The 252,669-nt window shown below is 39.9% G+C and overlaps 10 protein-coding genes and 2 long non-coding RNA genes across 23 annotated transcripts; 5 read left to right on the top strand and 7 right to left on the bottom strand.

The window, feature by feature from the left end:
• Window positions 1–13,424: 13,424 nt before the first annotated feature.
• On the bottom strand, window positions 13,425–17,620 carry ccr6b (chemokine (C-C motif) receptor 6b). The gene is made up of 2 exons (XM_042388770.1): window positions 17,356–17,620; window positions 13,425–16,107 (listed from the first exon to the last, which is right to left on the bottom strand). Exon 2 carries the CDS (start codon window positions 16,096–16,098, stop codon window positions 15,007–15,009), a length of 1,092 nt encoding a protein of 363 aa, XP_042244704.1. The 5' UTR covers window positions 16,099–16,107; window positions 17,356–17,620; the 3' UTR covers window positions 13,425–15,006.
• A 2,339-nt stretch (window positions 17,621–19,959) lies between these two features.
• Window positions 19,960–66,376, top strand: crybg1a (crystallin beta-gamma domain containing 1a). Of its 2 annotated transcripts, none has more exons than XM_042388959.1 (23): window positions 19,960–20,388; window positions 40,025–40,163; window positions 45,029–46,362; window positions 47,975–49,101; window positions 49,998–54,187; window positions 54,868–54,906; window positions 55,006–55,124; window positions 55,523–55,700; window positions 56,131–56,270; window positions 56,865–56,991; window positions 57,082–57,117; window positions 58,619–58,782; window positions 59,051–59,177; window positions 59,420–59,565; window positions 61,085–61,211; window positions 61,323–61,352; window positions 61,486–61,598; window positions 61,939–62,071; window positions 62,914–63,053; window positions 63,705–63,828; window positions 64,186–64,344; window positions 65,020–65,182; window positions 65,566–66,376. In XM_042388959.1, exons 1-23 carry the CDS (start codon window positions 20,057–20,059, stop codon window positions 65,652–65,654), a joined length of 9,276 nt encoding a protein of 3,091 aa, XP_042244893.1. In that variant the 5' UTR covers window positions 19,960–20,056; the 3' UTR covers window positions 65,655–66,376. The 2 variants fall into 2 exon arrangements, with proteins under 2 accessions (XP_042244893.1, XP_042244892.1); XM_042388958.1 differs by having other exon boundaries at window positions 40,022–40,163.
• A 1,671-nt stretch (window positions 66,377–68,047) lies between these two features.
• On the bottom strand, window positions 68,048–82,193 carry rtn4ip1 (reticulon 4 interacting protein 1). 5 transcript variants are annotated; one of them, XM_042388741.1, is made up of 9 exons: window positions 81,686–82,193; window positions 78,914–79,065; window positions 77,293–77,361; window positions 76,845–76,969; window positions 76,439–76,487; window positions 75,819–75,955; window positions 75,290–75,473; window positions 69,023–69,115; window positions 68,048–68,475 (listed from the first exon to the last, which is right to left on the bottom strand). In XM_042388741.1, exons 1-9 carry the CDS (start codon window positions 81,957–81,959, stop codon window positions 68,350–68,352), a joined length of 1,209 nt encoding a protein of 402 aa, XP_042244675.1. In that variant the 5' UTR covers window positions 81,960–82,193; the 3' UTR covers window positions 68,048–68,349. The 5 variants fall into 5 exon arrangements, with proteins under 5 accessions (XP_042244675.1, XP_042244676.1, XP_042244674.1 ...); XM_042388742.1 differs by having other exon boundaries at window positions 81,675–81,759; XM_042388740.1 differs by lacking the exon at window positions 81,686–82,193 and adding an exon at window positions 79,854–80,080.
• A 98-nt stretch (window positions 82,194–82,291) lies between these two features.
• Window positions 82,292–87,854, top strand: qrsl1 (glutaminyl-tRNA amidotransferase subunit QRSL1). 2 transcript variants are annotated; one of them, XM_042388739.1, is made up of 12 exons: window positions 82,292–82,399; window positions 83,614–83,773; window positions 83,852–83,950; window positions 84,049–84,145; window positions 84,327–84,488; window positions 84,617–84,792; window positions 85,400–85,512; window positions 85,961–86,153; window positions 86,331–86,448; window positions 86,660–86,865; window positions 87,344–87,610; window positions 87,793–87,854. In XM_042388739.1, exons 1-11 carry the CDS (start codon window positions 82,376–82,378, stop codon window positions 87,559–87,561), a joined length of 1,566 nt encoding a protein of 521 aa, XP_042244673.1. In that variant the 5' UTR covers window positions 82,292–82,375; the 3' UTR covers window positions 87,562–87,610; window positions 87,793–87,854. The 2 variants fall into 2 exon arrangements, with proteins under 2 accessions (XP_042244673.1, XP_042244672.1); XM_042388738.1 differs by having other exon boundaries at window positions 87,344–87,854.
• Window positions 87,855–101,964: 14,110 nt separating this feature from the next.
• On the top strand, window positions 101,965–114,724 carry iars2 (isoleucyl-tRNA synthetase 2, mitochondrial). The gene is made up of 23 exons (XM_042437041.1): window positions 101,965–102,421; window positions 102,782–102,904; window positions 103,114–103,267; window positions 103,350–103,498; window positions 103,733–103,782; window positions 103,921–104,030; window positions 104,133–104,220; window positions 105,570–105,685; window positions 105,804–105,973; window positions 106,107–106,197; window positions 106,342–106,493; window positions 106,678–106,838; window positions 106,992–107,094; window positions 108,392–108,485; window positions 110,918–111,026; window positions 111,524–111,626; window positions 112,042–112,164; window positions 112,278–112,409; window positions 112,500–112,606; window positions 113,031–113,176; window positions 113,275–113,465; window positions 113,581–113,725; window positions 113,974–114,724. The coding sequence occupies exons 1-23, from the start codon at window positions 102,116–102,118 to the stop codon at window positions 114,117–114,119; spliced, it is 3,069 nt and encodes a 1,022-aa protein (XP_042292975.1). The 5' UTR covers window positions 101,965–102,115; the 3' UTR covers window positions 114,120–114,724.
• A 54-nt stretch (window positions 114,725–114,778) lies between these two features.
• rab3gap2 (RAB3 GTPase activating protein subunit 2 (non-catalytic)) lies at window positions 114,779–131,210 on the bottom strand. Of its 3 annotated transcripts, XM_042437038.1 has the most exons (36): window positions 131,072–131,210; window positions 130,792–130,970; window positions 129,398–129,489; window positions 128,630–128,747; window positions 128,432–128,513; window positions 128,073–128,120; window positions 127,803–127,878; window positions 127,542–127,643; window positions 127,274–127,373; window positions 126,616–126,714; window positions 126,111–126,259; window positions 125,851–125,930; window positions 125,258–125,350; window positions 125,007–125,146; window positions 124,358–124,553; window positions 124,047–124,190; window positions 123,414–123,496; window positions 123,255–123,319; window positions 123,072–123,162; window positions 122,660–122,781; window positions 122,268–122,481; window positions 121,943–122,040; window positions 121,623–121,731; window positions 121,307–121,467; window positions 120,120–120,294; window positions 119,753–119,932; window positions 119,373–119,479; window positions 119,110–119,176; window positions 118,829–118,899; window positions 118,690–118,725; window positions 118,504–118,578; window positions 117,502–117,717; window positions 116,987–117,076; window positions 116,630–116,854; window positions 116,284–116,448; window positions 114,779–115,744 (listed from the first exon to the last, which is right to left on the bottom strand). In XM_042437038.1, exons 2-36 carry the CDS (start codon window positions 130,898–130,900, stop codon window positions 115,592–115,594), a joined length of 4,131 nt encoding a protein of 1,376 aa, XP_042292972.1. In that variant the 5' UTR covers window positions 130,901–130,970; window positions 131,072–131,210; the 3' UTR covers window positions 114,779–115,591. The 3 variants fall into 3 exon arrangements, with proteins under 3 accessions (XP_042292972.1, XP_042292971.1, XP_042292973.1); XM_042437037.1 differs by having other exon boundaries at window positions 130,792–131,210; XM_042437039.1 differs by having other exon boundaries at window positions 129,398–129,486; window positions 130,792–131,210.
• A 5,696-nt stretch (window positions 131,211–136,906) lies between these two features.
• kcnk5a (potassium channel, subfamily K, member 5a) lies at window positions 136,907–150,311 on the bottom strand. The gene is made up of 5 exons (XM_042389232.1): window positions 149,761–150,311; window positions 141,235–141,346; window positions 140,658–140,824; window positions 140,380–140,548; window positions 136,907–140,149 (listed from the first exon to the last, which is right to left on the bottom strand). The coding sequence occupies exons 1-5, from the start codon at window positions 149,944–149,946 to the stop codon at window positions 139,194–139,196; spliced, it is 1,590 nt and encodes a 529-aa protein (XP_042245166.1). The 5' UTR covers window positions 149,947–150,311; the 3' UTR covers window positions 136,907–139,193.
• Window positions 150,312–150,384: 73 nt separating this feature from the next.
• LOC121914003 lies at window positions 150,385–170,361 on the top strand. Its single transcript, XR_006100433.1, has 3 exons — window positions 150,385–150,452; window positions 152,480–152,521; window positions 170,276–170,361. It is a non-coding gene; the product is annotated as an uncharacterized LOC121914003 (long non-coding RNA).
• Window positions 168,981–174,690, bottom strand: kcnk17 (potassium channel, subfamily K, member 17). 2 transcript variants are annotated; one of them, XM_042436918.1, is made up of 5 exons: window positions 174,383–174,690; window positions 172,670–172,784; window positions 170,968–171,134; window positions 170,674–170,842; window positions 168,981–170,470 (listed from the first exon to the last, which is right to left on the bottom strand). In XM_042436918.1, the coding sequence occupies exons 1-5, from the start codon at window positions 174,596–174,598 to the stop codon at window positions 170,223–170,225; spliced, it is 915 nt and encodes a 304-aa protein (XP_042292852.1). In that variant the 5' UTR covers window positions 174,599–174,690; the 3' UTR covers window positions 168,981–170,222. The 2 variants fall into 2 exon arrangements, with proteins under 2 accessions (XP_042292852.1, XP_042292853.1); XM_042436919.1 differs by having other exon boundaries at window positions 170,968–171,142; window positions 172,670–174,475.
• An 11-nt stretch (window positions 174,691–174,701) lies between these two features.
• kif6 (kinesin family member 6) lies at window positions 174,702–247,409 on the bottom strand. 2 transcript variants are annotated; one of them, XR_006100431.1, is made up of 24 exons: window positions 247,088–247,409; window positions 242,970–243,079; window positions 241,255–241,329; window positions 237,268–237,415; window positions 237,053–237,162; window positions 235,132–235,261; window positions 231,517–231,723; window positions 230,499–230,642; window positions 229,136–229,222; window positions 220,012–220,115; window positions 218,253–218,358; window positions 213,431–213,590; window positions 201,874–202,053; window positions 194,211–194,313; window positions 193,412–193,467; window positions 186,741–186,791; window positions 185,970–186,057; window positions 185,685–185,820; window positions 184,491–184,579; window positions 183,104–183,187; window positions 182,907–183,005; window positions 181,847–181,962; window positions 180,636–180,728; window positions 174,702–174,778 (listed from the first exon to the last, which is right to left on the bottom strand). XR_006100431.1 is itself a non-coding variant. In XM_042436917.1 (23 exons), the coding sequence occupies exons 1-23, from the start codon at window positions 247,145–247,147 to the stop codon at window positions 180,712–180,714; spliced, it is 2,460 nt and encodes an 819-aa protein (XP_042292851.1). In that variant the 5' UTR covers window positions 247,148–247,409; the 3' UTR covers window positions 180,090–180,711. The 2 variants fall into 2 exon arrangements, 1 of the variants encoding a protein (XP_042292851.1); XM_042436917.1 differs by lacking the exon at window positions 174,702–174,778 and having other exon boundaries at window positions 180,090–180,728.
• LOC121914001 (potassium channel subfamily K member 16-like) lies at window positions 175,826–179,999 on the bottom strand. Of its 2 annotated transcripts, none has more exons than XM_042436920.1 (5): window positions 177,389–179,999; window positions 176,741–176,855; window positions 176,487–176,653; window positions 176,226–176,394; window positions 175,826–176,034 (listed from the first exon to the last, which is right to left on the bottom strand). In XM_042436920.1, exons 1-5 carry the CDS (start codon window positions 177,599–177,601, stop codon window positions 175,826–175,828), a joined length of 873 nt encoding a protein of 290 aa, XP_042292854.1. In that variant the 5' UTR covers window positions 177,602–179,999. The 2 variants fall into 2 exon arrangements, with proteins under 2 accessions (XP_042292854.1, XP_042292855.1); XM_042436921.1 differs by having other exon boundaries at window positions 175,833–176,034; window positions 176,230–176,394.
• On the top strand, window positions 221,191–225,546 carry LOC121914002. The gene is made up of 3 exons (XR_006100432.1): window positions 221,191–223,306; window positions 223,713–223,830; window positions 224,010–225,546. It is a non-coding gene; the product is annotated as an uncharacterized LOC121914002 (long non-coding RNA).
• Window positions 247,410–252,669: the final 5,260 nt, after the last annotated feature.

Genomic DNA, 252,669 nt, shown 5'->3' with positions numbered 1-252,669 from the left:
GCTCTCTTTTGTTTTTCTTCCTTGTGTGGTAATTTGCTGTTTAGGCAGGTTTTAACATTAGAGGCAACACCATAAAAACAAGTGTAGACAATCAGAAAGCAGCTGCAAAGTGTTTAGGGAATTGCTTTTGCAAGTTGAGTAATATTAGCTGTTGGAGAGGTCTGAGAACATTAAACCTGTGAAGTTAGTGGTCATATGTTTAGTCTGGCACACAAACCCACAAACTGCATCTAGACCTGCGGTTTGTGACAAATGACCTCTGCTCTGAAATTAGTCTCTTTCAGGTCAAAACACAAGTGCATTAGCCATGACTTAAAAACTTGACATAACAGGATCTATCTCCAGCTACATCCCCCTGCTTTTCCCCTCCATCCACGGCCCTCTATACTTCTCCCTGTAGACCCAGCGCTGGCAGTCGGGGCAGTGAGTGGATGGAGGCTCTGGAAAGAAAACTGGACCAGGAAATGAGGTTTCCAGTGGCTGCACAGATAAAAGCCTTCATCTTCTAGCCAGGCAGGAAAAGACATTATCACCCTGACAACAAGGGACCTACCTTACTTACAGTAATAGGTCTATTCCTGGGAGATCCAAACATGAATGCGCACACACACATGTACTTCCTTTAGGTTTTTTGTCCCCCCATATCTCTCAGAGTCAGGGCTTGCTGCTGAATTTCAACAACAGCCAAAGATACAGGCTGTTGTTTGAATGAAATTTTGTTTGTTTTGGAGAGAGATACACAACCTGATTATGTAATAAAGGAAAGGATGTAGGTGTCTAGAGCTAGAAGTAGGCAGACAATATGACACAATCAGAGACTGGTCAACAAAACACCTATCAGCACACAAAATCTTCTTTATTTAACTGAGACTACTGTATCTCAGATCTGAATCCTCATCCAGTGCTTTTCAGATCTTGAAGCAGACTACAGGAAAGAGGCAGAGGATTGTGGCTTTCAGAGTTTGGACAGGACACAAGCCTGCAGCTGCACAAGCCTGGCTACCCAGCAAGCCTCTCACTTCCCACTCATCACATACTGGAATTTCATTTAGGCAATTGGCTCTCCGCGTTGCACCTCTCACTCGCCAAAGGTGGGGAATTCTTTCCCCTCGCTAATGGAACGTCACTCTCATTTCCAGAGCGAGGCGGATGAAAGAGAGAGAAGTGGTGTCCTGCTGGGGGAAAATAGGTTTTGCATCCCGGGACTCAAAAGGACTGCAGTGATGGCTTGTCACCCCCAGTGGGTGGGAAATGTCATGAGATGGCTTCCCGCTAATGTTTTTGGCTCTGCTACACAAGCCTACTGAGTTTATAGTGCAGGTGTTTGCACGGGCAGTTCCAGTATGTGTAAAACATCTTAGGAAGGTCTTACCTGCTTGAAATCACAAAGGATGCAGTCCACTGGCATAAGCTGAGGACTCAAAATACTGACTTATTTTGAATTTTGCATTAGAGTTCAAAAAAAGAGTGGAATACGTCCTGATGGTGGCACATGAGAGAGTCTCTCTGGTTGTTCAAAATTAGGATCATCCTCTGAAGTATGTAATCAGTAGATTTCATGTCAGTTTCTTATTTCTCATTTTGAATTGTACATTTTGAGATGGTGAGATAGTTTGTGTAACTCCTAGGACTTGTAAATACCTGGAACTACTAAAACTGGATGGAGACACTGATACATTCTTTCTGTCTAACGTTTTGGACAGATGAACAAAACCAAAATTCCCATCCATTTGCCCCACCACAAGCACTTAAATTTGTTGAGAACTGAAAGCAGCACTAATCAATATTTTTTATATTAGCTATGGATCAAATGTGCAATGTGAAATATGTCCCTTGTAGAGATGAAATCACTGAAACATCATCCGACTCTGCAGTTCCCCTCAGCTCAACTTTTTAGCCTCTTTTAGCCTCATTATTTTGGTTTTCTGACCCGTGACTCACCCCTCATTAAGTGAGACAAGAGCGTTGTTATTAAAGTTGCACCCTATCAAAGCCTTCCAGAAGGTAAAATTGATATCAACATGAACACACAGATAATTGGAAAAGGAAACAACCTCAACCTGCTGATTTCTGATAAGGACTGTTAATTCTCTTGCCAGCTGATTAACCTTTCAGCCTCATCACTCTAGGTCTGCTCCTTTGATATAAGAGCTGGTGTGATATATATTTGTGATTAAATATTTAAAGCAGTCAGGTGTCGTAGATTGTTCCAAGCTGCTGAACAACACTGATAGTAATGAGATGTATTGTTCAGGTTTCTGTGAGACAGTGACGAGAAACTCTATGCATGCTCAGTGGAAAAGTCGTGCTCACCAAACCTGGCAAAGAACTTGTTGGCCTAATTTGCAGTAATTGCCCCCTTAGGAGGTCCCTCCCTGGTGGTGCTACAGTCAGTGAGCTTCAGACCCCTCTTAACATCCTTTTGTTGTCCTGAAAATTCCCTTCTATTTATATTCCCTCTTTACCTGTCAAAAAGCCCTTTTCAAGTCTCTGGGTGGAGATTTAATCATAACCCTGTCAGGACCAGCTGTCTGATTTACCCCAAATGACAGATGCTGCTTTTGAATAACAGTTTAAACATTTGCGGTAACCCCTAGAGACACATTAAACAGATGTACATGGAATCACAGTGCCAACACAGAAATGAATCTAACATGTTACTTTATCTGATTCTTTGTCCATGTTATTCTCCACATAGAATAGCATGTTGTATGGTTTAGTTGTAAGAGACAGCTGGATAAATGTGTTTAATGTATGTTAAACATTCAACTTTAACTTCTAGAGTCAGACAACTAATTTTCTATTTTTTCCGGTCAGGCGGGTCATATGTGGACATAGACAGGATGGAAGACAATGTGTTCAGGCTGAAATCTCCACTTTTGAATTGGAGGTGGCCATTACAGCATTTACATGCAGAATTAACAATATACATTTTATGAATTTATTTAACTGTATGAACTGTAGATTTTATCTCCATACATAATGGTCTAAATACTAGTTCAACACCTTCTCCACACTGCTTTACAATTCTGGTGGAGAAATAGTTAATCCCTTTGTATTTTAATTACATTTAACATTTTATCCTAAAATCATGAAAATTACTCAAATTTAAAGCTGCTCTAAGCAGCTCTCAGCCCAAGTTTGCCTCAGTCTCACCGCTCCCATTAAGCAATGTTTCCAGACACAGCAGACAGCTGGTTTCAGTGAAAAAGTTCTGTAAACCCAGTGTACTGGACACTACCTTCACAGCCCCAAACAGCTAAAAGGAGAATAAATATCAGGTTGACATTTACCAGGTGGCCAGAAACAAGATTCCAAATGAGTATTAATGTTGTTCCATGTCTGCTGGAGGTTTGCTAACAAGTTCAGATAATCCTGTATGTGTTGTAACTTTTACGGTTTGTTTTGCAGCCAGACTGGCCAGAATAATCAGTTAATGCAGGTTTAAAGCTGTAGACTAGTGAACATTTAGCAGTTAAAGAGCCATATATTTCCCAGAGGAGTTGGTAAAGTCGTGTTTCTGTCTACCAGGTGGACAGAAACATGACTGACCATGACCAATGATAATGTTGCTCTGTAACTGCTGGATGTGGAAATAAGCAACTGTTTGCTGACAAGTTCAACATACCCTACCTGGCCAAAAAACAGTAATTGAAGGTTTAAGGATATTATAAAGGTTATGAGATACCGTGTAAATGTAGAATATATCTTCAGAGCCAGAGAGCATGTCTTTGCCCAAATAGCAGGAGATTTCACAAAGTGTCCCATTCCTCAAACAGCATTTGGAGTCCTCACAAACTGTTGCAGCCAGGCATTTATGTTGACATCAGTTAATGTCAGGGAGGGTTCAGTACTTAGGGTGGATGTTGTTATAAGGTTTATGTTGTTTGCTTATACCGACACTTTGGTATTATGGGATGTAGCCTCAAAGGGTCGCTAACAAGGTTTTGAACATGTTTTAGAAGAGAGTTAGTACCATTGTCACCTTGCTATGACCTTTTTGACCTCATGATAGATGTACACACATACATTCAACTACAGTATATCTGCTTTTACATATGGTTTAGCCATTAACAGAATAGAGCAGTGTGTATAGTAGGTGTGTGTGTGTGTGTGTGTGTGTGTGTGTGTGTGTATGTGTGTGTATGTATGTATCAGTCTGTAGTTCAGCACTTGCTAGACTTCCACGCCTGTGTTCCTCTTTCCCCCTCAGTCCCTGATGTCATTCTCAGCTTTTGTTGTTTCCACCTCCCAACGTTTAAGTTACACTAATGCGATTTACGGCTGTAACTCAGCGCCAAATAGAGTGCTACATTTGACCCCTCTCCCCCTGGAGAGACTTTCTCCCCCGTATGAAAATACCAAACTCCTTTCCCAGGTCTATTAATTGTAATTGCCAAAACAGAACGTATCCTGTCGCTGAAATATAGACGAAACAGGTCAACAGATAAGAAGAGTCATCCAGCATAGATCATCTCAGATACTCTCTCTGTGTGTATGTGTGTGTGTGTATGTGTGTGTGTGTGTGCGTGCTATCAGACTGAACGCAGGAGGAGAGCTGGGCAGTGGGCTGAGAAGAACACACAGATCCTACCAAGTAATTGTTGCTGATAGGAAGCCAAGCTAATCTCATGTGAGGACTGGCTGAGCGCCTTGCTGGCAGATGACTGACTGGCAGATGGGATGACTCAGTGCGTGACCGACTGACTGGCTGACTGACTGGCTCGCTGGTTGATTTTCCTGCATTCCTTGGTGGACACCAGCGGGGTACAGTCTGACCCAGCGTGATAATCCCCTCGCTGCCAGGACCCCTAATCAGCTCTCCTGTAGACCTGAAATGAGCTAGCTAATGGGGGGAGCTGACCTAACACACTAAAGGAATGTATGTTCACACACATACATGCACATACACACCCACTGCAACGCCAAGTAGACTATCTGTCTGCAAGACAACTACAGCATCTTTCTAAATGAACACTATCCTTGACTAGATAAATTAACTTGGCTGGCGTTTACTTCCCGGAGGTTGGAGAATTTGAGTGTGAGGTGTTAGGGTTAGGGTTAGGTTAAATTAGCCAAAACACCAAGCGAGACACTGATGCTTTGAATACACAGCTTAACCAAAACATGTACACATTGGTTTTTATTGGGGGGAATTCACCTAACATGACATATATCTGAGGAAGGACAAGCCAACGCTCCCACTGTGAGCCAAACACCATCAGCAGTGCAGGGTTGATATCAGGCACAAAACAAAGGACAACTTCTTTCTGTTGTGATATTCAAGATACAAAATAAAATTTTTCAGATCTACCATGTGCTCCTGTTGCATGTGTGTGGCTGAGTGTACACGTGTTCTTCTGGCTGTAGTAGCATTTTAAATGTACAGCTAGATTTACAGGACATCATCAACCAGACTCAAGATAGAATCAAGCCCAGTGGAGTTGACCACTCAAGATTTCATATTACCACATGTTTGCACCACAACATGTGTCTACTGCTAGCCTAAAGACTATAAGCATCACTTGTGCTAAAAACCAAAAGATTTTGGGTATAGGTGATTAAGAAGACTGCTCTGAACATGTGAAACTCAAATAAAACATTAGGAGTCACTAGTGCTACAGCTACAGCAAGATCTCTCACTAGCTTCCCATCAGAAAAATTGTGTAAAACTTCTTGTTGAAATGCACAACCAAGTTTGAGAATCACAGCCCATATGTCCCCGCAGTGGTAGATAAGATCTTTATCCATTTTGCAACACTGCAGCTTTTTTTTATCAGGATTCTAAACTACAGAGAGAGCAACTTCTGCCAGTCAGTTTCTAACCACAAAGACTTAGGTCAACACCTCCTGGAGCTGCGACATAGTAAACGACTTCCAGTGGTTTAACAGTGGTAATCCTTCCAGGAAGCTCCGGGAAGGGTTTTGTTCATTTTGACAGAACATTAACACTTTGTTACAGCTTTTAAAGTACAACAAAGGGGAGCAGATTATGAAAACAGTGAGGCTTGTCTGTTAGATGAAGGTAACAACAGAAATGTTAGAGTGAAACCAAATTCCAAAAGACAGTGACTTCAACATTACCACCTTCAAAACTACTTAAAAATGAACATAGTGTGTAAAACTTTCTTTCTTGTTACTTGCATGACTATGCATGGAGCCAGTTAGTTTACTGTGGTGTGTGATGGGTGGTGCACTGGGGTGCATTATATTGAATGGTGTTCTTAATTTTTTGTCCTGTCCATTAACATTCATGAGGGGGGCTAAATATTAGGAACACTTATCAATATAATGCACTCCAGTACCCCACCACCACCCACTACCACCTCAATAATAAACATAAAGTAGAATTATCAAAATTTCATGTGCAGAAACAAACCAACAATGAATTGATCCTACTTAGAAGTATTGTGTGTGTATCCAAAGTCTGATATGTCTTATTCCTCTGTGCTGTAGACCTCCCTAGTTGTCCAAAACTTATTACAAAACATGTCAGTGAGCCACACTGCTGCACTGGGTGACCTATTACTTCACCATGAAGATAACAGTCACAGTAGTTTGTTTAGAAATGGCTCCAAAGAGTAACAACAGCGATCACGTTTTCAGTCTCTGGAGAGCAGTTCCGTGTAAGGCAGACGCCACTGAGCATGTTTGGGAATGTAGTTCAGTTTACAGATTCACTAGCTTGTTGTGCTAAATATCACCAGCCTCTTGACTTTGTATTAAAGTTCTTTGAGAATTTTACGCTGTAGTACATGAATGCTAACATGAATATTTTTATAAATATATATTATTTTGAAACCAGCTAATCCAACATTATCTAACCAAACAGAAAATGAGCAATGGAAAAAAGTCCAGCATGATCACATTAGCATGAAAACTTTCCTCTATGATGTTTTCCTTATCAGCACTTAGGTGGGGAGTTGAGACAAATCAATTAGACTTCTACATGCTATTGTTCACCAACATCTGGTAAAGCCATTTTTTCTGTACACAAAAGACACCAAGACAATATACAATGCTGCAACAATAAAGCCGCTCCACAGTGATGACTCTTGGAAGAATGAATCACAAGCCAATTGTGGTATAAGAGTCAAAGCAGTGACTTCTTCATCAAACACCAGATGTTTAGATGACCATACTCAAAGGGGGTTAAAACAATACCCCTCATTGAAGGTGCCAATAATCCTCTTTGAGTAAATCTTTCTTCAAGGGAGGACCCCTCTTAGTCACTGCGAGGCCAAAGATGGCATCCTTGTTATAGCATGTCCATAACATGTGGAAGTGAAAGAGGATTATCTGGAATGAGCCTGGGGCTGAAGGGTCTCTAAATCATCACAGTAAAATGGTCTTTTACAGGGTGTCATTTCTCTGAAGATAAATGGATGGTAATATATCACCTGATGCCATAATTCCTGACCAAAGAGTGCAATCCACTTAACCTTTGACAGTGCACCCATTTTAAATGATTTCTAGGCATGCTCGCATTCTTTGGCTCTCTAGAACTTTAAAGCTTTTCAATAATTTTTAAGAAAATGGATTAAATTACCAATATGAAAGGTGTTGCTCTTAGAGAGGAGCCCAGAGAGAATTATCACCTAATTCTGCCCATCCCCACACCTCTACAGAGCTTTTTAGCATCTTTCATCTCATTGCTTTGGTTTTATAGCCCATAACTTGCTTGTTATGGGCTGTGCCACAGCAGGCAGCAGTGTTAAGAGAAAAAGTTTTAATAAACCCACTATGCACTACCTGCCCTGCAAAACAGAAAAGTTGGCAACTTGCGAGTGAACATAATTGCACATTTAACAGCTAACAGATACCTTCTCAGGAGTTGGAGGAGACCGAAACAGAGCTAAGAAATATTGGTTTTACATGCATCAGGTGGATAGAAACATGACTCCAAATGAATGCTAATGTTTCATGTCTCCTGGATGTGTAAATAGGCACAAGTTTGCTAACACTTTTGACATAACAACTTTGTAAAGTGAATAATCAATTATGTCTACAGATTCAAACTGAATTTATGCTACAGACTTGTAGTAAAACAGGGATTTAACCCAACCAGTTCATAAACATAACCTGAATATAATCATTATTAACCTTTTATTGCACACTTTAGATATTATTTCACCATAACAGATTCTGATCACTGTAGACTTTAGGGAAAAACACAAGTGTAACTAATGACATTAAAAAGTAATTAAAAAGTAACAACCCCTGAAAATCTTGTTTTTGCTTTCCTCCAGTGGTTGAACTTCTCACCTTGCTGCAGTGATGTATAGTGACACCACTGTTGAGTGTGGTTACAGACGCAACAAAGCATACTTTGGACCACACCCAACCACTATCATCACTGATGCTGGGTGAAACAGGCTTGAAACTTTCACCCATGAGAGGGCAGTGAAACACTACTTTTCACTCATTTTAAGTTAGTCTTTAATGATGGCTCACTTTCATATAGTGGCCAAGTAGAACATTCCACTGAACCAGCATATGCAGTACCAAGGCTCTGGAAGTAGTCATGGTTAATGTTATCAATTACACCTGTGCTTTTCCTGTTATGCCATGTCAAAATTGTATGTAAAGGAAAAGGCCTATTGTATGTTCTTTACTGTAATGGCATGTACTATTCAGTCTAATTTTGACAATGTCCAAAAAAGGTTATCTGGACTGTGCAGCGAAAGTGCAGGTGTCATGTTTTATTACTGTAACATCTGGGTTAACCAATGGACCCAAATGCAAACACACAATACACACAACATAAACTATCTGGCAAATTGATCTGGCAACTGATACTGTTATTGATTGTTAAATCTAGACTTTTGTCTCTTTGGAGATACACATATTCGTCTCTGTGAACCTACGCAGAGAAGGATGTTATGGGTAACTGAACGTCACAGAGGCTTGCAGAGGAGCTGATGCACACACATTAGAGAGCTGATTGGTTGATTCAGTGCCTGTCAGAAGGTGTGATCAAAACAGAGAGAAAAAGAAATGTAAATGTACTAAAGGAAACAGTCATATGAAAGTCTCAGAACAACCCCTGTGCACATTCATCTACATGAAGCCTGGAGTGGCATAATTCCAGTTTAATGAGGAGCAGCTGGCTAAGCAGGTGACTGGGTCAGGAAGAAACTCAGTGGTGGCAGCAAGTTGGCAGGTCAGGAATTACAGAATGCAGAATTATGGGATACTCCAGAAAACACCTCAAAACTGTAGTGAGTACGAGACTGTGTCTGACATATTTCTGTAAGGAACTAATAAATCATTTTGTTCAAAATAGTATCAACATTATTTTTGTTGTTCTGCACAAATTGTACTGTACTTTACAAATAGCTGTATTCCATTTGGTTTGCTAGAGCAAGAGCTCTGGTACCGTGCATGCATCTTCAGTGATTTACTGGGACACCTAAATGGTACAGAGCCATCTTTAATGTTATTACTTACACCTGTGACAAGACTGTGAGAAAGGCTTACAGTATGTCAACACACATTCTAATATTTTAATACATGCATTGTGCAAAGTTGGACAACGTCACGACATCTGTGCTTTTAAGTTCTGCAGTGTCCCATGACAGACACACACACACACACACACACACAAACATAGAAGGGATCATGTTATGGTTGGCTTTCATTTCATATCTTTTCCTGCTTACATCTATAGTACTGCTAATGAGCAAATAAGGAACAGCTGCACAGTCAAGTAATGGCTCACAAGAGAGGTCAGTTGGTGTGTAAAAGCAGTTAACTCACTGAGGACGCCTAGTGGGCAGGTGTTGTAACAGACGTGTAAAAGGAACAGGAAACAGTAAATCTGAGGTAGAAGAAAAGTAGAAGAAAGTCAGTGCAGGTACGGAATGGAAGTGTTTGTTCCTGTCTTGATGAAAGTCAAAACAGTTTTAAATACCCTGAAATTAGGCAGATGACTGCAGAAATTACCAGCATAAAATCAGCGATTGAGATTGCAAAATGTGTTGGATCCTCTTCTACAGTATCCTATCACAACAGCCAGGCCCTGTTCAGACCTGTTATCTTGTGTCTAGATGAATCCAGACTGTTCCTGGATCCAGCTGAGTCTAACTGCAGCTCACATCTGGCATCCGAATGTGTCTAAAATGTGTCTCGAGTGAAATACCAGTATGATTGAATGACTTCAATTGTGTAATGTCAGATCTGGAATTCCATATATTTAACCTGTGTGACCAGCTGGCTCAACATTAACCAATGCCACCAGATTATAATGAGGTGTGTGTGTGTGTGTGCACGCATGTGTGTGTGTGTGTGTGTGTGTGTGTGTGTGTGTGTGTGTGTGTGTGTGTGCGCATGCGCTCGTGTGTGTTAGTGTGTGTGTGTGTGTGCGTGTGTGTGTGTGTGTGTGGGTGGGTGGGTGTGCACGTGTGGGTGTGTATGTGTGTTAAAGTTTCGTGAGGCAAAAACAAGGGAGGATTGTCTAGATGCTACAGGTTAGAGCAAGCTGCAAGGCAAACAGCAGCACAAGGAGGCAAGCAAACAGAGTGGGTGGGGTTGTCAGGCTGAGATATGTGGGCAAAACAGTTGCAATTAGCAACTAGCAACTGGTCAGGGCTTCTTTTCATAAATCATATAGAGCACTGAGAAGTGAAATGGAAATATTTCAACAATCAAGTAAAAACCAGAAACTAAACAAAGCTTACTGAGGACATCCAGTGGATGAAAAAGGAGGCTGTTCACATACTTTCTATTACATAATATGAGACATACATTTTTCTCTATATCTTTTGTTGCACAGGGATTTGATCACCAATAATTTACTATGCATGTATGTATTGTGACAACATTGTGTTCTGTTTCGTAAAAGAGAAAGAGAGAAAAAGAGAAAGCTGCACTACTCAGTTTCTCTTGCTGTTGTGGTTTATCACCCAACTCTTTGCATGTTGCTGATACGTGTTTGTCTTCGTTGATCAAAGTGAAGGTGTGGATATGGTGTTATTACCCCTGTCCTACATCTAAGCTGTGATATAGGCCCAACGGTTGGGTGGACCACTAAATAACAGGTTGTCATACAGCTGCCATTGCATTTTGCTGTGTCTGTATGGCTTATTGTGTTATTCTGTAAAATGCATCAACTTCACACTTGATTCAGTGATTCGTTGCTGAGATACAGGTGGTTTGGTTTGTGTGTGAACATGACCACAAATGGCATAACAGAAGTGAAAACAAACCCTCCTGTTTTTCAGATGATTCTCTTCTGGAGGACACACGTTTCACCGCTCTTCTGCAGTGTTTGCTATGCCTCTTAAAATCATTTTTAGCCTTTTCTTGTCTTGTGACTTGTAGCTAAAAGAGCTTAAGGAGAGTTTTAATAATCTAAAGAGAATTTGAAAAAAGCAAAAAGGTGGTTCAAGTCAGCCTTTCGAAGTATAACACTATGCTTGAATATAAAAAGATCTTCACACAGAGTGGTCCATATCTGATTGTTCACTGCCCATATTTTTTAGTCAGTAAATGTAATATTTCAGGGCTTTTGCCAGTTGTGAACAATGCTGGTATCTGATAGAATGGAGAACAATTGATGACTTTAATGCTATTGTTGATGTCAGCTTATCAGTATCTGTGATATGTACATTACAAGATAAGGCAATCTACTGTTTCACTTTGACTGCTTCTGCTTACTAAATTCTAAAGCTTCCCCCTTCACTTTGGTACTTTTTTTCAGTTTTTTGTGGTACATTTTTCAGAATTGACATCTAACCCAGTAACAGGAAACAACCCTGAAAAAGTCAGTATATAGCAAAAAATGGACTTCAAGAAACTGTTATCCCACCACAGGGACCATCAAAGACTGTAAAAAAGGTCATCTTTAGCCAGAATTATACAGACTGATTTGTGGTTTTCTCTTTGTGTGTATTCTTGACATGCGAGCCAACAGTGTTTCCAAGAGAGGACTGGAGGCATTTACAGATTTCTTAATTTATATTAACTTTATATAAGGTTAAAATGGCTTTCCATTATCAAGCTTACCGAAAATATCATTTAAAATGGGTTTCTGGTCAGAATTATCCATCAAGGCAACTTTGGCCCGGTTACTGTGTCCTAAAAATGAAAACCAGATCAGGCAGCTGGGAACAAAATTAGTAGTCTACAGCTATGCTAGCAGCTCAGGCTTTAAGCTAAATGCTAACATCAGCATGCTCTCATGCTCACAATGACAATGCTAATGCTGATGCTTAGCAAGTATAATGTTTACCATGTTCACATTTTTGCGTTTAGCACGCTAACATTTGCTAATTAGCACTAAATCCAAAGTACTGCTGATGCTGATGGCAATGCCTGATTTTTTTTACTTTTGCAGGTTTTTGTTCATAAACCAAAGTATTCAACAAACTAAAGTTCTGACATGATGATAGCTAGATAAAAAAGTCACTGGATCACCAAAGTTATAACAATTCACTCTGAGGGTGACATGAATATCTGAACCAAATTTAATGGCAATCCATCGAATAGATGTTGAGACATTTCACTCCAACTAAAAATCTCATGTTGCCGCTAGAGGAAAAGTCAGAGGATGATCAAAGTCAGCTGGCATGAACAAACGTTACATTGAACAAACCAGTGAGTACTTCATGTCAACCTGCATTACAGGATTTCAGGACACAAAAATGGTTACTGATGCTATGCTGCAGGCTACAACACCCTCTTGTTCTAAATGCAGATATCGGATCTTATCTTGACATGATTGTGCACTTTCTTACGTGCCCATCTTTATCACAGACACCATTTTTTATCTCAACCCCATGTGCTAAGAGAAAAACAATGCTGTGCCACACATGATTAGTTTTTATCTGTGTCACCATCTTTGGCAGTACACATATATTGATCATTATTTGAGTGTGTTGGGTTTCTTGTGTTATGTGGGAACGTTGTAGGCCAAAAGTGTGTTTGTTTCAAACTGTGCGGTGATACTTCTCCTTTCTCTGTCATTTCAAACAAATTATTGACTGAGGGTTGATACACAAACAATTTTATGTGCCATAGTTAACAAGTATTTAAGTATGCTTTTTACAATTTAAATATCAAGTAATGATTTAGATGATGATTTACTAAAAATTCAGCAATTGCCTACATTTACTGGTAAAATATGCATTAATTACGATTTTAAAAGGTGAATATAAGTTACTTATTTTACTATCTAGTCCAAATATTACAGTTTCATGCATATTGGCTGAGTGTTAATGTTAACTGGTTATTTAATGTTACAAAGCATATTTTTCCAGCATTATTATGTAATAATTACCTTGTAAATATTAGGTCATATCGCTATTATAAATGCTTTTTAGACAGAACTCAAATTTCCCAGCCCTTTCATTGAACTAACAATGGCTCAGTTGCACCAAGGCCACATATGTGAAAGAAAATACACAATTTCAGACACAGTTTTATTCAGGACAATCAATCATAATGGAGGAATCAGATTAACAAAATGCAAAACATATAAAAGCACTGTAAATGATACAAGAATATGTACATAGTGGAAAAAAATATGGAGATGACTGTAACAGTCCAGTGAGATTATAAGTATGAATCACTTAAGCTTCATATATATTTTCATCATATTCATATACTGTAAAATAAGATGAGCCAACTTATGGAGACATTAGTACAAGTAAAGTACAAGAATGAAAATATGTTACAATCATACATCATTTATACCAGTTATAATTGTTTCGGTAGAAGCAAAGGAACAAAACCAGTCCTACTGAGTTTGGATCCAAGTCAACCAATCATTGTGATCTTTTTTAATAGTTTATGGTGCCGTGTATCAACAAGAATGCACAGACATGTTGGTTTTTTGCCCAATATAGTCTGAAGCAGAGTGGTGCACTGACTCAGTGGCATCTGATGGAGGAGTATACACAAGAGCAAGGATAGAATTTCTTTTTTCTCTTTCTCAACCAACGAAAACAAGACTTCTGTAAATAAAATTTGTAACCTGCTTTGAAAGCTTTTGGTAATATATCATTATATAATATATCATTAAATATCTGTATTTACAGAGGATAATTTGTTCAAATTTAAGAGGTGAATTCTGACATCAGCAGAGTGGACATGTGGATTTGCTTGAGTCTATGAGCCATTAATATATAAAATTTAAAAAAAAAGGCACCATATCTCACTATATTAAATAAGACTTCTACAATTGTTTGCCCTCTTTCATATTTGCTCTTACTAACATAACAGGGCTTTAAGTCCATCTTTGCACAGCTAATTTTGTGTTAAGTAACCAATGCTAAATGGGGACAATGACATAAGATGCGACTTTGAGTCATAACAAGATTTTTACCTTTAAATGAGCAGATGATTGATATTATTAGTTACACCAGTTCTTTTCTAGTTATGCCAAGTCGAAATGTCTGCTGTGAAAAAAGTCTATTGGACTATATAATATTATACGGCCTGTACAGTTTACAGTAACTGAGTAGTTTGTCAAGTAACTGCATTTTTTCCGCTTCTTTAAAGGGGGAACTCCACTGATTTCCTCTGACACATAAACATCATTCCTATAAAATGTGTTCTGCTGATCTTAGCAAGCCTAAGCTGAGGTCATCAAGATTGACTCAGAAAGCATGAAGATTGAAAGATGTGGGTGTTTACCAGGTAGGGAGGGTCTAACAAAAATATGCAATTGGTTGCATTAGAGTAGATGCAGGATCCAGCATTTATGGAGTTTAAGTCAAGATATCTCAGCCTCTGCTGCTCAGTTTTACTTTTAATCATGTCTATTGGTGTTGTTCTGTGTTAAATCATAGAAATTCATACATTCATAGGCAGCAAGCTAGAAAGTGGCATTTATTTTATATTGTAATGGGGTTTTTTTTACTTGCCCTTTGCAATAGTATGAGAAAAATAGATTTTACGATATTGTATCTCAGTAAAGTTAACTCGATAATGTTTCCTCAGATACAACATATTTCAGATGATCTCTACTCACATTCATCTTCAGTAAGGTAAGGTACTAAAGCATCATGCGCTGAATGATGACATGTTGTTAGAGCCGTCTGAAGACTTTAAGCCTGAGATGCAGAAATCTGATGTAGCACGTGATGTGCGAGAAGAGTGGATGTACCTTTTGCTAAAGCACCACAGGTCCACTATTATCTGGCGGAAGTGGTTCCTAAACTTCACCCCTATGAAGGCGTAGAGGATGGGATTGAGACAGCAGTGGAGGTAGGCTACACTCCTTGAAATAGCCAGAACTTGCAGTTTAATCCTTTCAGCCTCACAGCTCCTCTCTTTGAAAAGAGAAAGAGTGTGGTTCAGCAGAGTCACGTTGTAGGGTAGATGACAAATGATAAAGACCACAACAACTGCCAAAACCACGCGAACAGCCTTATGCCTCTGGCTGCTCTGTGTTCTTAGTAAGGTGCACACAATACTTGAGTAGCAGAACATCATTATCACGAGAGGTAGCAGAAAGCCAATAGCCATCTGAAGGCTGGGGACCATCACTTTCATTAGCTTTGCTGTCTCATTCTTGCTGAAAGACAGCTGACACATCACAGTCACGGTCTCAACTCCCAGATTTTGCTCTTCAAAGCGTTCAGTGTAGATGAGTGTAGGCAGAGTCAGAGCCCCCGCAAACACCCAGACAGTGGAACAGATGAGGCGGCTGTAGATCAGGGTTCGTGAGCGAGCCCCAAAGGAGCGCCTTGCCTGAACTATAGCAATGTAACGGTCGCCACTGATGCACGCGAGCAGGAGCATGCCACTGTAGAGGTTAACACTGTAGGCAGACCTCAGCATCTTGCAAGCCACGGAGCCCATTAACCAACTGTGCTGCTCGTTGTATATGATAAATGGCAGGGCTACCACAAAGATCAGGTCTGCCAGCGCCACATTGAAGAGATAGACATCCGTCATCGTCTTTGTTCTCTTGTAGAATAGGTAAGTGACGATTACAAGGGCATTGCCCATCAGGCCAAAGGCACAGATGACAGAGTGGATGTAGGTTTGGGTGATGACCTCTGCAGGATTAGGGTCAAGGTTGCATAGCCCTTCATCTAGGTAATCATAATCTTCTGTGCTGAACTCATATCCTGGAGTCACCGAAGCCATTTTTAAAATCTGGATAAGAAAAGACAACCCTTAAGACCAAAGAGCAGATATTTGCATGGAAAAATTAGATTAACAGTTGCCACATTCAATAAGTCTCACATTATAAAGGGTTTATGAATTGTAACTGATGGTTAATAAATGATGTCTTTATTCTATAACAAATCAGTACTAAGTTTATCATTGTTTACCATTAAGGAAACTCTTAGATGGAAAGTATCATACATTTCTGACAAAACAACCACCCAGTGGGTACAATGAATTCCACAAATAGCAACAGCTGCACACTGCGTGGACTGGTTAAAACTCACATCACAGCATTCTGTCTGTTTACAGGACAAAATGCGGTGTTCTACTTCAGCTCTTCCTCTGGTTGTAAATGACCCCATTTCTGCCTCATTAGAAAGTAAGTGAATGCACAAAGAGGTAGGCTGCAGGTGGTTGCACTCTGCGCTTGTTCGACTTTAGACGCAGATATGATCCTATCAGCGCGGATCTTAAATGTTAACTGAGAACCAAGAAGTGTGTAGAAAGGTAACTAAGCTGTATCAAGGTCCGTAGAGACACCAGGAAACCCGATGACAATGAAAAACTGAGCGTGAGAATCATAAAAGTGACTAATTTCACTACTTTCACTTCTTTTCTCTGCATGACACCAAATTTACAGCACTTTAATAAACACATGATTTATCATTTATGGAAATAGTATGAGAAACATATATATATATGTATATAGTACATGTCAACTTTCTTCTTCAAAACCATAAGATAAAGAACAGATAGTGGTATTATATCTCTTGTTTCAGCTCTTTCACTTCTCACATATCAGTTTAGAAAGATTATATATAGTACAGTGCAGTAGCCAATGAGGAAGGTAGTAGATTTTGCACATATCTGTTGGGGAAGATACTTTGATGAAACGGGAAAGGGACAGGGCAGACTCTGCCTTTTACATAGAAATACATTTTGAGAACTTCAAAAGCGCTGCAATAATTATTTCCGTTTTTTACAGTACTGTATGTTCTGTAAAAGTGTTCCGTCTGTCTGATTTTAATGTGTTATCTGTGAAGCCATTTAAAGCTTCAACGCTTCAAAATCCATTTCAAGCTTTAAATCTGCACATGCACTGTGTTAAAGAAATATTAAAGTTTAATTACCACATTTAGATGCTACCAAATCAATAATGCACAAAGAGTCATCAAAATACATTTTGCGATAACCAGACTGAAAAAAATTGAAAAGTTAAGGGTTTATATTTACCTTCAGAACGTTGATTCTCACTCAGCTAAGTTCTTTATCCTGTGAATCTGATGTTTGATGCCAAGTCAGTGGAAAGTAGAAAATAAAATCCCTGTATCACAGCCTTTTATGAGGTTAAAGATCCGGGTGGGAGGTTTAAATCACAAATACTGTACACTTCAAAAGAATCTAAATGGAAGAAGAAGATAAAGCTAAACTCTTACAGGCTCTGCCACTGTGTGAATACAATGCTTAACTGATCTTCCTGCTTTTGATCTCAAACTCAACTGTGTCTGCTGCCCACCTATTTTTTTTTTAGAGATCCTCTTTATCTGATGGGCCTGCTGTTTACCTACACAAGAATTTGTATCACAAATTCATCACAGGGACATTCCCACTGTGCGCTCAATGCATATTTGTAGGTTTCTGACGTCTTACCAAGCACAATTTCAACAGTTATCCTAGTCAGTTTAAAAAATTGTCCTCTTTGATTGTTCTTCCCTTCATTTTCTGTTTTAATTTAATTATAAAAATCCTATACATCTTTATTCCCTCTACTCTTTTCTTTTTGTGTTTTTCTTTATGATTCATATTTGTAGGCTTTAAGCATTTGCTCCATTATCAACACCGATAACCTACTGAACCTTTAACTTGTCACTAAAAAACCTACTATATGAGAGAGAGAGATAGATATAGATATAGATATAGATATAGATAGATAGATATATAGATACACACACACGAGACAAAAATCAGTAAATATTTGCTACTATGTAACCTGCACAATAATCCGGGGTTCAGCTGCTTTTCCCAAGATGACCAGCAGAGGGAGCTGTTATGTCAGTGGATAGTAGAAAATAAGTGGCCTTTCAGACTGAAGAAACTTTGGAAAAAATGCATCATAATGCCGTATTTAACATTTACCTACAGTAGTTGCTGACAGGATGCTAGATTGACTTTGACTATTGGCAGTGATTTAGTGGAGGGTAAAATCATCTCTTTTATACTGTGTATGTAACCATCCATATTTTGTGCGTCACATCAAGTTTAATGATATAGGCTTCATGTGGTATACTGTCAATGTACATAACCTACACCACAGGGACTAATTGCAAACTGAGTTCAAGTGTTTCTGTGGGAGAAGTTTTTTTCTGTTTAAAGTGCACAGAAGCTTTATGTCATAGAGAAGGAACTTTATGTTGAAAATGAAATCCTAATTATCATAACTGTCAACAAGTGACACCTCTGAATGCAGTGTAGGGCAGCTTTTATTGCTCCAGTTCTCTCACAGTAACTATAGAGACAAACAAACACATGCATACACACCTACACACATACAAAAAGAAAGCATTATAATTTCACAGAGTGTAAAGAGGTAATTGAAGGGCAAATGAAGGTTTTTGCAAGAAGGTGAGACTAAATTAAAGGGAAAACGGTTTACAAGAAGGTGGGACTAAATTGGGAAGGATGTGTTGAGAGATTCAGGAGTCTGTGAGCTGAGACTAGCAAGACGCTGAGAGTAAGATGTTAGCCTTCAAAATAAAAGCATTTCAGTGGAGAATAACAACTCATCTCTATAATGTACAACTGACTACTGTAAAGAAATGTATAGAAATCAAGTCTGTCAACATACATGCTCAATAAATTGCCCAGGTAACATGGCTTACATTGTTGTTGTCACACACAGAACAGCTGGAGCAGATGCTGCAGGGTCCTGGACCATCAGTGGACCCAAAAATAGTCAAATTAGTAATTCCAACTAGAAGACATAGTGAAACATGTTTAACTGCGTGTTTATAGAACAGTAGCCATTCAGTGTTAAAAGTTTCATGATGGAGGAGTCATCACCTCTGGTGCATTGTTCAGATTGAATAATTGGATTACATAAATATAGAAAAATATGGCAGGGTCATGGCTATCATGGAGGGCACTGAGGGCATGTCCTGGGAATTTTAGCAATACTATACTACAGCTGAAACTATTAATCAATTAATTGATGCATCAACAGAAAATTCATTTCCTAATATTTTGACAATCAATTAATCGTTTCAGTAATTTTTAAGCATAAAAATAAAAATACTGGCTTATCTTTATATGATAGTGAACTGGATATCTTTGGGAGTTTGGACTGTTGGTCAGATCAAACAACATATTTGTATATATCACCTTGGACTCTGGGGATATATGCTGGTATTTTTTTCACTATTTTCATTTTACTTTACTTTTTTTTTCTTTATATAAAATAAATACTTACTCAAATGAAGGGTTTCTCCAAAATATTATTTTCACTGACATTCTTCAGTTTTAATTTCTGTGGGGAAAACTTTGAAACAGCATTCAGATCTTAATGTTGGCAAATAAATAAATAAATAAATAAATAAAAACAGAAAATATAATTTAAACAGTCACTGAGTGAATCAAATGATACAATTCCAAGAGCAATATGTATAATGCAATTTTATTTTGTCTAAAAAAAAAGAATAAGGAATAAATCAACAAATGAATGAATAAATAACATAAAATCAATCGATAAAATACATGGATTTAATTTTGAAAGTGTTGGTCGGAAGCTGCACCTGTACCTGTGGTGGGACCGGTGCACCACACACCGGGTGTGGACGCAACAACCCGCTCTGCAGGTTGTCCCGCTGTGTGAATCAGCGGCTATAAGTAGGACAGCTCTCCACATGGTCTGATAGTCGTGCTCGCACTTCCAGACATCATGAGCAAGTCCAGCACGCTGAAAGTAAAGAAACTGTTTAAGATAAAGTCACCGGATAAAGAGAACAAGGAGCTGAAGCGAGGGGGCTCCCACAAAGATGGAGCAGCGACTTTACCTGCGAGCCCCGGTCCCATCAGCCCGGGAGACAACGCCACACTGCCCGCTGATGTTTCACCCATTTCCCCGAAAGAAAAGAAGGGAAGGCGGCTGTTGCCGTTCAGGCTGAAACGGAAGAAATCTAAACGCAAAGAGGAAGGAGGAGGAGGAGGAGGAGGAGGAGGTGATGTCTTCTTCCCTGAGACTGATGAACTGGACAGCTTCAGCAGCCAGCTGTAAGATAAAAACAAGTTCATTCATTTTCCTTATTAGACTTTTTGAAGCCCTTCAGGCTGTTCTACGAGTTAAGACACTTCTTGGAACATAATTAGCCATGAACTTAATAATTAAGTAATTATAAACTTTTATTATGATGTATTTCATGACCACTGCTTTAATGCCATGCAGATGCTGTAGATAAATAAACCACCACAAATAAAGAAAATATTGTTGTTATGAAATGTAATCTATGTAATAATTCACTCTGCAGGCTGGGTGACACCAGTGCAAAAAAACAAAACAAAATCATACATTTCTCATATGTTAATGCAAGTGACTTCACAGTGAAGCTTATGGAGCCCATGGAAACTCCCTTAGGGGGCCTCTGGCAGGCTCTAGACCCCACTGTAGAAACCAGTTCAACACATTTTTACATGCTGACAGAAATGAAGGAAGCAGTGAAGTGTGTGAGTAGAAGCATCTCACAGAGCGACTGTTTTCCCCTCTGGCTCTTTTTGAAAAACTAACCACTGTGGCATTGAGCTGTGGCTGAGCTCGTTTAGTCATGCATCACTCGACTTTGAAAATTGTAGAGAGTTAAACAGACACAGAGTGGAGGGAGTGCAGCTGCCACGCAGAACGGGAGAGGTTATTGTCTCCTATGTTTCCCACTGTATCTTCTCTGTGAGGGAAGATGTGGAAAGTGAACGTGAAACGCAGACTGACTCCATTCTCCGTCCTTAGGTGCCCTCAGGTCAGGCACTTGACCCCTCACCCCTTCAATCTCACACACTGGTCAACAGTGCAAGACTGTGCTTGCATTGGGCAGCTCTGTGGTGGGACCCCTGGATCTGTGTGAATGTGAAGCAGTAAATACCCATGCTGAGTCACTCTTCCCTGGATAAACTTAAGATTCAAAAAGAAATGGGTTAACCTCAAGCGGTTATAATAATGACAGAGAATTTTCCAGTGCTTTATTTATTCCAGATACTTCCAGTTCTCTCTTTAACTTCTCTTCAAGCATGTATTTAGATCCACATTGTTCCATGTCCAAAACCTATTTGTTGGCATCTATTTCCTGTGACTCAGGTTGTACTGTCACCGTTGTCAACAGGTCAACCCACACTGATAGATGCTGTGATATGCGGAAGGCAAGCATTGTATAACATTTGATGCTCAAACAAAAAAACCTGCCGTGGGGGTATTAAACATTTCCCTGTTCTGTCCAAACACATGTAGCGCGATCAAATTGATATTGTATCTGAACAGGTCTGGATCTGAGTAAATATGTCTAATAGAGCAGCAGACAGAGCTGGGAAGCCAGTGACACATGCGCACATGACACTGTGCACACAGGTGTGAGAGGTGAATGGTGCTTGTTTATTGACTTGGGAACATAACAAACCCTTAAGTCATATGATGTGCAGTAGGGCAGCACAATTAATTGTATGATTGGTATGGTTGTGTCTTTCTCACTCAGCGTGATTGGGTGTGGTATTGTCGCTTGATATGAGAGAGCATCAAGTCAGTGATTCTTGTTCGCTGGTGAACTTGTCAGTTAAAGGACGGGTTCACAGTTTCTCAGGTCTGTCTTAAAACAACAGTCAGGTGTCCAAATGAACATTGAACAGGTTTTTGTTGCTGTAATCATTCCTCCTGTTCATACTGATCATTAGAAGATTCCTTCATAATGCACTTACAATGGAAGTGATGAAGGACAAAAGCATTTTCTTTACATTTGGAGTAATGAAATGTAATACTGTGGTAGGTATGGATACTAGGGGCGGAGGAACCCTGACATATTATCATCTCTTTATGTTGTTATGGCTAAGGTGTTAGGAAGCATGTTGCGTGCTTATGCATCCAGCAACATTATCGTCCCGTTGTAGTTGTGTTTCTGGTCACCTCTGTGCATTTCCACAGTTCAGCAGGAATTTTAAAGTGTTTACCCCATTTAAAGTCCCCCTCCAGTCAAAAATGTGTTTTGCTTATTGTTGCATTACTGGGATGTTTGAGCTTCACGGTGCAGAATGACTAGAGGACTGTTTATTCACCTGTCAAAGGAGAAAGTTTCTCAAAGTCTCAACATGAATCTCAGTTCCAGATGTGCAGGTACGAGCATGATTTGTGACATCACAACTAGTTTGAAACATCACATTAGACAGAAAATATTATTCAAAGCAGAGTATTTTTATATATCTTAAAATATATCTGAATGGGATATTTAAACTAAGTCATTAAGTCATTGTCCAAGCAAATCAATGAGCAGCACTGCTTTATGGTGATATTGGATTTTTGCATAGTTTTTGCATGTGTGAGGTGAAGTGCTTTGATTCTTCAGGTATTTAATTTACTGGATTAGCCAAAAACACACATTCATGTCTGGTTATTTTCTACCTGATCAGATTTGTAATACATTTTTTAAGAAAATGTACAATGTCATGATACATGTTGTTATTGCAATTTAAAATGACATATACCATGATAGTGCATTTTATTTCAATCATCCACTCCTTGTGTAGCCAAAGTCAGACATGACTCACTTTTCTAAGCCACAGAACTTCTTTATCATCCAAAACGTGTAACAAGACAAGAGTGAAAATTTTACCTGACAGCTCTAGATGAAAAGTCGTAGGATGATCAAAGTAATTTCAATTCATCGGTTGAATGTGAGTACTAAATTTCATGTTAACTCATTCAGTAGTTGTTGAGATATTTCAGCGTGGACCAAAGTGGTGGATCGAACAACTGATCGACCGTGTTGTCTACACTGAAGAGGTATTTTCAGTCTTTGGATAGCAGCTCTGCATCAAGCACTGTTTTGCTAGTTAAAGGGCTACAAACTATCATCCTGCAGTGACTAAGTAATTAACTTTGACAGTTTTCAGTTCTACTGTCACCTTAATGGTTAAGGAAGATAAAGGACTTCAATGATCTCATGCAGAAACATGTGGCAACCACCAGTGTGCTATTGTGTAACTGATACACCAGTCTTTCCACATCTTTAACCTATGGTGCTCATTGACAACCATATCAGCGTTGCAGTAACAAAAACTCAACTCAAACTCTCTGTTGTTGTTTTCACCTACAGTATTATTCAAAAATTCATTCAAAGTTTCAAACACTTCCCTCACCCCAGTCACTGCAGATGTAAAGTCACATGTTTTTAACCTGGTATTCATGACCTGCCGAGTCAGTTTATTCACGATTGAGCAAATATACACACCTGGGCCATTCAGGCAAAGGCTCTATATTCTATAGGTAAGGTTAGGGCTGGGCGATATGGACCAAAAATCATATCTCAGCATTTTTAGGCTGAATATATTTTCTACGAAATGGGCTAGATGTTCAGTTGTAAGTCAAAACCACATGTGAGATATCACAAGCACTTTTTATTAAAACATACTGCGATCAAAATAAAATGCAAAGACCGTTTTCTTCCCTGTTTGAAAATATACAGCTGCACAATGCTGTATATCAACATGGAAAAGAAAAATGATAAAACAGCCTATATTAAATAAAATAGGCCTATCTCTGAGAATGAGACTTGAAGTGCATTCTCTACAGATGACTGCTCATCTGATCTTTTAAATTTGAATCATCTCCAAATAATTGAACCCTTTTTTTTGTTTTGTTTTTCTTTTACAAACCAGATCGTCTTCAGCAGTGTGGACTGGTGCTTTGTTTCCCTCCATGTTGTAGGACTTGTGAGTGAGTGGGGCCGGGTTTGCGTGCAGAGGGAGAGTGGGGGTGGGGTTGTGCAGAGAGTGCAAGAGAGGAGATATGCAAACACTGGCATGGCTTTACAGAAGAAACCAGTTATATATTTTGACACAACATCAAACTATATCGATAAAAACAGTATGGTCTCATCCTATATCTCCTTTTAAAATATATATATAACGTAAAAGGTCGATATACTGCTCATCCCTACCCATGGTGTAGAAACAGATACAACACTGTATAGCTTATCAGTGAAAAGACTGTTTTGTAAGAGAATGAGATCATTTTAGTTTGAGGCATGTCTTGTCAAAATGACAGAGGTGAATTATGTCACAGTGCTTTTTAATTTCCAGGGCTGTGACTTGCTGGAATTTGACCAGTATAGCACTTGAAAAGCTTCAAGTACTGAGGGAGCAGGGAAAGAACAGCCTGTTCAAACATACTGATAATACTGAAGGACTGGAAAAGGCTCAGAGTTTGTTTTTGTAGACTGCTTGTTTAAGTGTTTAGGTGTGAGGATACATACTTGGGCCTTTTCTTCAGCATGACTGCAACTGTATTAAAAAAGGTCTGGGGGGTGTGTGTAATAAGCTATCCATTTCACTTGTCAGCTTTAACCCAAAACTAAGGTGACGCTGATGCAGTGTTCCAAAATAATTTAATCTGGCAGACAAGATAAACATGTCACACCCTTCAACAGAGGCTGTGGATTCCTTCCCTTGCAGCTTCTAGACAGTCCCTAAGGGGGGGGTGTGGATGTTGAAACACCCCTCCTCCCCCAACCCCCCACCCCCCACCTGCAGTCGCACAGCAATGCAGGCATTAAGAAGTAAATCTCGCTTAATGCAAGACTTGAAGATGAATTATGAATGTGTTGATCATGACTCAAATTCATGTGGTACAATACTTGTGTGTACTAGCCCAGTTAGACTTAATTCATTTCTGTTAAAATCCTTTTGATGCCTAACAGACTTTATATATATATCATATGTCTATGATGATGTGATTTATATACTAAAATATCCAGGAAAAGGAAACTTCACACTGTGTAAAATGTTCATGGAGAGTTTCCTTGCTGTCGATTGTCGGGGCTGGGTAACTTTTGCGTTCTGTTAAAGAAGTAAGAAAACCTCATTCAAAGTCCCATTGATGTAATAATGCTAATTACTTAAAAGATCTATACTTGGGACATAACCTAAACAGTATGTTGTGTGGTTCACTCCATATGTCAAGATAAGGGTGGTACCTTCAAAAAAATCTAATATTGTTCTGTATTGTTCTGTCACTGTTTCTGTTTTAAGCCGCCTTTAATGAAAACCTTTTCCTGTAGTGTGAAAGGTCCCCGGCTCGACGGAAGTGACGAGTCATGTGATTCAAGCAGCTAGTTCAGATATCTGTAGTGCATGCCAATTTATCTTAGAATATAAGTAAACTCCAGAAACACATTTCATTTTTTCAGAAAGACAGATGAAAGAAGTCCTGAATGACAGCGTTGCAATAGTTACAGAAGCTAGTGGAACAGAGGCTAACTGGACGTGACGTCAGGACTTCAGCTCTCTATGTGATAGAGATTTCTGGATTTCTGGTACCAATACTAAAACAATACTTTTTTGATACATAACCTTGAGGAATAATTTGTTCTTTTCATGTAATAAAAGAAGCCAAAGTTCTCAAATATTAAATGTTGCCTACAAAACAAGCAGCATGACAAGACCTTTGTCTTGATTAATTTTGATCACTGAAGTTTTTTCTCATACAATTTAAAATCATACAATTTAAACATGGATACACATCAGTACCAAATATGTCAAAGTAGCATTGATAGAGCTGACAAAAGATTCAGTGCTGGGCTGTTGAGTGGGTTTGCTAAGAAACTAAACCTACAAACATCAGTCACGAATCCCCCAGACAGGTGCAGCTGGATTTTGAGGCTTATACTGTCTTTGAAAGTGAAAGTGTTTGTGTGCATAACATGGACAGAGAAGCTGTGAGCTGAGTGACCTGAGCTGTGTCTCAGTGCTATAAATGCACATCTGTTCACACCTCCTCATTCACATGCAAACAAGGACGAGGCAGGTTTCCATCGGAGGAGACACTGCACCACTGCTGTTTTCAGACAAACAGTGACAGTTCCAAATATAGTGATGATTTCCATTTACATATTCAAGTCAATGTACTGGAAAGGGCTCACTAAGGTAGTACGGTCTACTATCAACATTCTGTATGTTCATACTTCCATTTTGTGTTTAAGTGTTCAGATTGATCTTCTTCAGATTGGCTTTTGGAGAATGTAAGTACAGTATTTGTCCCATACTCCATAAATTGTGTGTTTTAAAAGTGTACCAGTCTTGAAACGTTGCATACGGTGCAGATTTAATCAAATACATATAATTCATCTCTTAAAATAAGAAATAACACATTCTTCCCCATACAATTCATAAACAATAAAACACACCCTTGTCTCTGGCTGTTAACAATGGCTCTTTTGAAATGCCATGTTTGATATAGTGTATATGCTCCCTTAATGTTAGCTAATGCATAGATATAGCTCTGTAGCTGACTTTACGACTCTTCTCTAATTGTGCTGCTGGTACATTATGTTTAAACATCTAAAATGATCCCATTGTCCTTTGTGGCCACTGTTCAGCAAAAGTTATATATGCTCGCTTTAAAGCAGTACTAGCTCATGCTAATAATTCAATATTATTATATATTGACTTTCAGTGATACCTTAACCTAATTATATGATCATATCCTGTTATTGCTTAAACTGCTGCCTTCTGCGGCTGAGAATTATGCTGATAAGAGCCGAGAGAGAGAACCAAAACAGTAAAGCTTAAGGCCGGAAAACCAAAACAAGGAGCTTAAAGATGCTGAGACATTCTGTTGAGTGTTGGTAGCTGCAGAGTTGGGGGATAACGCTGTGGGTTTGTCACTATGATACCCCATTTACACCTGGCATTAAAATGCAATCTGTGTCTGGATAAAGAAAAACACATGTTGGCAGAGGTTTCCTTGACCTGGGACACAACATGTTTATTGATAAGTCCACCAGCTCCACCCAGCTAATTTGTATATTGAGATCCAATCACAATGCAGACACAGTTGAGTAAATGAGAACATATTTTAATATCAGGTTTAAATGCAAAGACCCATTGATCGGATGACATTATCCAGATAATGTATCCAGATCCAGATCACATGTTAATACCAGGTGTAAACGGGGCCTGTGTGACCCCTTTCACATACAAGTAGTCATGTGATCTATTGTTATTAGAAAAATATTGATCATAGCAGCTTTGTGAGAAGAGGCTCGTCTGCTGCACCACATAACAGTAAAACACAGATTATTCACTGTATTGTTCAAACATTTTCTATATTGTGATATATTTATAACCTCATTAATATCATGGTAGTGATTTCAGCCATGTCACCTGGCTCTGGCACTGCTACAGTATCTGAAATATTGTTGATTAAGAAGCTTTTCCAGTTTTGATACAGCAGTTACTTAACACACATAACTGTTGAAATGGAAAAATAATACCAGTATCAGCTATTGCTACAACAGTGATATTCCTACTTTTTAAAACAATCTCTGTTAAACTGATGTGAAGCTGTCAGTATCATAGATGTCATTTAAATTGAACTACTTTAACTGAAACATGTGTGTCTTAAAAATCTCCTGCCGTCCCGGTACAACAATCAGGAAGTTAAAAAACAATGGAATGGAGAAGTCAATTACACTTAAAAGGAAGCATTTATGCCATACTAGTAGCAATCTACAATAACAAAAGAAGAGGTTGATAAGTAATTAAAGTGATCAATTGTGATGCATTTTCCACTGACAGGTCAATATATTATGTGCAGATCAAACAAGCATTGTGAACTCACGCAACTAACACCTTCATAGTAGAAATGTGCACTACCTACCGTTTTGTCGATTGTTACTTTATCTTTCACCAACAGTTGCAGAATTATCTTTTACGTTTGACAGGAAGCAGCACATCAAAGAATTTGTATTGTATTGTGCATCCTTCTTTGCATATTGCTGAGAAGCATGATGTGTGGCACAGAGAGACAGAAAGGGAGGATGATCAGGGTTGATCCAGTTTTTTTTTTTCTTTTGCAAAGTTTTTTGAAACTTATTATTATTATGATTAACAAACCAAATAAGTATGTGAAACCATTCAATAATAGAAAAAAGCTGTTATAACAGTGAAGTCTAGATAACTCGGAGGTCAAGTGGCTGGCAAAACATATCTTGAGCAAAATATGCTTAGTCATTTGCTGTTCTTCACGTCTCAACAGATCTACCTTCAGTTGTGCTTGAGTTCATACTCCTACCTGTTTTCTTCTCTCTCTTATTAAGAGTCTCTCTGCAGGAATGCACTTACCCAGCATAGCGTTTGCCTGGTAGCACTTTGTAGCAGATCAGATAATAAGTAATGACTCACTGCAGATTGATTCACTACCGCTGCTGTTTACTGTAACTTTTTGAACATCGCCGCCAAATCTTTAGGGGCCTTAAACAGGTACCACCATCAAACCACCTATTCTGTACCAGTGGCTCTGTTACAGATGCTTACATCTGTTATAGTATTGAATATTGGTCAGTTGGATGCTAACTGTTTGTTTGTTTTGACCTGCACAGATATTGTAGAGGGACTGGGAGGAAGGAGGGTGTGTAGGCGTGGTAGAATAGACGTTTGCTATAGTGAGGATTCAGAGGGAAAACAAATAAATTCCATCACATGTGACGGATATCGCTCCAGGGAGCAGGTTATGAAATGTGGTGTTTTATGTTTTAACTGTTGAGAAGGATGAGAAACAGGTTTGTGGGTTGAGAAGTAGTCGTTCTCTCTACAGAAACTGGGTTGTAAGTTAAAATATGTCTTTTTTTTCATCCTGCATCTATCAATCGCCTGCATGTGTCAAGTCCATATTACGCTGTTCAGTCTCATGATATTCTCATTATCTAACTCTGGTTTAATGAATCACATGTTGTCTGCTCTGGTGCCACCCTGCTTAGTGATTGACAGGTGCAGTTCACTAAGATCCTTGGTCATTATACATCTTCTTCCATCTAATTGATTATAGTTGACAGATCTATCTATAGCTAAATGAGAAGGAGGTGTAAAGGCGCTTAAAACTTACCTGTTACTGACTGAATTGCAAAAGGAAGAAGACCCGGGGATTATATTGACTCTTTAGGCCTTGGTTACAGTATTTTTTAGCCTTAATCTAGGGATGACAATGTCTGTCCACCACTTTGGTCCAGAGTGAAATATCCTATCAAATAGGGAATAGATTGACATGAAACTTTGTAGAGACATTTAAGGTCCCCAGGAAATAAATCCCAAAAACTTTGGTCACCTGAGTAGAGCTACAACTACTAGTCGACTAAACAGCGAGTTGATTGACAGAAAATTCATCACCAACTATTTTGACAGTCGATTCATCGTTTTGAGTCTTTTTTTTCCTTTATTCCTCTATGATAGTAAACTGAATACCTTTAGGCTGTGGATTGTTGGTCAGACAAAACAAGACATTTTAGGTCACAGTCATGGCCTCTGGGAAACAGTGGTGGACATTTTTCACCTTTTTCTTTCATCTTTTAGATCTTTTACATCTTTTAGACTAATCAATTAATCAAGAAAATAATCAACTGATTAATCGATGATGAAAATAATCATTAGTTGCAGCCCTGCACCTGACTTTTTATGTAATGCCACCATCAGGTTGACCATTTTTTTAGGGAGCCGAAAAGAGGAATTCCACAGCCAAACAAGTTACATACTGTAAAAAATAGGTATCAGCGATGTAACATGCATTTCTGTGATTGTCATATATCCAATGTCATAAACACCAACAGCACTAAAGCTGCAAACATTTTGCTCCAACTGCTCAGCAAACATACACTGAGGAATCTATTGTAAGATGCAGTGATACCTCTTTCTCCATCGATAGTAGTGTCAGTAGTGGTGTCATGGTGGCTTAGGGGCAAAGACATGTACCATGTAAACTGCAAAGTCCCCAGTCTGAGTCCAGCCAGGGACCTTTGTTGCATGTCATAGCCCTCTCTCACCCCACATTTCCTGTCTGCTTCCCAACTACATATTATCAATTAAAGAGAAAAATACCCAAAAGCATCCTCAGTAGACCTGAGCGCGATACAACAGGAAGACATTTTCTCTAAAGCACAATTTCCGTTTTTTCAACAAGGAAAAACTGCAGCTCTTGCTTGTAGTTTTGCCAGTGTGATTGCTCATCTTGTACATGTTGAACCCACAGCTGAATACAGCACTACAAATTACAACTCTCTCCTTCTGGTCAAAGTCTGTGGTTGAAAGTCAATTTGGAAAATGCAGGAAATCAAAGGTCTATTTCTGGAGTTTGGGGAATCAATATAAAAATATATTTTTACACAGAAGGGGTTAATTAAAAAACTCGTTTTATAAAACTGGTTTTATGTAGTAATTTAAAAATGTGCTCTGTCTCAGTCTGAGTCTTTACAGTCTCCATCAATGCCAGTTAATTGATGTGCCAGATGATAATAACATGTCAGGTTATAAATCACCCACATCACCCCACCTGTCTGCATTGTTTGCATTAACAACATTTTTCTGCTCGGGCTTCATGTGTGAAAATGAAAATAGTTGAAGCCGAGGAATGTGCAGAGATGGCGACGTGATGAGCAGAGGAGGTTGTGTGGAAATGTGACAATACTTGAAAACGTTTTTACATTTGCAGGGAATTAGATGTAATGATCCAGTGGTATTTATACTTTCTTGAAACATCCACGTAAAGGTCCAAGCAGGTTTTCTTGTTTCAGGCATCAGATTTCTGATGGTAAAACATGATTACCTGGCCAAGTATAAGCTTTGCTGGGTTTCTGAAAGGTTTTATCTGCATGAAGATGCCAGATACTGTAGTTTGATGTCTGTTCTATCTCTGTGTACAATAGTCCATGGAAGGCTGATATTGACGTCATTCTTTGGTAGAGTTATCTGATTATTGATCAGACTGCATGTAAGTCTACCAACACCATCTCACAATTTTAGCTTTGCTCGTTGTGGTTTAGTGAGCGATTAAGAATAAGTTTTAAGTAAGCTGCACAACAGATGGCTGACGGATCCTTCCTTAACTGATTTAACAACATGAAACTTTCCCACAGCTGATCAGATAAACACACCACACGGCTGTCTCTGGTCCTCTGAAACTAGAAAAGCGTGTGGTGGAAAAAATCTTATTTCTCTTAAACTTTCCACCAAAAATCAGTTTCTAGATAAACTTGGAGATGAATTGGCTGTACAGCTTCAGAATAATGTTTCATTTTTTTATTTACTTTGTCTAGTTTGGATGTTTTTAACAAGGTTGGGTGTTGTCGAGGTGGAGATTCACATTATCATCTAAACACTCTCTGCTTTGTTTTGTATCTAAATGGGCTAAACCAATGTGTAGGAGTCTGGCTGTGTGCAGAGGCCACACACTACTGGGGTTTGATAGTTATTTGACCAGTATGGCACATACTGTGTAAATGCATCTGATTTCCTACCTGAACCTGATTAACTCAAAGCTGTCTGTGTTTTGCGTGCATGTACTATAAATGCGATTATGCACATGTTGCTACAGTATTTGATGAACCAGGCCTAAATCAGTTGGATTTAAATAATCATCAGTGGATTATTTTAAAATAACAGCTACCACACCAACAGCTACCGGAGCTACCAGAAATACACCTCCAAACACAGTAGCTAACACCAGCTCTACTGGTGAAGCTGTGCCAGATTCTCACAAGCATATTGTGCACAGTATATGCTACTACTGTGTGGAGGGTAAAGATATTTTACCAGCTGTGCCTAGATGTGGTAGTGGGCTGATGATGCTATAAAGGATGATTTATGCCCTTAAATCTAAAACTGATTGGAGAATGTTGAAGTTTTTAATTGGGGATGGATTGGTATTATTTTCAACAAAAGAAAAGAAAATGTTGACATTCAGATACTCCGACTTGTCTGTTAGTGTTTATTAGTGTGTGTGTGTGTGTGTGTGTGTGTGTGTGTGTGTGTGTGTGTGTGTGTGTGTGTGTTGTGTATCTGGATTTGATGATTTGTTATTTACTTACAATATAACCTATACTCTGTTGGCTGTGTAAGCTGAATTCAATTCATGCACAATATCAATAGTAGTTTGCCATTATTTTGTAGAAGGGAGTATTTCCACAATGCTATCTTGTGTGTGCATGTGTGTTGCATGGATGTCTGTTTCTCTTATTGTCAGTCAGTGTTTGTATCCTGAATACATTTTGATGTGTTATGGTCATGCACTGCACATTGAATGGCCAGGTGTTAACTCCAGCATTTATAAGCCGCTCATTGTTGCCCTTTTGTGTTGCAGTAGGCCCTCAAACACAGCCGTTAGAATCAAGGTGAGGGAGCAGCAAACAGGCAGGTATAACTAAAGTAAACATGAACTGGCTTCGGTCCTGAAACACATACTTGCTTTTGATCGTGTGCCCATGCATTCACTGGTGGGTTTCAAACACAGAAGCTAATATACAGTGTACTTTACACACAAGCACACATTCATGCAGAGTCACAGTTCTCACACAAACACACCTCTGGGACTGTGAAAGGAGTGGTTTTTAACAGTCCAGTCGGGATTAGGCAAGCGCTGTGAGCTGACACATGTTTTTCCATGGTAAAACAAAGTTCTTATTGTTAAAGGAATGTTAGGCATATAGTAGTTCATCATCATTGTTGCAACACTGAGCACACACATTGGGAAGACATGCAGTTTTATCTGCCCTACTGTTCTGAAATTCTCTCCTCCAAACTTCTCTTCTTTTCACTTTGCATTTTTGAAAAATGTGCTCAAAGCAAGAATAAATCTGGCATTTTTATTCATGTGTGAGAAGGTATCATCTTACAGTCTGTATAAATGATTTTATGCATTCTGAACATGTCCAAAAAATGTAAAAGCTCGGCATCAACATGTCACATTATTGCATTAAAAGTCCTGACAGTACTTCATATGGAGGCTCATTACTGCTGGGGAAAAAACGGTCCATTATAGACATGGACATGTCTATAATAAAAAAGCCTGAAGCCTCCTCAGGAGGACGTGTGTGAGGTGAATTTGAGTCAAAAGTGGTAATCCTTCTCAGAGTCATAACTCAGTCAAATCTTAACACATGAAACACATATCGATATCATTCAGTGTGACTTACACTTCCCGAGGATATAATTATCCTTAAAATTCCACATTTTTAAGTTTTTTTCTGTATTGAAGTGATCCAGTGATAGTTGTCTGTACATTCATGGCCACAGGAACTGCTAATAGCTAATTCAGCATACTTTTAATGAAGCCAATTTGCCAAAACATCAATAAATATAGCGTTAGGTTTAGAACAGGGCTACTTTTAGCTGACATTACAACAGCCCATTGATGAGCTTTTATGGGGTCTTGCTACTAGTATCTAGTATTTGACTTACCATGAGTATTATCATGTATCAGTGTTATATCAGCAGATATAACACTGTCTCCTTTAATTATAAGAATAAGAGGAAGCAAGTTTGAAATAGACCATGGGGAAAAGAGAGCGAGAGAGAAAATGGAAGCTAGAGTGTATGTGGGTTTTCTCCTCCACTTCCAAAGTCAACATGTCAACATTATGAGCTGCCATGGTAACCCTGTCATCTGCTCGTACTTGTGGTAACAGCACTGTCTCTCTTTTCCCCAAGGTGACTGAAACAATACTATATGCATTTTATTACTTCCGCAGCACTTTGCAGGATGGAGTGAATGTGTAGTTGGCTCCATACTGCAAGTGCAAGATAGTTTGGCTTTAGTTTTTCCAAAGATGCATCGTGTCTGCAGTTGAGGTAAATGCATTCACAAACATGGTGGCTTGGTTTGCACTGCACGCCATCATACGAGTGATCGGTCCAAGTGGAAGTGTAGTGGCTGCAGCCTACTGGTTGTTCCAGACCCGCCCAGCATCTGGCAAACACTCGGCCCTGCAGCAATTGTTCCAGGCACTCCCCAACGCACAGTCAGCCTTACAAACAACAACTGTTTTGGATTCATGGTGGGAAGCCACGTTGGAGCCTATTTATATATTTATCATTTGCACTTCAGGTTGTTGCAATGCTTTGTTTTATAGATGCATTAAAGGAAACTTCTGTGTTGTCTGTACATGAAACTGTCAAGTGAAACATTAGAAGCAGTGCAGAGCGTGAGCCTCTAGTTTTGGCTGCATTGTGTTTCAGTTTAGGAGCCAGCTCTATGTTTCTTATTGGGCAATTTGACCTTGGAACAAATCCTTACATCAGGCAGCAGTCCAACCATGCCTGGTCTATTACAGCCTTTCACTGTGTCCTGTGCCCTTCCTCACTGTGGTCTAACTTTTTATTTTTTCTGATATTAGAGCAAGGTATCCTCCATCAACAGCCTCCTGTGACTCATTACACTCCTCATATGCCCAACAGAGCGTGAGTCAGTAGTTGAATCTCTTCCATCCCTTGTTAAACCGTAGCTCTGCACAGGTCTGCAGGTTTTCAGAGCTCACGGAAATGTGTTTGTTTGATTTACCTGTTTGTTCCTAAGCAATGAAAGATGAGTTTGTGTTGATAACTCTTCTTGGCATCAGTATGTTGTATCAGTGTGGTGTTAGTGTCAGGGTTGACTGAGAACCTGCAGTGAACTAAGTTCAATGTGGTCTGGTGGAAGTTCGTGCATGCCTGTGTGTTGTCTTAGTTAACAGTTAATGCAGCTTCTATACAGTATTTGGGGTTTAACCTCTATCACACAGAGCCAAGGAACAAGTTTTTCTAGCAAGAAGGCAAGCAAGGTTACTGCTGTCATTCCAGGCCGACTATTATTATAGGTTTGTTAGCTTTGCTGGCTTTCCAATTTCAAGCCAGCTTTAAATGTAACAACAAGTCCTCCAAACTAAAGCAAAACAACCCTTTTTTGCGTAATTTTCTGCCTTTATTAGAGTACTGTAGATGCTTGTAGTGACAGGAAATGAGGGGAAAGGGAGAATGAAGGGATAATATGCACCAAATGTCTCTCAAACCGCAACTCTATGGTCAGCATTGTAAATACGGATGCACCGATCTGACTCCCGACACTGATCTTCAGATACAGCAGCATTAATCCAGCGTAACCTTTTCTGATACATGTAGGTACTGTACATATATACATGTAGGTACATATATGTATCAGTACGATCAGAGTTTGTTGTAATCATCATGATGTCAAATGTCATTTCCTCTTAAGGATGGGCCATGTGCTGCATGATGGTCTAAATATGTTAATTGAGATTTTGCGATACTGTTCAAACCGACAGCTGTCCTGCTTGTATGAGACCATTGTGGGCAAAGTTGTTTCCATGAGGCAGGCAGCTTTATGACAATACTGGATTGTTGTAAAATGTGCGCACGTGTGTGATGAAGAGTCGTGATTGATCAGGTATTTAATTAAAACAATTAGTCAAAAATAGACTTTTCTGTTTGATTATATTATCCATAAACACTTTGTCAATTGGTTTCCAGAAAAATGACCATATCACAATATATATTGATGTTACATTAAAAAAAACACACTGTGACATTTCATGCTGTATGTGGCTTTAATAAAGATGAGTTTCATCTCATCGTCACATCAAAGTTCATTTGTTGTCTTGACATAACCTTCTATTCTTGAGATCACAAAATAGTTATATAGATACATACAAACAAGATATATTTCATTATTGATGGGAAACTGCTGATGCCAGGGTTCCTCAAATTATGGTCTAGACTAGAGCTGAAATTATTTATTGATTAATCGATTAGTTGAATGATAGAAATCAGCAGCTATTTTGATAACTGATTAATTTCAAATATAGAAGTCATAAAACAAAACCTTAATTTCAGCTTCACTATTTCAATGATTTTCTGCTTTTTGACTATTTTATATCATTGTATGAATATCTTTATTTATCTTTATTGATCAGACAGAAGAAGTTATTTGACAAGACTTCACCATGGACTTTTAGTGAGTATGAGTGGATTTTTTCATTTTAAAAGCCAAACAATTACTTGATTAATGGAGAAAACTAATCAGCCAATTAAAGGATAATTTAAACAATATTTGCACTTTTTTGCAGCTGTTTGCTTAAGGTTTGCTGTGTGAAGCTGTAAAATACATTACCATGAATACTGGTTCTGCTAATGTAGAACTGCAACATTTCAGCATTGACACAACCTTTATTCAGAGTCCATCATTCCTGGTCTCACAGTGATTGAGTTTACTAAGCGTCTTTGACAGGAGTAGATAAGGTGACAGCAAAGGTGAGCTTGTTTTGCTGAACCTTCCTTTTTCATGTTTATCACACTTTCCTCTTCCTCATCTGTATACTGTACCTGATATTAAATCAACTCATCTATAGGAGATACTTTACCCCCATACACCATGGCAACTGAAATGCTGTCAGTTACCATGGTGTATCAAAGACATAACAGTAAACATTGCTCATTAAAATCTTATAGATTGTGCACTTACAACAGTAGAGCTTTTGTCTGTGATGCAACAAAGAGAAGGTTCAAACAAGTTGGAGCTGGTGTGCGTCTGCATGCTGCAGGCTGATTTGTGGGAGGTCGCTCGATACTTATGATAAGTGTCGTTTCACAGAAATTACGTATTCGTGACAGAAAAAAGTGTCACTCAACACTTTCCTCTCATGTCGCGCACCTGGAGAATTTTGTTGATTAGGAGGTGTTGCTAACGTCAGCATTGAGATTGTGGTTTTCACTGAACTTTCTTATCGCAACACTTTAATTTCTGTCGCGCGACACTTATTGTAAGGGAAGAGCAACCTAACATAAATTAGCCTTGACAGCACTGGGGAAAGAGATTTCACCCAACTGATTCTGTAAAGTTACTTTTACCAGGCGAGGGGTTATTCTCAAAGGCTTTTTAAGGAAAGGATGCATGGATCACATTTTCCCCTCACAATGATGTTTTCAGATGGCACCTGGCCTTCAGCTGCATGTGCTTGCAGACAGTCTAACTCTTTTTGAAACACAGCCTGAAGGTTATGTGTCAGGGTCAAAGGTCACAGAATGCATCAGTCTCTTTTTCCCCACACAGCAAGCTGTCAGTCAATTAAAGATGCCCTGCCCAGCCCTAAAGCCCAGCCCTGTTTGATGTGTTTGCGTTTATTTTATCATTAGTTCACTTTTATTTGACTTTAAAGTTCAAGTGCTTATGAGGCAGTGCAGCAGAATCACACACTAAGCCTTTGTAAAACAAAGCATGGGCAGGTTCTCCCTGATACTGAACCAGGATCCCTCTAACTTACGAGAAACTAAAGCTGACAACATCTTTCAGGTTTAGGCCCCAGCTGTGGAAGCAGAATGCATTAAAACCTTTTTTCCATAGTCTTTCTACACTAAAATACCAAAATACACAAACATTTTAACAGTATCCTTATTAAACCGCAATGCAATGAATTTTACATGAAATTATTGATGTATTTTGTTTTTTAAGATGGATTTATACTTGTGTGTTCGAGGTGGGGGTCCCATAGCTGGAGCAAACATGCACCTCCTCAAAAATAATGTAACTATGAGACCATGTGGAGGCCGCAAGTACTGTGATTGGTCAGCGTGGGCCACTTATGTTTCCTTCTTCAAAGTTCCTATTCTGCTAGAGACTGTTGAGCTTGAAGACTAGTTGCTAGTTAAAGAAAGGCTCAGTAATATTCCTTTATTTCAGGACAACTATATAAATTTATCTACTGTTGCAGTGGTGCCATGACACTCAATGTTGGAAATCCCACCTCAGACATCAGTTCAGGCATCTACAGCAGGACTGTGACACCAGTAACAGCAACATTAATCCAGTGTAAACTTTTCTGGTACATATAGGTACATATATACATGTAGGTATATACATGTATCAGCATGATCAGAGTTTGCTGTAACTATAACTGCCATATGACCATAGTTGAATGAAAGCAACAAGTTCATGCGTGTCTCTCCTGGGAGGTTGAAAGGTATTTCGGGGAAAATAGGAAATCTCTAACTGTAAGAGTAAACAAGATGGAAGATATTTATCACCTCGTAACACCTGCACTGTACTGAATGTCATTCATCAACAGTATCTAACTTTACATTTTACTCGAAGGGCATATTAAAAGTATAAAAGAGTACTCATGGACATGATTGTGATATACAAATCTTAAGTAGCTCATTGTGAGGTTTTGATAGCTCCAGTAGAGCACACAATCAGATGATCAGCCTGTTTTATGAAGCTACTCAAGATTATATCAGGTGAGGCGTGGTCCATTCATTCATTCATCAACAGCGCAGCATACACAAAGAATGTAAACAAGGTTGAAAAACTGTCCAGATCTGCGGCTGTCACTCTAAAAAAAAACAGCGTAACCCTGAGAGCTGAGAAAGATTCAATCACTATATTTTGTACTTTAAACTCCTTCGCATTAATTCTCAAATGAAGTTACTGAATCTGTTTTTATACTAAGCAACTTCTGGTGGGTGTTCATCTCCATGTTAGAATATTTTTCTCAGTCGGGACACCAGTCAGTCATTAAGTGCACAGCCGGACTTCAAAGTCTTGGCGCATTTTAACAGAGACAAACACCACAAAAGAATAATTCATGCCAGTTCAAGTGACTTTCTGCCAGCTGTCCTGGAAAACCAGTCTGCCTCTGCCCCCTTGTGGGGAAACATGGTTTTGCAAAGACTCTCATCTTAATAATTGTGGATGGAGTTACGGCTAAATGCAACTCAACTGCAAACATGAAGTAATCTCACTGTGCTTTCATATGTCCATTCTGTCTTGATAAAATAAAAATGAAATCAATGCCCCTTCCCTACTCTAACTCCCCCCATACTGAAACATACATGCACTGTTTTTGCTAAAGTGAACATCTGGATATGATGCAGTTTGGGACAATAAATGACACCACACCTGAAAACTGTCATCTTTGTACACTTCATACCAACAGCTGAACCCATTAGTGTCATATGACAGTGCTGTCTTCTCTTCACATCACACTGAGTGCAAATTAAGCTCATGTATTGTTTAAATGAGTTGGAATGCTGTTTGGCGTCGCAGCACACTGCTCCCTGCTCAGAGGACTGTTTGGTTCCAGACTGGGTGTGATTCATCCGTAAATGAACTCCTCATAAAAATACTCCTCCCTCACAGAGGAGTCTCCCCATGCCTCACACGTGTTCAAGAATCCTCGATGACACTCTAATTGCTCCGCGTGCGTGGTTTGCCGCTGGGGAGTGAATGTTGTCTGTCAAGTGTCACATCGTCTGTGTCCTCTGAGTGTTTTTTTTTTTGTTTTTTTAACTCGACGCAAAGGCAGAATGGAAAACGTCACTGCAGTTAAGAACAATAAGAGGTGTCAGTGCACCTTAGAACACTTGACATGTCCCACATCAGCCTGCAGCAGGGTTGGGTGTTGAGGTTTCAGTTGTATATTGCTCATGAGGAACATTATGTGTACACTGGGGACAGAAAAGGATCCTATATGTAACTTTTTCAAGTTTCACTTATGTTGCATCTAGGCCTTTAAAGTGTACATGCTCTCATATGCACATAATTTACACATTATTTCACTTTCATCATTGTTTTTATCTTAAATGTGTTATTGGAAAAAAGGGTACATATTAATAAAGATATCTATCAAAGTTGTGGTAAAAAAAAAAAAGTTGAATAACAGGGAGTTTGATGAACACATAATAACAATAGATTCACAATACAGTGAGAGGAGAAACAAAGGCAAATGACATAACATCCTCTCGATCCCCCTCTCCCCTTCTCTGTTCCCCACAATCCCCCCTCCTCTCTCTCTCTCTCTCTCTCTCTCTCTCTCTCTCTCTGTTTCCTGCCTGTTTCCACCAGGAGCTATGACCAGATGAGTGTTTCCACAGAGTGCAGTTTCCGGACTGAATCGGACTGGGACCCTCAGTCTGAGTCCACCTCCATGATCAGCTTCGACATGACTCAGCCAAACAGCCCTACTTCGCCCTCCAAATTCTTCAAGGTTTGTTTTTACTGACATGTTTTCACATTTACTCAACTCAAAACCTAAATGACTACGTCTCATCATTATTCACCTATATGTGAGTAAAGTTAGTAAAGGTTTCATTAATCGGACGTAATACAGCTGAGCTAAGAACATATTCCAACTTGCACACTTGTGACAGTGTTTTTAATATTGCGTTCTCATCTACAAACATTACAGCACATCTTTTTTTAGATCTGCATGTGTTGGTGTGTATGTTTGCTCATGTGATTGTGTGTGTGTGTGTGCATGCTAATATTTGTTTTTATGGTAAATAAAGGATTACTGATTATTTGTCTTGAGGATAATTACATATGTCTTGATAGAGAAATTGATTTTAGAGACATTTAACTTTTAATTGTTCACCTAAACAGTAATATTGTTTTTGTTTTGTTAAATGAATAGAATTCCCATAGATCGACCAGTAATACTTCCTGAGGTCCACTATTACACTTTTATAAAGAAAAGAAATAAAGAATATGAATCGTAACAACAGTAACATATTTCATAAGTAACATATACTGTATATTTTGCTTATTATTGTGCTTTTGGACATTACTCACCTTTCTAGATTCCACTGTTTTAGTGGTGGAATGTAACTAAATACATTTACTCAAGTACTTATTAAGTACAAGTTCAATGTACTTGTACTTAACTTGAGTATTTCCATTTCATGCTAGTTTATACTTCTAATCCACAACATTTCAGAGGTAAATACTGTAATTTTTACTCCACTACATTTAAATGACAGCTAGTTACTTTACAGGTTAACATTTCACATAGAAAACATATGATGAGCTTTACATGTTTGATGCACTGTTAAAGATGAAACATGATATAAAATAACTGCAATTAGCTTCACTTTAACAGAGTAGAATGTTAACTTAATGCATCAGTTCTGATAATCCAATAATATAATAAACTGTATAACAGTATAACACACAGAGGGGATATTGTTCTGTAATATAAGTACTTTTACTTTTGATACTTTAAGTATGTTTTGCTAATACTACTTACTACTACCCACTACTTCAGTGACACTTTGAATGCAGGACTTTCACTTTTAACAGAGTATTTTCATATTGCAGAATTGCTACTTTTACTTTAGTAAAGGATCTGAATACTTCCTGCACAGCGTGGTCTGCTGTCAGATTCCAATTTTAAAAGGCCTGATAAATGAGCACTGTTTTGATGAGTTAAGTTTGTGGACAAGGCGTTTTATTCTACTGTTACTAGCATGTCTGCTCATTAATATGCATGCAAATCATGTGATTAGCAAGAGAGAAAAACGCCACCCTTATTCATAAAGAAATGTTCATTACTGCTGTGTCTTCTATTGTCTGTTGACCTTAGGGTACAAGACCTTTGTCTATCTCATGGATATAAAGCACATTCAGCACTGTAGGGCTGCAACTAACAATTATATTCATTATTGATTAATCTGTTTGGCCCATAAAATATCAGATCACTGTTGATCACTGTTTCACTAGTGATGTCCTCAAATGTCTTGTTTTGCCTGCAACAGTCTACAACCCAAAGATATTCAGTTTACTGTCATAGAGGACTAAAGAAACCAGAAAATATTCACATTTAAGAAGCTGGAACTCAAAATAATGATTATCAAAATAGTTGGTGATTAATTGATTAATCGTTGCAGCCCTACAGCACTGACCTCACAAATATGCAAAAAAGGAGGACAACAACAGTATTTAGTTGAAAGTATGGTGATATAGATTGTGTTTTATGCACATTTTACCCTTAACAGTAAAAAGATACAGTTCCATCACATTCAGAGCACGTCCATGCTTAACCTCCATTTCCAACTGATTCTCCATACAGCTGTGTGACTTCATTACATCACTTTTCAGACAGTTTTCTCTCCTTTCTGCCTGCAGGGGAGGGTGGTGAGTGCTCACTGACACAGACTAACCTGTCTTAGGTGACTGAAATAACATGTCAAAAGCTTGCTTCCCCTTTAAGATGCACTATAAGATGCACTTAATCCTCTGGGATCCAATTGTGTCTGGGCTGTTTTCCATAGACTCAAACCTGTCAAACCTGCTCTCAATGATGATATTGTTCAGTGGGAGCTGTTGAAGAGAAACATTCAAGTACGATTACATGTTGATTAAAAGTTTTCAGGAATTCAAGCATGTTTATTTAGCTTGTTATAAAAAAGAGTAAAGAAGATTTTTACTTACATTAGTTGAAAAAAACCATTTTGTTTGCTCTTTGGCATGCATTCCCTGCACTATTTAACTGTTATTAAGATTAACATCATTGTTCCTGTGTGTGCCTTTATTATTATCTGCTGCAGAGATCAGGGAATGATGCAGAGCTTTGGCTGACAGATAAGGAAGTAGGTCAAAATGCACACAGATATGGTACTATATCTCCACCTACCTGACATTTGTCATTGCTATGAGTAAATACAAGGGCAACGCTTTGTGGAGAGCTTATACTCATAGCTTTGCGTAGAAGGACGACAGGTAGGCATTGAAAACTTGAACACACACACTTAAACACTGAACACACAGGATACTTGATAAATGCTCTTTCTTTACTCACTCTGCTTCAACGCGGTGGATTTGTGAATGAGTCGAAACAACTTGGAGGTACAGTATGAAAACTTTGACTACATACAATATTAAAGCAGAAACAAAACTAGATCCGAGTGAGGCTGTTCAGTTAGGTTTCTGTGCTTCATTCTATTTAGACATGAACTGGAAAACCCAGCCACAGACTGTCTTTACCTGCTGTTTACTCAGTGAAATAATGTGAATGTTTAACAACACTAGAGAGAGCACTGAAACTGGTTTTTATCACAGAAAATTGCCTGTTCAGAAAGTATTCTGGAAATATTCAGGTTTTATTCTCAGAGCAGAGATAAAGACAGATAAGATCAATACAAATTGTATTGGGCCTTTATTTACTTAACGATAGGTTAATGAGTCTTACCTGATACAAAGTGAATTCTTAAAATAAAAGCACATCAGATAAAAGATGTTCTATTTATTCTCCCAGCTTTAGAACGAGGAAGGGTGAGGTTTTATTCAGCAGGCATGTCCACACCCTTTCAATTTCACTGGCTTGTGAATTCCTTTTGCTTGTAGGCCATGTGAACCGTCTTTCACAATATTTTTTTTTTACATTGTATCTGTGATGCAAATGGCCGTGCCCTCAAGTCAGACACCTTGTTCAGAGCAGGGACACTTAACTCTAGACACACACAAGTACTCACAGCCAGTACTGCCTGTCTGCTCATAGGAGAGGACTGACTGTTTCATTTTTTTATGTAGTCCATAAAAGAAGTAGGAGACTGGGTTTACTTTTATGAGCATCAACAAGTTTAAGGATTATTATAAAAGACATCTTTGTCTGCATTAATTAGACACAGCACTCCAAAAGGATTTCAACAGATTAGATTCCAGGAAGTCAAAATGGTATGTAACTGTTGCTTTTTTACACTGTGGTCTATTCTTCTCATCCTGACATGTGCTCTTTATTCTCTGACCACAGTCAGCCAAGTTTTTTTTTCCCTCGTGTCAGGTCCTATTAGATGACTGTTCCCCATTGATGTGTTTGAATGATTAAGATCACGTTAAAAAGTTTAATGTCGGCTCTTAAATGTGGTTTATAAATGACTACACAGGCATTTTGACATCACTGCTGTTGTTTCACACTGTAACCTGCTTAATATTAAACAATAACACCATTCTGAGACATTATTTGTCTGTCTTTGGACTTAAGTCTGTATTTCGCGCCTTTAGTCTTTCACTACTTATCTACAGTCAGTAGCTGTGGTAAGTGACCCTTGAGCTTAGCATCAGAGAAGTTTTATATCTGTCTAGTTATTTATTAGACACCAAGTCCAGCCGGATTATTGTCCTAGTATGTTGGTGTTTGCACCAGGGTGTGTTTATTTTTGAGTTGTGCAGTATTTTAATAGGTTCTTTTTAAAGCAATTGACTTAAAGATAATTAATTTAAGGTAAATTAGGTATATTAGTCAACATATGTTTTATAGTGGTGGAAAGTAACTAAGCACATTTACTCAGCTACTGTACTTAACTGTGAGGTACTGAGATGTGAGTATTTCCATTTTATTCTACTTTATACTTCTACTTCACCACATTTCAAAGGGAAATATTGAACTTTTTACTTCACTACATTTATTCACATACAAAATATATGATAAACCTATATAATATTATGAATGATTACAAACTAAAGGCCCCAGTAGGTCATTGTGGCAGATTCCACCTGCTGAGGTTGGCATTGTGCAAAGCAATGCTGGGATTTATGTGAGGTCATAAAAGCCCATGTGCTGATAAAAGGGATAAAGTTTTAACTTTTTCAGCAACAGAGATGAGACAGATGTCAATCAAGCCCAGTGTGTTCACCCCCCACACAGTCCTGAGAAAACGTTTAATCAGTCAAAATAAATACCTGGGGGTGTTAACTTCACCCGACAAGCTATTAGAATGTTGCTTATATTTGGACTCATGAGTAATCCTCTAAAGTAATATATTTAACAGTCTCACAGGGCCCATTCTGCATGATTAATACTTTTGATACTTTATTTTTCACTGGTAATACTTATGTACTTTTACTCAAATAGGATTTTGAATGGAGGACTTTAATAGAGTTTTTTTTTTTTTTTACATAATTGTATTCCTACTTTAAATGAAATATCTGAGTACTTCTTCAACTACTAATGTTTTAGTTTTAATTATCTTTTTTCTTTTTTGTAGCAAAGCCAGAGATAATAAGGTGTGCCAGCTCAGCTGCCCCTCCCACCTCAGTATTAATCTTTCTGTCTGCTTCTTGTCTGTCCTCTTTCAGAATTTAGAGGAGAAGAGGGGAGTGTTTGATCGCCTCAGCAATTTCTTCAACTCCAAGAGAAGAAAGAGCAGTGGCAGGCAGCATTCAGACGCCTCAGTAGATGCAGGTTCTCCGAGTTCACCATCATCCCCCTTGCCTCCACGCTCACCCCAAACTGAACAAGAAGATGAGCTCAAGACTCCCACTCCTTCCCGAAAAGACATCAAGCAAACGGAGCCTCAGTATGCAGCAACAGAACCCCGAACTGGAGCAGAATGTGGCGACACCCTCAGCAAATGCCACAGCACCACGAGTGTGACAGATAGTAACAGCAGTGGCCGAAGCAGTGTGAGGGAAGTGCATGTGTGCAGGGTCAGCACAGCCAGCAGTGAAAGGAATTCTGGGAATGTGACACCCACCGCTGTGGACGTTACAGCAACAACTCATCAGAGCACTGTTTCGAGCTCTGAATTAGGCTTTGCAGAATCAGTGGTGGAGGAAGTAAGCAGGAGGTTGCATGTCTTTTCCAAGACAGCTGAGGCCCCAAAGTCACCTAACTTAACCTCTATAAGCTTAGCAACAAAGAAAGCTTCAATAAAAGTTGGACAGGAGGGTCACAGCACCTCCCTAACAGGAATAACTTTAGGTTCTAAGTCGTCCACCTCACATGTCATCATGACTCAACAGGAGGATGAAAACTCTCTAGATGTAGTGAGGGAAAACGCTGGAGCAAGGAGGAGGGGTCAGATATTCTCTGGGGAAATTGCAAGCACAGCATGGAGCCCTTCACCTGAGAAAGAGCGAGTGCCTGGAGGTAATTCCCCTGTCCAGCTCCACAAAGCCATATGGGTAGAAACACACCTGGGAGAGGAGGAGTACAGGGGGAGGGAGGGGGAGAAAGAGAAGGATTTAATGAAAGAAGGGGAGGAGGGTTTCAGAGCAGACTCAACTCTCGTGCTGGCTATACCTGTCACAGTGATTCCCGAGGACGACTCAGCTGCAGACAGTCCCGCTACCCCCGCAGAGATTTTGCCGTCCAGTGGCAGCTTGCCAGAGTCAGCCATCTCCTTGGCACCGACTACAGGGGAGTTCCAAACAACTTATGAGCAGCCAGAGGAGGCTGACACTGGCAGAGACTCAAAGAAAAGTTCCCTTAAGGAGAAACAGGAGAAACGCAGGTCGAGAGAAATTCGTGTTACGCGCAAGACTGTGAATCTGCCTTCGAAGCACAAGGTTTTTGCCCATAAGGTGTACGTTAGCCCAGAGCCAAGTTTGGACGGGAACGAGCCAGCAGGAGAGGACAGCAGAGAATCAACTTCAAAGACATCAGACAGAGTCCTAACAAAGGAGAAACTGTGAGTATCTGCCTATTTTAATTTTCTGTGGTTATTGCTTAAAAGCCCCTTTGATCCTGAGGGAAACAGAAAGCGGGGGAGCTAAAGAGTGCAAAGCCTGCGTGCAACCCGAGCTCTGAGTTCCCATGCTCTATTGTACTAGAGGAGAACAGTATAAGCTAAACCAGTACTGAGGCACTGAAATATTCATATACACTACATCTAACAATACAAAATGGTCACATTTTATAAAACATGTTATGCCCACAATTCCTGAATAGTAATTACATCACTTCACCATAAACGTAATAGTAATAAAGTCAAAATTATTTCACGTTCAAGTTTCAATTGAAATAAAGGTCACCTCTGCTGTGTTTACCCATGGTGTATATTCACTACTTGAATAAGTTAGTCATTACAGAACCTGATGGGCAACTAGCGACTACTGCCTGCATACTTTTGTTTGCATTTAGGGTAACATGGTTACACTTAGACACATGCCTATAGAAAAAAAGGCATGGCATAAATACAATTACTGCTCTCAGATGACTGAAAAACCAATAGAAGCATGACCACTATATCTGAATTACTGTGCACTCCGGGCTATGTACGGTCATGCCTGAAAAATGCCTGAAGAATGAGGCTGATTTATAGTTAAACTACTCCAGGGTGATTCTTTTACATAGCTGAAGTTTGACCACACAGGGTTTTAGCTCTTTTCTGCCCTTGAGTTTGAAATCTAATGCAAAGTCTCAAGTTTAAGACGCTTAAGTCTTCACAATATGAAAATAGATTTACTTATTTTATTTGCCTGTAAGTACTTTTTCAGTCCAACTGGAGAATTTAATAAATATAGTATTCATTGTTCCACATTTAAAGAGGCACAGAGGATGAATCCGATTTACTTTGATGAACTCTTGACTTTCCCTCTACCACCACCATAAGGTTGACTTTTTAGTTCTTTATTTACATATCTCGACAAATTTTGGATGGATTGCTGTAGAAATTAGTTCACATATTCATGGTCCCCAGAGGATGAATTGTTATAACTTTGATCCACTGACTTTTCATGACGTGCCATCATCTGGACAAAATTTCATTTTCTCCGACACTTTGGTTTATGACCTGCAAAATTCATAATATTCACATCAGCCTCAGCTGTACTTTGTGTTTAGTGCTAGTAAGCAAACATTAGAATTTTCTTTTTGTTAACTTAATTCACTAAACCAACATGGGAAACAACATGGGTAAACCTACTAAACATCAACATGCCAGCATTATCATTGTGAGAGTGATAGCATGCTGATGTCAGCATTTAGCTCAAGTACAGCCTCACAGAGGCACTAGCATGGCTGTAGACTCTTAGTCTTGTCAATAGAAAGCCTGTTATACAAACTGGAGACTTGGAATTCGAAAGTTATTGAGTTGCATAATGGTAAATGAAGGGTCCAGAGTTTTTGCAGCTTGAACAACATTAGAGACTAAACATCAGGATATTTGTGCCTCTGGTGCATTGATTTTGACCAATCTTGTTAAAATCAGTCTAATACTAAATCGCTAGAGTACCCCTTTAAAACTCAAATGTGGTTTTAAAGGCTTTTCTGTTAATGCTCCTCTCTCTCTTTTCTCACAGACTGCCAAGCCTCCAAAACAACAACAATGTGGAACTCAAGGAAGCCAAACATGAGCCACTCACAACAAAAGATGAGACGACACACTCTGACACAAACACTCCTGCACATCTAGTTAAAGAAAAACCAGTCTCAGAGGTCTCTGACTTTGATGATACCTCTGCAACCTCAGACATGCACAGAGTAAAATCACAAGCTGCGGGGTCTGGGGCAAGAGGCCATGGGACTAACCAGGCTACGCCCTCTAAACGAGGGGTTAAAGCAGCAGCAGAGAGTCGGCATACCACAGTAAGTGGAGCAAAGACCCCATCCTCAGCAGCTGTAAGCAAGGCCAAAAATGTGATAACAAAGGCAAAGGACTCCACAGAGGGCATGAAAGTGGGAACATCCAGTGATATGCCACCACAAGGGGAGCACAGCAATGAGAAAACAGCTTCTATGTTACCAACATTAAAAGACCAAAGCACCAGTGGTCCCTCAAGTGCAACGGGTTCAAAGTCTAAAATCCCAAAAAGGTCAACATCAGATGCTGATGTGAAATCACCAGTGACACCAGATAAAACATCAGTGGCTGATACCTCTGGGTCAGTAGCCACTTCCAAGATACAGAAACAGCCTAGAGCCAAAGAAACATTGAAATCTCCGGCCACTACAACCAAAGCTGGCAGGAAACCATGTTTTGAGGAGGCAAAGGGAGGGAAAGCTCTGTCAGGAGACATTTCTCCCACAAAAACAACCCACAAGACAGTAATAAAGCCTATTAAAGAAAAGTCAGATGACATTGACTCTGTGAACCTGGTAAATGGCATGGAGAAAGACCATGAGGAGAGTAGTATTAAAACAGGACACTCAACTGTGAGGGAAAACCTGGATGTCAAAAAACTGCAGCATCTGGATAATAACGCTTCCATGACATCAAAGAGTCGGTTGCCTGTTTCATCTCCGACAAAAAAGAGGAACGATGAGGTATCTCAAACAAGTGGAACCAACCATAGAAAAATTACATCTGCTCAGACAGACTCAGACAGACCCAAGTCAGCCCAGAAGAGTCCAGAGCAGCAAGAAGCAGCTCATGTGGAGAGACCTGCCAGTGAGACACCTCCACCGCTCCCTGAAAGTCCCAAGAAAGGTAAGACAGCAGTCATGATGTGGTATGCTACACAGTAAATCAATCCGTCATAGTAGTTTACACCTTTGTGAACACAAAATTCTTTTTTTTTTTTTTTTAGATAATTTGTTTTTTAATGTTTAAAAGGAATAGTTTGACATTTTAAGAAATACGCTAATACACTTATTCACTTTCTTGTCTAGAGTTAAATGAGAAGATTACCACTCTCACATCTCTATAGTAAAGATAAAGCTGGAGCCAGCAGGTGCTTAGCTAAGCTTAGCAAAGGTAACAAAATCTGTATAACAGCACCTCTACAGCTCACTAATTAACATGTTATATTTAGTTTGTTTAATCCATATCAAAAAACAAAGTGAAAAAGACGCATACTGTGTTATCAGCAGGGGTCATGAGTAGCAGTATTTCCTGGTTGGGAGCAGTGACTTCAGGACGCCTCCAGGAAGTTACCCCCCCCCCCCCCAATTAAAACCACTATGTGTTGAGTTTTCTTTTTTTGGGTTTTGTGCAGATTAACTAATGAAACAAAACATGTTAGTTAGAGAGTTTTAGAGGTGCTGGTAGGCAGAATTGGTTACCTCTGGACAGAGCCAGCCTAGCTTTATTTCCCTGTTTCTCAGTCATAAGTTAACTGGTTACTGGTTCCAGTTTCATATGTGCCGTACAGACATGAGATTGGTATCGATCCTTTCATCTAACTCTCAGCAAGAAAGAAAAGAAGCGTATTTCCTAAAATACCAATACAATGTAATACTCACACTATTACTTGAAGATAAGGACTTTTTGCCTCTTGAGATTGTTTTTTTGTTGTTTTAAAGTTGTGTGTGTGTGTGTGTGTGTGTGTGTGTGTGTGTGTGTGTGTGTGTGTGTGTGTGTGTGTGTGTGTGTGTTTCCAACAGGAGGCATGCTGTCAACAAGACCATCCAAACACCTCTCTAAAGTAGGCATTAGCCATGACGAGAATGACACACCGAGTTGTGTGTCTCCACCTCCTACCAAGCAAGACAAAACAGTCTCATCAAGGCTCTCCAAACATAGCGACAATATCAAACAACACCAAAATAGTCCAGTAAAGGATTTAGCTGATCCCTCATCTCTAAGCAAGCTTACAAGAGGTCAGAGAAGCTCTGACAAAGTCAAATCCAGGACTCTTCAACATTCCCCAACTAGGAATTCTACAAGCACATCCAAGTCTAAACTGGAGAATAGTAACACAGAGACAAGTGTCAAAGCATCTGAGATTATTGTAGCAGATCACGTTAAGGACAGCGCCAGTAAAATCAAAGTGAAAGAAAAAGATGCAGTGGAATTAGAGGAGAGCATAACCAGTCCTACTACTGAAGAGATTTCAAAAATCCAACCAATACAAAATAATGGTGTGATTATTACAGTAAACACCCCTAGCTGTGAGGTTCCAAGTAATTTGCCAATCACTGATGGAAACAGTGCTCAGACTAATAGCCAGGGAGGACAGTATGAAGCCAAACAACAAACTAAATTTGGGCCTTCACCTGAAAATGTATCTGACATTCAAAGTGACAACACCACACCAGAACAGAAAACACTGTTATCACCAGAAATGTCTTCAGAAAAAGTAAAAGACAAGCCCCTTTTAGAGACAACCCAGCTTATAAGTAACACAAAACAGGATTTAATCCAGGAGAAAGGCCTTTCAGAGCCATATTCTGCAGTGCTGGCTCAGGACACAATACCAGTTCATGAGGATGTAATGAATATGTCAGCCAAACCTGTTGTGGGTGACAGCTTTCACTGTGACATAATGACCCACTCTGATCATGAAGATGTTATGCAGGGTAGTGTTTCCCTTAAAGAAACAAATGAGGTCACCTTTAAAGAAAAGGCTACCAGAAATAATCTTCCTAAATTAACTTCAAAACACCAAGATGCCGAACAGCAAGATGTATTTTCAGCCCCTTTTATTTCAGTTGATGCTAAAATGGCCAATATAGAGCAGGGACAAGAACATGATAAATTTGATGATCAAACCCCAAATATCATTCTTGAACATGATAGATTGCCCCCCACATTAGGCAGAGATTCAATAAGAAATGTTGAGGTAGAGGAGAAAAATAATGAGGAGATTGGCAGGAAACCAGCAGCGGCTTTGGACATTCAAACAGGGACTGTGACTGTCTGTGAATCGCCCAAGAATGTTGAAAATCAGCTGGACAAAGAGCCTCTTTTATTAGCAGGAGAATCTGAAAGGCAGGAGAAAGAGTCAAAACCAAATGAAAAGCTGAATGACGCGGCAGTGGAAAGCAGCGACTCAAAGACCAGTTGCAAAGAGGAGGCCAAGGCCATAACCATCGAGGATAAAGCAGAGAAAGACATTGCAAAACCAAAGAAACCAACAGATCTATCATCAGTGGAAGAATGTTTACAGCCTGACTCAGGGGAGGAACTACACACAGTAGTTATAAATGCCCTGGAAAAGAAGAGGAGCGGGGCAGAGCAAGCAGAAAAAATAAGTGCACTCGATGAGAATACAGCCAGTGTGGTGGATACAAAAGAGGAATGTGAGATCTTTTTGAAAGAAAATGCAAAGAGTGACATTAAGGACACAGAGCAAACAGAGCAGCAGATAACGGCATTAACAGTAAAAAATGAACTGGAACCTAAACTACATCTAACCAAAGATGAGGAGGTCAAGGATAACAACGCAAATCAGGAGGAAAAACACACTGATTTTGTAAAGGAGGAGGAGGAAACTTCAGAACTAAAAGCTGTAAGCACTGAAACTCAGAGTGCTGAAGGTACTAAGAAGGAGAATGAAACAAAGAATTTATCAGTCAAAAGTTTACTGAGTGAGATTTCAGAAATTAGCAATCAAGAGGAGCAGAAGTCTGTAATTGTTAGAGAACAAGATGAGAACATTAAAAAACCAGACAGGAATCTCAGACAGGAACCAGAAAAAGTAAGAACGAAAGTTCAAGAGAGTACAACTAAGAGCCAAACGGAAGCAGCTAAAGGCCTCAACTCGGTAAGCTCTGAAGGCATTAAAGAAAAGACTGAAACCGATGATTTATCTCTGAATTTGGTGTATGAGATGGCAACTGAGAATGCTAATTCTGAAGTTGGCAACCAAAAGGACCAGATGTTTGTATTTGTTAGAGAGCAGGATGAGGACATGAAAAAATCAGAGGAAAACTCACCAGGATCTCAATGTCCAAGTACTGACCTAAAACCGGAACTGGACAGTAGAAGAACTAAAGTTCCAGAAAAGACAACAGAGAGCCAAATAAAAACAGATACAACTCAAGAAATAAAAGCTGTAAGCACTATAACTCAGAGTGCCAAGAGTACTAAAGAGAGGGATCCATCAATAAAGAATTTAGTGAATGAGATTGTAATTGAGAAAGCTGATACTGAAGTTAGCACCAAAAAGGTCCAGCAGTCCACAGTTTTTAAAGCTCAACACAAGGAGATGAAGAAACCAAAGGAAAACACTGATCAACCCACAGATTTCAAAGCTCCAAATGCTAACCTTGAACAGAAACCAAAGACTGTAACAACAGAAGCTCAGGAGAAGACAACAGAAGATGCCAGATTAGCTGAAAAACCAAGTGTTTCCACAACCAAAAAAGCAGCTAATAAGCCTGATATGAAACAGGAAGAGAAAAACCTCATTAAAGAAGCTGTTAAAGATGAAGTGACAAGGCAAGAGGATCAGCAGATGAAGGCATCAAAGATAGATGCCAAGAAAGAGTCACAATCTGTTTTCATAAAATATGCACCTAGCAAAAAAGGCGATGGAGAACAAAGAGCTACAATACCCATTCATGCAGGCACTCAGAATGATAAAGACACCAAAGAAAAGACAAAAACTGAGGAGTCATCAACAGAGTCCAGTGATACACATGGAGGGTTGAAACAGGAACTGCAGACTGCAAGAGAAGAGGAAACCATAAACCATTGTGATCCACAAAAGGCTGCAAAGCAATCACTCAATGGCAGTTCACCTCTTCCCATTGCAGTGAAATCATCCACTCCACCACAAAGTCTTCAGCTAAATAAAGAATCTCCATCTAGCTGGTTAGATGTGGAACATCATCAAAAACAGAAACGGGAAAACAAAAGAAGACTAGATGCCACAGCCAGTGAGGACGAATCTCTTGAGCCTGAGGACTTGGATGATTTTATCAGGAGCATTAACAAAGGCGGCATGCCTTTCTCTCTACCTCCAAAGAGACGCATTCGTAAAATGTCCCCATCTCCACCTTTTGCCATGCCAGCCATCAAGGAGGACCATTTTGAGAGAACGTTTGATCCCAAGGAATTCAAGTTTGGCTTAAGGAAAGATGGCAAAAATTTAAGGGATCCTTCTCCAGCTATGATGATAAAACAAAACGCTGCAAACAGGGAAGGACGGACTTTGGAAAAACATGGAAGAGACAAGTCCATGCTCATATCTAGAGACCAAATGGAATCACTTGATGAGGTAGGAGGAAAAGTCAAAGAGGGGGCTAAGGTTGAAGCAGGAAAAGAAGAGAAACAAAACAATGGAGAGGAGCCTGGGAAGCCAATGTCACGGCTAGGAAGGATATCCATCCTCTCTAGCTTACTGAGTTCCCCTCGGACATCCAGGAGGACCAAAGAGGAAGCTTCCTCCACCTCAAATAGCACACTTTCATCTAACCAACAGCAGGACCTGCCTTCGCTTGGAAAGCAGGGAGTTGTTGATTCACCCCTGCCTGGCGTCAGAGCAGTTAAAGAGGGTGTGAAAGGTACAGATCAAGGCTCTGCTGTGGTTGGTGGTACAGGTACAGCCAGTGAGTCAGCACTTAGCCCCTCCTCTCCTCCTTCTCTGCCTTCATTCTCGGAGATAAAGCTCCCTGATCATTTAGAGAAATACTTAAAGAAGAACAAAAGAGTGCCTGAAGTCTCCCAGAGCTCCAAACAGACAACTAAAACTAAACTGAATCCTAAGGAGAGTACTGCTATGGACCAGACCTCGATACCAGGAGTACCTAATATTGATGTGGGCCTAAAGGGTCCTGAGGGTCTGCCTCCAACCAGCAACTACATCCAGCAGACTCCTCGAAATGGACTTTCCACTTATAAGAACAAGGTAGGCAATTGAATATTTTACATGACGAGCTTTAATACTTACTTAATACTTTGACATCAGTTTTTTGTAATTACTAATAGTATTTTGCTGTCTAGAGAAATAACCCAAAGCTTGAATGGGTTTTGACTTACCAGGCTTTAAACATGCATTGGTATCACAGAATTCATCACGCTGATATTTCATAGTTTATTTCCATGGTGATACAGTTCTCAGTGTCATATCCTGCTCTTTTGTTTTGCATGGCTGTTTCAACAAAGTCATGAATCATTTGCAAGTGAGGGCAGGAAGAAAGAACATGTCCTCAGTCAGGAATTTTGCAGAGGAGATCTTTGCCAAGATCCGCTCATCTACAGCTCAACTGTCACATATCACAATAGGATATTTGCATCAAAATGCAAATAAAGCACAAATATGAAAAACATGTGTTTAGATGGACAGTGTACACAAGATACCTGCTGCACAGGAAGTGTTCATTTCTCTCCCTTTAGACCGCTGGCATGTTTTGGTTTCTTCCAGTCTTATCTTACATATTCATTAGACTTAATGCGCAAAGACTCCTTACACATTGGTGTATAATAATAGGTTTTTCTTATTTCTAGAAATAATTTGGGGCAATTTGGTGACTTTAAAGTGTTTTTTAAAGTTCAGGTTTATAATTGAAATATAAAACTTCCTTGCAGACACCTGCAGTCAGAGGGTTCCACAAAAGGCCTGGAAAGGTATGATTAAATGTTATTTATACACATTTTCGATCACATTTGTTTGTTAATACAGTGTGGTGTCACAGATTGCAATGACGTGTGTATTTCCTGGTCCAGATTGTCATACACCAACATGATCAGTTTCAAGGGGAAGCGGTTGAACTCCATTGTGATGTAGAGAACGCCACAGGAATTAAGCTGTCCCCTGTCATCTCAGTCAGAGTCATCAGAGGATGGTAAGGATCTTCTTGCTGCTCTAAAGGCCCTGTAGGTTTAATACTGTATGAATGCTAATGTTTACAAGTGTTATTCCCAGAAGGCACAGGGGGTGAGAAAATTATTTAGTCCTCTTTGGTATTGTTGTGTAGCTGATAAATCTAAATAACTATGCAGGTGATGTGACTGGTCTTTGCACTGTCCCCTGCCAGGCTGCCTGCACTATCCTTTCCTCTTGTTTTCTGAAAATGTCCATTCTGTCCTCGAATCCAGTCCATGTTTTCTCTTTGTCACAACAAGTATCTACTTGAGACATCCAATGAAGTTATGTAGCTGTTTAATTAGATCTTCAGCCATCCATGAACTAATATTGATGAGAATCCTTTCTGATTTTTGGTGTAATTCTGTCTCTCTTTAGCTGGCTCCTCTATGAAAAACCTGGCTTCCAGGGGCGCATCATTGCCCTCGAGGAAGGCCCTACAGAGCACATGGTGAACATATGGGCAGAGGAGGAAACTCCAACCACAGTAGACCATATGGATCAGCCTGTTCCAACAGCACCTATTGTCATAGGTTCTATTCGATTGGCAGTTAGGGTAGGTTATTGAGTACTGATGTAATCAACCTTGGATTATATTGTTACTATGCTGTAATGTCATCATTCTGCGGAGGTTTTATAGGTCTTTGTTTGAATAAATAGGACTGGATATTCAACTTCAACACTCTTTTAGTGCTGACTATCCAAAACTTGCCAAGTACCAAATGCTAGCATCAAATGCTTTCTCAAAGTTGTATTCATATTTACCTATTCTTTGATTAGACAGCTTTTGACTTAAATCATAATTTCGCCAATTTTAGACTATTTGAATTACGCCACGTTTTAAAACTGGCATCTTACCAGATACCAGAGTTTCAATTCTGTTACCAAAAATGTGTATCAGTTATCATATTAGCATGTATTCACAAGTTTTGAAAATGTGTAAATATGAATCTTTACACAATATATGTTTATTTTGTGTTTTACAGGACTATACTTTATCCAGAATCGACCTGTTTGCAGAGGTGAATGGCTTGGGAAGGATGTCTTCTTACTGTGATGACACAGTAGAGCTCGGCTCCTATGGTCTTCCACAAACCACTGGCTCCATTAAAGTCCATTCTGGAGTGTAAGTTAATGCCACTCGTTTAAAGTAACAGAGAATGCAAGTAATTGGGAATGTTGCATTATGGAAACATCTAGAAGTTACTAGTCAGGGTGAATGTTGAAGTGGTGCACAAACTAATATTTGGCATGTTGTATCTTGTAGGTTCATTGTTGTAGGCAATTCCGATAATTGTACTTTTAAAGGTGCAGTGTGTAGAATTTAGTGGCATCTAGCAAAACAGACAAAATAAGAATCATGTTTTCGTTACCTTAGAATGAGCCCTTTATATCTATATAGGGAGTGGGTCCTCTTCCACAGAGGCTGCCATGTTGCACCGTCATGTTTCTACAGTAGCTCAGAATGGACAAACAAACACTGGCTCTAGAGAGGCCTTTCACTTTATCACGGCCCTTTCATGACCAAAGTAGGTTCTCCTACACACTTGGAAAGGGAGGGAGAGGAGTGGGGTATTGAGTTTGTTGCAATCTGCAACCTCACAGCTAGATGCCATAAAATCCTACAAACTGCACCTTTAACCATAACGAATAATGAATAATGTTGAGGACAACTTTCTTTCCTCATCCTGTCTCCCATGTTGTGTCTGTGTGTCTTTAGCTGGCTGGTGTACAGTGATCCTGGATTTGGAGGTTTCATAGGAGTGCTGGAGGAGGGGGAGTATCCCTGCCCAGAGAGCTGGGGTTTTCCTCAACCCTTCATTGGGTCACTCAGACCCCTCAAAATTGTACAGTATATGCAATATATGATATATTTTAGCATTACAGTGTCATTTTGTCAATTGCGTCTCTCTGACAAATGTGCCTCTTTATTACAGGGACCAATAAGGGTGGAGCATCCTAATGAATTCAAGGTTTGTGCATTTATCAATATCGACTGTTGATGGAAAGCACACACAGTTTGAAGTGTCAACACAAAGTCTCATGTGTTACAGTTGTAACTAGCTTTTGTAGAATCTGGTTTAGAGCTAAAGGAAGGGTGAGAAAGGAAATATTGTTTCAAATGGGTAACATGAATCACACAAGTTTAGCCCAGGCATATTTATCTACTGTGATTCAGTATTTCAAGGGCTTTGCTGTAATTCACATGGAACTGGGAAACATTGCGGCTTTAAATTATACAGAGCCTGGCAGCAAGCTGGCACATGGTACCAGTCTCTCCATTACTGTAGGACTCAGATTTGTTTTTTAGTACTACTAAATAATCAGCAGAAGAGACTGAGAGAGATTTAAGTCATACTATCAAATAATAGAAATGGTGTGAGCCATTACAGTACACAGATGACAGGCCTAATTTTTGATGTTCTTTTTATCTTAAAAAAGCAGACTGAAGCAATAATTTTACATGATGTTCAAAATTTACATGGGGGTCAAACGTAATGCTGATAGTGTTTTACAGTCAAGCAGGAAGAATCCTGTCAAACATATTTAAAGTTACTCAGTTTTAAATCCTGATGCACAGAGTTCCATGAGGAGGAAGCTGAGTATATTTAAGTCTTCTGATGAACTTTTCACTGTGGTATCCCAACGTTCTTGTGCCAGGAGTTTCAAGTTCATTGAATTAGCCAAAATATGTTTGGAATTGGTATCTCCAGAGCAGAGTGTTTGATACTTATTTAATTCTATTTTAGAACATAGCCACCATGAAATAATCAGTAAATCAAGTTTTATTTCATTTTATTTTTATTTCCAACATAACTTTTGAATAAGAAATGTCCACCCCTCAACCCAATATTAATACTGGCAGCATCCAGTACTCACTTATTTGTGAATAAAGCAGTACACAAGTTGTAGTTGCTGTGGTGTCTGTGTCTGACCAATCAGTGACATTCAGCCTCTACAAGTTCTGCCCCAATAGTTCCTGAACTATCAGAAAGTACTACCCCAGGAGCAGGGACTTTTTTGGCTCCTGGAACTACTGTACAGGAACTTCTAGTAAAGTTCCTTACAAGGTTCTTGGTCCTGTGCTGGAAACGTCCTAGAAATTTCCTAAATATACAGAAGCTCAAAGAGAAAGCTCAAAGAAATGAAGAACATATCCATATACTTTTTTACTGTGTCTCTGGTATGTTGACAGCTCTTAGCAGCCCAGTCTGTACGTGTAGCCTGTGCACTGAGTTGACAGACAGATGTGACATATGTCAAGATTTATCATACTGTGATCTGTGGAATGAACGGCATTCTACCTCAGGACAGGAATGAGCCAGAAAACACACATAGGGACACAAACCCATTTAAACTGAACACATACACACACACACACACACACACACACACACACACACACACACACGAATAAGGCCTCTGTCTGCAACTGAGCCTCATCTTTAACTCCCTCCTCTCTGTCTCATCCAGGCTTTAGTGTTTGAGAAGCCCAACTTTGATGGAGAGTGTATAGAGGTGGACAGTGACGTGTACAACTTAAGAGATGAACAGGAAGAAGAAGAAGAAGCAGACAAACCTGACGTGAATAAGAAAACACTATCTACAGTGGGGTCCCTCAAGATACTTGGTGGTCTGTGAGTATCTGAGTTCATAGATGCAGAGGTGGGGGTGGGGGTGGGGGTGGTCTATCAACCAGTAGCCAATCAGCTGTGAATGGGCCTCTTCCAGCTGGTTGGATGATACTTTGTCGAATTAATATCAAATAAGGAAGTAAAATTGGGAAAAATAATATCCAGCATGCTGTGTGCTTAACAAGTGTGTGTTATCAGATGGAATAGTTTTTCTGTCATCTTGGTGACAAAACGTGAGATAGTAGTAATAAAAAGTGTTTTGTCCTCATAGCTGGGTGGGCTATCAAGAGGCAGACTTCGAGGGCCAGCAGTACATCCTGGAGGAGGGCGAGTATCCTCACTGCAGTCACTGGGGAGGATGTGAGGATGGGTTCCTGTCTCTCCGGCCCCTTTGCACAGTAAGTATCATGTGAAATATTCATCTGCAATATCTTTGCTCAATCTTGCTTCAATCTTTGGTGATAAAGTCCGATTGCTGTGATTTTTCTGCACGTCACCTTCCAGAGCTCAGTGACTGCTTCTATTGATTCTAAATGAACTGGAAACATAAAAGATTTAATTTCCTTTGTTTGTTTTTCTCTGAGAGAGAGAAATGGGTTTGCACTTTCTTATTATTTCACTGTGTTATTATCTTCCAAAGGATTTCCTGTCCCCACACGTCAAATTGTTCAGCGGGCGGGGCTTTGATGAGCTGGGGCTCAACGTGGACTTGCTAGGTCCTGTCCTCAACATGGAGGATATCAGCCATGGTATCAAAACCCAGTCCATCAACGTCATGGGTGGAGTGTAAGTCAAACTGTTTCTGTTAAAAAATGACTACAGAAGGATCTACTTTTTGCTTTGAGCAATTTAAAACCGTAGAGGGAGACATTTTGATCCTATTGTCCACGCCCTTTTAGTTTTGGGTGTGTGCTTCTCAACTTACAGGCATGACTAAGTGTTCTGTCACTGTACATACAAGCATGCACACTTACACACACACACACACACACACACACACACACACACACACACACACACACAAAGCCCCAGAGGAAACAATTATGTAACTGATCTGTTATACTATATGATTACAAAGGATGTGAAAGGTTTCCATCTCTTGAGGGTGAGGATTTATATTGATGGTGATATTGATGCTCATTAATAGAAAGAGTTAGTCACTATTAAAGACCTTTCAGATGTCTCAGCAAGGAAAAGTGACAGAAAAAAACATACAGTAGGCTGTAGATTCAATTTGGAAAACCCACACACAGCTACATTTCTCCCCACAAAGTTTAGGAGACTGATGACAAAATATCAAAGTATCAAAATATGTAAAAGGTTTAAAATACAAAATGCTTCTAAATGGTTTAAGATACATCTTTAAATCAGTGATTCATCTTGAATTCTGCCCTCAAAACATGGCTCATATTTTCAGTGAACAGATTTCTTGTCAGTATGAGTTGAGTGAATTAGTTAATTTTTAACACACCTTTATGTAACATTCCACTGTTTGCTTTACATCTGCCTCGCCTACTGAATCGTTTTACAACCTCTTAGAAGCATGGACTTCCTCTTTTTATAATGACAGCATACAGTTCAAGACATTGATTTAATCAGGGAGCCAATCTGGGCTCCATTTCCCACAAGCATCTAAAGGCTGAGATGGTTGTAAAATTTAGAATTAAGCTTAAGAGTTGTTCCCAAAAGCACCAAAAACCACATGTTTTATTTAAGTTTTTATTGTTTTTGCTCATTTTGAACTCTATACTTTCATCATCAACACTGATGTTCTTTGCTTGGTGATATTTGACATGAAATGTGTGATAATGTTTAAGTTAGGAAATAAAATCAAACTAATACATGCAAATTAATTCAACATCGTCATCGTCCTCCTCTCTTCTTCTCGCCTGATAATCTTCTCTTCTGGCTGAAATGCCTCTTTCCTAATGGTATATGTTCAGGTTCCCTATCTTCTCTTTTCTTTTTATTTATGGTGTTTATGTTGTTTGAAAAGATGTAAATCCTGCTGGTTTAATACAGAAATAATGAATGACATTCACAATAGCCGCCACTGCTTCATTTTAGTTTTAATATGAGCTTCAGAATAACATCTGCCTCGAGCAGCAGTGATCAAAGTTTACTTTCTTAACTGGCTTCCTCCATATAACATGAATTATTGACTGTAGACTGACTGTCCTCTTAACTTCTAAGATCTATCATCATTGGGAAACAAGGCTCCGATTAGTAAGGCATGGTGCATTCTTAAGATTATGAAGAGACACTGTTAGCTGTTTGTAATAAATGAATTCTCTCTGCGTGACAGATGGGTGGCGTTTGAGAAGCCTGGATTCAGTGGAGAGCTCTACATCCTGGAGAAAGGCCTGTATGCAAGTCCAGAGGACTGGGGAGCCCAGAACTTCAAGATATCATCAATACAGCCCATCGTCCATGTAGGAAATTCTATGATACTAAGCTTTTTAAATTAACTCTTTGCTACAACAAAGTAGCCAGTTAAATGTTAAGAACTCTGTTCATGATCTCTCTTCCTGTCTGTTCTACAGGACACGCTGATAGGGACAACAAAATTCAAGGTATCATCATTTCCTTTCAGGCTTTGTATGAAACAGATTAAGCCATTACTCCTCAGCAGTGAAGAATGTTGAGTGTCTGGTTGTCTGTTCTGGCTGTTTCACTGAGGCTGTTTGGATGTGTGATGCTGTACAGGTGCAGCTGTTTTCTGAGCCAGGCTTCAAGGGAACGCTGGTGACTCTTGAGGACAGCGCAGCAGCTCTGGATGAGGACTTCCTGCCCAGGTCCTGTAAAGTGCTGGCTGGCAGGTACAGTAGGCACAACTCAACCGGAAATGTCACATTATGTGTAGGCGATATCATGTCTGGCTGGCTGAGTCAATTCTGTATTGAATTTGGTTCACACATTTTAATTTCACATGCATCTCTGAGTCAGGGGATTTCTACAGCCCTTAGCTGAGAATTTTTAGAAACACGCTGTACGAACTCAATATTTTCACCTGACAGTGACAGGAAAAAAACTTATTATTAAATGTCAAAAATCATAAATTTGAGAGCACAAAGTAATGCTATAATACATGTTTTAAAAGATGACACTCAGTTATTAGAACAATATGACATCAATAATGTGTGTGTGTTTATGTGTCAGCTGGATGGTGTATGAAGGAGTCCAGTTCACAGAGAACATGTATGTCCTGGAGGAGGGAGAATACCCCAACACAGAAGCCATGGGCTTCCTGTCCTCAGACTCTACCATCCGCTCCATACAGACCACTGGACATGTGAGTACTGTGAATATGTATGTGTACAAGGAGTATGAAAGGCCGTGTTTGATCCATTTGTGAAGCTCACTCTGCCTTGCTGGTGATTATAAGAATCAGAAACAGGTTAATTGCCAAGTAGGTTTACACATACAAGGAATTTGCCTCCACGTGGTGCATAACAGTCAAAAAATAGAAGAGAAAAGAGAAAAATAGCACTACTACGAAAGATAAGTGATATAACTATATAAATAAAAATTTACAATTAAAATGTGAAAAATATTTTTACCATATTAATATAATGAAAATATATTCTATGTGGGAAGAGCTATGGAATTGTACAAAATATTGACCAGGAACGTGTAAAAATTCACAGTATGAAAAACAGTATAAAAGGTACATGTAATGTGCAAATATAAGATTACGTTAATCATTCTGAATGAGAGTATCGATTAAAGGTGCAGTGTGTAAGATTTAGTGACATCTAGCAGAACCGACTTGGCAGAAATGGAATATAATAATCAAAAGTATATTTTAATTAGTGAATAATAACCTGAAAATAAGAATCATTGTGTTTTTGTTACCTTAGAATGAGCCACCCTGAGGGAGCGGGTCTTCTTCCAAGGAGCCCGCCATGTTGCACCGCCATGTTTGTACAGTAGCCCAGATCAGACAAACTAAACACTGACTCTAGACAGCTGTTTTTTGCGAGTTTCGCAGCCGCCATAGGTTCTCCTACAGGCTTGGAGGGGAAGGGGGAGGGGAGAGGTATTAATTTGGTTGCAATCTGCAACCTCACAGCTAGATGCCACTAAATCTTACACACTGGTCCTTTAATTAACCTCTGTGTTTTTCTTGTGTAGGAGTTCTCTCTGCCGTCCATCGTCTTGTTCAGTAAAGCGGGCTGCAGAGGTCGTAGAGTGGTGTTGACCAATGGAGCTGTGAACCTGCTGCAGGCAGGCCTGGATGCACGCATACGCTCCCTGGTGGTGGAAGGAGGAATGTATGTCACCGTCTTTATTTTTCTACTATTATCTTTTAAGGCACAATCTGTAATCTAAATGTTAAGAAAAGGTAGTCTGACTACAAGCAGAATACAGTTACAACCTGCTTTTAATCCAAAACTGATGGACAGATCTGTCAACACACACACACACACACACAAACACCAGACCTCAACACAACTGAAGTTATTGAAGTTTTATATTGATGTTTGAATATGTTTTAATTAGTTTTCTTTGTAGTCACTAGTATTTTGTATTAGACAGAGTTAAATAACACACACAATGTTGCTGTTCCATATGTATACCATATAGTTTTTACACAAGCATTTTATTCAAACTCTCAGCCATTCTGTGTTGAGGAAATGCAAAAGGGACAGTGGCAAAACTTTAAATGTTCATATTCCTGCAAAAGGTTTGACCCATGAAATTCCCTTAAATGGTGTTAGCTTAGCTTTTAGAGCTGCACATGTTCTCATCAAGAGCAGTAAACATGTCAAAGATGTGAGGAACCCAACAAGTAAATAAAACTGTAAATCAAGGAGCTCAGCTTGGAATGTAAATGTGGATTGTTCATTTGTCATTTGATTTATCTCATATAACTTTTTAACAAAGCTAAACTAACAGAGAATGACTGGCTGCCTTCTCTCCAGGTGGGTGTTGTATGAAGACCGTAACTACCGTGGTCGACAGGTACTGGTCCAGCCAAGCCAAGTGAATGATTGGTACAAGTTCAGTGGCTGGCAGCGAATAGGATCCCTGCGTCCATTACTCCAGGTACAGACGAGATTTGGGAAATTGTAATCATATAATAACCATAGCAAACTACCTACACTTTGAAGTTGTTACTGGTGTTGATGGACCTCTAATATCATGAGTCAGGTTGATCATTTTTTTTCCTTCTCTCATACAGAAAATATTTCTTTTTACTGTGAGATTATTTTTCCAATTTGACATGGAAGTAACAAAAAAGAGGAACATTTAATTCAATAAAATACCAAATAAAATATTGTCATGTTAATAAATACAGCCAGTTATGTAATATAACTCAAACCTTTCATTTTAAATTGACATGTATTTTCGACATGTATTTACAAGGTCAAATCAATGTTTGTGCATGTTTCTAATCAACAGAAACAGATGTACTTCCGTCTGCGGAACAGGGAGACAGGATGTATGATGTCACTGACAGGAACACTGGATGACATCAACCTGATGAGGGTTCAGGCCATGGAGGAGACAGGGGGGGTAGAGCAGAACTGGCTCTATCTGGACGGGCAGCTTAACTGCAAGGTACAACACAGTACCAACACTGAAATAGTGGCATCTTGCATCTAAACCTGCATTTTTATAGCTTCACATAATGCCAAGAATGGGCATCAAAACTGTCCAAAGAGCTCCTGCAAGATAATCACACCTGCATAGACCTACAGTGTTAGCAGTGAGAGAAAAGAGCAATAATCTCTGCAGAGATGGGAGAGAATTGTGCCACAGTGGCATGCACTGTTGTTTTGTCAGAGTTACCACTGTACCTTAGAACAAGGGTGTGATCAAGACAATAATAGAAAGCAGGAAATAACATGTATTCCCAACAGACTTCAGTCCGTCCACTGGTTACCTCTGCTACAGATTGTTTCTCAGTACTGTCTGTTAGCAGATAGTCTCAAAACTTGTGAACAGATTGCAGTGCAAAGGGCCAAGAGCAAGTTTTTAGCACAGCCCCAAAAAGATTGTGAGTGGCTTTAAAAAAATTCTCATATGTATGTATCCCATATAACTATCTGATAATGCCTATATGAGTGCTTTGTTGTTTTGGGAGTTTTTCACATACAAAAATGAGCAACTAACAATAGCAATCTCAGTTCAGATGTTTTTTAAACTAGTTTACTACAATATAACAAAGAGTTAAACAGCTTATACATGCTAATGCTTCTCCATCTCTATCCACCATGTCCTCCCTGTCTTCAGCTGATGGAGGACTGTTGCCTGGGGACCACAGGCAATGTGGTGATGGCAGGCAGTAGGCTTTGTGTTTCCCCGGAGCGAGGCAAAGACAACCAGCTGTGGAACATCACCCCAGACGGTCTAGTGCACTGCCACCTCAAACCTGACCTGGTTCTGGAGGTCAAAGGTCAGATAGCTCTGTCTTGACCTACACACACATATCTTTGTCTAGTTACTTTTTATGGAATAAATTTAAAAGGTGTGGTTCAGCCTCAGTGCAGTGATTGAGATTCAGTCCTAATCCAATTGCGCCATCTCCTGGTGTATCAAGGATGTGCAGTGGTGAAAATGGCTGGCTGCACTCACAAAGAGCTGTCATTATTTTTTTAACCTCAGAACAGATGTGAAAATACAGTATCAGATTTCCATCTGCTTTTTCTATATTCACAATATTTGTCTGATGTGTGCCACATGTGAGCAAAAAATCTGTGTTGGTCACTTTAACAGTTGTTTTAAACAGTGTGTATTAGTTTATAAAAACAGCTGCATTTTATTCTCTTTGTTTCCCAGGCGGTCATCAGTATGATAAGAACCAGGTGATCCTCAACACGTTTGATGAGAGAAAACTGACCCAAAGATGGACAGTGGAGATCCTGTGATCTGATGAGCCTCACAGCCCTCAGCTGCACTTCTGCAGAGAGACTGAGCCCTATGACGCAGCTCCACTGTGGAACTCACACCACTGAGATAGGCTCTAAAGCGGATTTTGTGCAAGCACTGCACTCTTTAGTTGTATTTTGACTATTGTTCACTCTTGTTGAGGAGGGTAACCATTGACTGGATCAACATTATAACTATTAACCAAACTTTGAAAAACATGCACTCTCTTTCTCTTTTTCAGAATGAATAAATGTGAAAATATTGCTTATCTTTAACCACTTGATTTTCAAACCCTGTATATCAAAGACTCCATGCACCCCTCTCATGTTTTCACTACATGCAGTGAGAGCTCAGCCCTGTTTCAATGCTGCAAACCTCTTTTTATTGGTACTTTTCTACTACATTGTGTCAGTGTGTTTTCTGATCATACTGTTGGCAAATATGAATGTATACTGTATATTGATGTCTGTAACATGAAGTCCAATATGCCTACACTCCAAACATGTATTAACATGTTTTTGTGTTTGTAATTACTGTAGATCAGCAATGATCTATTGTAAAGTTTTGATATCTTTTTAGGACTTATAAGTTGTACATAAGCATCAAGTGTATAGATTTGAGGTTAAATTTCAAAGCAGAACTGAAATAACGATGCTGCCCATTGTAAATATGTGAATGTAAAAGAGAGAACTGTTACACATGAAATAAAAATGTAATTTTCTTTCTTGCATCATTTTTTGAAAATAAAATCACTTTCCATTGTGTGTTATTGCTGTCGCCACAACAAAACCTGTGGCAACAGCAATTACAAGTGTGGTGTGGTGGTAAGTGTAAGTGTGGTGTGGTGGCTGCTTGTGGCACAAAGTATTTGGTGTGATCCATTGGTGCACTGAAATAGACACATTTATAGTTTGATTATTGGCACAAAATAAGATGATTAGCCGCCAACACTTTTCAATTCATTAAAAATGTGTACAAACTAAATGCAAAATAAAAAGTGGCATTTCCTCCTGTTTCTAGTCTCCAACATCTAAGGTACAAATAATACTTACATGTGTAATAAATTTCACAACATCACCAAAAACTGTTGCCTCAGAGTTGCAACACCTCGTAGTCATGCAAACTTGATCAACAACAAACATAAGGTGCTTACACTTAAATGCAGTATTCTCTGTATTGGAATCAGTATTCCCTGTATTGTTTTTAATTTTATTAAGATAACAGACACAAAGCTGCACAAACATTTACTCTGCCATGGACACTTATCTGTCGGGCTTGTTCTTAAATGTTAGCAATATGATACCAAGCAGAGGAAGCAGCCACATTCACTGGAGGTTATCAAGTCCATCATTAGCTGTACACAAACACAACACTGCAAAGATCTCTCCATCTTTATCTCACACACACACACACACACATGACCAAGTGACTCTTTTACTGTAGGTGTTTGTGTGTATACCTTATCATTGGAGGAAAGAAATATCAGTGAAAAAACCCAAGCAAAGAGAAGTTCCAGGTAACATTTGACATGTGGAACAATTTCTATTAGTTACTTGGGGTTTCTGTCACTAGCAGTTGCAGTTGCTACTTTCCCACAAAAACTACTACTGATAATGCTGCTGATGATTAATTTCACCACTGTGCACTGTCACTCTGAGATCAATTGAGGTTAAGCTATATTTGACTAAATGTATGATTAAAGTGCAACATATCCATCATATCAGAGCTGAACTACTTTAACTGACATGTTTTTTTTAAAGGTAAATGTATATCAGTTGAAAAGGAGAAAATCGAGTCTTCACTTGTTCCTCACTGCTTCCTTATCTCCATGCCGTGCTGCTTACGTCAAATATTACGTAAGTGAAATTATGAAATGATTTCAAGAAACAATTTATGTTCACCTTTCCAGTAACACTTTACTTTAAGTCCCCATATTTAGCATTTATAGAGGATAAATGGTTTACAACACACTATAATGTTTTTAAGCAAATTGCAAAAGTGTTTATTAATATATTTGTCAAAAACTATAACTCATCACACATCCATAAGTAGATACTGGTATCTAAACAGATAATGAATGACATGACAGTAAATACAGATGTAATAATTTAAAATAAGTCTACATAGGAAAAGTTATCTGTTGTCAAATACTGTACATTAATAAACACTTAAAATGTACTTGCATCTGATTACAACTACATTATATTGTGTTATAAACCATTTACTAAATGTTTACATACTGCTTACAAATGCTAAATAGGGGGCCTGGTTTATTCCAAGCTAACACTGCAGATGTATATGGACTAATATTAGATGTTTTCTGACACTGTCAATTGTATATGTAAAAATGTTTGCAATTTACATTTTTCAATCAAAAATAATTAGTTAGTTGTTGTTTTTTGTGACTTTTATTCAAGTCAGTATAAAAATGACAAACATTTTAAAACATACAACAGCAACTGTAGTGCTTACATTACATATTTTCAGCAGCCAAACACAGAGTGAAGCTGCAAAACCCACATGAGAGAAGCAACAGTGGTAACCTTGTTTATGTGTCTTATTGTACCTTCTTTGCAGCTGTGGATAAATTAAGCTGAGACCGTTCATGTACATGATTTCCTTTTACTTTTTACAGAAATTTTGTTTCATAATAGTACAGAAAAGTAAATTTCCCACAGTCTCCAAGAGTCAGTGTTATAAGTCTTCTCCCCCTGAGCTGATCTGGACCACAGTCTTTCCTCTGGCATGACCCTTCTCCATCTTCTCAAAGGCCTGGGGAACCTGTGAAAAGCTGAAGGTCTCCTCCACCACTGCGCGGATCTGACAGAGAGCAGATAGAGGAAGACTGAGCAGAGGGACAGGAAGCCTTTTTTCTCAACTATTAGGAGTTATAGTATCAACATTGTAAGGCTTAAATATTTGTGCATGAACTCTATAAACTGTATGAACAGAATCAGATCTTAAATGCAGTTTCTTCCCATCAGCGCTTTTCTATATTGTTTACTTTAAACCATTGTTTGTGCAGGATAATGCTGGAGTGAGAAACAAAATAAATAGAGGGGTGTTATCTGCATAGAGGGCAAGATAAGCCTCAGTTGAACTACATAATAAATCACAATGTAATCTATAAAACTGCAGGATTACCAATATTTAATTTGTGGAGATGTCAAATGCATTCAATGATTTATAATGTTTGTGACCCATGCATTTCAAGTCATTCATTTCTAATAATCACCTTGCTATTGCTGAACATTGCTGCATATTTTATTAGACCCTAAAGTGCACACAATGCTTTAAAAATTGGAGGAAACACAGGTCAGTTCGTCATCAGTCCCTGAACAGTTTAGAGAATAAAACGGTACCGTACCTGACCTGCATCCACCATTTCCCTTATGTCATCCAATGCTGGCCCACTAGGTGCAAAGAATCCCCAGCGGTAGTGAACTCCTTTAACAAGGTGCTAAGAGAAAACAGAAAAAGAGGAATGGCATGAAAACAACTTGTGAAACTTTTAAAGATGTTAACATGACAATGCATGATAATGAGGTCTGACGAAGTGTCTTAAGCTATAAGAAAGTTAGACGACAGGAACTGATACTGTAAATCTAAACATGTAACATCTAAAACATGCTCGTTGTTTTTCTGGCTTACTTCCTCTCAGCGTTCTACCTGACTTTATGACTCTTTATGACTCTGTTCTGTTAATTCCTGCCATAAAAGATAAAGAAAAAGTAGTGATAACTGTAGGCTTATAGCTCTAGCTAGTGTAAATTCTGATTACCTTGCGAGGCAGCTGGATTCGCGAAATCACAACATCACAAGCTCATGCGAGAATCCATTTTGTCAGGCTTCAAGTCATGTGCTTGTGTCCGAACCACCAGTGGTTCCGACCAACCAGCGTCCTATGAGGATTCTCACATGATCTCGAGATCCAGCTGCCTCTCAAGGTAAGACGATAATAGATGTCTGGTGATAGATGGTTTATCCAATCACCTGCCAAGTATTTTTTGAAAGTGCCTGCCCTTTTTTAAACAGTTTCCAAGGACGACTTCTCAGATGCTTCTGTGTAACAAACCATCTGGCACGTCACATTAGAATTCTGGTGGACTGGTTGGAATTGTTTGTCTTCATAAATGTTAATCAACAAGGTTATGTAATGTTTCAAAGTTATAAATAAAATGCAACTTTGCTCAATTCATTACACTCAGGAGTTTTGCTGCTACAGCCTTACTTGTTCTGGTATGACCATTAGCTTATGGTAGCTAATGTTAGCTAATGTTAGCAAAGATTAAATAGATATTATTGTGTAAGTGACAACACTGAGCCGGTTTACTGACTTAATGACTCCTCTCTATTTGTACTACTGTTACACTACATTTTAGCAATCAGTATGTGGGTGTTATGCAAAAGTTTCATAAAAGCCAAATTGCTTTTAAGGAAATAATTGGTATCGCATTTAAAATTCCATCATGTTTATATGCTTCTTAGATGGCCTTCAGGTTTCAATCCTTCATTAGATGAGTGTTAGAGGAGTACCTACACATCTACTCAGGATTCCTATGTATTCATATGCCTGTCAGACCATGCAAGTTACATGGGGTCGAGCTATATTGGACTATTTCCATGTCAGTAATGGGGGTTAGACAGGGTTATACATTATCTCCATTCTTGTTTGACTTGTATATGGATGCTTTTCTGGACAGCTTTTCCAATTCCAATATAGTACCGACTTCAACATCAGATTTAAAACTAAAAGAAAAAAAACAAACTGAGTGTTTATTATGTGTGTCAGTAGTGCTTGCCTGAGGTCATGAATTCACCAGTGATGAGTGAGTTTTAGAATAAATTAGTGTATGGAAATGGGAATTCATTACTTAAGTGGTTAAGTGTGTCTTAATAGTTAGAAACAGCATGAAAAACAAAGGAAGTGTGCATGCATCAAGGCATTACATACATGTGTAAGCTCACATCTATTTTTCTTCTTTACAATGTGTAAATATGGTAAACAATGCAATTAACAACACCCAGGATGCACAGAATTGCTAATTTTATATCATCTGTACATCTATATATATGATATGACATTATTCAACACAGGCTTATATCCAGAGACTCATGTGTGTCAGGTGGTTGGGTGGAGCAGCCCATTTCTCCTAAAGCCTTTAACAACAGGGTAAGATAGCGTAACAAAAGGAGAAATGAGTTGACTCAGTCTTTTGTTATGTTTGACGGTGTATGTGTATGTGTGTGTGTGTGTGTGTGGACTGTAGGGATCTTTGATATAAAGGAGTTATTTAACGTGTTTCCTTCAGGTGCATTTGGAAAAGAGGGCACTGCGACAACCAAGCCAGCTGTCGGCGCTCTAGTTATCCTTTTACCAACAATGTACACAGTGTGTATGAGAGTGAAAAAGGAGATGTGAGGTGTGAGAGATCTACAGTATGTTTTGCTTCCTGTCTAAAATGTCACAAAGTCCCTTTCTTACTGGAAGCCAAATCTATAAGTGGACTCTGTAGCGTACACCTACCCCAACTCTGACTGAAAAATACGTCATTAACACTAAAACAATGCATCAGCAACTGGAAAAAGCTGCGTCAGTCTGAATAATCTGTCTCAGATTGTAGTTCTGATTGGAGGGTGTGGGTGCTAATGAGAGACAATGCTGTCGTACATTAGATCCTCCCTGTGGGAGCGCACATCTTCCGGTCTTGCATCACATTGTGTGACCATGAAAAACATAAGCTGAGCACAATTCTATTGAGGGAATTATTGGGGGTTAGTGGGCCATATTTTTGTATGAAAATAGAAATAGAACATTTATCTAAGATGCTATGAAAGTGTCAGACTATATGACACACTATCCTATCTGGTTACACAAGAAGGAGAAAAGAGTTAAAGACTGGTAGCAGAGAGAAAAGAAACTGGATACTTACTGTTTGCTTGGAGGGAAGTGAAAAAGTTGAGTGACTAGTGCAGGAGTATTATATACTATTCAAATATGTGACTAATACATTTTTTATCCTCATTTCAAATGATATCATGTAGCATGGACAGTCTGTTTCCTGTCATACCTCTGTCTGTCTATTCACCTGGGGAAAACCCCTTAGTTTAACAGTCACATAACTCTTTATTTAGCAGAAAAGGGAAAGTTACTCAGGGGCTTCCCCGGCCCATTACAATCCTCCAGTCTCAAATTCATGAATAATTTAATTTAAATCCAGCTTTACTTGAAAGCAATGAAGGATGGTAGCAATGACAAAGTCAGACACAAAACTCCATTCTACTGAACAAGGTGTCATTAAATCACTTTCAAATTTAAAGATAAGGCTGGTGATATTCTATATTTTTTATTGTCAACAAATCCCATGAAAAGACAAAAACCAACAATTAACTGATCGTGCTAAGTACCGTCTGTTTAGCCAAAGCGTGATATAGGCTAGCTTATACACCCCTGTAACACACCTCATTTTTTGTCCAACAACTATTAACAAGACAGAGTCTACAGAGTCACACTAGCAGCTCTGTGAGGCTGTGCTGTGTTAGTAACGTTACTTTGAGCTAAATGCTAATGTCAGCCTGGTGACTCAATGATATGTTAATGTTAACATGCTGATAAGCAGGTATAATATTCACTGTGTCCACCATCTTAGTTTAACATGTTAGCATGCTAACATTTGCTAATTAGCACTAAACACAAAGCTCTGCTGAGGCTGATGGAAATGTCATTAGTTTTGCAGGTATTTGGTCATAATTCAATTTGTACGTCTTGGTGACACTAGAGGAAAATTCAGAGATTCACCAAAGTCATTGAGACCAGTTTGGACCAAAGTGGTGGACAACCAATCAGCAATGCCATCCTTCGAGCCATGCCATTTGTGAAAAATTACAGTGCCCAGCTGATTAGCTATTTAACAAGTCGTTGTTTGTTCTAATTTCATTGCTTTTGGTTCTTGAAAAACTTGTGGCAGAATAGTATGATTTTGAGAACCCTGTTTCCTTTTCACCCGTTTACTTTTCCCATGTCCCTGTGGCTAGAATTAATTTTAGAGAGTGCAAAGTATGAGCCAACTAAAGATTATGAGCACAGCTTTTTGAATTTTTTTTGTGAATGCACAGGAACAACTTCAAGACATTTCATATTGCACATTTCACATTTCTTTCACCTCACATCCTGTTTCAGATGTGTGTCAACACAGTTTCCTTGTTACTAAGAAAATGTAACTGAAAAAATTTGCATATGTTCTCGTTACTTGGGCTTATCATTAAGCACTGGTTTGCACTTGTTAATGATGAGTCAAACTCCCAAACAGTACATGTGTGTTCAACACACAGAACTAGACAGAGCTTTCTTTTAAGGTCTAGATACTAAACATCTATAAACACCTAATAATAATTCCTATAATTCTCCTCCAGGTACGTCAGAAGGAAGTAGAGAAGTTTCGGTTGACTATAATGCCACACGACACTGACACGATAACAATTAGGTTAGGTTAACAATTTGTATCTATTTGTACTACAAAAAAAAACTGTGAACCACGAGTGGGTTCATACTGTGGATTGTGTGGTTATGAAGAAATGAGTGGAAAAAGTTGATGACAGTAATGCACAGATGTGAAACACACGCCAACTTGCCGCCACAAATGCACTGCATGCAAGCTTTGCTCTTGCATGGAGTTCACCGCAGTGGGTACACACCGACAGGATGCGTCTGAATGTAATGAGCTCTTCAATCTACAAGGTTGAAATAAGCTTTGGTTGTAGATACTCAAACTGTAATTTCATTTAATTATTAATTTAAAGGCATTTTGCAATTAAATAGGTTATTTATGAGCATGGAGATGAAAAAGCTTTTGAAAAGCTTTTGATATAGTTGACCATGTGATTTTAATTGAATGTCTTAAGCATTTGGTAGGCATATCAGGTACAGTTTCAGATTGTTTTTTTGTTCCTATCTTTCTAATAGGACGTTTTGTGTGGCCATTGGTGACTTTAAATCCTCCACCTCCCATTTCTCCTATTGAGTGTCTCAAGGCTCAGCCACTGAATGAATATCGCCTATGCTTCTCCTCCTTTTGTCTGCCAGATGTCTTTCAGGACAAAAAAAAAAACAAAAAAACAAAACAGTCTCTGGTTGCTAGTATCTACTGCTGCATTGGCCAAAGGAAAGTGCAGAGCTGCAAGCTGAGCAGTACTACCCTTGTGTGTCTGTGGCTCTTTATTATTCTCCATTTTTGTTGTCCCCACTTATATTGTCTGTTCTCTTGCATCAAAACCCAGCACATAAATCTAGGTGTTATTTTCGACAACAAACTTAACTTTGACCAACGGGTGAAGCCAGTTGTTCAATCCTGCTTTCTGCACCTTTGAAATATCTCAAAAAAATCTGGAACTGTCATTCACGCTTTCATTACATCTCACATAGATTAATGTGGTCAATACAACCTCTCCAGACTATGACTAGTCCAGAATGCTGCAGCAAAACTACTCACAAAATCCAGTCAAAGACTCCACATAACACCTATTTTATTTTATTTTTTTAGAATTGATTTAAAATATTATCGATTACTTTTAAAGCATGTCTGGGGTTGGCCCTCGTATATATCACAGACACACAGTTCTAACCCCTTACGGGCCTGAATGCAGCCTGAGATCCTCCGGCAGAGGTCTGTTAGTAATTCCTAGGTCAAGGCCAGAAGCCATAGGGGGGCCAAGCCTTTGGAGTCAACTCTGGAACGATCTGCCAGAGGAGATCAGGCAGGCTAAGTTCTATTTCCTCTTTTAAATCTCTCTTACAAACGCATTTTTTTATAAATGCTTTTCTCTTCAGAATCAGTTATTCTTTATATTTTACTCTGTGTTTTAGTAATTCATGCCTTAACCTCACTTGATATTATTATTGTACCAATTCTACTTTTATTTAATATTTATCTGGTAATTTCTCTTTTAGTTTTTATGTCTTTGTAAAGCACTTTGTAACTTGTTTTTGAAAAGTGCTATATAAATAAAGTTATTATTACTATGATTTTTCTGTTTCAACATGACAATGCACAATGCCAAGGTCCATAGAGAAATGCTTTTCCCAGTTTGGTTACTTAATTGGCCTGCATGGAGCTTTCGCCTCAACCCCACCCAATGCGTTTGAGATGAACTGGAACGCCGACTGCAAGCCAGGCTTTATCATCCGATACTAATGCTTTTGTGTCTGAATGGGAGCACATCCCTGCAGCCAGGTTACAAAATTTACAAAAGCCTGACACCAGAAATGTGGAGGCTGTTATAGCAACACATGACTGCCAATGGCTTTGTAGTGAGATGCTCAAAAAATATAATTGGTTGCAACAACGTGTTTCCACATACTTTTGGCCATATAGGGAGAGTTAATTGAGTAACCTCATATTGTGAGGTGAGGTTTGCATGCAGAAAGTTCCCCTTTTTCATTGTTTGACTATGAATTTGAGTCCTTGCTTGGTAGAATAAAGAGAAATGGGTACAAAAAAAAATATATCAGATGACACTATTCTTACTGTACTTCTACAAACTAATTAATATTAGCTGACAAAATAATAAAAGCAGCAACAAACAGTACTTGTGCATCCTTTTGGATTTCCACAATGAATATGTGGAAAATAATTACCTTGAGGGCCTTGGTGGTCATGGTGGCAGCAGTCTGCAGCATGCCATCAGCAATACCCAGCGTGTCAGTGTTCTGGAGGAAGGGTGTCACAAGGGTGACATACTTGGCGCCACACCAAGGCTTAAGCAGATTCAGCGCCCAGCGCTCCGTATCCCCCCCTACATTATCCAGGATCAGGTCAAATCTTCAGGTGAAGAGCGGTAGGGTTGGAGAAAAGAAGAGACACCAGCAAAGATACATAAGTGATGGGTGAGTGGGCATAGAAGACAAAGTAAATGAGAGGCAGAATTAGTAGGTGTGGGGGGGGGAGGATGATTGAAAAGATGACAGAAATGGAGAAAGAGATCAAGTCTGAGTGTGATAGAGTTTCTCAGATAATTAAAGGCCACAGATTTCCCACGCTAATGAGCAGACCGCACAGTGACTGGGTTGCCATGGTAACGAGACACACACTCACCATCTCCAATTAAATAGTGATATAAATGCAAAAACCAGTGAGTGTGTGTGTGTGTGTGTGTGACTCTCTCACTTCTCCAGGGCACTGAGTGGCTCATCAACAGGTCCGGCGGTGTAGTCCACCACATGGTCCGCCCCCAGTCCCTTTACGAACCGCTCAGCATTCTGGGAGCATGTAACAGTCACATGGGCTCCCCATGCCTTCAACATCTGGAGACATAACAGCATCAGTTCTATCTTCAAATATGAGCACATCAGGCTGAAGTGTGTGGAGTAATTTTATAGTATTTATGTCATAACTGCAAAACAAATATATGTTTAGATTACTGTAAGGAGCAAAATGTTATCCAATGTTTGAGGAGCATGGAGGGTGTATTATTAATAAGATCAAATGTTGCTTCTGTGCAATGTGAGCTGCAGTATCCAGGTCACCAAACAAAATGTATGGCCCTGTATGAAACCTGACAGCACAAACAGACTTTATCTCCAGATCAGTGTTGTTGGTTTTTTTTTTATGTTGCTGTCATTCTGTTGTCTTTGTCTGCATTTTGCATGTGTAGAGAACAGGGGAACATAATCATTTTTATGTTGAGAGAAGCCTGTTTTAGCCTGATGCACTTAAAAAATTTAACACAATGACATAAAATATACAATATACAGCTTGAGCAACATCCTCCTCCTCTTCATCCATACCTGTATAGCAAATGTTCCCACTCCCCCAGATCCTCCAAGGATCAAAATCCTGCAAGGAAGAGGAAACAGCAAAACGTTTCAACAATAGCACCCACTCTGCTTTCTACACCACTGTTGCACAGACTCTCCCTCATTAGGATTCATGTCAAACGCACTTCAGGCTTTAGCGTGTCAAGTTCACTGCGGTGCAAGGGAGCATCTGAGCCGCTGCCAGAGAAGTAGAACACATCACCCAAAAGCTCATTACGGAGCGGGCTAACAGGGACTAAGCTTAGAGGGAGCAGCGAGTGGAATAATTGGCTAGATCAAAGACAAGCGAGCTTCTTTGGGGTTGACAGGGATCAACAACAAGTGGAAATTGCGTGTGGCTATGTGTGTGTGTGTGTGTGTGGTAGTGTTCTCTCACCGCTTCTTGGTACAGTTGTCTTTAGTGAGCCCACCAGTGTTAACGAGTGCTGACCAGGCAGTGGTTGCCACGTAAGGAATGGCCGCAGCCTCTGTGTGGCTCAGTGACTTTGGTTTGTGGGATACCTGAACACAACACACATCTCACCTTTCAGTGACCAACACTTCCTGAGTTATTATGAGAATACATCTGATTTTCAGCACAACTGTGTCGGATGTTCACACGATACACGGTCAAATCAGTTCTTCTTTCATTAGCACGCATCAGTGAGAAGCAGCAACAACTGGGCCGCCTTTTTAAATCATAGGAGGAACAAAAAAAAAAACATATTTGCTGATATTGAAACTGATTAACACCCTTAACAAACCGCAATCAACAAGAAGGAAACTGACTACACAGAACTGATGAAGTGTTTTACTTCCACACAGATAGAAGCAAATCTAAATACCTCATTGGCACTCAGCACCACAAACTCAGCCAGGCTTCCCTGCTTCCATGGTGGGATAGCTGCCCACACCTGAAAAAGACACAGCAACAGCACGCTTAAAGACATACATAACACACATATAACAAGAAAAAGGGGACAGATTTCTGCTGCATGTCTCAGTTTCTATATAGTAAGTTTATAGTGGTTTAGTTCTACAAGACTGTACAGCAAAATCGTTAGAATACATCTTCCCACGAGTAGATAGTACATGTGTAATGTCACAAAATGAGTCATTGTCTGCTTTAATGCTGCTACAATTAGTCAACGAATGTGTGGTGAGAAAACACATATGACTTCATGATCTGCTAAAACAGGCCTATTTAAAGCCGCCTGTTCGCCTTCACACTTGCACATAGAGAGACTGCACATCAGGGTCAACGACCACAGAGAGGAAAACAAGCTGGTAATTATTATGAAGGAATTGTTTGGTGATTGAGGACAGTTAAGGGTGAACTGAAAAAGACAAAAAAACAACAAGAAGAATTGAAACTTAACGCTGAGTGAAACCGAGGTCTCACAAAGGATGTGGGGAGAATTAAACAAATAATAATATAAAATTATTAAAGGTTCCCTCCGCTTAGGATAATAATTTGAGTCTGATAGGGTTTTTCTACAAAAAAAGGTTTAGTAACCTTATTAAAATATCTTAAAATTACATCCACTCCTCTTGTCACTCATTAAAAAAAAAAAAAGCCTTATCTATGAAAATATCACTTATGTAGGTTGCACACTAGACCACAACTGGCTTCAAATTAGGTGTGAAATCACAAATCCTCCTTGTAGGTACACGCCTTAAACTTAAATTCAGATTTAAAGTGAGCACAGAGAAACTTTCCACTTTCACCAGATTAATATGAAAACAATCTCTGCACATACATCATTCTGCACAGTGAAGCTCAAACAGCCACCTGAAGGAACAATAAAAAAAAAAACATTTTTGCGTGGAGGAAGACTTGAATTAAAAATACACCAAGTTGGGGAAACTAGAAAACAGATCAGGCTCTGTATTGACAGCATCACCCAGCTTTCTGCAAGGAATCTTTTCCACCTCCTGATGTGAAAAAGACTCAAGTCATGTCATGTATCTCAACCAAATGGAGCTGATGATGCATAATCCTGGCGTAATTGTAGACTGTGCATGAAGTAGGTCAATCACAGTGTCCAGATACCCTGTGATGATGATGTTCACAGGGCGTTACGGAGCCTAATATTAGCCAGGAAATCACACCCACATATCACATCAGCAGCTGCTTGCACATAAACACTGTTACTGCCAAACACTGACTTGGCCATCAGCAAAAATTAGGATTCACCAGACCAGGTTGTGTGCGTTCATTACTCAGTGAAGCATATTATTATCTTTCTTGTTTAATATTTCTCAGCAGCAAGGTTGCCACAGCTAGATATTTCTGTTTACAGCACCCTGACGACATACTTCACACTCATACTTTATTCATACATGACTCAATGTGTGGAGGAACAAGCTGTTTCTGTAAACAAGGGGCGACCTGTATGTATAATGAAGTGGTTGCTGAGTTTACGTGCATACATCTCTACTCCTCTGCTATTCGCTCTCTTTTACCTCATCTCTTTCTCTGAAGTACTTCACATCTAGGCCACACTCCATGATGACACCGGACACGTCCCTCCCCAGGATGAGAGGGAACTCGCTGCCCGACTGCTTGATATTCAGAGGGTCTCTCTTCATAGACAATGTTGCAGAACCATAGCCACCTGATAGCACAAGAGGAAAAATATATGTACTTTCGGGGGCTGTTGGATAGACTAAAAATGAAAGAAAGATCAAGAGCGGAGATACCAAAGTAATTCTCCAGTCAGTAAGAAAGTAGATCATTCAACATTCAACACTAATATGGAACAAAATTAGGGTCATATGTATTGTAGTTATGTATCACCATATCTTAATGTGTGAAAACATTTTGTATGAATACATTCAAATGTGTGAATATGTAAAAAATACCTGAACAGATTTAACTTTTGAATCCGTAAGGAGATCTGTAGTTGTGTATGACGTTTTGTGAACAAATGAAAAATATCTATCTGTTTGTGGGTGAAAAAAGTTCACACAGAACTCAATACTATGTGTGAATGCCAAGTTTACACCTACTAATCAAATCTACGAGTACAAATCAGTACAAATACTTTTCTCCCACATTTGATGCTTTGAAATGCTGGGGGTCGTGTCCACGGAAGGCGCTGGAAGCACGCCCCAACTGAACAGCCTCTGAGCCTCTGAACTTAACAAAACTCATGCCAAACTTCCATATAAAAATACACAATTTAAAATAGGCCTTGTTTGTAGGTGTAGGAAAAGCAACATGGACGACATTTTAAAAAATAAAGTAACATTAGGAGCCACTGTTTAATTCGGCATTTATTTTGTGGGTAAATGTGGACTTATTTCAGTAAAAATGTAACTTAAATGACTAGTTAACAAGCGAGCCATCGCTAATCATCGTTATATTAAATTGTTATTTTTTTCAATGGAGTTCGGTGTTAACATTTCTCTGCTGAAGAACTTGCTGATGGCTTCATTTCCGTGTCACCCCTGGAGAAAAAGCCTTTTACGCTGTGCTTTTTGGTGAAGTGTTGCCTGGCAAATGCTCTCCCTCTGCCCGGGGACCTCCCAGCCGAACAACCAGTGCTGAAGCCGGCCGCCAGCACCGCTTTACAGTTGCTGACACGCAGGCCCCGGGTAGGATGCCTCTGGATGCACCAGACCACAAACCACTCCGGCAGGTGGGTGATGTGATGGGTGACGTACTGCGATTTGGGCGGTACTATTTTCAACATCTCCATCTCATTTTTCAGCTATACAGTACACACAAAGTATGTTTCTGAAAATATTTGAAACAGGCAATGCAGTAACAATCTTGATTCATATTTGATCAGCACTGCCTAGTTTGACAGCGTTGCGCTGGACGAACCTCATTAGCATAAAGTTGAGCTTGAGTTGTGATTATGCACGCAGTTTCAGATATGGTGACACACAGCTACAATATGAACCTAATTTTATACCGCACACTTCCAGGATCGTTTCACATTTGTATAAGTGTGTCTTAATACAGTTTGCTGTCATTGTTCCTCTTGTCCATACTGGCCACAAAATGAAATTCCTTTCTTTTTTATAATGTAAGTCAAAAACTTTTTTTTTCATTTACATAAAGGGTATTTGTTAAATTGCTATCCAAAATCACAGTGTGACTTTGATAGTTTTGATATCTGGTGATTTTAATATTCATGTTACAGTTCTGTCAGTCTGAATTATTTGAGATTAAAAAGCCTGTTACTGGTCCCACTCCTAACAAAGGGCATGCTGTTTATTGTGTTTTATTCAGGCCTTGACACAATTACATAGGTGTTGCACTTTCTACCATTTTTGCATTTTCTTCAATTTGAGCTGTTTCCAAAGCAACCAAAGTGAATACTAATGGCTAATGAATACAGCAATGAATATACACAGTATACATTAACCCTACTACCATCATGACCATGAAAATTAATCCATTCATCATTTTGGGTCCTTTTTTTTTAAACAAAAAATGACAAAATTATCTGGTTCAAGCTTCTTAAATGTGAATATTTCCTGGTCTCTTCGTCCTCTATGACAGTAAAATGAATATATTTGGGTTGGAAAGGACATTTTAGGTTGCATCTTGGGGTTTAGGAAACATGTTTCACCATTTCCTGACATTTTATAGACCAAACAACTAATCAGCATTGTTGTTTTTCTCAAACAATGAATCAGTAATCAAAAGAGTTGCTGATTAATTTTCTGATGATCAGTTAACTGATGAATTGACTAATTGTTTCAGCCCTAGTGGGGGGTATTTAGGTCACTAGTGAGATTGATCACAGAGCCCATCTCTGCAGTGAAAGCAACCAGGATCTCAGCAGCCTGACAACAGACAAACTGTTCTGAGTTTTCCGAAAGATGAAAGTCAGAGTGCAAGCTAGTGACATTTTCACTTCCACTAAGCGATCACTGCTGGTGCCCCTCACTGTCTACCCACACACAAACACACCACCTCTTTAGGGTCACAGACTGGTATAAATGATTCATTTTGAGAAACAGGAAAACCACAGGCAACATCATTTTTGCACATCTGAATCTCTATCCTGACTGTTTCCTCTCTTTTGCTCACAGAGAACATTATCTCCCACTTAAGCTTGGCTATGCAGTCACATGTCAGATGTGGATTTGTTTCTTGTCACAATCACGTATTCATTATAGCTTGTAGAGTCTCTTAGCACAATCTCAGCCTGCAGGGTCAAATATCATACACATAGTTATGAATGTATATTCTAATATTCAGCCTCACCTGTCACTCACCTCTCATGCTGACATCAATTGGGTTCAGTCCCGCTGCAAACACTCTGACAATGACCTCATTGGGGTAGTTGATGACGGGGAAACTGGCATTTTTAGTGAACCTTAAAACGTCATTGCTTCCATATTTATCAATGACCCAGGCAGGCATTATAGTCATGCAGCTGTTGGTGGTACTGAACAGTCTAGTCTGGCTGGAAACTGACGTGTTCACATTTGGTGATTTACTAAGACCAAACAACCACCTACTGTACAATAAGTGCCTCATAGTTCTCATCTTTCAATTCTTAAACAATGTCAAATAAAACGGTGCGTTTAGTCCCTGTTACAGACACTATGCTGACTCGCTCATTACACGTCGTTATGAGCCACGACTAACGTTACCTTCTAAATAGAAACATTTTCCTCTCATACAAACATATCTAACTAGGCATTTAGGTTACATAAAATAACCCCAATGTTTATCATTTCAAAACGTCCTCTCTCGTAACATGCCACTTCCGTCACACTAGTGTGCTGGACACACCACTCAGCGCCTCCACCAATCAGAGTGCCGTTTGCTCAACTGCTATCCAATCAAGGAAAGCGCTGTTAGACGTTGATGACCGAAACAAACATGGAAGCCTCCGAGTGCTGCACACTGTACGAAGGTTGATGATAACTTGAAAGGTTGTCTCCAGACATACTGTGAACATGCTCAGCCTGACACTGAGGGAGGTTTGTACGACTATTCACGAGTCCTCTGAGCCTTAGTTGTTGGTGTCTGTGTGCTGCGTGTAGCTGTGCAGTGGACATGTTGTGCTGTGGATTTATAAGTAGCTTAAGTCAGACATAATATTTCTGACATACTGTCAGGAAACAGCATAAAGACGCCTTGTCTGTTTTTTCTGCTTTCTGTAAATTCAGTGTAATTGTATTATGAATATATTAGAAGACATTGCAAAGCAGGGCAGCTACTAATAAACTCAATAACTGTCTTAACTGTCTTCTCTAGTTGTAAATTGAATATGTACGTCTGCAGTCAGATATTATTCGACCGTGTTTCAAAACCAATACAATAACTAAATATTTTTACAAGTGTTTGTGTTTCCCTGTTGAACTGCGGTGGAAGTATAGTAACAAAAAGAGGGACTTTCGCACTAAACAGACTGTAACGTTGAAAGATATCTACTTGATTTGACTCATTTGGACACTGAAGCTTCATATTAGCCTCAGATAAACTTTTAAATACATTTTTGCACAGAAGGAGGACTGTGGATTTTGTCCCCATCACTTACATTATATGTGCATAGTGAAGGGATCTTCTAATGGACAGGAGGAATGATTATGGCTATGCAAACAAAACTGTATAAAAATACAAAGTACTGTACTATATAGCCTTAGTAAAACATGACATTTAAGAATGTCAGCTTGGGCTTTGTGGGAAACAGCAACTGACATCTGTCACCGTTTTCTGACATTTTATGGACCAAACAACTAATCAGTTAATTAAGAAAATAATCAACAGATTAATTGATAATGAGAATAATCGTTGGTTTCAGCCCCAATTACTACTGACGCAGCAACATGTAAATGCATTTTAATATGAGAGTTTAGAAAATTTTAAATATTTTATCAGGTGTTGAGTCGTTAAATGTAAATTCTTAATTGTTAAAGCTGTTTAACAAGAGAAACTGCCAAACATTTGCCGGTTCCATCTTTTGGTGTTTCATATACTCATCAACTAACTGATTGATTGTAAAAATAAAACGTTTATAAAAAAAAAAACAATCATTAGTTGCTTCACAGTATTGACTGCTGAAATATTGCAGAGTAGAAGTACTGTATAAAGTAGCATAAAATGTAAATTTACATGTAAAGAACAAGTATTTTGAAAGTGAAATTACTCTTAAGTTACATTCCTCCACTGATATTTCATCATTATTCTCCAGGTGTCCTTGGCACTCCGGGAGGGAAGGATCTCCCCAACAGAGCTTTGTAAGAAATGTCTTAATCGCATCAAGAAAACACAGCATCTAAATGCTTACCTCACTGTGACAGAAGAGCTGGCCCTGAAGCAGGCACAAGAAGCAGAAACTAGACTGCTGCAGGGTAAGGACACGCGAGTGTGTATTTCATCTGTTGTGTGTAGAGTCATAGGTGTTACAGTTTGATCCTGTCTTCCTTTAGGTGCTCCCAAAGGTCCTCTGGATGGAATCCCCTTTGCGGTCAAGGACAACTTCTGTACAGAGAATATCAAGACCACATGTGCTTCCAGGATGCTCAAAGGTCTGTGTTTACTTCAGTTTAAAGTTATTCTGTCTCATATTTCCCACTTAATATAAATAATTACCTGTAATAATAACCTGACCTTACTTTTTCTACAGACTACAATCCACCATACAATGCTACAGTGGTCCAGAAGCTCCTTGACCAAGGGGCTGTTCTCATGGGGAAGACCAACATGGATGAGTTTGCTATGGGGTTAGGCCAATATTATCAATATCAGAGTCGTTTTTCATGTACAGCACATAGTCAGTTACAAATACCAGTCTGAATTTGACAATTGCTTTTTAAAGCTCTTACAGCTGTGTACAAATGCAAGATGAGACTTAAATGCAGTGACAGACAAAAATTCTGAAAATGCACTCTATTTGTCTCCCAGGTCGGGCAGTACGGACGGGGCTTTCGGTCCAGTGAGGAACCCCTGGAGCTACGCTGCTTCCTACAGAGAGCAGACTGGGGCGGTGCCAGACTCTGACTGGGTCATCTCTGGAGGAAGTTCAGGAGGAAGCGCTGCAGCTGTGGCCTCACTCACCAGCTACCTGTGAGGGGACACAATCAAATTCATGTTCATTGTCCATCCCAAAACTGTTACAAAGGGACAGATAATGTAGATTTGATTCAAAATTATGCTTACAAATTGTAATTTACTGTTTGGTCCATTTCTGGCAGGGCTTTAGGTTCGGACACAGGTGGTTCCACCCGTAACCCGGCAGCACTGTGTGGTGTTGTGGCCCTGAAGCCCACCTATGGCCTGCTATCCAGGCACGGTCTCATACCTCTGGTCAACTCCATGGACGTCCCTGGCATCATGACCCGCAGTGCTAGTGATGCAGCCATCGTCTTAGGTAGGAAACTGATGACGACCTCTTATTAAACAGGTGACACTTCCTTGTGCTACACTTTAAGCTAACGTGTCCCATCTGGACCCACATAAAACAATTGTTTTGTTCCTGTTTTGTGATCAACAAAAACAATCATTCCCCTGATTCATTGCAAACTCATTGAGTACAGTGATCCAAAATACATCCCAGCTCAAATATAGCTATCAATTTCTGTAATGTTTCTGTTTTTTTTATTGACTAAGGTGAATTAAAGACACCAGAAGTGTTAAATGTTAAGGAGGCATGGTGGGACTATTTTACATAAAACAATAGCTCTAATTCAATAAGATATTTCTGATGAGGTGCATTCCACGCAGCTGTGACTTCCTGTCTACTGACTAAAATTATAATAAAACCTCATGGGAGAAGTTCAATTAGCATACCGACTGTCACCTGCCACGTTTCCTCCAACATCCAGTTTAAGTTTCAACATGTGTTCTTGCCCAAATACCACAAGAAATACTGACGTAGACATGACGTATAAAAAACCACAGTGCTGGGCATTTGTCATACTGCCCTCAAATGATGACCTAATGGACCTAATCTGGGATTTTATTGACATGTCACACAGGTATTCTACAAGGCCTGGATGTGAGAGACTCAACAACAGTCCCAGCCCCCTCATCACCAACAGAACTGCCTGAAGACTTTGACGTCAAAAATATCTGTGTAGGCATTCCGAAGGTGAGTTCAGTTTTGTGTTAAAATAGTTATTTTCTGACAGCATATTTTCCTCACAAATCAACTGGAATCATCACACATCCCAAGCATTTCATACAAGGGTATTTGACAGCTCACACTTGCAAAATATTATAGAAATTTAGTTTTCATTATTAAACACATGGTAGAGAACAACAATCCTTATGCTATTAGAAATAATGGGAAGTAATAAGTAAGAGATGTAGAGATATATGTATTATTTATTTCTACATCTTCTACTGCAGTGGTTTCAATCCATACACTGTACTTGAAATTTATAGGTCTTAGCAAAAAGATCGTCAAGTCAGAATCCTTGTACATGACTTTATACTGTATAGACATCAAGATTACTCAAAATAAAATATCTTGATGAACACAGATACATTTGGGCTCATAAAGCTGGTTCTCTTTCCTGTCGGTGAATGTGTGTCAGGAGTACCACGCCCCGGGTCTGTCGGAGGAGACTCTAGCGCAGTGGAGTCGTGTCGCTGACATGTTCGAGAGGGCGGGGGCGCACGTGAAGCAAGTCTCCCTCCCCCACACCCAGCACTCGATTGTGTGTTACCACGTCCTGTGCCACGCCGAGGTTGCATCTAACATGGCCCGTTTTGACGGCCTAGAATACGGTATGAACAGGTAGATCACAGGAAACGTGCTGGATTGTATCATAAAACGCCACCACGCAAGTTACAGCGAAAAGATTTTGGAGAAATCACTCGATGTTCTGGCTCTATCGTATGTGTCGCCAGCATGTCAGATGATGATGAAGATAATGTCACTGATATCTGTCCCTCTCCTATCAGGCCACCGTAGCAAGGTGGACAGCTCAACGGAGGCCATGTACGCCTCAACCCGACATGAGGGCTTCAATGACGTGGTGAGAGGGAGGATACTGTCTGGCAACTACTTCCTGCTCAAACAGTAAGACAACAGATTGAACCTTGTCACACCAATCTTTCTCAATCCACTGACTCCAGACCCTTTATTGCTTTGACCTTTTCCTCTGCTGTCATTGGACTCTGCAATCCAATGAGCCAATTTGGTCATTTGTTAAGTTTCCTTTCTTTAAATTTAAGAGAGAGTAATATCGTTCAGTGAATCTTTAATATTTCCCAATATTTCATTTTGACAGAAACTACGAGCACTACTTTTTGAAAGCCCAGAAGGTTCGCCGGCTGATCGCGGACGATTTCAAACATGTGTTCAGCTCAGGTGTTGACGTGCTGCTGACACCAAGCACTCTCACTGATGCCGCGCGGTACTCCGACTTCAGACAGGAAGACAACCGAACACGCAGCGCGCAGGAAGATGTCTTCACTCAGCCTGTCAACATGGCAGGTAGAGAGAGAAAAAGGATGAATTCATTTTTGAGTTGGCACGTGGGAGGATTCAGGAAGTCGTTTTGCTTTTTTTTTTTTTGTGTGTGTTTGTATGCATGGAAACACATAATATATACATACATCCACTTTCCTGTAACTTCACCTGAAACTATTCTAAATTATTTCCTTATTCAAATAATAACAAAGGCAAATTGCATGACAAATGTTGAAGTAAAATTTAAAAGGGGAAATGAGTCATGTGAGAAGCAGAAGTTCTCTGTTGTAAACCTCTGAAGGCAAAAAAATCATAACCTGGCCAACACATTATCATTTCAGCTCAGATCAAGTGTAGCTCAGAGGCTTATGGGATGTTTACATTCAGTTAAACTTTTTCCAGCCTGTTATCACTCTCCAAACTAACCTCTAACTAACCTTGAGATCCTAAATCATTGCCTTTACATGAACTTTCCTTCAACCCTCTTTTTCATCACCCCCAGGTCTCCCGGCTGTTTCAGTGCCAACCGCTTTATCAAGACGAGGCCTTCCCATTGGCTTACAGCTCATAGGCCCAGCCCTCCAAGACAAGAAGCTGCTTAGTGTTGCCCAGTGGATCGAGCAGAGGGTTGGGTTTCCCTCCATCAGTGACTTTGGAGACTCCAGTGAGAGCAGGAATGAGACGGGTGTGACCAAAAGGGAGCAGATTTCAGCTGTATGAAGAGAACCGTGGACACTGTTCACAGAATCACACTAAATACAAGCACACATTGTGGACTTAAGATGGACTTTCTTTGCTTGTAAGATGCCATTTCTGGACTTTTTCATTGGAATTATGTACATCACTCACATGATAGCTTTAAGCATCTGTAATGGAATGAAACACAATTATAAGAAGTGTCAAACTGTCTTACAATATGCATCATGTTTGAGTGGAGAAACGTGTTTTTCAGCCTGTGACATGCTGCTGTATTTGTGCTGTTAAATAAATGCAAGACAGGTGGATTATCTTGACAGAGTGATATTTCTTATACAGTGTCCATGTGCACACGTACTGCTAAAACTGACCTCTACTTTCATCACTTTGCTTGTTGATAGAAAAAGACCAGGATTGGCTTTTGAACTAGTTGTGATGTCACAAATCCTGCTCACAGGCCCCGCCCCTTAAAATTAGATTTTCAGTGAGCACAGAGAAACTTTCCATTTTCAGCAGATGAATGTGAAAACAGTCTTCTAGTGTCAAACTCTGCACATTCATCATTCTATACAATGAAGCTCAAACATCCAACTGTAGGAACAAGAAGAAAAACATTTTTGAGTGGAGGGAGACTTTAATAAATGGAGATCTTTGATTGCTAAAAACTACATAAATGTGCACAGTATTTCCTGTTCCTGTCATGAAATTATATTCATTTTTAAAAAACCTTTTCTGACGTCCTTCTGCAACATCCACATGATTAAGTTTATCTCCACAATTTGTGGAGATAATTTGAAATGTATTAAAACAATATCCATATTTTTCTGCAAGTCTATGTCTGAGAGAAGATATAAATCAGTCCATTTCCATTGCAGGAGAGTTGGGTAACAACTTAACATGATCAAACAGCACCAGTGAACTCTTAAAACCATTTTGGCTCAAGCAGACACTTGCCCTGAAATGTTAAGACTGTAGTACACATTAAAGTCAACTCAAGTGAAATTAATCCAGTAAGCCAATTACAGCTCTGGAAACTGTCCTAAACTGAGGTGCTATACTAAGTGCTTAAAGAGTCAACAGTAACATGCTCTCAGTTGACTCCAGCTCCATGTAATCCTGACCCATTTCTCTGCAGGAGGGTATCTATACTTGGTCCTTGTTACACTCACGGTTAGTCCTAGTAATTCAACTCAGTTTTGTGTGTGATCATAATTGTTCACACACAATAAGACAAGTGGTTTTACACAGAAGAAGATAAGTGGTTTGTGTTTTTTCTCGTGTATTAACCTAGCCTACACAAAGGGTGTGAATCTGTGAACTTTTGATGAATTCATATGACGGATGTTTGAGCAGAGATGCTGGTGTACTTTGCTCACCAAACCACTGCAGAATAACTGACAAATTAATCATCATTTTATCTCATTTCCTGTTCACTGCTATGACTAAACATACACTCTTCCTGTTTTGTTTTTCACCTCTGTATCAGTGTCTATACATAAATACACTGTATGTACAACAGTGTCTATATAATATTCAATTACTAAGGCCATACGGTGTTTAAATATACAGGGTTGACCTAAGCTATACTTCCTTCCCTAGTCTTAGAAAATATGACCTCACAACCAGAAGTGTGTCTGTGACTAGAATCCTTATTTTAATTTAACTTATTTTTAATAGAAATAACACTGTTTCAAAAATTTTCAACAACAAAAGTACAATTAGATATGCTTAGAATATTAGAATACTTGAATAGATTAAACTAATTGATTTGCTTTTGGAAATAAGCAGAAGAGATCAAACTCCAGATGTACTTGTGTATACTGATACAGTATTTGTATACTTGTGTAGACTGGACTCACCAGCTCACCTCTTCACACTTTTCCCCTTGAGAACTGTGCCAGAAATCCTTACTTTGCTTTGCAAATAAATTGGAATATTCTAACAGCACCAGCAGATTTGTGCTACTATTCAAGACCAGGTCCACCATTCCCTAATTGTGTTATAGGCTTGCACCCCCAAATCCCCAAATCCCAGCTCACTGTTGCTACAATTAGCATGCAGCTAGCATACTTGCCAATTTTAGACTACTCCTGCTGAGAACAACACAAAGCATCTATTGAGTACTCTACTGTATTTGAAGTAGCTGGGCATGCCTGATTAAGATAATTAAGAATAGGATAAGGCCAGTTAGGGCTTGTTACATTAGCAAGTGCTTCATCTTTAGAGGAATAGGTTGACATTTTGTGGAAATACGCTTATTCATGTGTATTGACACAGTCAGTCTATCTGTTTCCCCAGTCTTCCAGTCTTTGTGCTAAGCAAGGGTGTAAGTTTGATGTGGAAAATGGTAGGGACACAAATTTGGCAGGGGGTCATTTCAAGTCCTCACTTACAACCCTGTGCATCACTCTGCCTTTACTGTGCCTGAGGTGCTTCTACTTGGTGGTGGTCCCACATCAACCTGACAAAATAACCATTTCATGCATACCATATGAAATACCAATGTCCATTTCCTTGGTATATTATACATGATCAGCCGATGATTCTAAAATACATCAACAAAAATCGCAATACTTTTTATGGTGCACATATACAGTATATGGTACATAATAAGTGTACTCTATGAGCATTTAAATGTGTTATGACACTAATTACAGGAAGGAGGAAGGAGGTCACCTCTTTCTCATTTCTGCCTGACCTGGGCTCTGTCGCTCTTTCTCTCTGTCTGCCTCTATCACTCTCTGATGCCTATATGGACAACCACTATGTAATACACTGGCACTGACAAACATATTTGTCTAGTTTTAGTCTTTTACATGGGATAAATTGTTTTTTAACAATTACATCAGAAGGATGTGCACAGTGAGATAACATTACAGTGCACAGGTCTGTCTCTCTCTTACCTGTATTGACAACCATTAAGTGATACACCTTAACTTAAAAAAAGGCTCCTCTGTTCATGCACCTAGAATGAGCGATGGGAGAAATTGATTTAAAACAATGCTTAAATCAGAAGGATGTGCTCTTTGAGGTAACATTACTGCTCATAGTGCAAATTCTTACCTGTTCACTCCTCTTTTCTCTCTGGCCTGGCCTTTCTCTCTTTCTTTTTCTGTCTCTCTCTGATATTTGCATTAACAACAAAGCTAAATGATGAATGGAACTCCCTATTTACCATACAAGTTAGCTATGAAAACAAAGGGAACTGCAATACAACACTAGATAAGAAGTTAACCCACCAAGCATGTGCTTACTGGCAAATGTTATCTGCTGAGGGATATGAAGTGAGCTAATTCAGCCTTTTATTATATACATAGCTACTTACATTTACCAAGAAATAAGACCTAATGTCTCCCGTTGTCTTGACATCCATGATGCTAATCCTGACTGCTGAATTAAGAGGAAATACTGCAGGAGGTTCAATCAGTCATCAGAAAATAATTAATTTTAATGTTAATTACAGTAGTGACCCTGTAGCCACACAGATGGGGTTTGAAACAGGGGAAGACAGAATAGCAAACTAGTAATCCTGGAAGAATTACTTATACTCCTCTTGTTTGGCCAACAAGTATAATGCCAACATGAGAAGAACAAGAACAGTTCATGTTAGCCAAGTCAAAAGTAATAGCAACAACATTTAGTTTGCTAGCTATTGCTGTTGACGTCATTGCTGCAGACCCCTGATGCTTTTAACGTGGGCCGGTCCCTGCCCTGGCGATGCGACGCTGTTGGGGCGCACTGAGGACAGTCTCCCCAGGTCAACAGTCTCAAACCAATGGTTGACGTAAAACACATCACTACTTGTGCGCTAGTGCGGGAGAGTCGCCACAGACACCACATTTTAAAACTCTGGTATACTGCAAAAACAGAGAGATTTACCTGGTGGTGATAGGCTTCATCAGTATTGTGCCAACTCATTTGGCAAGGGCTTGAATGTAACAGATGTTCATTTATGAACATCATAACAGTATGTAAATAACAGAAAATCACCAAAAAGCATTATATGTCCCCTTTAAATATAGGGCTTAGGGGAGTTAGTCACACATATTGAGCTAGATTTGTTGTTTCCAATATTTCACACACACCACACAAACACAAAACAGAACACAGAGGGCCAATGCCAGGCTCTTGTTTCCTTTGACATTCTCCTCTCCTAATGTGTGGATTTGTGTGGTATCCTCTTCTCCTCTCTTTCATCCTCACTCCCACCTGCCCAGCTCTTTCCATTGCTTCTCATTTGATCCTCATCCCCGTGTGCATTACGCAACTGTCACCCTCGCTCACGGCTGACAGAGAAGGACGTGCTAATGAAATCTCAGAAAAGCACAGACTCCTCTCATACACACATAAGCCATCTTCCACACACAGTTCTGGTACTCCTACATGGTAACAGGTCCCTATGAGAATGTACAGTATATACTGTATACCCTGCTTGACAGTCACAGATATTGGTCCTTTGATATTTTCACACAGGACTCACAAGACACCAAATAGTCTGGTTACAGATACTGAGGAACATCACACCTCAGAAGTTTTTGGCATCACACAAGGGATGTTTTTGATGTCATATTTTTGGTTTCAGTGATTATGAAGAGTGGGGGGCGGGGGGGTTCCCTCAGCACCATCCAAAGATTAACTTCTGGTTGCATGTTCAGCATTCTTTAAAAGGCTGTTTTTGGATCTAGTTCAAGGTCAAACATCACCATGCGTCTGTATATGGTAGCCCTGTGGCTTGTCCGAGATGTACCCTGTGTCAAAAGAATTTCTTCGTAATAACCTCTAAAACAATAGAGACCGAAGTATCAAAGTTTAATAGAATTTATTTTCTTGTACAAGAAGGAGTGTTTTGCAGTGCAACACACAGGATTAGGTTACAAAGAAAAAGGCTCCCAGTGGAGCGCTTATAGCAGGGTTTTATACACCTTGAGTGGGAGTTAGAGTTCTTCTCTTAATCTATCAAATACAGACTTATAGATAACATCATGTCTGTTTCAGTTCTCCTGTTCAGGAGCCATCCTGCCCAACTGAACCCCAGACGACATGTCTCACCCTGCCTCCAACGAATTTTAATTTCTACATCTTCCTCTTTACAAATATACCATTTAACCTTATCTGATAAGTCTGCTGATGTTGCAGAGTTGCGGTACAAAACAGGAACAATTCATCATGATCTAGATAAAATAGTAACACACATACACAGTGTAATCATAATTTTTATAACACCTTATACCCTATTTGGATTTCCTCAAGTTCCCTGCAAGGCGGGCTGAATGGATAGATGAGTGGACCAAATTATTGTAGACTTTTGTTTTGCCTCTAGAGAGTGGCAATATCAGTGGCACATAACAATAGTGAGTTTAAATAATAGGCCACTGCCCCCACTCATCTGTCTCCTTTACATGGCAAAAAGTATTAGTTTACAACTATTGTGCCAAATATACTCTGAATATATAACTGATCTTAGTACAATTGGTGAATTAGAGTAATGTGGGACAATTTTTGCATTGGCACTTCAGCAATATATTTTGATATGAAGGCAATACATTATATCCACACCCAATACCATTCTGAAATCCGCAAGGTGTTTTCTATTCATATCAGACAAGAGAATGCAGATATCATACTCAGAAAAGATATGGCAAATGTAAAAGTCTTGTGCCAAATTGTTTCAGATTATGCACCTTTCCTAATGTGGGACAGTTCAGGGTGAAAGCTGGGACACTCATTGGGAGGCTGAAAGATCTTCACTTGCTCAAATGCAGGGTACGCGTGTTAGCTGGTTATCCAATGCACAATTCAACAGAAATAACACTGTAAATAGAACCATTCTTTGTATATGGTGAGTGGATATTTCCATAAATACTTAAAGCAAGATTTGAATGTTGAACTGGACTAAAATGTAATGGGGAATCATTCAAATGTAATATTTACACTTTTACATGAGCTTTACATAAAATACTACATTAAAAATGTTTTTATATAGCCTCCTTCCCACCAAAAAAGTTAATCTCTCCCTTTTGATTTTCCATAGTTTTAAATAGTTTGACAATTTAGAAAGTAACTTATTCACTGAGTTGAAGAGTTAAATGAGAAACTGATAAACTCTCATGTACTGTAAATATGCAGCTACTGCCAGCAGCTGGTTAGCTTAGCTTAGCACAAAGACTGGAAACAGGGGGACAGCTAGGCTAGCCCAGTAAGCATATTTTGTTTCCTATGGCGATGGAATCTGCGAAGACCCGCCCTACTCTGCCTTTGATTGGCTAGTATTTGTTGCTTTCATTGGTTCAGCATGGGGAGTGAGATGGTTAGAGTTAGGGTAAGAATATCAGGGTCAGAGCCAATCAGAGGCAGAGTAGAGGCAGGTCTTTGCGGAACATTCTCTCGCCATCCTAGGAGACTAAAACTTGCGCCTGGTAAAACCCACAACTTGTTGTTTTTACACTTCTGTTTCTGTATTCAGATCCAGCGTTCAAAATAAACAGCATAACCACCTACTATATGTATATAAAGTAACATGTCACTTCTTCTTAAGAATTCAGTATGTACTTCAGCACTCTGTGCACTCTTCACACCTTTGCACTATTTGTATCCTGTTTGCAGTTCACAGAAACGGTTTCACCTGTGTATATACATTCCTTGTGTGTCTTCCTGAAGATTGTTATGTTATGTGTAAGTACATTGAGAGCCACTAAACTGGAGTCAAATTCCTTGTATGCATAAACATACTTGGCCAATAAAGATGATTCTGATTCTGATTAATCTTGGCAAGAAAGGGAATAAGCATATTTCCCAAAATGTCAACCTATTCCGTTTAAACTAACAAACCAGCTATACATGAGTGATGTTGTACCCTTTTCAGACATGACAAACATAATTATTTGTTTATGAAATGGCTCTTTGTCATTCAAAGAAGTATCATTTACATGAATGTTAGGACTGTAGAAGAGCCTCAGTGTTTGCCACAATATTTGACACGTAATGCCTTTTATAAACTATGTAAATCAGTATCAGTATCAGTATCAGTAAGTCACACAAACTGTTTCACAACAGACTGCAAGATGGAACATAGAAATGGGACAAATGCACCCTCACAGATATGTATGCTGGGCTTTGAATTGGGAACACAGAGTGAATGTATAGGAAAGGCTGCACATACCGTTGAATGACATGAGATAAACGCAGTGACTTAGAGATGGTTGCCATTATGACCAGATGATTGGATAATTACCACCATACATAGAAAAACATGTTTGACTGTTAATTGGTTCTCCATGCTAGCAGGTAATGTTTAATACATAAAGCTGGAAAATATGATTTTACAGTGTTTTATAATCTAGGTGTCAGATTAGACAGGAACAAGAAAGGAGGATGTGTTGACAAAACTGCATGCAGCATCTGACAACACCTTCTTCCTCTTATTGCAAACCCAGACTGGAAATGGCATGCGAGCCAGGGGGCTTGATGGTTAACAGCACTGGACAGTAACATGACAGGATCAAGCACCACGGCAACCTGTGCATCCTGATAGAGTGTCTTCAGTGTTCAGTTAAAGCACTGTGTCACTACTTGCTCATGCACTGACATTTGTTATGGAAAAAAAAAACATAAACTGTAATGAAAATAGCAAGAGAGAATTAAAAGGCCTCTAAGTTTCAACTAATAAGTAAGCTCAGAAATCATACATCCTGTGTTTATGGGAATTGTGACATGTCTCTCAAGTTCTGTATTTGTACAGGATGTAGTGATAGAGCACATTGTAACTTCCCTGAAGTAACAGTGCATGCAATGATCGCATATCAATACAATAACTGTATTAAGTGAAGGGATATTATGTTATTATTATACAATATGTTATACAACCCCTATATGAAAGTAAGATCAATAGTAACATGCTGTTGTTCCTGTTGCTCTACTGTGGCATGTCTCCACATCCAAAACTGACTGATATACCACAGTATACATACATATATATACTGTAAACCTACAATGATTTATTGGCAACTTTTGTCCTTTCTGCTGATGCTTTAGATCATGGTGAGATTGTGCATACTTCAGTTTCAATGGGGGAGCCATGCAGTTTCTTTAAAATGATAAAAGTGTACAGCAGTCTTGAAATTAGATATGTCTTTATCGCTGTCACATATGGAGAGTGTGCGACTATATAATTGTACTACTTCTTTCTTTCCCACAGAGGTTGTTGGAGGTGTAAATCATCAGTTTTAAATTAATAAAACAGTAATTTATTGCTCAGTCTCAATTTTCTAATTCAAATTTTCTGGGACTGGTATGACATTACAATATTGCCAGAGCACATTGTACAAGATTTATAGTGTAAGTATAATAATTCACAATGTAAGAAGTAAAGACAACAAATGGTTTTGATGGAGCTCAGTACTGTTTAGTGCAGTTGAATTGTTTCATTGTTCTTTTTCCTCAGGCTGTGACATGCTCTGAGGAGACTTTGCTGCTTTCATGGTGATGTCAGTTCAATATGTTTTGGTCTGTTAGCAACATTGAATTTTGCTGGGAATATTGAGAATTCTTTACAGTTTTATTTTGGTTAAAAAATTTTTTTAAAAACTTAAAAGGGGTAACCGTTTACTTTAAGTCCCCCTGTTCAGCTCTAAGCAGTATATAAACAGTTACTAACTGGTTTATAACACACTATAATGATACGTTCATATATAAGATATAAGGAAAGTTTTAAGTGTTTATTAATGTACAGTATTTTGTCAACAATTATAACTTGTCTTATTAAAACATATTTTATATTATTGCAACTGTATTTTATTATTTTGTCTGACTAACAAATACATTAATAAACACTTTTGTGTACAACTACAATATAGTGTGTTATAAACCATGTATTAACTGTTTTATATGCTGCTTATAAATGCTAAATAGGGGGACTTAAAGTGTAAAGTGTAATAGGAAGTGTAGCTCAGTTGGTTTGTTTTCTCTGTTTTGCCAGGTTTGTTTGTATTAATGACTCTGATTGGCCAGGTTGTAGTCACTCAGTTTGTATTTAGCTTGTGTTTTTCTTACTTTATGGTCACTCAGTTTGCTCAGATAGTATTACCTGTTCAGTGCTAAAAGACTGTGCTGACTCTTCTGAGTGAATGTCCAATGGTTGATATTTTTCTTTGGCTCTCTTTGTCTTTAATGGGTGGTTGCTTGCCTGTCCATCAGCACGAATCAATAAGAGATACAGATGAAGAGAGAAGAATCATTTATTATAAATATATAAAATTAAAATAAATGAAGGCCGATGAAGGTGCAAATAAGAAATGTAGTCTGGGACATCTTAGTTTGCATTTAATTATATAAAAAACATGTACAACAGTTTAAAGGTAAAGGAGATTCTCAGTTGCTCCGAAATGTTCTTTTTTAGCTGAAGAGGGTCAAAACTTTCATGCAGTAACAAATCATTGCAGCATCTCACCAGGAAACGCATCCACTTCACTTCCCTTAAACAGTAAATTAAATGCAAGACTCAGTACAAAACCAAAATGAACATGACATCAGTGACTTCACTGTTTCAGTTCTCTCGCAATCCTTTTCAGTCATAGCAAATGTAGAAGCAGAAGCTACACAACAACTTCCTTGAAGCTGTCATGTGCTGTAGGCATCATGCTGGGAAGCCACAGTGAAAGTGTAGATATCTGTTTCCAGCACATGATAGTCTTTGACTTATTGATGAGCAGCAAACTCTGAGCTGTTGTTTTAGACTAAGAGACACTGTGGATTTGATGCTGAATCACTGTTGAGGGACAAAACTGCTCCTGAAAGCATGACGCGTTCAGGTACAGCGGTAGTGATGGTAAAAAGCACCGTGCCCGTTTAGTGGCCGGTGTCAGACCACTTATCAGCTTCAGCGTCATGGGTTTGAGATTCCTGCTTGGAAAAGAGTGAGCTGGAGAGAAGGTGAAGGAGCTGCACAGCTCAGTGATGAAAGTTGTGGAGTGTCCTTCACCTTTCCCCCAATGTTCCTACCACCTCACACCCCCCTCTCCCTCCTCTTACACTTCCTCTCCTTTCTCTTTTATTTGCCTATACCTGAACTCAGGTTTCTCCTTACATTTCAGGGGGAGATGGATGGAGTGGCTGGGAGGGAGGAGGAGGAGGGCTTTAAGTGGTCACACTCTGGCGGTCATCTAAAGGAGAACTCTTCTCTTTATCACCTGACCGCACTCCACTAGCATTAAGGTTACACGGCCGCACTGCAGGAATGTGGCTACTGCTCTGTCAAGCCTCTTCAGCTTTGGATTATGAGGTAGTGATAAGAGGAAAAGAGACAGAGAGATCCTCATCTTCAAAATAAAACTACAAAAAAACCCATTATGTTTATGAGGAAGAAGCTAAGAGGTCCCTGATATAAAGTGGCACCAGGAAATAGGAGGGAGGAATGGGAGGCAGGCTCATGGAGCAAAGGTCCTGATCCAGGTCTAGCTTTTGGAGCAGATAAGATGAGCTGGACAATGCAGCCATTGTCATGTGATCAGGGTGGGTTGCAATTCCCACACAGATCAAGAGTGGGTGCACAAGGGGGAGCGGAGGGGGGGTTAACAACAGGTGAATTCCACCAGTCAGTCTTTCAGATAGAGAGTCCCTTTGATGGCAGCACCAGGTGAAGGAGGAAGCACACCTCACCAGCTTTTGAATTATTCACCTGCTCTCAGTCAATAATTGAAGTTGTTTTAAAAATTTGTTTTAGTACTCACAACCTCCCTTTGTGTGCAGAGAGCACACATAGCTTGTGTATTTGTGGCGAGCTGGTAGAAAAGGTGATTAGAAACCATAAGATGATGTCAATATGAACTGATGTATTTTGAATAGTATCTTTATTTATATCATATACTCCACAATAAAGGCTTGTCATATAGTGAGAAGAAACTTTACCTGAAGAAAATTCAAGTTGTCAACATGTCAGTTGCTGCTGTGTAACAGGACACCGAACAGCAAGAATTAACTCAAGTTAACTGAAAGGGTTTGTTGGGATAGCTTGTCTTTCAATATTGTAATCTCCTTACAGTAGATAAGAGGCCTTAACAAGACAAATATTAAAGTCCCCCTGCACTCAAAAATGTGTTTTGCCTTTTATTACTTCACTTGGCTTGAAGGCTGTTTTCACATTCATCTGCTGGAAGGGGGAAATTTTCTCTGCTTACCTTAAAAACTGAGTCAAACACATGTACCTACAGGAAGATATTGTGACATCACAACCAGCTTTGAAGCCAATCGTAGTCCCGTAAACAATTTCCTAAAGTATGATGTTGAGTCAGAGCTTCCAGTTCACATATGCGGAGAACGGACTTAAGTGAAGGCATCACGAAACCAGCAGTTCTAGGAAAATATGGACAGACATCCATGTACATAGTCAAGATTTATTTTTCAAGGTGGGATAAATACATGTGAAGCAATCATTTTTAAACATTTCTAAACTTTTTTAAACAATTTTTCCAGAGCATTTGGCATTTTATAACTGAGGGGACCTTTAAGGATGAAAGAGATGCAGAGTGCAGACAGCCACATGATACTTCAGGTTTTGAGTTGCCAAAACTAAGCACAGATTGATAAATAGACTTATTGTCTACAGCATTGGGGCTTGCAAATTTGTTTACTTTAACGTCAACTCATACCAGATTAAGAGCCATGGAGTTTAAAGTAGGTCTGGGTTATCCAAGTGTAATTGATACTGACTGATCCTAGCTTTGTATTCTCAGCTGAACTACCTTAGACACAGTATTTTAGTTTCTCAGAGACAGTCTTACATAGTTTAAAGTGTACACATTTGCCTTAAATTTTGATGTTAGACATAAAGAAAAAAAAAAAAAAAAAAGAATGAGCATTCAATCTGGTCACTTACAATTCAAATCTTTATTGAACTTACAAAATTCGAGAGTTAAAAGATGGCATTTATATCAGGCATATTTCCAGAATTTGATACAAAACATGTTTACAATCACTAGCCTGATATCAAGTTGTTTATTTTTTATATAATCCGCAGTGAGCAGACGAGCTACGGGCCACAGTCTCCCCCACCCTCTTTATAAAAAAAGAAACCGCTTCATCCAAGAGACCGTTGATTTCCTGGAGAAGGGGAACTTTCACATAGTCCAGTCCATACAGCCCCTGCAGAGATCAGCAGGACATAACGATCCAAGAGCCGCACGGCGCTATAGTGGTTGGCGCGTAGAGGGGTGAAACTGGCGCGCTGCGCTACGGCAGTGCGCGCTCCTTTCAAACAAAAATTCTCCACTGGAGGATAGAAATTTATATGACGAAATCCAAAACATGATTGAAGGGGGAAGGATTTTTAAAGAATTGCTCTTGGAATAACGTTGCGTCCTCCATCCTTCCGTGGCGTGGAGGTTTGTCCAGTGCGGAGGGCCATCAGTCCGGTCATTGGGACCAGCTGTGGAGGAGAGAGGCAGCTAGTGCCAGCGGCAGGAGCAGAGTGAAGGCGTCGTTCCTCACGGACCCGCTCTTCCCTGTCGACGCCACCGTGGTGGTGGTTGTGGGCGGCGGCGTGGTGCTGGATATAGTCGCGTTCACGTCGGACTGGGCCACGACGATCTACAACACAAATCCATATCGTTTCCAGTTAAAAACAAAAAACAAAAACAAAAAAAAAAAAAAACACAACCAAGTTCCTACAGGACTGTAACGGTAACCTAGCACAATGAGGTCATGTATGATAATTCCTCTCCTTAATGAAACTTTACGCATGTGTGCGTAAAGTTCAAGGACACAAGCGAGATGCCAAAGATGTAGCAACGGGCCAGTAGAAAGCAGGTTTAACGTCACTACAGGACAAACATCCGCCAAACAAAGCCTCAAAACTCCGCATCTAAGTATTTCTTACTATACACAGCCAACAAATTCAATTTCTCCTTGCTGTTACTTATTCAATGAACGTAGCTAGATTCCCTTCAACCTTTAATATGAAAACTTAAGTTTGTTCTTTCAAATCCTAAAAATAAAAACTTGATGTGCCTGCTTAAGATTCTCAAATGACATGAACCCCCCCCCAAAAAAAACTGTTCTACGGGTAGCCTATTAGGTTACAGGTAACTGCACCTGCCGTTTGGTCTTTATAGAGATGTTCCGTTTTTGTTTAATAGTTTTTAGGCAGCGCCTTTAGCCTACTATGCTACACTTTAACATACTTACACGGGCCACCAGTTTATAGCAAGAACATCCTTTAATTAGAATTAAAGCCACCTGTGAAATTTGAGCTTGTAGTCTCGAAAAAAAAAACAAAAGAAAACTTAGTTGGCCACATCATTTTAGTTGTGTCCCTCTGTATCAGCGCAAAACTGGTAAACTCTTACAAATGGGTTAACAGCCCATTAAAATTAAAGGAATAACATGAACTGAATGAACAAACCAACCTGTGATGAAAGATGGAGAGCCAGCAGGAGAACTCCAATGTAAGCGACCCACATCTTATTCATCTTGGGATGGCGTGTGAACAAAGGCTGCGCTCGTTACTTCGTTCAGGTCTGCTGGAAAGTGAAAAGGTAAATGAAATAGGATACAGACTTGTCTTTTATACTCCCAGTGACATCATCAGGCACTCGGTACCACCTGCTGTCCTCATGCTGCATTCAAGTGTTGTGGGAAGTATAGGAAGCATAGCGGTATAGCCTATCTATCTGTATGTCTAGACGTAGGCTATTTTATTGCTATCAGTCTGCTTAAGGTTGCTTCATCAAAGTGGTGCCTACATTTTTGTAGCTACCACATGTTTGCTACTACATGGGCACTTTTCAAATTCCATTTAGGCTGTTTCTTTCTCACTTTGAAGATTTCTACTTGGCTGTGAAGTTGTAGTTCCTAACAGTGACCATGGGAGGGCAGAGAGAGGGAGAGAGAGAGAGCTGCTTATGAAAACAACAAAAAAAAAAAAGTGATTTCACAGACCAAAAACCACTATACTTAGACTTGTCAAATCTGAACTAGATTAACTAGGAGACTCTAACACTCATTAAAACACGGTTTCAGATTTGTAAAACCTTCATTCTATTTGTAAAAACTAAAAAAATCTGGTCTAATGTGGTCTGGATGTAGGGATATCAGTGATCGTCCTTTTTTCATTTTTCACAAATAGAATAAAGTTTTAACAACTATCTGGAGTCTCCTTGTTAAGCTGGTCCAGATTTGACATAAGTATAGTGTTTTTTGGTTTGGACGTGGTCTAATGTGGTCTGAATGGAGAAATATCTGAAATCGCTCTTTTTTCTGTTTTCATGAACAAAATAAAGGTTTCGCAATTCTGAAGGTGGTTTAAACTGTTAAGGATTTTTCTACGATGTCTAACACTTTTTTAAAAGTAAAAGTGAAAAAAGGGGGAATCAGCCGCTAAATATCATTATTTATGTTTCGTCACTAACTTCAGCGTCGCTCATCACATTGCTGTTAAAAATGCGACTGAACCCATTGGCTTTCCGTAGTTGTCCTCTCTATTTCTTCCGGTAGAAACATAACGCTGCAAGAAGGGCGGAATATACCCACACCATAACTGCACACTGTCACAATAGAGTAACACAAACACCTGCGCAGTTTTCAGTTTATGAGGTTTCGCTCGGCCATAGAGCTCCCTCGCCTCTACATGCTGCTGTGCCGGGTTTCGGCAGTGAGCCAGACGCTAGCGAGATGGGGACGGAGGTCACACCGGGGAGACGGCCTCCTACACCGGGCTGTCTCCTTCAGCTCCGGCCGCTATTACAGTGTCAGCTCAGGGGAAGGTAACACTCAGCCCGCGGAGGCAGGCTTTGCTCAGGGCCAGTACCGAGACACAGTGCTCCTGCCCCGGACTGCCTTCCCCATGAAGCTTACCGGACAAAAGCTGCTGGACCGAGAGCTCCAGATCCAGCAGGTATAACGAGAGATAAGAGGCTGACGATACTCCAGTCAAAAAACTGTCAAGTTAATCTTCTCCTTGCTTGCTGATCGCAGGACACGCTTTGTAGCAATGACCTAAGATATTCTACTTTTGTTTAGAGTTCAGTCTTCACTTCGGCATGCCTCACATGCGTCGAGAGTTAATTATTATGCCCTTACACCCTCAAATTGAGACTGACTGAAACTAATGTGTAAGTCACTGTGGCTGAAAACTGTTAAGTTACATTCGTACAACACATCCTGTTTAAGCATGGTTACAGATTGCTTCTTAGTCGTGATGCTTTGTGCCATATCAAAATATAAACCCTCTCTACCTGTGGGCTCTGTTTTGTAGGAGTGTGGATTTGCAGATTTGTACTCCTGGCAGAGAGAAAGGAAAGCCAAGAAGGAGTTCTGCCTCCATGACGGACCCCCGTATGCCAATGGAGACCCTCATGTAGGACATGCACTCAACAAGGTACTTATTCTATCATATTCTTGTCATGTTTCTTGCTGTTGCAGTATATTGTAACATATTGACTTATTATTTGACTGCTCCCACCAGACATTATATAATGGCTGTTATCATTGTTGAACGATGAGGCTAGGTGATGATGAAGCCAAAATGTGTTTTCTGCTGGCACTGTCAGAGTCATCATTCACTTCATTGTATCTTGTCCAATCCAGATCCTGAAAGATATCCGTAACCGTTTCGAGATGCTGAGGGGGCGGCAGGTCCACTACATCCCAGGCTGGGACTGCCACGGCCTGCCCATTGAGCTGAAGGCTCTGGGAGAGCTGGGAACCAGCGGCCTCAGTCCTCTGCAGATCAGACAGAAAGGTAAGGAGGGAGAGAAAGCTGGTTGAATATGAGCTCTGTTAGATTTGCAGCTGCTGTAATGTGTTGTTTTCATCCCATCCAGCGCGGGAGTTTGCAGAGGGGGCCATAGCTCGTCAGAAGGCTGCTTTCCAGCGTTGGGGGGTGATGGCTGACTGGGACCAGTGCTACTACACGTATGAAGGAGCCTATGAGGCGGCTCAGCTGAAAGTCTTCCAGGATATGCACAGCAAGGTGGGCAATGATGCAGTATTCAGCTAACATTTTCTGCCCTGGCACTTGTCCAGACTGAAAAGGCTCAATAACTATTAATCTAAATAGTAACATTAGTAGTAGCTATAACAATATAAAACCAACAGAGAGTTACTTGAACTAACTTTTGCCTCTCAGTGGTGAAGCTGTACAACTGGATATAATTTGTTTTCCTCAGACAGTCTCATATAGTTATTCTACTTTGTTGTCCTTCAGGAGCTCATCTACCAGGACTATAAGCCAGTGTTCTGGTCTCCATCATCGAGGTACTGAGTTAAAATGCTTAATGTAGAAATTGCTGCATGAAGTCATCAATATTTATTGCATATACTAGTCTAAATTGAAATATAACAACTGGTTTTGGTCCTCATGTATGCTTGGATCCTGTCTCTGTGCCTCTCTAGAACGGCTCTAGCAGAGGCAGAGTTGGAGTACAACCCTGAGCATGTGAGCAGAGCCATCTATGCCACATTCCCTCTGGTCACACTGCCACCTAAGATAGCTTCAGAAGCAGGTAATGCAAATACACACATATAGGCAATTCAGAGCTTTTTAAAACAAACACTTCTGACACTGCGTGTGCATACATTTGTGTCTTGTTTGTGTACATCAGCAGATCTGAGCAGTGTCTCTGTGTTGGTGTGGACCACCCAGCCTTGGACTATTCCTGCCAACCAGGCTGTCTGCTACATGCCCAACGCCCAGTAAGAACCAGCACTTCAAAATGACATCAATACATTGGCTGTTTTTGGACACCTCAGACCCAGACAGTCAAGCTCAGCCATGGCTCAGCTTTCATTACTCTAGAATGTACTTGTCATCATCAGCTGTTCTTCATCAGTCTATGAAATAATACTCCACATAATTTCTGATGAGGCATTTCCTGACACAAGTGATATGTTTTGGTTTTCTTGAAACCTAAACCACATTTCCCATCAACCCTGGGTTTTCTTTCATAAAGAGGATGTTGCAGCATTGCTTCTTGGCCCTTTGGTTGTTGCTGCAGTACATTTGTTTTGGGATCAGAAGGAGTAGAGAAGTAGTGAAGTGACTTTTCCAAATTTCTAAAATAAAAGTGTTATATTTAATTGCAGCGGAAGAACAACACTCTTCTTGTTTTTTTGCTGTTTAAAGCATTTTGACTTGTCATAGCATGGAGACCACAGGTGTTACTAATGACATTAACAATGGCTCTGTTCTATTTATGAGTTGCAGTAAGCCAGAGCCGTGTGACAGTGACCACTGAAGCAGCCATCGTTAATCAGATTATTCACACCTGAGCTTTTCCTGCTACATGTCAAAATGTGTCAATTAACAGACTCCTTAACAGTCTGGAGTTTCTACTGGATTCTGGAGGCAGATTCTGATATCGATATTTGAGAGTTAAAAATTCCAATAACAATATACATATATTTTCACATATGGTTGTTTTTTAACACCTAAATACCACATAAACAATCATTTTTGTAAAGGATCTCTTACATTTGGTTATGAAAGAAGAGTTATGTACTATGTATGTTAGAGTTTAAAAAAAAAAGATTTGTCAGTGTTCACTATGTGATGGAGACTGTGATTCTATTCTGATTCTGTACAAATACATCTGTGATCAGCTAAAATCAGCCCAGCCAATAAACAATTTTCCATTCTTCGTAGGAATAACACAGATGTAATCAATAACATTAATAATAAGTACAATCCATCCACTGGAATGGCTTTCTGAGGCACTTTTGGAACGGAGCCATTATTAATGTTATTAGTTACACCTGGCAAGAAGCTTACAGTCCTCTTGATGTTGGACTACTTTGCTTATGCTACTTAAACTTTAGTCATTAGATTAATATTGTAATCATTTATTGAAGTTAAAATACTAGTTGTGGTACCTTGTTTAAAAAGATCTGGTTTGAGGCTTACACTGTAAAATGTTCATATTCTTATTAGACTGATGATAAAATATAAAAAGGATGTGACTAAGGACACAGTGAGTAGTGGTGTGGTTCTGTATGTAGTGTTACTCTTTGAAGGCTTCAGCAAGTGTCTTGTTTTCTGTTTGCAGGTATTCAGTGGTGAAGAGGACAGACAACTCTCAGCTGCTCTTAGTGGCCACTGAGCGCACAGCCAGCATGGCAGCACTGCTGGGCACAGAGCTGGAGAGTGTAGGCACATTTACAGGTAACACACACACACACACACACACACACATATATATATATATACATGGAGTCTTTATGTGGTCTCTTGTCATTTATAATCATAACCATACTAATGTCGCCCATCTTTCTTCTCCAAGGCTCGCAACTTGAAGGTGGGATCTGCAAACATCCCACGATACCCAACAAAGAAGTGCCGCTATTGCCGGCCAATCACGTGACTATGGCGAAAGGAACAGGATTGGTCCACACAGCACCAGCTCATGGCATGGAGGATTATAGTGTGGCTTCACAGTTTAATTTGTCTGTGGTATGTTCTGTTTTGATGTTTGTTTGTACTATTCAAGATAATGTGTGTGTTTTTTTTGTTTTTTTTTAATCATTCACAATGTACTCCAAACTAATTGATGAGGTCACCTTCTCTCTCTCTCCTTTCACCTAAGGAGTGTATGGTGGACGAGGATGGCAAGTTCACTGAGCTGGCTGGCCCTGAGCTACAGAATTTGTCTGTGATGAGGGAAGGAACTAAAAAAGGTAATGCATAAATATGTGAAAGATGGAAAAACACAGTCTCTTAGCCCATGGTAGAAGATAATTTTTTTTCACATCTTTGTCTGCATCTTTTGTTTTTCCTCTTTCATGTGTGTGTTTGTGTAATCACCTGACTGCCTGTGTTAGTGATTTCCATGCTGAAGGAGTGTGGGACTTTGGTGAAAGAGGAGCAGTGTGTCCATAGCTACCCGTACGACTGGAGGACGAAGCAGCCTGTTGTCATCAGGCCCAGTAAACAGTGGTTCATCAACACAGCCTCACTCAAAGACAAGGCGAAGGTAAAGCTGAGACACATCCTGTACGTTACAGTCTGACTAGTTTTTGTTGAGCTTCTTTTTGCTGGGAAAAAAAATGTAGCCTGTCCCTGGTGCACAGAGAGTGACTCATTGTACTTTCCCGGGAAGTGATGTGGTTTGTGTTTCAGGAAAGGGATGCATTACACGTGTTTATCTGTTCATCCAGGATGCGTTGCAGAAGGTGCGTGTTTTGCCAGAGTCAGCGCGGGGCAGCCTGCTGGCCATGCTGGACAGACGGACCTACTGGTGCATCTCCAGACAGCGAAGCTGGGGCGTCCCTATCCCAGTCTTCTACCACAGAGAGACTGGAGAGGCACTCATCAACAAGTAAGCTGATACATGCAGACAAACTGGCTTGTACACTTATTTGGATACACAATGACACTGTCATATTTATAGAGATATTTCAGAGAAACTGTCACCCACAAACACAAAGATATGTTATATACTAAACATTCTTCCTGTCTCTGGCCTCTGCAGACACACAGTGTCTCACATAGCAACACTCTTCAAAGAAAAGGGCAGTGACTGTTGGTGGGAGCTTCCCATTGAGACTTTGCTGCCAGCAGAGGTGCTAAAGAAGGTGAGTATGTGTTTGTGAAGGTGAGATTAAGTGAGGACTGAGGTGTTAGTTTGAAGCAATTTCACTGATACATGGGCTGATACTGACCATGATATAAATAAAGGAGTGTGGGCAGTGTTATCCTCTCATTTGATGAATATTATCATTATTAATACTATTTCAGAGGTTTTTTCAACCTGTCATGAGTACAACTGTTCATGTATACATGTTGACGATACTGATGATAATTTTTAGATTCCACAAAACAGCATTGACACATGTCCATCACAAGTTAACCAGAGCACAAGTGGTGTGTTTAAATGACTGACTTTGGCTAACAGTGGAAAAACAATTCAATTTAAAACAGTATGAAACAGAGAGAAGCAATGTAACGAGCAAAATATATCTGCATGTCTTCTCAAAATATCTGACTCTAGAAACTGGGTGACTTAGTGAATACTTGCAGGGCTGGTGAACTACTTTAGCTAGCGAGCTAACTGCTAACACTCTAGCCAGCTGGTAACATGCTAGTTAGTCACTCCCTGAGTTTCTTTCTATTTTTACAGTATTGTGCCATTTACTCCCCCCTGGCATTTTGTTCTTGAGATTGTACATCATTGCAATCAAGAGGTTATTGAAGAGTAAAAAAAAGTTCCCTGGCTAACAAGATAGCTAACAGCTTTCTTGCTGTCAGTTAGCAAGCTCATTGGCTCGGGTGTTAACAGGACAATAAATTCATTCAACTCTGACTCCTGTCTCATAATAGTCTGCAAACATTCTTATTTTGTGGAGCAGTTTACACTTTAACAGAGGTGTTAAATTAAAGTGGGTCGTGAAACACAGCAAATAAGCTGTGATATCTTACACCATTTTGGCTCTTGAATGGTCAACACTGTCAAGATGCTTAAGGTCAACGGTGCGGATTTGCATGTCAGAGTTGAACTTTGAAATTTGTGCAGATTTATTTCCATCAAATGATCAAATGACTTTTCGTAATGTAACAAGGTTTGATCATAGTAACAAATTCACAGCTTTTTGGCCCCTTTTAGCTATTTTTTTAGTTTAATGATATATTTACCACAAGATTGTGTCTCCACTCTCAGTAAGTTGCAAGTATAGCCATTGTCAGCAAACACTCCATAAACCCACAATATGCTACTGTACGTCTACCTAGCAGACAGATAAAAAACAGAAAAGTTCTAGGTGTAAATGTTGAACTTTTCCTTTAAACAATCAATTATCAGTCATAGCTAATCAATTAGTTCAAATGTCATTTGACTGACATTGACTGTTTTCTACAATGTTGTGTGTCTATCAGAGTAAAGCAGGTCCGGTCACTGACTACATTCGTGGAGAGGACGTACTGGACATCTGGTTTGACAGTGGAGCATCGTGGGCTGCTGTACTAGAAGGTACACCTGAAATCTCTTCAAGTTGTCCTGTTATGCAAATCATACTAAGTGCAGATGGATTTTGATAATTTTGGTAGAATCAGCAGCTGTGATATAAAGCCTGATGAGGCCTAACACTAATGTTTTTCTCATCATCAGTTAGATCCTGGATCAGGGTTGCTGTGAGAGTAGCACCAGTTAATTCTCCTTTCATTAGTTTTATTGTAGAGAAAGCTACTTACACCTCTCTTACATAGTCCACCATTCCAACTAAGTTGTTTTGCAGAGTGTATCATTAGCAAAAGCAGTTTGCAGCAGTTTGCTGACAACAAACATGGATTAGCAAGTCATGCAGTCTCAGCACTCAGGGTCACAGGTGTTTTCAACTCAATGTTACTAGAACTGCAGACAATAAAATCAGTGAAGGCATTTTCATAACAGATACACTTCCACACTCCTGTCTCATAACTGTAAAATTCTTCCTAACAAGTCATTTTATCCTGTTAAGTTGGCAGGAGATCCAGTGATGTTTTAACACAGTATTAATTAAATAATGGTAAATTAATAGTTGCATCATAAACACTTCCCTTCATGTAAGTGTTAAAAAATTCCTCTGTGTTCATCTGTTTTGTGGTATTTTCTTGACATAAGTGCAAATGTTTGAGCCATGATGGCTGTAGGGATGGCAATGTTTGTTGGTCAGACTGAAAGATCTCAACTGTAGTAGATACATTTCCATGAAATTTTATGCAGACATTCAGATCCCCAGAGGATGAATTCTACTGACTTTGGTGATCCTCTGACATCTAGTGCCAATAGCAGGTCAAAGTTTCCACTTAACCAGTGAATATACTATAACTCAACATCAACAAGATGGATTAGCACAAAATTTTGTACAATCATGATCCCCAGAGGATGAATGCTAAGAACTTTGGTCATCCGCTTAGTTTCTCTCTTGCGCCATGAGGTTTTACATTTGGGGTTTTGAGGGAATTTTCTCAACAACTATTGGATAGATTGCCATGAAACTTTCAGACATTCATGTCTCCCTCAGGATCAATTGTAATCTCTTTGGTGATCTACTCTACTTTTCATGTAGCACCATCCTCAGATCAGAATGTTCATTTGTCCAAAACTTTGGTTTATGACCAAATACCTGCAAAAAGCTAATGAAATTCCCTTCATCCACAGCTGTACTTTGTGGTTAGTGCTAATTAGCAAATGTTAGCATGAAAACATGTTAAACTACACCTACATCATACCTGCTAAACATCAACATGTTAGCATTGTCATTGTCAGCATGCTAGCTTGATAACTTTAGCATTTATCTCAAAGCTATACTTTCACAGCAGTGCTAGCGTGGCTGTGGACTCTTAGTCGTGTTATAAAACAAGTTATGATTAATCAGATTACTCAGCAGTAGTGTCTCGGAGAGTTCACTGGTTTTAATGAATGTGACTGTATTTGAGACCAATGACCTGCTAAAGTGGACGTGTTTTCCATCGTTTTTGGTTGTGTTGTCATTTCCAGAGGAGATGGACGGAGACTCTGAGGAGCCTGAGTCACGTCTCAGCTGGCTCCCGGCTTCGCTACGCAAACCCCTGGTCACAGGTTATTTGACCACCCACCTACTGGCCAACACAGCAACCTTCGTCTTCCAAAGTGTCCTTGTCCCTCTCTGTCTTTATTTCTCAGTCTTTCACAACCATTGTGTCTCAGTCTGCGTCTACTTCCTCACTGTACCTTCAAATGCTCATGGACACGGTGGAATTTGAGTTTGGAAATGTTCCACAATATGAAAACTAGTTCAGACATCGGTTACATGCCAGATGAGCATCTCTCATTGTCACTCTGCTACTGAAAATCACAGCACATCTCCAGTGGCTGATGATGACTAAAAATAAACATTCCAGTCCTTTTCAGTAAGCATTTGAATGTGCTATGAGGAGTATTTATGAATACCAAACGTGGAAGTAGGAGATTACGAGAAACTCCTTGTGACAGCATGAATCTCAACCTCTCCCTTTTCTCTCTTTCCATGGCATGCAGGATTTAGACAGAGCACCTGGCATGGGAGAACACTGTGGCAATTTGTTTCTTTTTCCAGGACTGGCCCAAACACTGCACTTCTTTGCTGTCTGTACTGTCTCTCTGTGGATTGATTCAAGGTGGAGATGGGCGAGGCTGAAAGTTTGCGCCTATGATGCCATGTTACAAATATCTGGCTGTCTATGTAAAGCCTCAAACCATCCTGGGTACAACACTGGCTGTTGTACACAGGATGCACTGGGGTAGTTTTCCAACTAACACTGGCTGATCTCTCTTGTCTTTTTCCAGACATTTCTGTCCTCTGTGGACAAAGTCTTCACATACACTAACTGTTTTCTTGATGGTATTTTTTTGTGGCTGAAGTGTAGAAATGACTGAACTGACCTCTTCCTCTTCTCCTGCAGAGTCAGACTCCAGAGCAGATGCATATGTGGAGGGGAAGGACCAGATAGGAGGCTGGTTTCAGTCCTCACTGCTCACCAGTGTCGCCGTCAGGAACAAGGCACCTTACAAGTCAGTGTCCCATCCACACGCTGTTCTGTTTAGTAACAACATTAAATTAATTCAATTAAATTACCGCTGATATTGGAACATAAAAGATTGCACTGTGATTACACACTCAAAGCTTTTGCATAGCAGCCCAAATGTGTCTGTAGCGCAGTGTATCAAAACTAAATACTGAAATCTGGCACAGAATGCACAGAAAGTTGCAATTTTGGATGTTTAATTTAAACACATGGTCCTGATTTAAATGATATTTTTGTCAACATAAGATAATTATTCAGGCAAAGTTCTTGTGCAGCTGTTTGTGTTAAGATAATATTTAACATTTGTGAACGTTGGCTTCTTTTGTTAAGGGATGTTTCAGGAGGAAAGTATCTGGAGGACTCTGCTCTCTCAAGCGCAACAATAAATGTGATAATCATCAACATCTCTGGACAACTTGTTTTGGGCTATGATCTGAATCTGAATCTGTGTGTGTGTGTGTGTGTGTGTGTGTGTGTGTGTAGGTCTCTGATGGTCCATGGCTTCGCTATCAGTGAGAAGGGAGAGAAGATGTCCAAGTCTCTGGGGAACGTTGTGGATCCTGATACAGTCATTAATGGTGGGAAGGTAAGATCAGGGAGAGAAGATGAAATGTTCCTTAAGCTCCTCGTCCAAGTCTGCTATGATCTGAATTGGTTTTGGGTTTTTTTGAAGAAAAATATTGTATTCATTTTAAAATGCATCCATTTCATGATTTAAAGGGTTAGTTCACCCAAATCACAATAACAAAACATTTTACTTGTAGTTGTTTTTTATTATGGTGAACTGATCCTTTAGTTGTTATAATAATGTGATATTTCTATTGAGGGTGCTCAATCTAAAGATCTCATGGTTTTCAGTTATTGCCATTTTGGACACCAACCACTCTAAAACTCAGTTAATTCATCTAAACAATAAGTCTTATTACCGACAACTTGTTGTCTCTCCCACACAACCCACCCGCCCCTCTTTCCTTTCTTTCCTCGCGTCTCTCGTCTGTCAGGACTCCAGCATGCCAGCCTACGGGGCGGACGTGCTGCGCTGGTGGGTGGCAGAGTCAAACATATTCTCTGAGGTTCAGATCGGGCCCAGTGTGCTAAACTCAGCTAGAGACAGCATTAACAAGGTACCAGTGAAGTGCACTCAGTTAAATTGAGTGGTTATTCTTTTACGAATGGTACTCACTGCTCTCACACTACTTCACCACCTCTTCATCCTTCTTCTTTTTCTCTCTGTCAGTTGAGGAACACTCTGAAGTTCCTGCTCGGCAACGTGCACGGCTTCGACCCCCGCGTTCAGGCTGTGGACGCCAAAGAGATGCACTACATCGACCAGTACATGTTGCACCTGCTCCGCGAGTACAGCATCAAGGTGTGTTTATAACTTCCTCATCTGAGTCCAAGCTATTTCAGTCGACTGAAATGAAGTCACTGAAATACGTGTATGTGTGTGCGTTTGCAGGTGACAGACGCCTACAGTGAGTTTGATGCTGGCAGGGTCATCCGCATCCTCCAAGCCTTCATCTCCAGAGACCTCTCCAGTTTTTACTTCAGCATCATCAAAGACAGGTAAGGGCTAGCCACAACACAAAAAACACAGTTCCCACACTCTGTTTATCTGCACTCGTATGCTTCTTATTGCTTTACTTGGAGTCTCTTTAACCCCGTGTCTAGACAGCAAGCGTGTCAGATGTGTCAACCACAACAGATACGCTCTCATTTTAATCTACGCTGCTGTCTGCACCGGCTCTGTGCAGGCTCACATCTCAGCCGCATCTTACAGGCGAAACCGTGACCCAAAGCGTTCATTCACACCTCAAGTCTATTTTCCACCGCTTTACACACGTCACTACAGTCATGTATATATAATCTACGCTCAACACTGCGCCTGAACGCCTCCAGTGTAGACACAGATGAAGCTGTTGCATTTACCAGCCCTTTTTGCCCCACGTCTTATTGTCTTATGTTTCTTAATTCTGCCTCTTTCTATCAGGTTGTACTGCGATCCAGAGGACTCACTGGGAAGAAGATCATGTCAGACTGTTTTGGAGGAAGTTCTGGACGGACTGACCAGATCCATAGCTCCCATCCTGCCACATCTAGCTGAAGAGGTCTACGTACACGCACCAGGACATGACAGTATGTGTCTGTTGGTTTCTGTGAGACTTCAGAAGTTAATCCTTAGCACTGGGCATGGCTGTGCTGTCCATGTAGATAAGCTGGCTCTCTAATTGCAGAGGAGGAGACGTTGTTCAGGAGCGGCTGGATCAAGAGCAGCTCTGTGTGGAGGCGACCAGGGTTGGAGGAGGCGGTGGAGGGGGCGTGCGCCATCAGGGACTCCTTCCTGTCGTCCATTCCGGGCAAAAATGCAGCTAAGTACGACCTCAACGTCGCTATCGAACCCGGTCTGCTGTTCGAACTCATGGAGGTAGGACATGGAATACTTCATATGCTGAAACACTTGATTGATGAATAAAAACGCTTAATTATAGTGATTTGTTTTCCAGTTTCCACAATCCTTAAATCCTCCATCTCTCTTTCAGTCTCTCCAAGAGGAGCCCACCTCTACCTCCTCCCAGCTGGCTGAGCTGATGATGGCAGCGCGGGTCAACCTGAGCAGCCAGCTGCCCCGCGACCTGCCCCCCGATGCCCTGCTGAAACACGGCTCCTTCCTCATCAACCTGGAGGGTGAGGAGCATCAGCACCAAGCTCATGATATAATGATGCAGATGTTGATCGGCCTAGATAAGGAGAATAGTAGCTGAAAGCAGCAGTAGTTGTATGTAGTATGAAACCTTTCTTACATTGGACACATACCATTACGGTAACTAAACATCAGTAACCGAACTGTCAAATAGACACATTTTCTAATTTACTTGGTCATTTAAATACAGCTGCAGACCTGTAAAAGTGCCCGTGTGTGTGTGTCCTGTCAGGTGGCGTTATCCGTGAGGACAGTGCCTACAGTATAGCAGTGGTGCCCACTTCCGCTGCTCGGTGCCCACGATGCCGCCGCTACACTTCTCAGTCAGCAGACTGCATGTGCCCGCGCTGCCAGACCGTCGTTTCACAGGCTCATTGACGAAACACCCCGTCACCGTGACGACCATCAGACATCACTTCAGCTGTTTCTGTTTCCCCGCTTCGAGTGAAGGTGCCCTCGACACCAGCTTTTACACATCCAACGACAAGTGTCCCCATCAGCTGAGAGATGTAAAAACTTGACTCCAAATCAGCTCGGAGGTCGGCACAGCGCCGGCATTGTGAGAGAATGTCCTAACAGCAGATAACCAAGCGCACTGGTTCTGATTCTTTATGCACTTACAAACTTTCCCACAACAGCAGGTGTGAACTCTAAAACCAAAATGTCCTGATACAGTGTGAGCAAGATGGTTAACTGTATTTATAGATGGGAATGGAAGGTATTGACTTTATTTTCAGTGTAGAAGGGATGCCACTCAGAGGGCCTATCTGCGTTTTTTTTTAAGTAATGACTACATGTACAGTATGTGGAGGAATTGACTACAAGTGTCACTATGTGACAACAGAATTGATCTTGCATAAATTGGTGAGATAAGATGTTGGTGAGCTGCTTACCTTTGTTTAATAAATCTTGCTCCTTGTAAACTTTAAAATTTAAGGTATATGGAAAAAACTGTTTGAATGATAAAGAGTTTTATCTGAGAATGTGTTTTGAATGTCAGTAAAATGAAACAAATAGAGAACACTGAACAACATGAAAGCGTTTGGGAAACCTCTTTATTCTGCACTGGATTAGCCCAGTGGAAGCAGCTGGACGGGGGACTACAGAATAGGAGGTGTACAGGCACAGCTAGTACATATATAAATATATGCATAATGCATATATAAATAAAAAATAAGGTCCATATTTCTTTATGATACATCGCTCTTGTCAATGAGAGGGAAGGAGAAATGTCAAACAGAAAGTTGATAATGGCACACAGGTAGGATACCCACACAGTGATTTTGAAAGTCAATCAGTTTGAATGTGAGTCAGGTGGGAGTGGTGAGAGTCAGACAGTAAAAACTGACAAATGACAATGAAAAGACATGCCCCATTCCTCAATAACCATCTCATAAATGTATCCTAACAATGCTCTTCAATAACAAGTATTCAATATAATTTATGTTACATGCACAAAAATATCAGGGATTAAAAAAAGGTTAAAAGCCTATCAGTTCCCCTCTATATATCATCGCCCTCTACAATTAAGTGGTGTGGATGAATTTATCATATTAACATGAGTTGAATAACAAAAGACAAAATCTCCTCCGTGACATTACATGTGTGCTGCATATGTGTGTATGCTTCCGGACTCCACGATCCAGATTCTGAAGTGGCAGGACAATGTCAACAGTTTAGTTTTTTTGTGTGAGGGTGGGTGGAGGATCTTTCTGCGGTGACCATATAACACATCTCTGCTTCCTTTAGTCTCCCAGCACCACTTGCTTCTTCTTCATCACTTCTCCATTTGCCCACTGTCGTCATGCCTTTGCAGGTATCTCCACCCCCCACCCCTCTCCCTCTCAGGGTCAGTCCTCCGTTGTGAGGGCCTCCACGGCCTCCAGAAGGTGAAGAGCCAGACTGTACTGGGCGTGGTTCTCCGGCAGCATTTCAATAAGGCGGCCGACCAGTCTGCTGGTCTGGGGCAGGGGGACCAGGGGGCACCGCAGCTCGCTGGGGTCCTGCAGCAAAGAAATATTCCATATATTTTTTTAACAGGCAGCCAGGTCTGTCAGTTTAAAACTGTAGTCTTGGATTTAATGATATTAAAATTTACTTAAAGAAAATGGGCCCAGAATTACCCATTTTCAATAGAAAGAAAACTGGTTAGCACTTCCCTTAAAGGGACATTTGTATCCTCTTCCTGTCTGGTTTGTTACTCAACAAAACCAAGAGTTCAACACCAGCAGCTCTGTGAGACTGCTGTGAACTAAATGCTACTGTCAGCATGCTAACATGCTGATGTATGGCAGGTAAAATGGTTACTATGTTTACCATCTTAGTTTAGCATGTTGGCATCATAACATTTGCTTATTAACACCAAACACGAAGTATAACTGAAGGTGATGGGAAAATCTGGTCATAAACCAAAGTATTGGCCAAATTCATAGACAGACCTGATGATGGTGCTAGATGGAAAAGTGAGAGTGTCAACACAGCTATTACAATTCATCCTGAGGGGAAGATAAATCCATCCAATAGCTATTGAGACATTTCTCACCATAGCCTTGAGCCATGTGCAGAGGGTGGGGGGCAGGCGGGCCAGCAGCTCCATGGCAGCCTGCGTCTGGCTCTGGCTGTGAAGCAGTGAGTAGCTCAGCCTCTGACCAGTCAGCACCAGCAGCTGAGAGCCCAGCACGTCCTTGTCTTCCACTTCTAACATCACCTGGATCATAACCACACAGAATGAGCACTGTAGTCAGCTTACAGGTTCAAAATTCAATATAGTCATTTCATTTTAGCTTCTGTGTGCCAAATAGCAAACCAAATGTTTTGTCATGCTCTGGAGCCATTCTTGACTTTGAGCCACAGCAACATTCTGAACTGCGCTCAGTTATTTTGCTGACCTCCTCAGCTCGTAGGTCCAGGCCCTGGTTGTAGAGCTCGCAGACGAGGTGCCGTCGCAGGATGTCAGGATTGACCTGCAGCAACGTGCCCAGCTCCAGACAGAGCGAGGGCCACCAGTCAGCCTTGGGGCCATTAGAAGGTAATGGGGGGGACCCGGTCCCAGAGGCGGAGCTGGAAGGATCATCTATAGCCTGCACCCAGCCGGTCAGCACCCGCAGGAGGAACTGAGGCAGAGTAGGAATGTGGGAAGCAGAGATGAGAAATAGGGTATGAAGAATGAGGAGATGGAATAAGATGAGAGGTGTTGAGACAAAAAAGCAGTGATTTCCTTCTCTACATCAAAGTTCACTTCTCACCTCTTGTCGTAGTGAGACCAGGCCTGGGTCCGTGTCTCCACTGGGCATCAGCTGAATGGTCGTCAGATCTCTGAAGAAAGCATTCTTGCCCTGGAACAACATACACACAATTAAAAACGTGTTGATGCACAAGTAGATGAAGACTACAGTGTTTAATTTTCAAAATTTATTTCCACATGAATTCAATAACTGCAGCTCTAAAAGAGTCAAGTATGTAATATTTAAGTAAGTAAGTATTCCATTCAAAAATGGCCTGTAGACATAAAGTAGATGTTTCCATAAGATGTATGCCATTTAAACAACAACAATTTTGACAAAGTAAATTAACATTTAAAAGTCCAAATAATAGGTGTGATGGAAACCACAAACATATTTAATAATTTAGTGTAAGATAAAATTCAAATTGTGTACCTACTTCAAAAACACCATACTAACACTAGAATCAGTGCGTAATGCAATAATCTTTTACAATGATCTCTATGGATATTTGTGTGTCTATGACTCCGTCCTCTCACCTTGCTGTCGAACAGACTGAGCGGCTTGACCTTCAGGACAAAGGTCATAGCAGCGTGTAGCAGGGATGCTAACAGGCAGTGGTGCTGGACCAGAGGGTAGTGGACACCTTTCTGCTCCAGGGCCAGTTCAGCTATAGAGGCAGGGCCCTCTGCTCCGCACCACGCCTCCTCCACAGACAGCTCCGGAAGAGGAATCTCCTCCACCGCTGAGTCGGCCTGGGAGGGAACAGAAGAGATGGTGAGGAGAGAGCAGGTTGATTCACATTCTAATCTCAACTCACAGTTGAGTTAAAATTCACCACATGCACACATTTGAAGTTAGCCAGCTGGGTGAGAAATCAAACACCTATCAAGTGTGTTCAAGAGTTAGAGTTTACTAAACAGGACATCAAGACCTAAATCACAAATAAATGGCTTATTAGTAGTGACAGTAGTAATACTAGTGGTGGTAGCAGTGAAATGGCGGTAATTAGTAGTGACAGTACATAAGTAGTAGAAGCTGGAGCTAGTAGCATGAGCACTTTTAAAAACAAATTCTGCTGAGAAACTAATACATGAACTGTATCAATAGCAACATATCCAACATGCTAACTATGAACTATATGTTGAATGAGATTCATTTAAAATTAGATTTGTTATAAATATTATCAGATGGTATAAGACTTAATTAATATATGGAATAAATGAATATAAAGCCAATAAATCTCCTAATGCATAATAAAAAGCCTCAAAACTTACACAAGCCCAAAGGTGCTGCAATTTAAATGCAAAACGTCATGGTGCTGTTTATAATACAGTATCTTACTCCATGTCAAATCCAAAAGGAAGAAAAAACAAAGCATAGATCATGTTGAAGCTGCTAGCTTCATACACTGTCCATGCTTTGTATTGGATTGATGCAGGCCGCTGCTCATTCTCCATGCTTTGTTGTGTTATCTCCTTACTTACATAGTAGTTTGTAAAATACAAAGGGCACTGATTGTTAACCAATAGTCCAGTCACCTCCATGAGGATCTGCAGCAGCTGAGCACAACAGCCCAGGAATGATGTCATGGCTTTGTCTCCCATCCCTACATCCTGCACACAATAACAAACACACCCTTAATATGCCACGTCATACGTTTACTGCAACACTTTACACTGGAATTCATCTTATCAAAATCAATATAAAAAGAATTAATCACTTACTCGTCGACATAAGCGATCTTTGGGTGCTTTCCCCACCTGAAAAAAAAAAAGTGTAAGAGAGAGTGTAAACATTTTTGAAAGACTCAACAGCAGAATAATAGATGCACAGACATTGCTGTATACTGTATGCATGACTAACCTTCTCCATGAGGAAGGCTGCTGCTGAGAAACGCTTGACAATGAACGTACTCCACATCATTGTACAAATACCTGTGAGAAAAATTCAAGTCTCATGATACACAAATCACTGTCATTTTAAAATACAGCCTGTAGATGATCTGAATAACACAAAAGTAAAGACTTTAGTTGACACTATCATGAATATGATAACAAATAACCCACGCATTATTTGCAGAGGCTGCCATGATCACATGACGATTATTAGTATGCATGTATAAAACAAGTCAGTGAGCCTCTCACCTAGTTGGATATGTGGACTGGAGACCAGTTTCAAATGTTCCACAGCCCAGGACAAGTATCGACCCACCTAGGAAGAGAAGCAGGTGCAAGTCTGGATTTAAGAATAAAGGTGATTGGTTCTTTGTCATCCTTGTTTCTGAGCTCTTGGGAAACTGGCTTGTTGCAGCAAGTAGTGATAATATAATGTACTGTACACTAAATGAATTGAGGTAAGACCTAAGCTGATAACACTACATTATGCATATGTGTGTATGTATATGTACCTCTGGGTCTTTGTTCCACTGCACCACATATTCCCAGCAGCAGTGGGCTAAGAGCAAGTCGGGTGAGAGGGAGTGTGGGAACCGCTGGCACACTGCCCGCAACAGCTCTGGAAAAACAGTGGACAGTGTTTAAGTTCAGGGTATAAAGAAGGTTGATGAAATAGTGTGAACGGTCATTACATTGCTCAAGCGACATGAATCTAAAACGTACTGACAACTTTTTAAGTTCTCCAACGTGAGAGTTAATGTGTCCTTTAATATCCAGATGTGCAGAACCAGTCAAAAGTTTGAACAGACTTTCTCATTCAAGGGAATGGAAAAGTGTGTCCAAACTTTTGACTTGTACTGTATGTATGTCAGAAGTCTTTCTAGGTCCTGACCTGCTGTTCTGTCTGGGTCCTCTTGGTTTTTCTCCTTCTCATCCTTTCCTTCTTCATCTGCCTTCTGCTCCTGTTTGTCATCTACCTCTTTGTCTTCTCTCTTTTGCAGAATTTCCTTCAGTCGCTCAGGGGCTAAGTTATGCCTGAACACCCACTTGGAAACATTGTCGGTAATGCCACCTTGGAGGATAGATGAGAAAAGAATCCAATTAAAACATAAGAGTATGAGTCTGAAGTAGCCACAACCAGAACATGAATACTGAAAAAAGAAAAAAAAACCCAGAAAAGGGGAAAAAAACATAACAAAATAAAGAAAGCAAGACAGACAAACTAATAAGAAAGTAAGATATTCCTCTCTCCAGCTGACCTGTGCCTCCCTCCAGCAGTATTTTGATGGAGCACTGTGCTGCAGCGCCCCCTGCTGATCCCTGGGGTGGAGGCACCAACAGCAGTGTCTGCAGCACCAGCACGTCCTCCAGCTGGCGAACACACACCACCCACTGCTCCAGCTCCAGAGACACCGCCTCCCACTCCGACTGCAACTGTCACACACAAACACATAGACAAGTGGCAAAACCAGTGAGTGTGTGGTTGAGGATATGCCCAGTACAGGTTTAGTGCTGAATGACGCTGAAGCAAGGAGTTTTCCTATTTTTATAACGAATGTACAGAACTACTGCACATTAGTGAGGAAGTCAACTAGCAATACATGTTAAAAAAATGATCACATGTGTAGAAATAATAAAGTGATAGTTACAAAGAAAAACACCTGCTGTCTAATAACTACTGCTCCAATACTGATTATAGATTTATTGTGGCATTAGGCCATCACACAATGTGACTGACAAAAATAACACAAATAGAAAAGTATGATTATTACTGAAAAAAATACAATTTATAGTCAAATTAGTTTGTGTAAGAGCACAGGTACTGTAAGTCTGACGTCCTTTTCAGGCTCAGGATGATATTATAGGACTAATAATAACTAGTGATAACTTTACTGACTGTAAAAGTGTATATTTTTCCTGAACAAGCAAAGATGCATTTGGAAAGGGAAAGAAAAAGAAAATGTTTTCATGATTCAGATTCTACATGTGTAATATTTTCATACAGTAAAGCTGTTTCCACAACAGTCTGTTCATTTTACTGTCCCTCAGATCAGCTGACAAGCCTGTGGTTCGTCCTTTAAAGCCCCACTGAGAGCCTCCTCACTCTCAGTCTCCTCTGAGATGCATTTAAAGGGCCGGGGGACAGAAAAAGTGAGGATGGAAGAAGTATCATTTAGCACCCATGGTATGTCAAGGGAGAAAGTTATGTTAACGGCCCCAAAACTGCCTGTTTCAGTAGAGGTGGGTGTGGTGCTCTGGAAACAAAGTGACTATGGGTGAAATCGAACAACTTTTGTTGAATAATTATTTGTTTTTCCAGCTGTGACATCACCAAAACTAACCTCCTATATTAAACGATTCTTGTTCTACATTAATTCCCTCTTGTGATTTTTAATGGCACTGCCCAATGAGTGCACCAGTGTGTGTGCATGTGAGTTCTCTCTACCTTGCTGTCAGCCCGGCTGGTGATGCTCGCCTTAGCAGCTCGATGAGCAACGAAGGCAGCCAGCAGAGCGGCGGCAGCATTCTGCGACTGGATGCATGTACAGCGGACCTGCTGCCACCAGGGGGAGATAGACTGGGTGTCCCATGACTCGTCAACTGCACCTGATGAAAGGAGAAGGAGTGATTTTATCTTCCCATCATACTTTTTCACTAATAAAATGTATCTGAAATCAAGCCAAGATGTGAGGTATCCTCCGCTGTCCATTTAAGAGACACACATGTAAACCAAGCTTCACACACTGTACAGGAATACACACCTTTCATGTTGCTGAGGGTGATGAGTAGTGTGTGAAGGTTTCTAACACTTTCCTCTGGTTTCTGTAGCACCTCCTTCTCCCTTTGCAACCAAACGCTTAGCAACAGAGACTGACAGAAAGAGAGGGAAGCAAGAGAAGACAAGATTCAAAATGAAATGTTAAAGTCAAGAAAAAACCATTGCTATGAAAACAACAACAGAAGGGATATGGATTATGGGATAGTAACAATAATAACATTTCATTAATATGCTCATCTAGTTATCTAACACAATATAACAATCATAAGTCATTCCCTCCATCAGTCTTTTCCTCCACCTTACCAGTAGCTGCTGTGGACTGATGCCAGCCTGCTGTAGTGTGTCACAGACTTTATGTAGTGGGCTTTTTCCAGAGAGACAACCCCAAAATAGAAAGTTCCCTACACAGAACACACAAGAGCAAACCCTCAGTCATTATCACAGACTGGCAACATTGTCCCGCGCACACTGCGTTCTACACAAGTTCTACTAAGTTAAATGTCTGCTGTGAGATAAACACCAAGCATGTCGCTGTCAAAAGAGATTTCTTTATACTTGACAATGCCATGCTGACATTTACAAATATCTATTATTCTAGTATAAGTGGGTCAAACTTGTGTTGCCTTACCAAGCTTGTTCCACTCAGTTTCAGACCCGCGGATAACACTTAACTGCCCCTCCTCATTGTACTCCATCTGGGAGAGGAAGGCTTTGGCGGGCAGGGGTGAGTCTGGTGAGTCTTGGGCAAATGAAACGCTGGGTCTGGAGGTGAGCTGGGCATAGCGTTGCAAGGTGGGGCCCACGCGGGACAATTCATCCTCTATGCCCTCAAGAGAGTCCAGCTGGGGGGGGATATTATAGTGGAATTATGAGGGATAATTAATAATATTGTTTATGGTGACCTCCAAGCAAAAACACCTTAACCAAACCTTAACCTAGTCTACATAAGAACTATTTCTGTTGCAAAGATTTAAGTGAGCAACAAGGATTGTGTGTGTGTGTGTGTGTGTATCTTCTCACAGCTTCAGAGGAGGCCTCTGTGTCTGCAGCAGAGTGCAGGTTCTGGATGTCAGTGTAGAGCTGCAGCAGTTTCAGCTGTGAAGAGCAGAGCTGCACTAACACTGAACCCACTCCCTCAGGGTCTGTGATGAAGAACACATCATGAAGAGAAAAGCATCAAATATGCATGACGTGTACACAAAAACTTTCATCTGAATGACTTAAACATTTTACATTTACCTTACATTGTAGGTATTTGGCTGAACAACGAATAACAAATTCATTGCAAAAATACAGTATTATACAGTATAATACAGTAATCTGTAACACAGATTATTTTGTCCTTTTGAAAATACACATATAACACACTTCAGTTAACCAGATTTTAATATCACAGAAAAAAAAATGTCTCTCACAGATGAATCGATACTACCTTGTTGCTTCAGAGAGTCATATAAGGCGGATGTGATGTTAGTGAGACAAGACACAGGGGCATTCTTGTTTGCCAGCAGAGACTCCAAAGCCTAAAGGTAAAAGCAAAGATCACACTTAGAAATTTGACTGTCACTGCTGTCTAATAGTGAGTTTGGGCATTTATATTCATCTCTGATCATACCTGCTTCTTAATGGCAGGGTGTTTGATATCCAGCAGCACACTTTTGGCTTCGCTCTCCAAAATATCTGAAAAGAAAAGATAAATAAACACACAGAGGAACAAAAAAGCCAAACTCTCTCTAAATCTCATACTTCTATCTACACATCTTGTATTTCTTACCAGGCTCCACCTCTCTGCTCTTTAGTATAGCAGTCAGTCTCTTTAACAGATGCATGTCTTTGGCTCGCTCGCTCTTCTTGTCACTGATGGGGGTGAACACAGAGGACACAGTGAGATGAGGTTTGGATGGATTGGTAGCAGTAGAAGGGCATTAAAAGGACATCTTTAACAGCTTGTGGGCTGGAGGCCAGCCCAATACCGGAGTTAAAATGACTACTGTCATTTCTTTTTATTTTGGCACTGAGCCTTTCCCTTGGAAAAACTCCAAAATGTCTCTACACCATTGTGTTACAGTAGGAGGTTCTTCATGGATCCAGTTAAATAGTGTCTATTTCTTTGCTGAAAAAGGAAGTTTGTTCAAGTTACTTACATATATGGACTATGGAATACATATAGAATATGTAGGGTGAAGAAATAGTCTCGACACAATAGAGAACTGCTGTTCCTGCATACAATGACAAATACTTAGATGGGTTGTGAAATATTCTCAGAATAAAATATATCAACACCCCAAGTCTGCAAGCAGTCCTACAGAAAAACTCTAACCGCAGTGTTAAAAATGCCTGCATGACAAACAGCTGACCTACAGTGTCTTTAAGGTTAATGTATGTGTGTTCTTCTCTGTGTGCCAACCTGAGAGCCAGGTGGAAGGGGATGTTCACTGTCCTCAGTGCTCCTGTGATGGGATCCAGCAGACACACCTGCTGGGTGTGAAGCTTCCAGCCCTGACTTGTCACACTGTTCACCCCCATCAGACGATAGCCGGCATACAGCAACCTGGAGGAGCAAACACACACATCAGAGGATTGTAAACTTCACTGTGAGCTACTCCCTAGTTTGTTTGTCCTTGAGTGTCTGACTCTTCTGTTTTGCTTTTAATGCGAAGCGTCTCTAATAGTAAGAGAAAGTGAATGAGAGTGATTATGAGAGTGCATTGTGTATACCTGCAGTGTTTCCCCACAGTAAAGGCTCCAACTCGAGGCCCCTGCTGCATCCCCCAAACCTCCAGGATTCCCCTGCGAGGGGCATAGATCACCAGGAACAGAGCATGCCGTCTGGGGAGGGAAACAGAGGGGGAGTGCTCCCGATCCCCCCGCTCCTCTGGAACCTGCAGCCAACCCAGCTGGGCATCTCTGTAACCTGAAGTTTAATGAATGAATAGTTATCTTTACATGATTTCATGATTTGACATCACAACTGATTTTCAAGAAGGAACCAAGGCTATAAATTTTTGATAGACAGCGTGCCAAGCATGCCAAGTTCAATGTTTTGTGCTTTTGGACCTCATGAATACTTAAATGTTTCACTTTTAACACAAAGTTATTTCTGTATTCGATCATTGTCATGTGAGCCAAGGTCACATAACTCTGAATAGACACAACAGAAAGAGAAGATATGAGAGGGAAATAAAAGCTCTACCTCCTTAGCACCACTCCTTTCTTTATCTATTCAATCCTTTACAAAGATCCTGTACAAAACCTCTTTATTATTTACTCATTTGCAAATTGGCGTCGTAGGTATGATGCAGCCCCTTAACGCAGAAGTATAAATCAAGCTTTATTCCTTGTTCATCTCTCTCATCTTCCTCCTCACCTTTCCACATGCGGATGGCAATGCCCCTGGCCAAGTCCAGCAGCGTGACTCGACCAAAGTCATCCGTCACTCCAGCCAGCGTGTTGCAGGGGGACAGACAGATGGACTCGCCATGGCGACGAGAGTCTGGGAGACCAAATCTGGAAGACAGAGGTCAGGTTCAAGAGAAAGGACAAGCTTCATATTGCCAGCATCAATTGAGCACAAAGAGAACTGCTGCTTTATATTAGTTAAGATATCATGACTGGTACCTGACTCCTAAAGGTGTTGCAGCCTCCACCTTGGGCTTCTGTTTCTGGACAGCCTCCTCTTCATTCTTGTTCTTGTTCCAACCTAACCATCCACTGAGAGGAAGAAAGTGAGAGACGGAGAGTAAGAGACAAATAAAATGATTAATCCATGTAAAAAGAAAGACATACAGTAGAGAGTGAAAGGAGACTCAAGGGAAGATAAAAGCAAAATACGCTCCAGTATGGATTAAGCATTTAGCAGAGAACGGGCAACAATTCAGAGTATTGATTGGGCTGCTTTGTGCTGTTACAGCTGTAGAGGATTGTCAACAGTGCAGAATTCAGTCCCTAAGTGTGTGTGTGTGTGTCTGACAGGAATTAAGAGCACACACACACAGGCACACAGAAACACTGGACAACCTTGTTTGTTGTTTTAACAATCCAGGACACAAACTGAGCTGTGGTTGTTAGCGTTGTCCTGCTCCACTGGTATTATTACTCATTCACTTGTTTTTTTTGTCTAATGAAGCTCTTAATTGCTTTCAGAAAGTGTTCATTCTGCAGATGCACACATGGAAGCACAGTTTTACACACACACACGCACACTACCGCACCTGGCAGCGCTGAAGAGGGCTGAGGTCAGTTTACTGGCCACAGCCATAGCCACGTGAGAGAGAAGAGGCTGGGAGCTTCCCTGAGGACAGAGAGACACAGATAAAAGCCACATTTATTCATCAAAGTCTCAAAAATGCATTTTTTCCCCACACACTCATGTTTTCTGTGGCCCCTTGCAGATCATTTGCACTGTTTGTGTTGGTACATAGTGTATTTCTCTGCAGATTAACATATTTAAAGGCTGATTGTCACCTCTCACCTCTACAGCATAGTAAAAGCCTGTGTACGGTCCACCTCCCACAGCGATGTACTGGCTCATGGCAGGGGGGCTGCCCTTGACTGAAGCATTAAACCCCCCCAGGATAGAGGCATTCTTCATCTGATCGAACACAGACAGCGTCATGATACCTAACAGAAGGAGAGATTGAGTGAGAACAGGAATGAGCAGAAAGAAAATGATATGTATTACTGAACTGATACTTTCCTGTGAAAATTAATTATTCATTTGATTTATTTTAAACGAAGGAATTTCCTCCCAGCATCCACTCCACTGGATAGGACTTTCATTCTTTTCTTCTTATTCATAATAAAGAACACATCTGGTTTGCTCGTTCTCCAATAAGTTTTTTTGTCTAAATACTGTGAGAATTTTTTCAGTGATTCATATCTGCGATGAAAAATGCTGTAATGCAGTAATAATGCAGAATTACCTCCAGGCTCTGTCACTAAACAAAAATCAAATAGTATTTCATAAACACTCTTACCCACACTACTGTGGTCCACGATGGTGTCCATGTCCTGCAGACCCCACTTCTTATAGGCCAGGGGAGGAGGCTGGATGACATCACTACCTGCTGCTGCAGCTGGACGGACAAGGATGGAAAGAGCAGTTGATGACATGGGAAGCAACTTCAATGAAAAAAAAAAAAAAAAAGAGTATTACCAAAGTTTGGTAACGAGGGATTTCATCATCTATTGGTGGCTTTTGGTTAGTAGACCTGCCTTGCATTTAGCTACATTTAAAACTGTTGTACTGCCCTTTAATAGTACCAACGACTGCATTAAAACATATTCATGCATACGGTAGGCGCACACACACACACACACACACACACACACATAGCGCTAATACACAGATACTCAGTGAAACCCTGCCAAAGCTTGACTAACCCTCTAGAGACTATAAGGGTGTGCTTACACATGTAAGTATGTGTATGTCTCCTTTGTACCTGAATGCTTTGTGGCAAACTCTATCCACCCAGCCAGCAAGTGAAGAAAACATCTTTTGTTAACATACTGTAACATTTAATACTAGAACCCTCTAACTCTCGTACTATAATGGACACACACAAGCATTTACATGAAAATACACCCTGACAGATGCACACACACTCTCACACACACACACACAAGTAGCAGTACCTCTTGCCACCTGGTTCCTGCAGGCACGCAGAGACTGAAAGAGGCTGAAGCCATCGATGGTGACCAGCGCAGCAGGATACAGGATACTCAACTCCTCATGCTGTAATCAAACAAATCAGTTATCATACATGTGCTGAAGAAGACCGTAGGATAAACTTGATAGCTCAGGATAAAGCTTGTGAGATTTAACTACAGATATGTGTTCCCAATAAAAGAACTTGAACAGAATTTCCACAGGTGTGACAGCAATGGCCGGAGTATGTATTACCTGCTCGGTTACTCCAGGATGACGAGGGATCTCATATGTGCGACACTTGAGTCTCAACACAGGGTCCTCATGCAGCAGCTGGGCCAGGAGCAGAACCCCATTCTGACAAGAAACCACATGTCATTCCTTAATATTTAAGGACTGGTTTTAATTTTTTCACTGCTGACTATCTGAACAAGTCATTAGTAGCACAGACTACAACAGCACTGCAGTACATGAAAAATAGTGATGAGGTTGTACTGCTGTACATTGATAAGGTACCTCTGTGTAGAAGCGCACATAGCCAGAAGTGAAACCCACTACGACACATGTCCAGTCAGGTCGTCCTGTGGAGCTCCTACACACACACACAAACACACACACACACACACACACACACACACACACACACACACACACACACACACACACACACACACACACACATATATATACACTGTTAAAACCAGCTCTTGTCACATGTATACATACACACAGGCATTTTGCCATTCTGCAGGTGTTTTCTCAGTCACCCACACTGGTAACTCTTACCTTTTCTGGCTTGCCAGGGGTATACAGATGGCACTGCTCACACACTCTCTGCAGAGAGAAAATATACACAGAGTAGGATGCAGAATCTGTCAGAATTCACTTTGCAGCTCTGTCTCTCAAGAACATAACGTTCATCTCGTGCTCTATTTGTTTTATCTGCTGTTGAACAACTATCCCTTTTCAATATGACTCCTCTTCATCTTCTTTTCCATCCTGAGGTTTATTTCCATTCCTGCCTCAAAGTTTCTTTTGTCTTCCAATACAGCATCACCTTCCTTAATTATGTGTACTAATATAATTTCTTTTGTTGCCTTTTTAGCATCGTTATTCCTTCTCATATTAATCTGATTTACTCTCACCCTTCATCACTGCTGAGGCTTCCAGTCCAAGACACAGCCAAGGTCATCTCCTCTCTGCCACTGTCATCCGTACGCCACTTAGCTGTAGGAATCAAGAAACATTAACAGCAATACACAACTCCTCTGTTTATTTAGAGAGGAGTGTGCGTGTGCGTGTGTGTGTGTGTGTGTGTGTGTGTGTGTGTGAGAGTATCTGACCTGAGAGAAAGACAGCCTTCTGTTCACGGGCAACCACTAGCAGGTCAGAGCAGGGCGACAGGGACACAATGCAATCCTGCAGCCACGGTTCACTCTGCCCCGTGGTCTCCTCCTCCACCTGCAGAGCGAAGAGGAAAGTCAGTGGAGAGGGATCTTTACTCTTTTACTTTATATCTGCAAATGATGCAAGTAATAGCCATACAGCACCTTGAATTCAATATCAAATATGAGTAAATGTGAACAGCCCTGGACAATGTTTTTGTTCATTTATTTGGGGGGATATTTCCTCCAGTCTTTCACAAATTTAGAATGTCCAATTCCCCTGTACTCTGGATAAAACTGTACCTTAACCCTAGATCCAAAACTCCTCTGTGCAGGGAGCCCAACAAACAAGAACAAAAATACAGCAGCAACAAACATGCGATCCCTCACTGGCTTCCCACCAACCAACACAAAACCAAGCCAAAGTTCCTGCTGCCATTCTCTGTGGAGGTGGGCGAGTGTTTTGTCACTAAACCACAAGTATATTCTCTGTTTGTGACTTTCTCCAACATCATCTAACAATTCAATTGCATCCAGTGGTTTAAATGCTACAATATGGGATAATTGATCATAAAATGAATATATTTATTATTTAAATATAATTTATCCTGTCCTTTGTGAGCAACTGAGGCTGCTTTGTAAAACCACAGGACACCTGTTGCTTAATATTGTATAGAAAAAATGAGAATATGAGAATATATAATGAAATACAAAAGAAGGACAGACCGTTGTTGCAGAAGTGGCTTCCTCCTCTTTTCCATCACCGCTATCCCATGCTGCCTCCCAGTCAGAAGTGTCCCAAGACAGCTCATTTTCTGCTGCGGATGGGTAAAAGATACAGAGAACATGCAGAGACATCTCATTAAAAATTGGTTATACTTTGAGAAGTCATGCTGACAGAGCAGCTTATGCATAGGTTTGACCCTCCTGAGTGTTTGAGCTCCTTTTTCTCAAGTCTTAAAGATCAAATCACTACAATTTTTGTACAAATTATAGGTAAAGTCTTTCTATTCATATGACCAGGCACTTACAGACAGGTTATTTATCCATTTCTAAAGGCCAACACACAGCGAATATCTTTCAGTTCCAAGAGGAGGGATGTAAAATTACAGGCGAAACTCTGGCAAGCAACTGGGTTAATGGAAGTGCTCAAAATATCAACAGATCAAAGAAATGCAAACGTCATTCTACCCAACCAGAAAAAGACTAAACCAGAGAGAACAAGAGGGGAAGGGCGGGCACAGGTTGAGCTACAGGCAGATAACCTAAAAATATTCAAGAGAGGGAGGAAGACAATGTGACAGAACGAGTAGCATAATCCAAGATGAAATCCTGTTGCCATGGACATCTATAATACATTGTGCGTTAGTGCAGTGTGTGTGGGGACCATTGTCAATGTGCTAAAAGGCTGCGGTGATGACACACATCATCATCTATTTCTTCAACAGTTAATGGAGACGTGCATGTGTGTGTTGCTCGAGTGTAACAAGGGCCTGTGCCCTTTTAGTGTCTATGTTCTTTTCTTGTTGAGCATCCCGCAGTGATGTATTCAGGTGCCTCATGTGGGATGACTCATAGCAAAAAGGGCAGACAGATCTCCTCCCATTTCAGTGCTCTGACGGTATTGCAGAGCACAGATGAAGCTCCATTCATCCTTCACTTTACAAAGCCTTGCCATACTATACTGTATCTTTATTTCTACAGCCAGGCCACCAGAAACCGTTATTATTGGTGGAATTATGCAAGACGCATTTAGGTACGTCTCAGATGTGCAAGAGTTTATTTTATACCACACTCAAAAGTTACATGAAAAACTGATGCACACTAGGAGGATGGTTAACTTACATGATGTAACTCATGATTATTTAATTTCTCTAACGTTAACATGTGACCAAATATGTCTGTTCCCATCTCCCTACAGTCTTGCTAACTACGGCAACTACGTTATTTAGCTATACGTACACGTTATAGCCTTTAACGTAGATAGCTGTAACTTTGTTTGACTAGAGCTATGAGTAGCAACATCCACAGGTAGCTAACTGGACTGTGGAGAAGTGAGAAGACTTGTTGTAACTCTCCACAGAAATGCATAAGTCCGGTCTAGCTACTTTGTTTAGTACCTGCTTGATTCTTCTCCTCCACTGGTTTGGTTTTCTGGCTCTGGAACAAGTAGTCCCTGACCGTTTTGAGCTCTTGGAGCCGACAAAACTCCAATAAGCTGCAGGACATCTCTCTCCCGTCCCGTCAGGACCCCAGCAGACAGGGAATCAGCCAGTTAGCCTGCTTGCTAACAGTCCAGCTGTAAAAGATCAACGTAGCTTAGCAGTTTGAGTCCGTTTGCGAGTCCTGCTATCGTGTTAACATTAATGACAGCCTGCTAACAAAACCAGGATGTCTTACTAGTTTAAAACGGTCCCCTAAAGAAACATTAACAAGTGCCTGGTACTCTTATTTTTCCTTATATTTGCAGTTCCCACCCTTGTACTGATGTGTTGTTGATGACACATCGCTAGCATAATAACACTGATGTACTTCCGGGTTAGAGAGTCCATCTTTTCAAAATAAAAGCGGAGTAAGACGTTTACAAAGGAGGACTCAAAAGATTTGCCAAAATAAAATGTTTAGTGTGTAACTGAAATTATCAATATAAATGAAATAATTTTCTGTATCATTTACTGTGTAATTTACTGTATAATTTACAGTTTAATTTTCTGTGCAATTTAAAGTATAATTTACTGTACGATTGACTGTATAATTTAAAGTATAATTTACAGTATAATTTACTGGTATTTGCAGAAGTGTGTGGTTATGGTTTGTTCAGCAGAGGGCGGTAGATGTATGTTTGAGTGGCCAGTGGTGACTCCTCTTCAGCCATGCTTTTTTTCCAATGCTCGACTTTAGAGTGCTGTACTCATAACATCAATCATTATGGTATATATTTTTAATTGTAGATTGTGCATTGTTCTTCAATTATACATACAGTGGTCTGTGGAAAACCATGCTGGCAAGGCAGCTAAACCCAATGTCACTGATATACAAGGTGCATTCATATATTCTAGTTGCTGTCTTGCTGCAGCATGGCAGCCTCTGTGGAAGAGGACCCGCTCCCTATGTAGATATAAAGGGCTCATTCTAAGGTAACGAAAACACAATGATTCTTATTTTCAGGTGATTATACAGTAATTAAAACAAACACATGAGTTATATATCATTTCTACCAAGTCTGTTCCGCTAGATGCCACTAAATTCTACACATTGGTCCTTTAAAAATACTTAATTAAATGCAATACTTGTGTGTTGCTATATGACAAGCTACATCATACTATATGAGGGCAGTAGGTTAATGTTAGGATGACATTTTTTTTTAATAACAACTGAGCTAATTAATTTCATGCACTCATTACACAATTACACCGTGTATAGCAAGTCAGATATGTCAATACATTACTAGAGTGTGTTTCTCCTTCAGTTTGCTCATAAGAGTGTTATGAGTCTCATGGTTGCTTTTCTGGTCTTTACTGTCTGTGAGAAATTGGTAGCTCATCCTCCTCTTCAATGCTCTCATTCTATGACTGTTGAACATCAACGGAAAATAGCAGCTTCAGCAAAAAGGCCAGTGCTTTGTAATTCTACAGACTAACATCAAAACCACTAGTGTTTTAGACACAGTGGCTGAAAACTCTATCCTATGGTACTGTAGGTGCTGGAAATATCTGGGTGTAACACCAGTTATCCTCAGCAAAAACAAAAATATACACCACTATTCAACAAAACAGACAAAGAAATGTACATGATTCTACTTACTGGCTAACTGGCTACATTAAAAAAAGTATGTTGCCCTACATAAGTGATACATTACAGTCCATTTCTTTATGACATAAAATATTCAGTGCAAATGCTCCCAAGTATTTTGTGATTCTTATTATATTGGTGGGGTCTTGTGAGGTCAAAGTTCAAGGTTACTACTTTCTTTCCTCTGTGAACATAATACCCTTGGTCAATACAACCAGCTGGCATTGTTCAACTCTGCCCAGTGTATTTCTTCCCCATCCTTTCCTACATGCTCTTTAAAAAGCAATGGGCATTTTGCCAATGTACTTCCCGCATCGTCACTAACAATCCCACCTCGCCCCACACACACGCATGCACACACATGAATACACAGTACAGTGCAACACACCTCTGGGGGGTGCCCAAAAGTTTCCGGTCCGGAAGGCCGGACACAGAAACTCAGGAAATAATTGGGTGTCAGTGAGGTCCTTGGGCCCGTCTCAGTCACATTTCCCCGTCCTGGGCCTTTGCGTATTGAGCGGTTGTTGCGTCGGGTGTTTTACAGGCCACAGAAACAACTCTCCATCTGGTTCCCCCTCTTCCTTTGTTGACAAGGAAGTGAGCTGGCATCACTATGTCCCAGGATGGAGGTGTTGTTGATGCACGAAGGGGGATGGCATTGATTTATTCATACACTCTGAGTGTTAGTCACTGTTAAAAGACCTTGAGCGCTTTGAGGATTGTTTTGTGTTACAGGTTTTCATACGAAGATACTCTTCTTGATAGCCACTTTAGTAAGTGACTGCATGATGGACAACGTCATATAATACCACTAAAAATTCTAGTATATTTGAAATGATCAGACAGAGGAAAAGAAGAAGAAGAAGAGATGAAAAGAATGTGCCTTTTATGTAACATTACATCAGGGAATTTGGTAAAGAATGGTGACCTGTGTTAGAACAATCTGGTCGGATTTTAAGTGTGTTTGCCAACCAGTCTTGAACGCTACCTTGCTGTAATCTCTTCACAAGCACACTCTACATCTGGGAAACACAAACTTTGAAGGAAGTACTGCAGTGTGAAAGACCAAGGCTGGTTTCAGGACTTCTTGCATAATCTGACTCTCGAAATGAATAGTACACAGACACAAACCCATGCAGTCTATAAACCCTACAGGTCTCTGGGATTTCAATATTAGGCTTCTTCTATTAAACTTACAGAAGGAAGAGATTAGAGGTTTGGGTGGGATAAGTCCTGCATCATATAAACAAAATATTTTTTAAAAACGTCAAAGATATTTTTGACTCTTCTTGCATCAAATGGCAAGATAATGTGTTAGCTTTGGCCCATGGTGGCCGGCTGTGCTATGTCATTCAACATATCTGTGTAAAATTTCAGCAGCTCATCACACCAAGGGTTCATTTTCCACTTGGCTTTTAACATCTAGTGGATGTCATAGTCTTTTAGTATTCTTACATGTAAATGTAGTTGATTCATCCTACAATTTCATACAAATAGTTGAAAATTAAAAGTCCAGCTGGATAGGATGCACTAACTGCATACCATAATACTAAATCATGGTCTCTAGGGAACATCACTAAACTTAGCTTCATGATGTCTTTGAAACTGAAAACCTTGAGTGCAAAAATTCCTACTTCTGTGTATGACCGACTTTTATTTATGTCTCTTATAGAAATGTGATTTTTATATGTTGCAGTCAGCATATCCAGATGTGAATGTTTTAAGTTGATAATGTATGAAACCTACTTCTATATAACCTTATGAATAGCTTTAAGACAGTTAAGACAGTAAATCCAAGTAGATCCAAAGGTCAAACAGTCATGTGTTAACTCTTTTATGAGAAATAAAAACTGTTCTCTGAGCATTGCAGTGGAAGTCTCTAGGTGTCCAATAACAACATGCAGCCAGTTTATGTTTCTGCTTCAGCTCATAGTGTGGTTTTGGTGCAAGCTTCCAGATCCTATCAGTAGGGTAGAAGTCAACAAACTGGAAGGAGGCTATATTATCTCAGTAGAACAAACATCTCCCGATCTCTGATCCTCATTGAATCTCTGTCTTAAAATTCTCCAACCATACAAAATCATCACTGTTGACCTTGTGGTAAAATGTGTGAAGTCTAAGTGCTGTGAAACTGAAGACACGAGACACTATGATCCTTCTTTACCTGTGGTTATTGCAAAATGAGCATGAAGGCATACACAACCAAGAAACAAGTATCTATACTGTAGCTCCCTTTTTGAGCTGACTAACAGACAACATTGGCTCTGAATCATCCCTTTGATTCCCATAACAGAGAATAACTGAGACTAGTCAAAGACCAAATGCCAATTTTCACTGTCCTGAGGCATCTCTCAAATTGCAATTATTTCAATGCTGAGGGCATTCACACTGTAATGTCTTTTTGAAAATTAGACTAGCTTCATATTCCCCCATGTCCACACTTGCACTGTGATGTTTGACATGTAGTGTATGGCTTGCTCCTCTTGCTAGTCATGGATCTAATCCTTGCAAAACAAACATAATGTGAAATGTGCCTTACAGAGCTGGCACTCTATGACTCAAAGGTCACAATGTCACAAAGCTGTGACTTGACCAACTTTCTGTGGCTGCACACTTAGATGTTATTTCAGACACATTTTGCAGGTCATTAAAACTTTCAAAGGAATATAATTTTGCTAGTGGTCAAATGAAATATTTATGAATCATGAAATAAAACTTTCTAATAAGTCCCTGAAAAGGGGCAGTACATGTAGTTATCCTCACCTTTTGCAATCTGTCAACATCATGTATGTGGGGGCCAGACTTCATGTGGATAATTTGTCCCCATCTGATCGCTAAAGTTTTCATAATAATTTCACATTGGCATTTCCAGTTAAATGGTAAATAACAATGGTTTCAGTTTCCATTGTAATTCACTTGCTGGATCAAACTTGGGAGTGAGGAACTTGAAGACATAAAAGAGGGTTGATTTATGTTGTGCCTGGAATCCCACAGTAACAGGAGACATTCAGTTTTCCACCAGCTTCAGCACATTTTCAAAGTGAGCCCTTTCTTTAGTTTGGTTCAGTAACCATCATCAGTTAAGGCCTCACCAGTGAACATTTATGAGGGCGAAGGTTCTTTAACACCACCCATTTTAGTGAAACATTGATGGCGGAATTGCAAAGACATACGCTTCCATTGCAGAAACTGTACATCAGTGTTTCACATGCCATCAGACTGAGGGGCAATAACATCACATTGGTATTTCACAAAGTAATAGAAATATCAATGTGTCGGAATCTAATTTCATATTTCTCTAAATGCAGGTAAAAAGTTAAGTATGGACAAGTCTCTGAAATGAATTCTTCACTCAGGGTGGAACCAGGAAAGTTATTCTGCTGAATCCTTTCAGGCAGTGGTGTTCATTATTAGCCCGTGCCAACAACAACTGACTGTTTTGCACACGCTAATCTCGTGTTTTTTTTGGCAGATCAGGAAATGTCAACAGCCTGGCTCCATTGGCTCCACGCGTATTAAAATTCACCCACATTCCAATCATTAACCGATCATATAAACTGTTGAGGTAACTTTCAAACAAGCACATATGATGTGTAATTCACTCTGTGTACAAATTATCAATCTTTTTTTGGTTTTTCAGCGTTGTTATTATGACTAGGTTTGCATATTAGCATTTTGCTCCTTTTGCAGTGTGGTTCACTTGTCTGACAGCACGACCTTGAAGTGTGTGTGCATAGTGAGCAATACCAGGTGTCAGTATGATTAAAAAAAAGTTAATATGCAATACAAATTTTGCACATGAAATGCTGACACTCAATGAGGACTACAGCTTCAGATGATGTCTACAGAAAAACAGCACACATCTATAGGCAGACTATCTTATTGAGTAACAGCTGTTTTCATAGGGGTGCCCTGCATTACAATTAAATTTTGAATGATGTTACTCTAAGCAAAATACTGTATCTGCAATGTCTGTGCAATCTGAAAATATACGTTTAACAGGTGACAAAAATGTCTAACTTGTGCAAATTAAAAAACAAAACATTATATATCCAAATAAAGTGAATAAATGCAGTCTCTGGTGATGTAGTTTTTACTTTTTACATATCACTTCAGTTTTAGGGTGGCTGTAGAGCAGGTTGTTCATTATTCATTGGTGGTTCAATCCATGTCTCCCTGTATGAATGGGTGAACAAGAGGCAAACTTTAAAGCTCTTTGGATAAAAGTGCCTCATGAATGCCAGTCCATTAACGAGACATGACTGGATAAATGGTCATTCTGAGGAATGTTATAGCCTGTGGAACTTGTTCCCTTCCAAACATGCTCAAGAAAATCAACTGCAAAAAATTGGCAATATAGCAAAGCAAGAAAAACCACAAGCTACAGTACTCTGAAGATGATATACAGCCTCTGTAAAACAAAAGACTAAAAATGCGTTAATATAATGCAATGATTGCAAAACACTTTTATTAAATGTTTATTTTACATGAAATATACAGTTGTTTGGAATTCATATACAAACTTTTACAAACATGAATAATTTAATCATAAAAAAGACAACTAAAACATAACCATACTGGAGTTTTATACAATGGAGCAACATTAAAAGGAAACTGTGGGACAATGGGTTAAAGCAACCTAACCTGCTCTTAGTTAATAATCTAGAGACATGCTTGAAATTCAGTCTAGACCAAGTACCATGGCTGCATAATAATGCTGCACTAACACATCCAGGGAAACCAGTGAAAATGACAGAGAGGAATATACATAAAACAGGTGGCTTTGTGACAAAATACAAAAAAAAGAGAGAAAAATAAAAACACCCAGTGTGAAAAAATGTCACCTTTTCAGTGAGTCATTGCAAAGTACATTCAACAGATGTTATATTGTACAATACGTACTGAATATCCTCTGCTTTGCAGTGGATTTAAGGCATTTTTACTTACTAGCAGTCATCTATAAGGCAGAGTTAGGATGGTTTGGTCCATATGTTCACAAAAAACTACAAATATGGAGACTATATTTACAGTATGTTTAACTTGAACTGAATTTGGCTTAAATTCAGAGACTGGTTTGAAATTCATGTCATGCATGACACTGCAATCACTGCCATCTTACTATTCAAAGTAACACTGTTTCAAGTTTTTGTGTGCAAGTTAACATGTGCAAAAGGCAGTGGCTGAGCAGGGATTTGTCAAAATAAGACTGTTAAAAGCAATGGACATGAAATTTAATTCCCTCCAGTTTACAGTTTCGTTCTGACATGCAACAAGGAGGAAAATGCCATACAAGAACTGAAAGTCTCTTGTCTCATGACTGGAGCATACGTCAAGAGAGCATTGATCTGTTGCATGTTAACCTTGGGCTGGCTGTCATAAGCGGTACTTCAGTCATTCATGCCAGTGCAAGCCCCCAAAGGCAAACACGAGTAGCAAGGCCATGTCCTGAGCAGAGCTGTGTTTGTGGCTACTGGTGGGCTTTGAGCCAATATTTACATGGCAAATACAATGAAGTTAAAGGGTGCTAAAAGAGACAAAAAGTGAGAATATTGTTGCTATGAAAATTTTGTTCCCATTATGCATTGCCATGGTAGAGGGCCAAAAAGCCAGAGGTTGACAGTTGACATGCTGTCAGCAGCAAAACACAACAATAAAGTATGTGTTCACAAAACCAGTTTGAGTGTATACTGAGAGGTGTCTATGTCACAGTGGGAGGATCATTGCAAAGCAGATTTTTTTTTTTCAAAGCAGTCAGAAAGACTGGGAACAGAGTTATACAAAAAAGGACAAAATATCTCCGTTTTGAATTTCTCTTTGGCTGGATATTCATATTTTGCCATAAATGCTTCTCTGTTTATAAAAGTAAATGACTTTCTTTCCAAGTTTCCTTTCAGTTAGTTGTGGGTCTCCAAATGTCGCCTATGCATCACTGATGACCTCTAGTGCAGTCACAATTCTATTGCTTACAGTCAAAACAAACAGCAATCTCAGACACAACAAGTTATCAAGGACTTCACAAAAGAAAAAATTGAAATACCAAAAGAAAAAAAGAGGGAGAATTGTCTCTAAACCCCCTTCATTTTCTTTAAAGACAATGTTTGGCTCAGGTTTTAAAAGACAATCTGCACTGGAATGGACTTTGAACTGTCCTCAGTTGGTGGAATTGTGCAATGGGAGACATATAAACCCATGTAGCCATTGAATAAAAAGCTACCATGTCCTTCATTTTAATAAATATTATAAAAACACCAATATGGTGAATATGTATAGAAGAAACAATGTGAAATCAAAGTAATTTTCACATATAATTTCTTATCAGCCTATGAGTGGAAAACAAGCACTCAAGGAAAATAGTTATTGGTTTGGGCATATTACAACGAATGCGTATAATTTCTAAAACTGTATAAAAGGCATAAATAGAGCAGATGTTAAATACTCCATATTCATCAAGATCTAGATCATTTGTTCCAAGAGTTTATAGGAAGCTCAGCTCTTAAAATTGCAAAATTGCCAAAATTATGTGGCTTTTCATTTCTCCACTAAGAACAGAACATTCATTTAATATTTGATCTTGGCTTTGCAGTCTTTCATCATCAGACCCCCAACAGTGCAATGGGACTTCTGATATCCTTTAAAATGGTTCACATTAGAATGCATATACTTCAATAATAACACAGTCAACAACAGTAGATCAATGTGTGTTGACTACACAGTTCAAAACCCTGTTATCTCAAGATTCTGTATTCTCTTCTTTAGCGTACTCCTCTACAAGTTTCTCATAAGAGTGGTTGTGTTCTGAACCGTCACTGGTGAACACAGACCCTTCAGATTCAGAGCTTTGCTCCTCCTTGGAGTTTGTTTCAATGTTTTCATCACATGTAGTGATAGATAGTTTTGCTTTAGAATCATCATCGTCGTCGTCATCATCATCATCCTCTTCCTCTAGGTTATTGCTAAGAAAGTTCTCCTCATCAATGAAAGTAATATTTGCATTTTGGAATGTTAGGGAATGGTAATCTTTGGAGTCCCATGTCCTTCGACCACCTCCTCCACATTCTCCCACTCCTCCGTTCTCTAGGTCGACATCCTTGTCAAGCTGGTTCTCATACATTTGGTCCTGGTCAAGTTCTAGGTCTCCCTCTACATGGTCCTCTGTTAGCAGCAAGCCATTGTCTGTGCCCAGGAGGTAGTTCTTTGACTTTGAAAATGCAACAGTGACGCGGTCACTGAAACTATAGCGTCTCTTTTGGCGTGGTGAGCGGTCCAGACTGAGGATGGTGTGGCCGTTAAAGATGGGAGCATCATTGCAACTCTTGGAACGACCCACCTCTTTGGATTTACTGACTGTATTGCCAGAGCTGCCATTGTTTCTGCCGTCTTTTTTAGTGCCAATCTGCTTTATCAAGTCATTGTAGCCTTCCTGCTTCTTGGACAGGAAGCTAAAGATGTTGACATCGTTGGGAGTGGGGGGCAAACGAAGGGAAGCCTTGTGAGACTCTTTGTAATGCCGTAGCTCATCCAGAGATAGTTTGCGCAGCTTGCGCCGTTTCTTCAGTGCCTTGTGGGCTTCAATCACCATACGCACTTTCCAGTTGAAGAACAAAGAAAGCCAGGCCAACCCCAGATAAATCCACACTTCCACAAAGTAACGGTACAGAGTGGGGTATTCTTTATTTGGCTCCACACCTGCGAGGACAAATAAAAGGATAACAGTATAATTAAACCAGACCAGAACTTCCAACCCACATGATTTGACAACAAAAAGATGAACCATAGTCCTCCTGTTATGTACTTTGCATTGTACGTTATTGCTCAACTGTCTCAGAAATGTGATGCGTATAATGTAAACGGGTATTTATGCTTTAACTACAGGTTGTCTGGCCACATAAAATAAGAGTATTTGTTTCCAAGCTTACCTGCAACCAAGTCCCCAAAACCAATTGTAGTCAAGGTGACAAATGAGAAGTATAAGCCTTCAATGTATGTCCAACCCTCTTGGGACATAAATACAAAAGGTGGAAGGACTAAATGGACCAGCACACCCCAGAGAAGAAAAATAGCTGTGCAGGTAAATTGAGCCTTTCTCTGGAAAAGAAAAAAAAAAAAAACGTTACTTCAGGTGAGGGGTTTTGTAATACTACAGAGAGATGCAAATGCTTTTCCCAGACATGGAAAAAAGCCCATATCATCTTACCAGTGAAAATCCTTTCTTGGTTAGATACTGGCCCAGGTGCTTGGCTCTGCCACCAAAGAACTTTCCTAGTTCACTGATCCAGGTAAGACACAAAGGCACTCCAAACAGACCATAGAAGATGCAAAATACACGGCCTGCTGACGTTTTAGGGGCAATGTTCCCATATCCTTTAAAAGTGAAAACAGAGTGGTGGGTTAAATGAATAGCTGAAACAACCATTTAATGCGCCAAACCACCTTATTAGGCAACTAAATAAATTAGCAAGACTAACTCTGAGAGACTTGAAAAGGCTAGTGAAAGGTTTAGCAAATAAAAACCCTATTTTAATTACTCACACTTCAAAAGAGCAGCAAAACAGTTGACTTCATAAAAGTTTATCCCAGTGAAACAGAGTTCAAACTGTTTATGAAAAGTCTACCTGACAGCTCAGTTCTAACATAGTTAACAACACTCTCCCTTAAACATTCAGAAAAAAGACTGACATCTAAAAAAAATAAATAAAAAAAAATCTCAAAAAACTGCATATTTTCCCATCAGAACTAGATCTGCCACTGCTAAACCTCCTCAAAGTACTTACCGATAGTAGTGATAACAGTGGCGGCGAAGATAACAGCATTTGGCCAGTTCCAGTTGTTGAAGGTCTTGCTGCCAGTTATGGTGACCCCCTGGCCGGCAGCCTCAGACACAACCTGAAGACAAAGAAGATTGAAGAACACAACTGAGCACAGGCTGGAATTCACCTTAAAGAGAAATTAATATAGAATTGAATGAATGCTAAACAAATTGATGATATCAGTTCAACAGTTATAAAAGAGTCCAATCTGGCTGAGCAGAAGCACGACAGGAAGTTTGTCATGTGTAAGCTCCATTTCTTCTACGGCATCCTTCCTGTGATATGTTGATGGTATCTCCAGTTCTACTGATGAGCTGAAACGACACTCAGGCACCCAAGAGAATCGCCTTCAACCCCAGGGCTTTATAGTTCCAACCACTGCTTACTTTGGTAGGGAAACAGGAAGGCAAGTGCTGCATCCATAAACAGCTATTTCATAATCGCATGACGATGGATGGATTAAAAAGGACCAGGTGGTTCTTCAGTGGTTGCTCTTTCTTATGTTTGCACTGAATGTGTACAACACAAAGAATTGTTCAGGAAAGAAGGTATTTTGTGCTTAATCTACAGGCTATATTTGTTTTTCTGTGCACCTTAAGCATGGGATGCATTAGCTCACTCTTGCAAGGAAGCGTTGGTGTTGAAATCCAGAGGAGAAAGAAAATGCTTAATCAATCATTTCCAACCATATGTGTGCTTGGGCAGCCACAACAGAAACTGAATTCCCCCTCTTGGGTATTCGCAAACACCCGGCAATGTGTGCTGGGACAATGCGTTCCCCCCCACCAAAGTTCTTCTTTCTTAAAATGCGCTTGAAGGGGGAAATGTGCAGGGGTTGGCAAAATTCACTTGAGCCCTTAAGTACTGGAAGATGCTTGGTTCCTTAATAATAACAGGTTTGTGACAGTTCTGCTCTGTAATTACCAGCACAAGGGGAGGCTATTCTTTTGTCTGCTGAAACAACACAGTGCCTCCGTTGGGCTTTAAGATGACAGCAGTGATGACCAAGTTTGTTCGAACCATGACTAGAAATTAAAGAGGCAAAACCTCACTCAAGTGGACGACTGTCCTGCTTACGCACTTTCACATTTGCCAGTACTCCTGACAGGCCACAGCATCTGTAATGACTGGCTACATTTACATGCATGGGGGACCTTGTTATTGGCCATATTCAGGCTAAAATGGCTCATGCTGATTAAGCTTGATTACAGGAACCTTGATATCCAACAATTGCATATACCTACTGACATGAGGAACATTAGACAAAATTTACCTGTAATGCCAAACAAGTTTGAACAAATGGGGGGAAAAAACAATAGAGACACCACAACAGTCTGTAACCAAAACCAGGTTACTTTGGTAACTGGATAAAGTACAGAAAATGTGTGTTCTCCCCTCAAATCCGCCCATTGAAAAAAGGGTTAAGAGCATCACATGTACTGCAGGTTTCCAGAGCGACAACCAACAAACAATGTGGGTTGCACTAATGGAAAGTGATAAGGCATTTGCAAAAACACAGCTGCAAAAGCAGGTACTCAAAAATTCATGTGACAGACAACTTGGTAAATTCCCCAGCCCTCTTCCTCAGTTGTGGTCAGTATTAAATATGAAAGATCACCTTAATAGCTAAGACTGCTTAACAGTTTGAGGTGTTGTGGTCTATGTGTACGTGTGTTCAGCTCTGCACCTTCTTCTAGCCTAATGAGGGTGATTTGCACATGTTCAATCTGTCTGCCAGATAAAATGTGCTGAAGTCTGAGACATAGAAAACGCTGATTCACAGGAATACAATGAGGGCAGAGTGCAAGCTAAATCATGAGAGTCAGCCAAATAGAGGACAAGGAATATAACCTTTAAACTAAGGTTTTAGAGGTCAACATGTTCACTTGTTAATGCAAGTCTTTAAACATCCTGTGTTGCTACCATTTAACTGTATTGACCACCACATACTCAAGCTAGGAAGGAGAAACAGTTTTATTCCTGGGTACACAAAGCACCAACTAGTGAAAAGATGGTCTCCATGCACTGACTGAACAGGCTTTGCAATGCACAAGGTCCTTAAAAGGTTAAAGGGTCAGCCATAGGTCAACTCATGTTCGCCCGAGGTCAAAAATGACCCTGAGAACAAGGAAAAAAGCACAAGCACCGGGGGAGGAAGATAAATAGACACTTTGTGCCAAACTGACACCAAACCAGCTCAAGAGGATGTTGTTAAACTGGTTTGCCTTTTTTTTTTTAGGGGCTTCTTCACAAGCCTGACTGTTGGAGAACTGGCTTTCAAAACATGGCTACCAACATGGATGTACTTCTGCTAGACAATTTACAAAAAAAAATGTACTGCATGAAATGGAATATTATAGAAAAGGTAATTAGTCCATAACACGGTACAGTATTGGGAAAAAAATAAACAAGACTCCAGGAAACACAAAAACATTTTCTCTTCTGTAAATGCTGAATTTAGTTCTGGAAAATAAAAAATGAAAAAACATTACATATTCCAGCAATCATGGTAAATTAATTTTGTGGTTATAAATCTATCCAGATGATATTCAGCAAAATGGCATTTTGCCAAGTCGCACACCCAGCGCATGGAATAAGGAGAGAAAAATATCTGCTGATGAACTTAACACTGACTTGCATTTGCACATTTTATAGGAGGAGTAGAAGATCAATATATGTGCCTTTGCAAAAGTTAACATTTTATTAATATTTAACAATGGAGCTGTTTGCAGTTGACTCATCACTGCCCTCAATGAAAATCCAAACCACTTACACCAGAGCAGTATCATTTTAGGCTATAGCTGGTATAGACACAACAGAATGCCACCAAGGCTTTAAAAATACACATTTTATGCTACTAATTCTATGCTGTCATCTGCAAGTTGAAGTAAACAAAAAACAACAATGGAGTAAAGGAGAATGCCAAACAGGATTAATCATTCAAATTTCTGCAAGATCTTTAAAAGTGTTCTATTGGATGCACACAAATAATTACAGCAATAATTATTGACTAACTGATTATTGTTAGCAGCTTTATATCCAAAATGAAAGATTGCACTGTTTATTTTTTTAAACTACACCGCAGACAAAGTTGTGAAAAAAGCTTGGCATGAGATTTGCTGACTTACACTGATATTGCAGTATGGTGCCATAAAAAGTAGCCAAACCGTATCCCATGACCAAAATTGAGGCTGGCCCACACACAGAGTAAAGGATTCATTTACTTTTCTAAAACTGAAAATATTGCCAAACTGCAGGCTTAGCAGCCTGCCACTGCCACACTCTGATAACCAAAGAACAGTAAAAGCCACAATGACAAACTCCAACTGTTATCAGGACAGCTGGCAGTCCAGCACACCACTCCAGTTCCTAGGTATTTTTCCACTTTGAGCGTATGAACATAGCACAGCCAAGGAGCACAGGGAGCAGCTGCTTGTGGGCAGGATTGACCCGAATTACAAACAATGAAGTCACTCAAGTCATTGTAGCCTTCCTGCTTCTTGGACAGGAAGCTGAAGATGTTGACGCTGTTGGGAGTCACTCTTCCATATCATTATGTATTGACTCCTGATCGGAGTTGGATGGGTTTTACAGAGGCGGACCTTACCATTAGACAAAGTAGGCCACTGCCTAGGGGCCCCCAACTAAAAGGGGCCCCAAACTGCTATAGATTTATTATGATGTTTAGATATGAAACATAAAATGTTGCTATTCTAACTCAATGTCCCCCCGAAATTACTTACAAAAGGCCACCAAAACACATTAAAAAAATACCTTGTCAATGTGCAACCTCCCCCTTCCACACTCTACAGTTTAATGAACTATTCCATCACTAGAGGAGTTGCTGCAAATTACATTACTATATAAGCAACATTTGAATGTTAATTAGAATGTTATATAGGCCAAATGCTGGGTAGTTTAATCTATAATATTTTATCAATTCATACATGGACTGATTTTCAACATATGTAGAAAAGTAACCACTTGTCACATACATTTATCTGACAGCTTGTTACTGGTTACTTTACAGATGAAGATTCTACACACAAAATATATAATCAACATATGATCAAATATGATGCTTTATTATAGATTAAACTATCCAGCAGTGTATAAAGCAGTTAAAATGAGCTCCAACTTGAACAGACATTAAGTAAATGTAAGTACATTGAGCTAATAATACTTATGCACTTTTACCTGAGTATACTTTTGAATGCAGGACTTTTACTTTTAACAAACTATGTTTAGTGTGGTATTAATAATTTTAAGTTTTGAGTAGGCTACTTCTTCTACCACCACCAATACCAACATTCTCAGTTAGGCAACGGGTGACAATAAAGCATGAAGGAGGCCACATGACTGAGTTTGCCTAAGGCCCTCAAATCATTAAATCCGCCCCTGGGTTTGCAAACAATGCATCCAAGAAACAATACTGAGATTTTACTGTCTGCACCAATCAAAGATCTGCCACAGAGCGTGGGGGAGAAAACTTTGCAAGAAATGGAAAATCTGAAGAGGTGTGGGACGCAGTTTGTGCCATTTATCCCAAAGCATCAGCCAATCATATCTTTACAAAATAAAAGAAGAATCTGATGTTGATTAAGACAAACGTACAGGCCACCATATCCAATTTACTGCTTTTTCTGGATTTGATAAAGACATTAAAAGGGGCAAGCTAAAATTCCCAGACAGTGAAAGGATTCTAACATCTGTTCAGCAGAGCATTATACCATTAACAGATTTGTGGTGTGGCTGCTTTAAACTAGGCTCTTAATATTGCATGAGATAGTGAGGCTTGCTTCATTAACACCACAGATGGTATTTTTCTTTATTCTTTTATTTCTTTGCATGAGTTAACATTTACATAAATTAAACTCTAGCACATCGGTGACGGAGTGCTAGTTTAGAGTTCAATTGAAGTTTAATTTGAGCTTGTTGCAGGTTCATTGCTAATCAGAGCTACCCTGCTGAACAGTGTATATTGGTATGCTGACACTCTCAATTTGTCTTGAGAATGTGCTTGGGTCTGAAGTAAAAATAAATTAGGCGTCCAAGGCCATAAAGACATTTCTGTCTCTTTAATTGCCTACACCTAAACTCATGACATTCAGATCCATTGCCACCTTCCAGGACTTCAGTGTAATTTCATTCTTTTTACAATTTTTAAAAAGAGGAAGAAAGACATTGCTATTTCAAGCCAGTGGCCCCTTGACAGCACCCTAGGCACATGACAAAGTTAGCTAGCGCTGAAAACAGTGTGCTACTTCATTTATCTGCTTTTTCATTCTGACCAGGGGCCATGTTTCACTTTCAGCATGTGACAGCAATGTATTGATAAACACATTGGCAGAGTTTGCAACTTCTGATTTGGCTACACAAACGTGATCTTCAGGTCATGTGCAACAGGACAACCCGAGCAATTTTTGCAGTCATGCAAAAGAGAGAAATTTAAAAAAAAAAAAAAAAAAAGGCTGCCTGCAAAATCAAAAGTCAAAAAGCAACATGTTCAAAAGGAAGCTTTAGAGTCTGCATCACTAGTTGCAGTTGATTCATTACAGGCAACTCTTGACCCTAATATTCTAGGCTGGGAAAAAAGGCAAAATGATTGTCAAATATTATAAACATCTGTTTTTCCCTTAAGAGAAAACTATAACACATGGCTATTGACTTTCTTTACAGAATTTGATTTGAATATTTTCCTCCATATATTAATTTGTCACTGACACACAGTACTTTCTGTAAGTCTAATGACATCTCATGCTATGTGCTGTATGTGTGTTGCTGTATGTGAGCTCAAGATACTACATAGCATTATGTTATGGAAAAACATGGTTTTTAGATGATTTGATAAAGTAAACTGGTTATATTTATTATTATCTGGTGTAATTTAATGTTTAAACTACATGGCATTTTGCTTTATATGCATTACATTGGTTTAGAATGACATGCCAAAGTTACATGTCTCATTTGAAAGGGTCTTTCTGCAAGATTCTGATCGTTTTATTGGTTCAGAGACATTAATCGTTATCTGAAGCGTAATCAGGGCGGCACGGTGGTGCAGTGGTTAGTACTGTTGAACCCTCTGGCCGGCCAGGGCCCTTCTGTGTGGGTTCTCTCTGGGTACTGCGGCTTCCTCCCACAGACCAAAAACATGCAGGTTAGGTTAACTGGTGACTCCAAATTTCCTATAGGTGTGAATGTGAGGGTGAATGGTTGTCTGTCTCTATGCTAGATGTTAGCCCTGTGATTGACTGGCGACCTCTCCAGGTTGTACCCCGCCTCTCGCCCAAAGTCAGCTGAGATTGGCATCAGCTTCCCTGTGACCCTCTGGAGGATAAGCGGTAAAGAAAATGGATGGATGGATGAAGCGTAATCTTTGCAACAACTTTTCCAATGGTAAAGATACAATTTGACTTTTTTCTCTCTAAAATGCATATAAATATTTTCTAAATGTAAACTTTTGGGCCCATAGCGGGGTTTAATTGGTAAGTTCCAAAGTCAAAAACTAACTAAATTATGGCACAATTGGCTTGACAGATATACATACATGCATTCAAGTATAGCTCAGAGTAGTATGTGCTGTACTAGAAACTTTGTGATGCATCTTCTTGAGTTAATGCTAAACACAGAACATGCTGCAACCTGGATGTTATGAATGTTGACTTCTTGCAGGAGAGAATATGGAGCAAGCCCCCCCCTGCTGAACTTTTATAACAGCTTCTCAAGAGCCAACATTGACGGGCCATAAAATCCAATCTGTAAACTGTGACCACTTCAAGCGTCCTATAGTTAATAGTAAACTCCTTGTTAATAAAACAGAGAGGACTGACTTTTACAAGAGTCGCTTTCTCTTATTAAGCCTGCTTATATATTTTAATTGTTAACAAGTTGAGCAAAGTTTCCACAATGGAAAACTAATAGAATCTTTGTTCCTAACACAAATGAAGTTGATAAAAGGGAACTCAAGGGTGATATACTGTTATGTACTGTATATCCGTTTTTATATACTGACTGCAGAGCCTCTGCAGCAGGTGTCTTGGCAAACACCAACAGAGGAAAAACACTGGTAGACTACACATCTGATGATAACAACAGAACAACACAACAGACTGTAACTGGAGAAAGAGTTAAGATGTCAAACATGAGATTTAAAAAAATAAATCTTTTTAAAGTGTCTTGAAAGCTCACCATTGGCATTATGTGGTGTTTGTTTTTATTTTCAGTTGACCAGCCTCCAGAAGTGAAACCAAAATCACCGCTCATTCAGCTGCGGAACAGCAGCAACAGCCAAAACCTAGATTTCCAAAATTTCTCAACCATAATACTCCTGAAGCAGATTTGGCTATTTCAGGGATTTGGCTGTTAGAGAGGTGCCATGAATGTAAGGGGGTTTTGGGGGGGGGAGGGTTTCATGGGCATATCCCTTTTAGTCCCCCAAACACAAAAAGGAGAAGCAGAAGGAAGCAGAAGGGGGGATGGTGGGGGATAATAAATCTCCCTAATACTGATGTGGGCCCAAAAAAGGGGCACAGGTTGAGACATGTTTCTGGTCATACTTGCAAATGCAAAAAAGGAAGAAAATCTGGCGCTGCAATAATGCTTCAAATCCTCATCTTGACAGAAAACGAAACCACTGTCAGTGTTGTTAGTGCAGAAAAGAAAAGGATTCCTCTGATATGGAACATTGCATATTCCAGTGCAAACACATAAATCAAGTCTTCTTTTCTGCACTCTAGTTATTTGGTGTGGAGGATTAGCCCGTGGCACTATAAGATCATATTGTCTTGTCATACTCACACATCTCAGACAAATGGAAAGAATCGAGGTCATAGAGCCCCGACATTTCAAGGAAGTGAACAAACAACATGTCATGAGGCGAACACCTGTGAAATCACAAGAGTGTTGACTTACTCTGTGTTCATTCAGTCAGTGCCGACGGTGAACACCACAGAGGTCAATGGCATCAACTTTACTACTTGTTGCAGAATTGCAATTTTGACAAAAAAAAAAAAAAAAATTGGCAATGGAACACCATGTACTACAGATTTTTAGGGGCTGAAGTTCCAGATTGTCCCTCCACACCCATAATCAAGATCGCTGCCCCAGACAGACTGTCAGGTTTACACCATAAAAGTGATTGAAGTAGGTAATAAAACACTTATCATCATTAGGCGAGGACACAAGGACCCCACCACAGATAACATCAGATAATATCATGGAATTGCTTAAATTTGTTTATGTAACAACTTTAGGCCCTCAGGCTGGTAAACTAGGCAGTAAGTGTGTTGACCCACAAAGATGAGCCATGGCCTGACAACATCTCATACCAGCTGATGCTCATTAAGCCCTCATGTGTCATTTCTTGCAAGTCACAGAAAACTGCGGCGCAATACAACATGTAAACACTTTGAAATCATCTTAAGCATTTCAGAAATTCAAAAAGAAAAGAGTTGGAGAGCTGACAGAGAACTAATATTTTTGTGACCATACCTCTAAAATTTTGTCCAAATCATCTTCCGTCAGACAGGGATAGTCCTTTAGTATTTTAACCTTCTGGGAACTATAATTCTGTGCAGCCAGCTTCCAATTGGGTTCCTCCAGGACTTGAAAAATTGCTGCCCCAATGGACAGGTAAAAAATAATGGCAGAAGTCAACAAGGGGCCTTTATCTACCATACTTATGTGCAATGACTCAACTTGGAGAGCGCGGGACAGGGGAAAAAGAGAGAAAGGTGGGGGTAGACAACAACAGGACCCGAGGTTATGCGGGAGTCATTCTCTGCAAGTATTTTGGTTTACAAAATGTTTCTTCTTCCGCGCAAGGGCTCTGCAAAAATGGATGAAACGTGCCGCAGATGACAGCATTGGGCTCGAGACATAACAGGATAAAAGTAGTCATAAAGCGGAGCTTTGCGCGCGTGGAACCGCAGCCGCACCAGAGTTCTCTCCACGTGCGCAGCCAGAGAAATAGTGCTGCTAAAATACTGAGAGTGAGAGCAGGAGTGGAGAGGAGCAGCGAAGATCCGCCCAGAACAAACCCCCCGAAAGAAAGCAAGGAGGAGGAGGAGGAGGAGGAGGAGGGTAAGGAGGGGGGTCACCTACTCCTACAGTCTACAGTTTGTCTTTTTTTTTTTTTTTTTTTTGACTACAGGTGCTCAGCTGCTGAGATAAGACATTCAGAAGTAAGTGTTACTTAAAGCATTTAGTGTTCACTTTTTCCAACCACTGCAGCCTATGACTCATTTAATATAATTACTCAAAGGTTGATACAAATTTCACTTTTTTTCAATGTACTTTCTGGAGTTTTATTTTCTAAACCAAAGTGCTATTTTTAGCTAATAAAGCTTAAATCCATACTTTTAGCAGTGTAAGGATCAGCAGAGAACCAAACTCAACTTAATTCTAGAAAATTCATACATCACAATAAGAAGTGATACAAATGAAGACCATTGAAATTAATTTAAATTTTTTTAAAAAGTATCATTTGTTTCTAACTTTAACTGTCATTTTTTATTTCTTTTTCCATTCATTTTCTTATTGGTGAGTTTATGATGAATTCTTACATCTTGCGGTACTGCTATATAATTTTCTATTCTAATTTAAAGTGGCTGCATATTTAACATAACTTCACCAGATGACAGTCTGGATTAATGCATTAAAGTTCCAGATTTAACAGTGCAGATATCAGGTTGAGCTGCCATTGATCATATTGATTTCCAGCCTCAAAACTCCAGCATGAAAGACTTTTAATTGATTCTTCTTGATGCTGTTTCTTGTTATCAACTGTGAGGACTTGAAAATGGGCAAAGATTGACTTAAGCAGTGCAACTGTATCTGCCTCCCCCTGCGTAGGCTCCATGTGTTTATATAGATTCATCTGCCTGCAAATAGTGAGATTTTAAAGAATACCAGCACAGACAGTAAAAACACTATTATATATACTGTAAATATCAAAGCAGTCATTCTAGACATTCTCCACACAGCCAAGAACATGTCTGATATGTCAAGAAACCAGGTGTGGCCTAAATATCTCTTTAGGGTGTTTGGGAAGATTGTGTTCATCAATATGCAGTAAACTTGCAAAAGAAGTGGTGAAAGATGGTGATTAGTTGTAGAAGGACGTGCATCTTAAAGTTAACCTGTGTCGACGTCCAGACCTCAACTGCTCAAGTGTTTGCTCAGGTGATGCGTTCTGTTTTCTTTGTCAATGCTGAAAGGAGCAAAGATCAAACAAAGTAACAGATATATTGATTATTGTTTAAGTATAGCCGGTGATCTTCAGGCATTGAATCCACGAGATTATGATCGTTCCTGTCAGTCAAGGTTCAGAAATGAACACAGCATGTAATTTGCGTTAGTTTGCATCAGAGGGTGTGAGAAAAGGAAAAATCATATTGATCTACACTCCCGAAATCATGGCTGTCACAAGACCTCAGCGTAGTTATGGTCCAACTGTAAGTTGGAGGCTGTGGGAGAATTCATGGCATGCAAGACAAGAAGACATTGCATCATGATCACTACTGTTCTGCTTGCCTAAGGCCCTTTTTCCCAGTGTGGTTCTGTGTGTGTGTGTGTGTGTGTTTCTTTTTTTAATTTTATGCTTCTGCAGCACAAGTACAAGTTAAGTCAAAGTTAAACCCCAGTGGTGCGTTTTTAGGAAATTGCACTCCCACACATTTCTCTTATGCTTTGCTTCTTTCAGTAATAGGTGCAAATGATTTTAAGTTTTTACAGTGTCAAGTTAAGCTTCCTGTCATAACAAACGGGTGACGTGATTACATCAAAGGGAAAGTTTTGCATCGCCTATGTTTAAAATGTAGGTGAAACTTTATAAAAGCCAGTGTCACGTTCACAGCAACAAGTTACGGCTAGTGAAACAGAACTGACTGTGTAGTTATACAGCTTAGTGCAGGATGTGGTAATGCAAGTGTTAACCTGTTCTTTTTACAGAGCAGAGGAATGAACAACGTGAAAGCGTGCTTAGATTTTGTTTGTCCTTTATTTGGATATCCAACAGCAAAAAACACCTTTATTATCCCAAAGAACACCTTTGACCTTACATTTTTAGTGAGTCAGAAGTAGCCTACATTAACCTGCCAGCACAGTCTAACTAATTGTACACACAAGATCTTCTTTCATTAAACTATTTAGGTTAACTTCAAAACAATAATTGTGTTAATGACATGATTCTCCTTTCATGTTTCTGCAGGCTGTGCTGGCTTTACGGACCATCCAACCGCCTCCTGAACAAGTAAATAGAGATCAATGATATCATCAATCATAATCTAGTATGATACATGGTTGCATTACAAAGGCTGAAACTACACTCTATAATACACTCTATAGGCATAAACAAGATGCATTATATTAAGTCATTCAGATCCATGCACAGTAGTTTTTCACTTCAGGTCCTTGCAGTTTTATCAAGTTTTATGAAGTTCATCTCAACCTAAGCTGTGACTCAGACTTGTGAAAACAGTGTTATCTCTTCAAAAAGTGGAAAATAGGAAAATAGAAATTCACGCCTTCTCTGAGGGTTTATTTGTTATATTAAGAATTACATTTATATACTACTAAATTGTCTTTCCAGTAACATTATGATGAAAAGTAATTGCTGGCTCAATTATGTTCAGAGGCAACTTATTTTTTGAATGAATGAAACGCTACATTTATTAAATGCTGCAGTCACCACAAGCAGACATGCCATTGCAAGATTGGATATTTTGGCAGCTATTTCCCTCTCTATTTCTAGTTTTTACACAAACTGAAGCCAACCACCTGCTGGCGTCATCTAACGCTTTCCAAAATGTCAACTTATTCCTTTAAAATAAAAATATACCTGCTATTTAAATATCAATATGCAGTCTAGCATGAACAGATAAAAAAAAAATGTTCTTATAGAGTTGTGCCAAAGCATGTACTTTCTAAATGTGTGCTGGCACGCAGATCTGCCGCTGTCTTTGTAGTGGGGACAGAGATCAGAGATGAGCAATGGCACAGTTCAGCATAGCAAACAATGTCCTGACATACAAAAGTTCTTACATAACATTCATGCCTCGTTTGTAGTATAAACACTTAGTGAAAAATTTGACCTTCTTACATATAAGATAAATTCACAACATGTCAGCGTCAACAGAGGACAACACTGAAAATAACAAAGTTATGAAATGACTTCTCTTTCACTTTGCCAAGTCATTATTTTGGTTTATGATATTGTTTTATCCTGCTTTTCATAGATGAGAAAGAAAAACATTCCATGCAGTCACATGGTGTTATACAGTTTCTACCATGTGAAGCAGATTTAGACCACTTAACAATCTTAAGGAGTATAAGTTTTGTTTGTTCACATGTTGCTATAAAAGTGGAGAGAAAGAATGTAGCCCACTGATGTTGACGTCACTATTGTTTTCCTGTAAACCTACAGTGATGGATCTTTCATAAACGTCGCTCAATTGGTCCCTTTGGGCTGTCAGCATACTAAGTGTAGGGCCAAACATCGGCAGATGTTCAGAGATACCACATACAGTAGAGCTGGTGAAGGCTATCATGGTGGTCTTGTGAAAAGCCCTTTGGGATGCAAGGGGACTTCCGGAGTTCCAGGCACGCTAGATAAGACAACCGGAAGAGCCACATCAGATAACACAGTATCAACTTTGGATGCATTAACACATGTTTCATTTAGTGAGCAAAAGTCTCAAATGAGAGCAACATCTCGGAAAGCCCCGAACTGCTGCATAAATAGCATCCTTGACTTTTACTTTGAATACTAAAACCTGTAGTAACAGACAAGGACGATCACAACAACACAATTATCGCAGTCTTTTAGAGAAATGATTCTGATCAAAACAAACCAACCAACCAGCCACAGTCTTTTTTTTTGCATCACTGCCTTATTTGTTGCATGTAGATTTTTATCTTGAAGCTGGAAAGTGTGACCCATTCAGTTTAGTTAGTCATATTTCTCAAGTAGCACATACACACACACACACTTTCATACCAAACACAATTATAGCTTTGATACACTGTTCACTTGTAGCAACAGTGAAGGTCAGGCTGTAGCAACAATGTAAGAGAGCATAATAAAATACACATTTAATGACGAACCTAAAACAACAAGTGGAAAAAGCTGCTTTGGGCTCATGCTATTTATTCACACAGATGAGAAGAACAAAATTACAGGTAAAAGCTGGATAGTATGAGCTGGCATACAGTAGGATCGTTACTTTGCATGTCACAACGTTTCTCTCCACAAAAGAAAGAATCTCAAGTTCACAACGCAGAGAAGAAGCTGTGTGTTAATTTCATCTCAAAAAACTGATCAGTTAAGATTAAAGTGGTTTTGTGAGAGGAGAGAGACTCTTGCAGTTGTTGTTTGCATCTGTATATATTTGCAGCACATCTAGGGCAGCAGGATGTCAAGTTTATTTAACACACTATTACTCAACTAGGTTACAAGCGGTCGACATGTTGGCAAGCACTGCAAAAGTGTCCTTGAGCAAGACAGCTATGGTAGTGTAGTTCAGAAGTAGATCATGGCCTCTGACCTTCCCACAGGCAGCAATAAAGTTTCCCTTATTATTATTATTATTATTATTATCATCATGACCTGAATAACTGTTGCTGTAGTAAACATCACAACAAGAAGCACTTCTGATTCTACTGATGAAGCCCAATATTTAAATATCCATTCAGTTTTCCCCCAATCACTGAAATGTCTGAGTTGTTTATAGTACGTTCTTCCTGTTTGTTAAGTAATATTGTATGCCATCCCTTTGGAAAGGATTATTTTTAGCTTGTGTAGGTGTGTACAGTGATTTGACCATGTGAAATGACTGAAGAACTGCTTCCTAGTCCCATTGTTTTATGTTTGTGTTGTGGTTTTTTTTCCCGAGCTTCTGGGTGGGAAGGAAACCTGCACAATCAGCCAGCTAATTTGCTTCTGGTTGATATTTGTTTGTCTCTATGAGCGTGCATCTTTATGTGTTTCCCAATCATGAACATCGGAGGACTAACCACGCTGATATTGTTTTTGTGGGTAAATGTAGATAATAATCTGAAGTTTCTCAAGTTTGATAATATCAGCAGTCTCTTTTATTTGCATTGTGTCTTTCTTTAAAGTACACATGAGCTTAAAAGAAAAAAAAACCCACAGAAACTAATATGTTTAAATAGTTCATTATCTCAAAATCACCACCTCCAGGTATTCAAATAGCTGCTTATTTACATAGGTTATGTGATATTTATACTTTTTCACCACATACACCCCCATATAAATTATAACAGCTACTGATATGCTGGAAACCTGTGTTACTGGCTGATTAAGCTTATTTCAGAGAATGCTAGAGGGCAAATTAGCATTCAACAAGTACACTGAATGAAATGTGAACCACAGATAGCCTCAAGGTGAGGTGCTGCACTGATTTCACTATCAAGGTTTCTGTGACTCATTGCACTGCAAATCCTGAATCCCGTAAAAAAGATCCCACGCTAAGCTCACTATGATATGGGTAATTCAACTTTTTCAGACTACCTGAGGATACCTTTCATGTATTTTGTCACCATTATGTCATTGTGTAGGACTAGTAAAACCAATGCTCATGCTTACAAATTGTTATCCTTCACCCTGCATAAAAAAACAAGCCCTTTGGCAGTTTTATGCCTCTGGGCTCTGCTATTGTGCAACTTTGCACCATAATCCCTCTGCCATGACACCGTTGATAAGGGCAATTCTGGTTTTATTTCAACAGAATTTAGATTGTAAAGTTGTCATTGTACAGTGTGCTTATCTAGTACAGAATTCATCATCAGGTTTAGTTAGACATGGAGAGACAGTCCCTATTTAATAATCTTTTGAGAGACCAGTTTGTCCTGATTGTGAAATGAATGCTGTTCATTAAGACTGGTTTCTTCTGTAGACTTGTTTTCTGGTATCACAGTAGAAACAATGACATGATCAGCATGAAAATACTAGGTGGCTGCACAAGAGAGGAGACAGGGGCTTGAGGCCTATAGATATTCATGATCTGCTAGTCTACCCTAAATGAATGCTGTTTAGCAGATCTTAGATGAGTACTCCACTCATTTTACACATCAGTTAACTCATCGTGGGCAGTACCAATAAGGCTGTGAAAACAGTTGTGTAATGTCTTCTGTGGCTCTGCTCTGGAGGGGTTTTCTAAAGTCAGCAAAAATACCCCTGATAATGCAATTCAGTCTCACACCAAAATGTGTAATAGCTACGTTAGTCTACATGTGCAAACATATTAGTTTCACAATAACAGCTCTAAACTGGTGAGAAACCTGTTTTTTTGACCTCTTCTTTTCTATTGGCCTGCGTCCATCTCATGTGACTGTCAAGTTTGTCTGTCTGTTAAAACAAAGAAATGAATAAATGAATAAAATAATAAAATAAATGCCATTGCTTTTATTCTCAGTGAAAAATTCAATATTTTAAGATAGTTTCGGCATTAAAATATGTTTTGATAACATTTCTAGTGAGAAATGTGCATTTTATTTTCATGATCTTCTCAGTGAATGCATATGATGTTTAGTTTGTCAGTTATTATGAAGATTTTTTTTAGGCTTTCTATCGTTGCTATAGTGGTTGCTATGGACACTGCTGTCGCTGAAACCGTGTAGTTGCATGTGGTTTGAATTGTTGTCTTTGCGTTGTGTAGTTATCTGAGCTGTCGTGTTATTTATGTTGTTTTATGTAGCTGTTTGATGATGTTCTTTCAGTAAAAACCAGAGATTTTAGAGCCTCAGGGATGAGTTGAATTTGAAATCCAGAATTTGAAGTTTTGTGATTGGCTGACTGGAGAACCCGCCTGGAAGTATTTCCTCACTGTCACCATGTTAAGGTTTTCTTTTAATGATATCTTTAACATTTCTCAACACAAAAACGCAAAAGTGTCCTTAATAACTCAACAATATGATAGGTTAATGTTAAGGCCATCAGTTTTAATTATTTCTCCTTTGATTCTGAGAAACAAAGTGGACAGATGTGGTGTGTTCGACTACTGTTTTGGGTTGTCTGCTGTCAGTGGGCTTCATTTCATTTCAAATTGCTGCCGGTCAGCTGCAACCCAAATCCAAACACCACTGTCTCTGTTAGAGTTTTATAGCCTGCGGTTGTAAAATGTGACGTTGCTCATTTAATTTTATATTTCCAAGAATATGTGGCTGAGGAAATCATCTTTCTTAAAACATTGAGTCTTCCTCAATGAATATAGAGCCACCTCATCCAATAAAGCACTTCACTGTTGCGTGTGTGTACGTGTGTGTTTGTGTGTGCGTGCGCATCAAATCTTGTACCATGGCCATATAAACGGGATGAAGATGGGGTTGTCAAACTGGACTTAACATTTCACATCCCTCATTTAATTCCTGCACTTGTCACTTTTAAATCTCATCAAACTGGACCTTAGACTGTGTATTGCATTCAACCTCCACTGTTACATCATTTAATTATTTATACACACATTTAATGTTTGCTCATCACCGTCATATATTTCATACACTTCATTTCTTTGTCCCTAGCACAGTCCATATTTCCTTTGTACAGTCAATATTTCATTTCAAGTTTTATATCCCATTTTAAAACCATTACTATTCTGTAAAAAGATTTTAAATTTTAATATTGCTTGGTTTGTTTCATGATCATTATTACTTTAATTTTGTCTATTTTTATTCTTCTGTGTTGTGTTTTTTGGGATGCCCATGCCAAGACACATTTCTTGTATGCTTTTATTGGCTAATAAAGCAGATTCCAGTTTAACAGGTTATGTCATGCTAACATAAAATCCCAAAACCAAGAATCATAAAGATAAGAATCTCCAGGGTTGTGTAATAAGTAGCCCATGTAAGCACTTCAGGACTTCCTCCTAGCCTGTAGTGATGCCTTATATTGTCAGCAGTATTGTAATCTCGGAAGGTCACTCATTGTGGTCACTAAAAACAAACAATCAAACAAACAAAAAGCTTAATTTTATATGTTGGGCCCTCAAAGTGCTCTCTGAAACTAGGCCTGGGATGGCTTGTGTCCATGAAATGAGAAAATTAAAAATTTGTCATAGAGCTAAACCAAAGACATCGTTGGAAAGGACTCCTGGAGAGTAACATATGTCAGTATGAAGATTCTACATGGCTCCTGCTTTGAAATACTGACCTTTGAACCTTGACCTCTTTGTATATTTGAAGGCTTATAATTCATCAACAAAACAGGCTACAGACATTGGATCAACTGTTATAAAGAGCTCTTGACCTAAGCTATCATGTGATAGTCAACACCTGGGGGTGCTGTCAAATATGAGTAATATATGGTTGAAATTAATTTTCTAAAGAATTAGACATTTAAAATCTGATTACAGAAATGTGTTTACGATCCCCTTAACTCCTCAGTGTACTCTCAATTCAGTATTTACAACTTCCAATTTTAGGAAAAACACCAATATTTTTTAAAAACTACAATTCTTTAGAGCCGCACCATGCAACTTGATACAAATCAGCACCACAGTTGTAGTTCTTCTGGTTTAGGGTTGTAAATATAGGATCCTAAAATGATATATACTGAATATATCAAATATCTAGTACAGCCAAATTAGTAATTACTCTGCATCTAGATAATCTATGTTAAGAAAAAGTAAAGATGTTGGTTTATTTCAGATATGTTAGCTAGTATTCTAGAAATGGGGTATTGGGTTGGTGTTCAGTGTCGGTGGGAGTTATGCAGCGCTTCAAATTGTGTTTAAGGAACTTGTTCGTTATAGATACAAAATGTTTGTTCAGCTACATCCTGCATGTATTAAACTACCTCCTGAATGCTTACCAATATATTAACAATTGCAGTGGATTAACAGCTACCTTTCCCGCAATTAGAACTGATCTCAGAGCAGTTTCTATGGTAACATACTTTGAAAAGTCTACATTAACCACGGGGGAAACTGGTCTCATGACAGGAACAGCACTATTTCTGGCCATAACATTATCCTTTTGTATTGTTGAACAAGAACACTTTCATGTTTTTGTGTTGAGAAATGTTAAAGATATCATTAAAAGAAAACCTTAACACGCTGACAGTGAGGAAAATACTTCCGGGTGGGTCCTCCACTCAGCCAATCACAAAGCTTCAAATCCTTCATTCCTGGGGTGCTCTAAAATCGATATTTTTTTCTTGAAAGAACATCATCAAATAACACAAATAGCATAACAGCTCAGATAACTACACAATGCAATAACAATGATTCCGCAGTACCCATAGCAATCACCTTAGCAACAACAGAAAGCCTGAAAAAGTCTTTGTAATAACTGACAACCTAAACATCATATACATTCACTGAGCAAAGATTCTGAGAATAACATGCACATTTCTCACTAGAAATGTTATCAAAACACATTCACTCTCAGAATTTGGACACTTAAGTTAAATTGTGGAGGGTAAATGTAGTGCGCCGCTTAGTAACTAGGAACAGATGTCAGACACTACAAGTTGAGATCCTCAGAGGTTTATGAAATTAAATACAGTACCAAAAAAGTCAAACTTCATATGGTTTTGGAATGTTAAAATGTGAATGGTCTCATGGCTCCAAATTCATGCCCTTGCATCCTTAAATTCTGGTAAGCTGAAGGACAAGTGTTGTAATTACATAACGGAATATGAAAGGTCAGTGTATGAAGTACTGATAGATTTACCAGAATGCCAGGCTATGCCATGATTCCCAGCAAAGGGCAATGGAGAAACCTTGTGACTAATGAGCTTCTAAGGGAACTGGATAAGGATAAGATTCAGACATCAATATTGACCCATTTGTGTTTTTCCTTTATTATCACAAGGTCACCGGTGACAAGTCTTGTCAATTTCCATTTAGCTAGTTATTATACTAAATTTGATTTATTGCCTGAAGTTTTGTGTATTTCCTCCAAAAGGTTGGCTGGTGACAGTTGAAACAGTTAAGCAGAACTGCTGAGTAAACACCACAGGTTGTTAATGTTGCTGCTCTAAGCTCATGCAGAGGCATGTCTGGGCTGCAGAGAGGGTATAAGCCAAAGAGGAAATAGGGGATGAGCAATGGCATGCTATTGGTTGGTGGTACAATCTCTGACTTTATAGTATATTACTGACCAACTTTTCCCCGAAAAAAAGATGAGGTTTTCCAGTGTATCAGAGGCACAAACATCCTGGAACAAGCTCACGAAATCAAAACACACGTCATATCAGAAGTTCAAAGTTTACCTCCACTATCAGGAACTTAATCATTGACGCTCATCAAGTATATCACTAAATAGCAAGATCGTACATTACCAATTGCTTGGAAATAAATATAACTTTGTCAACAAAACCCTTGGACTCCAATTTCAAGTTTCACCTTAATTTAAGGATCATATGCCTCTGTACAAATCAAGTAAAATCTCTGACCTCTTGGACCTATGAAATGCTCTCAAAACCTCATTGTATAATGCTACAAATACATTTCCCATGCATTGACAACAGCTTTGTATAGGTCACAAAAAGCTGATACAAAACTTTCATTCAACTGTAAGTTGCAAATGCAGCAAGCATTTTATTACAGTCTCATATGACATCAGTCACAAGTTTACAATCTTAAGAATAGTTACTGTAAATATATGTAAATCTTTGTCCTGTACTCTGTAACAGGCATAAACATGTGAGCCAGCAGCCTGAGAAACACACCCTTTAAGCATATACCGTATCTTCTCTATATCTTTTAAGTATTTTAGTCACACAGGCCTTCATCTTTTGATGGGAAAGTTTTGAAAAAGAAAAAAAAGCCTGTTATGTAAGGACATATCTGGGACAGGAAAGAGTTATGTGACATGAGTTCCGTGTGGTCGAGGAGTGAAACTGTAGTTTTATTATTAGGCCCACAGTAACTGTATTGTAACTCATCAAAAAACAACGCTGTGTCTTCTGTAGACTAGTATTTCTTTCAGTCTGTGCTGCTATAACATTTACCACCAGGCTCAATAAACCTTCACTAATATAACCTTTTAATCAATCATATGTTATAATTTGACAATTACAGAAGGATTTGCCAGCTGGTGTGAAGTTACTTTGTGGTGTGCATTGCAAGACGCCTGTGCATGGAGTTCATACCATCACAAGGTCAAGGGTCAAGTTTTTCTTGTCTTGTTTTGTCCTTTCAAAAGTATTTTCATTTAAGAAAGTGTGTAGAACAGTCGGCATATCCTGCAACATGTGCTTTGCAACCTGCAGAGTGACTTTCAGTTATAGTGGTTTTAGGGTGGACTCAGTATTACTCATGGTTGAAGTACAAAACTTTTTTTTTTTTTTTTTTCAGCTTTTTTAATCATCCAACACTGTCATCTTGAGATATCAAAAGTTATGGTTTCAGATTGTTTTTTCAAATGCTAATCTGTCTAAATGTTTAGCTGCAAAGAGGAGCCTGAAGTCAATGACCACATCTCAGGTAGTTCAGACGCCAGAACTATGCACTGTGACATATATACCTCAGCTGTCTGGACTGTCAACAAGAATACACCCACTTGTGTGCAGTCAGGATTGTTGAGTAACAGTTCATGACAGGTCAGTTAACTGTCAGTAAAGTAAGTTTAGTATACTTTATATGAAGCGTTTGACACTTATACACAATATTCCAATTACAACCGTGAAATTTAAAAAATAATATTATTAATTATATATCTGCACATTTTGAGGATGAGTTCAAAAGCTGCAGGTGTAATCATATAAAATAACTAATTGTGTCTAATTGTGTTTACGCCGTGGATGCACCTCAAGTTATCACTAATCTATAATCTATTATGCACTCTATGCACTCAAACACAGACATGCAAACACGGTCACAGGTTCACCTTAAGACAAAGACAAACTCAGACAGACAAACTCAACACAAAAATGTAGACAAAAGTGATTTTTGTGACATTGCCGCAGGGCCCTCAAAGTGACACTGAATCTTTGTAGTTGTCTGGGTTATCAGCGAGTGTATAAACAAACCACTGTTTCAGCTCAATTATCCCAGATATGTTGAAATTTATGGTTGTTGCCCAAGAGGTCAAGTAAATGTCAACTTTTATGTTCTGTAATCTACAAATTATGGTCTGCGTTTGTATCAAGAACATGTTTCTAGTGGGAGTAGTAGCCTTAGGGATTTTTTCCTCCTTACTGACCAATGCAAAATGCTGATGTTTGATAAAAAATGATTACAATGTAGTGCAGGGACAATAACATACATGCCTTTCTTTCTTCATGATGCAAATATGTTGTGCATAGACTGTAGAAAGAATCTCTTGTCTAGACATAATTTTTAATCATGCTAGTGGTGTGACTGTATCGATTGTATTGATGGCAATGTCAGTCAGTCAGTTGATCCCCCATTTTGGTCCAGATTGAAATATTTCAACAGCTGTTTGATTGATTGTCATGACATTTTGTCACCAGTGGAGGAATAATGTGACTGTGGTGATCCCATGACTTTTCCTCTGATGTCACCATATGTTGACATTTTTGTTTTTAAGTGAAATGTCTCAACAAGTACTGCCATGGAATTTGATACAGATATCCATGGTTCCCAGAGGATCAATCTTACTGACTTTGAGCCCATAACTTTTAATACAGAAGTTCAAATTTGTTTTCATTTATTCAGTGAAATATGTTAACATCTACAAAGTGGATTGGCACACAATTCTGAACAGACATTCATGGTCCCTGGATGATGATCTTTTTTTTTCTCCTCCTAGATGTTTGTGGTTTTAACTGAAACTGAGTGAATTGGCATCAAATGTAATAAAGACACTGATGTCCCCCAAATGATGAATTAGAACAAATACAACTTTTCATTTAGCACCATCAACAGGGTCAAAATTTTAATTTGTCCAATACAGCCCACAACTACAGTAACAATTAATCTGTTGATTATTCTTTTGATTAATCGATGAGACAACTCAACTGTTTTTTCTAATCAACAGTCCAAAACCCAGAGATATTCTGTACAATGATATAAAACATAAAAAGGAAAATCCTTCCACTCTTAGCTCTAGCCCAAAAACTGCAGTTCATGACTAAATATCCACCAGCTATACTTTGTGTTTAGTGCTATAATTAGCAAATATTAACATGCTAACACCGTTATGAACCTGCTAAACATCAGCATGTTAGCATTGTCATTGTGAGCATGTTAGCATTCAGCTCAAAGTACCGCTGGGCCTTAGTGGAGCCTCACAGAGCTGCTAGCATGGCTAGTAGACTGTTAACATTTGCAGAACATTTGATTCATGCACACATATTAAAGGCCTTGAAAAGTATACTCTTTTCTGCTAAGATTTCATATAAAGATAATGGTTATGGAACACAAATTTTTATGTTTTATCGTGTAGTCTACATGACTTGGTACAACCAAATGGAGCATAAAATACGATTAGAAGATCATGGGTTAAATCAAAAGAAAAGCTGTGTCTAAATACAGTATGATACATAGTGGTGCATAAAAGTGCCGACATATTCACTTTCTGTTGGTGTAAACAGCTGGGAGCGGACAGTCATTCGCTGCATGGCTTTGACCTTGTCATGTATACATATAGACATGTTTTGGCATGAGTGTGAGTGTGTGTTAATGAGTACTTAGAGGAAGGTGAACTCTTGCTGTGTTTTGGGCAGGTCACTGTGGTCTGGGAATATTATCTGCCGGCACTGCTCTGTTGTTAGTTACACAGTTTGAGTGTGACCTTGCTGCTTGGTCCTGTGTGTTTGTCAGGTGGGCAAACATCGTACTCCTATGTTCATCAATGCACGTTTTGCTTATAGCCCTATCTTTGTGTAGGCACGCTGACGTAAGGGTAAAGACAGACGAGCAGAGAGGTGGTGATGTATGTCAGTGACCCTCACCAGACAAACACATGCAGCACATAAACTCACATTTCAGTCTGCCTCCTGACAACCTCTAGACATTCACTTGCATTTCATAGTGTATCATAGCTGCAGGTGACCTGACAGAAGACGGTGAAGAGGACTGGAAATTGAGTTTAGGGTGATGCAAGTGAAGGAAACGTAAACTTCAGAGTTGATTTCTCTCCCTTATTCAGCTCATGCAAATCATCTGTTCTGTTTGGCTATGAGCTTATCTGCCCTCATGCTATCCTCTCTGGCTCCATCTTTGCATTCCAGTTTGTGGCATGGCGTGCTTACTATTGTCAACTCAGCACGAGCCTATCTGTCCACTCAACTGATTACAGTAATTGTTGGGATTTGTGTAAAGCCCAGTTGACTCATCTGAGGGAAAGTCAACAAGAAAGTCAGTCAATCAGTCAGGGTCAAAAATGCAAACTAACACAGAGGTTAAGAGTTTAGGTTTGACTCAGGGCTGGAGGAGGTTAAAGAGGGTTAGCAGGGTGTTAACTGTATGACAGAACGACAGCTGGGTCAGAAGGAGGCAGAGAAAATAATGCACACAGGAGTTTAGAGGCAGGATGTGCATGTTGTCCTCCTATTGGCTCAGAACAGGGAGTTTAGGTCCAATGAGTGGGATGGAGAGGGACACGCATAAGGCAAACATATCAGTTGACTAATACTAGAACCAAATGTGAAAGATAAAGAGTGATAGACTGAAAAGAGAGCAAAGAGAAGTGTAATAAATATGGCTGCTAAGATTGTGGTTATTGATGATTTTTGCCCTCAATTAGTTAGTACTGTATCTGTACACGCCTAATAATAACTCACTAATAATTATGTCAGTAAAACTTTCCTGGGCTGCATCGAAACAGTTTTTTTATTGCTAACAATTTTAGACCTATCACTGTAGCATTAGTGCTTTATAACAGTTATATTTGTGATTGCAGTCCTAGTTTAGCTTTATCTCCCACAGTTATCTCAGTCGAGCTGTTTCTCTTTCAGCAGTATGATCACAGCAGGTCGTCAATGATTAAAAACCACAGCAATGTTGTGATGCAACTGGGTGCAGCTGAAAAGGCCTTAATATGAGTCAGAGAAAAAATATTTTAAGACAGAGATGTTTTAACCACATTTCTGTCATTCTTCACAACCTCAGATCCAGGAGCTCGTAAACCACGTGTAAAATACTGAAGTTTAGAAATATGACCCATAAAAGTCTTTTGCAATAGTCATTTATCGTTAAATTGTGTCATTTCTTTAAAGAAATGATAAAAGCACGGCTTAATTTCCAGTATTTCACACCAGATTCAGTAGAAGTTGGATTTTGTAACAAATTATATCATTCAATTCCAAGATTTTGGTAGATGGTTCACCTAGTGTTTGGAAATAAACATCTTAAAAGGAATATTTTTTAAATTATATTATTGATAAGAATTGAATTTTATATTCCTATGAAACACTTTTTGACATATATGCTTTGTTCAGAATTTGTATATAATAAACTGCTCAGGCCAGTCTCTTACACATGGAAACAAAGGGTTAAATGACTGGAGGAATATTGCTATGTCCTCCTGCTTTAAAAGATTACAGTTGGCTTTATGATCAATTCATACTCTTTTAAAATAATTTTTTGATTTAATTGGAATTTCTTATGAATTTCACTCTATCGAGAGGAAATGTTTGATATACCACATTTATGGAGACATACCTGATACCAGGAGTCAGTATCTCAGATCCTTTCAGCAAGACAAATGTTTTTCAGATGGGGATTAGAAAATGATCAAAAATGTAATGATGGTATTGAGGAAATGATGCATTCTTTTGGTTTTGTTATTGCCTTGTGGGTAGAAATCAAGAGAAGGCTAGATTTGTATTCTGTAACCTTGAATATGTACCCACAAATAATCCAGTCAAAAAAGTCTTAAATACTTGTTCTGTTGGCTAAAAACATCATTTTTGATGTGAAGAGAAAGGCAAAGACCTTTGGGTGTTTGGGCTATGTAAGTTATATGAGTTGTATATTGTCTCTACTATTAATCATCTTTATCAAATGTTTGAAATGCCTTGACGTTAAAAGCACTTAATTGAATCTTAGTAAACTGTTGAAGTGCACCAATTCCATAAACTTGCTGATCCGAGACTTCAGGGCTGTAATGTCGTTTTTTGATTCAAAACTGCCAGAAGCACCAGAGCGACTGTAGGTTTAGATTTCCTGCAGAGTACACATGTCACTTCCTGTGTACCACTTAAGTTCCGTACATTGTACAGGTTGCATGAAGCATGAGAATCTAAGCAGCAGTTTAAAGTTGGCTTAGAGAAAGAAATTCTATCATTAGTGGCAAATAATTGCTTTCTGTACCATGAACAACAACAAAAAAAACCCAATAAAGATTTAATACTAATCCAACATGGTTTTAGTTTATAATAACACAGGGCCATGATGTCACCCGTTATGATTATGGTACCTCATTTGCACTCTATGGGGAGCAATGGAGAGCAAATGAAGTGACTTACAGATAAAGACACAGGCTTAAGTCACTAACACTAAAGCATATGGTATAATATTTGTATAACATTAAAAACTCAATCATATGTGTCTGCACAAAGCTTTAGCTGTCTGGCATGTCTCCTGTTTAAACAGAAGATGTGTTAAAAGCCTTAGCAGAAGAAATATGGTCTGCCATCTAAAGTGCTCTTTTGTTGATGTCGCTCTGTGTTCTTTAAAAACAACATCCCTCAAAACTGATCTCTGAATTGGCATGCGAGGTCCGACAGTCCAGTAAATAGGTTACTTTTAAAGCACATCCACATGACCAATAGGTCAGTTGAGATGCATTTCATGTGACTTGCCTGCTGTTCCTACAGTGTGTATGCAGATGTGATGTACAGACCCTTTGTTGTGTACTGTATGTATGTTCATATGAGGATTTGTTTTGTTTAGTGTGTGTCTGTGGAACATGTTTTTGGGTGAATGTGTGTATATGTCAGTACGGCACACATGTTGAACTTGCAAAGGGTTCTTACATATACTGGGTATGCTTTTTTTTAAATTAAATGTCAAACAACTGTCAGTCTACATGAAATGGAATAATATAACACAAGCAATGACAGCTGTAAAGTTAGCAGCTGCATATCTGTGTAAGTGCTAACTGTATAATATGCCGCTCCACACGCAGACAGTTACATGAGAATCCAACAAGCAAACACACCTACACATTTCAAATATTCTAGAGTTTGCACTGTGTGTTACATTTGGTTTGTTATGCAAGTTGAAAGACACATTTTGATAAACCTGCATATACTGTAAACTGATGCTTTGCCATTTTCTAACACTGACTAGTTTGGTTGTTGGTTTTCCCTCTCATTCAGAGAAGCCTTGGTTGTGGTTCTGGCTCCAGAGGACAAATCCTAGCAATGGAAGTGAATCTACACAGAGGATGTAGAATTTTCTTCTTTCCAAAGCATTGTTGAAAGAAACTGATGAAAAGACAGCAAAGTACTCCATTGTATAATGATGTAATGGCATTATTTTGCATTTAATGAAAAGACCTAAACATTGCATTAGTTAGTCTTTCTGACTTCCCTGCCCTGCTTGTGGCACTCAGCCCAAACCTGTACATTGCTACTGAATATGTATGTATTGTTACATTAAAAAAGCCTCTGTCATTTCCTAGAAAGGCTGGTCACTGTAGATTTTAGCAAACAATACACTAACAGGAGGAAATACTGTCTTTGTTGGGGACTATTTTCAGCTGTGGATTATCCACATTTGGTGCTCTAGTGAGTATTTTGTGTGTGTTCATGGTAATGAAGGAACATGTCGTCCAGTGCAGTGGTGTGGCCCATTGATGTGTTAATAGTTCTTGGATGATGGAGTGCTATCATTAAGATTAAAAAGAGCTTTAGACTATTATCTTCCAAGGTTGAGCAAATACAACCATGTGGTCAAGGCATGAAAGTGATCATGATCATGGTTATGTAATGAAAATGTCAATGCTGAATGCTAGTATGAGATGGGATGAACTATTGTGTGGCTGGTGTCAGAGGTTTATGTGCCCATGTGCCACTACAACCTACTGAGCAACACATAGTTCCTGCATAGTCAGTGAAAGTTTCCATTTCCATGAACATAAGATTGAGTAACTTTAGAACACTGCAGCTAAGTTTCTTATGAGTTCTCTCACCCTTCCATTGGGTACCAGTATTGGTCCTAACAAAATAATGACTCACAGTTTGATTTCAACTACTTCTGTACTTTTGCTTTGAGACGATTTCCCTTGTGTAACCCGAATGAAGATAGATGATAATGATGGGGCCAATATCCAACAAACACAAGTTTGACACCTCAGTTCCAGAGTCTTGTCTCACTCTGGACAATATGCAGGATACGTGAGAGGCACCAGGTCTCCTCACACATACTGAGTCCTCATTGAACCGTGGCCAAACAGGTATGTGGCGTTTTGTTGTACAACGGTCACAGTCCTGTCACACTCACTCTATTTCCCCTTCGTACTTCCCGCTATCCATACAAAGAAAAAAGCAGAAATCCCCCTTTGCTGTCCTTTTTCTGCTGTTTGGAATTTTGCACATTCCTTCAGAAATCGCCCACCAATTGTCTTGCTATCCATCTCTCATTTTCCATTCTCTCGTCCCTGCTGCTCGCCGTCTGTCTTTATCGTTCACTCCTCCTCAGTGTTTCCTGACTTGCTCTGGGATATATGAGCCATGAGAGGCATTTGCACCTCTGAGTCCTACTGTGTCCTGTATTGTCCTATCCTTGTGTGGGCCATTGTCAAGAGAAGTACACAGAGATAACAAAACTACAAAATTATTACTGTACACATTTATTTAAACATGCAAAAAGTACAAGAAATGACATCGGACAGACATTGCATTAAAGCAAAAGATTGGCTTTGAGTTTGTTTGTATTTTCACACATTGCAATTTGAATTGGACATAATATTGTTCTCCGAAGAGTAGGAATTACATTGACTGCAAGGACTGTGTTCAATGTATATAATAATTTTATATAATCACAACAATATTGAGTATACAGCTTGTATTTGCTGCTTTGAGTTTGGTTTGGTTCATTTTTGTAGTGCAGTTACACCATCTAGTGGATGCAGGGCTAATTTCAGCATTGATAAGTGGTACAAGTGCTACTAGAAACTCTTCATAATGTAGGACATAAATGTGAAGTGAAAAACGTAAACTAATTACATTTACATGGATGTACAGGAGATATTCAAGATCCACACAGAAATTGAGCATTTCTTAATTACATAAACTTCAAAGCAAAATGAAATATTGACTAGAAAGAAAGTTGATTGATTGTTGATAATCAATAAAAGCCTTAACAATGCTCTGTATGGTGGCAATGCAAAGTGTCATTTAAGTATGTATATAATGCAAAATAATTCACATTATTTACATGTATTTTTTATTTACTGTGGTTTTGAGTACAGATATCAACAGTAATTCAAAAACACCTGATGTATGTGTCATTTTGCTGCTCAGACGGTCAGTTGCAAAATGCCACTGAGTTGGTGAATGACTTGATTTGTGGTCAGGTAACAACACTCAGAGGTCAAAGAGCGACTGACAGACTGACAGACAGAAATTTTCCATTGACCGCTCACTAACCCATGGACAGATACATGATACATGGGGCAAAGTAAGTGTTGACCCAGCATCCCTCTCTAGATTTTAATCTCAAAGGCCTTCTTTTACCAGGTAGAATAACAAGTACTGGAATGAAGTCACTTGTTTACAGTTTGGGAAATCTACTAAACAGCATGTGGATATTGCACACTGTCAAACAAACATGACTCAACAAAAACGAGTCAATATTTTTAGTGACATGCAAGGAGAGAGGGATTAAAATCACAAACCATTGCTTGGAAACATTAAATCATCACAGCCTCTCAACATTTACAGTCTTATTACACACACACGTGCACACATCTCGCCATGGCTTTGCCATATTCCATCATTTACGCCTGTTTTACAGGTCCCGCTCTACAGACAGATAACATCTATAACTAGGTCAATCTTTGGCTTATTTTGTAGTTTACTGAGTTATTGGGGGCTTCTTTATCTCATCCTCCTCCACCTGTGTTTCAGGGTTGTCAGACTCTGCACTGCCAGGCTTTTCCTCCTCCTTTTGTCTACTCCACCGCAGTTTGAAGTGGGTGTTGAGCCGCTCCAGGATGTCGATGGAGTGGTTGATAATGAGGGCCAGCCAGGCCAGCCCGAAGAAGATCCAGGAGGCCATGAGGACGCTGTACCACTCTGGGTATACTCTGTCTGGATTGCTGTCTGTAAAGAAAAGCCTTAGTAAATGCTAAATTATAGTGCACTGACAAAAAAAATTATCAAATGAAGTAATAAAACACAAATTGCAGTGAAGCAGCTTATAAGAAAATGCTTGTATATGGTCTTACCACTCAGGAACACAATCAGCACTACAGTGTGTTTTGTCTTTTTAGGAGAACTTCAGGGTGATTATTACTGTGCTGTACCTGCCACAAAGTCTCCAAAGCCAATGGTGCTGAGGGTGATGAAGCAGTAGTAGATGGTCTGAGAGTAGGTCCAGCCCTCATGCATTTGGAATACAATCATGGGCGCAATGAAGAAGAGAACTACTCCAGTCAGGTAAGACACCAGATGGACGAAGAAGCGGGTACACCGCTGCAGTGAGATGTGGGAGAGAACAGAGATGAAAAATCTATTCTAGACTTGGTCAACAAGAACTAGAGTGATATGAAAATGAACCATACTTAGATATTAGACCAGGTGATTAAAGATCTCCTCACCCTTCGTCCAGTCTTCCCATGTAGGAAGTCAGAGATGTTCCTCTCTATAGCAAGCATGTATTTGCCCACCCTGTTGAGCACTACCATGTTGAGTGGGATGCCAAATAGTGCGAAGAACACACAGAAGATCTGTCCAGCTGTAGAGCTGGGACTCATGTTCCCATAACCTGCAAAACTGTAAGTTGTTAGTATGTGGAAGGAGAACAAGGCTGCGGAGGAGAGGAAAAGTTCTTCAGTAAGGTATTAGTAATTTTGGTCTCCAGTCAAAAATGTGTTTTTTTCCCCCAGTTGGATGTTTGAGTTCCACTGTGCAGAATGACAGTTGTGCAGAGTTTAAGACTTGAAGGCTGATTTCACATTCATCTACTGAAGGAGGAAAGTTTTTTTGTACTCACCTTAAATCTGAGTTTAAGGCGTGTCACTACGAGCATGATTTATGACATCACCACTAGTTTGGAGCCAATCGTGTTCCAGTATGTAACTTGGAAATGTGAAGCCTCCAATGCACACACATTTCAGTGAAGTAGGGGACATTTCATATCCAGCAGTTCAAATTTTAACATGAAAAATAGTTACATATTCATAGGTTCTAGATTTTTAAATGAGGGAGAAGGAATAGATGTCACTTTAACATATTTTTAACAAGGTAACTGAACTAAAAAACCATTATCAGGCAAAAACTATTATTTAAGGCTGAGTTTTTTTCATAGTCTTTAAATGTGCCTCAAGGGACCTTTAACTGTTCAGTAAGTGGTTTATCTAATTTATTCTTCATTTCAGCTTCATTTTTACAGCTGAATATGTCAAGTGAGTCACGCCATTTTTTAAATAGCTGCAAACCCACCCACCTTACTTCACTGTTATGTTTCTACAAAGATTAAATGTAACAAAATTACATAAGCTATGAAATATATTACTACACATGGAAATACATAACTGCCTGTTAGTCATCATGACAGGGGTAGAAGAGACACTCATTACGTGTATAAACCTCTACAAGCTTTACCAATTAAATTGTTTTGATTAGATAATATATATATTAGATATTCAAGAACAGGGTAAAGGTGGGAGGTCTGATTTATAATCCTAATCAACATAGTTGACCCTCCTCATCAAGGTTGAGTAACTGGCATCTTTTTTTTTTTTTTTTAAATGCTGTGTAATCAATTTCTAAAAAATCCCACCTACAAATTTCTGCTCAGAAATCTCTAAAATAATTAATAATTTAATTTAGGGAGAAATATTTTAAATTAACTATGTATTTAATATTTAATGAATATATTTTATCTCTTATTTCACCCGTAGTCATCCACTGCTTTGACTGTCTATTCTTATAGTCGTATGTACAGTATATTCTTTTCTTGTTTAACACCTTTCAGGAAGTTGCACCTTCAATCTTGTTGTACTGCTGTGCAGTGACAATAAAGCCATTTATTCTATTCTATTCTTCTATTCTAGTGGATTGAAGAGGCCTATTTACACTGACAGGAATACAAGTTTGGATAAATGCCATTTTTGGCACATCTAAGATACAATACAATATAAGAGTATTAAAATACTGATTTAGTGATTCCTCCAAAAAAAGCCCAACAGAAAACATGAATACTGGTCAAATGGGTCATTGACCAGTTTAAAAACCACAAGTCATCAAGTGTTTAGGTTCTACACCAGATTTCTTAGAATTCATCTTGTAATGTCTAACCTATAGTTGTGACCACAGTGGCAGCAAACACAGCTGAGCTGGTGAATTTCCAGAAGCCGTCCGTTGTGTTGTTGCCTTTCAAACTCAGGCCCACCTTTGAAGCATCTTGAACAACCTGAAAAACCAATCAAAATCACAAACTGAGCTAAAAAGCTTAAACTCCTTGTGTTTAAAGTCAATTTCAGACTCAAACTATTTCTGTAAGGAGATTTTCTGGAAATTAAATTTGTCATCACCATCATCATTTGTCATGACTCGGACTTAGGTCTAACATCATGACTCAGTTATTTGACCCCTGCACATATTGATCCAAATCTTTTAGGGGTATTTGGGTACTCTGAGGCCATTCCAGGTCAATACAGTACAGTTGTCTGCATGACCCAGAGAAAACCCTTCTCAGCACTGAGCCAATATGTTGACATAGTCTGTTACATAAAAGTCTTGAGCTCATCATCCATGTGTGAAATTACGCCAAAGAAATAACAGTCTGAGACCTCTGGCCTTGTTATCTAAACCTTTACATTCATCAGCGATGCAATACTTCCTAATCCCCAACAGGTGTGGTAAGTGTTGGCTAATTGTAAAAAGCTAACAGACAGGACATGAATTGCAATCTTTGTTCTGAGACTCTATTTCTGACTCTCCCAGCTTTTATATCTTCATTCCACCTCAATGTGCTCCGTGAAGGCACCTGCACCGCCTTTAATTTCATGTTTTAATACAATTATTGGAAGAGATTTCTCTCCAACTCAGTGCAACATAACATGCTTTTCTCCATATGAATCAAAAGATGTGATAAATTCTCCGTACTTTCCAGGGAGAGGATTGTACAACTTTGCTGCTGTGTAAATCAAGTCAGGGCAAGACACACAGGCAAAGCAGAATGTGCAGTGTTGAAAGGCTGCTGAAGCTGATATTTGCATGGAAGAAGTTGCCTCTCTGCCACATAAACATCACTCCAGATTCCAAATAGGTCTCATTGTTTCTTTTGTTTTTCATTTCAGCTGTATGAGATTAGAAACGGCTCTGTCTTGGAGCTTTTGTCAGTGGCAGAGTTGCTTACTGGTCTTTTCTGACAAACCTAAATTGCTGAATGGTGCCACCTGTTGAACGTTTGTCCTACTGCAGTTGTTGATGACATGAGTGATTTATTTGAGTGAAGATTAAATAACACAGTGTATGAAACTGCTAAGTATGAGTCTTAAATTTATTTGAAAAGTGGCTGCATTGGCCACTATGTATGACTAAACATTGAAACAGTGCAAAATTTAATAAATGTATGCCAGTTGGAAATAAATCAGTAGATATTTATCATTAGACATAGAATGGTTTCAGTCTGTTGAAGTATGCTGTAAGTATTTTAATGATGGTGAGATTTGTCCATTAACAGAATGAGAAAAAGACAAAACAATATAAATAAAGCGGTCTCTCAGTAAAACCCACAGGTTGACTTATATAACTATACAGCAGCAGGTAGTAGCAGCTCTAGTGTGAAATGTTGCCCTTTAGATTTGCATGTTAGAAGGTCCCTTGCAAAAGAATGTCTGGAAGTGTAATGTTCTGACATCTATAACTGTGTTTGCCTGTGTTGCCTTATTAAAACATTTTGACAGGTTTTCTCCTTACTCTGGGACAAAAAGTGAGGAGGGAATATGGACTTCTTTTCTATTGATTAACCTGCTTCTTTTGATGTTTCATGTCTGAGTGCCTCACCTGAGCCACTGCCATCAGGCCCTCTTGGTTCAGACAGGTGTACGTCGTGAGCAGCCTTTCTTTGTTCAACAGTAAATGACCGATGTCCTTTCGCCCGAGATCTCCTTCCAACTTCCAGAAAACCACGCCGCCAATCAGCACGTAGGTCACGTAAACCAGCCCGAGTATGAGGATGGAGGGCACCCTGGCCAAATTTAACATTTCTTTGATTACCATCTTGGTTCCTTGGTAGAACTTTTGTAGATCCAGGCAAGCTCAGCGTCTCAACCTCAGCAACTGGGGACAGTGATGAGTGAGGGTTTACCTGCTCGGCTTCTCATGTTTCCATGCTTTGCAGGCAAATGAACTTCCACCCGTGCTACTGTTTCAATCACTCAAATGGTCTGTCATGCAAATCTGGTGAAGCAAAATGAACAGAGGGAAAGACGCCAGCAGAGGTTGGGCTACAGGTGATGACTATGGGTAGAGGAAAAATTTGTAGGTTTCTGCCCTTAAGGTTGATAGAGGTTGAGAAGGATACAAGAAAGTAGTTCTGTCAGGGGGTCAATTCAAGACCAGCAACAGCAGTTTTTGTGTAGTTCCCAAAGGCACTACTACACTCTACTTGTCCACAAACCAAAGAGCATACACATTATACATCAGACTATATTTCAGTTGTATTATGTTTGCATTTCATCCTTCAGGACAGTTGTCTTACTGGGATAAGAGGGACAGTGACAGTTAACAGTAACATACTAAAGAAAGCATGACAGACAGAAGCCATCCACCTTTTTTCCAGCTGACTCTCTGGGATCAGTCCTGTGTGTAATGCACTCTCAGCTCACCTCGCATCACCATCTTGATTAATGTGTTTGTTTAAGATAGCCCTCCGTGCTCAATTCACTGGAGTTTACCATCAGTACACAAACGCAGATGTGGACTCACATGAGCATGCATATGCATATATACACATGCTCGCACGCACATTAGACAGCAGAAATAATAACTCTGATCTTAAACTTCTCCTGTGTTAAAATGTTCTAATAATGCAGTCAGGTAACATGCTACAATAAACAAGAGTACAAAAAACACAAATTTGTAGTTCAGCAGTTCATTTCAGAATTCTACATTTTATCTCAGGATGGAAAAACTTTACGAGGTTCCTACCTGATGCATTACCTGATTAAACACGTTTTCTTTTTTGAGACTTTAACCCCTGATCGACTCTTTGGCTTATTAATTGAGGTAGAATTTTTAAGAACCTGTAATGTTTTTCCAGCCTAAGCATCACAGCACAGCAAAATATCATACGAAAACAGTTTTTGCTACAGTAACAGATAAATAGCTGGTACATTTGTTTTCCTGCTATACTGTCAATCACAATAAGTACCCTAAAACAATTGCATGAAAATGCTCTCTAACTAATCTATATTACATGCAGATAATCCCGTCTGTAGTAAACCGTCAGATCTTTGAAGTGTCCTCCAGTTTACTGGATGACACGTCCTCTTCCTCCTCTTGTTTCTTAAAGCCTGGATGAGTCAAGCCAATTGCGTGCTCCATTATTCTGGCTCCCATGTTGAGGATAAGAGCAAGCCAAGCCAAGGCAAAAATGATCCATACACCTGCGAGGCTGCGGTACAAAGAGATGTACTCCTTGCCTGGGTCAGTCCCTACAAGGATTGAGATTACAACATGTTAAGTCAATAATACCAGAAATGTTTGGTCAAAATAGAATACAGTTTTATTTTTTTCACTTTTTGCTTTACATGTAAAAATACAAAATATAAATGGTTTTATTCTGGCAGAGGAGACATCCTGGGCCCTTCCACCATATTAGCGCTTGTTTGTTCTCTCTACTCACCCACCACATAATCTCCAAAACCAATGGTGCTGAGGGTAATGAAGGTGAAGTAGAAGCCTTCGCCAAACGTCCAGCCTTCCACATAACTGAACATCAGAGGAGGGATGACCAGAAACAGCAGGCTGCCTGTGACGAAGAACGAGCTCACTGCCAACACCTCAACTGCTTGCTGGGAAAGGAACACAGCAAAATCTACATTTAGGTGAAATCCATACCTTAACTTATAATGATCATAAATCTGTCTTATCTTTCATCCTGTACCTTGTGTGGAACAACTGAGACCATCCCCCTCTCTAGTCGACCCAGGTGAATGGTGAGACACTTGCCCAGCTGTTTAAGGAAGGCCAGGTTCAGTGGGATCCCACACAGTGCATAAAACACACAGAACACCTGACCAGACACAGTGCTGGGGGACAGATTGCCATAGCCTGCCAGATCAGAGGAGGATTTATCATTTAGAGATGCAGGCAGCCCAAAGCAGACAGTTAAAACAATGAATGTATTACAAGGCTCACCTATAGTTGTGACTACTGTGCCTGCAAAAAAGAAGGAGCTGCTGAAATCCCAGTTACTGGGGTTGGTTGAGTTGCCAGAGGGATTGACTCCCTTTTCCCAGGCATCTAAAATCACCTGCAAATAAATAAATAAATACTAAAATAAGGTCAAACTCAGCAGCTTTAACATTTGGACATTTAAAAGAGAGTGCAGATGGGTCATATTTGAGATATTTTGGATCTTGACACACTTATTGATTTATTAGGTCAGCTAACTTAAATGCCCTTTAATAGTATGTACTTTGCCTATTCATAAAATTGATCTTTCAATTTCTCTGTCTCACTGTATTTGCTAAGCCATTTTCATCATCATATTTACTCAGCTATTAAAAACAGATTTGTGTACTTGCAGGCTTGTATACAACTGGGGCCTTTTGTCAACCAGGTCACTGATGACCGCACTGACAAACACAGGCTAATCACTTCTGCATCTGTTACTGTATCATTTTGAGCATAAGCAAGAGTCAACAAATTACTGTAGGGAAAATATACCAAAAACTCAAATTACATTATAAGCTGTTACACTTCAATAACTCTACACTGTGTTAACACATCAAACAGGACTTGATCTACAGCAGGTTAACAGACAGGAATAAAGTGAAGGCAAACCTGAACAAACTTCTCCAAGGCTTGTCTGTCCAGGCAGGTATAATTAGCCAAGAAATTCAACTTCTCCAGTTGGAAATGGTTTCGGTTTTCGCTCTCAGCCTCTCGCTCCAGTATCTGGAAGATGGTGGCCCCAACCAGCAGGTATGTGAGGTGGGCCAGAGCCAAAAGTGCTGTCCAGCTCACTTTGACTCGGACCAACTGGAACCTCGCCATCAAACTCCCCCAGCGCCCAATGGACACACACGCTGACGCTCAAACTCAGAAAGAGGCTATTCACCTTAGAAAGGACTAATGATCAAATTCCTCAGGAAAAACGCAGATCTTATGTGTGATTCCCCCAAAACAGCTACCATTGTTGCAGATTGTGAAAAGGAAATGGTCAAAGATCAGACAAAAACTGTATTTGAAGTAACTCAGAGTCAGTTTTCAGTCGTCAATAAGATAAGAACTGATCTCTTGTAAAGCTGCATCATCTTCACTCAGACAACTGGATAACTCTCCAAAGGCAAAACATCTCCACTTAATGCTCTCACTCTGATTGGTCAGAGTACTGTAGATGTTGGGCATTGATCTATGGGTTGCTTGGGTAACGATCATCTACTCTCCTCCATTAGGGCGACATCTGGACACACACATATACTTTCAACTGTTTCCACTAATAAGGAAGCGGCAGCATCTTGTCAGCAGAACAAAAGTTAATATTTTACCTGACTGCTGTTGGTTGTTCAAGCGCCCACATTTGTGGAGGGCCTCTGCCAGAGCCTTTCAGTACAATTCTGCTTTGTGGGGACTAATTGTATTCACTGACAGTTAATTGGAAACCTGAGGAGAATGTAGTTCAACCGCAAATTATTGGATTCCTGAATTGACGTACATTGCAGAAATTTTCCATTAAAATAATACAGATTGGTGCCACAACTTGAGATATGTCAAAGGAGATACATTTAATTTCATTAAGTATGGACACTTTAAAATTTCATTAGTCTAAAAGCTCAATTTTTCTAACCCTAAGAAGTCTGCTAGAACAATCATCAGACGTTTTCCCCAAATTCAGGAGCCGGTCATGTTTATGGTCAGATGGAGAGGAAGGAGATGACATTTGGGAGAGGTGTAGAGAGCACTACTTGATTTTGGGCCATAAACCAAAGAGTTGAAAGAAATCTCAAGAGAGAAGCTAATGGAGTTCTAGGGCTTCTGTGTTTATAAAGCTGGACAGTTAAAAAAAAAGCCTAAAAGCATGTAAAAAAAAAAAAGAAATCATAGACATTTGAGTAGATGCCAAAACTACAGTTATAATCATCAGTCCTACACTGCTAAGTTGATGTTGAAGTTGAATCATGCTGAGATATTCCAGTAGAGCCCCAGAATATAAATATAGACCCATAAGTGTGCATAATATGTCCCCCTTAAATACACATGTCACAAAGGAAGTCACTGATGTGACAGAGAAATAACAGATATCATGACTTGGCCGAAGAAGGCTCCTTCTCCAAGGCAACTCTGCCTGGATGTAAATTGTGCAGCTGCTTGTCATCTGTCAAACAAATTGAGGCAAAGCCATGCAAACAGGTTGTTCCAACGTTCACAGGTTGTCTTGTGTTTGGCGAGGTTTGCAGCCACGGCTCTGAGGTGCCTGGATGGGTAGATTTTGATTACCAGATGACATTGACAGATCAAGTGAATGTCAGGAGCTTTGGGACAGTGGGGCTGATGTATTGTTTGGCGGATTAGAATGTGCGTTGATGTAGTTAAGTGTTAGGACAAGTAGTACAAACTGTGTATTAATCAGACCTGCCTGCTAGTCTCTCAGAAGTAACTGTGCTGCTTAACATTAAATCAGAAAACCATCAAAGTAAATAGTCTTCAGACTTACTGTAAGCCACTAAAAAAACTACACTGTGAGTCAGGCAGTTCAGTGCTGACATCCAACTCAGTGCCTTTTATCTGCACTGAACTACCAAATAAAATCTTACTAATATAATCGACTACAAGCCTCTTTAAATGATTCAGTTCAATGCTCAACAATCGATACTCCAGGCAAAGAAATGTTCGTGACCCAATTTGAAATTCAAATACTGAATCTTAAAGAAGCTTTGTACAGACTGGAGGCCTGTCTTGGGTATTTCCCTGCCTTTTGCCCAGTGCATGATGGGATAGGCTCCTCCTTCCTTTGTCCCTGAATATCAGTGGGCATGGATAGACATTTTAAGGACCAGATGATTCATTAGTAAAACTGCTGCGCAATGATTTCACCAGTATAATTTGCTTATAAAATCAATGATACCTGCACGTTTCAGGGAGATTTTACAGATTACAACCTTTGGAATATAACTATGGGTGGACTTCCAGTACATCAGTATTGGTATAATGAGGACTTGACTACTATTAGACCATATTTCCAATATTTTAACAAGTGACGCAACCAATGGTTTTAGTCATCCTTTACCCTTCATGGCTGAAATTAGTAAAGAATCACTTAAGGATGTCTATTTTCCTGGATAATTTTCCAGTTGACTTCCATAGAAACAAATGCCACAGAAAACCCTTTACTACAGTTGCCATTTGCAGGAGAGTAACTGGGAAAGAAGAGCTATGAGAGTTAGCATTACTGATGATAAAAGAACTCAGGAACAAATTAGGCCAATAACTGTAAAATGCAGCAGTAATACGCATCATGGCATCTCACATCTGGTGAACATTATGGCATCTTTCATTTGCAGCTTTATTTTTGATTCAATGTTCTGTGCAGATTTAAAGAGCAATACTACTTTTTTAACAGAATCTGAGAAATAAACAGGTCATTACTGTACATATATTACATACTTCTATTTACAATATTTAACACTACATGTGTTAAACTTAGAATCAAGTGAAAGCAGACAGAAATATTAAATGCATTTGTCATTATGAAGGTTGAAACTTCCTGTAACCATTTAAAAAGTCATGATTCATTACATCTTTAAACACATACTGGAGCCAGCTGGTTTCCTATTGTCCCCTCCTTCCTCTGATATCTTGAGACAACATTTGTTCAGATCAAATGGCCGGCACGGCCTGTGATTTATACTGAGCTGCTGCATCTCCAGGAGGTCAACAAGTGTGTGTATGCATGTGAGAATCATACAGGATGTGTGCCATATGTTTGGCAGAGGGTTTCAGTTGCGAGACCCTGCATTTCTTCTCACATCTCCATTGTCCGTCAGAACTCAGAGATTTCTAATGCATGTTTTCAGGATGATTTTATCACCTGACAGATGTGGAGGTTGCTCAAGCAGTCAGACGATGATAACTTCAGGTTTCGCATGCTTCCACAGGACTTCATCTTATTGCTGAGGTGGGCCTGAAATCATAAAAACACGAGGCAGATTGGAAATCCACTTGAAAGTACTTGGGAAATAACAGAGAAAAGAAATGCCCAAAAGTCTGTCCTTTAGGCTTCAAGAAATATATTTATTGGTCTTTGGAACTCAAAAATATCTTTATTAACAATGATTTTAACTATAATAACAGCCTCCTCTCTGAAAATGTGCTGTCTATTTCTTTTTGCAAGGTTCCCTACACTTCCCAGCATGCACTAGTGACTTAAAAGCTGTTTTGATAGGAGGGATAGCACCATTCAGGGGTTACCAAACAACCAAGGAGAGGGGCTTTCCTGTCAAAACACAGTCGCTATCCAGCTTAGGAGTGCCAAGTTAAAGAGGCATGAAATGAGTCTTCCTTACCTAGAGAGGGGGAAGAAAAAAGACAGGAAAGAAAGAAAGAAAGAAAGAAAGAAAGAAAGGATAACAAGCAAGCAAGAAAGATTTCAGAGGGCAAATGTCTTCCTCAGCCTGTCTGTTTTTCTGTCTGGTGTCTCTGCTCATTTGGCCATCGGTCTGTCTGTTCACATGACCTCAGCTGTTCTGGATATCTAGTGGCAAACCACAAGACAGCCGAGTGCACTTTACTGTCTGCCAAAGTAAGCAGCTATACAAGGGTCAAAGGAGAGGAGAGAGAGAAAGAGACAGAACGTGTGTGTGTGAGAGAGAGAGAGAGAGAGAGAGAGAGAGAGAGAGAGAGAGAGAGAGAGAGAGAGAGAGAGTAACCACATAAGAGCAAAAGATAGGCAGTTGTAGAGGCTGCTGAGGATGTTTGTGTGAAAAACACTTTCTCAATTATGTGATCTTGCCCACAAGTAGTTCCTGACTCATCATGCACTACTACCAGAAAAGAAAACAAGTGAATCTGAAATCATTTTCAGTTTGTAATTGGTAGATTATCAAGTGTTATATCTTGCAGATAGTTTCGATATAGATAGATTCAATATAACTCAAAAGCTCAAAACGTTTATGGTCCTTATGTGGCGTAAAGCATCACACCACTTGAGGGCAGTGCTGAATGCAAGATGTATACGATGTGAAAGATTAGTTTCTGCATTATTTCTTGCTTTGTGTGTGTGTGTGTGTGTGTGTGTGTTACCTGTCCTGTTGAGGAGGTTTTGCCTGGCCCTGACAAAGGCCATGATGTCTGCGTCAGTCTGCTGGTCTCCAGTCAGCGGAAGAGAAGAGGATGAGAGCGTGGTGGTGGAAAGTTTCCTGAAATGTATAAACGCTCACTGCGACACAATAAGGACCTTTTGATTGCTTTCATTTACAGCATAAATCCAGTAATCCTCTGCTTTGAGTGTGTATGTTTGGAGAGGTGAGGTGTACGCTTAAAAGCCCTTTATTGCTTTCTGCCTCACTGTTGAAACTGATTGAACGCCACTGCTGTTTTAACTGTTCTGCTTCCAAAAGCTTAAAGGAAATAAGCTACAAACCTTATACATCATGCAGCCCGCTGTATAAAACAATAGCATCTCTGTTGCTACAAGTGGCTGCTGGAGACGAACAAAAGCATATATGTTATGCACCGAGTGTTTTAGTGTGGCTGTAAAAAGGTTGTTTCAGCAGCAGGTCTTTGATTTGTTAATAGAGTTTGGAGACATTACTTCACAAAGGGATAAAAATTTATGGCCATGTTCCTAAGTGGAGAGAAAACACCCTGCAGCTATAAAAACTACAGGTCTAGGCTGTATGTATAGACTAAAGGGCTACTGCAAACATATGGGATACGCCACTGGATTGTTTGCATTTAGGCACACACTTGAAAAATGTACACAGTGGTAAACACACACAGATCCTAAACTAACTTAGACACAGAATTCAAGACATTTTAATGATTTTTTCAAGATCTTGGTGAATCAAAAAATGACACAGTTTTAAGATTTCATTTCGAGAGATCCCAGTAAAATTATGTATTATGATCTCAATCACAGGCTTTTCCTCAACATGCTGAATGTGCTCAATATATGGATGGAGAGAGGTCTAGAGTGCTGGGATGAATGTGGGTGCTGTTATTTCAAAGCCCTCCATCAATTCCATACATTAGTTTTTTGAAAACTTTAAATCACCTTAAATTAATTTCCTCAAGTTCACAAACTTTTAAAAATAAGAGTTTGGGCGCCCTTTGGAACAAACCAGGTCGGCCCTTCATGTACCTCCACTCTGATGAGGGAGTGATGTCAGTCACCCTCCCGTCTGTGGGCTTATCATGCCAGGCCGGTACAGCTGTTAAAGGGCTTTTGGGGATGAAGCTTCTGAAATTCAAAGAAATTTAATAATGACAATTGTAAGAGGACAAACTGTGTCATCCAGTGTAAATAAGCCAGTGAGAGTTCAGTGAAGCTTGACTGACCTGAGGTCTTGAGCAGAGGAAGTGGAACAGTCTGGGTCTAGGCCTGCTGGGTAGTTTCTCACAGTACTGCTCAGACTAGGTGCACTGTATGATGAGTTAGAAAAAGCTTTTACCTTGTGTACCTTGTTCTGTAGGTGCAACAGAGCATGATATCTATATGGGATTACACTGATATGGATTGATCCACAAAAGAAGTAGAGTACGTCACATCTCACAGGTGTTTGTACTCAGTGTCATTCTCTCTTTGTTTTTCAGTAAGATCACCTGCAGGTGTCTGTTTCAACCACACGAGGGAGCAACAACGCAAAGTAGTTTGCACTCAAACATTAGATGCATTCGTTCTTTAGTCTGAGTGGTGAAGTTGGCCAACATCTAAACACAGCCTGGACAAATATTGAGCTCTGTGATTTTCTTTTGTACTGTACAAATTATGATGATTTAAGAGAGTTAATTTTCCATGAAATGTCTTGACAAAACCCTGAAATATTCTGGTGTACAGATGATCAAAAATTGGAATTGCTGTGCCTGGAAAAGAAGACAAGATGGACTATTTAATTGTTATTTACTCTGATTCCTCCACTGCTATAGTACAGTATATGTTTTTGTAAGTGAATTATAAATTATAAAATAAATGAATTTTGTTGTTTGTTTGGTGGTCTGAGGATTGGATTGTTAAAGATGATTAAGTTGCTTCTCTATTCTTGTATACACAGCGCTCTGGTCCTGGCTTGCATGAGTTTGTGGTGTCTGTAGGCTCATGCAGTCTGGGCATAGTTATATTTATGACACAAAAATAAAAAGTTCATTCATTCATTGCAGCCATTGTTTCCGCCAATTTGATACAGTACTGTCATCAAAGCTTAGTCATGGCAGACCTGATGTCATGGCTGAATGGTAAATTATAGTGTGAACCACTTCCCCACAGTGCTAATATCACAGCTGATCATAGCTGTTGCAGACTTGTAGAGACTGACAATGTATTCTTATCAGTCTTGGACGCTGTAACGACAAATATCAGAATGATTGGTGAGGTGAAAAAACATAATGACATTACCTTTCAACATTTGTTCAATATTTGCTCCATGGAAACAGGCAGCAAGAAGCTGCAGGTTGTTGGACATTAATCAAGTGCGATACAAGCACAGATGGTGAAATGGTAAAAATAGCATTAATAAACTGAGCAGAAATGAGTCAGTGAAGGAAAGGTGTTTCTCCTTGTAACGTGGCTGATTTCTGTATGTAACTATTCAGCTCAGTCTAAAAATGAATGTTTGATGATAGTACGAGTCCACACTTTTAATACTCTACAGTAGGTGTGCACTTATCTGCTGGAGGGATGGATGGAAGGACAAACAGAAAGCAGTTAGTCAACTTTTACATGACTCACCCAAAGTCTGGAGTACCAGGTAATGACGGCTGCAAGGTTCCACGTAGTGACCCTGTTTGACATCTGGCTGTGGCCTCTGACTCAGACTCCTAGTCACAATTATGAGAAATGAATGAAATTTTTCTGGATGGAAACACCAACCCACGCTGATGACAGTTAAACACAAGGTAGCCATATGCATCTAATAGTTGGAGGGAACAGAGGACCTCAGGTATTTTGTGTCCTCATGTTCTGTCATACTTCTCACTCAATGTTTCATCAATTACATGTGTGCTGTTTTCCAAAAACAGAACAATAAATGCTTGAACAAAGCTGTTGAATATCTACTGGCGAGGAAAACTGCCTGTTTCCTGCACATACAGCATAGTCTGTCAGACTTCCTCTTTGTCATTCAGTGATAAATTCCCAAACCTTGCTGCATTCATAAGATCAAAACCAAAGAGTGGAAGCCAGCAGCGTCTGTTGGTCAGATGTTGCTGCTTAACATCTTCTTTCCGTCTGGTTTCAAAATGGAGCGCAACAGCCAACAACGATGAGCAAAGTGTGTGAAACCTCTCTGTAATAATCTGGGAATTTTCGGCTCATCTTTCCCTCCAAAGTTTCGCAAACATTATCTTTCACCATACGGTACAAGTCTCACTAAGCATTTAAGCACAAACACAAAATATTATTTAGTACTGGAATAAACACTGACTCGCTTCTTCTCCCCCACTGTGTTGCTGAGAAACCTCATGAACATGTTGTCCTTGTTAAAACTGTAACTGCTGAGAATATGCACTGATGCTGTTCCTGTCTTGCCTCTAAGCTGCTCTGCAGGCCCTTGTTTGGGTCACATGCAATTCTGTAAAAATGTGTTTCCGTGTATTTGCCTCCTACAGATCTTCCCACCAGGGCCCATTCTGCATGATGTTGAGCAGAGGCTGCAAGGGTCACACTGGTGCCATAAAAGCCTCCAAAGTCAGAGACACATGCATATCGACTTACACACACTGTTACGTGTCCATAGAGGCCAATATTCAGAAAACACGGAGAAGAAAACATCCATAAATACAGAGACAAAAATGAACGGACAAGTCCTCCTGACTAATGTCAGGAACATTTCTTTGACACGCTATCCTAGCCATTACGTCATGCTCACAGAAGCTTTATGTGGTGTTGTCACATAGATAGGTAGAGAAAGGTAAGGTCAGTCACCTGCACACTGGAAGCCTCCTGGCTCCACCACTTATGGAAGTCCTTCTGGAGTTTGACCTTTGCCCTCTCCAGCAACAGCTGCAGGTGCTCAATCTCTGTCCTCAGCGCTTTCAGACGGCCAACGGTGCTCTTGTAACTGACGGGAGATATTAGCAGCACCAAATTCATCTTTTGTCCACACTACACCTCATCTGCTGTGTCCAATCAATCTAAGCAGCGTCTTGGGAGAAACTATGAAAATATTTGGTGCAGTAATACACTGAAATACATTTTTACTACACTCACAGCTTTTTTTCTTGCTCAATGTGTTCACGCAGGTTTTCTTCCACTGGGTCCACCTCCTCCTCGACCTCTGTGTGATTTCCAATTACACCTACAGTAGAATTACACCGGTTTGAAAGACAGATAAACATGTGGAAATACTGTAGCTATAATCACAAATACAGTCATATTGTTTTCTTGCTTTTTGTTTCAAGTCCAGAAGCTAGTAAGCGTGTGTTGTGTACACATGAGTGCATTTCCTTCAAAGGCAACTCTTTAAACGTTGGCCCTGGATCACAGAAGCCAGGCTGCTGTGAAGTGTTCTCTGATGCAGAACTCAAAATAAGAAGAAAAACCTTTGGCGCCTGAACTGCAGGGAGATGTTTGTGTGCTTTACAACCAGATTTCCTCATGAAAGCATTTATATCATTGAACAAAACAGTCAGAAAACAGTAAATGAAGGAGTCTAAGGGGTGTGCCCCCCAGTTTTTGATCACAAAGATTTCAGTCATTTAGGCTTTGAAGACGGCACTGCTGCACCCACAATATGTTGACAATGTTTACCACACCATTCAATATCAAAATGATAGAGTTTTTGTTCATCCTTTCAGCAACTGAGAAGCCAGCACTGAATTTAAAATGAGCGTGTAAACTTGGATTCACAGATATGTGGAGATTTCTGCACAGATGATGCACTTCATTGCTTTAAATGTCAATGCATGTTGCCTACCTGTTGTCTTCAACACTACATGGTTACATGTATCGTATATTTAAGAGTATCTATTCCAAACTTACCATGAGCTGCCCTTTGTCTCCGTCGCCTCTCTAACTGCTTCTTCAACTCATCTGAGAAAGTGAGAGGAAGAGAAAATTAGATTTTTAAATCATTTTTAAAACCAAGAAATAAACACTGAAAAGACAAAGTACATCTTTTTTACTATACGTTTATCAAGACATGTTTAAAAAGACATTCATCTTCTGCCACGTATATAACACTCCACCACAGCACCCAATTCAACTTCAAACCATCTTTTATTTATTTCTTTATTTCATCAAATACTTGAGCATACATATTTTAGGACATTTAAAGTTCAAATTTCAAAACACTATTCTATACGACTGAAAAAATCTTCCAACGGTCTAAATAGCTTTTCTAACAAAATAAACAATTCTGTTGAGGCGCTCGTCAGAGGATATATGATGATTTATTGCCTTAATGGTTTTACATTTTCGTTGACAGAAGGGTTCCTGAGGGTGCTCCATGATGAAACAAACCACAGCGTGGGATCCAGTGGGAATGCAATGAACCCCTCGAAGCGCTGCCAAAGTAATCCCAACACACACATATCACTGAGATACTGATACACAAGACAAGAGATGCCATGAGAGAGTGAGTATTTTTAATGTGATCAGTGACTCGTAGGAATGCGGTTAATGAATGACATTCACGGTGCTGAAAGTGTGACTTCAGTGCTTTGATGTAATTGTTTCTCTTCCAGTTAAACTGTTTTGTACATTGTTTTCTGCAATGGAATTGACTGATACATTGCCAAGAAGCATTCTCGACTATAAATAAAACAACATTTTTCTCTTAGTGGTGGGTTACACAAAGCCCTTGTGTAATGTGATGACTAAATCCTTGGCAGAGTGAGTACCACTGGAGTGCAGGCAATCAGTTTGTTCCTGTGCAGAAATTCATCAACATTTGATGTATGACAGAGGATGTACTAGCAGAGCTATCATCACTGCGGGCAGTAAAGAGATGTGATGTTCCAATTGTTAGGCAAATGAAACAAGACTGTGTGGCTCTTAAAGCTAGAGTACTCTCGAAACTAATGACTGTACAACTTTGATCCAGTAAGATCTTCTTATTTTTCAAGTACTAGCTATGCAAAACGGTTTTGACATAGTGTGTCTCGTCCAACAGTGTATCCAAACAACCTCCAAACACCACGTCTATCACGCAGCATCAATCGTTCATATTTTTTTTTCCCCCATAGGAGCCAATCAAGCATCACGCACACAAGTGATTATTGCACTACAACCACTTCTCAGAGTCCACTCATTTACAATACATCATGACAACTCTGAGTAGCAATAAAACAGGCTTAATCATCTTGGTTTAGAGGATTTCACTAAGTTATTTCCATGTTAGCAGCCGTGACATTTATTACATTGCTGTTAAGTAGCAGTGAGATGAAAGGTTACCAGCATTGACAGACATGGGTCAAGTTATCCAGATATATGTGTCTGATTCATGTTCATGAATTGTGCAAAACTGTGGTCACAGTACATAAGGGATGTTTAACACGTATTTTGTCTTTACACAAACAAATTGTTAATTATTTGATTTAAAATCTCTTTTCTGACATAGAATATTGAACACTGCTGGCTTCATCCATCTGTTAAAGTGATGGGTTTGTGTCATTATGTTAATGTCTCTACAGCTTTATTCAGACATGATAGGACATTTATGGAAAAAATTCCTATTTGCTCACCCGCTGTATGTAAAGTGTTAAGCTGGATATTCATGCCTTCATCCCTGCAGTTGGCATGAATGTGAATTGAAAACATAGGGAGATAGTGCTGGTCAGATTGTTACTGTGGTTCCATGAGGTTTTTTTTTTTTTTTTTTAATTTCTTTATCCTGTTCATCCTGGTCACACTGCAAGTGGAAAAAAGTTCTTATAGACTGATGTGACACGAGAAGCTCAGCAACTTAAAATTGTCTCTTTCACTGTGTTTTATGGTTTATTAAACATATCTCTGTGCATAAGAGATGAAGATAGAGATAATATGTTTATTACAGTGATCTTAGGAGGTGAAACATTGTTTTGCTGTTGTGGTCTTTTTATTAATTTGACAGCATTCAATTCAGACTTGTGCTGTGTTACAAATGTTACTCGTCTGACTTCGAAAGATTGCTGTTGTGAATTTTATGTAAAAGTGACTCGGGTGCCTATTCAGACATAATGTTAAATTGCCATCAGATTACGTAAAGGGTGAAAGTCCGTGTTCTTGCACAGATGAACTTTTCATTCTTTACAGAATATTGCAAAACAGGACAATACTGCTGAATTACACACTTCCTTCCACAGTCCTCAGAATGAACTCTTGTGACTCGAGTGAGCCAGGAAGCACCAAGAGGGAGGCTTTTTGGGTCACTGCCTCTCTTGTGGCAGTAACACCGGGTTAACATATGGGTAAGTAATTTGTGTCTGCTCTTCTGTTTTCTCTGTCTCTCTTCCCCTAATTGAAGTAGTTAATTGCCCTATTGAAGATATTGAATTTGTGAAGCAATGCTTCAGCGGCAAAGGACAACTGTAAAGTTAATGGACTAAAACATATTGTAGACGTAATATTTTGAGGCCATTTTCTGTCTACAGTAAATGACCGCACTAGGTTGTATGCGAACATTCAGGGATACTTTTACTATAAGCAAACAAAAGGAGACGATTACAGGGTCACATCAAAAGAACCGGCTAAAATGTCAGATAGCGAGTCAAGTAAGCGACCATAGAGGAAGAGTGAAAGATAAAAGAGACATTGAATGGCAGTATCTTCTGTGGCGAGTTTCCATTACAGTCCCTCAGGTCTCATACACATGTAGACTGTGCTCTTTCTGTAATACGATCCTGCCGCCAATCTAAAAGCTGAGCTCCAAAAACCAAAAATGAGAAATCCAGATGAAGTATCGCTTCACAGAATATGGGCTGTGTGTGTGGAGTGGGTGGGGGCTGTGGTTGGGGGGGTTGGTGCTACCTTTTCATACAACACCTCTCAAGGTGCCGTAAAACAGTTGGATTAGAGCAATCGCTTTGTCGAAGAAAAGATGAGGACACTGAAAACATATAAGTGTCCTGTCGATGTGACCCTGAGTAAAGCTGAATCCATTATAGAGATCCAGGGATTAACAAAGTGTAACAACGTTATGATTACAGACCTTTATATCAGCCCTCAGCGTTCCACTGAGGGATGCTTGAAAACTGTTTGCAAACTGCCCATGCAACACACAGAACAGCTCATTTCTCAGTGCACTTTTTTTTTTTTTTAAATAGACCACTGTTTGGGGTTATGGTAGACAGTGGAAACATGAATGGATGATGTGCAACGTTACAAATGACACGCAGGGACATATTGTAACCATGATGACAGAGTTTTTCCTAATGCCTTTTGGGAATGAGAGGGAGTTCGAGAATCCCTCGCAGTGTTTTCATACTAAGTCAGTAGTTAGTGTAGCTGAGAATGTAGATGAGCTGAGACGCCCTGTGGCTTCACATTGTGGTCAGGTGGGACGCCCGTGTCTTCTCTAACAGACACAACTCTCTCAGACATGACCCGCAACTCACTGATGTATAGTCTCCTTCTTTCATAAGAACATAAAAGGATTAAGAAATATTTATGCCAGAAGTGTGCCATGTTGACAGGGTGAAAACGGCAACATGAAGAGCACATGGGGCCGGCCCTACGCGTGTGGTTTCCATCAGTCATGGCGTGTACTGAAGCTTTTTAAAACCCCAAGGCCAGGCAGTTACACATGGTGGCTATCTATATTTGTCAGGGTCATGGTGCGATAAATGGATGTACTTTATGACTAAGTGATGTACTGTAACGGTCCTAGATAACGATGTAGATGCACTCTGTTTTGCGATAATTCTGCTCAAGTGATCTTAAATTGGGTGTGTTGGCCATACTACTAGAAAATATAGATATGTCAGTAATGATTGAAGAGTCGAACATTACAGAGTGTTTGGTTTGGAGAGCCTGTTGAAGCAATTTTAACAGTATTCCTGACCGTCACTGACAAGAAAAATTCCATAAAAGATGAATTTGCACACGTGTCAAGTAATAGTGGTGTGCGGTGTGTGCTCACTGCAATACACTTCAGTCCTCCTGTCCCCCTTCCAGGACAAGACTGTGGGCTCAACACCACAACCTCTTCAAAAACCATGCAGGGTTTCCCCCCACTTTGTCGGGAGACATGCCGTCGTCGTAAAGGACCGGTTTCAAGCTACAAGCCTTAATAAATATTTGGTGATTTTTGTGGCCTGGAGGTTAAATGTGATATGCCGCACAAATACCACAGTGAGATCAGGATCCAAGGAGCATACATGCTATCCAGCTTCTCAATATCTGAGAGGGTGTCGGTTCGAGTGTATATGAGGAATGAATGAGTCATTAAGTCAGTCCACAAAGTCATATGGAAATCCTGGGCAAATATATTCAAGTGCTCAAATATTATCCGACTAATGAACTACCACTAAAAAAACTGTGTATCAAAAATATATTAAAGGAAACATATAAAGGCTGTTGATACACATTCTGTATTTTTATTGGACAGCTGTGTTTGAAGACAGTGTTGTCTAAGGCCATAACTTAGCAGCTGATAATAAGTAAATGATAGCAACAGTCATAAAATCTAGTGGGCAACGGTTAAAAAGAATCGTTGTGTTATTCCTGCAATACTCCTTCTATATCTCTTTGGAACAATCTAAGTAACTACATACATTTAAGCCTCCTACAACAGACTTTACTTGCAATTTGTATCAAAAACCTTCAATCTTTGGGTCACTACAGCAAAGGTGAGCAGAGGATGAAAGTGGGATACCAAAGCAGATACCAGATGCTCCATCTTGGACCGTACTGCATAAATCCCCTCACATCTGGCAGAGAAATCAAGAGATCCTGCTCATTTCCAGCTGCCATACACCTTTCATGCTGTAGAAGATGTGCATCGCTGATCCCTCTGAATAAATATATATCCTTGCACTTTTTGGACCTAAGGGCTCGGAACGTATACGCTGCTCCGGTGGGATTGGATTCCAAGGCCGTATGTGGTGGCCAAGAACAATACTGTAAACCAGGGAACTGTTTAGACACCAATGTCTCCACGGGCTGCCGCCTCTCCCTTTCTCCCCTGCTACTGACCCTCACGCTGGGTACATTCATCAGAAAAAGCAGCACAAAGCTTTTGTCTATATTATGCTAGCTGTTTCCATGTTCTACACTAACCATGAGACACAGGTAGTGTAAAGTTTCCAAGCAGGGCTTCCAAGATGGCAAGGAAACACACTGAGCTAAATATTATGGCATCACTTTCCAGCCAGAAGAGGCAACCACCTTCCACTAAAAACACTGTCTCTCATCTTGGAAGAATGCAGCTCCATGCATCTAACAATGTAATAATATTTGACAGCATCAAGATGTTCTCTGGGTATTTTTCCAAATTTGAATACGTTGAAGAATGTGGATGCTAAATCTCTTCAAAATGTAAGTGCACATATAACATCAAAAAACTATGTTAATTTAGTTAAAACCAGCTTCTTCACTCTCTACGCAAACAGTGATGATGCCAGCAGAACACATTTGAAGAGTTAAAATTCTAGATGCTGTCATGGATGATTCCTGTGTGATGCATGACATGTCTGACATACGGCTGTGTCAGCACCTCACGGACTTAATGCTGAAACAAAATTCAAGTTCCAAGGGTGATAAGTGTATGCTGGCATGTGTGAGGGTAACAGCCGAAAGCTACCAAACCACCAGGCGTGATGTGAGGCAGAAATGATGCCAGGCACTGGTGTGAGGCAAACCTATCCATTTCAGCGGCATGCGAAATGAGCCACAAACACACACAGTCCAGGGAAATTAATAAACGTAGCTTGCAATAGTAAATGCAAACCAGATCGAGACCTAATAACACATTTTTAGCCACTTTGAGTTCGCTGGAAAATTTACTTAAGTACAGTGAAATCATCTATATGTGGTGCCGTGTTGGTGACAATTTATCATGATACATTATTGTTTAAAGTCAAATCAAAGTGCACTCATTTATCTTTCACATCTTACTAAATAATCAAATAAGCAATAAACATGCCAACTGACTAACCATGGTGTCAAAGCACTGACACACAGTATTACATGCATGTATGAACACCAGAGAAACAACAGACAAAAGATGTGGTGGATTTCTCGGAGGTTAACTTTGTAATATTCAGCACTGACTGAAGCGGGTTTATGCCAGGCCTCATTTTGGCACAGTAAGGCTACCTGTCAGGGACATTACCCAGAAGAACACAGGGGTGTTCTTACAGCGTCGTCATAAAACAGCCTGAGACAGGCTAGTAAAAAGCACAGGTTGGAAGACTAGGTGGGTGGAAATCAGAACGCCTCTCGGTCCTGGAAAATATCAGGAATGTGCTGAACGACATTTCTACACTCCGGGGAAACGGAACCCCGACAGTGATCTGTTCATTAATGTTTTCCAGGCAGGTAGGCTGGTGTCTTTTGGGACTTGGGGAACATTAACAGAAGGGTAAATTATCAGGCTTCCTCAGGGCTTGCGCCACAGTCTTTGTTTGCTATTAGGATAATGATGACAATGAAATGTAGAATTTAACATTTTAACAGCCCCTAAATGTAATGTAATTTCAGGGAGGCAGCTCCCATCTGTTGAAACAACTTACTGATTTTGTTTCTGGCTTCATGCAGTTGCTCCCCAAGTCTTCTGGCCTCAGCTGACCTGTTTAAAAGGATATAGACATTAATCAGCTGTTAAAGCAAAAAAAAAAAAAAAGACTGATGGTGGTAAAATAACACTATGCATGCCTGATTCAGAAGATATTTTTTATTTTTCATGATTCTGAAATGAAATATTGTGTAAAAAGATGTATTACACACCATATCTCTGTTGGCAGCAACCATTTACTAGATACACGGTAGGTTGCCAAAGTTTTTTGAAAGTTTTTCTGATTCCAGACAAAACCAATACATTTATTAAACCTAGCAGCTCCTGCAGGTGCTTTTAATACAAATGAAAATGAACCACGGCCTACTGTAAGTAGTTCTTATGGATAAGATACCACGCAGTTGTGCTTTATGTCCATTTGTTTTTAAATTAATCATCTGTATCATAGAAAAAACATTGTAGTACAAAAATGTATTTGATGAAAGGCAGTTTTTCTGACGTACAACAGATGATGGGATAGAAAAATCAAGGTTTGATGGTGCTTGCCAACAAACAGGGATGCTGTATTGCTGTATATACAGTATGAGTGCACGCAAGTGCAGTGCACATATGTTTGTGTGTGATCTGTAAGAGGTTTTTAAACAACCACTCACATGCTTCCTCTGTGATTTATGACGGAATAACACTGAGTGACTGCTAAAAATAAACACCAGATGTAAACAAGATTGAATTATGGGCAAAAAAAGAATGTGAGTTTATCATCTCCATTATCTATTCAACAACCTTCAGGTCACTACCTCTGTTTTAGGAGGCTCTTGTTTTCTTCTATGGTCAGATGGTCCTCATGGTCCCTGATGAAGGTCTCAAAGGCCTCTTGCTTTCCCATAGAAAGCTGTGGACCTGAGAGGAAAGTGAAAACCCTGTGAGTACCACCGCACCACTGTACATATCACCACGTCCATGATGAAAACATTTGCTAAATCAAATCTACCATACAGACTATCATCCGCACAAGATGCATGCGTGCCATGCTACTGAAATAAATCTACTCACTATGGAAAATTGTGTCGGGTCCTGCTGTGCAGATTTGAACAGTCTCACTGAGACCTGAGCAGTACCACTTTCCCACATCCACAGGTACCCATCTCCAATCTGGCAGCCAGATGCAAGCTAGAGCCCTACTGATATTGTTGACCTCCTGCCTTTTTCTAATTACAAAACTGAAGGACTATTAGCCTGCCATTCAGAGCACATAAACACAAATATAAACAGCAATTCTGAACATGTCAGCGTTACATGGCGGATAATCCCCCCCTCCAACTTTGGCAACTTGCCACATGTAAGGAAACTACATAATTTTGTACATAACATCCTGCTGACTGTTTTTATGGGCTTGTAATATAGTTTGATGATCATTTTTATTTATACATCTGCTTCAAATACTCTCACAAAGAAAAGCACAAAGGTTCACACTGATTAGTCTTTTGTTTTACCTGTGAACATTACAACATCTGCCAATGAGTGAACATACACAATGTGTGAAAAGGGAAGGAAAAGGGAAGACATTATGTCAACTGCGGAAGGCAACGCTGTGCTCCTCTACTATAGAGAGGTAGCTTCAATAAGTCCATTGGCAGGAAATTATTGTAAGAACAATGACTTCCTATGCTGCTGAATTGAAAAATAGTATAGACCTTTTTCACAGCATACTTTTTAAGCTGTCATAGCAAGAAAAGCACAGGGGGTTTTAATCATTTTAATAATGATGGTGTATGCATTATGTGTCTCATCATTACAGTGAGCTAGCAAGCACAACACCAGGGCCTGTAAAGACTGAATACACAAAAAGTATAGACACTGAATCATGCTAGCAGGTAATTATTCAGAACTGCTGCATGTAGCACAATCAGTCTGTGTTGTTGTTTCTTACTTTCCAGACTGAAAAACATGCATGAAAAGAAGCTCTTGCAGATGTCAAAGCTCTTTGTCATCCTGACAAATTACATTTCCAGTGAAGTAATTGTATAGATAACAGAGAAAACAAGTTTTGTGTTTTCAGTAAACCAACATTTTTTCCTTGTATGCACAACTGCACTGGACTGTGTATTACCTAATCTTATAATAAAATACAGAGCAACATTATTTTGCAAGATTTCCTGTTCCATGGAAAACCCAAAGCTTCACAATGACTTCCAATAAATTCCATCCTTGTTAAAATGTGTGGACTCTTGTGACAAAGCTGTTCTAACCAAAGACATACACAGGACAGTAACTCACGTGAGATTAATTGTAGGACAGTGAGGAATTTTGTTTCTTTATTTTTGGAACATCCTGATTGAAACCAGCAGGCATCTCACAGGCATATGTTGCAAGAGCCAACCTCAACAAATCAGTTTGAGGGTTTCTTGAGGGAAATGCACTCCGTTCGACTCTTGTAAAAAGCAACATTCCAGGAATATCTAAGAGTGATATGACATCATATTATGTTGTACTAACATAATTTGTGGGGTAATGAGATCACGTGGACCTTAGGCCAACTTTCCTAATTCTTCTTTTCCGTGCCGCAAGTGCTGACAAACCACAGAAGTTCTACAGGGGAGGAATGTGTTGTGTTTCAACAAATTTTCGAAATGAAATACCAGCAACGTGAAGTATGACTGTACTGTTCCATCAATTTATTAGGAGTAGAAAAATGTCTGTCACCCACTGTTAACTGTTTGCAGAAGGAGTTAGAGCTTGTTTACTTGATAGAAAAAGGGCCATATTTCTGGGTACATTGTGTGTTTCTACAGTAGTATTCGACCTTTTTGAGATGTCCTTATTGTCCTTTTCTTCTGCTTAGATCACAGAAATGTCTGGATGGCCTGGTAGAATCATCAGCGTCTCATTACATGCTAGCAGGATTTACAGTAAGAGTCTTGACGTCTCAAGTCTCCTTTCAGTCCTCGTATGCTTAATACAAGTCATCACCAGCCTGAATTACAACAGGAACACCTTGTCCAACCATTAGCCATCATTTTACACTATAAAAAGAATCCTGAGCGCACAGGAAGAAGACACTGTACATCTGTACCTATGAGAGAAGACAATAAATTAACCAGAAAACTCACAGATGTGAAGTAGTCCAGTTTCCATTTCAGAACGCACATAGTAGAAACCTAGTTATTTGAGGAAATAACAATCTTGTAATATGCACAGACTGCTTCCACAGACAAAGTGGTCATCATCAGAAAGAAAAAAAACTTAATGTCCATGTTATACTCTGCTGGCAAAGCTAAGAGCCCAGTAGAGAAGGATGTATTCTGGAAAGAGTAGAGTCGATTATATGCCATTCAATCAGCATGAATGGTTCCCATGGAAAGGTCATCATCATTACATTTACAGTTAATCTTCAGGGGACAGCAATTACCCTCACCGTAACCATAGAGACTGTTGGCTGCAGCACCCAAACTCTCAGATAAAATCCAAATTAAAACATACATAAACATCCAGTGACCCATTGAGCATGCGGAAAGGATAAGTGTAGTGCATTTGTTTTGAATTAGGACAGAGTAAAGAACAATGATCTAATGCGCATATAGTTTGGTTATGAGTCTCCAAGTAGGTCACGGAAAATAGGCGCTCCAGATGTGAAATATGTGATATATCATGCAGTGCATTGTATAAAACAACCGTGTCAATCATGTATTCCTAATAGTTTGCACATTTAGTGTATATAAAAGAAATCTGGTATGTAAAAGAATGTTATGTCCTCTTGCAAAAACATTAGACACTGCAGTATAAAATGGTGCTTTGATAGAATCCCTGACACCAGGTGTGCTCCAGGATTCCACGTAGTGAAAGTCAGAGATGTTAAAGTGTGAGAGGTGTCTTCTCTGATCCTCCTGGAACTGCTCAATGTGTTCTTAAAAGCGTGTGCTTCCCACAGTTCAGCGCCTCTCTGGACAACATCAAGCTCTCCCTGCTGGTTAACAGCTGATGTAGTTGGACGCTTGTTCTGCTCACAGCGTTGGTTGCAAACAGAGCGGAAAAAGAAAGAAATTTCTCATGAAGTGTGAGAAAAGTGGATGAACATTCCAGAGTGGACATGTAACTGCTAGCAAGGGACCGCTGTATCTGGGAATGTTTTAGAAGGTAGCAACTTCTCCAAAACAACATGGACAATAAAATACAGGACCAATATTGTTGGAAAAAGTACCTATAGTCTGGTTTTAAGAGTGATGTAACGTCGGAATTAGTGAAGTTGATTATCTTGCATTTTTCTCAGGCACTTATTGTATGACCTAGCAACGAAATCCAGTCCAGTCATAACTACTTACTGTTTGTCAATGTCAGTTTTGGGAAATTTCCCATGTAGCACTCATCTTTACAAGCATCCTTAACACAAACAACATAACTACAATGCTGAATTGTTTGCTTTACATTTTTTGTATGTGGGAAAAGAAAAGAGACTGAGTTGAAAAACTGAAGAAGGCAAATGTGAGGCACCACATTTTAATGTTTCATTCACTCTGTGGGTCAATGTGAGTCAGGATGTGTGAAAGTGGTATATTGACAGAAGGATCCATTCATCCAAACATTTCTGCCATTGATTTTGAAACTACTGTAAGGTTTTGTTCAAACTTTGGTTTGGTTATAAGTTAAAACACAGAAAAGCAAACTGATGTCACTATGACAATATCAGCCTGATAATTTTCAGCTGTGTCCTTATAATTTTAATACCTTAACTTTAGACCCTGAACATCTCTTTCAGGCAAGTTCCATGCAATGCTACCACAAATACATCATTTAAGACCCTCCACAAACAGAGGATTGGTTCATTTCTTTTCATTTGACCAACTTAAAAAGTAAGTTGTTCTTAAAATATAATTTCTTTAGGCTACTTTATACAGTTGTATTCTCAAATTATTAGCAGTTTTCTAAATAGATATCAGCTTCCTTGCTTGATTCATTCTTTAAGGATCAATATACTCCCATATGTCTATACAACAAAAGGTCTTTGAATTCTCTGACGAGTAAATGAGAAGATGATCTGGAGAAATATTTGACCCTGTTTGGATTAAGGTCACAGAAAAATTCAGTATGATATAACTCCACTGGACCAACTATCAAATATCCCAAATAATAATCCATATTCTCTGAGATTGTCCCAAAATGCATGTGGCATAGAACAGTTGACAAACCTTCTAATATCACAGACATGCAGTTGGAGCATGTGTCTTTGCCTGCTACTTTTGGCTTAAGTGGTGATTCCTGAAAAAATCCTGAGAAAATAAAGATTTCATACTAATGTGACAGCCAGTGATTTGATGGTTTTTGTGAAGAAAATGGAGTTCTGAGATTTACAACATGACATATATTGGAATTATATATGCTATACGTCAGTGGATCCCACTGCACATGCTGTTGTGATAAATTAAATAATGAATGGTAAGTAAGGATTCCTTGGCTGAGTGGGTGTACAAACAGGGTCTGTGATGTAGACTTCGCAGTCATCATCCCAATGTCAAGATCATCTAAAGAGCCATTTTCCACCTGATTAACTGTCTTTTGTATGCCATTACATACTCAATATGAGAAGGAACAGCCATGAAAATGTCATTTGAAGGCAGTATTGCTTACTTTTTGAGTGTTGTTGCCAAAAGTAACTTTGTGCGAGATTTGTGCACAGACTCAATTATTATGGTAAGAGCCCAGAAGATTCTTCACAAAGACTTGTGTTTGTGAATCTGACAAGACTGACCTTCTTATGATCTTATTTGATTATGAAACAGCTGGATTATTTACATGTAGAGTGCCTTCAAGTAATCTGATCAACTCAACAAACACTGTGAGTATTTATGTCTCTGGTGATGAAGGCCACAAGATGATGACTGTAAAAATCTGAACACTAAATGTGCTGTAAACATTAAGCACACACACAGTAGATCATAATAAAGTAGTCTTGTGATGTATTAAATTAATATTTACAAGCAAGGAATGTATCTGTGCACAGCTGCAAAATATAAAAACATAAAGACAGCTTTATCAAATAGTGATAATGAGCATCTGAGCTTTTGTTGTATGTGGTTGGAGAGCAACAGATGCCTCACTGCCAAAGGTCATCAAATGGAAGTGGATTCCATGGAAGTCATGAAGTCTCATGAAATCAGAAAAAGGCTTGTAGAGGCCAGGTGAAAACAAATACGCTGGTGAGACGACCAAAATGATCATGCTTGTTCCATTTTAGATCACATACCATCTAAGAGACTATTATACTGTATATGGCACATCATTTATCAGTGATTTCATAAACCACTGCTCTATAGCCATCCATCATGGTGCTCTTCATTGTCCCTTCCCTTAATGATTGATTTGCTTACTAATTCTGGCTGGACTGAGTTCAAACATATGTTTGTTTTCTTTTAATAGGCTCTTCTTTCAGAGACCCTGTTTGCAATTACCCCTTTGCTGGCCTTATTACCGCACTGGGCACCATTACACAAAAATTTCGAGGAGGATGAGGGAGCTGTGGTTAGCACAGACAGGAGCGCAGGCTCAGTTTGATGAGTTGCTGGCGCATACTCCTGTGCCCGATGGCTATGGCCGAGCTCGTTATAAGAGCTCAGGTTTATCATCACACTTAAGGCTCCACTTAACCAAAATTAAACAGGAAAAGCCGAATAAATGTTGCCGCTGGCTGGGGAGAGTATCTCAAAGCTTGATTGACTTGACTTTCAGCAACCTCCACATTCCTGTTATATCTAAATTAAGTTCACGTCTAAAAAGGTTCAAACAACACTGACAATGTAAGAATATACAGTCTGAAGTCTCTGCTACTTGCTTTGCTATCTCTGGGTCTTCATTATACTTTCTCTTTGACATTATAATCTAAACTTTTAGAAGAGACATGGCACAGCAAAACTACAGGGAGATAACCTGATAAACTGCAACACTGTGATGACACTAAATTCAGGAGAGATCTGCCAGATACTGGAACTACATAAAACAGGCTTCTATTCAATTAAATCGTGTTTGCCAGATTTCCATGGATATATTTGCCAACAAAAACATTGTAAATATCCTCCAGCATGTTTCCTTATATGAGATAGATTCTTGTATTATAAAAAAAGAATATAAAAAGTAAGTTGTTTGGCAGATCATTTTGGGTTTGACATGGACATGCTGCCTCTAAGAGGAACTGACATTTTCTCAAATGTAGTGGATCCAGGTTTGTTATCCCGGTCAGGTCTGAATAGTGTCTCTTGTGTTTACATTGAAACATTCTTGGCCCTTGGTCTCTGCTTCATGTTCCAGTAAGTATTATAGGTTTTAAACTCATCAGCAACAAATTACAGGTTTAATATACTGTACTGTCTAATGTTGCTTTGCGGACACAACTACGCTGGGCCACTTCAGTGACCTCTAAAAGGAAACTCCTAAATAAATGCAATCCCACTGATGACATTGTTTAGAAATAAGGCAGCGTAGGGAGCTCTGGGATGTCAGGCTCTTCACTATGCTGTAAAATCCAGAAATCAAGGATTTGTCATGCCCCAAAGGAAACCTCAACAGGCACACTGAAAATCAGCATGACCACAACGAGCTACCCACATTCCAATGGAGGGAGATCACCTGTCTGTACTCTTATTGCCTAATTTATCACAAATTCATTGCCTCTTCCAGCTCAGAGAGACTGACTATCAGGTTTAATGGAGTCTACATCTGTGAAAATTTTATTCAATTTATAAAATACTTTATTAATGGGATGCATTTGACCGTTTTTGCTATTTAGTAGCATTGAGCAGCAACAGTGCAGTGCAGAGGACCATCTCCTTTTCTTAGGCCACGGTCTTGGTCATAAGCAATGACAGGAATATTAACTTATGTACCTGTATGTGTTTTGGGATGGGATGAAACAAAATGAAACCGTCTGAAACCCACTGAGCCACCATGCTGCTTAAATAGTGCATTCTTAAAGGGTTGGTTTGCCGAAATTATTAAAAAATAATGAATAAAACATGGTATCTAGCCACGCAGATTGTTTTGGTTTTGGGATATCTGTTTCTAAGATTTCTGCCACCACCCTGATATAGCGGACTAGGATTTCCATTGAGGAGCTCACAGTGCTGAAAAATCACATTTAGAAATTAAACATGCAAGGGTAAATATTTCAAAACGTGGGCAAATGAAACCAAAACCATCTACAAGGATAGATACCAGTAGATGTAACTGAGAAAACATGTTTCTGATGATTTGGGTGAACCAACCTTCTAATGCAACAGCCTTGTTACGTGGCCATAAATTGCTAGGTTAGGTTAAAATGCTGTCTGGAAAGGTTTTGAATAATAGAGCCATGAAGATCTAAACAGCAACACCACATCTCCAAACTATGTCACCATCCAATTTTGACCCCAATTTGTCTTTAGTTTAGAGTGTAGACAGCTGTGTGCAAAAAGGGAAGTAAGCATCTTAAAGTACCTTTTTTCATGTATTGTATAGCTTGTCCTCCATGGTCAGCAGAGATGGTGTCCTTGCTTCCCTCCCTCAAACTCGGGGCACTCTGGGAGGCCAGGCCCTTTCCATTGGTGATGTTAGTGAGCTGTGCAGCAGCATCCTGGGCCCTTTTTTTCTCCTTCTTCAACATCTTAACCAGGATACCTGTAGGCACTGAGTTAAAGACTATACTGGTCTTTACTTTGGGTAGAAAGGAGACTGAGGAGATATCTCTCACTCAATTGCAACTGCAACTCAAGAGATGAGTGATTCAGAATTTGATGGACAAGTGAACAACATTGTGAACCTGAATGCCACTAGAAATATCTTTCAGGATATGAGGACAGCCAGACTATTCTACCAAATATTTTTAAAAATAACATTATGAAAGGTAGTGCAAAACTGACAATATACAGTAAAAGGGCAGCATCAATAGTGATTTCCTAAAGGCAGCAGGACTACATTGTTGGCTTTTAATAATGGCACAGGGCTGACATGTGCTCAGCGTCTGACCTTACAGGCTCGGGGAGATGTCATGGTCTGGGATGAATCAGTGGAGAGAAAAGGAGCCAGAGAGGCTGCGGAGACCCTGCCAAGATTCCACAAAATCTTCTCCCACTGATGAGGTTGTATGTATGTGTTTGTCTACTTGAGTCCAAGTGTAGATGTGTCCGTATGTCTGGGTGCTCTTGTGTGAGTGTGACAGAGAGTAATTGAGTGGCTACATGAGGAGGCTGAAAGGCAAGAACTGCCGCTTAGATCCTGTTCACACTTTTACTGCCATGACACGTTCCACTTCTCCATATGCAATGTCTCTATGCATTAGGACAATTTACTATAATCACTTCCTTTGCTCCACGTACTGCACTTTGCTTCCAACATTGCAGTACTATTCTGTATTTGATCATCTGCCTCCTACTCAAACTGCTTTCAGCTGGCCTCACATATTTAAAAAAAAAAAAAAAAAAAAAAAAAAAAAGCAGAGCATACAGAAATACAGCAGAGCATAGATTCGTTCAACGCTTTCTAATTTGATTATCAAATTGACACCTGGTTGCTACGCTTCAGCACACCACTTGTAGGATTGTAGAGTGACAGGAGCTCATTGATGTTACCACTACTGGTGAGAAAGTAGATGATTTTTGCTGACTGAGGGAAAACTGTAATTGTATGAACTAGTATTGCATGGGAAACCTGTGTAAAGAAAAACATGATCAAGACATTTTACAGTCAGTTGCCAAGATTGCTTTTACGATTGTCAACAGAAAGCGAGACATCAAAGCTTGTCATGGGGTAGCAGGTGAAAAGCTAAAGCTTTCCTAAGTTATTCCTCTAGTAAGTGTGCTTCCAACCTTTAGTTTTGATCTTTGTATACATTACCTGTATGAATAAAACATTACAGTCTCATGAAATATTCATTCAGCTCCTGCCCTATCTGCCTGCTTTTCCACTATGAATGGAAGTGTGTTTGATGGCCTACTAACAACCCATAATTTAGAGTCAACACATTAGTCTGTTCCTCAAGCATGTTCCTACCATGAGATTAGCAGACGTCTAGCTGTGGCCAGACTGAAACTGTGGTGGTCAGCAGATAATTTAGGATGTTCAAAGAAAAAAAAAAGTCAGAATGTCATTATTTTGGATGATGAATGGCTGTATTTTTGAAGGAGCTAGATAAGCTAATTTATATTCCTGTCAGGCAATACAAAGGGTATGTCAGGGGGAACAATAACATGAAGGAACCACATCTCCAATTACAGTTTCCAATGAAACCAACCATGCAGTCCTCTAAAAACTGCCAAAATCAAACCCGACACAATTCCAAATGACCTATAGAAGCCAACTTTTACAGAGAAATATGAATGTTTCTGTGGGTCCTATGTCATTGTTTCACACAAGTCATTACTTCAGACTGTTGTTCACCAGGTTTTTCCATTATTGAGATCTCTGGCATCTGATATCTTCATTTATGCTGAACACCATCATAGACTTCTAGTATATGATGAAAATTTCTCTTGGGGGTTGCACGACAGATCTGTGGGCTGCTTCACATGCCATGCGCTCAAAATGCTGTGGTCGAACTCAGCTCATGATGTGCATTCAATCTCTCCTTCTCATCTTTCTTGTCACTCTCTATTATGCTGTCCAATAAAGCAGACATCACAGGAAATAAAGAAAATGCCTTTAAAATTACCACAGCTGGCAAAGGTGCAATGCCAATCTCAGTGGTGCCACAAACTGCTCCAATTTCAAGTTACAAAAATTAAACAAAGAACTTTTTGTCCTCCTTTTAAGATGCTAGATTACAATTGCAGTATCGGAGGAAGGTTTGAGCAAGATGGGTACCTAGAACAGACAGACACTATTATTCTATTTTTGGAGTGAAGCCACTAATAGCAAATCTACTAATGTCTTCTAATCAAAGGAATCTGAACCAGCATCTTCTGGTAAAGGCTTCCGGTCTCTATTCATTACCATGTTTTTCCCCGCACTGATGTGTGCCGATCAGTCAGTGCCAGTCTGACCATCTGTGTTTCCAACACTTTGGCTCAGAGCATGAAGTCTTGACAACCACCAAGACTGTTCTCCCAAGACAAACAACATCAGTCTTTTCAGCAAAATGCCCAATAATAATATATATTTATGTTCAAGTGACAAGGCCTTCTCACAGCTGTATGAATTCTGAATCTTGTCCTTCATGAGAAAAGGAAGAAAGAGTTTAACATTGTTATGGAGCCACAAAGTCCGCATAGGGAGGAGGTCGGGGTTGAGACCACTGTTTGTCCCTGTTCCCTTCAGAAAGACAACGTTGGTTTCTTTTAACCATGGCCATGATGGTACCCCAACCTCTACCAGGTAAATATTTAAACCTAAAACACAATCTTTACCTTTCCCTAAACAAATTGTTTTTGGGCCTAAACCAAACCAATCCTTGACCATAATGGTGCAAGAACAGCAAATGCCTTTAGTTTAGTTCAACAGTGATTTGGAACAGTTTTGGAAGGTACAGAGATGAATGATGTCTTGCCGATAGGAGCGTCATTTTTTGAACCCTTGACCTTTTGTCTATAGCCACTATCAGCTCAAAATTTCCTCTTAAAAAGTAATCCATTACAGAATATTTTATCATGCACTGACTGGATTAACATGAAGTTGGGAATGTATTCCTGTCCTCCAGAGGTGAAATCCTAATGTTTCTGGTAAACCCCCTTTGCCACCCTAAGGTCAAGATATCAGCTTTGCCTATGTGATAGTCTGACAGATTTCCATGACATTTGCTGAACACATTCACACTGTTGAGTGGATGAACCCTCATAATTTTAATGACCCCATGATCTTTTCCTCTAGCGACACACTCAGGACTAACTGAACAATTTGTACAGTAGCCTCTTTACTGATAAGGCTCCAAGAATAGCAAAAAATATCTGTTTCTAATTTACATTCGTATTTTGGGGTGTAATGAACAATTCAGGCATTCAAATATTAACTTGGATAATAAGAGTGCCCATGCTATTTATATGATGATTTACAAAGTGATTACATATGTTGTACCTCCACCAAGATGCACTAAAGCATTAAACAATTGTGCATCCAGCCTCTGTGGAGCTGAATCAAATCGAATCAAATTTGCAATTCTCTGATGTTGACACTTGAAGTGACCACCATTACAGCTCTGGGAACAGAAAATAATACTCAGACATGTGTGCCATATCTTATTGTCTTCCACTCTGGCTCTCCATGAGGCTGAGCTTGACAATACGCACACATCAAACAGACCCTGACAAGGACATGAGACCTGTAATAAGTGACCTCTGATCAGCATCAGCACTGGGCTTTACAGAGGTGATCAAAGAACACATAAAAATAGCTAAAACAGATGACAGAAATGCATGAACACATGAATTGACTAATCAATGTCAATGATGCCCCCCCCCCAAAAAAAACAACATTTTTTTGTGAATGACTTCACATTTGTGTGCTCTATAATGTTTCCAATGATAAAATACCACAGTTGGTTTGGATACTTCACAAATTAGAGTTCAGGGTCAATTAATGAAGCCTTGGCGAAATTTCAAGAAGGAAAATCACGTCCCTCGTCTTCCGCCTTTATTTCACTATGGGTGAACGTTGCTATTTCCTCCTGTTATATTTCTCTCTGTCACATCCACTTTCCCACACTGTTAAAAATCCCTTCATTCACAATTCTGACCATCACCAATGATCTTTCTGCCCCTATTTCTCAAGCCAATCAGTCCCCAGATGCCATTCTTTAAATATCACTGCAATTCTGCCATTTTGTCTTTCAGACCTACTATTGTGCAACCCACCTCCTCCCCATCACCACCATGACCTCCATGATATCCAGGGAGACTTGTCCAAAGGTCATCAACAACCTCCTGGCTCTATACTCCACCACCAACAGCATCTAGACTCCAGGGGGATCCTGTTTATCTCCTATCTTCAAAAGGGCCTAGGCTTTATGCAGATGCTTCACACTCTAAAATCTTTCTGTCGCTATCAATTAATATTGTTATACACTTCCGATTCATCTCTCCTTATTGGACTTACACAATGTGCAGTGTAGGGTGATATGAAACAAGACATATCACCCACATATCACCCTGCACTGCACATATTAAATGTTTATCTGCAATTTTCTGTAGTGGTCCCACTAACATTTATTGCTTAAGTGTATTGAAGTAGCATCACATGACATGGTTAAGCAACGTTTGAGTTAAAAAAAAAAAATTTAAAAAAAGGGTATAAATGCAGCTGCAAGAACAATACTTTCCACTCATATCTTGGGATGTTTGATTTGAGAGCAAGCTTATTTTCATTTGAATTATAACCATTCTAATTATTTATTAATTCCCTCTGCTCTTTAATCTATCTCTGCAGATGTCTGTAAACATATTGTCTCATCCATATGTTTATGTAGGATTAGCATGCAAGGCTGACAGTCCATCAGCGCCACGACGTCTTTCGGAGCACACACTGTAAACACACCTGTTACCTGCCCAGCATGGTGCTGTTAAACCGGAAACAACGGCTACGCCTTATTTTTATGCAGTCTATGGGCTACACACAGCACGATGCTAGCCATGCTAACTAGCTGCTAGCTGCTGTGCAGGCTAGAAAAATGGATCTGTCATGTCTCTTTGTATCCATGGGTTGGTGCTCCTGTCAGTGTTGGAGCCTCCGTGTGAGGTGCTTCAGTAGGTAAACGTGTGTTTTTTAAAACTGATTTCGGAGCTCCACTCAGGCCTCCGCTCTAAACAACCCGTGAAGATGTAACAGAAACTATTTGTGCCAATTCTTTTTGAAAGAGAAACACCGGCCAATGGGGAAACTTCAACACTGGGCTGGCTGACCAACGATATAACTTTATCACTCAGAGAATCAGTCACATCTAATCAGTCAGTCAGTGACAGACAGTCAGGGTTATAAGGCTGGTCCGTGGCCAATCCAGCCAAAAAATCTAAATGGCAGCTGCTGTCCAACAGACACCAAACATGCCAGTGCTGTCAATGCTTGTGTAAACAGAGCACTAGGTGAGTCCCTATATCTAACTTTTAAAAAACGTATCCCCTCCCTAGTTCAAATCATTTAAAACAAAATGATTTAGGTATGTGTTTAATCAATCTTTGGAAACACTACATTTTAACATTTTTAGTCTGTAAAAAGACCCATTTGGGCCATTTCCATATATGCAAAAGAAGTTTGCAGCTGGACGCAAACCTAAGTTGATTTAAAGGTGAAAAGTTTTCAAAAAACCTAGTCTGGATGAGCTACACAGCTCACTCACAAAGTAACAATTGAGTGACTGAAAACTAGCAAACAATGAAACCTCGAGTTCTGCATTGATTGTCCCACTAGGTAAAACATCTGTATAGTCATGACCATCATAATAGGACCAGTAATGATGATTAGCTTGTTCAGTCCCAGAGATATTCAAATGCAACTTTCTGATTGTGACAGTTCACAAGGGCTTAAAGCATTAAATGTGTTGGAATGTTGGAGTAGATTTCACAGAACAACCCAAAGCAAGGTTCCCATGCTTACTAACCTATTTTATCCCCAGCCTTTCCCGACCAATAAAGCAGAAAATGTCAACCTGCTCGTGAAACTACATGAAAGCAGCGGAATACCAAAGTCATTAGGATCTACTGTCTGGGAGCCACAAATGTCTGTATCAAATTTTATCTAGTGGATGTCCATATATTTCTCTGGCTAACCAAAACTGCCAACTCTATTACCTCTATAGTGATGACATTTTCTTAAAAAATAATATCCCTAACACAGTACATAAACTACTACAACTATAAGCACCAGAGGGTTTTTTTGAACTCGAGGAAGAGGAGGAGACTAGTGTCGTTGAGCAATACATTTTATGGCATTATTTTGATTGTGGGGAAATCTGAATCATACTGAACAATGGCCAGAGTTGTTAAGGGAATCCAGGAAACCTTTGCCAGTGCAGTAAACATAATGTTAACGCCTGCACCTTATCACTATTGCAATTATGATTTAGTATTAGCCAAATCCTTCTTGGATACATTCACCAGCACAAGTGAGCCAAGAGAAAATAAAACTGAATAATCTGCTAGTTGTGAGCACTACTTTTCATCTTTTGTACCTTAAAATTTAGTTTTTTCCACTTTATGACCCTGGGTCACTGCCATCAAACCACTGTATATCCCTGTTCCACTTCAATTGGAAAATTAAATTAATTAACAGCTTACTGTTGTCAAGCCTCTTTATGGTACATGCACATGCAATGAGATATAAAAAAATATTCCTGTGGTAAGTTTTAATAACTCAAATACTATGAAATCCAAATCCTACGCCACAATTTGCAAGTGCTTGTTGTCTCAGGTACTCAACAGTATGAGGATATACAATAATTTGGATGGTTAGTTTGGCTGTGTTCATGCCACTGTATGTTCGATCTGTTTGTATGCTAACCTGCATCATGTGGAATTTTGCCTGAGAAAAACAAATAAATAAAAAAACAACACAAATCTAAATCAAACTATTTTTACTTCAAAGTTGCGCTATGGAAGCTCATGTTTGATGTTCCAAATGGCATTGGAACTGAAACATCTGAGTGTCAATACCCAGATATCATGTGGGTAAAATGTGCAAGACAGAGTTCACTACTAAACAGTAACCTGTTTAACGCAAGCTGCTACCAAATTAATGTTTTCACAACATGTTTGCTTATCATAGTGTTAACCTTTCAGGCTCAATTTTCTAACTTCCTATGGGTGAAGAAGTGGTCAAATGTAGTTGAATGTCATAATTAGAAGGGATGGGATACATTTCTCCATTGTAGCTCCACTTTGAAATTTACTGTAGATTGATAGGACAGAAGCATTTTTCCCACAAAACAAATGCTTGTGCTCTGTTACTCTTAAAAGGCAGCAGTGTTTGATTGTTTTGTTCTCCTTGTTGCTCTATCATCACGCTAGTGGTGGATGTGTCATCACTCTAGCAGAGTCAGTTAAGCGTTACCAGGTGCCCCACTCCCATGTAGAGTCACCCATGCATGGTAGCACACAGGGGCAGTGGGTAGGGATACACCCTTTTGTTTTATAGGGAATTCTCTCATAATTAAGCCTGTGAGGACTCAGTGTCAGTCTGGGAACAGTGGGGCTGTAGAAAAGGAATCCATGGCTCCCAGTAACTGCTTTAGCAGGGTAGCCTTGAGGAGGTGGGGCAGTTACACAGACATGGAAAGCACGTTGATTAGCTAGCGGATACAAGATTAAGTTGTAGAGATGGTCTGAATCTAGATAGTTATGGGCTCTAGCTGGAAATGATGTCACCCCTACAGGGTTGGTCTACCCAAACTATAGTGTTACATGCTGCAGACAGACCACCCTGACTGAGGGATTGACAGTTTAGGCTACTGTAACATTATATACAAACTTCACATTGAAAGAACATGAAGGCAACATGGTTGGCAAAGCATGTGCATGACTGGCCAAAACATGTGAAAACCTGTGTATGTCATTTTGAGAGGTAAAATCTAAAGGATTTCACATTACACATTAGGGATGTAACAATACACTCAACTCACGATTCGATACAATTCACGACATGATTTTCTCACGATTTTTAACAAAATGAGGTTGAATACAAATTATGACTGGAAAAGATTTATTCATCAGACAAATCTACAAAATATATTATATCTTATTTTTATCATATTAAAGAGGAAGGGTATAAACTATGCAAAACAAAGCATACTTCATTTTCTTTGTAAAAGTGAAACTGAAAATATATTGAAATAAATTGAATTTAAAACAAATCCCAAATCAAATAAACAAATGAATAATACAAACAAAGGAAATCTCTTCAAATGAACAAACTAAGGCTTGGCCCGTGTTCCTAGCTTGGAATTTACATACTTTTTAAAGGAATATCAGCACATCTACATTTTCAGGCAGAAGCTGAGATCTGTGGACATTCACAATGTTTTCAGAACTTGCCATTTCCCACTCACTGGTGATCACATGGGTTGTGATTATAAGATAACTCTGGGTATCTCTGGAGGTCCAGCTGTCTGTAGTAATTGCTATCTGCCTCTCTGAGGGTCTGAACCACCTTTGATTTTGTTTCCTTGTAAAGCGCTGGCATTACAAACTGACTAAAGTGCGGGTATGATGGAATGCAGTATTTGGGCTCCAATGTGTTGACCAATAGCCAAAATCCCACGCAAAACGGCCTCATATCTCTTGCCATGAACACATCAATGCACCTCACAATCTTTTTGGGTTGCAAATCCGCTTGTCAGCATGGTTTGGCCTTTTAGTAATTCTTTTCGCTCAGGCAGTGGTGACCAGAGCTTCTCACTATGGTGCTGTTTTACATGCTGCATCATGTTAGTGGTGCTATTTGGGTAGTTCATCGTTCTCTCACAATATTTGCACACTGTTTTTGTCTTGTCTGTTATCTTCTCACATTTTTTTATTTTCTGACTAAAGGAAACTAAAATGCTGCAAATTCAAAAGTAGATAGTATGCTGCTGTTTAAAAAGAGCATCGCAATTATCATTAACATTTTTCATCTCACCAAATTGAATCATCACATATTTGTATCGCAAATTTACTATCTCACGAAGTATCGTTACATTCCTATTACACATACTTGGTCCAAGAAATACTACGGTCAAATATCTGCATGATAATATTCTATTTATTTTGGAGAGCTGAGGTTTTGTGGCTAAATAATCAAGAAGCCATCTCAATTTTCCAACTAATGTGCTGTGATCTAATGACAAGCCGCAACAAGATGGGTTGAGGGAAGAATAATCCCATAAAGCCATTAGAAATATCATATTCAAGCTCAAATACCATAATTATGATTAATAGTAATTATGATTAACTGCAGTCATTAGATGAAGATATATCTGAGCATACACATTAAAACAACATTGCATGTGTATTTTGGGGGACTGGTGATGAATGCAAGACTACTTACATTTCATAATTCATGTGTTTGCAGAGGCTCTGTAATCCAATCCTGCAATAACAGAGGCAGGTTTACTTTAGGATGAATAGCTTTCTGCTAATGAAGATTTTACTATCAACAGTATCTGTGATTAAACTGTGAGGCTGGACGCAGACACAATTTTAAGTTTGTGTTGAAACCTACCTTACTCAATTTGTTTTGGGGGATTTCTCCTATTTTATCCCACTTTGGAATGCCAGTTCCCTATGATCTGCCATCCTTGTCTCTTTTAACTCCATTGTTCATCTGGGGAGGATATAGACTGCAGGATGCTTCCTCTTTGATACACTGTGTGCCATGGAGTCATCAGTGCAGTAAAAAGGACTAGAATACATGTTGCCTTAAATTCATAGCAATAAGCCTAAGGTACTGCTACAGGGAATCAAATCAAGGGTCTCTGTGGAGGTGCACAGGAACTTTATTCCTACACCACCTGTGCACCCAGCGGTACACTATATTGTGCTACACAACAGACAATAAGTTAGATGTGAACCAACCCAGAACAGAACAGGTTTAGCAAACAGGATCAGGTGAAGCTGTTCTGTAAATAACATTGTCGACAATGTTTTGTCACACTGTCGGTCTAAGTATTGGGGTATTGGGTATTTGGGATGTTTGACCCATCACCTTATCAAAAATGTAGAGCTGCAACAATGAATTGATCAATTATTATATTACATTGCACTTTTGGTAAGGTGATGATTAGTAAGGAATGCTTAATTGATTAAGTGTTGTAGCCAAGACAAATCAATACATTTGAAGACATCACCATGTGCTCTAGTATATTGTGATCAACATTTTTCGTTGTTCATCTGATGTTTTATAGACCGTACAAGAATGCCATGAAAGTAGTGGCATTTAAATCCTCTCTGTTTGCTACAGTATGAGTTTGCTGTAGAGCTAATATATGAGCATCCAGAGAAATGGTTGGGGACTCTAGCACTATCTTAGACAAGCACTTCTAATTTTATGTATTAATGTATCTAAACCTTACAGACTTGTTCAGGGGAATGATAAAACTGTCATTAAGTTTAACAACAGTAATGTCAGTTCTGTGGCAGGAATCTCTCTTCCCACAAGACAAACAGAAAGTGAGCCAGACTGTTTATGTTTTTTTAGCCTTTAGCCAATAACAGACTTATTCTTTTTGTTAAGCAAGGTGTGAATCTATAAACCATAGAAAAAACATTTTATTTGGTTTAGAAAAGGGTGAATGACCTACAGTTATATAACCTAATGTATACTAAAGCACGCAGAAACAGAGTGGGTGACACATGTTTATTATCTCATATTGTCCAATTTAACTTCTAGACTAAACTCACAAAAACTCAATATAGTCTTTTAATTTATCTGCTAAAGGAAGGAATCTCTGTCTGTGTGTCTGTGTGTCCTTTGCAAATCTCTTGAACCGTTTGTCTGATTGACTCCACACTTGGCAGGTATATGGTTGGGGAACAAAGGGAGTGCAGTGTCAAATTTGGTGGAATTTGGACACACGGCATGATTTATATTAATAAACTTAAACTCTGAATAAACAAGCGATCAGACGCTCTGCTTTGCAGCGGCGTGGTGGGGCTTATGGTGTCTGCGATTGCACTTCATGATCAGAGCTGTACAACCCTGCCAACCCTGCTTCCTGATTCATTTTAAAAAACACAAGAGAAAAGAGAGAGAGGGCGAGTGAATTCAGCGCACAGGAGGAAAAAACAGGCGGAGGCAGTAAAACTACCCAATAAGAGTGCAGATATGTTTGATTGGTAGCAGAATCAACCAATGGAAGGCTGTAAACTGCTTCTACGGTTCAACCTCAGTTTAGTCTCACTGGTGAAATCTCTGTCTGGATTAAAACCATTTAATTAATGAAATCCTTATTGTTTTAATTAATACGTTTTTACGTAATTAATACGTTTGTCAGTTGGTTCTCGAGAAATAATAAGCAATCAGCCCGTTCTGAACAGGCACGTTTCGAAAGGGCACTGCACTAGTTGGAGCTAAATTAATTTGGTTTCACCATGTCAAAGGATACTGATCTCGTTATCACGTTGCGTCAGCATCTCCTTTAATTTGGTCACTTCTGCTGCACTGCGGTGATTATCTTGAATTTCTCCTTCCTTCACTATTACTGCTGGTGACGCCTGTCCATCACTGCACCTGTTTCCTCTACCCTGCTTGTCCAGGATCATTATCTGTATAAAAAACAAGAAAAGAAATATTGTTGAGTTGCAAAAAACATTTCTTTTTTTTTCCAGATAGAAAATCTGGATGTCCAAACTGACTGCTGAGGATTGCATTCAGTCAAATGATGTATTTACAGTAAGTGGCGTGTAGTTACTGTATATGCTTTAAAACAGGATGTAAAAAAATGACATCTCCATGACAACAGTAGAAGTTGTTTTGAGCTGATAAAGGTTTTATGGGAGAAAGCGGCCTACTTCCCTCATTCTGCTGTTCAGAAATACATCCGCAGTATAAACAACCATCTAATTGCCATGAATGTAAACAAGCTGGAAAATACATTGTGGTATTATCCTGGAAAGTGATGCTCCTCTAAATTCCATGATATTCCCTGAACATTACTTAAGTTCCCTCCTTTTCCCTGTCTGCAATATAACTCTAAAATTTCAATGATATTCCAGCTCTACAAACAGGTGGGAAACATGTTAAAGGATTGGAGTTTTTCCCACATGGAGAAGATACAATAGAAGAGAAAAGTACAGAAGAGGGTTGAGTCTGGTCCTAGAAAGTTTTCGGGATACATATGGAGGCACACTGAAGACGATACTTGAGGTTTGTAAAATAACCTTTCTATTCCATGTCATCACTGGAGAGTGTGAGAACATATAGTGCTGGTCACACAGTGTATCTAAGGCTGCAGACATGCAGGACAAGCAGAGAGTTGAGCATGAAAGAACTAGCCACCAAAAAGAACAAAGAAAGAAAGAAATTAAATTCAAACCAGATCTAAATTGCTACAGAATCACTGGAGTGTGACTGGGGTGATGCTCAGAGGAATGTAAACTGAACAGGAGATAGAGTTTGCGGATCATAACAAACTGAAGGAGAGATAAACAGACATTCAAGTGGGATCTGGAACTGCTTCTAGTGGCTGCTCCAACTCCAACCGAACGAGAGCCCAGGAACAGAGGGAGCGCTGCAGTGTTTTCCCTGCGCTCATTTAGCCGCAGTGGGTCACCGGCTGCTGTTTGAGAAATGTTCAATAAGTTCTATAACCATTCTTTCTCCAAAACAACATTTTTAAGAATAAGTGTTTTCTCCAAACATTTGTAAACAACATACAATTGCAAACTTTTTTGCACGGCAGTCGCCATGACAAATTGTCAGTTGATTGGGTACAGACCCAAAACTAAAATGATGTCCAAACACCACAATTATATAAAAAAAATACAGGAAACACAAACTTGACTTAATTGCAATAACTCATCCAGGTGGTTACTTCAGTCTAAGTATCATTTCCCAAATACAAACAAAATAAAATTCTTTACTGACCAAGAAAAAAAATGATCTTTTTAATATAACACAGTGTTTGCTATTTTGTCTAAACTTTGTGTTTTATCATGATGGGAACATGAAAATATTAATACTAACAAAGTAATAACAGATTACTACACAAGCTTAATTTAAGAATTTTGTATATATTATGCCTGACACTGAGATTTTTTTACATTATTGATTCATCTATCTATTATTTTCTCAAATAACCGATAAATTGCTTTATCTATAAAATGTCAGTAAATTGTGAAAAAGATATTCAATTTATAATAATACGAGACAAGCAGCGAATTCTCATGTTTGACAAACTGGAACCAGAAAATGTTTGGAACATTTGCTTAAGAAATTTACTTGACTGATAAATTGATTTTCAAAATCACCATTTTCCATTCATCAACTAATCAATCAATCAACTAATCATTTCAGGCCTGATTTGTGTTACCATTTTATTGCAGAGAAACTGCATTGACATACTGGAGAAAAAAAGAGTGCAGTCCTTTGTGTTATGTCTAGGTATGTCTTGTCTTAGTCTTTTAGCTGCCATGCAAACACAAACACACATATTAATGACTGCGTGTCAACATTACACCTTCCATCTAATTAGATGGCAAATACTTGGAAAACACCAAACGTCTAGACTTAAAGGGAAACCCTATGTTCCCATCATTTTGAGTCTAAGTGACTAATGGGGACAAAATTTTTTGAAATTGCTTCAGCATTGAGCGAGAGCGCCGGCCAGCAGCCATGACACAGGCTGTAATGTAATCCTTGGGGGCAATTGCACACTGTCAAAGTATGTTAACTAAAACTGCTTGTTTTTGCCACTGACAGAATCAGATTATTATTATAAATGCCTGACAACGAAAGTAAACACATAAACTAGCCGTCCGTAGCAGCATTATGGCTAACTTTTTAGTTTCCTTACAATCCAACCACAGTGAAAGTCAGCCTCATACTGCACGTGTAAACAAACCAACATGCACGGATGAAGATGTGGGTGACTTACATACTGTAATTTCCACACAGTTATGTGTTGAAATCTTACCGTGTGGCACTACGTTTGGTCCAGCGAGCCACGTTTTTTTCATCCAGTTGATTCTGTGGAGGTGAAACAGTCTCCAGGACAAGAACGTTTTATAAACGCTGTAAATCCGTTTGCAGCAACAGATCAGACCCTGCAGAAAAAGCTGCTACATGCAGCTAGTTCCTGTGTTTACTTTCATTGTCAGACCCTTATAATAACAGTCTGAGCCTGTCAGTGGCAAAAACAAGCACTTTTAGTGGACGTACATTGACGGGCACAATTGCCCCCAAGGATTACATTGCAGCCTGTTTCGTGTCTGAGGCTGAAGCGCTCTTGCTCAATACTGGAACAAATTCAAAACTTTTTGTCACCATTGGTCACTTAGACACAAAATGATGGGAAAATAGGGTCCAGGTTGAAAAATATCACGTTTTCCCTTTAAGTCAGTCTGTGGGAAAATCAACTGTTGTGGATAAAACTCATCATCGTTGGAACTTTCACTTTCTAGCCAAGCTAAAGTCAGACATCAAAATGTCTTTGAGATTTTGTGAAGATAAAAATGTGTAGTCACTGATTGTTAATGACTAGAATTAACTGGGAATAAGATTTCCAGTTGGACTGAGGTTAGACATGAGGATAGCATCAGCTAGGATAAGATAGGGTCATCAGCTTTTTTCTGAGAAAATAAGGTGATAAAATTCTATCAATGCAGTTGGATGAGAAAGTAACAATCTACAATACCAACAGGTATTAACCATCTTCAGAACAAAAAACAAGAAACTTTGGTTAATTCAAAAGCAATGTAATCTCCCAGGAAAGGTCGGTAAGGGAAGCTATTTAGGGAAAATGATCGGTCAGCGGGTTTATTTTTTTGTCTTCCAGTCACTGTTATAGTAACCAGATAAAACTAGGCACTTACTCACAGAAATATAACTTGATTTGAAATGAACTCGAGCGACCTGAGCTGATAATATCAATATGTTGTCAGACATGCAGCAGATGTTCGCATTGGTGATGGATCTTGTCATGCGAAGGAGAAGGAAAAACAAATAACAGAAATGACTGCTGGATAGAGAGAACAGACATACACAGACGGGTGACAAATTAAAGGAAAAACCAACATGAAGTGTCTTAGTAAGGTGTTGGGCCACCAGATGCTGCCAGAACAGCTGCGATGCGTCTTGAATTTGAACTTTAAGAAACATGTTAAAAAAAATGGTGAAAACCATAAAGTACAATTTAGCAAATTTCAGACATATTAGAAACTGTCTCTCTTTGGACGCAGCCAAGATATTTATGCATGTTATGATTTTTTCCCATATGTCTTATTGCATCACATGTTGGGGGCAGGCTGGAGAAACAGCCATCAGATCTCTTGAGTCCTTATATAAACAAACTCTTAAAAACTCTGGACAAAAAGCCAATGCATTTCCATCACTGTAGGGTGACCTTCACTGAGAATTTTAGATTATTTTCAAATTTGTGCCTAGTTTCTAAAATTTTAAATGGCCCTTCCTCCACTTCGTGACTTTGTGTATACCCAATCAATAAGTTCTGTTAGATCCTCCAGAATATCCTCTATATGATATGGTGCCATACCATTTCATCGCACTGCATTTGGGTAGTCAGCTTTCTCTGTAAAGGCCACAACTCAGTCAACAGCCTTATCTGATGACATGAAGAGCTGCAGTTCCATCAGTACATTTAAAACCAAATTAAAAAGTCTGCTAAAAGCTCTGTAACCACTGACTCTGAACACAAATAATCTTGCTTTTAATTTGACAATCATACATTAGTCATTTCTAGTTGACATTGTGGGTGTATGTGATGTGATATTGTGTTTAGCTTTGTATCTTCTATTATGTGTCCTGTGTGTTTTTTGCTTTGTACTGTTTGTTATTGTGCTGTTTTATGTTTTAATTGTGACCTGCCAGAGGCCATAGCATATGATTCACATCATTTTCATACTCATCAAACCATTCAGTGACTCCTCGTGTCCTGTGAATTGGGGCATGGTCATCCTGGAAGAGACCACTCCCATCAGGATAGAAATGTGTCATCATAGGATGAAGGTGATGACTCAGAACAACTTTGTATTGATTAGCAGTGACCTTTCCCTCTAAGGGGGCAAGTGGACCCAAACTATGCTAGCAAAATGCCCCCCACAGCATAACAGAGCCACCAGATCCCCTCACTGTAGGGGTCAAGCATTCAGACCTGTACTAGTTCTTCCTTTAATTTGTCATCCGTCTGTATATACAGAGAGACATGCCTGTAGATACTGTACAGATAGAGACCAATGTGAATACATTACCTTCAGCAGGGAGAAACAGTGCTGGATTTTTCTCATGTCTGGTCCCAATGACAGTGTCACCTCTGGATCAGGGTCATCCAGAAAGGCCTTGACTAACTCTCCCAACCTAATCACACACAAAAACACAAACACACACACACACACGCACACACAAACAGACCTAATAACTTACCAAAACTTGAACCAATGCCACATTCCATGTTACAGTCCATCTCCATCACACTCAGCACTGGCTCAACAGGCACTCAAACAGTTAAGATCTATATTTGAGGAGTGCTTCTAATGTTTAAAATGTGGGTCTGGTCAAAGAAAACTATTTACTTAAACGTGTGTTCCAGCTCCACTGGGCCGGCCTGTTGATAAACTATCACTAGATGATAGTCCAAACATTGGTTCTTCAAGCTCTGGAAGCGGCCACTGGAAAAGACCAGGAGGCAAGCGTCCAGACGGATCCAATGTAGGCACGACAACGTGCTGTCTTCATTTTCCACTGTAACGTCTTCAGTGTAGAAACACGCTAGGTTTACACGACGAAGGACTTAAAACAAACGCAGCGGTCTTGTTTCAGGGCCCTGCGAGACATCAGTGGTTTTGTGATACAAACTTTGATTTTGGAGAATGCCCTTCAATGCCATGTACAATATTTTGTAAGAGAAAAAAACATAATCTTTCAAACACCAGAATTTGATCATTTCCAAACAGTTGTTCCAAGGTGTGTGGCGATGTTATGTCGCAAATGAACAAGCTAATATTGTACTTAGAAAAAAATACTAAAATTGACTTCAGCTGAACTGAGATTGATACTGACACTACAATGCAGTGAGGGCAGCAGAACAACAGAATTCTGGAAAGACAAAAATTTGTATGCCTGAAGATATATGTGCATCTGCACAGACAAATAAGCCAGGACATGTGCCATCACTCAGCACTGGAGATGAGTCAAAGCATAAACCAGAGAGGAAACGGCAACAAAAAAGTCAGCGTGTCCAGTGAATGTGGTCACAACAGACATCATTAAAGGTTCCCAGTGTGAGTTTGACCACAAACTGGGGGAAATCAAGGATAATCACCCGGGTAGAGGGGAAATAATAAAAAGGCGGACTGTGGGGGCCAAGGAGCGGTAAATACATCAGCACTGGAGCGGCGATGTGCCAAGTCCTGGATGGAACCTCTGGCCTGAACTCTGGCCCTGACTGGCTGGGTCCCTCTGCCATTTGAGCATAGCGGCAGAAATAAAGCAGTGCTGGCTGGAGCAGAGTCCTGGGAAACTGCATTAGATCTGGTTAAGCCTCAGTGAATGAGGCTTCAACTCAGCAAGGATGCATAACCAACAGCATAAGTTATGTAGGCACTTTTCAGCAAACCCCAAATACATATAAATCATGAAACATATTTGTTCAAGAATCTCCGGGTTATTAGCATTACAAATACAAATTAGTGTCCAGAAAAAAGTCTGAGGCACACTGTAAATATCTTAGAGGGCTGACAAGGTCAGCGCAGCGGTATTCCCATCCTCCCTGTCCTGAGATGACTGGCTCAGCAAGGTCACATCATTTTACACACATAAAGTACATACTGTACAACCAGTGACCCTCTGCTGTGAGCTCCTCTAGAGCATTTACTCAGGACTTTCAGTGAGTTTGTTGCCTTCTGTCATCTGTAAATCTGGAGAAAGCATCAAAAGCCATAATATCTATGTTACATGGGGGAAATGACTGATTAGAAGAGATGAAGAATCAAGGAACACAAGGAGACATACTTCTGGATCTCCTCCACAGTTAGCTTGTCATCTCTCTGCTGTCCTGTCACCATGGCCAGCTCTTCTTTCAGAGATTGGATCTCCCTCTTCAATCGTGCTATTAGCTAAAACACACATACAAAAAGCAGGGTAAGAGGTCTACTGTATGTGCACGTACACACATTGTAAAAATGAACACTTAAAGGCATACTATACAGGATTTGTCAGTTGCTGTTTGTAAACACGACATTCAAAGTTGGCCCCTCTTCCGCAGCTCAACGACACCAGGGCGAGTTGAGAGCGTGAGCGAGAGAGAAAGAGAGAGAACGAGAGAGAGCAGCAGTGGTCGAGCGAGCTGTATGAGTGGGTGAATGAAGAGAGTGAGCTGCGGTAGTGAGAACAAAGCAATGAATCAGAAAAATAATTGTTTGTTTGATTGATTGTTTCATGGTGGTTATGTTCTAAAGCATAAATAAACACGCCCACACCTCTGCTCAGCCCTGCGGGAAGGGGCTGCATTGCTGGATTTGGTGTGAATTTGGTGATGCAACAGCTGAAGCGCACAATTCATCCTGTCCGCTGTAGTTCCCCCGCTCTGCACGTTGGCGTGTGTGTTTATGTGTGTGTGTGTGTTTGTGTGTCTGTCTGTAGCTCAGCCCCACCCTTGGTCAAATAGACATAGAATTCCGACCTCACACCCTGCACACTGTTATTGGCTGGGGGCTACACACCCACTCCTCAAAGGTTGACACCCAGAAATGTCCTGAACACTGCAAATAAGAAGAATATAAGAAAATACAGGCAGAGGGCAGAGTCTCTGTAGATGAATACACCGCCACACACTTCTAGTGGGTCATAAGTGATGATTGAGAGGGATTATTTTTGTATGAATCTATACATTATTTCTTAAGAAAATCTTGCATAGTATGCCTTTAAACACATTTTTAAATACAGTTCAAAACAAAGACACACACACACACACACAAGCAACACATTCAGTCAGAGGCTATTTCGCTGCTGCCAGCCGATGAGACAATCCCTCTGAAAATGATCTTGCGGCTTATCTTGCTGATGTATTTTGAGGACAAACTTAAGTGATTCCAGACAACTGGATGCTTCAGCGAGAAAATGCAGGAAGCAAAACATAAAATAGCATTAAACAGCTACGGTGGCAAAAAAAGAACACATAAAACCTTCTGCTCCTGTCTGTCCGCACGTGTTTGGTTAAGGCCGTGCACACTGAGCCAACGGGCTGGTTGCTGTTAGTAACCGCTGTCCGCGGCTCCGGTTACTGTATATATAAAAAAAGCGAAATATCTCACCAAGCCCAGACATAGCTTCTTAAATAACTACTTAGATAGCCATCTTTGCATTAATGCTAGAATGCATATTAATGTCAAAAATGATGATCAGAGGAGAGATAATACAACAGGATTGGGATGTTGTTTTTATAAACAGCCTTAAGCATATTTCCGCTGATTAATACTGACAGCAATACATTTCTTAATATGTGTATCCAAGGTATTGCGTTCTCTACCTGCTGATCACAGATAGGCAGAATATATGACAAAAAGCTATTTAAGGCATGAAAGAAGAATCCACCGAAAACAAATGTGTCCAAGCCCCGGCCTCTGTGATGTATAACCTTTAATCTTTGGAGATAAGCGTGTGGTGCTGTGCATAGACAGGTCAGTCTAACTGACCCTGTGTCAGTCTAGGGAGGGATTAGCAGGCGTCTACCTACCTAGCTCCCAAAGGATTAATGAGTTCAGATCATAGATGAAGTGGCATTAGATCCTGACAATAATAGCTCTTCTGATGGGACAGAGCTCTATCAAATTGGTGTCTTGGCTTTGCTGTGCATTTTAATGCTCCATTGACTATGAGATATGTATAGTTTAGACTGACTGACTGCTCAGCTGAACATATGTATGATTTACTAAAGCAAGAGGTGCCAGGTTGTAAAGAAAAATGTAACTTGACATTATTTGTGTTCAGCACCTCTGAAAGCAAGCTGTCAGTTATCTACATCATTAACAGTGTTTTTCATACTTCATTCTTTGTTGTTGATGCAACAGACCTTGTCAGTGAGATTAAATCCTAAATCTCCTGGTCCACACCGGGAGCTTGAGGTTAGAGGTGAGCCCACTTGACATGTGCCCTTATTTTGATGGTAAGCAGCATGTACGTCCCTCATTCTGTGTTATTAGAAGCCATGTTTAGTGTAGTGTGCCATAGCTTGAATTTGACAAAATATGATTAAAAGTCATGGTTTTGAATTTCAGTCTGCTCATTCATCCTTTCATTCATTCAGTTGTTTGTGCATACATGTTATAATTCTGCTGTCATTTCAGACCCTGCCACTCTCATCTGCCTGCCTTTCCCGCCAGTAGTATCACCTGACCTGCTTCTCCTCCCCATGCACCTGCTCACCTGTTCCCCATTCTCTTGTTAGCTCCCTAGTATATATACCGGTCTGTTTCCAATTGCTCTCTGCCAGATTGTCCTTGTGCCATGTGCCTTCGCTTTCCAGCGCTCTGTTCCTTGCCTGCCTGTTTTGATCCTGATCGTGTTTTGGACCTTGCCTGTATTTTTTGGATTTTGCCTCAGCCCGACCCTTTGTACTTTGTTTGCCTGCTTGGATTTTCGTATCCCTGTTTTTTCTAAGACTTACTTTTACATCTGCCTCCTCAGTTGTGCTCTTGGGTCCCTTTTCTTAGAACTGTGACAGTACAATCTGGCCACCATGGACCAGGAGTAATGACCTGTTGGCTCGGTGAGTAATGACCTGTTGGCTCAGGCGGACACTCCTCATTGCCATGAGCAGCAACTCACCTCAGTGATGGGTAAATTACAAGATCTCTCCATTCAACGTGACCAGTTCCAGGAGTGGCTCAGCAGCTGGTCGCTCCATCTCAGCCTCAATCACCTGCTCCAGCTCCTCCCTCTCCACGCCATGCTGTTTCTCTGGAGCCTCATGTGCCTCCCCTAGAACGCCATTCCAGTGAGCCTGGCGGCTGCCAGCCTTTTTCGATTCACTGCTCCTTGGCCTCCGAACTCCAGCCATCTACCTTCCCCACTAAACACTCTAAGGGAGCCTACTTGCTCTCTGACTGAGCTAAACTATGGGAAACCACCAAGTGGGAAAAGCAGTCATCGACACTCTCTGCTGCTAAGGCATTTTCAGCGGAATAAAGGACAGTGTTTGATCATACAGCTTTGGGCCAACAGGTGGTGAGGGGGCTACTAAACCTGCAACAGGGGGAACGACGGGTGGCTGACTTCTCCATTGAATTACGGATATTAGCCGCAGAAAGTAAGTGGAAGTCTCTGTCTCTGTATGATGCCTTTTACTATGGATTGTCTAAGACCAAAGATGAACTAGCTGTTGAGAATTACTCAGCGAGCTAGATCCTCTTATTGGTATGACTATATGTATTGATAACCGTTTGAGAGAGAAAGAGGGAAATATTCCAGTCCAGACCCGTCTCTCCCCAGAGGAACTCCATGAACACTGCATGGAGAATCGCTGCATGTGCGGCCAGTGTTGTGGTACTAGAGTCTTGATTTTCAGGACTTGTGACTTGATTTGGACTTGAGCACTGATGACTCGGTCTCAGACTTGGACTCGAGTATTGACTGCATTTGGACTCGGAAGTTGGAGACGAGGACTCGGACTACTTGATAAAGAAGTAAAAGTTTTTTTGTTTGTTTTTTGTTAGTTTTTAACAGGCCCTGCTTTGGCTGCAAAACCCCTTGGGGTCCCCCATTCAGGCCAGTGCTCTTGACAGGCACCTCCTCGCCTCATTCATAGGAGTCAGGTAGTCTCCAGCAAGTCAGGTAACCATAATGAGACTATGATCTCATTTGATTCATGCCCCTCAACTTCCAGTAATTCTTGGTTGCCCCTGGCTAGTTAAACACAATCCCCACACTGACTGGGCTACTAGAGTGATTTTAGGCTGGAGTGAACATTGTCATGCTGTCTGCCTAAGAAATGCCCTGTCTCCTGTCCATAGTTCTCCCTCTCTTTCTGAGTTCCCAGACCCGTCTAAGGTTCTGCCTGAATACCTGGACTTGGAGGAGGTCTTCAACAGATCCTGTACCACATCTCTGCCCCCTCACCGACCCTATGACTGTGCAATAGACGTCCTCCCTGGCACCTCACCCAGTAGGGGTTGATTGTTCTCCCTGTTAGCTCTAGAGTGGCAGGCCATGGAAAAACATATCAGCAAGTCTCTGGCGGCTGGCATCATTCGTACGTCTTCATTCGCAGCAGGAGCAGGGTTCTTTTTCGTGGACAAAAAGGATAAGACCCTCATCTCTGCATTGATTATGGAGGACTCAAAGACATCATGGTTACCTCGATGATATTCTAGTCTTTCTAGATCCCCAAAGTAGCACATGGGAGAACCAGCTCTACATGAAAGCAGAAAAGTGTGAGTTTCATGTCCCAGGAGTCATGTTCTTGGGGTTTGTGCTCAGAGGGGGAAGCATTCAGATGGACCCAGCCAAGGTCCAAGCAATCACAGATTGGCCTCAGCCCAAGTCCCGCAAACAACTTCAGCATTTTCTAGGATGCGCCAACTTGTACAGACACTTTATCTGGAATTAAAGTTCCGAGGCTGCCCCTTTCACAGTCCAGAGTTTCAGGAGCTCAAGCAACACTTAACCTCTTTCCCCATTCTCACTCTCCCAAATTTTCCAATCGGGACATACCTTTAAGGTTAAAGTCCCGAAGGATGGGTCCCAGATTCATTGGCCCATTCCCCATCTCCAAAGTCATTAACCCTGCAGCAGTGCGCCTGCACCTTCTATGTCTTTTAAGGATTCATCCCACCTTCCACATCTCCCACATTAAAACGGTCAAAAAAAGCCCCCTGCACCCCACCCCCAGACTCCCACCTCCCATCCGGCTCAGTGATAGAAAGCCTGCATATATAGTAGCTACGACCCTGAAGAGCACTCTTAGGTCCATGCTCATAACATTCTGGACCTGGAGCTCAACTCTGAGTTCCATCAGTCCCATCCTTACCTGCCTGGTGGGACGTCGGAGGACAACCCTTGAGGGGGTGCTTCTGTCATGGTTTTGAATTTCACTCTGCTCATTCATCCTTTCAATTCAGTTCAGTAGTTTGTGCATATATGTTCTGCTGTCATTTCAGACCCTGCCACTCCCACCTGCCTGCCTTTCCCGCCAGTAGTGTCACCTGATCTGGTCCCTTGTTAGCTCCCTACGGTCCCTTTCCAATTGCTTTCTGCCAGATTGACTTTGTGCCATGTGCCTTAGCTTTCCAGTGCTCTGTTACTTGCCTGCCTGTTTTGATCCTGATCGTGTTTTGGACCTTGCCTGTGTTTTTTGGATTGTGCCTCAGCCCGACCCTTTGTACTTTGCCTGCTTGGATTTTTGTATCCTTGTTTTTTTTCTAAGTAAAGACTCTTTACTTTTACATCTGCCTCCTGAGTCGTGCTCTTGGTTCCCTTTTCTGAGAACTGTGACATTAAATCTGAAAGAGCCCCTATCTAACAGACAGCTGATGTTGGCTGATGAGGCTAATTAAACCTACAGCTTGAGTTCTCTGCAGGAATTCATTCAAGAAGAGAATGGCCCTTTCTAAACTATATCTAAACAGACATGTAATTACATGTTAATGGTAGGGCAAATAGGCCAACACCAAAATCAATGGATGTTGTATGTGTTGGAAGGAAGCCAGACCAGTTGTAGTAAAAAAAATCTGCAGAAATCACACCACAAAACAACACACTAAACCACCTAAAAAAACAAGTGGCAATTGTTCTTTTTCTCACATGACCAACTTCTTTCTTCAGTATAAATTGCACTTAACTATCACCACTGGATTTGACCACACCACAAAATACTAAGTCTGCAAGACTGCTGAAAACTGTCTCAGTGGCAGAGAACAAATACAACAGAAAATGGCGACTGTGTGCCACAGTGACACCCTGACACAAAGTTGCTAGGGAGCCAAAGGTTAGAGAAAGCTAAATCAAGGTCAAAGGTCATCTAACTTGATGATCTAACTGCCACTTCTAGCAGGCACATCCTCTACCTGGAAAGTGGTAAGCAGTCCTAGAAGCCAGACATTATAAACCCAAGATGCTCTTGAGAAGAAACAGACCTGCAATGTGGTTTTGGGTGGGTGCCACTTAGCTAAATGAAAATTTCACCCCTAATCCACCCCATATCATATGTTTTAACATTGGATATCATAGCTGACCATCCTTCACCAGAGCCGCTCCCAGTATCTCTTTTTTGGAACCCATGGTCTGATGTAATACTCCCAGCTGCATCCTCAAAGGCTGACCGCCAGTTGTTGGTCAGTGGAATAAGTGGCAGTTTATTTCAGATCCCTGAGCCCACACTGGTACCACAGCACCAGGGCAGGCTTCCACACACTCTGAATAAAAACTGACTCAGAACATGTGACTGGTGATGTCAGCATATCCTATGGAAACCCATGTCAGTGTAAATGGCAACAAGCAGCTTTTTTAGGTGGTGGAAGAAGCAACTTTTCAGACTCAAATTCATTCAAACTCTTTCTTATGACAAAGATATTACAGAATTAACTCAGAAACATTAAGCTGATTTGTACATATAGTCCTAACTTTAAATTGAACCTCTTCTGCTCGAATACAAATTGACCATACAGTGCAGAAAACTACCCACAGTAAAAACTGTAAGCACTGCAGTATAACCACAGGTTACACCTTAAATGCATATGTACTATGTAGTATGCTACTCACAAACATGCTGCAATTATGGGGCCCCCTTTTTATATAGAAAGGAGACATGTTTTCCCACTACACCTAAACATGGGCTAGGTCTTTTATTTCCCCCAACAAAATGATAACACATGGGCTGTACTCTGTGCATGGCACCATAAGGCATTTTAGACTAAGACGAGGAGCACTGCACTGCACTACACCACTACACTACAGTTACAAATGTCCTTCTGCCCTAATGAATGAAAGCAGCTTAGACGAGACAGATGAGGGGACCCAGGGAGATCAATCACTCGCAGGAATTTTCACACCCGCTACCCGAACATGTCTCTCTGGTGGGCTATAAGCAGGCTTCTGTTTAACTCACAGGTATGCGCTAATCAGAGCTGTCTTCTCAAGCAACATGTTGTGTGTCTCCTTAAGTGAGGGGAAGGTCCAGGTTCACGAGGGTCACCCAGCCTCCTATTAGCCTCTGCTTAACTGCATAACAACACCTTTAGATCAACTTTTTTGACCCTTTAAGAATTACAGAGAGAAGGCAATGCAGCTCAACTCAAACTAAGCACACAGAGACTGTGCAGATACTGTAAATGCTATAGTGAGGTAGTGGAAGCATCGTGGAATATGTAGATGACTGTATCTTCCAGGATCAGCATGGTCTAGTAGAAGATTAAGACCAACTTTAGTGCTCTTAGAGGAGCAAACAGAACCAACCTTATATGGTGCGGTCACTGTGGCCGACTTCATTATGATCACAGGTCATTTCAACACCTCATTCTTTACCCGTCCACAAAAGACTTGTTAAGTGTTTTGTCTGGTCTGGCTGCATGGTTTCCTGCCTTTCAGGCTTTGAATAATTGCATTTTGTAGCCTGTAGGCTACAGTATAGGACCATTAAGGCAGTGTGTGGTCTGAACGATGTACCAAACACTGACTGCAAGATTGTGAAAAGCAAACTCCAGGTTTCAAATCAATTACCACAGCCGGCAAGTCCAATAGACAGTGTGCCTTCAGATGGGGCAGGCAAAAAACGGGAGTCTGAGTGTCACTTCAAACCACAATACATGACATCATTCTAATCTGCAAACTGCACTACTGGCTTTTGCTTTTTTCTCAGTAAACCAGGGAGAGAGATAGAGAGAGAGACAGAGAGACGGGAGCAACGAACAAAACGAGAAACACACTAAAGAGCCATAAACGGAGACAAGAAGTTTGCCCACGGGGTTTGGGTTTGCCTGGAGCTGTAACTGTGCCGGACCCAATTGGGAGCAGCCAGACACTGTCACAATTACTGGGCCGGCCGCAGACTCTCTTAAAAATACCTTTGTAGGGTTTGCAAGTGGCCAGCCAAGTCTCAGTAGCAGTAATACAGTAGCAGTTGATCCCGAGGCAGATCTGGGTGGGAGAAGAGGAAGCTGTGATGACTCACTACTGTATATCCCCCAAGCGGCCTTTTCAACAACTACCAGGTCTGCTTCCTGGCACATTACATTAAGGGAAGGTGAGGCAAGTATTCTACAGGGAGAAAGTGAAGGAGGGAAACCATTGTCAAGGGTTAACCTGTTGACAATATCTCATGTAATTTTATATTGCTTATTCTAAGATGTATACACACACTGTATGTAACAAACAGCAGATATAGGAAGTATGTGTAAGGTCAATGTAAAAAACTGCTAAGTGGACTATGGGCCCAGGTATACCACAACAATCCAAGGACTTATTCTCACCAAAACCTCCTCTGCTTTACATCTTCTCTGGCTTCTTCTTCAAGTTACTCAAATAAAATGTAATCATTGTATATAGATACTAAATAAGATTACTGAAAGTAAATAGACTGCCCACACTAATTTTAAAGATGTCACAATGTGTCTTCATATCTACAACATCTGGGCAGGAACTGTTGTATGTGGATACATGCGTGCAGCTGGGGCTTTCTTGCATGTTTGTGTGTAAAGATATATATACACACCAGTCTCCAGCTGGATGTTTTCTCATGAGGCCGTGAGATATTGGGATAAAATATGCCATAACAGAAAAGGAGGCATGTAAACAAGACGGCGAGAGAATGCAAACAGGACCTATGAGCAGTCTAAATATCACACGACAGACAGACATCCACGTGTTGAAGGTGGAAAATTTCTTCTTTTAGAATGACTGTCTAATGCTGGAAAAACTAATTTGGTATTGGAAACCTAAAGAGAACACGTGGTGGGTTACACTTAGTTGAGGCTGGTTTCTCACTGCAACTCATTCGCTCATCAGTTTAAGGTTTGGATGCTACGAGGAGGGTCTGGCCGTGATGAAACAGCACATTAAGTCATGTTTCTGTGGTGTAATTGTGTGGCTGAGCTTTGGTATTTGTAGTGACTGGTGAAGTACTGTGAGTGTGTGGCTGTCTCACCAGGGCAGGATCCAGTTCTTCATTCAATATCGCCTCATTCTTGATGACTGCTACACGCTGAGCAAAGCGACACGTAGAGATGGACTCCTGAAGGTGACAGTATTTAATGAAATAAACAAATAAACAGCTTGCACATCGCAGGGCTACAATGTCCACTTATTATTTATTGCACCAAGGTGACGTTTCGAGCACCACTGATCTTCATCAGACTCAAGTTACAAAGCACAACGCCATCTGAAATATATACATGACACTAGTCACATGATACAGTCACATGATCCGAGCGTCTAATGTGACATAGAATTAACAGGCAAAACCATATACATCCATAAATACATACACACACACACACACACACACACACATTTGTGTGCATGTACATACAAATAACTTTTTTGTGACTCCTGAAACCCACTACTTGTCAGTTATATCCTCTGTATACTTGTCATCTCGGTTCTATTTTATTTTTCTTTCTCGGTTTCCTCTTTTTGGTCTTCATGCTGTTGGTCTCTGGTTAATAATATTGCACTTGAGGCGCCTTTTTAGTATTTTCCAAAACTTTATGACAGCCTACAAGCCCGATGGTGGTCAGGGATACCCTATGGGGCGTCTCCCTCTTTACATACTTTTGGATATATTTTTGTACATATAATATTTCTGTACATAGTTTTTTTTCTGGAGTGATTTATTTGGTGTTACATTACACTAGTGAATTCTGAATTAATTCAGAACTATATATTTTTCACATATATATTTGCTTTTTCTGATGAGTGTTATCTTACACCATTGAATTCTGAACTGTATTTACGGAAAACTATCATTATCATGGTTGTGTGTATGTACATGCAAACAATATATTTATCTGTGTGTGTATGTATTTATGGATGTATGTAGTTTTGCCCATGCTATTTCTATGTGACATTAGAGACTCGGGTTATGTGACTAGTATCATGTGACTCGTATCACGTATATATTGCAGATAGCATCATGCTTCGTCACTTGAGTCTGATGAAGAGCAGTGGTGCTTGAAACGTCACTTAAGTGGTAAGTGATAAATTGATATTTTAGTGCAAAAATCAGAAAAAAAATACAAAATTTTAATAATTTATGCTTTCTTTAGATGCACAGCTTTCATTCATTTTATGAAGCAGTACATACTGTATGACGCTCCAACTAAGTATTTTATTTCTTCAAAAATGTGGTTTAAATAATCAGAAAATCCAGATGAGGTTTCAATAGCTAAAATATTTATATTTACTGACACACAGTGGCTGGCTAGCAAAGCCAAGGGGCCTTTAACACCCATTTTTTTGCCATCTGACAGAACGCTGTGTCTGAACATGGCTTGTACGAACATCCTTACATCAAGGTTCCTCTTGTCAACTGCCATAGTGGCGATCATGGTGGTCATGCAGTTGCCTCCAAGGCTGTCCCTCAGAACAGAGGTCAACATGGAGTTCCTGTAGGGAATATGGGTGCGATTCCTCTCTGACAAAGCTATGATCACCTGAAGAAGAGAGAAGAAGGGAGGGCTAACATGTAAATAAAGACAGAGATGAAGGTAGCTTATAAAAGGCCTGATTGTAACATAATGTCTGAAAGAAAATGTAGTCCAACAGAGTGCTTCAGGATGGCCATTAATCAAAGTCAAATGTCTGACATAAAATGAATCATGATGAACTTATAGTAGATTCAACAAATTAAGCAGCCAGAATCAGCAGAACATACATTTTTTTTCTCACGGTGGAAAGCATTTCAGTCCCCCTCCACTGAAAAGTATGTTCTGCTTATTATTACTTTTCTTGGATGTTTGACCTTCACTGTGAAGACTGATGTATATGAAATCCACCAAATATGAGTTCAAGGCCTGTACCTACCAGCATGATTTGCAATATCACTACTAGTTTGCAGCTGATCGTGTCCAAATATGCAGCTTGCAGAAGTGTGATGTGGAAGTCCTCAGTGCACCTACACTGAGAATGAACTTTACAGTGAAGTATGACACATCTTGTGTCCAGCAGTTAAACTTTTGAAATGAAAAATATTTGCAAACTCATAGATTGGGGATTTTTCAGTGAGGGAGAATGAGAAGATGTCATTTAATGATTTTAATAAGGTGACTAAACTTTTTTTTTTGTGGAAAAACCATATTAGACACACATTATTATTCAAAGCAGAGTATTTTATATGTCTAAAAACATGTCTGGAGGGGACCTATAAAGTTACTGTGCCAAATCTTACACAGTAAATGAAAAATGTATTCTATGCCAAAATGTATTTCATTATTTACATCAAATAAATTTTGTATATTCAATTGTTTGTACAATGTATTATTTTAAATTTAAAAAAAAAACACAACTATGTTGCAGAAGTGCTGCTACCTGCTCCAAGTAGTGGAGGGAGAGGTTGATGTATTTGGCCTCAGTGAGCAGCTGCCCATTCAGGCCAGTCTTGCTAACTCTATCCGATCCAGCCAGGTCCACCAGGTGGAGTTTGGAGCGCCTCAGGGTGGCCGAGCCCGGCTCACGCCTGCACAAGTGCACAGTAAAAATACAGTGGGAACGTGTGGATGCCTGGTTCATGGGAGTCTGGGGATGAGTGAAAGAAGGAGAGTAGAGTTGTAAGAACATCATGCATCGCACTGAATCTTCTAAAAATGGTGGTTCACATGTGGTGGACGCGAAAAAGAAAAAGGAAATTCTATTCTCCCATCTGTGGTACTTTCCATATTCAAACAACAAAAAACATGTTTCCTTTGATTCTTATTTTTTCTTGCTCCCGCTGGTTTGAAGATCAAAGCCACACCATGTGTAACCGATGAGCAGTAAACATATGGTGGCAGCTTTACAAAAGCTGAGGTTTGATTTTCAGATGGTCACTGGAGCAGCAGAAGTCAGGTTGAGACCAGGAGGAGACAAAAATAGAGTGTGAGTCACGCTGCACAAACAAGCTTTATTAACTAGAGGAGGATGAGTTACTCATGGGGTCCTTGCTGAGAGAATAAACAGAGGAAATGGATATTCACAGGCACGGTGCTGATCATAGGCTTCTTCTTGTTTTCTTTTGTTTGTGCACTAGCCTGTAGGAAGCTTCAAACACATGAAGATGGTTGTAAATAACAGCTGTTAATTAGAAAGGAGGGGTCATCCTGATAATACAGGACATCTTGACCCAGATTAGCCTCTGATCAAAGCTGAGGTTCTTTTCCTTTTGTGAAACAGTCTATGGTCACTGATCTAAGCTATAGACATGACTCACTTTTTCTTTCTGCTTGAAATCATCATCATAGACATTCCAGGTCATTCATTCTCAAAAGGTGGTCTGACCCTGACTTGTTGTTGGCATAAATGTGACAACACCTGCCTGTTAGGGTCATGACAGCTCATGACAGATCTTTCACTATCTTAAACCACCACTGTCATCTCTTTCCTCAGTCCAAATTCCCTTCACTCTGCACACATCTACATTTGCTCGACAGGGTATCCCTTAAATAATATGAAACAGCTCTTAGATGTTGACAAGGAGTCACAAACCTAATATGATTGTACTAACGGTCAAGGTTAGGGAGTGTCCATGCTGAACAATCTGTTTTAGAGTTTTATCATGAACAGTTATTGTTCACACCAATCAAATGCTGGTAAAATATTGATAAGTGGCTTGTACAGATATACAGGAGGTATGTGTATTTTTTATCACCCATTCACCTTACTCAATGTGCCAAACTTTCAACTTATTAGTTTCCTTTTAATGTATCTGCTGATATACAGGCAACTTCTTGGTATGTGTTATACAATTCAAGCTTGCAGCAAAAAAAGCTAACAGTGCATGACAAGCAGTGTAAATATTTTTGATAGCTTTAACATTAACCTGCTCAAGTGTGATTTGTTCCTTTAACAATAAGACAAAATCCCATGTTGTACTGTGCGTCAGATGTATGCAATGCATTAAAAGTAATTACAGCACATAACCTGTGATGGAAAGTGCCTCTATTTTAATGCAGGCACCAAGTAAATACAGTGCCATATACAGTAAGTGGCTGTTAATGCATGTACTACAGTGGAAATTGATATCAGCTCTCGCAGACGACAGTTAAAAGACTTTAAATACAGTGGCAGCTGCTCATAGATTAGAAGTGACTGTTGGCTCTTATCTCTGAGTGTTATTGTTCTCTTCTACCATGGCTTTTATCATGACTGAGCAACAGCTCTGTTTGAGTAAGTTCTGAGATGTGTGCATAGTGTGCACCATAATAACTTCATTTTGATATCACCAGATATCATAGAAAGGTTTCATTAGGAGTCCCGGAACAACTCAATGAGCTGAAGACAAGAGCATGTGGAGTACAGACTGTGTATGCATGTCTACAGAGGAAATACTGGCACATTACAGTATGTCCTTGCAAAAGCAGCACGACAATGCAACCTTGTCAGAGTCATTTCCACTACTCTCCAGTGTTCTCAACTGACCACATGTTGATCTTACATGCACCACATGCTGACCACACACAGGGCTACAGTAGGTCAGCATAAAGGGGCAAACTGGTGCTACAAATCCTGAAATATGGAGAGATCACTGTTTCAAAAGTTTAAGTGGGCAGTTTCATTTGGGCTACCATGTGATGTACCCCACTGTCCCTAATAAGTTCGCCCCCCCCCTAAGGCGAGATAAGGAGGCAGATAGGATGTAGAAAGAGGAGGAAGATGTCCAGACCCTGCATCGCCACATGTGAAGAGAAGTGAAACAGGGACACTAAGAAAAGACCAGATGAGAGGAAACGTTTCCTGATGAGATTGAAGGAAGGCTGAGGAGTTGAGAAGGTGTATTTTATTTGCTGTCCAATAAAACTGTTGTGGGGATTGCCAAATCTCAAAGCGAATGAGCTCATGGTCTATTGAGTGTGGCCTGAATGGATGTGTTATCTTTTATCCTCATGGCCGGGAGCGAGAGAAGAAAGAAAGCATTACTGTTAACTTTATTGGAAGTCTATGTGGAGCGAGGACTTTTGGGATAATTCTGGCAGTGATAAATTGACAATGTTGACGGGTCTTTGTTTGCTTCAGGCTCAAGAGAACCCTTCTTGCGAAGAGGTCCCAGAGAGGACGGGAAAACAAAAGCGTGTGTGTGGGTGGATTGTGCTGGGGACTCCCCGACGAACTGTGCAACTCCTCGACCGCTTGATCAATACACTAATGTAACAACTAAAAATGTGTTTCCACTGACAAATTCCCCCCGGTTATACAGAAATGGACACTGGGAGTGTGTCATTGAGGCAAATGAAAGACAAATGTAATATTGTTTCGCTAATGTTGAGTATGTGTAATACATGTATTGGTAGAGTTATGGAATGCACATTTTCATATACACTACAGAAGTTACACGACAGGATACAAGCTACTAAACCCATTTCCAAGCTCTGGAAAAATTCCATCTCAGATCCCATAAGAATTTCTTTGGATTGGTTTTGCTTCATGGAAGAATCCCAGCCACATCAAAAACTGACTTTGAAATACTCGTCAGAAATGAAAAGCAAGTCTCTGAAACTTGATTACCCAGTTCACTTTTACTGTCTGTTATTTACTTACAAACTAGCAACAAAAGTAAACAAGGTGACATCAGCTCTTTGCTCCAAACCTCAGGTTGCATAGCAAAAGCTGACCCACCACATGTCTCATCGGCGTGGGGAGTCTGGGTGTCTGAGTGTAGAAAAGAACCACCACAACATAAACAGAAATTACAGAGAGAATGCTTGGTTTTACTGGGGAAAAACATGGTAAAAGGGACCACAGGGGACCAAAATAATATTTTAGAAGTTTAAAAGGTAGCCTTTAGGATGCATATTGCGTTTATGGACAAGAAAAAACCTTTCATGCCACTTACCCTGGGAGTGGCCAGGTTTTCCTGCATGTATTGGTGTGTGAATTAAAAAGCTGATGTCATATCTTTCATTTGTGTTAGTGGGGTATCCCTTTGGAAGCCCACATTCCCCTGTTTCTTACTTCTGCAATCATACGATTGGTGTCACCCAGGAAAAGTAGATTCAGAGCTTCCTCTTCATTTGCTGACTGCTGCAGTGACAGGTTCCTGAGATGGATGTTCTGGTCTGGATCCTCCATGATCATTACTTTTCTGGAAAAGAAAAAAAAACTTTGTTTAAAGGAAATTCCAGCGTAATAAATGAACTTGAAATTAGAAATAAAAAATGACAAAGTGGGACAAATCCAGTCAAAACCTGAATAATCCAACACTGAAGCAATTACCAGAAACTAATTATGTCAGTTATGTCATCTATTTCCCTCCCATTGCATTGGCCTCACTCTGCTCCAAATCCAAACAAACCACATCTGTAAGTCAGTGAGGGCTGTGACCCACTTTGACACATGTGCTGTATCCATCCAGGGGTTCATAACTTGATAACACAAGGGGCTTGCTTTTAAAAACAAACAGGTGATTGGTTCTTGCCCACATTTGGCATTCAGAAACACAGTGTGCCTGGACAGATGAAGTTGAAAGGACTCCTGGGATCTTGCCACATCATTTCCATCACACCACCAGGGTTGTGACAGTGTGGCTACTGAATTGAGATGTCAAAGGGGGCTGAATGACTGGAGAACACATGTAGATAATTATGTTAACACATGTAGGTAATTGGGGCTGTTTGATAAAACAGTATTAATCTTAATGTGATTAAAGGGCTGTGCACTGGCTGGGTTATTTTCCTAAACAGCTCCAGCAACCCTAGATAGACTTTGATTATTGAATTTTTACACAAATATAAAAAATGATATACAGTAGATGTTGAATGAATGTACAAGATTTTACGGACTTTTTTGGGCCGTCCTGTCAATTAGAAGGTGGAATGCTGGATGGATGGTGGAAATAATGTACAGATGGAGAGAAGAAAAAGTAAACAAGAAGAAAAGGACTGAAAGAAAGAAGAGAACGGGTAGGCAGTGAAAGAGAGAAGCAGACCAACAGTTAAAGAGAGAAATTTGTCAGTGCCACAGCTTCTCCTTGAATCAGCAAGTGTGGCCACAGCATGGTTAACAACGGGCACTGTCTATTTCCAGAAGACTGTGATTTGTGGGTATCTAAACTTTGAACAGAATCCTCTACGAAAGGAGAGAGGAGCCTTAAATGGAACTGGTACAAGGAAATACAAGACAAACACCAAAATGATGTACCAAGACAATGTCGCGCCTGGAAGTCCAAAGTCTACTTTGAGATGAATATGGAAGTATTGAGTATGACAAAAAAGGCAAAAAAAAGAAAAAAAAAAAGGAAAAATAAGATCATAGACAGACAAACCTCCAGACAGATGGAATTTATAAGAATAAAAAACAAACAAAGAAAAAAGAAAGAAGGATGAACAGTGAGAAAAAGAGACAGTTGCAGAAACAAGAACAAGTCAGAAAGGAAAGCAGCAAAAGAGAACAAGGAATGCATGAAAGGGAGACAGCTGTACTCCAGAAAGAAAGTCCCTCAGACTAGCAGCAGCAGCAGCAGCAGCAACTGGCTATGAAAAACTATTTCTCCACATGACCCTCTTGCTCTCCACTCCAGTGGCAGCGTCTGCCACCAGGTTGACCGCATCCATTGCTGTCCCACAGTCTCATTATGTCAGTTGGCAGTTCGTAGTGGGGTGGTAAATACTAGAGTCTCCATATTTCACCACACAGTGACTCCAGCCCAGGCTGACAAATGGCTGTTCAGGAATAAGGCTCAGCTAAACCCACAAGTGCTTCGGAGAATAATGGAACTAGTGGTTATCTGTCTTTTCAACTTTAAAATAAGTTTACCAATCGTTCATGAGTTATCTTCAAGGATAGGAATACACACTAAGATGGACAAGCCTAATAGTCCACATTGTAAAATGTAACTTGATGTAGACATCACTAAGTTAAGAAAAGCAACACTGACGGTAGGTCCTCCAGTCGAGATGCTTCTTGTCGGGGATCTAGAAGGTCATATCCCACCTCGTTGTAGACCTCCAGGTAGGAGATGTGGGTAGTATACACTATACTGCTGTCCTGTGGAGAAAAAACATACTATGTTCAAAGTTGATTGAGGCACATGAAAATGAAAATCGAAGGAAGGTTTTTTGACATAATAATAAATAATAATAATGTGCTGACCTTGCCGAAGCATTCGTACAGATAAGACAGTGTGCGAGGAACAATTCCACGATCACTGTAACGCTCGGCCCCACCTGTGATGGTGAAGGTCTTCCCACTGCCCGTCTGACCATAGGCAAAAATGGTGCCATTATAGCCCGCCAATACACTGCAGAGACACACACACACACACAATGGATACAGAGAAACCCTTCTGAGCTTGGTCATTGCGGTTAAGTTGAACTTTGTGATTGATTAATTAATGTAAAGGCAAACATATCTAATAAGCACAAAGGTCTACTGTGTATTTACAAAACCTTTCAAAATGAGAGCCTTAGGCTAAGATCAATGTTCGACCATTGGGAATATGAGCTCAAGTATCTACTGTAATCTCATCAGTAAAGGAAATTCACAATGTTAAAATACCTATTTGTTATATCTAGTTTTCCTCTGATGTAACCCTGCTTTACTCAAGCTCTTCTTATGAACATTTTCTTTGGTTTACTTGTGTGATTTCCTCCATTTCCAAGAATGTAACAATACTTATGAGGGGTTTGTTCAAATTGTTACTTTTTCAGGTGAGAGTGAGAGTATTGGCAAATACACTGATGTATAGTGCCAGTCAAATGTTTGGACACATACCTTCCCATTCACTTGAATGAGAGTGTGTGTCCAAACTTTTGACTGATACTGTAGTTAACTAGCCGAACGTATGGTATCCTGAGCTAATGCCCTTAGAAATTTCAGGAACATTCAGTAACTACTGTTTCCTAAAGACCCAGCATCAATGACAAGAGCAGGTGATGACTTGCAAAATACAGAATGCATCTGTTTTTTATGCTAATGTAACCATATGCGCCTCCTATGACATCACCATCTTAATTTGCAAGAGTGAAAGAGACTGTCAAATATACCCCAAAGCAGACACCAAAAGTCTGAGTGAATTGAATGTGACACTCTAAATCCACAGGAAAAGATGGCAGTGAGTGGAGAACTGCTATGGCGACAGACATCTGCCGTTGAGGGAGGAATGTCTCGGAGTATGAGTGAAGGAAAGGGCCCAGACCCGTTCAACTAGGCAGGGCCCGGTAAATTTTGGTTTGGCACTGAACTGTCCTAGTGCACGTGCACAGGGCCATGGAAACCAATGGTATCTAGTTCTGTTTGAATGAAATGAACATCTGAATTGATGGTACTCATACGAGGTAGAAAAAATTGGGATAAAAAGGCTCTTTTCGGTAGTTTTGGAAACAAACCAGGAAGAAATAGTAAAATGACAGAGGGGCCTCTGACACATGAGCCTAGATCAAAGGTGAGGATAAACTCAGTGCTTTCCAAGTTGCCAATTGCAAAGGAAAAGGATATCTCGACACTATATTTTTCAAGATGAATTATAAACGAACTTAAACCTCTCGCTTATTCTAATGGAATTGCCAACCCAGTATTTGAGCAGTGTGTGGGTTTCCCTTCCTGTGTGCTGCTCTTGTTCCACACCCTGCATGAGAAGGGGAAGGGAAAAAACTTCATGTCAGTTTATATAAAAAACTACGTCCACTCATGAGAATGGTGGTTGGTTAGTCTGACTTGGACGGCCATTGGGCGACCATTTAATCTAGCGTGAGTCATGGCAGTGATTGGCAGCGGGGAGAAAAGACACAGGCACAGTGTTTAGTTTAAAGTCAGTGCTAATGATGCGGCCTGGACTCTGCCACTGAGGCTTGGGCGTTTCCCAATGCTTGTTCCTGTTTACACCTCAGCTTTCCTGGAGATTGGCAATGTGTCATCCAGAAGATCGCTGTTCTTCCTGCTCTTTTTATTAGAAGTAGCGTGTCCAATTTTTTCGAGCTAATACGGTTATGGATAAAAGTGAACAGACCCCCGTTTTTCTTTGAACTCGGGCCGCAGGTTTCACGGCCATGTGAAATGGGATTACAATGCAAATAGAAAGTTTGCCTTGCCAGCCCAACATCATTACGCTGGCTCTTCCTCTCCTGAAGCTATTAATGCTGGTTTGTTTTCAAACTACTGTGTTGGGGTTAAAATGACTGGTTTCGGTTACACCACAGCAGAGACAGAGACTAGTGCGCAAGTAAACGCGTTAGAGCTTTTGGCTTAACTTGAAGTGCGCCAACTATGAGAGAGTACCAACCAAAACAACAACATGACAGTTATTGCTAGTTTAGATGATAGGCGCCTGTGTGCATGAAACTGTGAGTTTTAGTGCGGTGACAGCGAAAACGCTGCGATTCAAAGTGACTCCTGCTGACTAAACCTGAATAAATGTTTCCCTGACTACAGGGCCTTTAGTAAAAAACATGCTGTCAGTCCAAATTTGATTCTGTTTGTGATTACTGTGACCAGACATGCTTCTGGAACTGGTACTGTGTCAATATCAACATAAGCTACATGGCTATCAACACACTAACGGGGTTTCCACATAGCTATGTCTATGGATAAGTGCCTTTCGTAATCTCTTTCAACACCTTTTGTGGCAAGGATATGAAGCCTAAGTCTTAGCCTTTTCCTGTGATTGTCTTTGAAGGCGACGTATTCCAATAGGAAATGGGGGCTGAACAGGCAGAATTTTTCTCTCTACTCACTGTGTTTTAGTTGACGGCTGGATTTAAAAGGTTAAAACATTGTGGAATTGAGAACATTCAGTGTGTCAACGGGCATCTTGCAGAAGGTCAAGGAGCTGGCAGTTGACTAAGAAATGTCTGATAGCGGAGACAGATTCGTCATGGCTAGACATGATGTTGCCTGCTGACATCATAGTCATATCAAAGAGTAGAAGACGCCAAGCTGAAATTGACATGGCGAGATTATGACTGAAACTTTCTAACCTTATGTTTACCATCTGTGACAACAAAGGGGAAACTGTTAAAAGGTTAGCTGGGGAGGGCAACCTAATAACCGAGTCACTGAACCCCTATGAGTCAGGTCAAATACATCCAAGTCCTTAGTCAGCCAATCCAGACGTCTCACCATGTTGTTTATATGTCTACTAATAGCAAAGATAATGCAAAGCACTTGCAGGATTCCAAAAATAGACCGCTGTGACTAAAAAGACTGGGGTGGAATGCTGAGACGATGAGATGGAGGGGCTAAATTGAGCCAGGAGGACAGAGTTTGGCGAGGAGAAGAGGAAGAACCTTGTTCACATAACAACAACACAACTAACATTTGATCACAGGAAATTCCAAGTAAATTCTCCTCTTGGCTGTTTTCCTTTTTGGAGAAACTAGTCATGATTTAGACTAACATCTAGGCAGGGGGTAAAGCTCTGTCAGTCCTTTGTTGAAATGGAGAGAACATTGGGTGTAGAGTAAGCTTAGAGGTGAAGAAACATCATTAAGAAACAATCCTGCTGATGTCATGGTTAACAAAGAATTTACCATTTGAAGCTAATTTCATGTACATATGGTTCTATTGTAACTACCCTTTAAACTATGTTTAACATTTTACATTTAAAACAGGCCCTGGTGAACTATTTCTAATAAATTAAACAGTATTAACAAATAAGTGATCTCAAGGGGAAGATTTTTCAGCAAGTTAGTCTAATGTATGTGGTTCTCTTTGCATGACATGACATATTAAACAACAGCTCATAATATGGCTCTGTGTTGTGGCTTGAAAATGTTCTAACACTCACGATGGCAGAGTGTGCCATCCTGCCTGCCAGCTCAGTCCACTTAGTGGTTTAAGTATGTAAAGCACGCCAAAAATCACAGACACCCTCTATTTCCATCTTAAAGAAAGTTGAGCTTTACTGACTTCCTGTCAACAAGGCTGGCTAAATCCTGTGTGGCCCGACCACAACATGGAGAGATGAGCACTGCCGGGCACAGGTGGTCAACTTTTCAATTTTGTGATTTGTGAATGGGATTTAAAAAAGGCTGTAGTTTCAAAGGTTGACAAAAGCTTTTAAAGAAATTACATGAACTTTCAAATTATTTTGATTGATATTATTTTGCCATTTGGTAAAGTACAATGTCAATAAGATTTTACCTGTCTGCAACTGGTTTAGCAACAGTTTCAAATATGTCCTCTTGTTTGGCTGCTTGATCAAACACGTTTTGGAACCTGAACAAAAGTAACAAGAACAAAGACATTAACACCATGACACATTTGGACAGAAGACAAGTTAAAACACAGATCTATTGTTTAGTTTACTACTAGCATGACATGAAAATTTATGTTGCTGGTTTATCTCGAACATCCAGGGCTCAACACAGTCACACTTGGCAGTACTGAATAAGCACAAAAAGCCATCTATTTAATTTCCCAAGTGCATGAAGAGGCGTTTAGTCATTCTGTTTTTTAAAGCAGTCTCAAACCATCATGTTTTATCCCACAGAAAGATGAGAGAGATGTGAGAGGAATCCGCCCAGGAAGATTGTTAAATGTGGAAATTTTATTTCTATAAGGGCACAAGGGAACCTCCACAGGCTATAATAAGACTCTGTGGTTTTCAAAGGCCTGCAGTGTCCACTGCTGCCTGACTCCCTAACTGTGAATTTAGGGCTTGGAAGCGTGGCATGGGCCCTGCCCAGAGGGTATATAAGGCTGCAGCTTTCACCGCCAGCGTTAAACAGATGTTCTGGCTCCGCAATGACACAACTGGTGGATGAATTATTCATGGGTAAAGTTCTTATGCAACCTAGAGGGCTTAAATTCTGGTGGGCAACACACCTCTCACTGTGTTATATGTTATCTTAATTCATTCTAACTTTTTTACAAGTTACACCACTCTGATTATAACCTAAAGCCTATGTGAAATCAAGAGCAGAGGTAATCCACAAGATTTCCCAATCAACATAAGAGGTGGTTATTGTTTTGATGTTTTGCACTTGCTAAAGACATTAGCCAATCATACTGGCAAAATGAACTCATTACATGTAGCCTGCATGCAGTTACAAAGAATGTTGTAATATTAATCATTTCATCATTTTAATGAGTAAACTGCTGCTGTTACATTTATAAGACAAAATAGAGCAGATATTGTTCTCAAGAAGAGAACCCTGCTAAGGTATTTAGAACAGCAAATAATAATAATGATAACAACAATTATAACAATAATAATAACAACAACAACAATAATACATTTTCTTTATCAAGTGCTTTTCAAGATAACTAAAGATGCTTTACACAAAACAGTTAAAAAAATTAAAAACACACTAAAGGGACAAGGTAGCACAGGGGGTTAAATCAAACATTAAAAGCAGCTCTGAAAAGGTTAGTTTGAAGCTGGAGTGCAGGACTTTTATCCCCCCTTTCTGGCAGTTACAGTAATTACAAAAACAGTGGATACACTGTTTCGAAAGTCACACAACCCCCGCGAAATGACTCATTTCAGTATTAGAATTAGATCCATTCAGTCCAATAACATTTGGAAAGTCTAGAAGAGCTGCATGAATAAATTATTTTATCTCCCTTCAAGTTAGCAGAGAGTTAACCGGAAGTTAGCCAGCTTGGCCAGCAGAAGTCTGCATTCATGCATTCATCCGGCCAGTGCGGGAATGTCAAACCCAACACCAGATTAAAAACTCTATATAATGTGAAATACAGAGATTTATCTGGTGGTGATAGACTTTATCAGCATTGTGTGAACTCGTTTGGCAAAGGCTTGAATGTCTCCAAGACTCCACCAGTTGTATGTACTTTTAACAAATGAGTTGGTCTTATTTAGGAAATTAAGCAAATTCAGCTCTCAGACACTTCACCTGAACTTGTAGCACTCCCTCTTGTTGTTAATAAAGCCATCAGCTAGGTCCCTGGGCACCACAAACTCCAGACAGGCACCTGTCTGCTCCTCATTGTCCACAGAGTACACCTGAGGGAGCCAGAGACAACAGTAGAGTAAGGCCTACAGGCTGCTGCTTATCACCTCATGGACAAGGTAGAAGGCTGATAAGTCTGGGTGGCTGATCAATCACATAAGAATATTTGGGAAGTTTTTGAGTAGCCACATAGGCACATCGATCTACTTACTGTTTTGAAACAGTAGTCTACTATATGTTCTGTGATGTGTGCGCTGTTATAGTATGTGGTACCCTACATGCAGCCCAACTTAAACACAAAGACAATAAACCAAGTTAGGTCTAAAATATAAGTTAGGCTGCTTGTGGTTTGGGTACTGCAAGCCCCAAAATGAAAGATGGAATTTATGAAGCATATATCCTGTGGAAAGCAATAGAACTGAACAAGCAATCATAATAGGCATACAGTGTAGGCAAGCACTGCAAATTCACCTCCGCTCAGTAAAGCCAAAGCTGCCTCAGGGGACACAAGAAAAACTGTAGGACATTAAACCGATATAGATTGAGCTCAGGCAGTGGATGGCAGCTAAAGTGAGGTTGGCCGGGTCAATCTGAACACCCCCACCCTCTGTTTTTGAGCTCCAACATATGTTCTGGCATATGTTTCCAATGGACACTGATGCAATTACAAGTCCCCAGGGTTTCAGGAATAAAAGATAAGATCTAAATGATTGGATTGTTTTTCACTGTCACCCTGCCTGCAGTATTGCCTCCTGACCACCACTGTTCTTCTGTTGTCTTCACACGGACATGTGCAGAACCTCAAAAAGCCCCAAGGAGGAGGCTGTGCTCATTTTATTTTGCTGGATATTGTCAGTTCAGGTTAAAGTGCCACAGAAACCCTCAGTGTAATTTGATTATTCCTTCCATCAGCTGCTGTGGTCAGACAATAAACTGGGCTTCAGGGAGAAGAGAGTACTGTGCCACGGGCACTCCTGATGGAAACTGACTTTTTTTTTTTTTTTTTTACACGTGTGTCCAATAAACTCTGTCCTTATCTGATAGTTGGTGAACATTAGTGTGTGTGTGTGTGTGCCCTTCATTTGAAAACAGCTACTAGTAGGATGGTTGATATTGCTGTATAAGTTTGCCACAGTTTGACATCAGTCTGAAATAAAAAAAACTCTGGTTCAGTATGTTTTACCTTGATGACTGTAACAGGTTGGGCATAGAGTTAGGGTTATTACAATATATTTATTGTATGGATGACACTGCACTGGTTGTCAGTGTGAAGCATTTTCTTGAACTGATTCTTATGCAGTTTAATTCACTAACAAAGACCACGCCATTTGAACGGTATAAAAAGCAGATTTATTTGGATCGTCCAGAGGGTTCAGGATTGGATGAGGATAGTGTATGGTGGGCTGGAGCGTCTAGGAACCCGGGGGTCGAGACTCAGGGTGGGGAACATGTCTCGATGAGCTTTCTGCTTCATCATCCCCCAAAGTCAACTTCATTGGACTAAGTGAAAACGGGCTCTTTGAATGTCGCTGAGGTAGGTATGGAATCTTGGGAAGACTAGCGGTCGAGAATTTTATTTATTTAATTTTAACAGGTGGTCTGGGATTTCTTATTTGGAAGCGGTTGAAGCAGCTCCACTATGGAAGAACTGGCCAGAGTAAAGTTAGGAATGTGGACTGACTTTGTTGATGAGGGGAGACAGGTTGCCTGTGCGGAGAGTTTGGTAGTAGGCCAGGAAGTCTGAAGTGAGGGGCGAAGGTTTGGCATAAGATGTGGTTAAGACTTACAGATAACATGCCGAAGTGTGCGTGAAACAAGGCTAGGTATGGTGCCTCTGAGGACAGTGTTATGGAGACGTTAGTTTGGCTGGTGTAGACTGGAACGGGCGAAGGTGGTGAAGCAGGAGAGGGTCAGGATGTTGAGTGAAGGGAACGAAAGACCGTGGGAGGCATGGAAGCTGAAAATGGAGGGACCGGCTTTCAGGTGGGAATCTGAGTCTGGTGCTAAGGATAGAACAGGAGAAAATGGAGTGGGTCCAGTAGCGGGAGCACCGTGGCTTGGTGCGACTGTGGCTGAGGCAACAGCAGGACCAGTAGTGGCTATGGAAAGAAAGAGAAGAAAAGAGCTGCAGGGGCGGGTGGAGCCGAAAGTGTAGAGGTAGCTGCAGCTGAAGGAAGGGAAGAGGAAAGGATGAGGGGATGTATGTGCAGGGGTTGATTGTGCAGCCTGTGGACACGGGGATGAGAGAAAAGACGAGCAGGCACAGAGGAAGATACGACCTGGCCCTACGAGAGGGCTGAAGCAGTTGGCTGCGTCGTGTAGTCATTGACGTGTGGCGTACAGGTGGTGCTGGTGGTGGTCCCGGCGGCGGACAATGAACCCAGAAGAGCGGGAGGATTTGAGCTACCGGCGAGAGAGTTGATGGAAGTAGAGTCTGCATAGAGTTGGAAAGTTTGTCTTTATCATCGTTTCATAGGAGTGGGACGACCGTCTCCTTGAGAGCTCGCCGGAGGTGAGCAAACACTCGGTTGAAGATGTTCATCGTTTGGAAAAGAGCCATGTCCGAGTGGGCCATTGCGTAGATGCGTGTGGAGCATCTGGATCCCAACTGATCAGAAGCGCAGCGTCTGGAGGAGAAGGGTTCCATGTGGATGTGGTGGTGAAGGAGATATCACGTTGGTACTGCTGGATCTAGTCGTGGGCGGTATGTTGCCAAGGAACGTGGATCACAGAGTACGGGCGGGAGGTAAGCGTTTGCGATGCAAGCGTGTTGTAGGTAGCGTGAGAACTGAGACGAACGGGAGAGAAAGAGGTTGGACACGCTTATATAGGTATGCACGGATGATTGAATTAGTGAGAGAGAGGGGAGTGGTCTTGTTCCTGAACCTTTGTTATAATAATAACTCCATATAATTCTTACAACTTCAATGTCCTGTAGGGCCTGAAAAGGTCCCACCATAGTACCAGAAATAAAACTACTGGGAAAACAATAAAAACTTTTAATATCTGGACTGTTTGGTTTACAAAAGGAGTTATACTTGATCACATTCTTCATATAGGCCTATATTATAAATCCATTATATTTTTTAAACGTTGTCATCCTGTTTGTCCATGCTCTATTTCCTTAGACTTGTGTTCTATGCTGCACACACATCAATTGCATGTCTGTGCCTCCTGGGAGAGGGATCCCTCCTCTGTTGCTCTTCCTGAGGTTTCTTCCATTTTTTTCCCTGTTAAAGGGATTCTTCGGAAGTTTTTTTCTTATTCAAGTTGAAGGTCTAAGGACAGAGAATATTGTATTGCTGCACAGACTGTAAAGCCCCCTGAGGTAAATTTGTGATACTGGGCTATACAAATAAAATTGACTTGACTTGACATTTAAATATACTGAGCATCAGCACAAAATTTAGCAAGTTAAACTCAAAAATGTTGCCTTCAAACCCCCATGTAACAAGTGATGGATAATGGGGGGGGGGAGTAGTGATAAATAAAGTATGGTACTGTGTTTCTGAGTTTTCAGGCTGGAGTTAGTGACAGAGTAGACCTTTTTTTTCACAGCAGACATGTTGACATGTCATAGCTGGAGTAGGGGGTAATTAAAATCATAACGATTGCATTCCATGTATGTATGTACGTCAGCTTCTGGGCTCTGACACTGTGTTGGGTATGCTAGTTCACTTGAATGATTCATTGGGAGACTTAATGGAATGGAGCTGTCATTAAAGTTATTAGTTACACCTGTGTTTTTCCTGCTATGACAAGTCAAAATGTCTACAGTGAAAAAGTCCCGGAGTAGAAAATGTGGCACGTTAACGTTACATGTTACACAACTTGAGCAGTAGCTTCTATGTCCAGACAGGTGTGTTTTTAACAGTTTAAAACTATTGGTTTTTTGATAATAGTCGAACTGAACTGGGATAATTAATATAACGTGAATATAGACCAGCATGTCTCCTATTTAGAGAGGCCTCCTTTGCGTTAATATAACGCTAACATTGAGAATTTTTTTTATATTCTCTAACCTGTGTTTAGCTAAGAGTTGTATTTAGTTGTCCACTTACCGCAGTAGTTTTCTTAGTGGGTTTAATGCGAGCAAATATCTGTATTGTCTGTTTCACCATTTTCCTCCTAAAACATAAACTCTTCAACCTGGTTGGTCTGTACACACATAGATATGGTACCCTAGCTGGCTAGCTCGCTGGCTAACGTTTGCATTAAGCACCGTGCTCTCTGGTTTGTTGTAGCTGGTTGCTAAGTGACGACGGTCACGGTGGGGAGTAATGACAAAGATCGTCTGTGCTGTTGAAGATGACTCCTCGGACTGAATCAACCATCACGTCCGTGATCTTTTTGTTTTTTCCCCAAATGCCTGATAGTGTGAGTCAGAGCTAGTTCAGAGATGGTCAGGGAAGTGTATGTGTGCGTGTGTGTGCGCGTGTGTGCGTGTGTGTAGGAGGGAGCATGTGAATAACATTAAACACATTGTCAGAAGTAAAAATAAAACAGAGATTTATAGCTGTTCTACTTCCTCTGATGTTTATTGTTCTGTACTAAGCAGGTGTTTTGTATATTCAAGACAAAAGTTCACCACAAGTTCAGTGACTCATTCAGTGGGCATATTGACAGGAGTGTATTCAGTACTGTAGGCACTCCTCACACATCAGGCCGATATAACAGTTACTCATAATGTAAATAGGTGCGACTACAACTGCCAGGATTGACAGTTATAGATCAGTACCAAGGAAAAGGAAATGGGAATTGTAATTCATGTGGTAATCATGTAGGTAGGTAGCACAGGTGTCGCATAAAAACCTGAGCAAAATACAGAAAAGTAGCAGCAAATCATAGCATGAAACCAGCTTCGCTTTGATCCACCACAAGCCAAAGTTCTGTGTTTTGAAAAGGAAAGATTAGAGAAACCCGATTGTGTTAAAATGAGAAATGAGAGGGACCAGACTGCATGATTTTTGTGTGCGTGTATGTTGCGTGCATGAAGCAGGGCTAAGAGGGGGTGAAAATATATACCCTGTGGAATGCAACAGAGTCCTTTACAGTCCTGGTGAGTTTAGATTCAGTCACAAGCTCACACACACACATGCACACATTCACGAACACACCGCATTGCACCTGCTGATGTATAGCTTTATGGGCAATTTGTTGGATGAAGTTTACTTTGCGAGGTTGATTTATGCCACTACATACCAGCACAGTATGGCGCTTGCTAAGAACATTAGAAGGGTTAAAAGTACAGCACCTTATATAGGAATCCACCAGGAAAAATCACAACACGAGTTCTCTCATACAAAACTCATAAGAAACACAAATTTACTTATCAGCTGATTTTACACAGAACCATATGTCTTGTGTTTGGGAGGGTGGGGGGAAGGGATGTGGCTTTGACCCTGTCTCCTGTTTCACTGTATGTGTGTCTTGCTGTTTCTGGAATTTCACCTGAACCCTGGATGTCCCTCAAATATAGCCTACCAGGAGGCCTTACCCCCAAGCTGCGCACCAGACAGCGTACCAGGAAGGCTGTGTGGTTTCATGGTGGCATTCAGGAGCCTGTATTATGTTTGTTCCAGTACATTCCTTTGTGCCACAGAAAATACTTCTTGTGTGGTTCCTTGTTTTCAGTGGAATTGTGTGCATGTGTGTGTGTGTGTGTGTGTGTGTGTGTGTCTTGTTGTCCATGATTGTTCATTGCTGCTGCACAAAACACATTTAGCGGGCAGTTACTGGTCTAAATATGTAGATAAACATATACCATTTTTGCTATAAAGAATATGTAACGTTATACAAGAGTGTGGTTGGCTCTGTAGTATAAATACACCCTTTAACTACAAAAATACTTAAGCCCTTGGGCTACACTGCTGTCACTGTGTCCCCTATTACCTATCCTTGTTTACAAAGAAAACATTTTCATAACTTATTAAATTAGGTAAAAATTCCACACATACCTTATCAGGACAACCTAAACAGTTATTCTACTCGCACAGGGATGAGCATTTATAAGAGCATCGTGTCAGGATAACTGATTGGATAGGATGTGTTTCACATGGGCTCCAAATGGTCTAACATACAGCCCTGCATTCCTTCAGGTTAGACTGTGTGTTTGGGATATTTTGTATTATGCAATGGGCAGGGGCTCTGTGAGAGGAAAGTGCATCCTTTTAGAGGACTGTTGCCGTCATGTCGGTGCTCGTGTGTAGCGCTGTGCACCGCGCTACTGGTCATTCGTTTCAAGTAGCCATCAGGCAGGTACTACTAACCACGCATGGCTGAACAAAAGCTGTGTTAGTACAACCCTTGAGCAGTGAGACAACTTCAAAGAGGCAACCTTTTTACAGGTGATGTAACACACCCTCTGGCAGCCATATTGGAAGCCCACCGTTCTTTGGTAACAGTATGAACAACTGACTAAACTCAACTTTCTAAACTGTCAGAATTCAGAAGACATAGTTTATTTATGTGCTCCTGTGTCTGGAATGGGATCGTTTTGCCATTTTGAATCAATATCCACTTGTTGGCACTGTGTCTGGTCAGATTAAAACTCAGTTTTGTTGCAAACCATACTGAAAACATTTTCAAATTTGCACATGAATTGTATCTATTATATCTAATAGATGACAGTGTTGCAGGTGGTTACCAGATGCATGTTAAGACAGATATACTGTGGAGCATTTTGCTAAATTAGCCCTGTGAATAGAACTACGGTTGTAAAAGCTGTTTTTTCGGGTTACCTCAGCCGACTTTTCAAGCTACAACTGGCAGAGCCTTGTAGCCAAGAGCAAAGGTGTTGAAGACAATAGAGTCTTCTGTGCCACATGTTCTAAATGCGGATGCTTTTCAGTTTTATTTAACGGGTTACTAAATGCACACACACTCCATGATCTCAGTCAAATATCTCTTTTTTCTTTGCTGTGTTTTTAGGCATCATTTCTGCAAAACATTTTGGTATTCCACTGGGCTTACATGATGTCTGTGCTTTACATAGAAAATCCTTCAAAACGTCTGAGTGCTGTCATTATGTGTAGACCAGAGGATTCAGTCACATGGGCAACCATATCCTCTGCATCCTGAATCCTGCCCATATCTTAACCAGCTACGCAGTATGAACCACAAGCATTCCAGCAACACAAAATAAAGTATTTCTCGCGCATGTGGACATTGGAGCTGGGGACAGTATTGCATCTGGAATATTACTCAATGGTATTATTATAATCAACAGAGTTTTTAAGGGAAAATGGAACCATGTTGACAATTTACATAGCCCCTGAAACTATGTGATTTCTATTCTTGTTTTATTAATAAGGTATTTTTCCATGAAGTATGAAAAATGCCACAGTAGTTGTCTGTTATTTCCTCTTTCTTTGTATTGGAAAACTTCATTATATATATATAATAGAATAGAGGAAACTTTTATTGCCATGGCATTCAAAATCAGAAAGAATCCTTCACAATATTGATAATATCACGTGATATCAGGTTTGAGCCTTTGCATACAAAATGCAGCCTTGTCAACAAAAAAAAAAGAGGGTATGAGATCCAAGAAGGAAGCAGCCACGTCCACTTTCCACAAAACAAATCCGTTTCCTTGACTTTCACAGAAAAGTGCATGCAGTAAACACCAACTAAGGGCTGGACTGGGCTTGTTAGAGAGCTGTGAACTCTTTTTTTTAATATCCTGTTTTGGTCCATGTGTTGTCTTTAGCTCTAGCTGACATAGCTGTGGTTTCACCCCAAAGGAGGAAACCAACTGTACTGCATGAGTCCAACGCACGGCAACAAACTTCAAATCCGGATGCATGACATTTTTACTCTGAACAAATAACTAACAAACACTCTTTTTTTTTTTTGTCTGTTTAAAGTTTTGCATGCATGCAACCACCTCCATCCTTTAACAAAGTGAAGCAATAATCAGCCATCTCTAAGGCTCTCTTTTTCCCATAATTCCCTGACATAACTTCTTTCACCTTTCTTGTGTTGGGTTAACTGGAAGATCAGGTGACAGTAAGAAGTATGCAAATGTCACAATGGAATTGTCAATGTGGATGACGATTGCACATTTTGACATGTGCAAGCATGCGTGCATACACACACACACATTCACACAAATACGTGATTCATTAACTTTGAAAAGACTGAAGTACAGTAAAGACTTGTCTGGATACAGATAAAGGTTGGGGCTACTTGCTTCAATCAAGAACATTTCAAAACTTGAAGAACCTTAAAGGCAAAAACAACTTGTGCAAAAAAAAAAAAAAAAAAAAACCTGTTTTTTCAGTTATCTTTGCCAGCATTCAAAACCTTTGTCTCTAACTGCCTGGCAGTTAATCAAAAAGGTGTGCTCACTGTCAGGGGATTTCAGCCTGTCTGGCTCAAGGCCGAAGTCCTTCCTTGAACTACATGAAAAAGAAAGTATGTATTATTAGAATGTATTTCTCGTGATTGAGGAAGAGGCAGAATTGTCTCTACAGGTGAATACACCATAATGGAACAGACATTAACCGTGCTCACCGCTGCTTGCTTGCTTGCAGCACAAACAGTAGCCTGTCAATCTTCTGTGTGTACACAAACATGATGTGTATGTATGTGGGAGTATTTGTGTTTATCTGCATCTTTGTGTGATTGTTTACTGTCCATGCGTACGTGGGTATGAACTGTAAATGCGAACATTATTTGAAAGTGCACACACCCAGTCCACTGAGCTGTAAACACTGTACCCACCACAGCTCCTGGCTAATCAATCCCTTACGACGGTATCTTGGCGCTCCTTTCAAACGGAGCGGTTTAGATTTGGCCGGGCCATTATTATAGAGTTGGGGAAGATGATGCCTCAGTTAAGTAGCTGCCTCTCAGTGGCTTAGTGGTTGAGGTTAAATAGATTCCATAGGATGATATGTTGCTCTGTGAGTGTGTGCATTACTGTGTGTATGTGAGTTGTCCCAGTTCTGTCTGAGGGTGGCCACAAAGGCTTAGTGGTAGAATGCCAAGATGCTCCTTTAACCAAAAGGACGATTAGAGAGAGGCTTCTGCTGCTATGGTACCTTGCTTACACAGTGTTATAGTGAGAGTGTCATCACACACATGAAATGTGCATACACACATGCTTACTTACACACACAGCTAATGGAGTATGCAAAATCATGTTGGAGACCATTTATATTGCAAATAACCATCAAATAAAGAAATCCAATCAAAGAGATGTACATGTCACCACACCCTCAGTCGTACTCAGCTCTCACTAGTTCTACATGTGACATGGCCTCAGTAACATCTGTATACACCACATTTACACAGCTATATTGAGTCTCCCTGGGAAACTGTTGATTTTTTTTTTTTTTTACCACCAGTTTATTTCCAAAATGGTGACGTGCTCTATTCCGTGAAGAAATGATGTTAACAGAGTGACATTCAGTGTGAATAACTGTTAGGGTTGCTGTGGCGACAGGGGTAAGCCCATGCATGTAGGTTTGTATGTAGGGTGAATGCGTCTTATTTTTACCATGTCACCACTGGTTTTTGAATTTTTTAGCATGTTGGAAGCAATAACTTCCTCAGTTCCTTTACTCACACTTGCCAACGTTGCCCAAGCGCCAAATGGAGGATTTTCAGAACACATCAAATCTTCTCTTTTGCTCAC

The sequence above is a fragment of the Thunnus maccoyii genome, chromosome 16 (assembly GCF_910596095.1).
Source record: "Thunnus maccoyii chromosome 16, fThuMac1.1, whole genome shotgun sequence".
NCBI lineage: Eukaryota > Metazoa > Chordata > Actinopteri > Scombriformes > Scombridae > Thunnus > Thunnus maccoyii.
Note: the sequence above shows the minus strand (reverse complement) of the source record. Positions and strands in the feature narration are given on the sequence as shown.

What these genes read in the sequence shown, in the direction of transcription:
- ccr6b (XM_042388770.1), bottom strand. Translation starts at nt 16,098, where the DNA reads ATGGCTTCGGTGACTCCAGGATATGAGTTCAGCACAGAAGATTATGAT.
- crybg1a (XM_042388958.1), top strand. Translation starts at nt 20,057, where the DNA reads ATGAGCAAGTCCAGCACGCTGAAAGTAAAGAAACTGTTTAAGATAAAG. An exon ending in CTATTCGATTGGCAGTTAGG is followed by an intron (nt 55,701 to 56,130) that starts GTAGGTTATTGA and finishes TGTGTTTTACAG; the next exon opens with GACTATACTTTATCCAGAAT. An exon ending in TGTAAAGTGCTGGCTGGCAG is followed by an intron (nt 61,599 to 61,938) that starts GTACAGTAGGCA and finishes TTTATGTGTCAG; the next exon opens with CTGGATGGTGTATGAAGGAG.
- rtn4ip1 (XM_042388741.1), bottom strand. Translation starts at nt 81,959, where the DNA reads ATGAGAACTATGAGGCACTTATTGTACAGTAGGTGGTTGTTTGGTCTT. An exon ending in GACAACTGTACCAAGAAGCG is followed by an intron (nt 76,488 to 76,844) that starts GTGAGAGAACAC and finishes TCTTCCTTGCAG; the next exon opens with GATTTTGATCCTTGGAGGAT. An exon ending in TGACCACCAAGGCCCTCAAG is followed by an intron (nt 69,116 to 75,289) that starts GTAATTATTTTC and finishes GTTTTCTCTTAG; the next exon opens with CACCTTGTTAAAGGAGTTCA.
- qrsl1 (XM_042388739.1), top strand. Translation starts at nt 82,376, where the DNA reads ATGCTCAGCCTGACACTGAGGGAG. An exon ending in TCTGTGTAGGCATTCCGAAG is followed by an intron (nt 85,513 to 85,960) that starts GTGAGTTCAGTT and finishes AATGTGTGTCAG; the next exon opens with GAGTACCACGCCCCGGGTCT. An exon ending in TCAGCCTGTCAACATGGCAG is followed by an intron (nt 86,866 to 87,343) that starts GTAGAGAGAGAA and finishes CATCACCCCCAG; the next exon opens with GTCTCCCGGCTGTTTCAGTG.
- iars2 (XM_042437041.1), top strand. Translation starts at nt 102,116, where the DNA reads ATGAGGTTTCGCTCGGCCATAGAGCTCCCTCGCCTCTACATGCTGCTG. An exon ending in TGCTGTTCGAACTCATGGAG is followed by an intron (nt 113,466 to 113,580) that starts GTAGGACATGGA and finishes TCTCTCTTTCAG; the next exon opens with TCTCTCCAAGAGGAGCCCAC. An exon ending in CTTCCTCATCAACCTGGAGG is followed by an intron (nt 113,726 to 113,973) that starts GTGAGGAGCATC and finishes GTGTCCTGTCAG; the next exon opens with GTGGCGTTATCCGTGAGGAC.
- rab3gap2 (XM_042437037.1), bottom strand. Translation starts at nt 130,900, where the DNA reads ATGTCCTGCAGCTTATTGGAGTTTTGTCGGCTCCAAGAGCTCAAAACG. An exon ending in AGCCTCAGCAGTGATGAAGG is followed by an intron (nt 128,121 to 128,431) that starts GTGAGAGTAAAT and finishes TTCTCTCTGCAG; the next exon opens with AGAGTGTGTGAGCAGTGCCA. An exon ending in ACTGCTGGAGGGAGGCACAG is followed by an intron (nt 119,933 to 120,119) that starts GTCAGCTGGAGA and finishes CTATCCTCCAAG; the next exon opens with GTGGCATTACCGACAATGTT.
- kcnk5a (XM_042389232.1), bottom strand. Translation starts at nt 149,946, where the DNA reads ATGGTAGATAAAGGCCCCTTGTTGACTTCTGCCATTATTTTTTACCTG. An exon ending in ATTTGGACAAAATTTTAGAG is followed by an intron (nt 141,347 to 149,760) that starts GTATGGTCACAA and finishes CTTTGTCTTCAG; the next exon opens with GTTGTGTCTGAGGCTGCCGG. An exon ending in CACTGTTATCACTACTATCG is followed by an intron (nt 140,825 to 141,234) that starts GTAAGTACTTTG and finishes TCACTTTTAAAG; the next exon opens with GATATGGGAACATTGCCCCT.
- kcnk17 (XM_042436918.1), bottom strand. Translation starts at nt 174,598, where the DNA reads ATGGTAATCAAAGAAATGTTAAATTTGGCCAGGGTGCCCTCCATCCTC. An exon ending in CACTGTGGTCACAACTATAG is followed by an intron (nt 171,135 to 172,669) that starts GTTAGACATTAC and finishes ACAGTTTTGCAG; the next exon opens with GTTATGGGAACATGAGTCCC. An exon ending in ATGGGAAGACTGGACGAAGG is followed by an intron (nt 170,843 to 170,967) that starts GTGAGGAGATCT and finishes ATCTCACTGCAG; the next exon opens with CGGTGTACCCGCTTCTTCGT.
- LOC121914001 (XM_042436920.1), bottom strand. Translation starts at nt 177,601, where the DNA reads ATGGCGAGGTTCCAGTTGGTCCGAGTCAAAGTGAGCTGGACAGCACTT. An exon ending in CACAGTAGTCACAACTATAG is followed by an intron (nt 176,654 to 176,740) that starts GTGAGCCTTGTA and finishes CTGATCTGGCAG; the next exon opens with GCTATGGCAATCTGTCCCCC. An exon ending in TCTCAGTTGTTCCACACAAG is followed by an intron (nt 176,395 to 176,486) that starts GTACAGGATGAA and finishes TTCCTTTCCCAG; the next exon opens with CAAGCAGTTGAGGTGTTGGC.
- kif6 (XM_042436917.1), bottom strand. Translation starts at nt 247,147, where the DNA reads ATGGTGAAACAGACAATACAGATATTTGCTCGCATTAAACCCACTAAG. An exon ending in TGTACGAATGCTTCGGCAAG is followed by an intron (nt 237,163 to 237,267) that starts GTCAGCACATTA and finishes TTTTCTCCACAG; the next exon opens with GACAGCAGTATAGTGTATAC. An exon ending in TATACAATACATGAAAAAAG is followed by an intron (nt 194,314 to 201,873) that starts GTACTTTAAGAT and finishes CTTTCCTCTCAG; the next exon opens with GTCCACAGCTTTCTATGGGA.